Source organism: Bubalus kerabau, chromosome 6, assembly GCF_029407905.1.
Source record: "Bubalus kerabau isolate K-KA32 ecotype Philippines breed swamp buffalo chromosome 6, PCC_UOA_SB_1v2, whole genome shotgun sequence".
Taxonomy (NCBI): domain Eukaryota; kingdom Metazoa; phylum Chordata; class Mammalia; order Artiodactyla; family Bovidae; genus Bubalus; species Bubalus kerabau.
In genome coordinates this window covers 110,937,873-111,177,874 of record NC_073629.1, presented here as the reverse complement: position 1 = coordinate 111,177,874, position 240,002 = coordinate 110,937,873, and the positions used below count along the sequence as shown (strand labels likewise).

The following is a 240,002-nucleotide window of genomic DNA, read 5'->3' as shown; positions in this document are numbered from 1 at the left end:
TTTGACACTAGTGAAAGCCAGTTTGGGCACTGGCCCTCTTCTGCTGGTCACTGGAAATACAGCATGAGCAGCAAAAGAGCCTTTGTCTCATTTGCCTGCCCTCACACAGGCCCAGAATGTGGCCTTTGCTCTAGGTTAAGTCCCACTATTCAAGATTCTCATCTTCTCCCAGCAGCCTAGAGTTAGTCATGGGCGAGAGAGAGCAGGAGGTCGCTGCCTCCATTTCCCTTTGCCATTTTTCAAAGTTTAACTCAGGCTCAAGGCTATAAGGATTAAATGAGATAGATAATGCATATTTAGCACAATGCCCACTACAAAATTTTGGCTGTTATTCCTGTGCATCCCCGTGCTCCACGACCTGGAATGCAGCAGACATTGGTTGATTACAGGTCATCTTCCCTGGCCTTTCTCAGGCAGGGCCTGTGACTTCCTCCTTTTTTGTTCCTAAACACTCTGTTCTGGGTCTGTCATTGTCTTGATCACTCTGCATTGCATTTCTATGGTCTGCTGACTAGCAGATTTCCTCCACAAGGCTGTGAGTTCTTTGAAGTCTGAGACTACATCCTTTATCTGTGAATTCAGCCTGTGAAATCATATCTTAGATGAATTATGAATGTTTCATGACTGTTAAATAAAGCAAAGTACATTGAAAAAAAGTATGCATTGTGAAATTTTTATAGATCTGGATATGAATCCTAACCTTGGGAATAAAGCTGTGTGTCCCTAGTAAGTTACTTTGCTCAGTTTCCCTTTCCTCATCCCCAAAAGAAGGGTGACCTGTAACTCCCTCCTAACATTGTTGTGAGGATTAAATAGAATAATGTAAGAAAAAATATACCCCCCCTCCAAAATCTGGCCAATTTTAGGTGCTCAGTAACTGAGTTCCTACTGTAAACTGAATTTACACTAATACACTAAAGAAATGAAAATTCAAATCTGGACTCTTAAGTCTCCTTCATTTGTAAAATTCTCATGGAATAAGGAGATATGAGATAAATGTAAAGTAATGCGATGATGTCTCTGGCTGAACAATGGGTGTTTAGCTGAAGGAAGAGTCTAATGTGTTATTACTGAGCTTAATTAAGTCTTCTCCGCTATTCTACCATAATGGATGAAAATACATTCTCTTTGGGGTTAATTCAAGAACACTCCTCCCAGGGGGGAAAGCCTGGGCAGGAGTTTCACTCCCCGACTTGAGGCAGCAACATTTCTTCTTAGTCCTCTTCCCAGACACTAATAAACCCTGCTAAGTGCGTCCTCCTCCTCCCCTGGGGCTTCTCTCTGAATCACTCCAACCAGAACAAGGCTGGCAATATGACTCAAGATTCATCAGGCCTGGTGAATGGCTGCAACAAGGGCTGGGGACTCACGAAGAGGGCTGACTTTAAATAAACACGAATCCTATTGGACAGAGGATAAAAGATGAGAAGCGAGGTAAACCTCAGAGGCAAACGGAGAGATATTCCTTGGAATGCTCATGGAAGCCAGATCCCAGGGCTGCTCAGTAGCTCCTCCCCAAGTCTTGCATTACCCACCTGCCACCCCTCCCCCACTGCCTTTTCACGGCTGCTGAATTTAGACCCTGAACCACGTGCTGTGCCTGCTGCCTCTTGAGAACCCTCGCGGGAGTGAGAATCGGATGTTTCTGAAGCAGCCGGGGAATCCGCTGCACGAACAGCCTGCTGCTTCTGTTTTCTACCATCGGCTCCATTTATTTGGGGGGAAACGAAGCAGTCACGCACGAGATGTTGCTAGGAGGAAATGGGCTAAAATTCTGAACAGTTTATTCACAAAACTGGATTAGATCTGTCACCCTGCCCCAACCCCTGTGAGTTATCATTCTGGGACTCATCTGCCAGTGTCCACTCCCCCCTTTCCCTTTCCCATAGCCTTCCCACTGCCCTTCAGGGGAGAATGGCCTCTTCTACCTTGGCAGACTGGTGGTTAAGACGCCATGCTTCCAATGCAGGGGGCCTGAGTTCAATCCCTGGTCGGGAAACAAGATCCCACACACCCACAGCCTAAATAAATAAATAAAACTCAAAATTTTTTTTGTTTTTCAGAAAGTTACCTCAGTCTCACAAGTCTGAAACATGATTTTGAAAAAGTTCAGAACTCTTAGTTCTTATCTGAAATATTAGCATCTTTTCTTAGGAAGGTTTGTCCAACTCCATAAGAAAATTGCTCTATCCCTCGTTTCTCATTCTCTTAAAATTTGCAAGGAATTGTCTACCCTAGATGTCTTTTGTATATGTCTTTTAAAAGAAATCAGTTCCTTTTAATGAAAGAAAAACAACAACAAAACCAAAAATGTTTCAGGACAGACAAAACTCACTCCTGAGAGGTCAGCATAGCTTTTAAGCAGTACATAGAATTCTAGGACCAGACTGTGTGTTTGAATCCTTGGTCTGCTGCTAACTAGTTATATGCCTTTGTCAAGTCTCTTAACCTCTCTAGGCCTTGAGGGAGATTTCCTTATCTGTAATACAGAGATGATAATAATGGTATTGATACTTACTTTTAGAATAGGAGAATTAAGGGAGCATTTACAGCATATAGAACAGCACATGAGACCTGCTAGAAAAACATAGTCTATGATTTTACTAGAAGGTAGCTTTGAACTCCCGGAGAAGGCAATGGCACCCCACTCCAGTACTCTTGCCTGGAAAATCCCATGGACGGAGGAGCCTGGTGGGCTGCAGTCCACGGGGCCGCTAGAGTCAGACACGACTAAGCAACTTCACTTTCACTTTTCCCTTTCATGCATTGGAGGAGGAAATGGCAACCCACTCTAGTGTTCTTGCCTGGAGAATCCCAGGGACGGGGGAGCCTGGTGGGCTGCCGTCTATGGGGTCGCACAGAGTCAGACACGACTGAAGTGACTTAGCAGCAGCAGCAGCAGCAGCTTTGAACTCCATTATGTAGATGACAACTGGGACTTGTATCCTAGATCTTTAATTGCTCAGCCACTCTGATACTTTGTGACAAACCATCATTCCCAATTCGTACAAACCTTTTACCATTCTCCTACTAGGCCACCTGAATGCTTGTTCTTTCAAGAGTCAAGTACCTCCCTCCCTTGAAAGAAGAGACATTAACCCCTCTGGTCAGAACTTCTGTTTTAATGAAACTGAAGTGGCTCCATTTCTAGGCTTGAAGAGATTTCAATTTATGGAAATGAGATCGTTAGCAGAGTTGAATGAAGAACCCCTCTCAAAAGAACTGACCTGTGAATTAGAAGCATCCACAGAATCCATAATCATACAAACAGAAGATGAGTTTCAGTGCCTTGAAATTCAGCTTCTGGTACTTTGAAAAAGTCACTGATGTCCCTTTTGAGCCAGTCCCCACCTTTCTTTACTTCTTATCCTTCTTCAGTATTTGTAATTTCTTCTTGACTTTGCACCAAAGCCTTCAAGCTAGGGGACAGTGGCAAGGACACTGTTTAGAGGATACAAGGAAGGGGGAATTCCTTGGCAGTCCAGGGGTTAGGACTCAGCGCTTTCACTGCAGTGGCTAGCCTCGATGTGAGGTCAGAAAAAGAAAGAAAGGTTACAAGGTAAAAGTTCTCATCATAAGAAAAAAAATTCTAAGTGTGGTGATGGATGTTAACTAGACTTATTGTGGTGGCCATTTCACAATATATGTGTGTGTAAAGTCACTTCATTCATGTCCAACTCTTTGTGACCCCATGGACTGTAGCCTGCTAGGCTCCTCTGTCCATGAAATTCTCCAGGCAAGAATACTGGAGTGGGTTGCTATTTCCTTCTCCAAGGGCTCTTCCCAACTCAGGGATGAAACTCATGTCTCTGATGTCTCCTGTATTGGTAGGCAGGTTCTTTACCACTAGCACCACCTCACAATAGATACAAAAATCAAATTATTATGTGCACATGAAATTAATATACTGTTATATGTCAATTATATTTCAATGAAAAAAAATTTTAAGGTTACAAAGAAGCTTTACTACAACAAAAAACAATGGAGATAATATATAGGCCAGAAAAGACGAAGTAAAAGGGATGAAGTCTACCAAAAGCTGCTGGGCCAGACTTATTTTCTCCACCCCCCCTTTTGTTTTTCTATTTGCTTATTAAAAAAATTTTATTTTTATTTATTTGGCTGCTCTGGGCCTTTGTTGCAGCATGTGGGTTCTAGTTCCCCAACCAGGGATCGAACCCAGGCTCCCTGCATTGGGAGCGTGGAGTCTTAGCCACTGGACCGCCAGGGAAGTCCCTGCTTTTTTTGTTTGTTTGTTTGTCAATTGAAATATAGTTAACTTACAATGTTGTGTTAATTTCTGCTGTACAGCAATGTGACTCAATTATACCTATATATTTTTTCATATTCTTTTACCTTATGGTTTATCTCAAGGTATTGAATATAGTTTCCTGTGCTATAAAGTAGGTCTTTGTTGTTTATCTATTTGCTTTCTTAATGCTAAGTGTAAGCTACATTACAAGAGGAGAGACGTTTCTGGAGAGGAGGTAACAGATTTTAAAAATGCAGAAAAGTTAATAATGTTTTTGTTTCCTTCATGATGAATATCTAATTTATCTTTTTAGTAATTGATTTCTTGGTTTCTTCCATTACTCTCCTACAATATAAGCTCCAGGAGGGCAAGGAACAGGCTCTTCAGTCTTGGCTTATCCTTGTATCCATGGCAACCAACACAATGCCTGGCGTGTTGTTATAGATTTTAAACATAGAAAACACTCTTTAAAAATAATACAAGGAAATATTGGAAAACATTTATTTTTAAATTCTTGGGGGGGCATGAAACCTTTCTATAACAAAAAAGAAAATTAAGAAGCCAAGACTGACTAAACACACACACACACAATTTTCCACCTGAAAAATAATAATAACCACCACTTATATGTCACTTTATATGTTCCAGCTTCTGTTCTAAGCATTTTGTATATCTTAATTAATTTATGCATCCTAATAGTCTTCTGATGCAGGCACTATTATCATTTCCCTTTTACATATAATGAAACTGAGGCTCAACAAGATTAAATACTTTGCTCAAGATCAGCTACTAAATTATGGAGCCTCAGATTAGATCTCATGCAGCCTAGTTCCAGGGTCCATGTTCTCAACCACTGTATTGCAGTTACCCTAGAAAAATACTGTAAAAATTTTTTTTTAAATAACCAAAAGACTGGGAGAAAAATTTTGCAACATATATACCAGACAAAGCCTTAATATTTATAACAATTAGGAGTTTCTAGATGAAGGCTGGATTTAGAATGTTCAGATGTTCAAGATGGATTTAGAAAAGGCAGAGGAACCAGAGATCAAATTGCCAACATCTGCTGGAACATTGAAAAAGCAAGAGACTTTGAGAAAAATATCTACTTTTGCTTTATTGACCATGCCAAAGCCTTTGACTGTGTGGATCACAACAAACTGTGGAAAATTCTTCAAGAGATAGGAATACCAGACCACCTGATCTGTCTCCTGAGAAATCTGTATGCAGGTGAAGAAGCAGCAGTTAGAACTGGACATGGAACAACAGACTGATTCCAAATCGGGAAACAAGTACGTCAAGGCTGTGTATTGTCAAAATGTTTATTTAACTTATATGCAGAGTACATCATGTGAAATGCTGGGCTGGATGAAGCATAAGCTGGAGTCAAGATTGCCAGGAGAAATATCAATAACCTCAGATATGCAGATGACACCACCATTATGGCAGAAAGCGAAGAAGAACGAAAGAGCCTCTTGATGAAAGTGAAAGAGTAGAGTGAAAAAGTTGGTTTAAAACTCAACATTCAGAAAACTAAGATCGTGGCATCTGGTCCCATCACTTCATGGCAAATAGATGGAGAAACAGTGGAAACAGTGACAGATTTTTTGGGGGGTGCTCCAAAATCACTGCAGATGGTGATTGCAGCCATGAAATTAAAAGATGCTTGCTCTTGGAAGAAAAGCTATGACCAACCTAGACAGCATATTAAAAAGCAGAGACATTACTTTACCAACAAAGGTCTGTCAGTCAAAGGTATGGTTTTTCCAGTAGTTATGTATGACTGTGAGAGTTGGAATATAAAGGAAGCTGAGTGTTGAAGAATTGATGCTTTTGAACTGTGGTGTTGGAGAAGACTCTTGAGAGTCCCTTGGACTCCAAGGAGATCAAACCAGTCAATCTTAAAGGAGATCAGTCCTGAATATTCATTGGAAGGACTGATGCTGAAGCGGAAATTCCAATACTTTGGCCACCTGATGTGATGAACCAACTCATTGGATAAGACCCTGATGCTGGGAAAGATTGAAGGCGGGAAGAGAAGGGGACAACAAAGGGTGAGATGGTTGGATGGTATCACTGATGTGATGGATATGAGTCTCAGTTGGCTCCAGGAGTTGGTAATGGACAGGGAAGCCTGGCGTGCTGCAATCCATGGAGTCGCAAAGAGTAAGACACTGAACCGACTGAGATGAATGCTAAGAGCTGAAGAATTTATGCGTTCGAACTGTGGTGTGAGAGAAGAATCTTGAGGCTCCCTTGGACAGCAAGGAGATCAAACCAGTCCATTTTAAAGGAAATCAACCCTGAACATTCGTTGGAAGGACTGATCAGGTAGCATGAAGCTGAAGTTCCCATACTTTGGCCACCTGATGTGAAGAGCTGGCTCATTGGAAAAATCCCTGATGCTGGGAAAGATTGAGGGCAGGATGAGAAGGGGGTGACAGAGAATGAGATGACTAGATGGCATCACCAACTCAATGGACCTGAGTTTGAGCAAACTCCGGGAGACAGTGAAGGACAGGGAAACCTGGCGTGCTGCAGTCCATGGTATCACAAAGCCTCACACGTGACTTAGCAACTGAACAACAGCAAGAGTTTCTAAAATCAATAAGAAAAATACAGATAATCCAGTTGAAATATTGGCAAAGAAAATGAATCAAAAATTCCGTGAAGAAATAAACACATATGTTCAGTTAATATTCCTTACTGGTAAGTAGTGATTTCTATTTTTTTTTTAATTTTATTTTTTAACTTTACAATATTGTATTGGTTTTGCCATATATCAACATAGTAGTGATTTCTAAAACTATAATAATAGTGAGCTACTACTTTTTATCCTTTGGCAAAACAGAAAATAGTGCTACTATCAAGTACCGGCAAGGGTGTGGGGAAATAGAGAAAACTGTTAGAACTGCTTTCTCATTTTATTCCCTGAGTTATTTTTCATTGCTGTCACTAAAGAGGGACTCATCAATGAGTATTGATTTTCAAATTATTCTAGATTTGACCAGGGGACGCTCCTTCAAGCTGGCTCATGTGTACTTTTGAATATCGCATCATTCTTTGAGCGCTGCTTAGTTTCTGGCACAACAAAACATTTGCAGGCTCATTCTGTTGCAGCCCTGGAATCAGTCATTTCTCTGAGTTCCTGGTTCCAAGTATATTCAATGTTCTTGTCCTGTCATTGCTTCTGGTGCTCTTGAAGGGCTCGAAAATGAATATGCATAAAAATGCTTAATGATAAATGTTAAGTAAAATAATCAGGACAGAAAACTGTGCATACAGTATGGTAGTTTTCATTAAAAACACACACAAACACAGATACAGCAAAATTTGGGGGATTATTTTCTTGTTTAATTGAAAGATAGTTGATTTACAATTTTGCATTAATTTCTCCTGTACAGCAAAGTGATTCAGTGATACACATACACACATTCTTTTAAACATTCTTTTCCATTATGATTCATCCAAGGATACCCTATGCTCTACAGTAGGACCTTGTTGTTTGGGATTTTGGGTTTTTTTTGGCTGTGTTGCATGGCTGTGGGATTTTAGTTTCCCCAAAAGGGATTAAACCCAGGCCCTCCACAGTGAGAATGCAGCACGAACCCCCGGAAAGCCAGGGAATTTAGGATGATTTTAAAATTTAAAATTTCAATTTGTATTTCAAATTTTCTGAAATGTAGCATGTAATTTTTAAAAAACATTTTAAGGCATATTATCTTTTATTGCTTTTTCAGTAAACTTTATTTTAGAGTAGATTTAGATTACAGAAAAGTTGCTGACATTGACAAATTCTCTTAGGGCTTCCCTGATGATCTAGTGTTCTAGAATCCACCTGCCAATGCAAAGGACACGGGTTTGATCCTTGGTCCAGGAAGACCCCACATGTTGCTGAGCAGCTAAGCCCATGCTCCACAACTACTGAAGCCTGCGTGCTTAGTGCCTGTGCCCAGCAACAAGAGAAACCACCACAGTGAGAGGGCCGCACATCACAATGCAGAGTCGCCCCCACCATCTCTGCAACTAGAGATAGCCTGTGGACAACAGTGAAGACCTAGCACAGCCAGAAAAAAAAGCAGTTCTCTTATACTCGACATAGTTTCACCTATTATTAACATTATTTGTCACAACTAATTAGCCAATATTGACCATTATTATGAATTAAAGTTCATACTTTCTTTAAATGAAGTATTATTCATGCTTTAGTTATACTTTAACTCCATACTAAAAGGACATTAGTTTTTACCTTTTTCTGTTCTAGGATCCTATCCAGGATACTACACACTATAGTCCAGGACAGATACCAAAATCCAACGATGCTCAAGTCCCTTATATGAAATGGTGTAGTATTTGTGTATAACCTCCACATATCCTCCTATGTACTTTAAATCATTTCTAGATTACTCATAATACCTAATACAATGTATTAATAAATGTTATGTAATCAGTTGCCAGTGCACAGCAAATTCAAGTTTTGCTTTTTGGAAATTTCTCTAATTTTTAAAAAATATTTTTGATCTGCAGTTGGTTGACTCCATAAATATGGAACCCATGGATATGGAGGGCTGTCTACAGTTTTGGTCATTATGTCTCCTCAGGCTCCTTTCCTTGTTTTTGATGACCTTGATAGTATAGGGGATAGTCAGTTGTTTTATAAGATTTGTTTAATGTTTTTCTCCCAATTAAACTGAAGTTATAGGTTTTAGGAAAGACCAGAGAAATAGAGTACCATTCTTATCACCTCAAGAGTCAGTCAGTTCAGTCTCTCAGTCATGTCTGACTCTTTGCGACCCCATGAATTACAGCACGCCAGGCCTCTCTGTCCATCACCAACTCTCGGAGTTCACTCAAACTCACGTCCATCGAGTCAGTGATGCCATCCAGCCATCTCATCCTCTGTTGTCCCCTTCTCCTCCTGCCCCCAATCCCTCCCAGCATCAGGGTCTTTTCCAATGAGTCAACTCTTCACATGAGGTGGCTAAAGTACTGGAGTTTCAGCTTTAGCATCATTCCTTCCAAAGAACACCCAGGACTGATCTCCTTTAGAATGGACTGGTTGGATCTTCTTGCAGTCTGAGTACTTAATCACTTTTTGGTATGTTGTTCAGTAGCTAAGTTGTGTCTGATTCTTTGTAATGCCAGGGCTGCAGGACACCAGGCTTCCCTGTCTTTCACTATCTCTTGGAGTTTGGTATGTTATTTTTATAATAAAAAGTAATATGCTTTTTAAAATTCTAAGAACAAACAATGCATTTTTATATATTTGTTAAGGATGAAAGTTTGGCTGTTATAACAGAAATAAAAAATATTAAAGCATGATATAAATTAATTTCTTTCTCTCAAAAAGGTCTAGACAGAGCAGTCCAGAGCTGATGGGGCAGTTTGCTTTACAAGGTTGGCAAAAGACCCAGATTCCTTCTGTCTGATAGTTCTGTTTAACAAGTAGTCATCATGGCTACAATAGAAGTTTTGGTTGTTGTATGACTAAGATGGGTGCTCTAGAGGCTGCCACAGCATCCACATTCAGTAGAAAAAAGATAGTATACTCTTTTTTAAAGACATACTTGGAAGTTGCACAGTTCCTTCATTCTGCTCACATTCCATTGGCCAGAACCTAGTCACATGGCCATACCTAGCTGCAAGGGAGGCTGGGAAGTGTAGTCTCATAGCAGACAGCTCTGTGCTCAGCTAAAGTTTCTGTAAAGATTAAAGAAGAGGAGGCTGGATTTGGGGAAGACCATCAGCAGTCTCTGCCAAAGCTGGGGTGCAACCATCCTAAGAGTAGAAGATGGATCTGGGAAAATCCAACACTTTAGTGGCTATTCATCATCATCTTCATTACATTACCACCAAAAATTTCAGTGAGAACACCAGACATTCCTTTTCTAATGTTATTTGGTTACCCCACCACTAAGGAATTTATACCAGCCATTTTTACTCCACATACTCTCCAACCTCATAACATTTCCGCATTTCTCTGTCCCACCCCATTCTTCTTTCCTCTCCCTCTCAGGAGTGAAACCAAACTCCCCAGTTTGCTTGAAGTGGTTTATCCAACAACAGTCATCCCCTTAGGGGTTCACCTTCTTCTTTAAGAGGATTATCAAGATTTTTTTTCAAGGAAAAACTTTTGCTTAGAAAAGCTGTTAAAATTTTCGCATCTTTACACTAAGAACATCCTTTTCACCAACAGATGAGGTAAAATTCCTTTGTGTCTAGCACTCTTTGAACATTTCTTCACATGACAATCAGAAGTATTAGCTCAAAACGGTTGTTCTCAGTCAGCTTCCTGGCCCCATATAAACTGTAATATTGGAAAAATTTGTTTTCAGATACCTTCAATTTTTCTCTACACTCTTCCCCTCTCCTTCCTTTTCCTTCATGTCACCCCCAAGAGGTCCTCCTGCCTTTGCTTTCCCAAAACAATTCATGAAGCACTTTGACTATGTCATACTTAAGAGTAGGGTATCTAGTTACTAATGCCAGGGTTATTTTCATTTTAGTGTAGTAGTGTTAGTTGCTTGGTCATGTCCAACTCTTTGTGACCCCATGGACTGTAGCCTACCAGGCTCCTCTGTCCATGGAATTCTCCAGGCAAGAATAATGGAGTAGGTAGCATTCCCTTTTCCAGGGGTTCTTTCCAACCCTGATCAAACTCAGGTCTCCCACATTGCAGGCAGATTCTTTACTATCTGAGCCACCAAGGAAGCCCCAAGAAAACAAGGACTAAAGGCTGAAGCCTAAGAAAGTGAAAGTGAAGTCACTCAGTTGTGTCCAACTCTTTGTGAGCCCATGGACTGTAGCCTACCAGGCTCCTCTGTCCATGGAATTTTCCAGGTAAGAGTACTGAAGTGTGTTGCCATTTCCTTCTCCAGGGGATCTTCCCGATCCAGGGATCAAACCTGGGTCTTCCACATTGCAGGCAGACACTTTACCATCTGAGCCACCAGGCATCTGTAAATGGGAGAATTCCAAGTATCTCAGTTCTCAGGGGGAAACTCTAAATCCTTGACAGCAAAAAAATGAGACAAAAACTAACTTTTACTGAATAACTGGTCCATACTAGGCATTGTATACAACACTTTCACATAAATCGATATATTTAATCCCCATATTAATTATGAATAGCAATAGTATCCCTATTTTATGGATAAATCAGCCTCAGAGAGATGTCGCAATTGGAACCCAGATCTGTCCAAATTCCCAAATTTGCATTGTTTTCACTATAGTAGCTGTGAATATTTGCCTGAGGAATAGAAATTAAGGATTACCACAAATCCATGGGCCAAATCTTCTCAGAAAGTATCTCCAGACAGATCTTGGACCAGAATTAGCAATGTACGGAGTGGTTGTAGGAGATAATTAAATTCTATACCAGCCAGGCCCAGTCCCTTTTATGGCATTTCTCAAGAAGTAGGCTACATCAGAATCACCAGGGGGTCCTTAATCAAAATGTGCCCTCCTGAATCCCTTCCCAGACTACTGATTCCAACCCCCAGGGCCACAGTCCTGGAATCTGCATTTAAAATAAGACTGTAAAACACACTGAGTTTGCAAATCACTGGTTCAGTGAATAAACACTCCTCCTTCCTACACCTGCTCATATTTTTGTAATTTTATAGCTTGTTTGCACTCTTCTCAGAGACTGAGAGCCAGAAAGCCTAGGATTTGTTCTCTAAATTATTCATTTAGCACTTATTTATTGCATGCTTTCAAATGTGCCAGGCATAGGAAAGCCAACACATTGCTTCTGAAATGTATTAGAAAGGAAGGCAAACAACTGGGGGGAGAGAGATTTGAAAACAACAGTCAAAAGAAGAAATTGAGGAATTATTTGAATGATCAGTTACAGAGACGCTCAGGGTCTCCAGTGAGATAGCTGTAATAATCTGGGACTACACAGGAGTCACTGGTCACCCATGTGCTCTGTTTTATGGTAGTGGAGCATGCCTTCCTAGATATGCTGATCAAAGATAAGCAAGCAAGAGAGCTATTTCTCTTCTGCTTCCTGTGAAGAAGTCAGATCACTAGCTATTATCTAGCTTGGGAAGGATGGGTGTCTATATGCGCAATGGATCTAGGTTTTGTTAAGAGCTGAGTTTCTACAGGCCCAAAGACCCTCTCCAAGAAAAACAATACAAAATTGTGAGTATAATATTAAGTATGAAATTGAATGTTTGTTTAGAATGAGAAAAGAAGTCAAGACAAAGTATTGAAGACTCAGTTTCAGATCCCTCTTTTCTGAGATCTTTAGGCAATTTTTCAGAAATGCTTCTTGACTGCAAGCCGCTTCCTCTCCTCAACTTTCAGCCAACAAATTCCAGCAACTCCCACCTTTCATAGGGGCTCCTGCAAGTGAGGGACCCTGAAACTTAAACCTCATTGCTGCTGCTGCTGCTAAGTCGCTTCTGTTGTATCCAACTCTGTGTGACCCCACATATAGCAGCCCACCAGGTTCCTCTGTCCCTGGGATTCTCCAGGCAAGAATATTGGAGTGGGTTGCCATTTCCTTCTCCAATAAGTCTCATTAACTTCACAATAAATCTTATTTCCTTCCTTCTTTCCTTATAGGACAAAGTGCTAATCTTTGCTCCAGTGGTCTTTTCTTACAGGCTGGCTCCAGCAAATATGCAAAAGGCTCAGTCAGTTCAGTTCAGTCGCTCAGTCGTGTCCGACTCTTTGCGACCCCATGAATCACAGCACGCCAGGCCTCTCTGTCCATCACCAACTCCTGGAGTTCACCCAAACTCAAGTCCATCGAGTCAGTGATGCCATCCAGCCATCTCATCCTCTGTTGTCCCCTTCTTCTGCCCCCAATCCCTCCCAGCATCAGGGTCTTTTCCAATGAGTCAATTCTTCACACGAGGTGACCAAAGTATTGGAGTTTCAGCTTCAGCATCAGTCCTTCCAGTGAACACCCAGGACTGATCTCTTTTAGGATGGATGGGTTGGATCTCCTTGAAGTCCAAGGGACTCTCAAGAGTCTTCTCCAACACCACAGTTCAAAAGCATCAATTCTTCGGCACTCACCTTTCTTCACAGTCCAACTCTCACATCCATACATGACCACAGGAAAAACCATAGCCTTGATTAGATGGATCTTTGTTGGCAAAGTAATATCTCTGTTTTTCAATATACTATCTAGGTTGGTCATAACTTTCCTTCCAAGGAATAAGCGTCTTTTAATTTCATGGCTGCAATCACCATCTGCAGTGATTTTGGAGCCCAAAAAAATAAAGTCTGACACTGTTTCCACTGTTTCCCCATCTATTTCCCATGAAGTGATGGGACCAGATGCCAGGATCTTCATTTTCTAAATGTTGAGTTTTAAGTCAACTTTTTCACTCTCCTCTTTCACTTTCAAGAAGAGGCTTTTTAGTTCCTCTTCACTTTCTGCCACAAGGGTGGTGTCATCTGCATATCTGAGGTTATTGATATTTCTCCTGACAATCTTGATTTCAGCTTGTGCTTCTTCCAGCCCAGCATTTCTCATGATGTACTCTGCATAGAAGTTAAATAAGCAGGGTGACAATATACAGCCTTGACGTACTCCTTTCCCTATTTGGAACCAGTCTGTTGTTCCATGTCCAGTTCTAACCACTCATTCAGTTCTAGGTCCAGTTGCTTGCTGACATGCATACAGATTTCTCAAGAGGCAGGTCAGGTGGTCTGGTATTCCCACCTCTTGAAGAATTTTCCACAGTTTATTGTGATCCACACAGTCAAAGGCTTTGGCATAGTCAAAAAGCAGAAATAGATGTTTTTCTGGAACGCTCTTGCTTTTTCCATGATCCAGCAGATGTTGGCAATTTGACCTCTGGTTCCTCTGCCTTTTCTAAAACCAGCTTGAACATCTGAAAATTCACAGTTCACATATTGCTGAAGCCTGGCTTGGAGAATTTTAAGCATTACTTTACTAGTGTGTGAGATGAGTGCAATTGTGTGGTAGTTTGAGCATTCTTTGGCATTGCCTTTCTTTGGGATTGGAATGAAAACTGACCTTTTCCAGTTCTGTGGCCACTGCTGAGTTTTCCAGATTTGCTGGCATATTGAGTGCAGCACTTTCACAGCATCATCTTTCACGATTTGAAATAGCTCAACTGGAATGCCATCACCTCCACTAGCTTTGTTCGTAATGATGCTTTCGAAGGCCCACTTGACTTCACGTTCCAGGATGTCTGGCTCTAGGTGAGTGATCACACCATCGTGATTATCTTGGTCATGAAGATCTTTTTTGTACAGTTCTTCTGTGTATTCTTGCCACCTCTTCTTAATATCTTCTCCTTCTGTTAGGTCCATACCATTTCTGTCCTTTATCGAGCCCATCTTTGCATGAAATGTTCCCTTGGTATCTCTAGTTAAACTGATTTTACTGGGGGAGCAACCTTGAAAGAATAAAATCTGATGATGGTGGGGGTCTAGGCTGGGGAAAATGGTTTATTGGATCTCACTCCATTCACCCTGGGGAATCTGAAAACAGCAAAGATGGTCTGTGAGGATTTCGATATAGTTTATTTATTTGCTTCAGCTGGGCTGTGCAAGCTGGATAATAAAATTCTTTCAGCTTGAATTTGTTAATTAACTTAGCTTGCAAGAGGTATCTCTCCCCTGCTATTCAGAAATGCTTGCTGACTCTCACACCTTGTATGAGTAGTACACAAAGGAACATGAATAAATAATTTCTTAGTAAATGCAATTTGTTCAGTAGATAAAAACATGGTGTTCAAAGGAAGCACCTTAGTGGAAAAATTTTCAGGAGTACTGTTCTGGTCCAAGCACCTCATTTTACAGATACTAAAACAGATACTGAGGTCAGAGAAAGAAAGAAATATGTTCAAAACCATGTAGGCAGGCAGTAGCAGATCCAGAATAGAATTGCTGATTCAGGTTTCTCTTTGACCAAACAAACTTCCCAGTTCAAAATCTTGGTTTTTGGACTCCCCTGGTGGTCCAGTGCTTGGGACTCACACTTCCAATGCAGGGGGCACAGATTTCATCCCTGGTCGGGGGAACAAGAATACCATATGCTATGGAGTGTGGCCAAAAACAAAATCTTCATTTCTAATAGCAGGCACAGGAATGATCTGGGAGGCAAACAAGAATAATCTGTTAAATTGGGTTTGGAGCTGCTGACAACCTGTTGGAGAGGTGATGGGCTAGGCTAGCCCTCTTTGATGGGAATGCAAATCAGCCTAGCACTACCAAAGAGTTATTTGGCAACTAGTATCAAGAACCTTGAACATGTGCATTCCCCCCAACCCTGAAATTTTATCTTTTGGAACTGATTGCAAGGGCATAATCAGAAATGAGTATAAAGATATATATATTTGGGCTTCCCAGGTGATGCTAGTGGTAAAGAACCCACCTGCCAATGCAGGTAGATATAAGAGACATGTGTTCCTTCCCTGGGTCAGGAAGATCCTCTGGAGGAGGGCATGGCAACCCACTCTTGAGTACTCTTACCTGGAGAATCCCATGGACAGAGGAGTCTAGCAGGCTACTGTCTATAGGATCAGAAAGAGTCAGACATGCCTGAAGAGACTTAGCATGCACTCACGCCTGTGTATATGTATAGCAGCATCATTTATAATTTTAAAAATTTAATATTAAAGTTTTATATTATTTTATATATTATTATAATTAATTATTTTAATTATTATAATATAGTATAGTGTTATAATATAATAAAATAATATATGTTATATAATATAATTATGTTATATAATATATTATTATATTATATGAATTATATTAATATATTTTATATTATGTAATTAAAATATCAGTATGAGCTGGCTTATGTAACCTAGTCATCCTTTTCCTACCAGTCCCTGCCCACTAATTCGACTCTCTAGACCTGTAGATCATGTTATCTATATTTTTTCCTGATAACTATTTTCATGTTTTTTAATCATATGCTTCTGTCACTATTTGTTTCTTTTTTCTTTTTTGGCCATGCCATGTGGCTTGTGTGATCTTCCTCAACGCAGGTCATGACGTGGAAGCCCAGAATCCTAACTAGGCCTACTAGGCCACCATGGAACTCCCTCATACCATTATTTCTTGATTTTTCCTAATTTCAGACATTATTCATTGATTTTCACTATGTAAAGTGAGGATTTAGCTCCTTACATTTACCTCTCCTTCTTCCTCTCTTCATTTTCCCAGTATCACAATTGTTTGCTAAATTGGTAAGCAGTATTTTACATTATTATAATTTAATAAGCATTATTCACTTCTGTGCCATGTGGTACAGAGTGAATAATAAATGCTTGAAATTTAAATTTTTTCTTTTTTTTGGCCATGCTGTACCACTTGCAAGATCTTAATTCCCCAACCAAGGATTAAACCTAGGCCATGGCAGCAGAAGTGCTGAATCCTAACCACTGGAGGACTAGGGAATTCTCTTGTTCTTTTGCTGTTTCTTCCTGCAGTTATTGCTTCATTTTTATATTTGTTTAGTTTTCAATAATCATAAAATTAGCTTGCTTTGAGTGTTCCATGGAGTCTGCTATATGTCTATCAATATTATTTTTCAACTGGTCAAACATATCAGATATTCTATCAACTTCATTTTTTTCCCCCAGACACCTCATTACTAGAGCCTCATTTCGTTGCTCTGTTCTGGAGTAAGATCAAGATTTCTAGGGGCTTCCCTAGTAGCTCAGGGGTAAAGAGTCCACCTGCCAATGCAAGAGACACGGGTTCTATCCCTGGTCCAGGAAGATCCCACATGCTGTGGAGCAGCTAGCCCCTGCGGCACAACTATTGAGCCTGTGCTAACGCACAACTCCCGAAGGCCTGCGAGTCACAGAATCCATGCTCTGCAATGAGAGGAGACACCACAATGAGAAGCCCGTGTGCCACAACCAGGGAGTAGGCCCCACTCAACACAACTGGAGAAAAAATTTTGTGCAGCAATGAATACCCAGCACAGCCAAAAAATAAAGAGGAAGATTTCTAGATCTGACACAAACTATTTCCATAGCACTCTTTTTCACCATTTTGCTGTATTGCGTCTTCTGTTTCCTCCATCTTATTTCATTAGAAATAAAAGAAATTTATTTCATTAGATTTATTCCTTTGTTTTACAGGAACACACCCTCCAGTAGTTTCTCTATTAAGGGGGCATGTAAGGAAAATCTACTGAAAGCTTGTAAATGTCTTAATTTTACTGTTATATTTCACAGTATAGTAAGGTGAAGAAAACAAGGTTGATACTCCATTTTTTTCTCTCAGAATTTGGAAAGTCTTGCTCCATCATCTTCTAGCTTCCAGTGTTACATTATGATTTCAGAATGTCATCTGTTTTCCTCCTCCCTCTGGAAATTTTTAAGAATTCCTTTTTATAGCTTGTAATCTGAGTAGCTATGGTTTTTCCAGTAGTCATGTATGGATGTGAGAGTTGGACTGTAAAGAAAGCTGAGCACCAAAGAATGGATGCTTTTGAACTGTGGTGTTGGAGAAGACTCTTGAGAGTCCCTTGGACTGCAAGGAGAGCCAACCAGTCCATTCTAAAGGAGATCAGTCCTGGGTGTTCTTTGGAAGGAATGATGCTAAAGCTGGAACTCTAGTACTTTGGCCACCTCATGCGAAGAGTTAACTCATTGGAAAAGACTCTGATGCTGGGAGGGATTGGGGGCAGGAGGAGAAGGGGACAACAGAGAATGAGATGGCTGGATGGCATCACCGACTCAATGGACATTGGGTTTGAGTGAACTCCAGGAATTGGTGATGGACAGGGATGCCTGGCATGCTGCGATTCATGGGGTTGCAAAGAGTCAGACACGACTGAGCGACTGAACTGAACTGAACTGAATCTGAGTTCTTCTTTTTTTTTTTTTAGACCACGCCATGCAGCATTCAGGATCTTAGTTCCTCAACCAGGAATTGAACCCATGACCCCTGTATTGGGAGATTGGGATCTTAACCACTGGTCCACCACGGAAGTCCCTGTAACCTGATATTTTTAAGAATGTATGCTTTAAGGTGAGCCTCTTTTATTCATTTGTTAGGCTTTTTCAATCTAGAGATTATTTCTCTTAACATAAAAGTATATAAACTATCAATTGTGTATATATTCTTTCTTAACTCACAAATGATAATAACACAGTTTCAGTCTCTTACACGTTCCCATATTAAATTCTAAAACTTCCCAGACTTAGAAAATGCAGGGACTTTCTGGTGGTCCAGTGGTTAAGACTGCACTTCCACTGAAGGCGTGGCAGGTTTGATCCCTAGTCTGGGAAACAGGATCCTGCATGCTACTGGGACAAAGAAAAAAAAGAGAGAGAGAGAGAAGATGCAGACCGGAAAGGGAGACATTTACTGAAGTTGTGAATGACCACAGAAATACTGAACTCTCCTTAAAATTGTTAAATCAGTACTCATTAACTTCAAGTGGAGTGTGATAACAAGCCTATGTTAAATATGCACATTTCCTAATTTTTTCTTCTTCAATTAGTTGATTGAATTTTGCATTTCCAGGGCTTTTGAATATGTATATGTCATTTCTTCTTAATTATTAAAACCACTGGATTTGAGGGAACCCAAGGATATGTTTACTTCCACTTAAAAATTTAAGTTTTTAATACTTTGGGACTTGAAGGAATCTTGCATTCTCACATAACCCTAGAATGAGACAAGTATTACTTTTGAATATCTTAAATATCTCATTTAATTTTTAATACCTCATAGATTGTGTGAAACTTGCAGCCAACAGCCAAAAACATTATTCTACCAACTTTTGAGTGCCCAAGCTTCTCCAGGAAACCCTAAAAAGACTCACAAGACCAAATATGCATGAGGAAAGTCAGAGGACCATGGAGAGAAGACTAGATTTGCCTTGAAATAAAGAATCTGCTCCAGGTGTTCTAACAGCAACTGTTCGGTTCAGTTCAGTCGCTCAGTCACGTCCAACTCTTTGCGACCCCATGGACTGCAGCACGCCAGGCCTCCCTGTCCATCACCAACTCCTGGAGTTTACTCAAACTCATGTCCATTGAGTCGGTGATGCCATCCAACCATCTCATCCTCTGTCATCCCCTTCTCCTCCCACCTTCAATCTTTACCAGTATCAGGGTCTTTTCAAATGAGTCAGTTCTTCACATCAGGTGGCCAAAGTATTGGGGTTTCAGCTTCAGCATCAGTGCTTCCAATGAATATTCAAGACTGATTTCCTTTAGGATGGACTGGTTTGATCTCCTTGCAGTCCAAGGGACTCTCAAGAGTCTTCTCCAACACCACAGTTCTAAAGCATCAATTCTTCCATCGGTGCTCAGCTTTCTTTACAGTCCAACTCTCACATTCATACATGACTACTGGAAAAACCATAGCTTTGACTAGATGGACCTTTGTTGGCAAAGTAATGTCTCGGCTTTTTAATATGCTGTCTAGGTTGGTCATAACTTTTCTTCCAAGGAGCAAGCGTCTTTTGATTTCATGTAGTCACCATCTGCAGTGATTTTGGAGCTCCAGAAATAAAGTCTGTCACTGTTTCCACTGTTTCCCCATCTATTTCCCATGAAGTGATGGGACCAGATGCCATGATCTTAGTTTTCTGAATGCAACTGTTAGGGCTTAATAATCCTAGTATTATTTATTAATAACCAATGTCAAGATCACAGACATTTCTCTAAATCCCCTTGTGAACTTTACAATGCTTCCTATCAAATCTGTGGAGTCATCTGTTCATTCAACCTATACTGAGGGAAGCAAGGGTCTTCTCATTTATTGAAGGGCTACAGTGTGACTGGAACTAGGCTAGGCATCCATAGACATGACCTTACTGAATTTCCCAAGAATTTGCAAGATGGAAATTATTATCTCCTCCTTACGAATGAGGAAACTGAAGTTAAGATAGCAGCTAATTTGCCCAGGTTCTGCCAAGAAGGCACTTTGCTGATTATGCTGTGAGAGAAACAGGCTCACTCTGGAAGGTTTACAGTCTAATGGCAAGACAGACATACAAACGACTATAATATAAAACAAAAGAAATAAATGAGAAGATAAAGGTGCCAGCAAAATATCCAGAGAGCACACAGAAAGGGGAATTTTTGTCTGAGTTGGTGGGGACAGGTATGTTGGCTGGGCCCCAAAGGATGAGTAGGGTTTTAAATAAAATAAGAAGGTAGTCCCTAGAATATTGCTTGAGCACAGCCAGTGAAGTGTTTTGTGTTTGGGAGATAGCAACTGTCTGTGTGGTTGAAGCACAGAGAAGTAGAAGCAGAGAAGGGAAGTGAAGCCAGATCATGTATGGTCCTGAAGGCTATAACGTGGAGTGTGGACTTCATTTTGAAGGTAATTAGGAGCCAATAGATGATTTAGAGCAACAATTCTCAAGGTGTGGTCAATGGAAGTCCCTGAGACCTTTTCAGAGTGTCCGTGGGGTTAAAACTATTTTAATACTAATAAATATCTTGCCTTGGGACTTCCCTGGTGGTCCTGTGGCTAAGGCCCTGTGCTCCCCATGCAGGGGATCCAGGTTTGATCCCTCATCAGGGAACTAGATCCTAAATGCCACAATTAAAGAACTCACATGCCCGCAGTGAAGATTGAAGATCTTGTATGTTGCAACTAAGACACAGAATAACCAAATAAATAAATTTTTTTTTAATCAGTACACATTTCTGGAAGAAATATCAATAACCTCAGATATGCAGATGACACCACCCTTATGGCAGAAAGTGAAGAGGAACTAAAAAGCCTCTTGATGAAAGTGAACGAGGAGAGTGAAAAAGTTGGTGTAAAGCTCAACATTCAGAAAACTAAGATCATGGCATCTGGTCCCATCACTTCATGGGAAATAGATGGGGAAACAGTGTCAGACTTTATTTTTTTGGGCTCCAAAATCACTGCAGATGGTGATTGCAGCTATGAAATTAAAAGACGCTTGCTCCTTGGAAGGAAAGTTATGACCAACCTATCTAGGTTGGTCATATTCAAAAGCAGAGACATTACTTTGCCAACAAAGGTCTGTCTAGTCAAGGCTATGGTTTTCCTAGTGGCCATGTATGGATGTGAGACTTGGACTGTGAAGAAAGCTGAGTGCCAAAGAATTGATGCTTTTGAACTGTGGTGTTGGAGAAGACTCTTGAGAGTCCCTTGGACTGCCAGGAGAGCCAACCAGTCCATTCTAAAGGAGATCAGTCCTGGGTGTTCTTTGGAAGGAATGATGCTAAAGCTGAAACTCCAGTCCTTTGGCCACCTCATGCGAAGAGTTGACTCATTGGAAAAGACTCTGATGCTGGGAGGGATTGGGGGCAGGAGGAAAAGGGGACAACAGAGGATGAAATGACTGGATGGCATCACCGACTCGATGGACGTGAGTTTTAGTGAACTCCGGGAGTTGGTGATGGCCTGGCGTGCTGCGATTCATGGGGTCTCGAAGAGTCAACAGGACTGAGCGACTGAACTGAACTGAACAGTTTCTGTACACTAACAACTGATTATCTGAAAACTTATAAAAAGTAAATATTTTGCCTTTTTAAAATGGTGGCAAAGAGCACATGCCATAAAATCTACCATCTTAACCATTTTTAAGTGTATGGTTCAATACTACTACTACTAAGATGTTTGAGTCGTGTCCGACTCTGTGCAACCCCATAGATGGCAGCCCACCAGGCTCCCCCATCCCTGGGATTCTCCAGGCAAGAATACTTGAGTGGGTTGCCATTTCCATCTCCAGTGCATGGAAGTGAAAAGTGAAAGGAAGTCGCTCAGTCGTGTCTGACTCTTAGCGACCCCATGGACTGCAACCTACCAGGCTCCTCGGTCCATGGGATTTTCCAGGCAAGAGCACTGGAGTGGGGCCATTGCCTTCTCCGTACAGTTCAATAGTGCTAAGTATATTCATATTGTTGTGCCACCGTCACATCATCCACTTCCAAAACTTTTTTCAGAACTGAAACTTTACACCCATTAATAACTTCCTATTTCCCATTTCCACTAGCCCCTGCTAATCACCCTTTGACTTTCTGTTTCTGTGAATTGGACTCTATAGATACCTCATATAAGTGAAAGCTTATGGTATTTGTCTTTTGAAAGTGAAAGTGAAGTCGCTCAGTCGTGTCCAACTCTTTGCTATCCCATGGACTATAGTCTACCAGGCTTCTCTGTACACGGGATTTTCCAGGCAAGAGTACTGGAGTGGGTTGCCATTGCCTTCTCCAAGTACCCCTTTGAGATCCTACTTTCAATTCTTTTGGATATATATCCAGAAGTGAGGTTGATAGAGCATATGATAATTTGATTTTTAATTTTTTTGAGGAACCATCATAGTTTTCCATAGTTGTTGCACCATTTTACATTGTTATTTGCCTTTTTAGCTACGTTAACATTTTCACTGACATTGTAAATCAATGGTGGGTTAATGGTGGGTCAGCATAGCCCAGTGGCCCCAGATTGAATCTGTATTCTTTGCATATAATCACAGTAAAACAAGTATTCCTGATGAAGCAGTAAAAAAAAAAATTCTTAATTTTAATGTTATTAAATTTTGACTCTCGAGCACATATCTTTTTAATATCCTGTGTGGCAAAATGTGATGAAGACATAAAGCACTTTAGCTGTGTATCCAAGTATGAAGTTTATTTCAAGGAAAAGCTCTTGTGAGATTGTTTGAGCTGGGAGCAGATCTAGCAGCTTTTTCACATAACACCATCTTTACTTGAAAGAATGATTGATGAATGATGGCTATACAGACTTGTGTAATTGGCAGACAAGTTCCCAAAATAGACTGAAATGCAACTATTACCTCAAGGAAAACAACTGACAATATTTGTTGCCAATAATAAAATTCAAGTTTTCATGTAAAATTATAATTTTGGAAAACTTATATCTTCTATCATGACCTTGACAGGTTTGCAATACTTGAAGACTTTTATGATAAGGCTGATGGAGACATTAATGAATGAGATTTTTTATATTTTATAATGAAATGTGTCAGTGTTTGGAAGATTAGGGTAACGCAGTGAATCAATATTTTCCACATGACCAATGCCTGATGCTATAAAATTATTCATGGGTGGAGCATCTATTCAGGGTATAAGATAGATCGATGAATTTTAATGTAACAGAATACAGAATTCATTGATATGGCTTCAGATTCCACATTGAAAGTAGCCTTTCATAAATTACTCTGTGTATGTTGATTATTGATGTCATGCCAAAGAAGAATATCCACATCCCAAAAGGCTTTTAAAATACTTCTCCTTTTCCCAATAATACATCTATATCAGATTAGATTTTTTCATAGACTTCAACCAAAACAGCATATTGCAATAGAATGAATGCAGAAGATATGAGAATCCAGCTGTTTTCTATTGAGCCAGACACAAATGAGGTTTGCAAAAATGTAAAACACTTCATTTTGCTAATTTTTTTTATTTTGGAAAATATAGTTATTTTTCATAAGATATTAACACAATGGATTTAGTGCTATCATCTTAAGTAAATGAAAATATATTTTAATACATTCTAGTTCTAATTTCAAATATGGTAAATATACATAAACAAAAGCTCAATATTTATTTATTTTTGACTGTGCTGGGTCTTCATTGCTAGTTTGCAGCGAGTGGAAGCTATTGTCTAGTTGCAGTACGTGGGCTTCTCATTGCAGTGTGAGGACTTCTCATTGCGGTGGCTTCTCTTGCGGAGCACGGGCTCTCGGGCACGCAGGCTTCAGTAGCTGTGAAATGTGGGCTCAGTAGTTGTGGTTCCCCAGCTCTCGAGCACAGTCTCAGTAGTTGTGTCCCATGGACTTTGTTGCTTGGAGGCATGTGGGATCGTCCCAGACAGGGATCGAACCCATGTCTCCTGCATTGGCAGGTGGATTCTTTACCACAGAGCCACTAGGGAAGCCCCCGAAAGCTCAATAATTTTAAGAGTGTAAAGGGGTCCTGGTATAAAGAACTTCAGAACTCGTGATTTAGGGGTCAGGTGCAACAGGATTAGGACTTTTAGGACTTTTTTTTTGGCTATGCCAGTTCTTAGCTGTGGCGCATGGGGCCTAGTTCTCTGAACAGGGATCCAGCCTGGGCCCCCTGCACTGAGTGTGAAGTCTTAGCCCCCGGACCACCAGGGAAGTCCCTAGAACTGCTTTTAAGAATATAATTCTGAAGATGGTGTTTGCAAGGCCTGAAAAAGGTGAAAATTTAGAGATATTGAAGTCAGTAGGGAAACTATTAAAATAGTTGTGCTGAACATTCCACAATCTGAATGCAAAGTAAGAAAAGTACAGGAAAAGGTTGCAACCCAATAGAAACTTTAAGAACACTCAAAATTAAAAGAAAATGCCATTTTTAAAATCTAATTGATTGCTAACTGAATGCTCAAGAAGTCTGATGATAGATTAAGGTAGGTGAAGGTATAAAGATATAGTCACATTTATACACAGCTGGGGGATGAATTGGGCTTCACAAAATATTAATATCTATCAATATTTAAAGTATTTATGTATGTTGACCCAGACATTTATACTTTTAAGAATTTATACTACAAATATATGCACATTTGTTCAAAATTACACACACACACATATTTATATGCAATGGAAAGAGTTTAAACGTTTGTAGAGAATGGTTAAATATTTGAGTTAAGCTATCCATACAATGTGGAGAAGGGAATGGCAGCCCACTCTATTCTCCCCTGGGGAATCCCATGGATAGAGTAGCCTGGCAGCCTGCAGTCTAGTGGGTCACAAAAGAGTCAGACATGAATTAGTGACTACTAACACGCACAAACAAACCATACAATGACATAGTATGAAGTCACTGAAAAGAAGGAATCAGTTTTTATGGGTACAAATATAGAACTATCTCCAAAATATATTGTTAGTGAAAATAAAGATTGAGAAAAATGCACATAATGTGCTATCACGTGTGAAAAAAAGTGTGTGTGTGTGTGTATGGTAGATTTGTAACCTCTCAAAAGATATACAAGAAACTGTGATAGTAGCTGCCTCTGAAGTAGAGAATTAGATGGCTGAGAGACAATAGTAGAAGGGAGATTTACTCCTCCCTATATAACCTTTTATATCTTAAAAATTTCACGTCAGATATATGTATTATGAGTCCAAATTTCACTTAAATGATTAAGAACAAGAAGATAGTTTCAGTGACAGTAAGAGTCTTATTCTATGGTCGTGCATGAAATGGAGAGCGGGAGATAGCCCAGATGTTGTAAAAGTGGAATTGATTGGTTTTTAAATCTTTTTTTGGCTGTCTGGATCTCAGTTCTCTGACCAGGGATTGAACCCTTGTCCCTTGCTGTGGAATCGTGGAGTCTTAACCAAGCAAGTCCTAGAATTGATTAATTTTGATGACTGATTTCATTTTGAAGGTATGAGTGGTGCTGGGGCTAAAAAGAAAGATAACAAGGAATTAAAGATGATTTCATTCTCCAGACAGAACGATTGATGGCACCCATAACCGCTGTGTGTGCTCAGTTGTGTCCAAGTTTTTGTGGCCCCATGGACTGTAGCCCACTGGGCTCTTCTGTCCATGGAATTTTCCAGGCAAGAATACTGGAGTGGGCTGCCATTTCCTACTCCAAGGTCCATAACATTGAGAGAAACACAAAATAAGAAGCTAGTTTATGGGGGTGGTAGAGATGGGGTGAAAATTTATGAGTTTCAGGCCCAGATGCTCTAATCATTTATAAGAGGACACCTATAATTTACTAAATATATTTTTCACAAACATAGTCTCTTAAATTCAAACCAACAAACAAAATAAATATATAAGTTAGGAGTTACTATCCCTGCTTGATAGGAACAAAGTAGCCTCTACGATGTTAATAAACTTGCATAGGGCTGAACATCTATTAAGTGCGAGAGGTGGCTTTGAATTAAGTTGTTCTTGTTCTCCAAAAATGTTTTCCTCCCCATCTATCAGATGCCAGGTATTAAACTGGCAGAAGAGGCTAAAAGAACAGGTTGTGGACTTGAATAGACTTGGATTCAGATCCCAATTCTGCTAATTCCTACCTGTATGACCTTGAGCAAGTTACCTAAGCTTTCTAAACCTCACTTTCATCTTGATGTTGTTTGGTAGCTAAGTTGAGTCTGACTCTTAGTGACCCCATGGATTGCAGCATGCCAGGCTCCTCTGTCTTCCACTATCTCCTGAAGTTTGTTGAAATTCATGTCCATTTAGTCGGTGATGGTATCTAACCATCTCATCCTTTACCACCCCCTTGGAAAATACCCTGATGCTAGGAAATATAAAAGGCAAAGGAAGAAGGGGGCGGCAGTATCTAGAAATGAGATTTAAATTAGATGACATATCGAAAGGTTTTGGCAGACACACATGATGGCTTAATATATGGCAGATCAACTGTCATATCGATTAGATGTGGGACCTGTAATTACAGTAAATTGAGAGTAAGAATTTTACATCTGGAGTTAAGGGAGAAGTACAGATTTACCTCACATAATGATAACCAGTTTTTGCCATAATGGCTCGTGAAAAATTATTCGACTTTTCAGTCAATGACTCATTTTTCCCAATACTACAGTTTTTTCACTTAAAAATAGTAAAAGTATGCTCTATTTTTATTATGTAATATTTCAATCCTATGGTTTCCAGTAAAAATACACTCACCACTTTACTTGGCACAACAGATTTAGTCAGAGAATATCATATGAACAAATTTGTATTGGACTCTAGATTTACATGAGCACAAATGTTTTGTTTTGCATATATACACAAAGTGAGAAAAATGAAGCATCTTCTATGATCAGTTGATGAGTGCTTATGTCATTTCCATTTATCAAAGCACATTTGGAGTTAGCCTTTATTTTGCCCTAGAGATATTTTTCCTTGTTATAAACTTATTTTTAAGTGCAGTTCAAGGGCAAGAAAACCATGAGCTTCTAAAAGATTGAAAAATTGGTGCAAATGGCCAACAAAAGAATACACCTTCTAGAGAATAATTTCCCTGTATCAATCCTCCACCAACCACCTCTCACAAACAAATCTTCTCTTCTTTTTTTGATAAGTTTAAAAGATTGATTGAATTATATTTTATGTACAAAAGATATTAACCTTCAAGTAGCTGTTTATTTGAAGATTAACATATATATATTACATGGTATGGGCATTCCCTGTGGCTCAGATGGTAAAGAACCTGTCTGTAATGTGGGAGACCAGGTTCGATCCCTGGGTGGGGAAGATACCCTGGAGAAAGCAATGGCAACTTGCTCTAGTATTCTTGCCTGGAGAATTCCATGGACAGAGGAGCCTGGCAGGCTACAGTCCATGGGGTCACAGTATCAGACATGACCGAGCAAATAACACACACACAGTATACCTCAAATAATATTATATTATGCAATGGTATATATTGCATTATAATATCATTATGCAGTTATATATTGTATTATATGAAATGGTATATACATGTGATAGATATCATATAATATACCACATAATGGTATATATTTACAGATATATATTATATTACAGTGATGTACCATTATACATATACCATGGTATAACATAATTATGATACTTAAGTGAAAACAATTATATGTTATAAACCATGTTATAGCTATATATACCATCATGTAATGATATGTGTGCTCAGTTGCTTCAGTCACGTCTGATTCTTTGCATTCCCACAGACTAGCCTACTCCAGTACTCTTGCCTGGAAAACCCATGGACGGAGGAGGAGCCTGGTAGGTTGCAGTCCATGGGATAGCTAAGAGTCAGACACGACTGAGCGACTTCATTTTCACTTTTCACTTTCATGCATTGAAGAAGGAAATGGCAACCCACTCCAGTGTTCTTGCCTGGAGAATCGCAGGGATGGGGGAGCCTGGTGGGCTGCCGTCTATAGGGTCCCACAGAGTCGGACACGACTGAAGCAACTTAGCAGCAGCAGCCTACTAGGCTCCTCTGTCCATAGGATTCTCCAGGCAAGAATACTGGAGTGGATTGCCATGCCCTTCTACATGGGATCTTCCTGATCCAGGGATGGAACCTATGTCTCCTGCATTGCAGGCGGATTCTTTACTACTGAGCCGCTGGGGAAGCCCAAAATGGTATACATATCATATAATCTATTGTGTAATAGATTATATAACATAATATATATAATTTACATATGATGTGTTTGCTGTGCACCATTATTTATTATAATTAATATATTATCTACTATAATAGATTATAATATATACCATTATAGTACATAATATATAAACCTATTTTCACTTATATTTTGCTTAATAAATATATTTATTTGTTTATTTTTGCTTTAGTTGAGATAATTTAATATGCAGAGTTGGGACTCAGATCTTGAAGGAGGAGGCACAGCTGGCTGCTGATAGAACTTCAGGAGGGTGCAAAGAGGTACCATGGAGCTGGGACTCAGACCTCCAAAGAGGGATTGTGTGCTGCTGGGTCTAGGAATATGAAAAAAGCTGGAGGTTGGAACCAGTTGCTGTTGCCAGGGTGAAGTGATCATTGACAGGAACAGTAAAGGAGCCAGTCCTTTATTCTACCCCCAACACTGCAATCTCCCTCTACATCCTCTATTTCTTTATCTTTAAAAATTGTTTGCAAATCTTGGGTTCTAAGTTGGCTCCCAAAGTTTCCATCCCTTGGTATGCACATTTATAAAATCCCTACACTCAAGAATGTGTGGGATCTATAAATATGATGAGCTATAATGTGTGATTCTGCTCTGCTAAGTCACTTCAGTCGTGTCCGACTCTGTGTGACCCCATAGACGGCAGCCCAACAGGCTCCCCCGTCCCTGGGATTCTCCAGGCAAGAACACTGGAGTGGGTTGCCATTTCCTTCTTCAATGCATGAAAGGGAAAAGTGAAAGTGAAGTCGCTCAGTCGTATCCGACTCTCAGCAACCCCATGGACTGCAGCCCACCAGGCTCCTCCATCCATGGGATTCTCCAGGCAAGAGTACTGGAGTGGGGCACCATTGCCTTCTCTGATAATGTGTGATTAGGTTATCTTAAATAGCAAAAGTGAGGAGATATTTGAGATGTAATAAGGTTTCATGTATGGATGTGAGAGCTGGACTATAAGAAAAGCTGAGCACTGAAGAATTGATGCTTTTGAACTGTGGTGCTGAAGAAGACTCTTGACAGTCCTTTGGACTGCAAGGATATCCAACCAGTCCATCCTAAAGGAGATCAGTCCTGGGTGTTCACTGTAAGGACTAATGTTGAAGCTGAAACTCCAATACTTTGACCACCTGATGCAAAGAGCTGACTCATTTGAAAAGACACTGATGTTGGGAAAGATTGAAGGCAGGAGGAGAAGGGACGACAGAGGATGAGATGGTTAGATGGCATCACCGACTCAATGGACATGAGTTTGGGTAAACTCTGGGAGTTGGTGATGGACAGGGAGGCCTGGCGTGCTGCAGTCCATGGGGTCGCAAAGAGTCGGACAGGACTGAGCGACTGAACTGAAACTGAAAGTTTTCTAATCAGTTGACTTTAAGGTAATCAAAAGGGAGATTATCCTGGATGGGCTTGACCTAGTCAGCAGGGCTCTTTGAAAAGGGTTAGAGACAGAAAGATCTGAAGCACAACCGCCTTAAAGAAGCAAACTGCCCTGTTGTAGAGTGGTCTATATAGCAGGACATTATGACTGGCCGCTAAGAGTTAAGGGCCTCAGCCCAATGACTGGAAGAAGTTGCATCAGCCAACAACCAGCAAGTTTTGAAGAGGACCCTGAGCCTCAGATGAATCAAAGTCCTGGCTGACATCTTAATTTCAGCAGAGAAAGAACCGAGCAGAGGATCCAGCTAACCCATGTCCAGATTTCTGACCCATGTCTGTGCAAGCATGCTTAGTCACTTCAATCGTGTCCAACATGGTGCAACCTGCGACTATAGCCCCTCAGGCTCCTCTGTCCACGGGAATTCTCCAGGCAAGAATACTGGAGTGGGTTGCCATTCCCTCCTCCTAGGGATGTTCCTTTGGAGAAGGCAATGGCACCCCACTCCAGTACTGTTGCCTGGAGAATCCCATGGATGGAGGAGCCTGGTGGGCTGCAGTCCATGGGGTCGCTGAGAGTTGGACACGACTGAGCGACTTCACTTTCACTTTTCCCTTTCATGCATTGGAGAAGGAAATGGCAACCCACTCCAGTGTTCTTGCCTGGAGAATCCCGGGGACGGGGGAGCCTGATGGGCTGCCATCTCTGGGGTCTCACAGATTCAGACACGACTGAAGTGACTTAGCAGCAGCAGCAGCAGGGACGTTCCAGATCCAGAGATCAAACCTGCATCTCTTATGTTTCCTGCTTTGGTAGGTAGTTATTTTACAACTAGGGCCACGTGGAAAGTCTAAGACTGAGATAATGAATGTGTTGTTTTAATCCACTAAGTTTCTGATAATTTGTCATGCAGCAGTAGAATACTGGTATAGATGTGTATAAATGATTTATGGCCACAATAATTCTGTATAACAAACCATCCCCAAACTCAGAAGCTTAAAGGAACTACTATTTATTACTTCTCAGGTCACCCAGGCTGCTCTTTTGACCTGGGCTGGTTGAGGCTAATCTCAGTCGGACTTGTTCATGAATCTATAACACCTGTTGAATTGCCTGGAAGTTGGCTAGTCTAGAAAGACCTCAGGTGGGATGACCTGGCTTCTCTCCACATGGTCCTTCATTTTCCAGCAGGCTAGACTGTGTTTGTTCTCATGGTAATAGCAAGGTTAGAGAGAGGAATTAAAATTTACAAAAGCGAATTTCAAATTGTTTGCATCAAATTTGCTCAGTTCAGTCCAGTTCAGTCACTCAGTCATGTCCGACTCTTTGTGACCCCACGGACTGCAGCACACCAGGCTTCCCTGTCCATCACCGACTCCCAGAGTTTACTCAAACTCACACCCATTGAGTTGGTGATGCCATCCAACCATCTCATCCTTTTTTGTCCTCCTTCTCCTTCTGCCTTTAATCTTTCCCAGTATCAGGGTCTTTTCAAATGAGTCAGTTCTTCACATCAGGTGGCCAAAGTATTGGAGTTTCAGCTTCAGCATCAGTCCTTCCAATGAATACACAGGACTGATCTCCTTTAGAATGGACTGGTTTGATCTGCTTCCAGTCCAAGGGACTCTCAAGAGTCTTCTCCAACACCACAGCTCAAAAGCATCAATTCTTTGGTGTTCAGCTTTATTAATAGTCCAACTCTTGCATCCATACAGGACTACTTGGAAAAACCATCGCTTTGACTAGACGGACCTTTGTTGGCAAAGTAATGTCTCTGCTTTTTAATAAGCTGTCTCAGATCAGATCAGTCACTCAGTCGTGTCCGACTCTTTGCGACCCCATGAATCGAAGCACACCAGGTCTCCCTGTCCATCACCAACTCCCGGAGTTCACTGAGACTCACGTCCATCGAGTCAGTGATGCCATCCAGCCATCTCATCTTCTGTCGTCCCCTTCTCCTCCTGCCCCCAATCCCTCCCAGCAGCAGAGTCTTTTCCAATGAGTCAACTCTTCGAATGAGGTGGCCAAAGTACTGGAGTTTCAGCTTTAGCATCATTCCTTCCAAAGAAATCCCAGGGCTGATCTCCTTCATAATGGACTGGTTGGATCTCCTTGCAGTCCAAGGGACTCTCAAGAGTCTTCTCCAACACCACAGTTCAAAAGCATCAATTCTTCGGCGCTCAGCCTTCTTCACAGTCCAACTCTCACATCCATACATGACCACAGGAAAAACCATAACCTTGACTAGCCGGACCTTTGTTGGCAAAGTAATGTCTCTGCTTTTGAATATGCTATCTAGGTTGGTCATAACTTTCCTTCCAAGGATTAAGCATCTTTTAATTTCACGGCTGCAGTCACCATCTGTAGTGATTTTGGAGCCCAGAAAAATAAAATCTGACACTGTTTCCACTGTTTCCCCATCTATTTGCCATGAAGTGATGGGACTGGATGCCATGATCTTCGTTTTCTGAATGTTGAGCTTTAAGCCAACTTTTTCACTCTCCACCTTCACTTTCATCAAGAGGCTTTTGAGTTCCTCTTCACTTTCTGCCATAAGGATGGTGTCATCTGCATATCTGAGGTTATTGATATTTCTCCTGGCTATCTTGATTCCAGCTTGTGTTTCTTCCAGTCCAGCGTTTCTCATGATGTACCCTGCATATAAGTTAAATAAGCAGGGTGACAATATACAGCCTTGACGAACTCCTTTTCCTATTTGGAACCAGTCTGTTGGTCATAACTTTTCTTCCAAGGAGCAAGCGTCTTTTAATTTCATGGCTGCAGTCACCATCTGCTGTGATTTTGGAGCCCAAATAAATAAAGTCTGTCACTGTTTTCACTGTTTCCCCATCTATTTGCCATGATGTGATGGGACCAGATGCCATGATCTTAGTTTTCTAAATGTTGAGTTTTAAGCCAACTTTTTCACTTTCCTCTCTCACATTCATCAAGAGGCTCTTTAGTTCTTCTTCACTTTCTGCCATAAGGGTGGTGTCATCTGCATATCTGAGGTTATTAATATTTCTCCCAGCAATCTTGTGCTTCATCCGGTCCAGCATTTCTCATGATGTACCCTGCATATAAGTTAAATAAGCAAGGTGACAACACATAGCCTTGATGTACTTGTTTCCCAATTTGGAACCAGTCTGTTGTTCCATGTCCGGTTCTAAATGTTGCTTCTTAACCTGCACACAGATTTCTCAGGAGGCAGGTCAGGTTGTCTGGCATTCCCATCTCTTGAAGAATTTTCCACAGTTTGTTGTGATCCACACAGTCAAAGGCTTTGGCGTTGTCAATAAAGCAGTAGATGTTTTTCTGGAAGTCTCTTGCTTTTTTTTGATGATCCAACGGATGTTGGCAATTTGATCTCCTGGGCCTCTGCCTTTTCTAAATCCATCTTGAACATCTGGAAGTTCATGGTTCATGTACTGTTGAAGTCTGGCTTGGAGAATTTTGAGCATTACTTTACTGGCATGTGAGATGAGTGCAATTGTGCGGTAGTTAGAGCATTCTTTGGCATTGCCTTTCTTTGGGATTGGATGAAAACTGACTTTTTCCAGTCCTGTGGCCACTGCTGTGTTTTCCACATTTGCTGGCATATTGAGTGCAACACTTTCACAGCATCATCTTTTAGGATTTGAAGTAGTTCAACTGGAATTCATCCCATTAACTAAAGCAAGTTACGTGAGAAAAGAAATTAAAATGTAGCTATATAGAGTTGTGAAAAAATATTTATAGTAGTTTTAGCCATAAGAGCCAACAACAGGAAACAATCCAAATGTTCATCAATAAGAGGAAGAATAGACAAACTGTGGCATATTCAGAAAATGAAGTATTACTCAGCAATAAAAGAAGGAACAACTGATGCAAGTAGCAACACAGATGAAAATAAAAAGTATTATGTTGTGCCCAAGAGGTCAGACCTAAAAAAGTACATGTAAATTGATCCATTTATTTGAAGCTAGAGAACAGGTAAAGCTAACCTATGGTGATAGAAATCAGGATAATGGTTAAAGGATATGAAGGTTGAGTGGAAGGGGCATAAGGGCATTCTCTGGGTTCATAGAAATGGGCTTCATCTTGACTGGAGTGCTGGTTACAAGTATATGTTAATTTATCAGAATTCACTAAACTTGATATTTTATGCTTTTACTTGTATACATTTCACTGTTATCAAAATTTTACCTTTAACAAACTGATGTAGTAGTAAGAACATAAGCTTTGATGTTAAAAAGCCTTATATTTGGATACCATTTCCAATTCCTAGCTATGTAAAGTCACATAATCTTTTTAAAAATATTTATTCATTTATTTTATTTAAGACCTGCAGGAGGTCTTAATTTATATATGCTCTTACTTGTAGTGTGTGAGATCACCTGCTGCTGCTGCTGCTAAGTGGCTTCAGTTGTGTCTGACCCTCAGCAACCGGATGGACTGCAGCCTTCCAGGCTCCTCCGTCCATGGGATTTTCCAGGCAAGAGTGGGGTGCCATTGCCTTCTCTGGGATCTACCTAGATAGCATATTAAAAAGGAGACTTTGCCAACAACCTTTGTCTAGTCAAAGCTATGATTTTTTCAGCAGTCATGTATGGATATGAGAGTTGGACTATAAAGAAAGCTGAGCACTGAAGAATTGATACTTTTGAACTGTGGCGTTGGAGAAGACTCTTGAGAGTCCCTTGGACTGCAAGGAGATCATACCAGTCCATCCTAAAGGAAATCTGTCCTGAATATTCATTGGAAGGACTGATGGCTGAAACTGAAACTCCAATACTTTGGCTACCTGATGTGAAGAACTGACTCATTTGAAAAGATCCTGATGCTGGGAAAGATTAAAGATGGAAAGGAGAAGGTGACAACAGAAGATGAGATGGTTGGATTACATCAAAGACTCAATGGACATGAGTTTGAATAAACTCTGGTGATGGAGTTGGTGATGGACACGGAGGCCTGGCGTGGTGCAGTCTATGGGGTTGCAAAGAGTCGGACATGACTGAGCGACTGAACGGAACTGAGTTCCCTGACCAAGGATCGAACCCAGCCCCCACTGCATTGGGAACTTAGAGTCTTAGTCGCTGGATCACTAGGGAAGTCTCTAAAGTTAATTGATCTGGATAAGCTTTATTTGTTTATGTATAAAATAGGAAAGTTGTTCACAGTTTTTTTTTAAAATTGTGGTCAAGTGTATATAACATAAATTTACCATTTGTGTACAGTTCTGTAGCATTTACATTCATATCACTGTACAACCCTTACCATCATCCATCTTCAGAACTTTCTCATCTTCCCTAACTGAAACTTTGTATCTGTTAAACAATAAATCTCTATCGTCCTCTTCCAACCCCTGGCAATTACCTTTCTAATTTCTATGAATTGGGCTACTCTAGATACTTTATGTAAGTGGAATGGTACAAGATTTGTCCTTTTGTGATTGGCTTTTTTCACATAGCATAATTCTTCAAGGTTCATCTATGTACTGCATGTCAAAATTTCTATCCTTTTAAAGGTGGAGTAACATTCTGATATATGGATATACTACATTTTGTTTACACTTTCCTCTGTTGATAGACACTTGGATTGCTTCTGTCTTTTGGTTACAATGAATAATGCTGCTATGAATGTGGGTATATAAATACCTGTTCAAATCCCTTCTTTATTTCTTTGGAGTATATATCTAAGAGTAGATATGTTGCAATATATAATAATTCTATGTTTAATTTTTTGAGGTATTGTGATGCCCTTTTCCACAGTGATTGAACCATTTACATTTCTATCAGCAATGTACATGGGTTCCAGTTTGTTTGCAGTCTCATCAACAGTCATTATTTATTTATTTATTTATTTTTTTTAATAGCAATCATCCTAATGTGGGTGCAGTGGTATCTTATTGTGCTTTTGATTTGGATTTCCAATGACTAGTGATGTTGAGCACCTTTTCTTATGCTTATTGGCCATTTATATTTCTTCTTTGGAGAAATAAAATCCTGTACTAACTTTTTTTGGGGGCTGTGCCACATGACTTTCTGGGTTTCAGTTCCCTGACCAAGGATTGAACATGGGCCATGGCAATAACAGCCTGGAATGCTAACCACTAGGCCACCAGGGAGCTCCCTCCTTTACTAATTTTTTAAAATTATTTTATTTTTGTTGTTGTGTTGAACTCTAGGAGTTCTTTATATATTCTGGATATCAATCCCTTATCAGATACATTATTTGCAAATATTTTATCCTATGCTGTGGGTTGCCTTTTCATTCTGTTGACAATGTCCTTTGATGCATAAAAGCTTTGAATTTTGATGAAGTCTAACATCAAACAAAAGAAAAACATTTTTTTCTTTTCTTGCCTGTGTTTTTGGCGTCATGTCCAAACAGTGGTTGCCAAATCCAATATCATGAAGTTTTTCCCTTAGGTTCTCTTTTAAGAGTTTTATAGTTTTAGCTCTTATATGTAAGCCTTTGATCCATTTTGAGTTATTTTTTAATACAGTGTAAGGCAGGAGTCCAAACTTTCTTTCTCTTGAATGTGGATATTGAGTTTTCCCCTTACTATTTGTTGAAAAGACTATCCTTTTCCTGTTGAGTGTCCTTGCCCCTTATCTTGCTCCTTGCCTCTTATCTAAATTATTTCACCAGGAATTCCTTGGTGGTCCAGTGGTTAAGGATCTGTTTGACAATGCAGAGGACATGGGTTCGATCCCTGTTCTGGGAGGATTCCACATACCTCGGGATAACTAAGCCCGTGTGTCCCAACAAGAAAAATAACCGAAATGAGAAGCCTGTGCACCGCAATGAGAGAGTAGCTGCTGATGGCCACGACGAGAGAAAGCTGGCATGCAGTAACGAAGACCTAGTGTGGCCAAAAATTAACTAATTAATTGAAAAAAAATCATTTGACCATATAGAGAAGGGCTTTTTCTGAGCTTTCTGTTCTATGCCAATGATCTTTATGTCAGTATCATATTATTTTTTAATAAATTTTAAAATCAAGAACTATGAGTTCTTCAGCTTTGTTCTTCTCTCTTATGAATGTTTTGGCTATTCCAAGTCCCCTGAGATTTTATATCAATTTTAGAATGGGTTATTTTAGTTCTGCATAAAAGTTCATTAGAATTTTGACAGTAATTGCATTGAATCTGTAGATTTCTTTGGGTAGTGTGAAATTTTGACAATAATAAGTCTTCTAATCCATGACCATGACATGTGTTTAAATTTATCTATGTTTCTTTAATTTCTTTCAGGAATGTTTTATAGTTTTCATTGTATAAGTCTTTTAACACTGTGGTTAAACTAATTTCTAGATCAGTCAGTCAGTTCAGTCGCCCAGTCATGTCCAACTCTTTGCAACCCCATGAACTGCAGCACGCCAGGCTTCCCTGTCCATCACAAACTCCCAGAGCTTGTCCAAACTCATGTCCATTAAGTTGGTGATGCCACCCAACCACCTCATCCTCTGTCGTCCCCTTCTCTTCCTGCCTTCAGTCTTTCCCAGCATCAGGGTCTTTTTAAGTGAGTCACTTCTTCACATCAGGTGGCCAAAGTATTGGAGTTTCAGCTTTAGCATCAGTCCTTCCAATGAATATTCAGGACTGATTTCCTTTAGGATGGACTAGTTGAATCTCCCTGTAAGCCAAGGGACTCTCAAAGTTTTCTCCAACACAAGTTTTTTCTCTCTCAATTCTTTGGTGCTCAGCTTTCTTTATAGTCCAACTCTCACATCCATACATGACTACTGGAAAAACCATAGGTTTGACTAGACGGACCTTTGTTAGCAAAGTAATGTCTCTGCTTTTTAATATGCTGTCTAGGTTGGTCATAGCTTTTCTTCCAAGGAGCAAGTGTCTTTTAATTTCATGGATACAGTCACCATCTGCAGTGATTTTGAAGCCCAAAAAGATAAAGTCTGTCATTGTTTCCACTGTTTCCCCATCTAATTGCCATGAAGTGATGGGACCAGATGCCATGAACTTAGCTTTCTGAATGCTGAGGTTTAAGCCAACTTATTCACTCTCCTCTTTCACTTTCATCAAGAGGCTCTTTAGTTCTTCACTTTCTGCCATAAAGCTGGTGTCATCAGCGTATCTGAGATGATTGATAATTCTCCCAGCAGTCTTGATTCCAGCCTGTGCTTCATCCAGTCCAGCATTTCTAGATATTGCATTCTTTTTAATACTATTATAAATGGAATTGTTTTTGTAATTTTCTTTTCAAATTGTTCATTGTTAGTGTATAGAAATACAAATGATTTTGTGTAATTTTATATCCTGTTATAAAAATTTGCTAAATTCATTTAGTAATTCTGTATATCTGAAGTTACTGGTATTTCTTCCAGCAATCTTGATTCCAGCCTGGGCTTCATCCAGCCCAGCATTTCACATGACATACTCTGCACATAAGTTAAATAAGCAGGGTGACAATACACAGCCTTGACGTACTCCTTTCCCGATTTGGAACCAGTCCCTTGTTCCAAGTCCGGTTCTAACTGTTGCTTCCTGACCTGCATACAGATTTCTCAGGACGCAGGTCAGGTGGTCTGGTATTCACATCTCCTTAAGAAATTTCCACAGTTTGTTGTGATCCACGCAGTCAAAGGTTTTAGCGTAGTCAATGAAACAGAAGTAGATGTTTTTCTGGAATTCTCTTGCTTTTTCGATGATCCAACGGATATTGGCAATTTGATGTCTGGTTCCTCTGCCTTTTCAAACTCCAGCTTGAGCATCTGGAAGTTCTTGGTTCATGTACTGTTGAAGCCTAACTTGGAGAATTTTGAGCATTCCTTGCTAGTGTGTGAGATGAGTGCAATTGTGCGGTAGTTTGAGCGTTCTTTGACGTTGCCTTTCTTTGGGATTGGAATGAAAACTGACCTTTTCCAGTCCTGTGGCCACTGCTGAGTTTTCCAACATTGCTGGCATATTGAGGAAAAGCGGAGTGACTCCACAAGAGACTGAACCAGACTTGCCTGTGAGTGTCCAGGATTCTCCGATGGAGGCATGGGTTAACAGTGGCCTGCGATGGGATTAGGGTCACTGAATAAAACAGTCCTGCACCATGCTGGTGTAAGTCCATTTGATGGCGGTCACCAATAATGCCATTAGCCCTACAATAGTTTGACCTCAGGCCAATCTACAAGGAGGGAGCACAGCCCCACCCATCAACAGAAAATTACATTAAAGATTTACTGAGCATGGATCTCATTTCCACTGTATAATCATAAGGGATTTGATTTAGGTCATACCTGAATGGTCTAGTGGTTTTCCCTACTTTCTTCAATTTAAGTCTGAATTTGCAAGATGGTGTTCATGATCTGAGCCACAGTCAGCTCCTGGTCTTGTTTTTGCTGACTGCATACAGCTTCTCCATCTTTGGCTGCAAAGAATACAATCAATCTGATTTCGGTATTGACCATTTGGTGATGTCCATGTGTAGAATCATCTCTTGTGTTGTTGGAAGAGGGTGTTTGCTATGACCAGTGTGTTCTCTTGGCAAAATTCTATTAGCCTTTGCCCTGCTTCATTCTGTTCTCCAAGGCTAAATTTGCTTTTTACTCTAGGTATTTCTTGACTTCCTACTTTTGCATTCCAGTCCCCTATAATGAAAAGGATATTTTTGGGGGCGTGTTAGTTCTAGAAGGTATTGTAGGTCTTCATAGAACTGTTCAACCTCAGCTTCTTCAGGATTACTAGTCAGGGAATCAACTTGGATTACTGTGGTATTGAATGGTTTGCCTTGGAAACAGAGATCATTCTGTCGTTTTTGAGATTGCACCCAAGTACTGCATTTCAGATTCTTTTGTTGACCATGATGGCTACTCCATTTCTTCTAAGAGATTCTTGCACACAGTAGTAGATACAATGGTCATCTGAGTTAAATTCACCCATTCCGGTCCATTTTAGTTCACTGATTCCTAGAATGTCGATGTTCACTCTTGCCATCTCCTGTGTGACCACTACCAATTTGCCTTGATTCATGGACCTAACATTCCAGGTTCCTGTGCAATATTGCTCTTTACAGCATTGGACTTCTCTTCCATCACCAGTCACATCCACAACTGGGTGTTGTTTTTGCTTTGGTTCCATCTCTTCATTCTTTCTGGAGTTATTTCTCCTTGATCTCCAGTAGCATATTGGGCATCTACCGACCTGGGGAGTTCATCTTTCAGTGTCCTATCTTTTTGCCTTTTCATACTGCAGCTGCACCCTTACAATTATACAAAGGACGTGAGAAATAGATTCAGGGGATTAGGTCAGATAGACAGCGGGCCTGACTGCCTGAAGGACTATAGATGGAGGTTCATGAAATTGTACAAGAGGCAGGGATCAAGACCATCCCCAAGAAATGCAAAAAGGCAAAATGGTTGTCTGAGGAGGCCTTACAAATAGCTGTGAAAAGAAGAGAAGTGAAAGGCAAAGGAGTAAAGGAAAGATATACCCAATGCAGAGTTTCAAAGAATAGCAAGGAGAGATAAGAAATCCTTTCTCAGTGATCAATGCAAAGAAATAGAGGAACACAATAGGATGGGAAGGACTAGAGATCTCTTCAAGAAAATTAGAGATACCAAGGGAACATGTCATGCAAAGATGGGCACAATAAAGGACAGAAATGGTATGGACCTAAGAGAAGCAGAAGAGATTAAGAAGAGGTGGCAAGAATACACAGAAGAACTATACAAAAAAATATCTTCATGACCCAGATAACCAGGATGGCATGATTACTCACCTAGAACCGGGCATCCTGGAATGCAAAGTCAAGTGGGCCTTCGGAAGCATCACTATGAACAAAGCTAGTGGAGGTGATGGAATTCCATCTGAGCTATTTCAAATCCTAAAAGATGATGCTGTGAAAGTGCTGCACTCAAATGCCAGCAAATTCGGAAAACTCATCAGTGGCCACAGGACTGGAAAAGGTCAGTTTTCATTCCAATACCAAATAAAGGCAGTGCCAAAGAATGCTCAAACTACCACACAATTGCACTCATCTCACATGCTAGTAAGGTAATGCTCAAAATTCTCTAAGCCAGGCTTCAACAGTATGTGAACTCTGAACTTCCAAATGTTCAAGCTGGATTTAGAAAAGGCAGAGGAACCAGAGATCAAATTGCCAACATCCATTGGATCATCAAAAAAGCAAGAGAATTCCAGAAAAACATCTACTTCTGCTTTACTGACTATGTCAAACCTTTGACTGTGTCGATCACAACAAACTATGGAAAATTCTTCAAGAGATGGGAATGCCAGACAACCTGACCTGCCTCCTGAGAAATCTGTGTGCAGGTTAAGAAGCAACATTTAGAACCGGACATGGAACAACAGACTGGTTCCAAATCGGGAAACAAGTACATCAAGGCTATGTGTTGTCACCTTGCTTATTTAACTTATATGCAGGGTACATCATGAGAAATTCTGGACCGGATGAAGGACAAGCTGGAATTAAGTTGCTAGGAGAAATATCAATAACCTCAGGTATGCTGATGATACCACCTTTATGGCATAAAGTGAAGAACTAAAGAGCCTCTTGATGAAAGTGAAAGAGGAGAGTGAAAAAGTTGGCTTAAACCTCAGCATTCAGAAAGCTAAGATCATGGCATCCAGTCCCATCACTTCATGGCAAATAGATGGGGAAATTGTGAAAACAGTGTCAGACTTTATTTTGGGGGGCTCCAAAATCACAGCAGATGGTGACTACAGCCATGAAATTAAAAGACGCTTGCCCCTTGGAAGGAAAATTATGACCAACCTAGACAGCTTACTAAAAATCAGAGATATTACTTTGCCAACAAAGGTCCATCTAGTCAAAGCTATAGTTTTTCCAGTAGTCATGTATGGATGTGAGAGTTGGACTATAAAGAAAGCTGAGCACTGAAGAATTGATGCTTCTGAACTGTGGTGTTGGAGAAGACTCTCGAGAGTCCCTTGGACTGCAATGAGATCCAACTAGTCCATCCTAAAGAAAATCAGTCCTGAATATTCATTGAAAGGACTGATGCTGAAGCTGAAACTCCAATACCTGGCCACCTGATGCAAAGAACTGACTCATTTGAAAAGATCCTGATGCTGGGAAAGATTGAAGCCAGCAGGAGAAGGGGATGACAGAGGATGAGATGGTTGGATGGTATCACCAACTCAATGGACATGAGTCTGAGTAAACTCTGGGAGTTTGTGATGGACAGGGAAGCCTGGCATGCTGCAGTTCATGGGGTTGCAAATAGTTGGACATGACTGAGTGATTGAACTGAACCAAACTGATCACATGAACAAAAGCCTTGTTAATTCCATGAAACTAGGAGCCATCCCTTGTAGAGCCACTGAAGATGGTTGGGTCATGGTTGAGAGTTCTGACAAAATGTGGTCAACTGGAAAAGGGAATGGCAAAGCACTTCAGTATTCTTGCCTTGAGAGACTCATGAACAATATGAAAAGGCAAAAATATACAACACTTGAAGGTGAGCTCCCCAGATCAGTAGGTGTCCAAGATGCTACTTGAGAATAGTGGAGAAATGACTCCAGAAAGAATGAAGAGATGGGGCCAAAATGAAAACAATGCCCAATTGTGGATGTGACTGGCGATGGAAGTAACATCCGATGCTGTAAAAAACAATATTGCACAGGAACCTAGAATGTTATTTCCATGAATTAGGGTAAATGTGTAGTGGTCAAACAGGAGATGGCAAGAGTGAACATTGACATTTTAGGAATCAGTAAACTAAAATGGAACAAAATTGTCATATTTAATTCAGATGACCATTATAACTGCTACTGTGGGCAATAATCCCTTAGAAGAAATGGAGTAGCTATCATAGTCAACAAAAGAGTCTGAAATGCAGTGCTTGGGTGCAATCTCAAAAATGACAGAATGATCTCTTTTTGTTTCCAAGGCAAACCATTCAACACCACAGTAATCCAAGTCTACTCCCCAACCACTAATGCTAAAGAAGCTGAAGCTGAATGGTTCTATATGATTTACAAGACCTTCTATAAGTAACACTAAAAAATGATGTCCTTTTCATCATAGATGACTGGAATGCAAAAATAGGAAGTCAAGAGATACCTAGAGTAATAGGCAAGTTTGGCCTTGGAGTACAAAATGAAGCAGGGCAAAGGCTAACAGAGTTTTGCCAAGAGAACACACTGGTCATAGCAAACAACCTCTTCCAACAACATAAGAGAAGACTCTACACATGGACATCACCAAATGGTCAATACCGAAATCAGATTGATTATATTCTTTGCAGCCAAAGATGGAGAAGCTCTATGCTATGCTATGCTAAGTCACTTCAGTCGTGTCCGACTCTCTGTGACCCCATAGACGGTAGACTACCAGGCTCCCCCGTCCCTGGAATTCTCCATGCAAGAACACTGGAGTGGGTTGCCATTTCCTTCTCCAATGCATGAAAGTGAAAAGTGAAAGTGAAGTCGCTCAGTCGTGTCTGACTCTTAGCGACCCCATGGACTGCAGCCTACCAGGCTCCTCCATCCATGGGATTTTCCAGGTAAGAGTACTGGAGTGGGGTGCCATTGCCTTCTCCGGGAGAAGCTCTATACAGTAGCAAAAACAAAACTGGGAGTTGACTGTGTCTCAGGTGATCAACTCTTTATTCCCAAAATCAGAATTGAATTGAAGAAAGTATGGAATACCACTAGGCCATTCAGGTTGACCTAAATAAATCCCTTAGAATTATACAGTGTAAGTGACAAATGCACTGAAGGGATTTGATCTAATAGACAGAATACCTGAAGAACCATGGATAGAGGTTCGTGACATTGTACAGGTGGCAGTGATCAAGACCATTCAAGAAAAAGAAATGTAAAAAGACAAAATGGCTATCTGAGGAAGCCTTACAAATAGCTGTGAAAAGAAGAGAAGCAAAAGGCAAAGGAGAAACGGAAAGATATACCCATTTGAATGCAGAGTTCCAAGGAATAGCAAGGAGAGATAAGAAAGCCTTCCTCAGTTATCAGTGCAAAGAAATAGAGGAACACAATAGAATGAGAAGGACTAGAGATCTCTTCAAGAAAATTAGAGATACCAAGGGAACATTTCATGCAAACATGGGCTCAATAAAGGACAGAAATGGTATGGACCTATCAGAAGCAGAAGATATTAAGACGAGGTGGCAAGAATACACAGAAGAACTATACAAAAAAGATCTTCATGACCCAGGTAACCACAATGGTGTGATCACTCACCTAGAGCCAGGCATCCTGGTGTGTGAAGTCAAGTGGGCCTTAGGAAGCATCATTATGAACAAAGCTAGTAGAGGTGATGGAATTCTAGCTGAGCTATTTCAAATCCTAGAAGATGATGCTGTGAAAGTGCTGCACTCAATATGCCAGCAAATTTGGAAAACTCATCAGTGGCCACAGGACTGAAAAAGGTCAGTTTTCATTCCAATACCAAATAAAGGCAGTGCCAAAGAATGCTCAAGGTACGGCACAATTGCACTCATTTCACATGGTAGCAAAGTAATGCTCAAAATTTTCCAAGTGAGGCTTCAACAGTGTATGAACTGAGAACTTCCAAATGCTCAAGCTGCCTTTAGAAAAGGCGGAAGAACCAGAGATCAAATTACCAACATCTGCTGGATCATAGAAAAAGCAAGAGAATTCAGGAAAACATGTACTTCTGTTTCATTGATTATGCCAAAGCCTTTGACTGTGTGGATCATAACAAACTGTGGAAAATTCTTCAAGAGATGGGGCTACCAGACCGCTTTACCTGCCTCCTGAGAAACCTGTATGCAGGTCAAGGAACACCAGTTAGAACCAGACAAGGAAGAATGGACTGGTTCAAAATTGGCAAAGGAGTATGTCAAGGCTATCTATCATCACCCTGCTTATTTAACTTATATGCAGAGTACATCGTGTGAAATGATAGACTGGATGAAGCACAAGCTGGGATCAAGTTGCTAGGAGAAATATCAATAACCTCAGATATGCAGATGACACCACCCTTAGGGCAGAAAGCAAAGAGGAATTAAAGAGCCGATTCCTGAAGGTGAAAGAGGAGAGTCAAAAATGCTGGCTTAAAACTCAACATTCAAAAAACTAACATCGTGGCATCTCATCCCATCACTTCATGACATATAGATGCAGAAACAATGGAAATAGTGACAGACTATTTTCTTGGGCTCCAAAATCACTGTAGATGGTGACTGCAGCCATGAAATTAAAAGATGCTTCCTCCTGGGAAGAAAAGCTATGACAAATCTATACAGCATATTAAAAAGCAGTGATTTTATTTTGCAGATTAAGTTTCATATAGTCAAAGCTAAGTTTTTGTCAGTAGTTACATATGTATGTGAGATTAACCATAAAGAAGGTTAATTGTTGAAGAACTGATGCTTTCAAACTGCGGTGTTAGAGAAGAGTCTTGAGAATTCCTTGGACTGCAAGGACATCAAACCAGTCAATCCTAAAGGAAACCAGCCCTGAGTATTCATTCAAGGAATGATGCTGAAGCTGAAGCTTCAGTACTTTGGCCACCTGATTTGAAGAGCTGCATCATTAGGAAAGACCCTGATGCTAGGAAAGATTGAAGGCAGGAGAAGAAGGGGACAGAATAGGATGAAATGGTTGGATGGAGTCACCAAGTCAATGGACATGAGTTTGAGCAAGCTCTGGGAGATAGTGAAGGACAGGGAAGCCTGGAGGGCTGCAGTCCATTGGGTGGCAAAGACTCGGACAAGACTGAGAAGGAAGCAACCATTTTAGTTTTGGTCTCATATGCAGATATCCAAGATTAGAACAATTGAAACTGAAAAGGACAGACAATCAGCACTTAGGAGGAAATGAATGGTCTTTTCCCTGTGATTTCCTCTTTTGTCTCCTGGGAGCTGGAGCCTGCTGTGCCTTCAGGCTACTCCTGTTGTTCCTGTGCCGCTACAAAGGGAGTTACCTGTGCTGACTTGTCAGCTCTGTGCCTGTCTGTATTTTCAGTGTTCTTTTCCACCCAAAGTTTGCCTGAATGTCTTCTCTTATTGCTGTTCCTTATCCTTCACTTTACAATTAGGTGATATTTATTCAAAACTTTTGGAGACATTACAAATGGTGGGCTTTCTAGGTAATTTTTCTTAGTTCAGTTCAGTGGCTTATTTGTGTCCAACTCTTTACAACCCCATGAACAGCAGCATGCCAGACTTACCTGTCATCACCAACTCCCTGAGCTTACTCAAACTCACGCCCATCGAATTGGTGATGTCATCAAACCATCTCATCCTGTGTGGTCCCCTTCTCCTCCTGCCTTTGATCTTTCCCAGCATCAGGGTCTTTTTTCAATGAATCAGGTCTTTACATCAGGTAGCCAAAGTATTGGAGTTTCAGCTTCAGCACCAGTCCTTCCCATTTTTGTTAGCATATGTGGAAAGTTCAAAACTGTTTGACTTAATTGACAGCACTGAAATATTTGTAAATTTTATGGTGTGTCCATACAGGAGAATGTTATCCAGTTATATAAAGGAATGAAGTACTGATACATGTTACAGCATGGATGAACCGCAAAAATAGTATGCTAAATGAAAGAAACTGTTCACAAATGCCACATATTATATGATTCCATTCATATGAAATTTCCAGAATCTTGAACTCGGTAGAGACTGAAAGTAGGTTAGTAGTTGCTTATGGCCAGTTGGGTTGTGGGAGAGATTGGACAGTCATAGTGAAAGTGTATTTTGGAGGTGATGCAAATGTTCTAAAAGTGATGGTGATGTTGGTTGTACGTATCTGTGAATATAGTAAAAACTATTGAATTGTATCCCAGGTGGTGAAGTGGTAAAAAAAATCTACCTGCAAATGCAGGAGAGGCAAGAGACGCAGGTTCAATCCCTGGGTTGGGATGATCCCTGGAAGTAGGAAACGGCAACCAGCTCCAGTATTCTTACCGGGATCATCCGAAGGACAGAGGAGCCTGATGGGCTACAGTTGATGTGGTCGCAAAGAGTAGGATATGGCTGAGGACTGGGCACACACACACACTGAATTGTATACTTGAAGCAGGTAAATTATATGGTTTGTAAATTGTATCTAGTAAAGTTGTTTCAAAAAATTGAATTCCAAATATCCAAAAGAGTTGAAAGTAGGGTCTCGAAGAGATACATGTGCATCCATATGCATGGAGACATTATTCACAATAGTTGAAAAGTGAAAGCAATTCATGTGTGCATTAACAGATGAATGGATAAACAAGAGGGAGTATATACACACAATGCAATGTCATTCAGCCTCTAAAAAGGAAGGGAATTTTGACATATGCTATAATATGAATGAACCTCAAAGATTATGTTCATAGGACATATAAATTGGACAGAGAAAGATAAATACTTATGATTCTACCTATATGTGGTATCTAAAGTAGTCCAATTTATAGAAACAGAAAGTAGAATGGTGGTTGCCAGAGAAGGAGGAGATAGCTATTTTTTAAGGGGTAATAATAATAATTACTTATTTTTGTATTTACATAATTAACAATATTTTAAAAGTATATGATTATTCCTCCCCCATCTTCCCTCATCTGGTCCCAAATAGGTAACTACTATTCATTTCCTGTGTATCTTTCCAGATTTTAAACGCATATTTGAGCAAATACATGTTCTTTTCAGGGAGTGATTTTTAAATTTAACTCTTTGAAGCTTTCCTTTTGAAAAATAATTTCCATATTATTGAGAGCAATGTTGTTATTATTATCATTACTGTTGTAGTAGAAAATAAGAATATTTCATGATTATTCAGCTGGCCTATGACAATTATTGTGACTGGCCAAGCTCTGTCCTTTATCTTTTCTTCCTGCAATTTCAAAATATTTAACTTATCAGCATTAAGTATACTCATCTTTATCCTTATTAATCATGAATTTTACTCTCGTGCTAGGACCTGAAGAACAAGGCTTATAGAAGAAGCAGTACAATGATATTCGCCTTCTTTCACAGAAATAAACCAATAACTATGACAACTCTGCAGGGCTTCCCCAGTGGCTCAGCGGTAAAGCATCCTCCTGCAATGCAGGAGCCACAGATTCGGTCCCTGGGTTGGGAAGATCCCCTGGAGGAGAGCATGGCATCCCATTCCAGTATTTTTGCCTGCAGAATCCCATGGACAGAGGAACTTGGTGGGCTACAGTCCATAGGGTTGCAAAACAACTGAAGGGACTGGGCATGCACGCATGACAATGCTACAGAATGCATTTCCCAAGGATTAACTGTTGGATGGAGCACTGGTCTCTGAAGATGGCTTGGCCCCATGATGCATGATTTCTTCTTTTTCACCCACCTCATCATCCACTTCCTGGCCTTCACCTAATCTTTCCGCCTTGTCTCCAAAGTTTGTGTCATCTTGAAGGCAGAGGTCTTTCATACTGTGTTGTCCATATGATCTTTCCAATATATTTGGTGATGCTTTACTATTTGTAATATGCTTTAATGATTCCCATCTTTAAAAAGATCAACCCTCTTGACCCACAATTCTCCTTATAGTAGTATAGGGTTACTTGAAGGGACTTAGGTTCTCACAAGTCATGTCAGTCTCCATAGTTTGCATTTCATCTGTTTTTAGTTTCTTGAAGTATCAGTTTGGGTGGGGACAAAGTTAATGGGTTCAAGTTGAAACACACTTGCATTAACTGGAGTCTAAAAAGCTTCAGTACACTTCCTCTGTGCTCCCTACCATATCAGGCTCATTTCTCTTGTATCACCTGTTTTAATTGTTTAATTACATGTCCATATCAATTCTTATCTTATTTATCTTGGTATCCTTAATTTCTGACAGATGCTAGGCTTATAAATAAGTAAATTATGTTAAATCATCATGTAGTGGATATGAGGTTCTAGAGCTCAGAGTAAGGCCTGCACTGAAGATGTCAATAGAGGTAATGAGTTATGTGATGGATAAAATTTACCAGGGAAAGTTCCCATCTTCCAGGCCTGTAAAGCTTACACTGCTCCAGTCTCTGAGCCTCTCTCACATGCCTAGAGAATATTCATACCTTAGTGGGTCACTTTTTAGTAAAGGGAAATGGGGAAAATATCTTCACATGAGGACAATGTAATGAGCACTCATTGGGTGTTCAGTTCAGTTCAGTCGCTCAGTTGCGTCCAACTCTTTGGGACCCCATGAACCGCAGCATGCCAGGCCTCCCTGTCCATCACCAACTCCCGGAGTCTACCCAAACCCATGTCCATTGAGTTGGTGATGTCATCCAACCATCTCATCCTCTGTCGTCCCCTTCTCCTCCTGCCCTCAATCTTTCCCAGCATCGGGGTCTTTTCCAATGAGTCAGCTCTTCACATCAGGTGGCCAAAGTACTGGAGTTTCAGCTTCAACATCAGTCCTTCCAATGAACACCCAGGATTGATCTGCTTTAGGATAGACTGGATGGACACTCCCTGAAAAAACTGAATTGAAAATGTGGACATTCTGTTAATAAAAGGCACAGTAAACTTGTCATAAGGGATCCAAACAACTTCAAGTCAGTAACAACTTCTCTGCAATTTACTGCATGCTATTTTTTTGAAAAATGACAAACAAAATGTCCCTATTGCTTCAGTGTAGATCAAGATGTAAGTCAGGAAAGATTCAGCCCAACACCCCATACCGTCTGTTAGAAAGTTAAGATGCTTGACTTAATAACCCAGCCCCACTACAAAATCTTAGACTGTCTTCAAACCACCAAAGCAAGATTAAATTCTAATCTGAATAGTTTTTATGTGAATTATAGTCTCATATTCTAAATTTTTGAAAATTAATTCATGCAGAACATATGTATTAACTATCAGTTAAACTGAATATTCACCATTTCTCCTGTCATTTTTGGCAGATAGTTGCTAATTTTATTTGTATTTATGTGTTAAGTCCTCTGAACCACTCATCTCAGACACACAGGTCCTTGAAGCTGAAAAGCTTCCATGATCCTTCTTACTATTATTTTTTATTTTCTCACAAAGGAACAGAAACTTGTTTTATTATTTGCTTAACTTTAATTTTTTCTATTGTCCTCATTTCAGAATGAGAATCTTTAAATTGTTTTTTAATTTAATTAAAAAATAATATTTGAAGATCACTCTTTAGGACAAAATTTTCTGCACAAAGGCCTGGTACATGAAAAGGATATAAGCATTATTTTCTCCATATTAGGACAAGAAAAATAAGAGTTATCCTTTAACGAAAGAATCCATCTTCAGTTTTTTTGCAGCTAATTAAAAAGCTTTGGTTCAATAAAAAGCTGTGGACCAGATTTCTGGATCTTCATTACTCAAAGGGCAGTGTTAAATTGGAGGATCAATTCTTTTTTTCCATCCCTTCTCTCCATTCCCACTGACATAATGGCAAATAGTCAAAACAGTGAGATTAAATTGCTACATCTCAACAGCAGTCACGTAAATTTATAGAATCAAAAAAAATCTAGAAAGGGGGTAATTAGTAGAGCATTTAGCTTAGGGATGGCCTATGTAATGGGCAATGTAGCTCCTTCCACCCCTGTCTGATCTGTGGCAGACATCACTCATTAATTACTGAAACTAAATGTGTTTTCTAACATTCCAACAGATGTTTTCTGCATAACACCCCCAGTGGTCATTACCAGGTAATTGGTGCTACCAGTGAGACCCTACCTGAACTAATCACCTTACATTTGAACATTGAGGCCCACAAAGGTAAGGTAACTGACCCAAGGTCATTCAGTGACTGACATGTGTGCAAGTGTGCTCAGTCGCTCAGTCGTGTCCCACTCTGCGACCCCCTGGACTGTAGCCTGCCAGGCTCCTGCGTCCATGCGATTTCCCAGGCAAGAATACTGGAGTGGGTTGCCATTTCCTCCTCCAGGCTTCTTTTCCACCCAGAGTCTGAACCCATCTCTCCTGTGTCTCCTGCATTGCAGGTGGATTCTTTACCCACTGAGCCATCAGGGACACCAGTGGCTGACAGAGAATCCTTCTTTGTATAATGTAAAAATCTGTTCTCTATGAGCCTTGAATCAATTGAGTATGCTTCAGGTCCCAGCAATGGCAAATAAGAGTCTATATACGGTAGACCATTTCTATCTGGGAAGACAGGTTCCTATGACATTAAGAAACCCAAGGGAGAAGCCAGGGATAAACAATAGATTACTCTTCTTCCTCATATTCTGCTGAAAGCAGGTGATAGAAAGAGGGGAAATTCAGATCTTCTGCAAGTCTTCTAATTGTGGAATTCTTGAAACTGTCCTACCAGCAGGGAAGGAAGGAAGGTGTCCCTCTACAAGCAGCAGTCCACAAGAGGGGCACCTAATTCCCTTTCTAATTGTTCAGGTTCCCAAAACCAGGGTTTAGAAGTTCTTCAGAAACTAAATAACTGATCACTGACCTAGAAGTAGCCCTACTCCATTCACTTTTTATCCCAGCACCTGTTACTTTGTTTTAAACATTCTCAGAATTTATCTAATATACCCGAGTGTCCAATTTTGTTTAGGACATATTTGAATCTAAAGGATGGAATTCTTTTAGGTAATAACCTCTTTGGGGAAGAAACGCCAAGAACTTTCTACAGCTTCTCTCCACTTGTGCACTTGTCCCTAAGATAATGTTGTCGTGGTTGTGTAGGAAACATTATATTGCTGAGGAAGGACTTGGGACCCAAATGGACCTTGGGTTCATTTGATATCCTTGTACTGTTCTCTGACTTCTCTGGATGCCCAGCAACCTGTTCATCACAAGCAGTGTAACTTGTAGCTTGGCCTTACTAAGCTTGTTGGGAGCCTGGAAGCAAACCACAGTTCTTCCTAAGGTCTGGCTATTACTACTTTTTGTTCCCAGATCAAACTGTAGAGTTATCTCCTCCTACACTTGCCAGCCAGTTCTCTTGGCTACCTTCCCTATTCCTCTGCAGGGTGTGTGGGAACTTCTGGATACATTCCATATCACACTGGAGCTAAAGGGCCACTCACTTGCATAGCTCCTTCAAAAACACTGTATCTAATAATTGTGTATATGGAATTTTACACAAGTTGGGAAGATGTAGACATGTATCTCTCAATCATTCTCTCTCTTATCTTTCTCTTCCTTCTTCCGTCTACAGTTTGAGTTAGGCTTAATGTCTGAGTATGTCATGGCTTCCTGACTGAACTGTCCTCGCTGGAAGCAGTATCATTTCTGGAGTGTGGGAGAATATGAGATTCTTCAGTTCAGTTCAGTTCAGTTGCTCAGTCGTGTCCGACCCTTTGTGACCCCATGAATCGCAGCATGCCAGGCCTCCCTGTCCATCACCAACTCCCGGAGTTCACTAAAACTCACGTCCATCGACTCGGTGATGCCACCCAGCCATCTCATCCTCTGTCGTCCTCTTCTCCTCCTGCCCCCAATCCCTCCTAGTATCAGAGTCTTTTCCAATGAGTCAACTCTTCGCATGAGCTGGCCAAAGTACTGGAGTTTTAGCTTTAGCATCATTCCCTAAAAAGAACACCCAGGCAGGGCTGATCTCCTTTAGAATATACTGGTTGGCTCTCCTTGAAGTCCAAGGGACTCTCAAGAGTCTTCTCCAACACCACAGTTCAAAAGCATCAATTCTGTGGTGCTCAGCTTTCTTCACAGTCCAAGTTTCACATCCATACATGACCACTGGAAAAACCATAGCCTCGACTAAACGGACCTTTCTTGGCAAACAAATGTCTCTGCTTTGTAATATGCTATCTAGGTTGGTCATAATTTTCCTTCCAAGGAGTAAGTGTCTTTTAATTTCATGGCTGCAGTCACCATCTGCCGTGATTTTGGAGCCCCCCAAAATAAAGTCTGACACTATTTCCACTGTTTCCGCATCTATTTCCCATGAAGTGATGGGACCAGATGCCATGATCTTCGTTTTCTGAGTGTTGAGCTTTAAGCCAACTTTCTCACTCTCCTCGTTCACTTTCATCAAGAGGCTTTTTAGTTCCTCTTCACTTTCTGCCATAAGGGTGGTGTCATCTGCATTTCTGAGGTTATTGATATTTCTCCCAGCAATCTTGATTCCAGCTTGTGCTTCTTCCAGCCCAGTGTTTCTCATGATGTACTCTGCATATAAGTTAAATAAGCAGGGTGACAGTATACAGCCTTGATGAACTCCTTTTCCTATTTGGAACCAGTCTGTTGTTCCATGTCCACTTCTAACTGTTGCTTCGTGACCTGTATATAGGTTTCTCAAGAGGCAGCTCAGGTGGTCTGGGATTCCCATCTCTTTCAGAATTTTCCACAGTTTATTGTGATCCACACAGTCAAAGGTTTTGGCATAGTGAATAAAGCAGAAATAGATGCTTTTCTGGAACTCTCTTGCTTTTTCCATGATCCAGCGGATGTTGGCAATTTGATCTCTGGCTCCTCTGCCTTTTCTAAAACCAGCTTGAACATCTGGAATTTCACAGTTCACGTATTTCTGAAGCCTGGCTTGGAGAATCTTGAGCATTACTTTACTAGCATGTGAGATGAGTGCAATTGTGTGGTAGTTTGAGCATGAGATTCTTAGGAAGTACTAAATTTCACAGGTTAAATGGAATTAAGGAAATTTAGCAAATTCGTTTTCTCTCCACTAAGTCTGTTCTAGGAGAAAAGGAAAGATATAAGCATCTGAATGCCGAGTTCCAAAGAATAGCAAGAAGAGATAAGAGCCACCCTCAGAGATCAATGCAAAGAAATAGAGGAAAACAACAGAATGGGAAAGACTAAAGATCTCTTCAAGAAAATTGGAGATACCAAGGGAAAATTTCATGCAAAGATGGGCTCGATAAAGGACAGAAATGGTATGGACCTAACAGAAGCTATTAAGAAGAGATGGCAAGAATACACAGAAGAACTGTACAAAAAAAGTCTTCACAACCAAGAAAATCACGATGGTGTGATCACTGACCTAGAGCCAGACATCCTGGAATATGAAGTCAAGTGGGCCTTAGAAAGCATCACTATGAACAAAGATAGTGGAGGTGATGGAATTTCAGTTGAGCTATTTCAAATCCTGAAAGATGGTGCTGTGAAAGTGCTGCACTCAATATGCCAGAAAATGTGGAAAGCTCAGCAGTGGCCACAGGACTGGAAAAGGTCAGTTTTCATTCCAATCCCAAAGAAAGGCAATGCCAAAGAATGCTCGAACTACTGCACAATTGTACTCATCTTACACGCTAGTAAAGTAATGCTCAAAATTCTCCAGGCCAGTCTTCAGCAATATGTGAACCGTGAACTTCCAGATGTTCAAGCTGGATTTAGAAAAGGCAGAGGAACCAGAGATCAAATTGCCAACATCCGCTGGATCATGGAAAAAGCAAGAGAGTTCCAGAAAAACATCTACTTCTTTATTGACTATCAGTTCAGTTCAGCTCAGTTCATTTGCTCAGTTGTGTCCCACTCTTTGCGACCCCATGAATTGCAGCACGCCAGGCCTTCCCGATCATCACCAACTCCCGGAGTTCACCCAAACACTTGTGCATCGAGTCCGTGATGCCATCCAGGCATCTCATCCTCTGTCGTCCCCTTCTCCTCCTGCCTCCAATCCCTCCCAGCATCAGAGTCTTTTCCAATGAGTCAACTCTTCGTATGAGGTGGCCAAAGCCAAAGCCTTTGACTGTGTGGATCACAATAAACTGTGGAAAATTCTGAACAAGATGGGAATCCCAGACCACCTGAGCTGCCTCTTGAGAAACCTATATGCAGGTCACGAAGCAACAGTTAGAAGTGGACATGGAACAACAGACTGGTTCCAAATAGGAAAAGGAGTACGTCAAGGCTGTATACTGTCACCCTGCTTATTTAACTTATATGCAGAGTACATCATGAGAAACACTGGGCTGGAAGAAGCACAAGCTGGAATCAAGATTGCTGGGAGAAATATCAATAACCTCAGAAATGCAGATGACACCACCCTTATGGCAGAAAGTGAAGAGGAACTAAAAAGCCTCTTGATGAAAGTGAATGAGGAGAGTGAGAAAGTTGGCTTAAAGCTCAACACTCAGAAAACGAAGATCATGGCATCTGGTCCCATCACTTCATGGGAAATAGATGGGGAAACAGTGGAAATAGTGTCAGACTTTATTTTGGGGGGCTCCAAAATCACGGCAGATGGTGACTGCAGCCATGAAATTAAAAGACACTTACTCCTTGGAAGGAAAATTATGACCAACCTAGATAGCATACTACAAAGCAGAGACATTTGTTTGCCAAGCAAGGTCTGTTTAGTCAAGGCTATGGTTTTTCCAGTGGTCATGTATGGATGTGAAACTTGGACTGTGAAGAAAGCTGAGCACCGCAGAATTGATGCTTTTGAACTGTGGTGTTGGAGAAGACTCTTGAGAGTCTCTTGGACTGCAAGGAGATCCAACCAGTCCATTCTAAAGGAGATCAGCCCTGGGTGTTCTTTGGAAGGAATGATGCTAAAGCTGAAACTCTAGTACTTTGGCCAGCTCATGCGAAGAGTTGACTCATTGGAAAAGACTCTGATGCTGGGAGGGATTGGGGGCAGGAGGAGAAGGGGACGACAGAGGATGAGGTGGCTGGGTGGCATCACCGAGTGGATGGACGTGAGTTTTAGTGAACTCCGGGAGTTGGTGATGGACAGGGAGGCCTGGCGTGCTGCACTCATGGGGTCACAAAGAGTTGAACACAACTGAGTGACTGAACTAACTGAAGCCTGTTCTACTCACTCCTGAGTAGGGAAATAAGTCTCAGCGCTACACTTCAGACAATAGTCTATACTGAAACATAACAATGAAGAAAATAAAAATGATATTCACAAAATACTACACCATTATTTTCTACTTGCTCTTAGAGAAGTCAGAAAATTTTATGTGATATTTGCATGTGAATTAGCCCATTTTAAAGGTTGGCAGGCAATAAATATTTTAAGTTAAAAATTTTTTTAAAGTCTATAAAATGATATGCTCTTTTGGTGTTTGGAACCAAAAGTATCCTAAGAGATTTAGAGGTATTAACTAATTCTCCCAGCAACCTATTTTACAGATGAGGAAACTGAGGCAAAGAGCAGGTAACCTGACTAAAGTGTACATGGTGAAGCCAAATACGACTATGGGAAAGATGGTCTGAAGACTGCCAATTTGCAATCCCCAGGTTATGACATATTTGCATAAGCTAAAAGAAAAAGGCTTTTAATTCTGAGTTGGTTTCTCTGCTGAATGGCCTTGGACTGTCACTTAACCTCTAAAATTCCCTCTACAAAATTCAGATAATATGAGTAACCTTGCAGTGCCCACTAAGTGTTGGTTTTCTCTTTTCTCCTTCCCCCACATGGATGATTGCTCTGAAAATTGATGGTATGCTTGTATTATCATCTGGAATGTACAAATCCCACCTATTGTTCAGGACCCAACACATTCACAATACCTCTAGAAACAGTTGGAGGTAAGAAACAGCTTTAGGCTGTCTGTTCCAGTTCTAATGTTGTTTCTAATTCTTTTTGTGATCTCAAGCAAGTCAAATCTTATTTTTGGGCCTCAATGGCTCCATCTTTAAAAACGTGGAAGAAATAAATGGCTTTAAACTGTGTTCAGAGAAACACATTTCTCTAATAGTGGGAGGGGGCATGAAAGGAGAACACTGAGGGCAAGGGGGAAGCTGGGGAGCAGGCTTATAGGTTCCCCATTTCCTCTTCAAATTTAGCAACTCCAACTTCAAACTTAAGTCCCCAGATTTTATTAGAAGAAATGACTAGACCTTTCATGTACCCATATTCCCTGGAATTTTTTCTTGGCTGCTCTTTTTAATTCCTTCTTGTTCTTAACATGGAACTAAAGGATCTGACATCTCTTTTTCTTTCGGGCTGAAACATACTTTTTTTTGTCTTTTTCTCCTCTTTCTCATCCACAAGTGAAATTAAAGATGAACAAGAGTGAGCAAAGATCAGCATGGAAACCTAGCAATCTTACACATTCTTTTCAGTTAAGTGTGATGGATTAGAAAACTTCTTAGTTTAAAAACATCTATCAAGCAATATGCAAAAGTTAAAGTGACACACAACAATTACATCCCATTATCCTGTAATTTTTGGAGGTGCTCATTTGCATCTAAATGTCTCTTGTCACGAGGAAAGACTCTTCGGGAAGCAAATTCTTTGTATTTCTTTCTTATATGATTACCCCTAGCTACAACTCCATTAGGGCAATTTCTCCCCACCTGGGGATGGGACACTGGAATGGATCAAGTCCTCATTTTCTTCAGCAATCTTCAGCTTTGGTTTCAGGGCAAATTAGATCCAAATCTATTTCACAGTTTTCTGCTTAAAGATGCTCATTCTTTAAGTCATATTCTCAAAGCTCCTTCAGTGGAAGTGAATGAAGACACACAGTATTTGCAAACCGTCACACATCTTCAGAGGATAATTACAGTATTCTTGAAATATCATGAATTTTCACTTTTAATCTTCTAGATAAGAATGAATTATTTCTTGCTTCGAAAACAGCCTGGTGCTTTGAAAAGCCTGGAGGATTGTGACTCAAGTCTTGTTCTAATTACACACCAGCCTCTACATGCTTTGGGGCAAATGACTTTCCTTGTTTCGGCTGCAATTTTACCAATGGGAAAGAGTAGATGGTTCCTAAGATACTTTTCGATTTAGACAAGGACAAATTTGAGAAAATTGTCTCCAGTTGTTGCTTCAGTCTTCAAAATCACCAAAGGCTTTGGCTTTGAAGTTAGGCTGTCAGAGGTGGCCCTTAATCGTCTACGCCCTGTGCTTCTGATCAGGCTGTCTAAAGGCAAGAAAGGTGGATCTTCTTGAGATGACTGGCTTGTTCTCTTGTTGCTTGGGATTCTTCATATTCAGAGGTCCACTGTGAACTTCAGCTCACCATCATTTTCCCCTTACAATGGTATTACTGCAGTCAGGTCCAAGATGGTGATCTGGACCCCTCACTGACATTTCACCCAGTACTCCAGATAGCCCTTTCACTAATTTCTTGCATTCCTCCTTCATCACTGCGTCATGGCCCCTTTAAGGAAGCGGCCATAGTTGAGTAGTGGGACCAGCTGCTGGCAGCAAAGAGACTTGCAGGATTTGGCCTTCCCTGGGCTACTCAACGCGCACGCTCGGGACCGGGGGCTTGGTGGGAAAGGAAGGAGGGGCTTAGGGTGCGCCTGCGCATCAAGGGCGCGCGCAAGGGGCTGGTTTGGTGATCCCTTTAAGAAACCGCAGGCGGAGGAATTTCTCTGAGAGAAAATAATCCTACTCACGGGGCCCCTTGGAGGCCATTAACCCCCCGAGTCCCGGCCCCCCCCTTTCCCGGGCAGGCCCTACCGCCTAAGCTCGCACCCGTGGGATCTCAAGATCTCCGACCCGGCGCGCGGCATCCGCCCCCTCCCCACTCTAAGCGCCAGGCCCGGCCAGGTTTGGGGACGCTGCCGCGAGGCGGCTATTCCTGCAGTGTGGGCGGGGGCCGGGGGCCCGAGAGGTTCAGCCGCCACCGTGCTGGGAGCCGCAGCGGTTCCGAGCGGGGCCCAACATGGCGGAGAGAGAGGTGGAGTCCGGCCCCCGAAAGAGGGTAGGTGAGGTGAGGCAGAAGTCGGGCGGCGGGGGGCGGGGCGGGGGCCGCGTCCCGGGGCCCGGGAGGGGAATGGGCCAAGCGTAGGCTCGTGGAGGCGTCGCCGAGGCCCGGTTGGGGAAAGGTTCCGGGCAGGACTGAGGCAACCTTGAGTCTGGAGCGCGTTTAGAGTGGTCCTTCGGCAGGTGGGACAAAGATTTGCTGCTGGTTGGGAGGGGAGGGGGAGGGGCTGTTGTTTTTGTGTTTTTAATTTTTCCAGCCCTGTTGGTGGGTTATCTGGGCCGGGAGAGGAAAGGTGTCAGATACTTAAGTGCATCTTTAGTGAACCAGAGTCTGGAAGTTTTAACAGGAGAGAGGTCAGGTGGGGGTGGTGGTGGCGGGAATGAGTCGTGGAGGGGTCTTCTGAGGAATAACCAAGAGGGTGTTTCAGGAGTACCATTGCAAATTCATTTTCCTGCCTTCTTTCCCCTCCCCCCATAACCGTTATCAAGACCAAGGTGGAGGTGGTGCTCTTACCTAAGAAGAAATGGGTTTGTTGGCTTGTCCTGATTTAGGAGAAAGATGTTGGCAACTATAAATGTCATGTTCTAGTCTAGCCCCTTTAGCAACAATTAAGAATGTGGAAGAGTGTGACAAGTTTTATCATAACAAGGATGTATCCAACCAACCTGCAGAGGTGAAGCCAGTTCTACATAGGAGTTGCTGAGTGCTTTTTAAAGTTTGTCTTGAAACTTTTCTTATTTAATTCTGAGTGATTTTCTTTTTTTCAGATGGAGAACAATACTGTACTGTCAATTGAGCAGTATTTTTTAGATTTTTCTTTTATCACCCGTCCCCCCTCCCCCTCGCCTCCCTTCTCCCTTAGCCTGCGTGTTAAGCAGTATGTTTCCTACCAGGAATCTTCCTTTTTGTAAATGGTATCAAAATGATCAACTCAGTGTTAAGCCAACTGCCTAGAAAATTACTGCTTAAATCCTAATTTTTGGATTTATCATAAAATTAGCAATCTCAGTGATACTACAGCTAACATTTCGAGTGCTTACCATGTGCCTGGCACTGTGCTTTATAGGAAGAATTAAATCTCAACATTTACTATGGGCTTCCCTGGTGTCTCAGCTGGTAAAGAATCTGCCTGCAGTGCGGGAGAGCTGGGTTAGATCCCTGAGTTGGGAAGTTGGGAAGATTACCTGGAGAAGGGAAAGGCTTCCGACTCCAGTATTCTGGCCTGGAGAACTCTGTGGACGCTATAGTCCATGGGGTTGCAAAGAGTTGGACAGGACTGAGTGACTTTCAGGAGGAAACGTAGGCGTATAGGGGTTAAGTAACTAATATTAGAGAGCTAGTTAGGAGATTTAGCTGAGATTTGAATCCATGTTTGTCCCAACTACAGTGCCCACATAGGAGTTTTTAAAGTCTGTGTTTCTCTCCTTAAAAGCTTAAATGATAAATAACCAAAGAAGTGTCAAGTAGTGTTTTTTCCACAATTTATTAGGAAAATATTTGCAACTACTCAGCAAAACTGAAAAAAAAAAAAAATGCAGGATGTGTCCATAATGACCAACATTTTAGATTCTGTCATTGACATTTTACTATACTTGTGTTATCAAATATTTATCCACATCTATCACTTTATCAGTTCTTATTTGCATTTCACTGTAGTATACTGAGCAATCGAAGTTTATTGTTGATAGTCTTAGGTTTAGAAAACTTCAGATCTCGCATGCAATAGTTAGATCTTCCTCATAGGACAAATTAAATTGTATGATAGTATGCCCAAATAGTTCACTTAGGATTAATATTGGTTATGGAATGCATGCATTTTGAAAGTTTTAAATTGTTCTTCATACTTTGAGCCAGTTTTAAACTGGATCCTCATTATGCTTGAGTGAAGGCATATGGCATGTGGTCCACCTGTTAAAATATAAAGAATAAATTATCTTAGTTGAGAATTCAAGATCATCTCTGAACCCAGTTGCTGCTAATACTGTTGTTATTTTCACCATAGAAGATAGAATGTTCTAGAAAACATCTATGCACTTTGGTAACAAATTCAACTAGATTTTAAATACTACTTTCTCTTCTAATACACTTAAAAGGTGCTACACTGATATCAGTGTAAACAATATTATTTTTAACAGCATGTAACATACAGAGCACGTGTACAGGTTTTCCCTGTTGTTTTACCAGTTTCATTGTGGAAGAAGGTTACAGCCAGTCTCTTTTAGGCTCCATAATCTATTTTGGTTTTGATATTTGTTTAGAATGTTTAGTAGAGTTGTTTTAAATGGTGCACATGATGCACGTGCTTTTTTTTTTTTTTCCATATTTTTGTCTCCCTGCACTAAACTCTACATGGGTTCCATATGTACATTCTGAGCAGTTAGTGGGAAGTGTGTACAAAAGTATAGTATCTTTTTAAAGAAGCTGTGGTACATATATAAAATGGAATATTACTCAGTCATAAAAAGGAACACATTTGAAACAGTCCTAATGAAGGGGATGAATCTAGTGAGTCAGAAAGAGAAAAACAATTATTGTATACTAATGCATGTATATGGAATCTAGAAAGATGGTACTGATGAACCCGTTTGCAAGAGCAGCAGTGGAGACAATAGACATTGAGTACAGACTTATGGACATGACTGGGTAGGGGAGGAGGAGAGGTGGGGGGGTATGGCCAAAGTAACATGGAAACATATATTACCGTATTTAAAATAGATACCAAAGGGAGTTTGCTGTAGACTCAGGGAACTCAAACTGGGGCTGGATAACAACCTAGAGGGGTGGAATGGGGAAGGTGGTGGGAGAAATGTTCAAGCGGGAAGGGACATGGGTAAACCTATGGCTGATTCCTGTTGATGTTTGGTAGAAACAAATGTAATATTGTAAAGTAATTATCCTTTACTTAAAAATAAATTTTAAAAGTACGATATCTTTTAAAATAATCTGTTTGCCTTGAGGTAGTTTAAACTACATAGGCCTAGATAATAAATTTATTTAATCTGAAATTGCATTGATGTTGTTTTGGTGTTGTGTTTATGATACTTACTGCCTTTGACTTTTATAATCACAAGTCACAAAATTGTTGAGTACCTGTGCCTGTTGGTGAACTGTGTTTTAGGCATTGTGCTATGGTATATGGTATGTATGATCATTTAGAATTACATATTCTGACTTGTCTGCTAAATTGTGAACTCCATAAGGATAGGGCCATTATATTCTTTTTTGAACCTCTAATACATATGACCTCCATGTGATAGGGACTCAAAAATTGACTTTTGGTAGTTTACTTGTATTAGAGGCTCTATGGCTTGGGTACCAAGGTATCTGGTTTGTAGTTTTGTGACCTGTTAATCTTTCATATCACCCTTTATATTCCAAATTCTCCTCTGTGAATTTAGATTTAAGGATCTTGTGATTGTTTTGGATTACAGTTAGATGGGAGAGTGTGTTTTAAAACCATTGACTTAACAACCTTAAATTCTTTGTAGGTCTGGTCTGATGTCTTATTTTTATGTTTATGGGCACTTAGGACAATAGTAATACCTAAGGTAAGACTGATTTAATTGTATTCAGACTATATCTGAATGCCAGTCTCTCAATTTGTAAACATGGAGAAGCTGAATATGTGGGTGGGTGAGTACCACATCCATCTATCATCTCTGCTGTACAAAGAACCAAGTTCATATGAAGGCCACACAAACACTCACATACTCTTTAAAGTCAGGATATTTTTCAGACATTATTTATGAGTTTGTTTAAGATTATAAAATTTTTATTTTCTGAACTAAGCTTTAAAATTCATAAGGTAGGCTTATAAGTAGTGGGATTATTTTATGCATGGTTATTATAATAAACTCTTATGAAGCATGAGCTCTGACTAAATCTGGTGACCATATTTTTTTGTGAAATTCCTTTATCTTTTCAAAGGTTACATACAAAATTATAATAACTTTTGTAAATGTGTGTATTATCTGGTTTAGTAGATTGTATCCATTTTCATATTTAAACTTTTCTGTATATTTGAGATATATGTTTGGCATATGTTTAAAAGAAAGAGAAAGCATATGTATATAAGTATTATACTTCCATTTTTGTAAACACAAACTGATCTTTCTCTCCTTACATATGTGTCTATACTTGTATATGTATGAGCTTGGAGAAAGTTGTGGAGCACGAATGTCAGCTGTTACCATTATCTTCAGCAGGTGGGGATGAGAAAGGAAAAGGGAGACTAAGGGAAAATTTTGCAAAATGGAAAATTTCTTGGGGTATAAAATTAAAGTGAAAATGTAAACTATGTTCTCATTGTAAATATGTTAAAATTGAACATGCATGTAGACAAGGAATAGAAAGTAACATGAACAAATGAAAACATTGATTTTACTATGTGATGGGATTATGGAGAAGTTTTGTTTTGTATTTGTTATTTTAATATTTTATAATAAAAAAATTGCAAAAGGTTAATCCCTCTTAATTCCTTAATGAACTTTTTATCTTTGGTTTTTCCACTAAATGTGTTGCTTAAGAACATGGTGGTACATATCATTAAAAATATTTGCAGTTCACATGTGCATAGTGTAAGTTATCTGCTTACATATCTACTTCAAAATACTCCTTATACATTGAGTGTATAAAGAGCATTTTGAAGAGACCATTCTGATGATGACAGTGATCCTGAATTGTTTTCACAGTGCGCATCTTGTAACTAGCAGAGAATTCTACAAATAATGATAATATTTATAAACATTTACATGCCAGTCATTCTAAAGGTTTTATATGTAGTGTATTTTTAAATCCTCATTAATTCCATAAATAGTAGTCAGCTATTACTGTCCTGTTTTATATAAGAGGAAACTGCAGCACAGAGAGAGCTCAAGGTCATGATATATTAGGCTAAAGTAAGATCAAGTGCCACTTGAAAAATTGTACTGTTTGATAAATAGTATAGGTTAGAATTCATTATATTAACATACAGTAATTAATAAACATTGTGCTTAGTTGCTCATGTCTGACTCTTTGTGGTCCAGTGGATTGGAGCCCAGTAGGCTCCTCCATCCATGAAATTTTCCAGGCAAGAATACTGAAGTGAGTTGCCATTTCCTCCTTTGGGGAATCTTCCCGACTCAGGGACTGAACTCATGTCTCGTGCATCTCCTGCATTGGCAAGTGGAATCTTTACCACTGGTGCCACCTGGGAAGCCTTTAGTAAACATATACATTAGTTATTAATATATGTGATACAAGGTAATATGTGTACATAATAGTATTGGTTCAGAATTCATTGTCTGGAATTTTTGGTTTTTAAAATAATATTGTAGTTAAGACTGCACTTCTACTGCAGGGAGCGTGGGTTTGATCCCTGGTTGGGAAACTAAGATCCTGCATGCCCTGTGGCGTGGCAAACAAAACATTGAAATATATTTAAATCAAACTGATACAAATTATTTCTCAAGAAGCATCACATTAACTTTCTGCCTGTGAAATATATCTTGCGATAACCTTAAAACATATCTTTGCATCTCACAGGCTTGTTTTTAAGAAATACACACTAAATATTTTAAAGCTATGATTCACTTAAAAGATAAAGCTTATGCATCCTTTGAAAATGGAATGCTTTTATTATGTGATAAAATATAAATAGATAAATGTACAGTTGCAATTTCTCTGGATATTTAGAAAATATTTTTGAGTTCTGTGTTAGATCACTTTTTTTTTTAAGATCAACCACTTTTTAAAGAAGACTGACATTTCCTTTAAATATGCTGATTATTTTACTCTGAGTTAACCGTATTAAGTATTTTCGCATAAGAAAGAGAAAGGAATTTTAACATAGTATTAGGTTGTACCATACAGAATTGCTAATATTTGATCATTTTAACTACATAGATGCCTTTTCACATGGCTCAACTCAGTAGTAAGAGCATGGACTTTACAAAGTCAGGTTATGTACAACCTCTGGTATTTAGCAATAGTATTCCTATGCCCAGTTTTTTATGCTTAGGGAATACTAATAATATTTTAATTTCATTCATTCTGGTCTCACAGAAGCTTGAGCTAGCTGCCTTCCTGTCTTTGATGAAAGACAGTACATAAGCAAACCTTTTGTTGTCCAATATTTAGGCTACCCATTATTCCTTGAGGCCAAGGATCACATGTGTTCATTTTTCTTTTTATTTCCCAACATATCTTATAAATATATACAGTCACATATATACTACACATTCATAGGCAAGATTAAAAAACTTTACTATATTTCATAATTCTGTATCAATGCAGAATATAAAAAATATATTGGGGCAGTGAATCCCCATGTTCTTAATACCCAGCTTTGACAAGTAAACAATTATCAACATTTTGCCATTTTTTGTCTCATCTTATTTCTTTCTGCCTTCCTTCTCTCTCTCTTTTTTTTTTTTTTTTTTGATGCAATAACTTCAAAGAAATCTCAGGTATCACATCATTTAATCTATAAATACCTCCATATGCATTTCTAACAGGTAAACAACACAACCACAATGCTAAACAAAATTGATTTCCTTAATCCAGTTTAGATTTCTCTGATTATTAATAAGTGTCTTTTTACAATTGTTCTGTTTAAATTACTGTGCAAATGAGATTTACCTCATTTACTGTGCAAATGAGGCTTATATGTATCTTAAGTTTCTGTTAACTTTAACCATCCACCCTCCCACTTTTTCCCATGCTCTTTATTTGTTAAATACATTCCCTCTTTTGACCAGGAGAGTTTCCCACATTCTGGTTTTGGCTGATTGAATTCTCATGGTGTTTAACCTTTCATATTTCCCACAAAATAGATATAGAGCAGTTGTTCTCTATTTTGGCTGAAACATTAGGATTACTTGGAGAGCCCTTAAATATCTTGATTCTCAGATCAATTAAATCAATTCACAAGGTGGATTCTAGGCATCAGTATTTTTAAAGGCAATTTGATCTCTGGCTTCATTGCCTTTTCTAAATCCATCTCGGTTCGTATACAGCTGAAGTCTAGCTTAAAGTATTTTGAGCATAACTTTGCTACCTTGTGAAATGAGCACAATTGTATGGTAGTTTGAACATTCTTCGACATTGCCTTTCTTTGGGATTGGAATAAAAACTGACCTTTTCCAGACCTGTGGCCATTGCTGAGTTTGCCAGATTTGCTGACATACTGAGTGCAGTATTTTAACAGCATCATTTTTTAAGATTTGAAATAGCTCAGCTGGACGTCCATCACCTCCACTAGGTTTGTTTGTAGTAAAGATTCCTAAGCTCCCTCGACTTCATACTCCAGAATGTCTGGCTCTAGGTGAGTGACCACACCATCGTGGTTATCTGGGCCATTAGGAGCTTTTTTGTATAGTTCTTCTGTGTATTCTTGCCACCTCTTCTTAATCTCTTCTGCTTCTGTTAGGTTCATACCGCTTCTGTCCTTTATTGTGCCCATCTTTGCATGAAATGTTCGCTTGGTATCTCCAATTTTCTTGAAAAGATCTTTAGCCTTTTCCATTCTATAACTTTCCTCTATTTCTTTGCATTGTTCACTTATCTCTCCTTGCTATTCTCTGGGACTCTGCATTCAGTTGGGTTTATCTTTCCCTTTCTCCTTTGCCTTTCACTTCTCTTCTTTTCACAGCTATTTGTAAGGCCTCCTCAGACAACCATCTTGGCCTTGTTATTTTCTTTTTCTTGGGGATGGTTTTGATCACCACCCCCTGTACAATGTTATGAACCTCTGTCCATAGTTCTTCAGGCACTCTGTCTACCAGATCTAATTCCTTGAATATATTTGTCACTTCCACTGTATAATCATAAGGAATTTGGTTTTTCCCTGGGTAGCTCACATGGTAAAGGATCTGCTTGCAGTGCAGGATCTGGGTTTGATTCCTGGGTTGGGAAGATCCCCTGGAGGAGGAAATGGCAACCCACTCCAGTATTCTTGCCTGGAAAATCCCATGGACAGAGGAGCCTGATGGGCTACAGTCCATGGGGTCACGAAGAGTTAGACACTACTGAGCGACTAAACACTACCTGAATGGTCTAGTGGTTTTCCCTTCTTTCTTCAGTTTAAGCCTGAATTTTGCAAGAAGGAACCTGTGATCTGAGGTCAGCTCTAGATCTTATTTTTGCTGATTGTATAGAGCACTCCATCTTTGCTTGCAAAGAATATAATTAATCTGATTTTGATATTGACCATCTGTTAATGTCCATGTGTAGAGTCGTCTTTTGTCTTCTTGGAAGAGGGTGTTTGCTATGACTAGTGTGTTCTCTTGGCAAAACTCGGTTAGTCTTTGCCTTGTTTCATTTTGTACTCCAAGGCCAAACTTGCCTGTCACTCCAGGTATCTTTTGACTTTCTCCTTTTGCATTCCAGTCCCCTATGATGAAAAGAACATCTTTTTTTGATGTTCTAGAAGGTTTTGTAGATTTTTGTAGAACCTTTCAACCTCAGCTTCTTTGACATTAGTGATTGGAGCCTAGACTTGGATTACTGTGGTGTTGAATGGTTTGCCTTGGAAATGAACAGAGATCATTCTGTTGATTTTGAGATTGCATGCAAGTACTGCATTTTGGGCTCTCTTTTGACTGTGATGGCTACTCCATTTCTTCTAAGGGATTCTTGCCCACAGTAGTAGATATAATGGTCATCTGAATTAAATTCGCCTATTCTGGTCCAGTTTAGTTGACTGATTCCTAAAATGTTGGTGTTCCCTTTTGCCATCTCCTACTTGACCACGTTCAACTTACCTTGATTCATGGACCTTAAATTCCAGGTTCCTATGCTGTTTATTTAACTTATATGCAGAGTATATCATGAGAAACGCTGGACTGGAAGAAACACAAGCTGGAATCAAGATTGCTGGGAGAAATATCAATAACCTCAGATATGCAGATGACACCACCCTTATGGCAGAAAGTGAAGAGGAACTCAAAAGCCTCTTGATGAAAGTTAAAGTGGAGAGTGAAAAAGTTGGCTTAAAGCTCAACATTCAGAAAACGAAGATCATGGCATCCGGTCCCATCACTTCATGGGAAATAGATGGGGAAACAGTGGAAACAGTGTCAGACTTTATTTTTCTGGGCTCCAAAATCACTACAGATGGTGACTGCAGCCATGAAATTAAAAGACGCTTACTCCTTGCAAGGAAAGTTATGACCAACTTAGCATATTCAAAAGCAGAGACATTACTTTGCCAACAAAGATTCGTCTAGTCAAGGCTATGGTTTTTCCAGTGGTCATGTATGGATGTGAGAGTTGGACTGTGAAGAAGGCTGAGCACCGAAGAATTGATGCTTTTGAAGTGTGGTGTTGGAGAAGACTCTTGAGAGTCCCTTGGACTGCAAGGAGATCCAACCAGTCCATTCTGAAGGAGATCAGCCCTGGGATTTCTTTGGAAGGACTGATGCTAAAGCTGAAACTCCAGTTCTTTGGCCACCTCATGCGAAGAGTTGACTCACTGGAAAAGACTCTGATGCTGGGAGAGATTGGGGGCAGGAGGGGAAGGGGACGACAGAGGATGAGATGGCTGGATGGCATCACTGACTCGATGGACGTGTCTGAGTGGACTCCGGGAGTTGGTGATGGACAGGGAGGCCTGGCGTGCTTCGATTCGTGGGGTCGCAAAGAGTCGGACATGACTGAGCGACTGATCTGATCTTATCTGATGCAATATTTTATTCACAGCATTGGACTTTCACCACTTTCACAGGCACATCAACACCTGAGTGTTGTTTCCGCTTTGGCCCAACCTGGTTATCTTTTTGGAGCTTTTCTCTGCTCTTTCCTGGTAGCATTTTGGACACTTACCCTGGGGATTTATCTTCCAGTGTCATATCTTTTTGCCTTCTCATATTGTTCATGGGCTTTTCAAGGCATGAATACTGGAGTGGTTTGCCATTACCTTCTCCAGTGGACTATCTTTTGTTAGAACTCTCCACCATGATCCATCTGTCTTGAGTGACCCAAACCTGTGTCTCCTGCATTGCTAGCAGTTATTTTCTGAGTCACCAGGGAACCCCCTCAAATTCCACATTTTTAGATACTTATTGCAGCAGCATGCCTCTGTGTTCCAAAGGAACTTGGTGGCTTTAAACAACAGAAATTTATTTCTGCACAGTTCTGGAGGCTAGAAGTCCAAAATCGAGGTGTCAGCAGGGCCATGCCATGCCTGAAGACTCTAGGAAAGAATCCTTTGTCTCTTCTAACCTCTGGTGGCTCCACATGTTCTTTGGTTTTTGTGGCAGCATAATTCCAGTCTTTCCCTCCATCTTCACACAGCCTTCTCTTTCTGTTTGTTCTTTTCCGTCTAAGGATGATTGTCATTGGATTTAGGGCCCACCCTAAACGAAGGTGATTTCATTTCAAGATCTTTATATTAATTATATCTGCAAAGAAGTTTATTTCAAAAAGGTCACATTCTGAGATTCTGGGTACACAGTTCTTTTGGGGGCCACAGTTTAACCTACAGCAGGATCTTTTACTTCCTGAGTCCTTTTTAAAGATGATTATTTTATATTTAAACAATTACTTGAAAAATTTCTTATGTCTTCAGTTCAGTTCAGTCACTCAGTCGTGTCTGACTCTTTGCGACCCCATGGACTGCAGCATGCCAGGCTTCCCTGTCCATCACCAACTCCATGAACTTGCTCAAACTCATGTCCATTGAGTCAGTGATGCCATCCAGCCATCTTATGCTCTGTTGTTCCCTTTGCCTCCTGCCTTCGATCTTTCCCAGCATCAGGGTCTTTTCCAGTGAGTCAGTTCTTCACATCAGGTGGGTAAAAGGAGCTTCAGCATCATTCCTTCCAATGAATATTTAGGACTGATTTTCTTTAGGATTGACTGGTTTGATCTCCTTGCTGTCCAAGGGACTCTGAAGAGTCTTCTCCAACACCACAGTTCAAAAGCATCAATTCTTAGGTGCTCAGCTTTCTTTATGGTCCAACTCTCAAATCCATACATGACTACTGGAAAACCATTGCTTTGACTAAGGTTGGGACCTTTGTTGGCAAAGTAATGTCTCTGCTTTTTCATATGCTGTCTAGGTTTGTCATAGCTTTTCTTCCAAGGAGCAAACATCTTTAAATTTCATGGCTGTAGTCACCAACTGCAGTGATTTTGGAGCCCTCAAAAATAAAATCTCTCACTGTTTTCATTGTTTCTGCATCTATTTGCCATGAAGTGATCGGACTGGATGCCATGATCTTAGTTTTCTGAATGTTGAGTTTTAAGCCAACTTTTTCACTCTCCTCTTTCACTTTCATCAAGAGACTCCTCAGTTCCTCTTCGCTTTCTGCCATCTGCATATCTGAGGTTATTGATATTTCTCCTGGCAGTGTTGATTCCAGTTTGTGCTTCATCCATCTGGGCATTTCTCATGGTGTACTCTGCCTATAAGCTAAACAAGCAGGGTGACAGTTTCCCAGTTTGGAACCAGACTATTGTTCCATGTCTGGTTCTGTTGCTTCTTGAAATATATATAATGTCCAGTGTATGGTTTTAATCATTTAAAATGTATAAGTCCGTGGCATTTGATACATTAACAGTGTTGTGCAGCTGTTACCACTATTTCATCCCAAACAGAAACTCTGTATATTCATTAAGGTATAAGTCTCCATTGCCCTTTTCTCCAGCCTTTGGTGTGTTTGCTCCTTATTTTAGGTATTTCATATAAGTGAAATCTTAAGTATTTGACTTTTGGTGTCTGGCTTATTTCACATAGCATAATGTTGTAGGATATGTCAAAACTTCATTTTTTAAAATGGCTGAATAATAGTCCATTATATGTTTATAGCACATTTTGTTTTATCCGTTCCTCTGTTGATACTTTGGTTGTTTCTGCCTTTTGGCTGTTGAGAAAAATGCTGGTGTAAACGTTGCCATACAAGTATTTGAGTTCCTTCCTTCATTTTTTGGTTGGGTACTTAGACATGAATTTGCTGGGTCACATAGAAATTTTATGCCTGTCGTTTTGAGGAGTCACCAGACATTTCAACAGAGGCTGCACTGATTTCCATTCTCACTAGCAGTTCATGACTGTTCTGTTTTCTCTACATCCTCACCAATACTTGTTCTTTTCTTTTGGTAATAGCGGTCCTGGTGGGTGTGAAGTGTATCTCTTTGTGGTTTTTACCCCCAGTTTTATTGAGATCTAATTGACATACCAGATTGTAGAAGTTTAAGGTATACAGTATAAGGATTTGACTCACATACATCATGAAATGATTATCATAGTAAGTTTAGTGAACATCCATCATCTCATACAGACTTAGAAAAAAAGTTTTTTCTTGTAATGAGAATTCTTAGGGCTTATTAACAATTTCCATGTGTAATATACAGCAGTGTTAATTTTATTTATCATGTTGTATATTCATTGTGGTTTTGATGTTTTTTCCAAGTATAATTTACAGTATTCAGTTGTACAGTAGGGTGATTATACACACAAACATATATATATGTATACATTCTTTTTCATATTCTTTTCTAATACAGGTTATTACAAGATGTTGACTATAGTTCCCTGTGCCGTTCAGCAGGTACTTGTTGTTTATCCATTTTTATATACAGTACTGTGTATCTGTTAATCCCAGATTCCTAATTTATTCCTCATTGTTTGTGTGTTTGTTGTTGTTGTTGTTTTGGCTGCCCTGCATGGCTTGTGGGATTTTAGTTCCCCAGCCAGGGACTGGGATTGAACCTGGCCCTCAGCAGTGAAAGCATTGAGTGTTGAACACTGGACCCCTAGGGAAGTCCCTGTTTTGATTACTGTAGTTTGTAAGAAGTTTGAAATTGGAAGGTACAAGTCCTCCAGCTTTGCTTTTTTTTCTAGATTGTTTTGTCTTTACTTGGGGTTTTTTAAAATTCATAAGAAGTTTAGGATTTTTGTTGATTTCTGCAGTAAGTGCCATTGGAATTTTTATAGGTATTTGATTCAGTCTGTGAAACTCCTGAGTAGTATGTTTCATCCCAGCACTATTAAATGTTGTGAATCACTGAACATGGGATGTCTTCCAGTTTATTTAGGTCTTCTTTAATTTCTTTCAGCAATGTTTTATACACGTCCCTCAATGTGTAAGTTTTATACCTTCTTTGCTATAATATCAGTCAGAGTAATAGACCACACAGATAGAATGAAGGGAAAAAGCATGATAATCTTTGTTGATGTAGGGGGAAAAAAGCATTTGAAAAGATCCAACACCCTTTTATAAAAACACTCAAGAAACTAGGAATAGAAGGAAACTTTCTCAATATGATAAAGTCTATATATGAAAAATCATAGCTAACATCATTTTTGATGATGAAAGACTGAAAAAATTTCCCCTCAGAGTAGGAATAAGACAGCGATGCCCTTTTTGGGCATTTCTGTTCAATGTGGTATATGAAGTTTTAGCCAAAGCGTTTAGGCAAGAAAGAAATAAAAGATCCTAATTGAAAAGAAAGAAGTAAAACTATATTTACAGAGGATATGACCTTGTATGTAGAAGCCTGTAAAAATCCTCCTCCTCCCCAAAAATCAAGCCCTCTGAGAAATTAAAGTTCAGGATACAAAAAATAAATAACTTAGTTTTATTTCTATATACTGTCAATGAACAACCCCAAAAGGAAATTAAAAAAATGATTTCGTTTATATTATAATCAAAAAGAATAAAATACTTGTATTTATCCTTTTGACTAATTCCAGTAGTCCTCGAGTCTCCCCTTTTGGCCAAAAAGATGTTCCTAGGCTCATTGGCTCATCTTGTATATTACCACTTCAGACTTGGAATTAACTCCAAGTGGGAAATGGTAGTTTATAGACCATAGACTGAACTCAGGTAAGTCTTTTGACTTTGGAGTTTTTTTGAGATGGTATCAGCTGAATATTTCCCATTCACTCCTCAGTCACACCTATGCTTTTCCTTCTGTTTTACCACTTAAATTCTCTTTAAAATCACTGAAATGACCTAATAATCACCAAGTCTAATGGATGCTTTTTCAGAACTTGCCTTTTTTGATCATTGTTAAACATCTGACCCTATTACCCATTCTTTTCTTGAAACTTCTCCCTTAGGTATAAGATGGCATTCTCGTGGTTCTTCTCTTGAATTGATTCTTTTCAGTCATCTCTGACTCTTTTTTTGCTTGCCCAGTAGGTCTTGTTCCCCCAGCTGCATTTTTCTTGGGTAATTCCTTCTACAGTGATTTTAGCCATTACCCATTAAATACATTATGTGATTTCCTTCCTTTGTGTCTCTGTTGTCTCTAAAATTCAAAATCAGTGTTTCCAAATGTGAGCTTTGACTCACATTTTGATGTCTTGTGAGTATTGCTAACTCAGTATACCTAAAATGGAATTCTCTATATCCTTGACAGGTACTTAATCTTCCAAATAGTGCCCTATTCCTTCTGAACCTGTTTTTCTTCCTATATTATCACCCAACTTAGAGACTTCTGAGTCATCTTGCTTATTCCCTTTCCCTTATCAATCCAGTTTAAATTGGTAAATCTTGTTGAGATTATCTGAAATGATTTTTAAAACTTCAGTGCTACTGCCAACACCCTAGTTCTAGTACTTAAAATGCTTTGTCTTTTTGCTTTCTATGCCTTTACGATTCTTGTTTTCCCTTTCTGTAATCTACTGTTTGCTATTCCCCATTCATTTTATACACTGGAGACTGAAGTATCTTTAGAAATGAAAATCTGTTCATCTATAAGGTAACATGTTGACTCCCTCACTATTTAATTCCCTTAGATACTCTTTGAATTCTCTCCCTGTGGCAAGAGGCAGGTTGCTTCACAGCTCTTACTCTTATCCTGGAAATTTTCCTTTCCTTCATGGGAGAGTTTCTTTCTGGTTGTCTTTGCTGCTATTATGTTACCTTGGTGGGGGTTCTGCTTGGGCTCTGCAACCCAAATATGGAAACAAAATCTTAGCTTAATTCCACCCAATACAGCTGAGACCAGGCTGTGATTTTTTACACAGGACTATTAAAAAAGTTTGCTTTTAACTTTTAATAGAGAATGAGATGGCTGGATGGCATCACTGAGGCAATTAACATTTATTTGGGCTAACTTCGGGAGGTGGTGAAGGACAGGGAGGCCTGGTGTGCTGTAGGTCATGGGGTCTCACAGAGTTGGACACAACTGGGTGACTGAACAACAACAGTTAAAAGTTTAGCATAGTAGGAGGGAATTCGAAAACAAATATAGCTGGCTTTTACATAGGCTGATCTAGGAGAAATGGGCAACATTTACCTACTAAGCCTTCAGCTTATTGTCTAGTGAATAGAGGATGTCTTCTCTTTGCAACCTGGAAGCAGTTTGAGATCTGAGGGAAAGAACTTATTCCTCTCTCCTTTCTTCTGAGGATCTAGCATCCTGACCTGTAATTTCTTGTTTTTTGGCTGACTAACATTGGGACTGGTTCACTTCAGGAGATTCAGTCTCCTTTCTGCAGAGATGTAGTGTTATGTTAGTCTCTGACTACAATAGAGCAAACAGACCAACATTTGTGTAAGACAGATTGGCTTATTCAACATATATATAGGATGTGTCACACAGCCATGGAGTTTCAGAGTTGGACACGACTGAGCCACTGAACTGAACACATGGTTCTAGGTGCTGGAGAAACAGTAATGAACAAGAAAGACAAGGTTCATGCTGGTGGTGGGGGTGCAAGACAGAAAATAAGAAATAGATAAAATAGTTTCAGGTAGTGAAGAAAATAAGAGAGCATAAGATAATATGATAGTGAGTAATTGGGGTGGAAACAAACAAGATTAGATATTTCTCTGAGAAGCCAGCTTGTGGTTTTTAAATAAGATCTCTTAAAAAGGTTCCTTTAATTCCTGTGTATAGGGTGATCTTCAGGGAGCACAATGGGAAAGAGGATGAATTAGGAGGCTCTCGGTGTAATTTTTGTGTAAAGGTAACCATTGTTTGAGGAAGGTAGAGATGGTGAGAATTGGTTGTAATACATTTTGGAGATGGAGTCAGTACAACTTGTGGATTGATTGAATAAGGAAATAAGACTGCAGACCTCTGGGTTTTCACCTGGATGGGCTAGATATTTCATGGCACCATAAACTGAGATGGGAAAATGGAAAAGAATACACATAGTAATGAGGATAAGGGAAGTGAAATGAAGTGAAAGTTGCTCAGTTGTATGACTCTTTGCGACCCCATGGACTATATAGCCTGTCATGCTCCTCTGTCTGTGGAATTCTCCAGGCCAGAATACTGGAGTGGGTAGCCGTTTCCTTCTGCAGGGATCTTCCCAACCCAGGGATCGAACCCAGGTCTCCCACATTGCAGGTGGATTCTTTGCTGTCTGAACCAGCAGGGAAGCCCTGGAGGTTTTACCAAGATAGGAAGAAACTATTATTTCCTTACATTAGATTACTGGTCTAAATTGCTTGTGATTAGTATATAAGAGCTTCACTGTAAAGTATACATCAGAGTCTCAACTTTGGTATTGTTGAGGTTTTGAACCAGGTAATGTGTATGGGGTAGAGCGAGTTGCCCTGTGTATTTTGGATGTTTAGCAGTATACCTGCTCTTTACCAACTGCATGCCAGTAGCACTGACTCCCCATTGTGAGAACTGAAAATACCTCCAGGCGTGGCCAGGTGTCTCCTGAAGGGCATGATTGCCCCTCGTTGAGTACCACGGCTCTAGATATAGCCTAAAGACCTATCAAATGGTTCCAACTACTTCTCATTCCGTCCTCTTATATAAATTCTGTCAATACAGCTATGTTGATTGACATGCTACTTTTCTTGCTTTTGTGCCTTTTAAAAAAATTATGTTTTATTCAGCCATAATTGTTTCCTGATTTTTTAACCTAAATTTTTATCCTGAGCACTGCTTCTGTTATTAAAAACATGCTTGTAAACATAACTTTAATGGCTTTAAAATGATAATATTTTAAAGTTGTAATACTTTATAACTTTAAAATTTTTTAAATTGTAATAATCTGTGGTATAGATAGACGATAATGTGGGAATATCCTCCAATTCTTAGGTTGTTTAAAATCTTTTCCTGTTAAAAGTGAGGCTAAACTGGCTGGATGAAGCACAAGCTGGAATCAAGATTGCCGGGAGAAATATCAACAACCTCAGATATGCAGATGACACCACCCTCATGGCAGAAAGCAAAGAAGAACTAAAGAGCCTCTTGATGAAAGTACAAGAGGAGAGTGAAAAAGTTGGCTTAAAACTCAACATTCAGAAAACTAAGATCATGGCCTCTGGTCCCATCACTTCATGGCAAATAGATGGGGAAACAGTGGAAACAGTGAGAGACTACTTTTGGGGGTGCCAAAATCACTGCAGATAGTGACTGCAGCCATGAAATTAAAAGACGCTTGCTCCTTGGAAGAAAAGCTATGACCAACCTAGACAGCTTATTAAAAACCAGAGACATTACTTTGCTAGCAAAGGTCCCTCTAGTCAAGGCTATGGTTTTTCCAGTGGTCATGTATGGATGTGAGAGTTGGACTGTGAAGAAACCTGAGCGCTGAAGAATTGATGCTTTTGAACTGTGGTGTTGGGGAGGACTCTTGAGAGTCCCTTGGACTATGAGGAGATCCAACCAGTTCATCCTAAAGGCAATCAGTGCTGAATAATCATTAGAAGGAGTGATGCTCAAGCTGAAACTCCAATACGTTGGCCACCTGATGCAAAGAACTGACTCATTGGAAAAGACCCTGATGCTGAGAAAGATTGAATGCAGGTGGAGAAGGGGACAACAGAGGATGAGATGGTTGGATGGCATCACTGACGCAATGGACATGAGTTTGAGCAAGCTCCGGGAGTTGGTGATGGACTGGAAGGCCTGGCGTGCTGCAGCCCATGGTGTCACAAAGAGTCAGACAGGACTGAGCGACTGAACTGAAACTGGCTAAACTGGTTGGGGGATGTTGGGACCAGTGAGTGATAGCCAAGGGTTTGAGGTTTCCTTCTGAGATAAGAAAAATATTCTAAAATCGATTGTGGTCATGGTTATGTAACTCTGAGTATACTACACTCATTGGGTTGTGTACTTTAGATGTGTGATGTGAATTATATGGCATCTCATTGAAGTTGTTATAGAAAAATGTTTAAAGCAAACAGCCTTCTGTGTAACTTTTTACAAGTTTTTTTTTTAACTATTTTATTTTTGGTTGTGATGGGTCTTTGTTGGTCACAGGTTTTCTCTAGTTGCAGCAGGTGGGGTCTGCTCTTCATTGTGGTGCACCGCTTTCTCATTGAGGTGGCTTCTCTTTTTTCGGAGAACAGGCTCTCAGCACATGGGCTTCAGTAGTTGGGGCACAGAGGCTTAGTTGCTGTGTGGCATGTGGAATCTTTCTAGACCAGAGATAGAGCCTGTGTTCCCTGCATCGGCAGGCAGGCTCTTATCCACTGTACCACCAGGGAAGTCTGATTGTGTGTAACTTTTGTCTGTAACTCTAGAAGTGAAACTACTGATTCAAGGCATGTGAAAAATATATTTACGGTTTATTGAGGTATTCTATATGGAGTAACATTTATCCCTTTTACTGTACAGAACATTCTGTAACTTACTGAACTACCAACAGAGTCAAGATCCAGAACAGTTCCATCAACCCCCAAACCCTCATGTCCCTTACAGCCAGCCTTTCCCCTACCTCTGCCCTGATCCGTTTTCTCTTCCACAATTCTGCATTTTCAGAAAATCATATAAATAACATCATACAGTATGCAGCCTTATGAATTTTGTTTTTTTTTACTTAGCATAATGCATTTGAAATTTATCCATATTGTTGCATGTGTCAGCAGTTCCTTTTTATTGGTGACTAACATTCCTTTTTGTGGATGTACCAAAATCTATCAACTTGCCAGTTGAAAAACAATTGTATTGTTTCTAGTTTTTGGTGATTATGAGTAAAGTCATAATAAATATTTGCCTATAATATTTTTTATTATTTGGCTTTTTTATTTATTTATTTTTATTATTTGGCTTTTATTATTTTATTATTTGGCTTTTTAATTTATTTTTTATTATTTGGTTTTTTATTTGGCTGCCCTGGTCTTTGTTGTGGTGTGCTGACTTCTCTAGTCGTGCATGCAGGCTTCTCTTTGTGTAGTGTGGGCTTCTTGTGTTGTGGAGCTCAGGCTCTAGAGTGCGTGGAGTTAATTGCACCATGGCATGTGAGATCTTAGTTCTTCAACCATGTCCCCTGAATTGGAAGATGGATTCTTAACCACTGGACCACCAGGAAGGTCCCTGCCTATAGATTTTTTTCTTTTCCTAAGCACTATATTATTGCAGGGATATACTATAACACTTTGCTCTTTCAAAAAAAGTTTAAAGCAAAGTATCCAAATGGGGAAAAACCCTTCATTTTCAAGAAGGAATTAATGACGAAAAAGCTTATTACGTTGGGTGTAATTTCTTTATACTTGTTCATAATGAACAATGAATTTGAGGCAGTTTATGAAAAGATGTATGGGGAGAAAAGATTAAAAGAAATAAGAACCATAGTAGGAAAATTCTAATGTGATTGATGAGAGAATATGGTTAGGTATGTATGTGCCATTATTAACTGGAGCAAACATTACTGAATCTGCTAAAAAAAACCAGTATCTTCTAGCACTGATTCTAAAAGTAATTTCAGATGTGAATCTTCAGTAGGAGACACTGAGTTAAGGAACAATAACATCTCCTTTTCAACAGGAAACAACAGTCTGAACTTCTTGCTTATAGGTTTTTGTATACACATACATTTTCATTTCCTTTGGGTAAATAATTAGGTGTGGGATTGCTGGGTCATATATGTTTTCTTATGTTGCATTTTAAGAGTTATTTTTGTATTTTTGATATAAATCTTTTACTTGATATGTGTTTTGGAAATATTTTTTCCTAGTCTGTGGTTCAACTTCATATTCTTAAGTATTTTTCAAAGAGTAAAAATTGAGATTGAAGTGGGTGAATACACACACAGACACAAATTTAATTTTGTGGGAATAAGCACGTAGATCATGTCAAAGGACCCAATAGAAAACATCATGATGTATTTCTTTTTTTTTGTTTCAAAAAAAGCAACTTGTTATTGAATTATAGTTGATTTACAGTGGTATGTTAGTTTCAGGTGTATGGCAGATTGACTCAGTTATACATGTATTTATTTTTTTCATATTTCTTTTCCATTATAGTTAATTACAAGATACTGAACATAGTTTCATGTGTCATACAATAAGTCTTTGTTGTTTATTTAATATAGAGAAGTGTGTCTCTGTTAATCCTACATTGCTAATTTATCGTTCCTCCCTTTTCCTCTTTGGTAACCATAAACTTGTTTTCTATGTCTGTGAGTCTATTTCTGTTTTGTAAATAAGTTCATCTGTATCATTTTTTCAGATTCCACATGTAAGTTTGTAGATCATTCATATTGCTGTAAATGACATTATTTCATTCTGTTTTATGTCTGAGTAATATTCCTTTATATATTTTCATATACACACACACACACACACACACACAGGCGCGCGTGCACACATATCGCATCTGGTTTCTGCATTCATCTGTCAGTGGACATTTAGGTTAATTCCCTGTGTTTATGTCGAAGAGTGTTCAGCCTGTGTCTTCCTCTAGAAGTTTATAGTATCCCATCTTATATGTAGGTCTTGAATCCATTTTGAGTTTATTTTGTGTATAGTGTTAGGGAATGTTCTGATTTCACTCTTTTACATGTAGCTGTCCAGTTTTCCCAGCATTACTTGTTGAAGAGGCTGTCTTTTCTCCACAGTACATCCTTGCCTCCTCTGTCATAGATTTGTCGGACATAAGCGTATGAGTATATTTCTGGGCCTTCTGTCCTCTTCCATTGATCTAGTGTCTGGTTTGGTAATTTTAGTTTGATTACTGTAGCTTTGTAATATAGCCTGAAGTTAGGGAGTCTGATTCCTTCAGCTTTATTCTTCGTTCTCAAGATTGTTATGGCTATTCAGGATCTTTTGTGTTTCCATACAAAACTTAAAATGATTTGTTCTAGTTCTGTGAAAAATGCCATGGTAGTTTGATAGGGATTGCATTGAATCTGTAGATTGCCTTGGGTAGTATGGTTATTTTTAACTATTGATTTTTCCCATCCAAGAACACAGTATATCTTTCCATTTGTGTTGACTTCAATGTCTCTCATCAGTGTTTTACAGTTTTTGGAGTACAAGCTTTTTGCCTCCTGAGGTAGATTTATTCCTAGGTATTTTATTGTTTTTTATGCAGTGGTAAGCAGGATTGTTTCTTTAATTTCTGTTTTTGATAATTTGTTGTTAGTGTGTAGAAATGTAAAAGGCTTCTGTATGTTAATTTTGTATTTGGTAACTTTACCAAATTCACCGATGAGTTCTAGTAGTTTTCTGGTGGCATCTCTAGGATTTTCTGTCTATACTATTATGTTATCTGCAGACATTGACAGTTGTAGTTCTTCCTTCCCATTCGGATTCCTTTGTTTTTCTTTTCTGAGGCTGTGGCTAGGACTTTCCAAACTGTTGAATAACAGTGGTGAAAGTGTCCTTCCTTGTCTTGTTTCTGGTCTTGGAAGGAATGCTTTGAACTTTCCATCGTTGAGTGTGATGTTAGCCATGGGTTTGTCATATGTGACCTTTATTATGTTGAGATATGTTCCCTCTGTGCCTGCTTTCTAGAGAGTTATTTTCAATGGATATTGAGTTCTATCAGAAGCATTTTCTGCATCTATTGAGATGATTCTGTGGTTTTTATTCTTTAGTTTGTTAATATGATGTATCATATTGATCTTTGGATATTGAAAAATCCTTGCTTTCCTGGGATAAATCGCACTTTATTATGATGTATGATCCTTTTAATGTATTGTTGGGTTTGGATTGCTAGTATTTTGTTGAGGATTTTTGTATCTGTTGTTCATCAGTGATAAGTTCAGTTCAGTTGCTCAGTTCTCTCTGACTCTTTGCGACCCCATGGACTGAAGGATGCCAGGTTTCCCTGGCCATCACCAACTCCCAGAGCTTGCTCAAACTCATGTCCATTGAGTCGGTGATGCTATCCAACCATCTCATCTTCTGTTGTCCCCTTCTCCTGCCTTCAATCTTTCCCAGCATCAGGATGTTTTATAATGAGTCAGTTCTTTGCATCAGGTGGCCAAAGTATTGGAGTTTCAGTCAGCATCATTCCTTCCAATGAATATCAGGGCTGATTTTATTTTAGGATTGACTGGTTTGATCTCCTTGCAGTCCAAAGGACTCTGAGGAGTCTTCTCCAACACCATAGTTCAAAAGCATCAATTCTTTGGTGCTCAGCTTTCTTTAGAGTCCACTCTGACATCCATACATGACTATTGGAAAAAACATAACTTTGACCGTATGGACCTTTGTTGGCAAAGTAATGTCTCTGCTTTTTAATATGCTGTCTATGTTGGCCATAGCTTTTCCTCCAAGCAGCAAGTGCCTTTTAATTTCATGGCTGCGGTCACCATCTACAGTGATTCTGGAGCCCAAAGAAATAAAGTCTGTCACTGTTTCCATTGTTTCCCCGTCTGTTTGCCATGAAGTAATGGGACTGGATGCTGTGAACTTCGTTTTTTGAATATCGAGTTTTAAGCCAGCTTTTTCCCTCTCCTCTTTGACTTTCATCAGGAGGCCCTTTAGTTCTTCTTCGCTTTCTGCCATGAGGGTGGTGTCATCTGCATATCTGAGGTTATTGATATTTCTCCCAGCAATCTTGATTCGAGCTTGTGCTTCATCTAGCCTGGCATTTCTCATGATGTACTCTGTATATAATTTAAATAAGCAGGGTGACAGCATACAGCATTGACGTACTCCTTTCCCAATTTGCAACCAGTGTATTGTTCCATGTCTGGTTTTAACTGTTGCTTCTTGACCTGCATGCAGATTTCTCAGGAGGCAGGTAAGGTGGTTTGGTATTCCCATCTCTTGAAGAGCTTTCACAGTTTGTTGTGATCCACACAGTCAAAGGCTTTGGCATAGTCAATAAAGCAGAAGTAGATGTTTTTCTGGAATTCTCTTGCTTTTTCTGTGATCCAGTGGATGTTGGCAATTTGATCTATGGTTCCTTTGCCTTTTCTAACTCCAGCTTGAACATCTGGAAGTTCTCAGTTGAACCCTAGCTTGGAGATTATCATCAGTGATACTGCCTGCTGTTGGCAGAGGTGTTCCTTCCTCTGCAATAAAAAGCAGTAGAGAAGATAAATGAAATTAAAAGCTAGTTCTTCGAAAAGATAGACAAAATTGTTTAACGGTTACCCAGACTCATCAAGAAAAAATGGGAGAGAGCTCAAATCAGTAAAACCAGATGAAAAAGGTGAAGTTAGAACTGACTCCACAGAAATACAAAGGGTCGTAAGAGACTACTGTGAACAGCTGCTGCTGCTGCTAAGTCGCTTCAGTCGTGTCCAACTCTGCGACCCCATAGACAGCAGCCCACCAGGCTTTCCCATCCCTGGGATTCTCCAGGCAAGAACACCAGAGTGGGTTGCCATTTCCTTTTCCAATGCACAAAGTGAAAAGTGAAAGCGAAGTCGTGCCCGACTGTGAGCAACCCCATGGACTGCAGCCCATCAGGCTCCTCCGTCCATGGGATTTTCCAGGCAAGAGTACTGGAGTGGGTTGCCATTGCCTTCTCCAACTGTGAACAGCAGTATGCCAATAAAGTGGACAACCTAGAAAAAGTGGACAAATTGTTAGAAAGATACAATCTCCTAAGACTGAAACAGTAAGAAATAGAAAATATGAACAAACCAGTTATCAGTACTGAAACTGAATCAGTAATTTAAAACAAACAAGTCCAGGATCAGATGGCTTCACTGGTGAATTCTACTAAACATTTAGAGAAGAGTTAACATCTGTTCTTCTCAAAGTCTTTTAAAAAATTTCAGAGGAAGGAACATTTCTGAAGTCATTTTATGAGCCCACCATCACCCTTATACTCAAAGCAGACACATTTATCACAAAAAAACAAAATTCCAGACTAATATCACTGATGAGCATAGATGCAAAATAGTCTTCAACAAAATACTAGTAAACTGAATCCAACAATATATTTGAGAGATCATATACACTGATCAAGTGGGATTTATCTCATGGATATAAGTATTTTTCAATATCCAGAAATCAATCAATGTAATATACCACATTTACAAATTGAAGAATAAAAACCATGGTGTATTTTTCAGAATCCCCTGAAGGAATTCACCACCCCCCTCCCCCTTTACAATACACAAATACCCATCCAGTTTCTGTCTGTCCCAGACCTTTTGAAGTAGAATATGGGGGAGAAAGTGGAAGATTGCAGAATAGGAACCATTGGCAGTAGAATTTGGCCCTGGTCCTTAGCAGTAACAACAGTTTGTGTTTCCTTATGGATAAAATGGAAATAAAGACACTCTTAACTCTGTTAGTAGGTTTCAGTAGGTTAGTGCACATGGAATACATTAGTTGGTGATTTCTAAAAGCAAAGGGAAAGAGTAAGAGCCAAAGATCTTGTCATGGAAGGCTTTCAAATCATTGCCAGAAACTGGTAGTGAACATTACTCTTTTCTTCCTTTCCATTTCTGTGTGGTGCTTGAATTATTTAAGAAGCAAATGTTTGTTCAGTTTTTCTCTGGTTCAGTCCATTTATTCTCCTGAAATTGACTATGTTGTTTTCAGAAGTTCTTGAATTCTAATATAGCATAGTAAATTTTTTGCTTTTTTATATGCTTTTCATATGAAAAGTTGAAATGGTCCACTAAAGATAGTTTAAAAAAATATGCATGTTTACTGACCTTCAGTTATTCTTCATGCTTGATGTCTTAACATATGTATTGGAGAAGTAAATGCTTTTTTTACTGTAATTTTTATATATGAAAAATAATTTCACTTTAATTGAAAGAGTATTCAACCATGATAAAAAGGAAAAAAGGGTCCTCTGCCTGTTACCAAAAGAAGATGTGCTTTGTTTTGTTGCCATTTGTTGGATGAAAGGAGTAAAGAAAGGCCCCCAAATAGTTATTTTTCAGTTCAGTTAATTTCAGTCTCTCAGTCGTGTCCGACTCTTTGTGACACCATGGACTGCAGCACACCAGGCTTCGCTGTCCATCACCAACTCCTGGAGCTTATTCAAGATCATGTCCATCGAGTTGGTGATGCCCTCCAACCATCTCATCCTCTGTCGTCCCCTTTTCCTCCTGCCTTCAATCTTTCCCAGCATCAGGGTCTTTCCATTGAGTCAGTTCTTCGCATCAGGTGGCCAAAGTATTGGAGTTTCAGCTTCTGCATCAGCCCTTCCAATGAATATTCAGGACTGGTTTCCTTCATGATGAATGGTTGGCTCTCCTTGTAGAGAGTCAAGGGATTCTGAAGAATCTTCTCCAACACCACAGTTCAAAAACATCAATTCTTTGGTGCTCAGTTTTCTTTATAATCCAACTATCACATCTGTACATGACCACTGGAAAAACCATAGCTTTACCTAGGCAAACCTTTGTTGGCAAGTAATGTCTCTGCTTTTTAATATGCTGCTGAGGTTGTTCATAGCTTTTCTTCCAAGGAGCAAGCATCTTTTAATTTCATGGCTGCAGTCACCATCTTCAGTGATTTTGGAGCCCAAAAAGATAAAGTCTGACACTGTTTTCCACTGTTTCCCCATCTATTTCCCATGAAGTGATGGGACCGGATGCCATGATCTTCATTTTCTGAATGTTGAGCTTTAAGCCAACTTTATCACTCTTCTCTTTCACTTTCATCAAGAGGCTTTTTAGTTCTTATTCGCTTTGTGCCATAAGGGTGATGTCATCTACATATCTGAGGTTACTGATATTTCTCCCGCAGTCTTGATTCCAGCTTGGGCTTCTCCCAGCCCAGCGTTTCTCATGATGTACTCTGCATATAAGTTAAATAAGCAGGGTGACAGTATACAGCCTTGACGTACTCCTTTCCTGATCTGCAACCAGTCTGTTGTTCCATGTCGGGTTCTGACTATTGCTTCTTGACCTGCATACAGATTTCTCAGGAGGTAGTAAGGTGGTCAGTATTCCCATCTCTTTAAGAATTTTCCACAGATTGTTGTGACCCAAACAGTCAAAGGCTTTGGTGTAGTCAATGAAGTAGATGTTTTTCTGGAACTCTCTTGCTTTTTTGATGATCCAAAGGATGTTGGCAATTTGATCTCTGGTTCCTCTGCCTTTTCTAAATCCAGTTTGAGCATCTGGAAGTTCATAGTTCATGTACTGTTGAAGCCTGGCTTGGAGAATTTTGAGCATTACTTTGCTAGTGTGTGAAATGAGTGCAATTGTATGGTAGTTTGAGCATTCTTTGGCATTGCCTTTCTTTGGGATGGGAATGAAAAGAAACCTTTTCCAGTCCTGTGGCCACTGTTGAGTTTTCCAAATTTGCTGGCATATTGAGTGCAGCAGTTTGACAGTATCATCTTTTAGGATTTGAAATTGCTCAACTGGAATTCCTTCACCTCCGCTAGTTTTATTCGTAGTGATGTTTCCTAAGGCCCACTTGACTTCGCATTCCGGGATGCCTGGTTCTAGGTGAGTAATCACGCCATCCTGGTTATCTGGGTCATGAAAATATTTTTTTGTATAGTTCTGTGTATTCTTGCCACCTTGTCTTAATATCTTCTGCTTCTGTTAGGTCCATACCATTTCTGTCCTTTATTGTGCCCATCTTTGCATGAAATGTTCCCTTGGTATCTAATTTTCTTGAAGAGATCTCTAGTCTTTCCCATTTTATTGTTTTCCTCTATTTCTTTGCATTGATCACTGAGGAAGGGTTTCTTATCTCTCCTTGTTGTTGTTTGGAACTCTGCATTCAAATGCATAATATCTTTCCTTTTCTCCTTTGCCTTTTGTGTCTTGTCTTTTCTTAGCTATTTGTAAGGCCTCCTCAGACAACCATTTTGTCTTTTTGCATTCTTTTCTCTTGGGGATGTTCTTGATCACTGCCTCCTGTACAAATGGTTTGTTAAAAGAAAAAGTGGCTTGTTTAGTGTGAGGAATACAACTTTTAAGAGATTTCTACTTGATTACTACTTTGCTTAACCTTTGTTATGAAAATTTTCGAACATAAATGTGAGTAGATAAACTAATGCTCATGTATTCATCATTCATCTTTTTAAAGATTCATCAACTTTTTGCCTCATTTTTCATCTATTCTTCCCACATTTCTTTCCCTATAATAGACATGTGTGTGTATGTGTGTGTGTGTGTATATATAAAGTGTTTATTTGGCTACACCAGGTCTTAGTTGCAGCACACAGGATCTTTGATATTCATTGTGGGCATGTGGAATCTAATTACCCAACCAGGGATCAAACCTGGGCCTCCTGCATTCAGAGCGTGGAGTCTTAGCCATTGGACCACCAGGGAAGCCCCTCCCTGTCATATTTTAAAGCAAATCCTGGACATACGTCTTTTTACCTATTAATACATAAAATATGTATCTCTGAAAGATGAGTCTCTTTTTTACAAAAAGTAAGCCATAAATACCATTATCACACTTAACAAAATCATTAGTAATTTTTCAGTTTCACTTAATACCCTGTTCAACTGTTGAAACTGTTTCAGAAAGTTAGTAGCTAAAATAAGATTTGTGTGTTGCTAAAACAAAGTCTGTGGGTTGTTGTGTCTTTTCAGCCTCTTTTCATCAGTAAATCTTCCCTCATTAAAAAAAAAAGCCATTTATTTTTAGAAGATACTGTTTGATTTATTGTACAGCATTTCCTACATTCTGTGTTTTGCTGGTTATATCCTGGTGTCATTGAACACATTCCTCGATCCCTTGTGTTCCCTGTAAGCTGTTAGAAGTATGATTAGATTCACGCTTAATTTTTTTTTTTTTTTTTGCAAAGACTTCTTCATAGGTGGTCCTGTGTTCTTACTATGACACCAGCAACGGTAGCACATCACTATTCGTGATGTTCATCCTAGGTCAGGTGATATCAGCCTAATCCATATATTAAAAAGTTCTCCTTCAGTTTTGATCTAATGCTTTTATCATTCGTTGATTAGTTCTTGATTCACTATTTAATTCGTAGTTATAAAATGATAGTTTCCTGATTCTTTTATTTCTGCAGTATCTGTTAACTGTAATAGTTCCTTATCAGTTAACTCTCTTGTTTTCTTATTGCTTTGAAATATTGTCAATGCAGGAAAGACAAGATAAATGCTTAATTCTTTTTTTGTCATTTTAAAAAATAAGTTGATACCCTCACAGGCTGTACAGATGACAAGTAAAGGTTGTTTTTTGGGTGGGTGGGGGAATGAGGGAGCTATTCTGGTAAGTCATCAAAAATGGATTTATGTGTTGTTTATTGTACTGTATTATACTTCATGGTAAATAGATGGGGGAACAATGGAAACAGTGATGGACTTTATTTCTTTGGGCTCCAGAATCACTGAAGATGGTAACTGCAGCCATGAAATTAATAGATACCTGCTCCTTGAAAGAAAAACTATGACAAACCTAGACAGCATTATTAAAAAGCAGAGACATTACTTTGCCAACAAAGGTCCATATAGTTAAAGCTGTAAAGCTATGGTTTTTCCAGTATTCATGTATGGATGTGAGGGTTGGACCATAAAGAAGGCTGAGCTCCAAAGAATTGATGCTTTTGAACTGTGGTGTTGGAGAAGACTCTTGAGAGTCCCTTGGACAGGAAGGAGATCAAACTAGCCAATCCTGAAAGAAATTAGCCCTGAATATTCATTGGAAGGAATGATGCTGAAGCTGAAGCTCCAATACTTTGACCACCTGATGTGAAGAACTGACTCATTAGAAAAGACACTGATGCTGGGAAAGATTGAAGGCAGGAGGAGAAGGGGACGACAGAGGTTGAGATGGTTGGATGGCATCACTGACTTGACAGATGTGAGTTTGGGCAAGCTCTGGGAGTTGGTGATGGACAGGGAAGCCTGGCGTGCTGCAGTCCATGGGGTTGCAAAGAGTTGGACGTGATTGGGCGACTGAAATGAACTGACAACTGTTCGTCAGTTGTACCATCTCTGGTCAGTAAAATCCTCAGCCCTTGAGTCATTCTGTCATGACTTCAGTAGTCTTTGGTAATTTACTTGCTTTTTGATGCAAGATGAAGCACCTTGATGCTGGGAATAATTGAAGGCAAAAGGAGAGAACAGCAGAGAATGAAGAGGATGAGATGGTTAGATAGCATTACCAACTCAATGGACATGAACTTGAGCTAAGTCTGGGAGATGGTGAAGAACAGGGAAGCTTGGCATGCTACAGTCCATGGCAAGGAGTCAGACATGACTTTGTAGCTGAATGAGGAAGCAGCTTCATGTGTGTATTCCCTATTCTGGATCTGAAATCAACCATTTCTGCCAGGAGTCCTGATCCCTCTTAGTGGGAAATAGTATTTAGAGAACATAACACTTGATAATCTTTTGGTTGTTTTTTTTTTTGACTGTGCTTGCGAGATGTTAGTTCCCTGACCACAGGTTGAACCCATGCCCTTGGCAGTGAAAGTGTGGAGTCCTAACCACTGGGCTCCCAGGGAATTCCCAGGACTTTTTAAAGTTATATCATCTTAGTTTCTAGATTTAGGAAAGTTCTCTGGAGTTTCTACCGAGTGTGGGAATCTGTGTCCTAAGCATTTTGCACATTCATGGTTGGACTCCTTTGGAGCCCATTTAAAAAAGTTAGGTGATAAGATTCTTTTGTTCAATATGAGCTCTACTTTATGTTGCTCATAAGAAATCTAAAATGGGAGAAGGCAATGGCAACCCACTCCAGTGTTCTTGCCTGGAGAATCCCAGGGACGGGGGAGCCTTGGTGGGTTGCCGTCTACGGGGTCACACAGAGTCGGACACGACTGAAGTGACTTAGCAGCAGACCTCTTTGAAGCAGCAGCCTCTTCCTCCCAGAGATGCTCCTGAATCCACCCCTGAGTGGCCTTGCCACCAGGCGGTACACGTTCAGCTGGACCACATCCATGACCACAGGTGGGAAGGATGGGGAGCGTTTCTACTTCAAAAGGATGTGTAAAGCCAGGGGCTCAGTACCTGTGACTCGTGGAATTTGACTCAAAATTCTCAAATCGTTCCATTACCCCCCCAAATGGCAAGAACAATCTAGTGCAAGTGGTGGTAAAAGTTACAGAAGCGTTGTAGGTGAATCCACTTTGGAAAATGGCTCTTTGTGAAATGAATGCCCATAAAATGCTTGTTAAAGCTATAGATTCCCTCTCAGTGGTATCAATTCCATCCTCAAATGCTTGACCAGAAATGCTAGGGAGACCACTGGTGTAATGAAGAGCTCAGCATTTTTAGCTGGTTTGATGTCCAGCTTCACCAGAGGTTTTACCACCTTGGGCAGGGGAATCAGCTCTCTAAGCCAAAGCTGGCAGTTCTTTAGAATGTGAAATAAAAAGAGAATCTGTAAAAAAACAAAAAAACAAAAAAACAAAAAAAAAAACTAAAATGAAATGAAATTAAAAAAATTAAAAATAAAACAGTGTATATAAGGCATATGCAGCAAAATCAGAATTTTAATATTAAAAGAAAACTATGTAAGAAAATGATTATCTGCCACAGATTTCTGACTTTATTCATAACAGATACAATACACTTTGAGAATGTAATTGCCATGAATTTTTATGTATCAAAAAGCCTTGTAGTGAAGTATATAAAACAAAAATTTAAATGGTTTAGAGGTTTATAGTTTAATTGAACCTGGTACAGAATGGAGAGACATTGCCTTCTTTTTACATTCTTATGGAACGTTTACAGAAATTAATCATAATTTATACTTTGAAGATTGCAAATTTTAAAACCTTAAAATTTAGAGATTATATTCTTTGACCATAGTGCATTAAAACTGAGATGAGTAGAGTATCAATTAAAACAATCCAACCGTTTCGAAATTGTAAAACTTTTAAGCAACTCTTGGGTTAAATAAGTTATAACTAGCTTCAGTTGTTTATAGAGTATAATAATGGTGTTATATGTTAATTATACCTTAGTAACAAAAAGAATATAGCAATGAGAACATGCCATATCACAACTTGGGATATGAGCAGAGCTATACTGTAAAGAAAATATTTAAGGCAGTTCCTTGGCAGTCCAGTGGTTAGGAGTGTGTGCTCTCACTGCCAAGGGCCCACGTTCAGTCCCTGATTGGGGAACTAGGATCCAATAAGCCAGAAGATGGGGCAAAAAAAAAAAAATGGGAGTGGGCAGTCCTAACTACTGGACTGCCAGGGAAGTCCTTGTAACCACTGTGCTTTGATGACTCTTGGAAAAAATAGAGTAATATATCATGTTCCTGGATGGGAAAACTCAATGTTATTAAAATGGGACACAGTATGCTATAGTAGAAGGGGCATTGCAGTTTTAAACAGGGGCATTTAAGCAAATATCTGAAGGAAATGAGAAACCCATACAAATCTCTGAGAGGAAGAACATGATAGGAGAGGGCAAACAAACAAGGGCAGTAGCCCTGAGGCAGAAGAGTACTGCGCGTGTTTTGTGAGCATCGAACAGGCAGTTGGAGGTGAAAGAGCAAGGTGGTGAACAGTCAGAGAAGAGATCAGGGAGATAACTGTCTAGATCATGTAGGGTCTTTTAAGGCCAGGTATTTCTTTGTTATGGTGGCTGTTGTATACATTGTTGATGTTTTGCAGCATCCTTGACCTGTACCCACTAGATGTCAGTTGAACTCCCTAGTTGTGATAACCAAAAATGCCTCCAGACACTGCCAACTTTTCTAGATTTGGGAAGCGAAATTGCCCCTGATTGAAAACCACTTCTTTACTAAGTGGCTGTGGATCCGTCTTGGGGGAGGCTTGGAGGAAGATTTATGGTTGTGTTAGGGGCTTCCCAGGTGGCTCAGTGGTAAAGAATCCATCTGCCAAGCACGACACATGGATTTGATCCCTGGGTTGGGAAGATCCCGTGGAGAAGGAAATGGCAACCCACTCGAGTATTCTTGCCGGGGAAATCCCATGGACAGAGGAGCCTGCTGGGGCTTTAGTCAATGGGGTTGCAAAGAGTTGGGTATGACTTAGCCACTAAACCACCACCACCACCACTTGTGGTAATGGTGCAGAGTCCTTCCTCAAAAGAACCAAATCTCCCCACAATTAAGAGGCAATGGGGGACTTCCCTAGTGGTCCAGTGGTTAAGAATCTGTCTTGCAATGCAACGGATACCAGTTCAGCCCCTGGTCTGGGAAGATCCCAGCTGCGTTGGGGCAGTTAAGCCTGTGTGCCACAGCTACTGAGCTTGCGCTTGAGAGTCTGTGAGCCACAGCTTCTGAGCCCGTGTGCTGCAACTCCTGAAGCCCCATGCCCTAGAGCCTGTACTCCACAGGAGAGAGTGTGTGTTCACTTGTGTCCAACTCTTTGAGACCCTGTGGACTGTAGCCTGCCAGGCTCCTCTGTCCATGGAATTTTTCCGGGCAAGAATACTGGAGGGATTTGCCATTTCCTAATCCAGAGGATATTCCCAACCCAGGAATTGAACCTGCATCTCTTGTGTCTCTACATTGGCAGGCGGATTCTTTAGCACTGTGCCATCTGGGAAGCCACAATAAGAGAAGCTGCCACATTGAGAAGGCACAGTGAAGAGTAGCTCCCGCTCTTCACAACTAGAGAAAGCTTGCCTGCAGCAACAGAGCCCCCACTATAGCCGAAAATCAATCAATCAATCAATCAATCTTAATAAAAAAGAGCCAATGAGTCAGTTAATTAATGTGGTCTGGAAACTGGTCACATGTCCTTAACTTCCACTCTGATGCCTTAAGTGAGTTTCTGGCCACCAGATTTAGACATTTTTCTGGTAGATAGATTACGCTGCCCATGTATTTCATTGCTAGAATCATTGTGATCAGTTAGCCACTGCCAGACTCCTGCAGGCCAGGCACTCTGATTACTGGTACCTCTCTGCTGCCCTTATCTTGGGGTTGAGTGCTGCCCCTTGGCCTTTGCTGCCTGGGCCCCCATCTCAGGGGGCTGGCTTCCATATCTGACTTCCAAAAGAGAGCCGCCACACAGCTTCTCAGGGTGCTGTGCTTCTCTCACTAGTGTAGCGTCCTCTGGGCCTTCTCAGAGAATGTAGTTGGGTAATAGGTGTGTAGGTTGCAGAGGATAGATGACCGATGTTCCTGTCTCCCTGAGCCTTTGGATTTCCTCTCCTACATAATGCCAGTGGAACTTTGCTATCTCAGTCTCTTTAAACTTTATTACATCTTCATTGTTAGTGTAGTTTTGGTTTGCATTTCCCTAATGATTATCAGCTATTGTTGAGTGTAAGTTTCAACCAACAACTAAGCTGGTAGAGCCACCTCCAGCTGCACAGCTAGCACATTACATTCTGAATCTGTAGTTATCTCACTCATTTTAATGAATTATATAATCTCCTTGGTCTAATACCCTCAGCATCTATTTTCACACACAGTCCCAGGTTTTTGCCTTTATATGTTAGCAAAGTCTTGGCATTTTGGACGTGTAATTTCTTCCCTGTTGGATCATAGTGTGTATTTGTCTTACTGCAACCAATTCGTGGGTCTAGTGACAACAGGGTTGGTTGTGGTTGATCTTGAAGAGAATTAACATCTTCTCGCAAGTCATTTGTGTCACATAAGGATGTGACAGATATTCAAGAAAAGGAAGGCTGTTCTTACATACAGGATGGTAAGTTATTTCTACTGGAGGTTTGAAATTGTCTTTTTCATTCTGATTCAAACACATGTTCCGATTCCAGGTTTAAGGATCCATTCTTTTCCTAGTCATTGCCCTTACTTTCATATTAGAAATGGTTCAACTGTGAATTTTTCAAATGTGATAATTGTAGTTCAGCTGTTTGCACAGTTAGAGTTTGCATTTCATTTTTAGTAATACCAAGCTAGGAAAGTGAAAGTCACTCAGTTGTGTCTGACTCTTTGGGACCCCATGGACCATACAGTCCATGGAATTCTCCAGGCCAGAGTTCTGGGGTGGGTAGCCTTTCCCTTCTCCAGGGGATCTTCCGAACCCAGATATCAAACCCATGTCTCTCACATTGCAGGCGGATTCTTTACCAGCTGAGCCATCAGGGAAACCCTTCAACCTATAGAATTAGGACTTTTTTTTTTAACACCATCATGAAAGTGCTCTGTTTCTCAGACTGTGATTTGATTTGAGAGTTAATGGACCTGAACTTGTTATTCTGTAACTGCTGAAGAGCACTTGGAGAATCCATCTCATAAATCTGTTACATGAGATGGATATAACTCATCATTACTGCCTTAACAGTTAAGTGTAACAACTCTAATGGCACAGTGTGCCAGGGATTACTAGCCTCCTATTTCCTCTTTGAGCCCAATGCTTAAACCCAGAGACACAATCAAGCCAATCTCCAAATCTCATCCTTGTGGGTCTGTCTACTGTGAACACTGCCATTACCTACCCTGTATTAGTCAGAGATCAGAAACTGAAAAGTAAGTTGAATAAGAAAAGTTTAGTGTAAAGAATTATTAACCAGTAGCAGAGAATTACAGAGAAGGTGATGGCACCCCAACTCCAGTACTCTTGCCTGGAAAATCCCATGAATGGAGGAGCCTGGTGGGCTGCAGTCCATGGGGTCGCGAAGAGTCGGACACGACTGAGTGACTTCACTTTCACGCGTTGGAGAAAGAAATGGCAACTCACTCCAGTGTTCTTGCCTGGAGAGTCCCAGGGACGGGGGAGCCTGGTGGGCTGCTGTCTATGGGGTCGCCCAGAGTCAGACACGACTGAAGCGACTTAGCAGCAGCAGCAGCAGAGAATTAACTCTTAAGGGCAAAAGAGAATATTAAAGTTTACAGACTAGCAGGTAAAAGGAGTAGCCACTAGCTGTAGGACTGAGGCAAAGTAGCAGTGATGGAAAGATGTGAAGATGCCTGTCTCCCACTTTCAGGGCTGAGATTCAGATTTTGGAGAGGGTTGTGTGCCACTAGATGCTGAAGAAGTTTTAGGTGCTGCAGATTTTTGCTGGCAGGGAGGAAACCTTCCTCAGGTGCTGACAAAAGTCACTAGAAAACCCCTTGCTGAACCTGAGAAGAAGCCACCTAGAGTATTGGCATAATTCTCTGGGAAACTTGCTCATTGGAGTACTGCTGAAACTTGCTCGGTATGCTACCCTCTAGGGAGCTGACCAAATCTGATAGGAAACTACCTGCGGGTGTGTGTGTGTGTCTGAGTAGGAAACCACCAGTGGAGTTGTGTGTGTGTTGCTGAGACTGGTGGGGAGTTGGCATCTGGGGAGAGGGCCATCGACTGTCTCATAGACCACTGGCCTCCATTGGAGCAAGCAGATTAGAGCACAGTGCAATGAGAAGAGGACCCGTTCTTTCCAGAGTATACTTTTGGTGCAATCTGTTGTCAAAAGTTAACACTGCCAGATGACAAAGGAGAAGTGTTTATAGATGCCAAAAACAAGGCAGAGAAAATCAGATTTGAAGTTGAAAAACAGTAGGTATATAGACGGTAACTCAGATACTTTTATTTCTTGTGCTCTTCATTCCTTTGAAAGTGAAAGTGAAGTCGCTCAGTCGTGTCTGACTCTTTACAACCCCATGGGCTGTAGCCTGCCAGGCGCCTCCACCCATGGGATTTTCCAGGCAAGAATACTGGAGTGGGTTGCCATTTCCTTCTCCAGGGGATCTTCCCGACCCAGGGATTGAACCTGGGTCTCCCGCAATGCAGGTAGACTCTTTGACCATCTGAGCCACCAGGGAAGCCCTCATTCCTTTGGGTTTACCTTGATTTCCATGTGGTGTAATTTTTGTTCTTTCTGAAAAGTGAAAGTGAAAGCCACTCAGTCGTGTCCGACTCTTTGTGACCCCATGGACTGTAGCCTGCCAGGCCCTTCCATCCGTGGGATTTTCCAGGCAAGAATACTGGAGTGGTTTGCGATTTCCTTCCTAATGAGCTTGAGGTCATATCTCATTGTAGTTTTGATTTGCATTTTTCAAGTAATTAGGGGCATTGAGTATCTTTTCTCATGCTTATTGGCCATCTGTATATTTTCTTGGGAGAAATATCTGTTCAAGTCCTTTGCCCCTGTTTTTTTTTAATCAAATTTAATTTTTGGTGACACCACACAGCATGTGGGATCTTAGTTCCCCAACCAGGAATTGAACCCACACCCCTTGCAGTTGAAGCATGGAGTCTTAACCACTGGACTGCTAGGAAAGTCCCGCTTTTGAATTGGGGTGGTTTTCTTGTAGGTATTAGGAGTTTTCTATATATTCTCAGTATCCTTTATCAAAAAGGAGATTTGTAAATACAGTTGACCTTTGAACAGCAGGGGGGTTGGGGCACCAGCCCTCCATGCAGTGGAGCACCCACATGGAATTTATAGTTGGCCCTCTGTGTCTGTGATTTTTCCATATCTGTGTGGTACTGTAGTATGTACTGTTAAAAAAAAATGCAGACCAACCTAGATAGCATATTCAAAAGCAGAGACATTACTTTGCCAACAAAGGTTTGTCTAGTCAAGGCTGTGGTTTTTGCTGTGGTCGTGTATGGATGTGAGAGTTGGACTGTGAAGAAGGCTGAGCGCCGAAGAATTGATGCTTTTGAACTGTGGTGTTGGAGAAGACTCTTGAGAGTCCCTTGGACTGCAAGGAGATCCAACCAGTCCATTCTGAAGGAGATCAGCCCTGGGATTTCTTTGGAAGGAATGATGCTAAAGCTGAAACTCCAGTACTTTGGCCACCTCATGCGAAGAGTTGACTCATTGGAAAAGACTCTGATGCTGGGAGGGATTGGGGGCAGGAGGAGAAGGGGACGACAGAGGATGAGATGGCTGGATGGCATCACTGACTCAATGGACATGAGTCTGAGTGAACTCCAGGAGTTGGTGATGTACAGGAAGGCCTGGCGTGCTGCAATTCATGGGGTCGCAAAGAGTCGGACACAACTGAGCGACTGATCTGATCTGATCTGATAAGTGGACCCATACAGATCATATCTTTATACATCATGTGCCTAAAAACATAAAGTAAGAATTTTAAAAGTTTCATTAATGTCTTGAATTATGTAGAAAAATGACTTGAGTTATAAACCAAAATTACAGTAATTCTAAGTTTTTTAGTTGCCCATATATTTACCTTTATTAAGATCTTTATTTTTTCATATGGCTGTGAATTACTATATTATTTTATAAAATTATTTTTAAATTTTATTTATTTTTAATTGGAGGATAATTGCTTTACAATATTGTGTTGGTTTCTGCCATATATCAACATGAATCAGCCATAGGTTATGTATATCCCCTCCCTCTTGAACCTCCCTCCCACCCCATTCCCACCCCTCTAAGTTATCATACAAAGCATCAGATCTGAGCTCCCCGCTTCATACAGTAAATTTCTGCTATCTAGTTTTACATATGGTAATGTATATGTGTCCGTGCAACTCTCTTAATTTGTCCCACCTTCTCCTTTCCTGCTGTTTCCACAAGTCTGTTCTCTATGTCTTCATCTCCATTGCTGCCCTGCAGGTAGGTTCATCAGCACTATCTTTCTAGACTCCATGTGTTTTCATTAATATATAATATTTGTTTTCTCTTTCTGACTTAACTTCACTCTGTTTAGGTTCATTCATCTTGTTAGAACTGAGTCAAATGTGTTCCTTTTTATGGCTGAGTAATATTCCATTGTGTACATGTACCAGAACTTCTTTATCCATACATCTGATGATGGACATCTAGGTTGCTTCCATGTCCTAGGAATTGTAAATAATGCTGCAATGATCATTGAGGTGCATGAATTTTTTTCAGTTATGGTTTCCTCAAAGTATATGCCCAGTATGTGAATTACTTTCTATTGCCCTTTCATTTCATTGTCCTTCAGTAGTATGAACTTTCTCAGGCTTTATTTATTTGGTAATGTCTTAATTTCTCCTTGAAGGAGAGTTTTACCGAATAGAAGATTCTTGGTTATCTGCTTTTTCTTTTAACATTTTGAATATATCAGCCTGCTGGCATACAGTCTTTCTAATGAGTTCAGTTCAGTTCTTTCACTGAGTCGTGTCCCACTCTTTGTGCCCCTGTGGACTGCAGCACGCCAGGGCTCCCTGTCCATCACCAACTCCCGGAGTTTACTCAAACTCATGTCCATTGAGTCAGTGATGCCATCCAACCCCGCTTACATACTTACTGAGGACACCTTGTGTGTGATAAGCCAGTTGTGTCTTGCTGCTTTCAAGATTTTCTCTTTATCTTTGGCTGTTCAAAGTGTCTTTATGTGGATCTCTTTGAGTTTATCTTTACATGGTGTTTGTAGAGCTTCTTGGACATTTATGTTTGTGTTTTTCATCAAATTTGGGGAAGTTTTCAATTATTAATTTTTCAGATATTCTGTCTGCCCAATTTCGCTCTTTTGCTTCTGGGACTCCCACAATGCATATGTTGGTACACTGCTTTGTGTCCTATAGGTTCCTTACCGTGTTTATTTTTCTTCTATCAGTTTTCTTTCTTTTCCTCAGACTTGATAATTTCCATTGTTCTGTCTTCAAGCTTGATGATTCTTTCTTTTGTTTGCCTAAATCTGCCTTTGAATCCATTTAGTGAATTCCTTTTAGATATTGAACTTTTTGTCTCTAGAATTTCTTTTTTGGTTTCTTTATGTATTTTCTCTTTTATTGATATTTCTGTTTTGTCTACATAACATTTTATTGATTTTCTTCATATCTCATATCAGTTTTTCTTGCTAAGTGTTGACGACTCGTCATTCTGGTTTGTGAACCATTGACTCAGGTCATTTAAAAAATTCTGAAATCAGACAGTTGTTAGAAATGATAATCACAGTTAGTAACTATATGGAAAGGTTCTTCAAAAATGAAAATGAAAATAAATGAATGTAAATAAAACAGCAAAATACAAACTTAAATGAGATAACATCTTTTTCCTACCAAACGGAGGATGATGAATAAAACTTTATGCCAAGTAGTGGAAGAGTTCTATAATACTGTATTTGGAAAGAATATCTGATCACAGAACTCTTTTTTTCACTTAGGGCCTCTTGCAGGTTTTGTATAACAAATATTGAGAGATGCAGAGTTATGGTATTCAGTTAATAAAAAAGATACAGAATGGAGATACAATACAATATGCTAGGGCCTGTAGGTATCCCAAGATGAAAAAGATTTATCTAGAAAGTGATAATGACACATATATGTTAACTGTGCCACAAGTAACTGTAAGTGAAATATAAATGTAGTGCTACAGAGGAGTCAAGACTTCTAAATGGTTTATCAGAAAGTGCAAGTGAAGTCGCTCAGTCGTTTCCGACTCTTTGCGACCCCATGGACACGAGGCTCCTCCGTCCATGGGATTTTCTAGGCAAGAGTACTGGAGTGGGTTGCCTTTTCCTTCTCCAGGGAACTTCCCGGCCCAAGGATCGAACCCAGGTCTCCCGCATTGTAGACAGACGCTTTAGTGTCTGAGCCACCAGGAAAGTATCAAAGAGCTTTATTTTAAATAATTATTGGAGAGAATTCCCTGGCAGTCTAGTGGTTAGGACTCTGGGCTTCCACTACTGGTGACTTGGCTTCAGTCCCTGGTTGGGGAAGTAAGATCCTGAAAGCTGAGGAGCACCTCTTCCCCCGCCCCCCTCCACCCGCCAAGAAAAGTAAGCATTGGAATTTCATCAGGTAGAACTCATTCCCAGTTGGAAGACAATAGTATGGGAATGGTATGATGAGAACTTTAGTGAGGAATAATAATTAACCTTACTCCATAACCAGAGTAATTGTTTTCAGAACTTAGATCTCCTTTCTCCTATCTCCTTCAGTGTTTTTGCTTAGGATAAATATCAGTCAAGCGTCTAAACATGACTAATACTTAGGGTGACAAACTGAGACAGTTTTGAGAGTGAAAGGGAGCGTGTTAATGATTACATGGGGATAGTAGGCATAAGCTGAGATGCTTTGGGCTAACTGGAATATGTGGTCACCCTTTCCATAAAGAATGGCCATTGTTTGGCCCATGATTTGTCATCAGCTTTGTCTTACAGTGCTGACTTGCTTTAGTCCCAGAATTCTTACCCACCTAGCCTTTCTGTTGTTTGAATTTTCAGTTTTTCCTGCTAAGAACCTTTACATTTGCTGTTCTTTTCTTGAATCTTTTCTTCTATCTTTTCACTTAATTCTTAGTTATCCTTCAGAAATTAAATTATGGAACAGTTTCTGTTTCTTTCTTGACCTCCTCTATAGGTTAGCTAATCATGGAAAGTTAAGATTTATGTAAAACTGAAGATGTGTTAGAAATAGAAACGATAGTTTTTACGATCAGTTGAAGGGGGTGGTGGTTTTAGTAGGTAAGTCATGTCCAACTCAGGCGACCCCATGGACTGTGGCCCGCCAGGCTCCTCTGATCATGGAATTTCCCAGGCAAGAATACTGGAGTGGGTTACCATTTCCTTCTCCAGGTGATCTTCCTGTCTCAGGAATCAAACCTACATCTCCTGCATTGCAGGCAGATTCTTTATGAATGAGCCACCAAGGAAGCCCAATTGAATGGCAGAAAATATTTTGAGAGTTTTTTGAATTCTGGGGTGTTGGGGCTCCTACTGAAATGAAAAAAAGGAATCAGTGGTGAAAGAGTAAATTTTAGAGACAGTGAAAGACATTTGACAGTTTTCAGTCTCTACTTAATCATTGAAAAATCCAGGTTCAACTTTCTGAAAATAGAGCTTTTGGTTTAGTTTTCACTGAATAAGTTTATCATATAAACTCTTAAATTGTTGCAGATATTAAAACCAGTTTGAGAAAGGTGTTTATGGTATTAGGCATTTTAGCAGTTATGTCCAGAGAATTTGCAAAGTTGTATGGTGGATTTCCCTCATAGCCCATTTGGTAAAGAATCTGCATGCAGTGCAGGAGCCTGCCTGCAATTCAGGAGATCTGGGTTCAATCCCTGGGTTCAGAAGATACCCTGAAGAAGGCAGTGGCAACCCACTCCTATGGCATTCTTGCCTGGAGAATCCCATGGACAGAGGAGTCTGGTCGGCTACAGTCCATGGGGTTGCAAAGAGTAGGACATGACTGAGCAACTAACACACACATGGTGGATAAAAGAGAAAATTAACATTTTAAAATAAAAATTATTGGTCCAGGATTCAATAAATTTCTTTGGGTTTTTTTTGCCCACACCACACTGTGTGCAGATTTAGTTCCCCAACCAGGGATGGAATCTGGTTCCCTTGCAGTGGAAATGTAGTGTCCTAACCCTGGACTGCCAGGGAATTCCCTCTGTGATTTTTTTAAATGTTTTAATTTTTTCCCGCAGGTGGTCATGGGTGGTATTTATCAATTCACAGTATATTGGGATTTTTAGCTCCCTCTAGGGTTAGGGAACTTTAGTGTTCTATTTGGTAAGTAAAAATATACTTTATTCCCAGTGCTTAATTTTTGGAATAAAGAGGGATAAGTCATTTCCCCAGTGCTTTCCTTTAATTTTAAGCAGTGGATACATTTTTACAAACAAATGTTGTAGTGAATCCTAAATTTTAAGATAAGGGAGGATATCTTTTATTAATGTCATCTTATTGCTCCCTGGTGGCTCAGACAGTAGAGAATCTGCCTGTGATATAGGAGATGGGTTCAATCCCTGGGTCAGGATGATACCCTAGAGAAGGGAATGGCTACCCATTCCAGTATTCTTGCCGGTAGAATTCTATGGTCAGAGGAGCCTGGTGGGAGTTGGACACAATTCAGTGACTAACACTTTCACTGCATATTTATGATTTGCTAATCATATGCTAAATGCTTTTCATTTAATCATGCTAACAATTCTGGGAAGTGTAGGTATCACTATATCTTTATTTTATGGGTAAAGAAATTTGAAAGTAAAAATCCCTTAAAGTTGTAGCATTTATTTTATAAGTTTAAATATGCAACAGTTACATGTTTTGAAAGGGGTAGAACCCATAAGACTATTTTGGTAACTAAAAATGAACTGGTATTTTTTGTCTTGAGTTAATATCCATATTCATTTGTTTATTTTTTTTAATATTAGGTTTTGTGGTATTGAGAAAATCCTTGCCTATACAGAATAATTATTACAGATTCTTAAAATCAGCTTGGCTTTTAAGTCCAGTTAAATCTTTTATGAAACTTGAGGATTGAGTAATACATTATTCAAAGCTAAATTACAGTTTATATCTAATTCTTATTTGTAAATATACAGGTTAGAGAAGAAGCACCCAGACACATTTAGCAAAACCACCATATTATAGTCTTACTTGTACATTTGTTGTCACCCCAATGTTAGATTTTAGGCCAAGCAGGTGTTCTGCAGTTCTGATGTAGTCCATATTTGAGAGTAGTGTTAGTGTTAGTGTTAAGTGAGCAGTCACCAACAGATTTGAATTAAAAGATCAAAAAGGCAAACAACCCAATCAAAAAACGAGCAGAAGATCTAATTAGACATTTCTCCAAAGAATATATGCGGATAGGCAACAGACACATGAAAAGATGCTCAACATCACTATTATGGGTTTTTAAAAAATTTATTTAGTTTTATTTGGAGGATAATTGCTTTACAATGTTGTGTTGGTTTCTGCCATATATCAGCATGAGTCAGCCATAGGTATACGGACGTTCCTTCCCTTTTGAACCTCCCTCCTACTTCCCACCCCATCCTACCTGGCTAGGTTGTCACAGAGCACCAAGTTGAGCTCCCTGCATCATACAGATCTGTTTTACATATGATAATATATATGTTTCAATGCTGTTCTCTCAATTCATCCTGCCTTCTTCCCCTGCTGTGTCCACAAGTCTTTTCATTATGTCTGCTTCTCTATTATTGCCCTGCAGATAGGTTCCTTAGTACCTTTTTTCTGTTGTTGTTTAGTAGGTAAGTTTTGTCTGACTCTTCTGTGACCCCATGGACTAGCCCACCAAGCTCCTTTGTCCATTGGATTTTCTAGGCAAGAATACTAGAGTGGGTTGCCATTTTCTTCTCTAGGGGACCATTTTTGTATATTCCATATAATAAACGATACTTGTTTTTTCTCTTTTTGACTTAATTCACTCTGTATGACAAACTCTAAGTTCATCCACCTCACTAGAACTGACACAAATTTGTTCCTTTTTATGGCTGAGTAATATTCTATTGTATATAACATCACTGCATGTTAGAGAAATGTAAATCAAAATTATAGTGAAGTGACCTCACACCAGTCAGACCTCACACCAGTCAGAATGGCCTCATGAAAAAGTCTACAAACAATAAATGCCAGAGAGGGGATGGAGGAAAGTGAATCCTTCTACACTGTTGGTGGGAGTGTTCTCCATTTCACTATAGTAAATCAACTATACTCCAAGGTAAAATAAAATTCTGTAAATAAGAAAAACAAAAACAACAAAATCAAAGTGAGTCAAAAGTAGATTCTCCCTTAATTGAAGCTCTACCATAGTAAGAAGTTCAAATACACAGAGAGGCTAACATTAAAAGGAGATAACCACATAACACTGGAAATTGTACTTGAGGGGCTTCAATGTATTAAAAATATTATTTATTTAATGGATTTGAGTATATATTTTGAAAATTTCTGTTTAAAAAATACTGGCATATGCTGACATACCATTTCCCTAGTTACTCTTTTCATTTGTGCCTTTCAGTTTTTAATATGCAAGACTTCATGGAAATAGTTTTCTTAATGTGTTTTTAGAACAGCTTAATAGAGATGTAGTTCATATGCCATGCAATTCACCCATTTAAAGCATATAATTCAATAGTTGTATTTTCACAGTTGTGCAACCACATCAGTTTTAGATCATTTTCATCACCAGAAAAAGAAAAAGGCAGTGTTGTCCAAAAAATGCATTTTCTTCAGACACTCAAACCCCTTTCAGTGTAGCCCAGTGCTTTCATTCTTTGGCTTGCAGAGTCACGTCTCCCGTTTCCCTTTTATTCACATAGCTCATTGAGTGGAATGGTAGGTAAAGTGGCCTTTACTGTTTCTTTCCTTTTTCACTGTTTATATAGTGAAATGTGTTTATATGTGTTTATATGTTAAATGTGTTTAATGAATCATCTGCATGATAATTTTTAAATTTTCTTTTTGTTTTCTTTTTGAAACTTTGAAATTTCACCAGGATGTACCTTTCCGCCTTCCCGCCCCCCACTTTCTCTTTGGTATTTGGTATACCCATTCAATCTCAAATATCCATTTATTTAGTTCAGGGAAATTTTCTTCTATTATTTCACCTGTTTATTGTTCTCTTCCTTGGATTTGCCTTTGAGATTTCTTTTATACCTAATTGCTTAATCTTTCATGTTTTCATATAAAATATCTTTCAACTCTAACTTTTTATTTTTGTTTTTTGGACGTTTTTAGAACTCTTGTCAAAAGCTTGCCTAGCAAAATTTTTATTTTCTTGTCTGCTAATATTTTCAAATGTCTCCTTTTCATGGCCATCTGGGTTGTTTTTTGTATCTGTAGCCTCTCACATATCTCAGCACTTAAAAGTAGAAACTTCTTTTCTGCAAATTGTTTCCTTCTGGAGTGGTTATTCTTTAATTCTTCTTGAACCTTCTCTTTCACATAGTTAATTTCTTTCAGAAACCTAGGATCCTTGATTGTCTTTTTGTTCAATGAATCTTAGATATTATTGATTACTATAGCTAGCTTTTGTGTTTCATTTGTAGTTACGTAGGTAGCTAGGTAGTTCTTTTTCCCTGAAGTTTTCCCTTTGAATGGGGAGACTCACCTGTAGTTTAGTGGGCTTATCATGAAACAAAGTTGCTTCTCTTCTTGCCTCATGGATGGATAGTAGGTAGGGAGGCAGGAGGTTGGAATGCTCACACTTGCCAAAATGAGGAGGGCTTTAAAGACTAGAAGTGAAAAATGCTAGTTGTGTCTTTATCAGCTTCTGAGTGGAGTTCCCTGTGCTTTAGATTTCCCCTTCTCTGTGTCTGTTTTAAAGGTCTGAAATTACTTTATACTTGGCTCTGTTTCTGTATTGGGCCCTAACATACTCAAAAAGGAATCATTTCTGTAATTTGACTAACTTTGATTTAAAGAGCAGCAGATTTCTGGCTTTTTGATGCTATTGTTCTGTTCAGTTTTGATTAAAAGTTTAACATAGTTCTAATAATAAGTGTTGTAAGTTCTCAGTAAGTGTTGGCTGTGTTTTATTATTATTACAAATGTATATCATCTTTTGTGTTATGTGATAGAAAAGTGATTTGTAGCTTTTCCAAAGCACTTTGTTGTATACCTGAAACATTGTAGATCAACTATACTTCAGTTTTTAAAAAACCTTAAAAAATAGCTTTTTTAATAGGGAGAGTATGTATATATCTCTTAACTTTTGGTTTGGAAGTTTTGGCCTGAGAACCCTTTTATCCATACTAAATTTTTGTTTTACTCTATTTGGTAGTGTTTTTGTTTATATTGTTATGAATTTGCATACTTTGGGTGAAGAGTACAGCTCTTAAGGGAGGAAGAAGGGATACTAAAAAGTATGAATGAAGAATGATAATAATGTTACTTTTCTTTTTTTGCTTTTTCAGTTTGAGCAGAAAACTGGTGCAGTTTTTGATGAAATTGTAGAGAACTGTAAGTACCATTCTTAAAAAAAAGACCCCAAACAATGGTGTCTTAGATAATAAATACAAGTCTAGAGAAGGCATTTATCTATCGCAGTGATTAGTTAGGGCTAATTAATGTGATGGTCCAACTTGATTTGGTTTAGATCTTTCCACACCCTCTTAGTGTTTTAATAAAGTTAATCTGACTTGTAAGAATCTTACTCTTTTCTTTAAATATTCTTGTAGTTATTACTATTGAAATATAGCCATGGTTTGTGTATGTGTGTATGATATTGAACTTATCACTCAAACTTTGTTTACAGGGTCTCTTAATTCTCTCTTCATATTTTTTCCATTGTTACGTGATTTTCTTAAAAGAAACTTTGTTTCTTAGATTATAAAAGTAATACATTCAATTTTATAATACAAAAATGAATAAAGCAGAAAATAAAAACCTTTATCTTTACCATTCTCCAAAGATAATCTGGTTTGAAAGTGTAATATATATCTTTCCAGACTTTTTTCTATGAATGTAAATACATATCTTTATGTGATGGGCGGGAAGAGTGTACTGTTCTTGCACTTTTCATACAACTGCCTGGACATCTTCTGTTAGTGTTTATGGACCCATTTTATCCTTTTTAGTGTGTACTTAGTATTTTATTGTCTCACTGTACTGTAAGTTAACCAGATTCCTCTTTTACATGTGTGATATTATTTCCAACTTTTTACTGTTACAGTGTTAAGTATGCATTTCTGTACATGTTTTTGTCTACTTATTGAAGTGTTTGTGTAGAATAAATTCCAAGAATAGAATTTTTTCTTCCGGTTTTATTGAGATATAATTTGCATGTTTTGACTTATGTACATCATTAAATGATTACCATAGTAAGTTTAGTGAATCTAAGAATAAAATTGATGAATCATCAAAGGATGTTCATGCACTTGCTTATGATGGATAAATTTCATCATCTAAAATTCCTAAGGCAAGGGAAATGTGCTTTTCTTTTGTTTTGTTTTCTGTTTACCTTCACTAAAGGGATCTAGTAGTACCTTCCTTCTCTTTGGAATTAGTTTGTTAATATTTTTTGAGTGGTAACAGTTCTTTAGATTACATATTGAAAAGTAACTAGCGTTCCTGATCTTCAGTGGATTTAATTATTAAATGTCCTTTTTGTTGCATGCAAGTTTCAAAAATAGACTTTTGCTTGCTTGTCTCAAGAAAAAAGATTTAGAAGTATACTGGGGTATTTCACAGAAATCAGGGAGGAGATAAAGAACACATTTCCTCCAGGGAACTCAATGAAACGTGATCATGGGCCTGCTCTCTCTAGTACTGCCAAAAAGCAGTTATGCTCCAGTGACTTTTAGTCTTTTTGTTTATCCATTTTAGATTTTAAGTTCCTAGTAAAAAGATTATAATTGGTCCAGCTGGTTTATCTTTGCACCAGTTGTCTGTGGTCGGAGGAACAGGGTCAAAAAGTAAAACATGCTGTTAGAAGGTATTCCTCAGCCATTACTTCACTTTCAGCAAGTAATTTTTGATTTCCTGCTTCTGGATATGCCTTTGCTCAAGTCTGTATGCCAGAAATAGTTATTAATCAAATAGCTTTCTTATGGTGCTTTTGATTGGATACTTTTTTTGTGAAAGATGTTGCAGTACCAACAGTTTTAAAGCAGAAATCTTAAGGCAATAAAGTAATAAGCATGCTGCTCCATGTGGCTCTTGACACACAACGTTTGGAATTTGTGTTTCTCGTGCAGGTACTCTTTTTTGCTCCAGCCCTGCAAGCATTTTTACGCTAGGGGTTTGCAAGCAGGGGATTTTAAACCAAATGTTGAATGCAAATGGTGTGGCAAAGATTATCTCCCTCTTTCTGGTAGTTTATAATTAAGGGGCTGTTGAAGGCAGAGAAGTAACTAGCTTGAAAGAGGAGGCTGCTCTGCCTCCATAAGGGAGCTCAGGAACATAGACCTCTACATATAGAGAGAAGGACAGACTGCTATATAGATGGTATTCTGGAAGTTTCTGATTCCAAAGATGGTCATTTGAGGCCTACCATTTTGTCTTGATGTCCAGAAAAAAAGGAGATTCACTGTATCTCAGGCAGGTGCCTGAAAATGTCTTGTGTAATACCAGACCTAACTGTGTGTTCATTGCCCAAGACCACTAGGATGGGAACTTCAAATATTTGTTTTATAAATCAAGTTCAGCCCTTCTAGGGTGCAACCTTTCAGCAAACTACAGTGTCTGCTACTGTAACCCCATCAATGAGGACTTCGGGAAATTTGGTTTAAACATGAAAATAGTTAAATTGACGTTCCAAATATATAGTGTTTTCAATGAAAGAGATTTAAAAGAAAAAAAAAACTTCAATATTTTATGCAAATCAGAAGAGAAAGTAGAGTTGTCCACCTTCTAGTTTGTCATTTGTCTGGAGAATTGTACTGTCAATTTTTTAAGGTAACATGTTGATAGTGGAAATGACTGATGTATAACTCATGTTCCTTTAACCATTGCTTCACATTATTTATGTGCAGTTTGAAAGAAGTTCAAAAATAATTTTTATTGACATATAGTTTATTTACAGTGTCAATTTCTGCTATACAGCAAAGTGATTGTGTTATACATTTTTTTAATATTCATTTCCATTTATAAAATATTGAGTATAGTTCCCTGTGTTTATACAGTAGGACCTGGTTGTTGAGAGATTTTTTAAAAAATGCTTTTAGATAACTGCTTCTTTAAATCAAGGACTTCCATCGACTGAATGGCTCTAAGGTAACCACCAGGGAAGAATCCACCTGCCAGTGCAGTTTCAATCCCTGGATTGGGAGGATCTCCTGGAGAAGGAAGTGGCCACCCACTCTGATATTCTTGCCTAGGAAATCCTATGGACAAAGGAACCTGATGGGCTACAGTCCATGGGGTTGCAAAAGAGTCAGGCACGACTTGGCGAGTAAATGATAACAACAAAGATAACCACTTGGTCATTTACCAGTGGTTAATTTTCTTACTGATAGAAAAAGTTCATTGAATGTAACAAACTCGACACCTTCAAGGGAAAAATAAGAGCATTGTTGAATTTTCGTGTGCAGTCTTTGGATTAAAAAACTATTCTTATTGTTTTGGTCACTTGCAGTATACTAGTTTATTTGTGAAAAACTTTACATGTATTAACTTTTTTAAAATCTTGATCATTATATAACTGGTAGATTAGATTCAACTGTATGTTGATATAATAGAAACACAATAGAAAAACTTATTTTCTATGTGAAAAAATCCTAGATGAAAAAATGCTCAGGTTTTCAGGAATACAGGGTGTTCTGGTTTTCTTTATCACTTCCTTAGTGTATGGCTTCCATTCTCTGATGTTCTGAGATTCCTGCTGTGTCTTCAGCTTGTGATGGGTTAGGGGGGAAGGCAAAAAGGCATATTTCTCAATGGAATCAGCCTCTTAAAGAACTTTCCTAGAAACTCTACATATATACATTGGTTTCCATTTCATTAGCCATCCTGATTTTGAAGAAAACTAGGATTGTCCTTTAGCTGTGCCTGTTGGTCCAGCAGTAAAATTAAGGATTTCTTAATGAAGAGAAAGGAAATTGTTACCAGGTATGTAATCTCTGCCATAACAACCCTCTGGATGAAGATATTACAGCTGTTTCTGTGTTACTAAGGAGGAAACTAAGGCTTAGAGACATCATTTAAAGTGGTACAACCGGGATTTGAATGCAGGTTTATCTTAACTCCCAAAGCTCCTCTTAAATTTCTTGTTACCTATTTCTGAACTGCCCCCTGGTTCACTGGAATCACAGGTTTTGAATAGTAATTGTTATTTGGTAGAAATAAAATAATATTTTGTAAAGTAATTTAGAGATATTTTAAAGAGTGTTAACCATGACGGGTTTTTGGGGCCGTCTATCAGCAGTAAAGAATCCGCTTGCAATTCAGGAGACACAGGAGACGTGGGTTCAATCCCTGGGTTCAGAAGATTTCCCTGGAGGAGGGCGTGGTGACCCACTCCAGTGTTATTGCATGGAGAATTGCCATGAACAAAGGATCCTGACAGGCTGCAGTCCATAGAGTTGCAGAGAGTCAGGCACAGCTGAAGCACCTGAGCACACAGAGTGTCAACGTCAGTTTGTGTTTGAATTATAAAACATCTGTCTTATCAGTGCAGTTCAATTTTTTAAAAGAACTAATAAGTTGAGCAGTGTTGTTTGTTTTTTTTTAAACCTCAGAGCTACTTAAAAATTTCTGTTTATATGGCCTATTGCTGAGTATTGTTTTTGTCCTTCCAGCATTTGAAGGAATATCTTCTTTATGAAAATGTTGAAATCAAAACCTAGAGTTGTCTTTAAAGATAAAAACATGGGTATAAAACTGAGATGACTTTAACTTAAAACACCTCACCATTCTTAATAATTTTCTAGTTTATTAAATAAAAAGGTTTTTTTTAAATTAAGCATTGTATTAAGTTTTTAAACTAATTTTTTCTTTATTTCTATGTTGCTAAAAGGAATATGTATTTGAAAACAAGTTACACTTTTATTTCAAGATTGTTATCTTTAAAACTGAGTGGTGACAGGAAAACTTAGAGACTGAAAGGAAGACATGAGTTGCATATGAATTTTAGTTTATGTTGATAACTAGTATAAAAGATTGGTAGAGTTGGAAGTATAAGACAAATGTTCAAATATAAGCTGATTCAAATACAGGGTTCTCATCCATTTTCCAATGACAAGATCACAACACTTAAGTTTTTAATTTCTACAGTGCATGTTGTCTTAGACATATAGATGAAAATCAGGTGTCTGTTGATCATGTTAATTCAACTACTTGTTAATTTAAATATATACATCTTTAAACTTCATGTTGCTGCTGCTGCTGCTAAGTCACTTCAATCGTGTCCGACTCTGTGCGACCCCATAGATGGCAGCCCACCAGGCTCCTCCGTCCTTGGGATTTTCCAGGCAAGAGTACTGGAGTGGGGTGCCATTGCCTTCTCCAAAACTTCATGTTAAGTAATATTAATTTAGAAAATGCTCCTTTTCTCACAGTTATTTTGTGAAAGAATTTTAAGTACCTAACATGCATATTTTAGAAATTTGACTTCGTTATCACTAGTGTCATTTCTTAAATCAGTTAATAGTTTTCTAGAGCCTACTGTCTAAATTATTTAAGATAAAGCATAGTTTGAATTTGCATTCTTATTACTGATAATGTGCTGCTTAACAGATCACCATAGTGGTTTAAAACGACAATTTTATTATGCTTGTCGATCTGTGGCTCAGATATTCCGAAACGATACACGTGAGATGTCTTGTTTTTGTTCTGCAATATCTTGGTTCTTGGCTAGAAAGATTTGGAAACTCAGTAGGGAGAATCTGGAAGTGTGTTGTGTATCACATTATCCTTTCATCTGTTGATGGACATTTAATTTGCTTCTATGTCTTAGCTATTGTAAATAATGCTGCTATGAACATTGGTGTGCATGTATCTTTTCAATTTTGTTTCATCTTTCCTGGATATGTGTCCAGGAATGGAATTGCTGGATCATATAGTAACTTTTTAGTTTTTTAAGAAGACTTCAGATTGTTTTCTGTAGTGACTGTCTCAGTTTACATTCCCCCTAACAGTGTAGGAGGCTTCCTTTTCCTCTACACTCTCTCCAGCATTTATTATTTGTGAACTTGTTGATGATGGCCATTCTGACCAGTGTGAGGTCGTTGTAGTTTTGATTTGCATTTTTCTAGTAATTAGCTATGCAGAGCATCTTTTCATGTGCCTGTTGGCCATCTGTATGTCTTTAGAGAAATGTCTGTTTAGGTCTTATGCCCATTTTTTGGAGTGAATTTTTTTTTGATACTGAGTTGTATGATGTGTTTGCTTATTTTGGAAATTAAGCCTTTGCCAGTCACATTGTTAGCAAATATTTTCTTCCATTCTGTAGGTAGGTTGTCTTTTTTTTTTTTTTTTTAATGGTTTTCCTTTGCTGTGCAAAAGCTTTTAAAGTTTGGTTAGGTTCCATTTATTCTTGCTTTTACTTCTTTTACCTTGAGAGACTGATGTAAGACAATTTTATGTCTGAGAATGGTTTGCTTATGTTCTCCTCTAGGAATTTAAGGTTTCATGTGTTATCTTTAAGTTTTTAAGTCATTTTGCATTCATTTTGATGTCTGGTGTTAGGGAGTGGTCTAACTTCAGTGATTTATATGACACTGTCCAACTTGCCGAACACCACTTACTAGAAAGACTGTCTTTTCTCCATTGTATATTGCCTCCTTTGTTGAGGATTAATTGACTGTAGGAATGTGGGCGTATTTCTGGCCTCTCTATTTTGTTCTGTTGATCTATATATCTGTTTTTGTGCCAAAACCTTCATGTTTTAAGTCTGGGATGTTGTTCCTCTACCTTTGTTCTTCTTCCTCTGAACTGCTTTGGCAATTGTCGGTCTTTGTGATTCTGTGTAAATTTTAGGATCATTTTTTCTTTTAGGATCATTTGTGGAAAATGTCATGGATAATTTGATAGGGATTGCATTAAATCAGTAGATTGTGGTGTATAGTGTGGCCATTTTAGCAATATTAATTCTTCAAATCTGATATCAATATTTTATAGTTTTCAGCATATGTCATTTACCTGCTTGGTTAGGTTTATTCCCTTTTTTGTTGTTGTTTAAACAATTTTAAATGAGATGATTTTTAAACTTTCTGTTTGTGACTTCATTGTTAGTGTAAAGAAATGCAGCAGATTTCTATATATTGAACTGTGTCCTGTTATCTTGCTGAATTCATTTATTCTAATTGTTTTGTGTGGAGTCTTTAGGGTTTTTTGTATAGAATATTGTATCATCTACATACAGTGACAATTTTACTTCGTCCCTTCCAATTTGGATATGTCTTCTTGTTCTTGTCTTTGCTGTGGCTAAGATTTCCAGTACTGTGTTGAAGAGAAGTGATGAGGGTGGACATGCTTGTACTTTTGCAGAATTTAGCAGGAGGGCTTTTAGGCTTTCACTGTGGGGTGTTACATTGACTGTGGGTTTGTCATAAATAGCTTTTATTATGTTGAAATATGTTCCCTTTGTACTTGTTTTCGTGAGTTTTTAATGAATGGGTGTTGAATTTTATCATTTAGAGTTTCTGTTGCCTTATTGGTTTTCAGTTTGGACAATCTGTCCATTGATGTCAGTGGGGTTTTAAAATCTCCTACTGCTGTTATGTTCCCCTCAGTTTCTTTTTTATGTCTGTTAGTACACTATTTTATGTGTTTAGGTGCTCTGTATTAATGATCCTTTTGTTATTATATAGTGTCCTTCTTTGTCTGCCTTTACGATGTTTGTTTTAAAATCTTTTTTCTGAATGTTGCTATCACTTTCTTGTCATTTCCATTTCCATGAAATGTGTTTTCCATTCCCTCACTTTCAATCTGTTCATGTCTTTTGCCCTAAAGTGGGTCTCTTATAGGCAGTATGATTGTACATTCTTGTTATCCAATCAGCCATCATGTGTCTTTTGATTGCAGCTTTTACTCCATTGACATTTATAATTGTTATTGATAAATATGTATTTATTGCCATTTTTCTTTGCCTGTCTTTATAGTTTTTAACCACATTTTCATTATTGATCAGTATATTGCTTGGTTTTGCATATTTTGAATTTTGTATTATTTTTTAATCATTCTATATGTTACCACTTTGTTTTTTCATTATACTTGGTATTTATCTGTATTCATTGTTTAGCTCTCATTCATTCATCACTGATGTGTAATTCATTATTAACGCCCACCCTAATAATTTCTGTTTATTCCTTTTTAATTCTGGTAAAAAACACATAATGCAGAATTTACCATTTTAATCACTTTTAAGTGTACAGTTTCGTAATATTAAGTACATTCACATTTTTGTGCAACAAATCTCTGGAACTATTTTGTCTTGCAAAACTGAAATTTCTATACCCATTGAACAAAAATACTCTCCTGTCTTAAGGTTTATACGTGTTGTTGTAACATGTATTAGGGTTTTCTTCTTTTTTAAGAATGAGTAGTACTCTGTTGTATGGGTAATACCACATTTTGTTTATCTGTTTACCTATTGATGGGCATTTGGGTTGCTTCTGCCTCTTGGTCTATGTGAGTAATGCTGCAAATACCACCTTTTGATACGCTTGTTGGCCATTTGTGTTCTGGCAGAAGTGTGTTTTTCAAGTCCTATGACCATTTTTGATTTTTTATTCTTACTGTTAATTTATGAGTTCTTTATGTATTCTGGGTATTATTCCTTATCAGATGTATGATTTGCAAATACTTTATTCCATTCCATGTGATGCCCTTTTACTCTGTTGATAGTTTCTTTGGATGTGCAGAAGTTTTAAAAACTGTTTGTCCCATTTGTTTATTTTTGCTTTTGCTGCCTGTGCTTTTGGTGTCATATACAAAAATTTATTGCCTCTTCCAGTGTAATGAAAGTTTTTCCCTGTGTTTTCTTTTAGGAGTTTTATACTTTTAGGTCTTCTGTTTAAAATATATCACAATTTCAAAACCTACTTTACTGTTTATAGACTTCTTGATATTTCTAGTTTTTCCATTGCCAGTCTTTCCTCTATGAACATTCTTGTATGTCTTTTGATTCATATAATAAAGTATCATGTGTGGAATTCATTTAAAATCTATTATGGTGAGTCTCTGTCAAAAAACAAACTTAGAATCTTTTGGTTTAGGACAGGAATTGACTAACTGTTTCTCTAAAAGACCAGATAGTTAATATTTTAGATATTATGCCATCTCTGTTGCAGCATATTCAACTCCGTCTTTTCAGCATGAAAGCAACCATAGACAATACATGAAGAGATTAGTGTTTGTTTCCAGTGAAACTTTGTTGGCACTGAATTTTGAATTTAACATTATTTTCATGTGTCTTTTTTGTTTTTTAACTGTTTAAAAATGTGAAAATCATTCTTAGCTCATGGGTTATGTAGATAGGACACAGGTGGCTTTTGGATTTAGCATTCAGACATAATTTACATACCCCTGCTCTAGAGTGCATATGGAAGGTGATTGCTCAGGCATTGGATGTGTACATTCTCAACTTATCAGAACTGCAAAATTTACTGTTTTCATTTGTTTATATTTCTACCATTGTTCAGAGTTTTGGTCACTATGCATCTGGGCAACACTTATTACTAGACTTAAATATTTTGTAATTATAGTAGAAGGAAATGGCAGCCCACTCCAGTGTTCTTGCCTGGAGAATCCCAGGGATGGGGGAGCCTGGTGGGCTGCCGTCTATGGGGTCGCACAGAGTCGGACACGACTGAAGTGACTTAGCATAGCATAGCATAGCATAGCATAGTAGGTATAACATGGAATTCATTTTTTAAATATTTATATTTAACTGGTTAATAATTTAGTTGAATATTTTTTCATGTTTTTTGACTCTTTCTGGTTCCTCTACTGCAAAATCTGTTGCCCATTTGCTGTTGCATTGCTGACCTTTTCTTAACTGCATTGTAGGAGTTCTCTAAGTATCCTAAAGAAGAAACATGTCAGTTATAAATATTAAAAATAAATTTTCCTAACTCATGACTTGACCTAATAAGTCTTTGCATAAGCTGAAATTAATTTTAATATATTTGAATGATAATAAATAGAGTCTTTTATGATTTGATTTTTAAAAAATTTTATTTAGATAAACCTTTTCTAGGCTAACATCAGAAAGATATTTCATGTTGTTTCCTAAAATGTTCATTGGTTTTACCTTTAACACATAGCTCTTTGAATTCTTATAGAGTTAACTGTTTTAACTGTTTTATGGTTTGGGTTAGGGAATTAATTTATTTCTTGCCATAATACTAACAAATTATCTCATTACCAATCATCAAATACTGTTTTCTTCACACAGTTACTTGAAAAGCTATTCTGTAGTGTATACCTATGGGCTTTCCCCTACATTGTCCAGTGGAATTTTTGTTTATTTCTGTGCCATGTTCTTTTAATTAATTTAGCTTTGCAGTAAGTCTTGTTTGATAACCTGATAGTTCACATATCCTTGAAAATTTTTCTTCAGGAATGTCTCACCTATTCTTGTTACTGTTCATTTTAGAAATACTTTACCAAGTAGCTAACAAAACAAAATTGTAAGAGCAGAATTTTAATGGACTGTTTTTTGAGTCTGTCGATCAACAGATAATTGGCATGTTTATGATATTGACTGACTGTGAACTTTGTGTGTCTTTTTATTTATTTAATTCTTTATTGCCTTTCAATAAAATTTTATAATCTATAAAGATTATTTTGTAAGCTTTTTATTTTATATTTTAGCATTTAAATTTTAACTTAATTTGATATTTATTTTTGTATGCAGGATAAGATTGGGGTACAGTTTTTTCAGATGAGTAATTAATTGTGGTAACATATGTTAAATAACTTATCTTTTCATCTAAATAGTTGATATTCATCAGTGAACTCAATTGGCACTACTGAGATGTATTTAAGTCGTATATATGTGGGAATCTTTTTCTGAATTTCTTTTACATTCTGTTAACATTTACATAGTAATATTTATCATAAACATATATTTATTGCTATATTATCTTCACTGATTTCATTAATAGTATATATTATTATAAAAATATGTTAATACTGTATACTTTTTGGATTTGAGGTATTGGCTTTTCTCTGCTCTGTCAAGCCAGTGTCTTAGTTTTAATCTGTTACTTTAAAGCTTTTCTTTAGGCTCTTCACCCACTAAATTTTAATATGATTTATTGAATATCCAAAAATAGTCTTTTGGAATTCTGATTGAAAATATATACATTTATATGTTATTTTTTTGGAGAATCAGTGTTTTACTATATTTTTCTGTTCAGAAACAAACTAGATTTTAATACAGATTTTGATTTATGCCATTTACTTAATTTTTAGAGTTGCTTTCAAGTAACTGTATTGTGTTTTTCTTCTATCATTTGTTCTTAAATATCTTATTTTTGTTAAGTGTAATAGTTCTCATATTTTATCACTTAGGGATAATTATTGTTGGTTTCGGTCACATTTGCTAAGGCTTTATTACATTAAAAACTTCCCATTTTACAAGGAATGGCCGAAGAATATTTATATATTACTGAACTCAATTTGCTAATATTTCATTAAGGATTTTTTCTGACAGACTTTGTGTACAGCTAGAGTTATATCTTCATTACATGTTTTATAGAATTCATAGGAAAACCACCTTGACTTACAGATTTCTTGGTATGAGGTTTTTTGTTTTTGTTTTTAAAAGCATATATTTCCCATTTATTTTAAAATTTTGAACATAATTGTTTTCCAAAATATTTTTGATGTCAGTTGTAGAACTTCTCGCCATGAAACCTCAGTTCCTGACCCTGAAATGCTACTCTTTTCTGTGAGAATGAATGTGCCTCCAAGGGGTCCTGGCGCATCATGCACTTTTCACAAGGGTGTGCAAGAACTAATAAATCAGTCCTTATGAGATTGAATATGCATTTGGTATGCACTTTAATTTTCCTAGGTATATAGAATACTCTTTCAACTTTGTCCTTTAATACTAAAGGAAAGAAGAAAACCTATGCATGAGTACTAAAAAATCTGATCTCCAGAAATCAAAACAGTATCAAATAACAGTTGTCCTTCAGAACCAAATATGTGACTGTTAGCTAGTGATTTTTTTTTCTTTCTCATTCTTTCTTTTGAAAGTGAAAGTCACTCAGTTGTGTCTGACCTTTGCGACCTCATGGACTGTAGCCCAGCAGGCTCCCCTGTCCGTCGAATTTTCCAGGCAAGAATACTGGAGTGGGTTGCCATTTCCTACTCTGTGCTGTGAGGTTTTAAGTTATGAATTCAAAATTTTCAATAAATACAAGATTATTTATATGTTTACTCTTGTGTCAGGTTTGTTATGTTTTCAAGTAGTTTGTTCATTTCACTTAACTGGTCTTTTCGTTTTAGGTTATAATTATTTTAAAAGTGGGAAGGTGGGACTTCCCTGGCAGTCCAGTGATTAAAACTCTGCCTTTCAATGCAGGCAGTTCAGGTTCAATCGCTGCTCAGGGTGCTAGGATCCCACATGCCTAGGGGCCCAGAACCCAAAATATTAACCACGTAAAAAATATTGTATAACAAATTCAAAAAGACATAAAAAAGCTGGTTCCCATCAATAAACTCTTTCTAAAAAGTAAGGGAAAGGATGGATACTTCGCTGACAAAGGTCTGTCTAGTCAAAATCTATGGTTTTTCCAGTAGTCGTGTATGGATGTGAGAGTTGGACCATAAAGAAAGCTGAGTGCGAAGAATTGATACTTTTGAACTGTGGTGTTGGAAGAGATTGTTGAGAGTCCATTGGACTGCAAGGAAATCAAATCAGTCAGTCCTAAAGGAAATCTGTCCTAAATATTCATTGGAAGGACTGATGTAGAAGTTGAAGCTCCACTACTTTGGCCACCTGATGCGAAGAACTGACTGACTGAAAAAGACCCTGATACTGGGAAAGATTGAAGGCAGGAGGAGAAGGGGACAACAGAGGATGAGATGGTTGGATGGCATCCCCAACTCGAGTTTGAGCAGGCTCCTGGAGTTGGTGATGGACAGGGAAGCCTGGCATGCTGCACTCATGGGGTCGCAAAGAGTTGGACAGATTGAACAACTGAACTGAAGGATGGATAGTGGCAACTGTTTATGGTTTTAATTTACATTTCCCTGCTGACTAATGATTTCAAACATTATTTCAGTGTGTGTATTAGCCTTTTCTTAAAATGTTTCCTTAATAAAGTGTCCCAAGTCTTTGCCCATTTTTTGAATTGTTGGTTTGTCTTTTCTATTATATTATTATAAGGGTTTTTTACATATTCTGGATACAAATCTTTTGTTTTATACATGATTAGATAGAAATAGTTTCATTGAGTTAGACAAAGCTGTGGTCCGTGTGATTAGATTGACTAGTTTTCTGTGATTATGGTTTCAGTGTGTCTGCTCTCTGAGGTCCTCTTGCAACACCTACCGTCTTACTTGGGTTTCTTTTACCTTGGACGTGGGGTATCTCTTCACGGCTGCTCCAGCAAAGCGCAGCCGCTGCTCCTTACCTTGGATGAGGGGTATCTCCTCACTGCCACCCCTCCTGACCTTGAACGTGGAGTAGCTCCTCTAGGCCTTCCTGCACCCGTGCAGCCACCGCTCCTTGGACGTGCCCTGCCCTAACTAAGTCATGCCCTGTGGGGCCACCCAGTGGGCAGGTCATGGTGGAGAGGTCTGACAGAATGTGGTCCACTGGAAAAGGGAATGGCAAACCACTTCAGTATTCTTGCCTTGAGAACCCCATGAACAGTATGAAAAGGCAAAATGATAGGATACTGAAAGAGGAACTCCCCAGGTCGGTAGGGGCCCAATATGCTACTGGAGATCAGTGGAGAAATAACTCCAGAAAGAATGAAGGGATGGAGCCAAAGCAAAAACAATACCCAGTTGTGGATGTGACTGGTGATAGAAGCAAGGTCCGATGCTGTAAAGAGCAATATTGCATAGGAACCTGGAATGTTAGGTCCATGAATCAAGGCAAATTGGAAGTGGGCAAACAGGAGATGGCAGGAGTGAACGTTGACATTCTAGGAATCAGCCAACCAAAATGGACTGGAATGGGTGAATTTAACTCAGATGACCATTATATCTACTACTGTGGTCAGTAATCCCTTAGAAGAAATGGAGTAGCCATCATGGTCAACAAAAGAGTCCGAAATGCAGTACTTGGATGCAATCTCAAAAACAACAGAATGATGATCTCTGTTCGTTTCCAGGGCAAACCATTCAATATCATAGTAGTTCAAGTCTATGCCCCAACCAGTAACGCTGAAGAAGCTGAAGTTGAACGGTTCTATGAAGACCTACAAGACCTTTTAGAACTAACACCCAAAAAAGATGTCCTTTTCATTATAGGGGACTGGAATGCAAAACTAGGAAGTCAAGAAACACCTGGAGTAACAGGCAACTTTGGCCTTGGAGTACAGAATGAAGCAGGGCAAAGGCTAATAGAGTTTTGCCAAGAGAACGCACTGGTCACAGCAAACACCCTTTTCCAATAACACAAGAGAAGATTCTACACATGGACATCACCAGATGGTCAACACCGAAATCAGATTGATTATATTCTTTGTGGCCAAATATGGAGAAGCTCTATACAGTCAGCAAAAACAAGACCGGGAGCTGGCTGTGTCTCAGATCATGAACTCCTTATTGCCAAATTCAGACTTACATTGAGGAAAGTAGGGAAAACCACTAGACCATTCAGGTATGACCTAAATCAAATCCCTTATGATTATACAGTGGAAGTGAGAAATAGATTTAAGGGCCTAGATCTGATAGATAGAGCGCCTGATGAACTATGGACAGAGGTTCATGACATTGTATAGGAGACAAGGATCAAGATCATCCCCATGGTAAAGAAATGCAAAAAAGCAAAATGGCTGTCTGGGGAGGCCTTACAAATAGCTGTGAAAAGAAGAGAAGTGAAAAGCAAAGAAGAAAAGGAAAGATATAAGCATCTGAATGCAGAGTTCCGAAGAATAGCAAGAAGAGAAAAGAAAGCCTTCCTCAGGGATCAATGCAAAGAAATAGAGGAAAACAACAGAATGGGAAAGACTAGAGATCTCTTCAAGAAAATTAGAGATACTAAAGGAACATTTCATGCAAAGATGGGCTAGATAAAGGACAGAAATGGTATGGACCTAACAGAAGCAGAAAATATTAAGAAGAGGTGGCAAAAATGCACAGAAGAACTGTACAAAAAAGATCTTCATGACCCAGATAATCACGACGGTGTGATCACTCACCTAGAGCCAGATATCCTGGAATGTGAAGTCAAGTGGGCCTTAGAAAGCATCACTACGAACAAAGCTATTGGAGGTGATGGAATTCCAGTTGAGCTATTTCAAATCCTGAAAGATGATGCTGTGCAAGTGCTGCACTCAATATGCCAGCAAATGTGGAAAACTCAGCAGTGGCCACAGGACTGGAAAAGGACAGTTTTCATTCCAATCCCAAAGAAAGGCAATGCCAAAGAATGCTCAAACTATCACACAATTGCACTCATCTCACACGCTAGTAAAGTAATGCTCAAAATTCTCCAGGCCAGGCTTCAGCAATACGTGAACCGTGAACTTCCAGATGTTCAAGCTGGTTTTAGAAAAGGCAGAGGAACCAGAGGTCAAATTGCCAACATCTGCTGGATCATGGAAAAAGCAAGAGAGTTCCAGAAAAACATCTATTTCTGCTTTATTGACTATGCCCAAGCCTTTGACTGTGTGGATCACAATAAACTGTAGAAAATTCTGAAAGAGATGGCAATACCAGACCCCCTGACCTGCCTCTTGAGAAACATATATGCAGGTCAAGAAGCAACAGTTAGAACTGGACATGGAACAACAGACTGGTTCCAAATAGGAAAAGGAGTACGTCAAGGCTGTATATTGTCACCCTGCTTATTTAACTTCTATGCAGAGTACATCATGAGAAACGCTGGGCTGGAAGAAGCACAAGCTGGAATCAAGATTGCCGGGAGAAATATCAATAACCTCAGATATGCAGATGACACCACCCTTATGGCAGAAAGTAAAGAGGAACTCAAAAGCCTCTTGATGAAAGTGAAAGTGGAGAGTGCAAAAGTTGGCTTAAAGCTCAACATTCAGAAAATGAAGATCATGGCATCTGGTCCCACCACTTCATGGGAAATAGATGGGGAAACAGTGGAAACAGTGTCAGACTTTTTTGGGGGGGCTCCAAAATCACTGCAGATGGTGACTGCAGCCATGACATTAAAAGACGCTTACTCCTTGGAAGGAAAGTTATGACCAACCCAGATAGCATATTGAAAAGCAGAGACATTACTTTGCCAACAAAGGTCCGTCTAGTCAAGGCTATGATTTTTCCAGTGGTCATGTATGGATGTGAAACTTGGACTGTGAAGAAAGCTGAGTGCTGAAGAATTGATGCCGAAGAATTTTGAACTGTGGTGTTGGAGAAGACTCTTGAGAGTCCCTTGGAGTGCAAGGAGATCCAGCCAGTCCATTCTAAAGGAGATCAGCCCTGGATGTTCTTTGGAAGGAGTGATGCTAAAGCTGAAACTCCAGTACTTTGGCCACCTCATGCGAAGAGTTGACTCATTGGAAAAGACTGATGCTGGGAGGAATTGGGGGCAGGAGGAGAAGGGGACAACAGAGGATGAGGTGGCTGGATGGCATCACCGACTCGATGGACGTGAGTTTGAGTGAACTCTGGGAGATGGTAATGGACAAGGAGGCCTGGTGTGCTGTGATTCATGGGGTCACAAAGAGTCGGACACGACTGAGCGACTGAACTGAGATAGGAATACATGGGGATATATCTGTCTCCATCTATTCAGGTATTCTGTGGCTGATGTTTTCATTTTTTTGGTGTCTTTTGAAAAGCACAAGTTTTAATTTTGATTAAATTCCATGAAATTCCATTTTTTGTTGTTCAGTCACTCAATTGTGTTCGACTTTCTGACCCCATGGACTTCAGCTCGCCAGGCTTCTCTCTCCTTCACCATCTCCCGGAGCTTGCTCAAACTCATGTCCATCGAGTGGTGATACCATCCAGCCATCTTGCCCCCTGTAAGACCTTTCTCCTCCTGCCTTCAGTCTTTCCCAGCATCAGGGTCTTTTCCAATGAGTCTGCTCATTGCATAAGGTGGCTAAAGTATTGGAGCTTTAGCATCAGTCCTTTCAATGACCATTAAGGGTTGATTTCCTGTAGGATGGACTGGTTTGATCTCCTTGTTGTCTAAGGGGCTCTTTTCCAACATCACAGTTTGAAAAGTATCAATTCTTCAGCACTCAGCCTTCTGTATGGTCCAACTCATACATCCATACATGATTACTGGAAAAATTATAGCTTTGACTGTATGGACCTTTGTTGGCAAAGTAATGTCTCTGCTTTTTAATATGCTGTCTAGGTTGGTCATAGCTTTTCTTCCAAAGAACAAGTGGTTTTTCATTTCATGGCTGCAGTCACCATCTGCAGTGATTTTGGAGCCCAAGAAAATAATCTTTTTTCTGATTGATTTATTTTGATACTTTTTTGAAGATTAAATGTTCTGTATGTTTGGTTTTATTTTGGACTCATACTGTTCCAAGGATCTATATGTCGTTCCTTATGTCAGTACCACATTGTATTAATTACTTTCGTTTTATATTAGATCACATAGTCTAAGCCATTTTTTTCAAAAGTTGTTTTTCGTGTTCCAGATCTTTTGCATTTTCATGCAGTTTCTTAGAAACACCTTGTTATTTTTCTATAAAAAAGCTTCCTGGGATTTTGATTGGGATTCTCATCTATAGATGAGTTTGGGGAGAATTGACATCTAAAAGAGTTTTCCTGTTCATGAATGTTTTGTATCTTTTAAAAAATTTATTTAGATCATCTTTCCTTTTAGCAGGGTTTTGTAATTTTTAAGTATGAGTCTTATGTATATTTTGTTATCCCTGTACATTTAAAATTTCTTGTGCTATTGTAAATGAAATTTTAAAAATTATATTTGCTGATGTATAATTTACATATAAGATGTACTGTATCATGAAATCATTTTCAACTTTTTACTTCAAAATAATTAGACTTGTAAAACAAGTTAGTGTAAGCCATTCATCTCTTCTTAAAATTTGCTTTGTGTATTTAACTCCTTTGTATTTACACAGACATTTTAGAATCAACATGTAAAGGTATATAGATAAACCATTGGCTATTTGATTAGAGTTGCATTAAATTTGTGGATTAATTTGGAGGAGAATTGACATCTTAAATATATCCATGAGCATTGCATATTTCTGAGTTTATTTAGTTGTTCTTTAAATCTGTAAATAATTAAATTTCTAAATAACCTTTTATAGTTTTAGTCTATAGATTTTGCATATATTTAAGAAATTAGCATTCCTGTTTTTCTTTTGGTCTTTTAAATATTTTGCCTCAGTTTTGTGTGTATTTGGATAAATGAAAGGACAGTTTTCCCCCATACTAGCCAATTTTTCTCTTCCAAGTCAGTTAATAACAGTCCATTCTTTCCTTACTAATTTGAAATTTAATATTCCTATTTTTTATTCTATTATAATGATTAAAAATTTTTTTTTTTATTTTCCAGTTGATCTTTATTACCTTTGTAGATGCCTTTTCTCGGGTTGAGGACCTTCTCTTCTCTGTATTTGCAATAAGATATTTTTCATGAATGACTATTTTGTCAAATGGTTTCTTTTCATATGCTGAAATGATCATGTGTTTTTCTTTATTGTGTTAATGTGGTGAATTGATTTTTGAATCTTAAACCCACCTTGCATTTGTGATAGACATCGTACTTTGTCATGATCTATTCTTTGTTTTATATCTTTTAAAATCCAATTTGCTAATATTTTAAGTATTCTGATTTTTTAGCACCTATATTTATGAAGGATATTGGTATGTAGTTTTTTTTTTTTTGGTCACATCTTTCTCTGGCTTTGGTTCCAGGATGATAATGGCCTCAATATTAGTTAGAAAGTGTTCCTTTCTCTTAAATTTGCTGAACAAATCCATGTAAGGTGGGTATTACTTCTTCCTTAAGTATTTAATTTACTAGTGATGTCATCTAGTCTTGATGTTGTTCATATTTTCTATTTCTTCTGTGTAATTTACACCTTTCAAGGCATTTTCTCATAAGTCAGCACAGTCTGGTAGAACTTTCTCTGACTATTGAAAAATCTATGTTGTACTACACCATTAAAGTATAGTAGCAATTGTCTGTGGCAGTAGAGTACTTGAAATGTGATTAAGTGCAGAATTGAAGTTCTAATTTTATTTAAGCATGTAGCTGGTGACTTACTGTACTGAATATTATAGATCTTAAGTTGTTAATTCATTTCCATAGAATTATTAATAATTTTTAAATGATTGTCATATACTGTGAATAATAGTTTTAGTTTATGTTCATAGTTTAAAAATTTTTTTCTACGTAGTTGCTTATAGGGAATTCCCTGGTGGTCCAATGGTTATTAGGACTCTGAGCTTCCACTACAGGGAACCTGGATTTGATCCCTGCTTGGGGAGCTAATGTCCTGCAAGCTGTGTACTGTGGTAAAAAACACAGACACACACACAATTGGGAGATATACGGTTGTTTTTAATATTAGCTTATTTTTACTCTAATGAAACCTTTATTGCTGTCTCTTTTACTCCTGAGGATTGGTAATTTGTGTCTTTTCTTTCTATCCTTTCCTCCTCTGTGTATTTTTTATTAAAATATTTTAAGTGTAAAAATACACATAAATTAAAATTTACCATTTTTATCATTTTTAAATGTTCAGTTCAGTAGTGTTCATTACATTTAGATTGCTGTGCAGCCAATCTATTAACTTTTCATCTTGCAAGACTGAAAGTCTGTGTCTATTACACTCCTATGTATCCTTTCAGCGGTGTCCTCTACCTCTTTACTGTCTGTCTCTATGAATTTTACTCTTCTGGGTACCTCATAGAAGTGGAATTATACAGTATTTGTCTTTATGGGACTGGTTTATTTCATTTAAAATGATGTCCTCAAGGTTCATCTGTGTTGAAGCAGATGTCAGAATTTCCTTCCTTTTTTAAGACTGAGTAATATTCCACCATGGGCTTCCCTGGTGGCTCAGCTGTAAAGAATCTCCTGCCAACGCAAGAGACATGATTTTGACCCTTGGGCTCCAAAGATCCCCTGGAGAAGGAAGTGGCAACCCACTCTGGTATTCTTGACTGGCAAATTCCATGAACAGAGGAGCCTGGCGGGCTACAGTACATGGTGTTGCAGAAGAGTCAGACAGAACTTAGAGACTGAAAGCAACAACAGTGACAGTATTTCATCATATGGATATACCACATTTTATCAGTTCAGTCAGCAGTGGACAGATACTTGAATTACTTCCATCTTTAAGCCATTGTAAATAATGCTGACTTCCCTGGTGGCTCAGACAGTAAAGCATCTGTCTACAATGTGGGAGACCTGGGTTCAATCCCTGGGTCAGGAAGTTCCCTGGAGAAGGAAATGGCACCCACTCCAGTACTCTTGCCTAGAAAATCCCATGGATGGAGGAGCCTAGTGTCCATGGGGTCGCAAAGAGTCGGACACGACTGAGCGACTTCATTTTCACTTTGTTTCTTTCTTAAGCCATTGTGAATAATGCTGCAGTGAACATGGTGGACAGATATAAATATCTCTTACAGACCATGCTTTTTATTCTTTTGAGATCATGTGGTAATTCCATTTTCAACTCTTGAGAAACTGCCGTACTGTTTTATATAGCAGCTGTACCACTTTGCATTCACACCAACAATGTGCAAGGGTTCCAGTTTCTCCACATCTTCACCTGTGTGGTTATTTTTGCTTTTTTGATAGTAGTTAGCCTACTGAATGTGAGTTGATACCTGATTTCAGTTTTGATTTACGTTTCCCAAATACTTAGTGATGTTGAACATCTTTTTCATTATTTGTTTGCTTTTATTATTTCTCTCTGTTTATGGTTAGTTTGTCTGGAAGCTTATCATTTTTGTTCTTTTTGAAGATCTTGCTTTTGGTTTTTCTTTACTGTTTATTGTCTGTTATATAGATTTTTTCTTTTTAGCTTCATTACTTCTTCTGTTGAATTGGCCAAATGTTCATTTGCTTTTAAGTAAAATTAAAAGACATTAATATTTTCACTTTTACCAAGAACTTTATTGAACAGTGTATTCACTAACCAAATAAACTTTTTGGCCAACCAAATGAACTTTTTGGCAAGTCCAATCAATACTTGTGCTTAATTTGATTTTTTTTCTTGCTTATAAAGGTGGAAGTTTAAGTCATAGGTTTTAGATGTATAAATCCGTAAGTTCCCCCTCTAAGGACTTCTTCTGTTGCCCTTCTCAAGTTTTGTTGTGTGTTCATGAACTTTATTAAGTTCATGTGCATGCATGCATGTTAAGTCGCTTCAGTCGTTTCTGACTCTTTGGGACCCTATGGACTGTACCCACCCTGGCTCCTCTGTCCATTGGCATTCTCCAGGCAAGAATACTGGCATGGGTTGCCATGCCCTTCTCCAGGAGATCTTCCATACCCAGGGATCGAATCCGTGTCGCTTGTATCTCCTGCACTGGCAGGTGGGTTCTTTACCACTGGGTTCTTGCCCACCTGGGGAGCCCCTACTCAGTTTATAATATTTTCTAATTTTCCTTGTGATTTCTTTTTTGACCAGTCACTTTTTTAAAAAGAAGTTTTTATTTCTAAATATTTGGGGTTTTTCCACATGTGCGTTTGTTACTGAGTGCATTTTGGTCAAAGTAAATATTCTGTATGAGTTCCATTCTTTGATAATTCTTCCATACAATATTTCCATCACTTATCATGTGATCTATATTGGTGATTGTCCCATGTATATTGGAAAAGAGTATGTGTTTGCCATTTATGGTTTAACATTTTATAAATGTCAGGTTCAGTTGGTTGACAGCGTCTTTTTGGGTCTTTTATATTTTTGTTGATTTCCTGCTATTCAATTAATGGCAGAGAAGTGTTAAAACTATTCAGATAGTACAATAAAGTTATCTATTTTTCCCCTTAAATTTTATTTATTTATTTATTTTATTTGGCTACCTGGGATCTTCTTTGCTGCACTATGGCATGGGGGATCTTTAGTTACTTCATGAAAAATATAGTTCTCTGACCAGAGATCGAACCTGGGCCCCCTGCATTTGAGAGCAGGGAGTCTTAACTACTAGATCACCAGTGAAGTCCCTGTTTTTGCTTTTAATTCTGTTTGTTTCCAGTATTCCTTGTCTAGGTCTAGGTTTCCATCTGGTGTCTTTTTTTAGGAAGAACTTTCTTTAACATTTCTTGTCATATAAGTCTGCTGATAACACATTCTTTCATATATAACAGTAATAATATAGTTTTTATTTCCATCTCCTCCTGTTTACTATTTTCATCTGTAGAGTCTAATGTACAGTTAACTCATTCAGTTAAATTTTCATTTCAGATACATTTTTCAGTTTTAGAAGTTTTTTTAAAAAAATACAGTTTCTACTTTTATTCTCATTAAGATCATGCTTTGCATTAAATCTTTCTACTTTTTTTAAAAATAACTTTTGAAGTATTTTCTGCTAATCTAATCCCATCATTTATATTCTTTCTGGCCCCATTTCTGTTGGCTGAATTTTCTTCTGGTTATGACTCTCATGTCTTTTTCAAATGTGTTACAGTTTTTGATTGGATGTGATATATTGTTAATGTTATATTAAATGTTAGATTATATTTTATATTTCATATTATATTTCCTTTAAGGAGCATTGAGTTTTATTCTGACATGCAGTTTGCTTTGATTCAGCTTGATTGTTTTTTTGTTTTTGTTTTTTTTGAGATTTGCTTTTAAAGCTTGTTAGGACAGCTCTAGGGTTGGCTTTTGTAGCTCACTCGATAAAGAATCTGCCTGCAGTGCAGGAGACCTGGGTTCGATCCCTGGGTTGGCAAGATCCCCTGGAGAAGGAAATGGCAACCCACTCCAGTATCCTTGCCTGGGAACTCTCATGGACAGAGGAGCCTGGTGGGCTGCAGTCCATGGGGTCGCAAAGAGTCAGGCACGACTGAGCGACTAACACTAACCCCAGTCCTACTTTTAACGTGTGACTTTTTGAGGTCTCCATTGATTTTCTTAGTTGTTTGATAAGGTTTCTTTGTTTTTTTTAAAGATAGGCTTTAATTTTTAGAGCATATTTTTAGGTTCACAGCAAAATTGCGCAGAATGTACAGAGTTCTCATATGTTGCATTCTCTCACAGAACCGTAACCTTCCCCACCTTCTCATGTGTAGCTTACTGTTCAGCCAAAGAATTTCTAGGGCTCTTTCAGTGTATATTTGTCTTGTCTTTTTGGTGGCGTGTCCTTCAAATACCATCTGCTTCAGTTTTCTCAGTCTCTTGTCTCCCCAGTGTACTGAGCCTGGCATGCTCTGCTTGAGTTTTCCCTCTGTATACTGGACCCTGCTAAATGTCCCCAGGCAGAAGGTGGAGGCTACTCACCTCAGTAGTTTATTTTGTTGGAGATCACAGTCTTGTGTTTATTGTTGTCCATACTTTGGGTATATTTGTTTTACATATTTCGTCAAGTTTTTTATTCACAGCAAAAGGGTTATTTTGGTACCAGAACTTGCCTAGAGATGCAAGTAGTTTTATGATAGTATATTATACCTAGTGCCTAATTTGCAGTTGCTTTGTTCTGAATCATTTTGGCTGTAACTCAAGAGATAGTTCTGTAGATAATTGCCCTGAGGGCTTCTCTAAGCCTATTTAGTGCCGTATGTTTTCCTAGCATGATGCAAATTATACTGTGTGAACTACACTCAGCAATATTCCTATAGATAGGGGTCAGGAAACCTTTTTCATAAAGGGCTGAATGGGAAACATTTAAGCTCTGTAGGATGTAGTAAAAAATAGGGTCTCCCATGTATTCTTCTCTTCCTCCTCTTCCCTCCCCTCTACTTCTTTCTTTTACTGTCTCAAAAATGTAACTATTCCTGGCTCAGGGGCCATCCTTTGATCAAGAGTTTACCAGCTCCTACTGTAGATAAAGTTGTTCAAGTGGGATTTTTTCTTTCTCTGTTTAAATCTCTGTTGACATTGTTGCAGGTAATATGAGATAGTAGAATTGATGTTTCTGAGTTTAATGAGTTCAAGAGAGTAACAGCATGAAATGGTTGTAAGTTTACTAATGCCTTTGAAGACAGAAAAATGAGAGTTACTCTAGTTCTACGGCTTTAAAGCTCTTAAAAATGGCTATTTTACTATTGCATTTTTTCCCAGTTAAATAGGATGGGATAAAAAGTAAGGTTCAGGACTGGAACAGATCCTTGTTTATCTGTGCAGAAAAGGATATCAGCTAAATTTGGTGTGGCAAGAAGGGAGAGAAGATGAAAATTAAAACATTATATTTTATATATAACAACGGTATCACAAATTTAGAATTAGAAGGAATAACAGGGAAGTTGTAGAACTGTAGATTGGGACACAGTTGGAACTGGCTCCTCATACCTCTGTAGAATTGTGCTTCTGCAGCTATTAGTATGAATTATTTTTGCTTTTATTGTTTTGTTAAAATTTCATTGTTTTCTCCTTATAGAAGTAATATACTCTCTGAAATGTTATAAAAATATATAAATATTTTACTCGATTAAAATGTATGATATTCTGTTGTAGTGATATGCTTCAGTTTTAACAGACCCTGGACAGTTTTTAAGTACATGCTGAATATATCTATTTATAGACATCTCTAATCTTCTTGATCATTGCTTTCAGAGCACTGTAAATATCAATAACCATTCAAAAAAGTAGTCTGTTGTATTTGCTTTAGTTGTTCTCACAGAAAAGAACAAGTAGTTATTTGTTTTATAATGTGTGTTAAATCTTTTTTTAGCTCTAAAAATAGTATACATCTGGACTATTGAAATTGACAACATCTAACCAATTTCTGTCAGAGGTGTTAGACGTGTTCACATTTGTCAGTCACCTTTTAGCAAGTTATAAAGTCAAATTGTTCTGGATATTCCCGTTTTTCCCCACTGTGGGAACAAATAAAAGCAAAATTTAGTGAAAACTTCTGTGAATCTCACTTAGGAGTCTCATCTCTCTTCATTGAATGTATAGAATCATCAATGGCATTCTTTAATAATTCCACAGTAACAATACATATTTAAATGAAAACAAGAAAGGAGAGCAGTAATCTCGAGTCATGACTCCCTGAGAAAACTAATTCATTTTCATTAGTACTTAACATGGATTATTTTTGAACTATCATAAATAGTTCATAAATGGTTCATCTCTTGTATGGTGGTAGATCATTCAGTGGTTCATCTTTGTTGGTTTAACATTCAGAGGGATGGTTGACCATTTAGGGTTTTGTGAAAGAAATTCAACCATCTGATAACAGATTGGACTTGATGAAGATTGCTTTCAGCCTCTGGGTATAGTGTTTTATTTTCTGATGTTAATTATGCCTGGTTCATAAAAACTAGAGCCTATTACCTCAAATGTGGTAGGGTATTAGCATCACCTAGAGCTGTGTTAGAAATCAGATTTTGACTGCCACCCTTGACTTGCTGAGTCAGAATCTTGAGAAATTAATTTAGGAATCCGTTTCCAAGCTCACCAAGAGAGTCTGATATCCAGTAACTGTTGAGAAGCATTGCTTCAGTTCAGTTCAGTTCAGTCGCTCAGTCGTGTCCGACTCTTTGCAACCCCATGAATCGCAGCACGCCAGGCCTCCCTGTCCATCACCAACTCCCGGAGTTCACCCAAACACATGTGCATCGAGTCGGTGATGCCATCCAGCCATCTCATCCTCTGTCGTCCCCTTCTCCTCCTGCCCCCAATCCCTCCCAGCATCAGGGTCTTTCCAGTGAGTCAACTCTTCGCATGAGCTGGCCAAAGTACTGGAGTTTCAGCCTCAGCATCAGTCCCTCCAGTGAACACCCACGACTAGTCTCTTTTAGGATGGACTGGTTGGATCTCCTTGCAGTCCAAGGGACTCGCAAGAGTCTTCTCCAACACCACAATTCAAAAGCATCAATTCTTCGGCGCTCAGCTTTCTTCAGAGTCCAAATCTCACATCCATACATGACCACTGGAAAAACCATACCTTGACTAGACGGACCTTTGTTGGCAAAGTAATGTCTCTGCTTTTCAATATGCTCTCTAGGTTGGTCATAACTTTTCTTCCAAGGAGTAAGTGTCTTTTAATTTCATGGCTGCAGTCACCATCTGCAGTGATTTTGGAGCCCCAAAAAATAAAGTCTGACACTGTTTCCACTGTTTCCCCATCTATTTCCCATGAAGCGATGGGACCAGATGCCATGATCTTCGTTTTCTGAATGTTGAGCTTTAAGCCAACTTTCTCACTCTCCTCATTCACTTTCATCAAGAGGCTTTTTAGTTCCTCTTTCTGCCATAAGGGTGGTGTCATCTGCATATCTGAGGTTATTGATATTTCTCCCGGCAATCTTGATTCCAGCTTGTGCTTCTTTCAGCCCAGCGCTTCTCTTGATGTACTCCACATTTAAGTTAAATAAGGAGGGTGACAATATACAGCCTTGATGTACTCCTTTTCCTATTTGGAACCAGTCTGTTGTTCCATGTCCAGTTCTAACTGTTGCTTTACAAATTTTTCAAGAGGCAGGTCAGGTGGTCTGGTATTGCCATCTCTTTCAGAATTTTCTACAGTTTATTGTGATCCACACAGTCAAAGACTTTGGCATAGTCAATAAAGCAGAAATAGATGTTTTTCTGGAACTCTCTTGCCTTTTCGATGATCCAGAGGATGTTGGCAATTTGATCTCTGGTTCCTCTGCCTTTTCTAAAACCAGCTTGAACATCAGGAAGTTCACGGTTCACATATTGCTGGAGCCTGGCTTGGAGAATTTTGAGCATTACTTTAGTAGCATGTGAGATGAGTGCAATTGTGCAGTGGTTTGAGCTTTCTTTGGGATTGGAATGAAAACTGACCTTTTCCAGTCCTGTGGCCACTGCTGAGTTTTCCACATTTGCTGGCATATTGAGTGCAACACTTTCACAGCATCATCTTTCAGGATTTGAAATAGCTCAACTGGAATTCCATCATCTCCACTAGTTTTGTTCGTAGTGATGCTTTCTAAGGCCCACTTGACTTCACATTCCATGATATCTGGCTTTAGGTGAGTGATCACACCATCCTGATTATCTGGGCCGTGAAGATCTTCTTTGTACAGTTCTTATGTGTATTCCTGCCACCTCTTCTTAATATCTTCTGCTTCTGTTAGGTCCATACCATTTCTGTCTTTTATCGAGCCCGTCTTTGCATGAAATGTTCCCTTGGTATCTCTAATTTTCTTGAAGGGATCTCTCATCTTTCCCATTTCTGTTGTTTTCCTCTATTTCCTTGCATTGATCGCTGAGGAAGACTTTCTTATCTCTCCTTGGTGTTACTTGGAACTCTGCATTCAAACGCTTATATCTTTCCTTTTCTCCTTTGCTTTTCGCTTTTCTTCTTCTCACAGCTATTTGTAAGGTCTCCTAAGACAGCCATTTTGCTTTTTTGCATTTCTTTTCCATGGGGATGGTCTTGATCCCCGTCTCCTGTACAATGTCACGAACGTCCATCCCTGTTGCTGGGAGGGATTGGGGGCAGGAGGAGAAGGGGACCACAGAGGATGACATGTCCATCACTGACTCGATGGACATGTTTTTGAGTAAACTCCGGGAGTGGTGATGGACAGGGAGGCCTGGCGTGCTGCAATTCATAGGGTCGCAAAGAGTCAGACACGACTGAGCGACTGAACTGAACTGATTTTGAGTCTGAACTATGTTTTCTGTTGTAGTCTATTTAAAAAAAAATTACATCCTTGACTCATTAATGAATTGACACTTTCAGTTTGAAAGAAGAATGGTTTGTTGTATTCCAATTATTGTTTATTTCCATGAAAAGTTTTCTGTTGGTTATTGGCCTATTAATAACCAATATGCTTTTTCACCTTAGGATGATAAGCTGAGATTACAATCTTTTTGTTACTGTAAGTGTGCCAAATTCTGGGAGATGGTAGGGACAGGGAGGCCTGGTGTGCTGTAGTCCATGGGATCACAGAGAGTTAGACACAACTTAGCTACTGAACAGCAGTAAATGTGCCCCAATGAGAATGAGGGCCTGTCGTTAAGAGAGGAAGCTAAAATGACTGTTGAAGAGCATCTAGTAGTTTCAGAAGAATGCAACTTGATTTAGCTTTTGATGAATTGCGTGCTTACAAGAATCAGAATTTCCTAAATTTGTTTATTCTAGTGGTACTTTTTATTGTAATTAATTTTAGTTGTACCATTTTTGACAATAATGAAATTTCCTCTGAAAAGTAAAATTGTTTCTGTGAATAATTTTAATGCTTTAGGAAGACTTAACTCGGTCGAGTCAGTAAAAACTTGGAGGTGCCTTTATTTTCTCACTCCATTCTAAAGAAACCAAAGTTGCGATCTGGAAGGTTATATTAGGGCTGTAATTTGTTCAAGGAAGAACTCAAATTAGCAAACCCATTTCCAAAGTCTTACTGATCATCAGTGATAGGTCAATGTGCTTTTTTTACACATACCAAGTAAAAATAAATGTTTAAAGCATGTATGTTTCATTTTTAATTCCTGACCTAATTGGACTTTTAACTGGTAAACTATATTGCTGATCTTATAGTTTAAAGGGGCTTTTGTTACTTTGTTGTTGTTGTTCATTTGGTGAGTCATGTCCAGCTCTTTGGAACCCATCGACTGCGGCATGCCAGGCTTCCCTGTCCTTCACTATCTCCTGGAGTTTGCTCATTGAGTTGGTGATGCCATCCAGTCATCTCTTCTGTCATCCCCTTCTCCTCCTGTGCCTAATCCTTCTCAGCATCAGTGTCTTTTCCAATGAGTTGGCTCTTCACGTCAGTTGGCCACAGTATTGGAGCTTTAGCATCAGTCCTTCCAGTGAATATTCAGGATTGACTTCCTTTAGGATTGACTGGTTTGATCTCCTTGCCGTCCAAGGACTCTCAAGAGGCTTCTCCAGCACTGCAATTTGAATGCATCAGTTCTTCAGTGCTGAGCCTTCTTTATGATTCAACTCTCATATCTGTTTATGACTACTGGAAAAACTATAACTTTGACTATATGGACTGTTGTTGGCAAAGTGATGTCTCTGCTTTTTAATATGCTATCTAGGTTTGTCATAGCTTTACTTGCAAGGAGCAGGCGTCTTTTAATTTTGTGGCTGCAGTCACCATCTACAGTGATTTCGGAGCCCAAGAAAATAAAGTCTGTTGCTGCTTCCACGTTTTCCCCATCTATTTGCCATGAAGTGATGGGACTGGATGCCATAATTTTAGTTTTTTGTATGTTGAATTTTAAGCCAGCTTTTTCACTCTCCTCTTTCATCCTCATCAAGAGGCTCTTTAGTTCCTCTTCACTTTCTGCTATTAGAGTGGTATCGTCTGCATATATGAGGTGGTTGATATTTCTCCTGCCGTCTTGATTCCAGTTTGGGCTTCATCCAGCCCTACATTTTGCATGATATACTCTGCGTATAAGTTAAATAAGCTGGGTGACAATATACAGCCTAGACGTACTCCTTTCCCAATTTTGAACCTGTCTGTTGTTCCATGTCCAGTTCTAACTGTTGCTTATTGACCTGTATACAAGTTTTGCAGGAGGCAGGCAAGGTGGTCTGGTATGTCCATCTCTTAAGAATTTTTCACAGTTTGTTCTGATTCACACAGTCAAAGGCTTTAGCATAGTCAATGAAGCAGATGTTTTTTTTGAAATTCCCTTTTTTTATGATCAAACGGATGTTGACAGTGATCTCTGATTCCTCTGCATTTTCTCAATCCAGCTTATACATTTGGAAGTTCTCAGTTCATGTACTTTTGAAGCCTAGCTTGAAGAATTTTGAGCATTATCTTGCTAGCATGTGAAATGAACGCAATTGTACACTAGATTGAACATTCTTTGGCATTGCCTTTCTTTGGAATTGGGATGAAAAGAAACCTTTTCCGGTCCTGTGGCCACAGCTGTTTTCCAACTTTGCTGGCATATTGAGTACAGCACTTTCACAGCATCATCTTCTAGGCTTTGAAATAGCTCAACTGGATTTCTATCAGCTACACTAGCTTTGTTCGTAGTGATGCTTCCTAAGGCCCAGTTGACTTCACATTCCAGGATGTCTGGCTGTAGGTGAGTGACTACACCATTGTGGTTATCCAGGTTATTAAAACTTTGTTTGTTTAGTTCTTCTGTGTATTCTTGCCACCTCTTCTTTTTTCTTAAGTTATTGAATTTATTTATTTTTAGTTGAAGGATAATTGCTCTACAATATTGTGTTGGTTTCTGCCAGACATCAACATGATTCAGCCATAGGTTTACCTATGTACCCTTCCTCTTGAAACTCCCTCCTCAGCCCACCCATCTAGGTTGTTTCAATGCCCTGGTTTGAAGTCATATAGCAAATTCCCATTGGCTATCTGTTTTACATATGGTAATGTATATGTTATATGTTTCCATGTTACTCCCTCCATCCATCCCGCCCTCTCTTTCTCCCCCTCCCCCTGTGTCCATGAGTCTGTTCTCTATGTCTGTGTCTCCACTGCTACCCTTCAGATAGGTTCATCAGGACCGTCTTTCTAGATTCCATATGTATGCATTAATACACAATATTTGATTTTGTCTTTCTGACTGACTGCTCTTTGTTTAATAGGCTCTAGGTTCATCCACCTCATTAGAACTGACTCAGATGCATTTCTTTTTATGTTGCCACCTCTTGTTAATCTCTTCTGCTTCTCTTAGGTCCTTGCTGTTTCTGTGCCCACTTGGAGATGCTTTTGTCACCACCTCCTGTACAGTGTTTCAGACCTTCGTCCGTAGTTCTTCAGGCATTCTGTCTACCAGATCCAATCCCTTGAATCTGTTCGTCTCGTCTACTGTATAATCATAAGATTGTATTTTATTGAAAACAAAAATAAATCATCTTCTAGAACTATTTCAGTGGCAAAGCAAAATGCTAATTTAAAAGTTTAAAAGGAACCAAGATTACCTTGCTTTTATGCTTGCTGTTGTTTATTTTTGCATTCTTTGGAGTTTGTGTTTTTTCTTTTGATTCTTTGTTTCTTTATTAAGAGAGAAAAACAGTGTCAGAATTATTAGAGAACCATAACTTCTAAGGTTGAAATTACAATTGACATTATTTTATTTCTGAAAGTTATCGTTTACTGAAATAAAAATATATAAAATTAATTTATAATATATATATTATTGGAAATAATATATTGGAAATGAGTAATAGCCCTTTCATAATGTTCATTTATGTAGGTTCCTTTAATGGGTTCTTTAGTTGGTGGTTGTACTTTAAAGTAAAATGATTCTTGGGTATAGTATACAAATACCAATATGCCACTAAATCAAAAGCAAAAAGGAGGACAAGGCATAAAAGTTCATTTGACCTCATGAAATTTAATTTCATATTCAAACACACATAATTGTACTTAAGTGCTTTAAATAACTTTCTTTCTTCTTTCTGAAAATCTTAACAGCCTACCTGCATTTAACCAGTATGCTCATTTTATTTTTTCACAAAGGAAATTTATGTACTGATCGCATCCCTGTTGCACAGATTTTCCCTCTTAATAGTTTTTCCCTTTATTGAAAAAATATTTGTTTATTTGGCTGCACCGGGTCTTCCCAGGTGGCGCTAGTGGTAAAGAACTTGCATGCCAGTGCAGGAGTTGTAAGAAACGTGAGTTTGATCCCTGGGTTGGGAAGATCCCCTGGAGGAGGGCGTGGCAACCCACTCCAGTAGTCATGCCTGGAGAATCCGTGGGTAGAGGAGCCTGGTGGCCTATAGCCCATAGGGTTGCAAAGAGTTGGACACGACTGAAGTGACTTAGCATGCACGGGTCTTAGTTGCCGCTCTCAGGATCTTCAGTCTTTGTTGCATCACACAGGCTCTTTAGTTGCAGCATGTGGGGATCTAGTTCCCTGATCAGGATCTAACCCAGGCCTCCTGCATTGAGAGCACAGAGTCTTAGCCACTGGACCACCAGAGAGTTCTCCTCCCTCTTTTTTTTTTTTTTTTAAATAAATTTTTCTTATTGGAGTACAGTTGTTTTACAGTGTTAACTTCTGTTATACAGCGGAGTGAGTCAGTTATATATATACAAATAGCCACTCTCTTTTAGATTTGGTTCCCATTGTTATTCCCTCTTTATTGAATCATTCCTAGGAGTATGCTATAAGCTGTGATAATCTTCATCTTAAAAAACAAAACTCCCCCCTCCAGAAGACTACCCAAAACAACGAAAACAAAACAAAAATACAGAGTCAAAAGAACTTTTCAGTCTAGATTTTACTCCAGTTTCTGCTCATTTTCTTTAATTTAGAGCAAAACTCCTCTGTAGAGTTGTTTGTACTTAAAGTTCTCTCCTCTGAGTCTCTTTATGGGATCACCCCATTGCAGCTCTTGTGTATCCATTTTCCACTGATAAAGCTCCTGTCAAGTAAGAAGTTTGTTTCAACTTTGCCAATATTAGTAATCAGTCATCAGCTTTCATTTTTCTGTGTTAGCTCAGCAGCATTCATTAAGGTTGGCCACTTCTTTCTAATTGAAATATTTTCTTCACTTTGCTTCTATAATAACACCTCCCTAATTTTCCTCCTACCTCATTGGTTGTTCCATTTTAGTCTCTTTCCCTGATTCCTTCCTTTCTACCAGATTTCTAAAAGTTGAATGAAGTATCTCAGGACTCTCAGCTCTCTTCCATCAGTAGTAAGTTCAATCACTAGGTTATCTTAACTAGTCTCATGAACTTTAAGTACCATCATTTCATCTATGACTCCCAAATTTATATATCATTTTTTGACAAGAGTTTCTTCTTTACCTCGTTAATATGTCCAGTTGCCTTCTTGATATCTCCGTTTGCAAGTTTCGTAAGGTTCTCAAAATTAACAGGTCCAAACCAAACTATTCATGCTGCCCCTCTCAGTCTGTTCCTCCCTTAGTGTTTACGTCTCAAGACATGGCACCCTTTTCTGCTATTTTTGATTCCTTTCATATACAGCTTCTCATATACCAGGAAATGCCTCTACTTTCAAATTATATCCAAATCTGAGTACTGTTGCTCACATCCACCATTCTATCCTGGTCTGAGCCACCAGTTTTTCCTTGGATTACTGCAGTAGCCTCCTACATGATATCCTTGCTTCCCTTCTTCACTCCCTGTAACATTTAACAGCTTTAAAGTAGTCCTGCTACTTTACATTCTGTTCCTTGTAAAACATAAATCATATTATTTCCTCTTTGGGATCTTTTTTGTATGGTTTGGAAATTCCTAATATATCTGTCCTCCTGCATTTTCTCTTTTATCATTTTTAAGAACTCTTCCTTACACTTATTCGTTTCCAGCCATATACCATTTTTTCCCTTCAAACATACCAGTCCAGTTCAGTGTCTAAAAATTAGGTAGGACTCTTTTGTGGGAAATTTGCTTTCAAGTGTTTCATTATCCACTTGTATCCCCAAATACAATTTAGTGTTGCATTTTTTCTGTGGATGTAGGCTCTGAGAAACAGAACCTATTTCTTTTATTTGGGCCACAAGGATGAGTACAATTCTGTTCTGTTTAATTATGTATACTAATATAACTAACATAATTTAATCTCATGTACTTTTATTCAGCCTGTAGATTTATTGTGTGATAACTATCAAAATTGCAATTCAAATTAGATAACTTAATAGCAGTTGCCACCTCTGAAAATCTTGAGTGCATTCTCAAAATGAGAATAAATTTTGTTTTTTCAGTAGATAATAGATGTGCTTCAAAACTCAAGATACAAAAGGATATGTTTTTAAAGTTAGTGTTTCTGTTTCATAGCCACCTGATTCTGGTGTCACAGAAAATCAGTGGAAGGTATATTTAACATATACACAAACATACACAGAAATTATAAAACATATAGCAGTGATAGCCTAATATATATATGTATATTCTTTCTCAGTTTAGGTATTTTTACTAATTGACTCTGAGAACTCTTATAAAGCTGCCTCATTCTTTTTACCAATTATATAATATTCTGTTATAGGTATGTACTATAGTTAATTGAGCCTCATTGTTGAACAGATAGACTGTTTCCAGTCTTTGCTGTTTATTCATGTTCTTTTACATGGATCTTTTGAGAAATGTCTATAGGATAAATTCTTAGAATTGAATTACTGGATCAAAGGTATGTGTAAAGTCTTATAACTATTGCCTGGTTGCCCTTTTTTTTTTTTTTTTTTTTAAATGATTGTGCCATCTTATCCAGTGTTCTTGCCTGGAGAATCCCAGGGACAGGGGAGCCTGGTGGGCTGCCATCTATGGGGTCGCACAGAGTCAGACACAACTGAAGTGACTTAGCATAGCATAGCATAGCATACTTTGCCTAATAGGGATTATAGTAGGGATTCCCTACTACAGGGATTGGCAATTGGCAAACTTTTTTTTCTCTTAAGGGCCACATAGTAAATATTTTAGGCCTTACAGCTCACATATAGTCTATGCCACACTCTTCTTTGTGTATTTTTTGGCCTCGGGCCATAGTTTGGCAGCTTTGGCCAATAGCATAGCTGCCAGGCTGTTATCAAAACCTTAACTGCATTATTAATTTGCATTTCGTTTATGAGCAAAGTTCAACCTTAGTGTTTCCTTTCTTGTGAAATGTTCATTTAGATCCTTTGCTTTTATAAATGTATTTGGTTTTGGTATCTTTAGTGAACTAAGAGTCTAATCTTTATCCATTAGGGAAAGGATCTGTTGTGAGGTAAAGTGCAGTAAAATGTTTTTGACAGCTTTGTCTTTGATCTTGTGGTTTGCCTTATGTTTCCTTCTCATTAGGAATTTTTTATAGTCACATTTGGTCTTTTATTCTTTTATTCAGTCAGTCTTTTATTCTAGGTTTTTTGTCATTCTTAGAAAGGCTTTTCCCTAAAAATAATTCTTCCTTTTTTTTTTTATATTAGTGTTTTATTTTTTTATGTCTAAAAGTTAAATACATCTGGACATCATTTTGGTGTGAGTTAGAGATCCAGTTCTTTTCAGGTGGTTCCCCTTTCCTCCTAATATCATATCCTGAATTTAAACATAAAGATTTTGGAAGTCTCTTGGCAATATTACATTTTAGTTGGTTTCTTGTATACTGTAGTACTTAGATTAAAAGGTTGATCACAGGAATGCATATTCTTTCATTCATTAAACAGTTACTGAGCATATACCATGTGGTCAGGCAGTAACAGATAAATTTCTGTAGAGAAGGCTCTAACCTTGACCTTTGGTTGCCTTATGATCTGGTAAATTTATCTCACTGTGTGTGTGTTTTAACACCCTGCTTCTTTATATTTTCTCCCTATTCTTCTGTTACTAGGAAAATTTTCAAATAAAACAGTCTGAAGAATAAAAATAGTATAGTGAATATCTGTGCTTTTGTATATACTTTCTCTTCCCTCCATGCTTTTCTCTGTGTGTTATACTATGTGAAAGTAAGTTGTGGAAATTCATATGATTTCACCATCTTTATTTAAAATTAATTAGTTATGTGAAAATGGTGACTTTCTAATTTTATTATTTTCTCTGTTTCTCTAGTTCTCTGAAGAGAGGGAATCATAGCTATCTTTTCCATCATCATATCCCTAGAACCTAGCAGAGTAGTTACCATGAAGCGATTTCCTAATAAATAGGTGCTGAATGAATGAATGAATACTTTTAGGCCAAGGGATATTTTTGAAGGATTTCAAGTGAAGGTATAATGTGGAATGGTTAATGGTTTCAAAAGATAGTTCTGATATCTTTATTAAGGGGGCAACTTGAAGAAAGCTTTCATTTGGACCCTATATTAGTTAGGACTTGATTAGAAGTATTCCAACTCAAATCAGTTTGAACAAAAAGAGAAATTTATCCTGGATCATGGAACTCAGGGAATGATTTGAAGATCCAGCCACATGAAATAAAAGCAAAGCTGTTGGTGCCACTAATATTTTTAGTTTTTGCTTCACTCTGTGTTTTCACCAGTTCTAGTTTGTTTGCTCATGGACCAATTAAATGTGGTTTGAGGGCAGGATTTGTAAGAATGTGGTTGCCTGCTAGATATCCAGTGGATTGAGTTAGTGCACTGTCAGTAGGAAGAGATGTGAAGTGTTGGAATGCTACCAAAGAAGGAGATGGATTTGAAAGAGATATTAATACAGTTAACAGAATTTGGCCAAGAGAAAGGAGAATTGGAGTGAGTCTTTTTTTTTTAATCTTGATCAGTCTGCTGATTTGGTAATTCTATTAATTAAGTGACAGAAATAAAGTACAAGAACGTATTCTTGGGATGGGAACATGATGAATTTGATTTTAGAGGTGTTAAGTTGAAGGTTCTTAGGGGTCCTATAGAAACTAGTTGAATATAGACATCTGAAGTTTGGAGGAAAGTTCTAAGCTAAAACATTTGGGAAGTCATCAGCAAAAGTCAAGGCTATGATGGTGAATAAAATGGTCTGAGTATATAAAATGAGATGATAATTGGAATATTGAACACATAAAATAGGAAGACAAGAATGGAATAAATTAATAGAATAGTAAGTGAAGTGAGTGAAGTTGCTCAGTCGTGTCCAACTCTTTGCGACCCCATGGACTGTAGCCTACCAGGCTCCTCTGTCCTGGGATTTTCCAGGCAATAGTACTGGAGTGGATTGCCATTTCCTTCTCCATAGAATAGTAAGGAAAATAGGAAATAGTGTATGTCAAAGAAACCAAAGTATTTTATCTTGGAGGGATATGGCACATAAAGATTAAAAAAATAATTGAATTTGGCCATGAGGAAATCATTGATGATCTTAATGAGAGAGGTTCCAGTGTGAAATTGGGAACCAGACTGCAATAAGTTCAAAGGATTAATGACTGGGAAATGAAGTAGAAACAAACCAATGTAAACTTTTCCCCTAGAAGTTTGTGAAAGAAAGGTGAATTAGGGCAGGAAAAAGAAATACAGGACTGAGTTTTCTTGTTTGTTTTATTTTGGAATAGGAGAGACTTGAGCATGTAGTTCAAACAGTAAACAGTTTTTAATATTTATTCTGGCCTGGATAAATTTTATTTTTATGTTTTAATATTTACCACTGTAAACAGTAACTGCTGTATTTATTAAGGGTTAGTGTAGGGAAGTTAGGACTCTGAGGTCAGAGAACTGGGTTCTAATCTCAGCTCCCCAGAATAGTCTCCATGATAACTGTAATTATCACTTTCATATTCCCTTCTGTGTGTCAGTCTCTATGTTAGTAGGCCCTTTATACATACTATCATTAAGCCTCACCACAAATTAATCTGCAAGGTGAGTATTACACTGTTTTATAGCTAAGGAAGCCTTAGAGTTTCTTCTCAGGATCACATAGATTTTCAGTAATTATGCTATGATTCCAACACACATGTCTCATTCTGAAGTTGGTACTCTTTCTTTCTATATTGCATTGACTTTCTTCTGAACTTAAAATAGTTTCTCAAGTTTTATGTCCCTGTTTCCTTATCTGTCAGATAGCGCTATCTGTCACACCTATTGAATATTGCAGTATTATTATCTATATTTTGTTTGAAAAGAAAAAAATATATAATTTGTTAAATGCCAGACAGACCTTATAAATATGGTCATCTTTAGCACTATCATTTGTCTAAACAGTATTTTACTTTTTAAGGTGGTGGTATCATGGATACAGAAATGTCTGAAGATATAGACCACAACTTAACTCCTACCCTTGACAGCATGTCTTATGGAATGCCGAATCAAACAGGATCTGAAAATTCATTGCTGGATGAAGATGATTATTTTTTGAACTCTGGGGATCTTGCAGGAATTCCAGTCGTTGGTAGTGACAATGAGGATGAACAGGATTTTAGTTCAAAGGACAATCTTGTTTCTTCAATTCATACTGATGATAGCTTGGAAGTAGAGAGAAGAGTCACACAGCATGAATCAGACAATGAAAATGAAATACAGATTCAAAATAAATTAAAAAAAGACTTTCCTAAACAATTTGATCAGGTTTCTGTCTTTAAATCAATACGGAAAGATTTTAGTCTAGTAAGAGAAAACAGCAAAGAGACATTTTCTGGAAAGGAGAAAAATAGAGACCTAACTTATCATGAACGTGAAAAACGGTTGGATAAACCCCATAAAGAGTTGGATTCAAGGTTGAAAAGCAGTTTTTTTGATAAAGCAGGTAATAATTGTTGGAATAGAGCCATAAAACACAATAAATAACAATATACTGATAATAATACAGCTTTTATTACTTCTGATACTAAGCAAAGTGTGAACAGTTCAATTCATTGTAAGCTTGTCATTTTTCTTTTATCCTTGTTCTTTGCAGAGTGACTGAATTTCTCCCAGTAACTATTGGTAATGGTATAAATGGTTGAAAAATAGCTCTAAACCTCATTTCTCCCTCCCCTGGTTGCAATATTTTGATGAGAAGGCAAGATACTCGAATCACCTGTTCATTTTCTTTGGTTGAACATTGGAACCTGAAGTTGGATTTAACTTCTTTGTGCTGTAAGCACTAATTCAAACTGCTGTCCCACCAATTAGTCCAATTTAGGGAGGGTTTACCTTTTTGATATCATTTCTATTTTATGTTTTAAAAGTTTCTTGAGACTCCTCTTGAGCCTCTTTGCCCAGCATACCCTATACTTTAGCTTCAGTTCCATTCTTGAATATACATTTTCTTATTTCTATGCCTTTCTTTTCTCTTGCTGTTCCATTTGCCTGCATGTCATTTTCTCTCTAGTATATGTGCCTGTAAAAGTGCTGCTTATCTGACAATACCTAACTCATAAACCTCTTCTACCCTGTGGTCATCCCTAACCTCTCTGCATCAAGAATGTTTGTTTCCTCATCTATATTTCCATAGCGTTTTGTTTATGCCTCATTTATTTATAGTAATTATCACACAGTATCATAGCTGTTTGTTTTGCCTTTACTTGTTAGTGTGAGAGTTTATTGAGGGCCGGACTGTATCTTACTCATTTTTGTGTTCTTGGGGCCTAACCTGGTGTAGTGAAAATAGTAAAATTTCAATAAATATTCAATAGGTGTGAAAGAAAGTAAGGTTGAATATTCTAGTCCTTGTATTACTATTTCTTCTGACAGTGCTAGGAAAACTGTGATAGAACAAATCAGTATCATTATAAAGAACAATTAGTTTAAGTATCCATTATGTACAAGGGTATACTGTATTTTTCAGTATATATTATTTAATGTATTTTCAGTATGCCTAGAAGGGATAAATTACATGGGTACTTATCTTCAGGGAACATAATATCTAATAGCAGAAGGGACAAGTCAAGTAGTTGAAGTGTTAATGACCAGTGGAATAGCATAAAATTTAATTTATAATTGAAGACACTGGTAGAAGAGTTTTTAATAAAGCAGTACAATAGTATTTCTTTGACATAAGTGAAACTGTGTTTTAGGTATTCTTAGAAGAGAAATGATTTTTAACTTAGTGGACAAGGGAAGGTTTTCTTAGAGGAGAGGTGATTTTTGAACTGAGCTGAATCTGGAAGACTGTGTAAAGATTAGGATAGTGGGGACTTGGAATGATATAAGCAGAGATGGGGAAGTACAAACTTAAGTAATTTTTAGAACATAGTGAATAAAGTAACCACTTTATTTAGGTTTGAGCAAGGAAATAGCTAAAAGTTAGGTGGGGCCAGATTGTTTATTTTGAGTGAAACTACCTGTGGGTATTTTTTGGTACCCTTTTCACTCTAAGGAGCATCTTTGTTGGAAAGAGAGGTGATTATCAAGTAATAGCTTTTTAGGTCACTCTTTGTAAGCTTTGTTATTCATATACATATGTTTGTTTTGTTTTGTTTTTTTCTTTCAATAGCTAATCAAGTTGAAGAAACATTACATACCCATTTACCACAAACCCCAGAAACAAACTTTAGGGTAAGTTTTCAGTGTGTATGTAGATTGCTGTAACTGTGGCAAGTGTCAAAGTTTTCTTTATGTGATTTTCTAAACTGTAACTATATGTATTAGGTAGAGCACTGGTTTTTTTAAATTTCCTTTATTATTTGGATAAGGACATCTTTGGAGATGTGCTAAGAAGTCTTTGGTCTTAGATTCTTTATTTGTGTTTGATATTTGGACATATATCACATTTACTTGTAAGCATAGGGACTCTAATGAACATCCATAGAGTTCTTCATTTCCAGTGAGCTTTTCTTTGGGTGTTAAACCTGAAGAGGAATAATTTAAAAATCTGAATATTTATTAATCCTTTATATTGTGTTTTAGGATTCCAGCTATCCATTTGCCAATAAAGAATCCATTGGTTCGGAACTGGGAAATTCCTTTGCATCAAATATTAGAATTAAAGAAGAACCTTTGGATGATGAGTATGACAAAGCAATGGCACCACAGCAGGGGCTGCTAGACAGAATTAAAGATGAACCTGACAATGCTCAAGTAAACATTTCACCTTTTTTCCCCTTCTTTTTTGTTCCACACATGCATTATTCACTCAAGAAAGGAAGTTCTTGATAAAGAAGTGTTTTGTGGATGGGGTGAGAGGAGACTCTTAATGAAGATTGAGGAAATTGAATTATCTTAAGAATAATACTAAGGAATCAACCAGAGTTACAGGAAACTTTTTCCAAGTAGTAATTAAGGCTTCTAATTCACTTTGTTCCTTAATAACGTTGTTCTGTGATTTTTAACAATTTTAGTGAAGGATTAGGGAAAGTGAGTCTTCAAGGATTTGAGATTTATAATAGCAGACATGGCTGAAGTTTATGGAGGTTTATGAGTTTATGGTGTGATTGTTTATATAAGGTAGTAATAAGCCTTTTACAGTTACTGCTAATGAAGTATGTAAAGATTTAAGTGTTTTTCAGGAAGGATTAATGGACAGGTTATCTTTGGAAGAGTTAATTGATTGAGGAACCAGTTCTTTAGATCAGTGGGTTGAAGATAAAGGAGGCTTTGATGGGTGGTACAGGATTCCAGTTTTGAGGTGAGTGAGTAAAAAGGGTAGGGATAGAGCTCTGTTATTTCAAGGTTGTTCTAGAGATGAAAGTTGGAGAGATCCTGTAACTGTGAATCCTGAAGTCAGTGAAGTTATCCATGCAGTTAATGACATAGCAGTGGTTGGAACAGAATAAAGATGGTATAATCATTTAAGAATGTAGAAAAGGACCAAGGGATGAATATGCAATAGCAGCAATTATTTGAGAGTGTTCTGTATTTTATACAGAGATGGTATGAGTGCAGAAGCTGAGAAGTAAAGATAGCATGAATTAGCTATTTTTTTGAAATGACATTTAATCTGGAGAAAGCTTACCTTTTCCTGTCTTTCTTTTATATTAGGGTGGTTGAGAATGTGAGACTGTGTGGAAGAGATTTTTTTCACTCAGATGTCTCTAAGCAGGGTTTCTCAGCACTCTTGACAGTTTGACCCAGATAGGTCTTTGTAGTGAGGGGCAATACATCCTAGGCATTATAGGATATTTCGTAGCATCCTTGACCTCTACCTACTAGTTGCCAGTAGCACCATGTCCTCAGACATTGCCAAATGTCCCCTGGGGGACAAAATCCTCTGGTATTGAGAACCACTGTTTTAGAGTAGGAAAAGGCAAGAGATATAAGTGATTTATGTGAGTCAGACTGATGCCTCAATTAAACAGGAATTCCATGGTGCCCAGTGGAAGGTAGCTGTATAGGGTAGTGATGATAAAGCTGTAGAGTTGGATGAGTATGAGTGTGATAGCTACAAAGAAGGTGGTAGAAGTTAGATTGAAAGAATGGTAATAAAAGCAGGCAAAATAGAGATATCTGAATTAGAGATAAAGAAATGTCTTGACACCTAGGGGAGATCCATATGGCAGTGTATATTTCAGAAGACTACAGTTACGTCTGTACAGAGCAGATCTCCATCCTTTACGTGCCCCAATCTGGACATGAGAAATCCATAAGGAATCGCAGTGCTGTCAGGGTACCAAAGACATCAGTTTCTCCCTGTACATGACCCAGTGACAATCCTTGAGATGAAAGACAGGTATAAGAAAGACTACATACATTAGGGGAAGGGGGCATCAGGAAGGGTTATTTGTATTACTGTTTTGAAAACAATCAGATATTCCAGTGACTGGAGAACAGCAATAGGATGGAACTGTCAGGACCCAGAAATACCTACATTTTTATCAACTATTCAAAGTGTAATAATGTGTTGTAAAATACCAAATGGGAGGTTTCGTCATGATTTTGGGGAAGAACTTCCGTAAGAGCTCACCACTTGATTGACTGGACTCGAGAACCAAGCAGGAATGTAAGTCCAAGGCATAAGGTCTAGAAGCATTCTTTATGCTGACCCCAAAATAAGGAAGTTCCAACGCGTGAGTGGGTAAAGCTAGGTTTTCTCTGAGAAGTCCTCTCTGTTTTCATCTACACCAATCCTGTGGGATCAGACCTTCATCATTCTTCTAGAAATTCCTCAGGGGATCTCATGTTAAACTATGGATACCAGATTCTTTATTTCCCTTTCCCTTCCTTACCCTTCTCTCCCTTTCTTTCCTACTTCCTCTCCCCACTCCTGTTTCCTCTCCCCTTCTCTTGCTTCCTTCTTCATTGTTCTGTCGTTTTAGGTATTTCTCCTCAGTGATCATTGGAAATCTATTCATTTTTCAGTACTACCTAATGCTTTATCACTCTTCATTTCCAAAAATAGGTTGGAAGGAGGAGTTCCAGTGAATTATTCTGAAACAGTACTATTAACCTAATGCTCATAAAATACTGATAGATTTAACAGCTGTGGTCAGTCTTTACTTTTGACCATCAGTTACTTGTAATAACTTTTCTCTTGACTTACTAAGATCATAGCTTTAGCTTCTGGCACCTTGTAAAAACCTCCCTTGGCTTTTCTCTTTGCTTAACTTGTAGCTTTGTTTCAACTTGCTTCCTTATTCTCCACTTTACACAATTGATTTTGGTCTTAGTTTTTTTACTTTCCCATATAACTCACTAAGATATGGAAATATGTTTATATATGTTTATCCACTTCTTCCCAATTGCTCTTGATTATTCTTCAGTTACAATTTTCTGGGTTTGCCAGTCATCGTACTCCTTCCTCTGTTACTGGCATGGCATCATTTGTCCTCCTGGTTACATTTCTTCATTCAAATCCTATTGCATGTTACTATATTGTCTATATAATATTTACAGTTACAGACACTTTTATATGTACTACATTGTTTCATCCTCCAGAATAAAAAGGCCAGAGTAGATGATATTAAGTCCATTTATGGATAAGAGAACTGAGGTTTGTAGAGGTTAATAAGTTATTCAAGGCCATATGGCCAGGAAGGAGCCAATCAGGGGCCTTCATCAAGGCCTTATTATTAGTCTACCAAACTTTGTTCTGTAAATAAAAGTTGTTTCTCATTTTTTCTTTTCCCCTTTTCTGTAGATTCTAAAAACTGGGAATTCAGTAAATATTACTTTTAAATAATGATTTTTTTTTTCTTTTTGCTCATAATAAAAGGAGAGCTAATCTATAATCTCATTGAAATAAATGGATTAGAATGGGAAAGCAAATCAGTTAATTGTGACAATAGTGAGTCATATAGTTGTGGAAAGTAGGATCCAGTAATTAAATGTTGGAGCTTGTTTTTTAGCTATGTCAAGTTAACTTGGTTATAGAATCTGGGTTTTTCATTTCTGAAACACTGTCTTGTAATACTGATATATACTTTATGGTGAACAAAGGGAAAGTAAAGATACTGGTAAAGGATTTTTTTGGTTTTGACATCTGTTTTTCTGCTTCTGAGAGCTTTTGGGTCACAAGATTTTCACTTCTCAAGTTATTAGTCATTGATTTTTTATTAAATATTTGTGAAATTAGTCATTGTTGGGAGGATGCTAACATAAACATGATTCTGCCTTGAAAGCATTGTGGGGTATACAAGCAGAGTACTTAAGATATATATGTATTTTACTATGTTACATAAGTAATACGTACTTGAGGCTTAAGGAATGTAGCAGAAGTTTTAAATAACTGTCATAGACTGAGAAAGAGAGCTGATTGGAGACCATTAAAGTATACCCATGAATATTAATTTTTTTTTTTTTTTGGAATTTTCTCAGATTAGAAAAGATTTTTACTTGTAATATGCCTTAATATACTATATAATGTAGGAATGTTAGAATGAGTCAGTATTAGAAAATCTCTTAATGTATAACTTCATCAACATGTCAAATAAGACTAGATAGATAGATAGATGCCAAAAAAAATTTCAATGTAATTCACTATGCATTTCTTACAATAGATACTCTCTTGATCAGGTAAGGAAATACCTACTTCTGATCAATAACAGTCATTGAATTTAAAAGTAAAATGATGGAAACCTTCTGTTAATAATTACTAAATGAACACATATTACAGATGTCAGTATTATTATTTAACTCTTGTTGGATTTTCGACCCAACACATGTGAAAGAAATTAGAAGAAATAATGGAAAAGGGGACACAAAATTATCATCATTTGCTGGTAAGGATCTTTATTAGAAAGTTAATAGAATTCATGAAAGTTTAGTTGAGTGGCTAGTTGAATTTTAGTTATGTAAAACAGAGCAGTATTTCTATAAATCAGTTTCCCACCTAGATAATACAGTGAAAAGATACACTATTTCCTACAGCAAAGCAACTAAAAAGTGCTGTATCATATAAAACAACTTGAATGAATGGATAGACTTTCTTTAAAAAAGTAAGATATTAGTTATTCCTAAAGTAAAATATAGTTCTGATACAATTCTGATGAAATATCAATGGTTTCTTATGTTTTGAAGAAGAATAAATAGGCATGCACACACACATTATATGTATATTCTAGTAATTAGAGATATGGCAAACTATTAAATGATTAAGCATCTCACAGTTATTTTCATTAGGATAGTGTGAAATCGTAAGAGTAGTAGCCTGATAATGATGCAGAATAGATTGCCACAAAAGAGGTATTTTTAGAGGAATTTGATATATTAATTGTGAGTGAAAGGAAATCACCAGCTATTCAGAGAAAGAGAAAGAAAAATGCTCATTATATATCAAAATAAATAAATACTGGATGGATTAAAATAGGAGTTGGCAAATTATCTTACCAGCAGCAGGCTAAATCCCGCCTGTCCTCTTTGTTTCTGTTTTGTTTTTGTTTTTCTGTATACTATTCTTGTAAATAAAGTTTTATTGGTTATTGCCACAGTCGTTCATTTATATATTATCTATGGGTGCTTTTGGTCTACCAGGGCAGAGTTGAGTAGTTGTGATAGCATGGCTTGAAAAGTCAGAAATACTTCGTATCTGGCCTTTTGCAGATAAAGTGTGCTGACCTCTGAATTAAAGGACTCTATAAACAGTGAGAGCATTTTCTTAGCATTTTATCATGGAAGTAGAACTTTGTAAGAAATAGAAGTGAAGTGAAGTCGCTCAGTGGTGTCCGACTCTTTGCGACCCCATGGACTGTAGCCTACCGGGCTCCTTCGTCCATGGGATTTTCCAGGCAAGAATAGTGGAGTGGGTTGCCATTTCCTTCTCCAGGGGAACTTCCTGACCCAGGGATCGAACCCAGGTCTCCCGCACTGTAGGCAGACAAAGCCTACAATGTGTCTGAGCCACAAGGGAAGCCCTTTGTAAGAAATAGAAGGAATCGCTAAAGCTAAAACCATTGATTTTTTGGCATAAACATGGGAACTTCAGTATGTAAAATTTTAACTGAAAGAACTTATTGAGGAAATATTGATAACATGCTATAGGAGGTTAATATTATTACCTTATAGTGCTTTTTTGTAAATGGATATTGAAAAAATTGGAAATTATAGCAAGAGTGGGAAAAGACTAAGTGGCTTTTTTCACAAATTGCTAGAATAAATGTAGTTAAATTTTTTAAAAGCAATCTGTCATTGTGCACCAAGAACCTTTACTATATACTTATCTACCTAGCAATTCCGCTTTTAAGGTTCTTTCCTTAGGCGATAATCCTAAATATGAATGTATGAGCATTCACAAAGATGTACATCATGGCATTAATGATTAAAGCAAATATGTGGAAACAAATGGACCAGCACTGGGTTGTGGTTTTGTAATTTCAGTGCCATACAGGGCTATCATCAAATTGGAGACTAAGGCCAAGGGAAGAATTAGTAATGGTATCCTGTCTTTACGTATTTAAAGTTTTGAAATTTTATCATGGGGTTTTGCATTAAAAAAAAATATGACTGAGAATTGGTGCCTTAATTTATACCTGAGGCAAGGGCTTCACCTCAGCCCAGTCTCATCCTTATGTAATCTGTTATGTCTATTAAATAATATATTTCAGTATTTCTTGAGTTTGAGTAATGTACAGACACCTGTTGCCACAAAAAAAGGGAGTATGTTGGAGTTGCCTGAGAATTCCAAGAATATGACATCTTTTGGGGTTTTGCAAGTTTCAGTGTGGTAAACAATGAGTTAAAAAATAAAAAGTTAAATCTATTACTTAGAGGTTTCACAATGCAATAATATAATTGTAAAAGCTAACAACAGTATTATAAACTTGTAGTATAACTCAGTTATATGTGATTATTCATGACTGAAAGTAAGCTTAATTCAATAAAAAATTACTCAAAAACTCAATTTTTTTTTAGAATTTTCATACTGCTTAGAGTACCTTTATATAGATCTCATGGATTCTTGGAATCCTCCTTTAGAAACACTGATACTTAGCCACTAGAAGTTATTTTGGAGTAAAGTGTGATAATATGCAAATATTCAGTTGATTCAAGTGACCAAAAAAATCACTTTATAAAAATGATATATTCAATATAACTACAGCTGTGTTAAGAAACACATATCGGAAGGGAAAAGACTGGAAAGAAATATACCAAAAGAATAACAGTGGTTGGTTGTTTGGGGGTAATGGAAATACTGTAAGAATTTTTTTCTGATTCTCTTTGTCTAAATTTTGTATAGTAAGTGTGTATTACTTTTATAAATATAAATACTTAAAATACTGTAGTAAATTAAGAATTAAACAATAGCTTGTGAATATCTAGTAGTGCTGTAGGCTAATTAGATAGCTCCTTTGATTTTTTACCTCTTAAACTCTCAGCATGTATCAACCTGTTATACCCTCATTGTAATTATAGTTTGCTTGCTATTATTTCTTACTAATGTAGTAAACATTTTCCACCCCTGTATAGACTTAGTAAAATAAAATGTCTTGAATATTTCAATTTCTTTAGACACATTGTATTCATTTTTTATTTACATATTTATTTTTCTTTTTTAAAAGGAGTATAGTCATGGCCAACAGCAAAAAACTCAAGAGGGGGAACTGAAAATTAGCGCTGTGTTTTCAGTCAGTGGCAGTCCTCTTGGTAAGAAAGAACTGAGTGAATGAATCATGTTTGTTTATTCTGACCAGTGTGAGTGAGAGGAAGTACCTACTTATATTAGTAAACTACGCAGTTCTCTCTGCCTATTTAGAATGGCTTTAATTGTGCTTTGCATAATTAGTGTTGGATTTCAAAACTAGTTCTAGAAGAGAAAGAAAGGATGCCTACTTAAAATTCATGGTAAAAAGTAAAACTTTTTTTCAATTTTTTTTTAAAGCTCCACAGTTGACTACTGGCTTTCAGCCTTCACTGGCGTCATCTGGCATGAATAAAATGCTTCCTTCAGTTCCAGCCACAGCTGTTCGAGTTTCCTGTTCTGGTTGTAAAAAAATCCTCCAGAAGGGGCAAACTGCTTATCAGAGGAAAGGGTCTACGCAGCTGTTCTGCTCTACATTGTGCCTCACTGGATATACAGTTCCACCTGCCCGCCCACCGCCTCCTCCCACTAAGAAAACTTGCTCAAGTTGCTCAAAGTATAGCAGAATTCTAAATTATCTTCTGTTTCCTTTCTTTCAAGATGCTTTGTTCTTATTTGTGCATTGTTTAATTTCTACCTTTCTGTGTTTTTTGAGAAATATCACACATTGTTTACTACAAACTTGTTGCTGCTGCTTTCAGTCTTTTAGGATGAGAGGTGCTCAGCTTTCTTTTAACTTTAATTAATGTGCATTTTATATAATAAGAGATACTTTTGAAACATATTTTAGTATCCCTGTTAGTTGAGATGCTTTATGAAACAAAAACTGCATAACTTAGAGTAATATGTGACTGAAGTATTTTATAACTGTAGGCAGTAGACACTTTTCCAACAAATATTTAATGCTTGTGTGTATTTGTTGTTTACATAGTTGGAATTCATTTAATACTTTTCATATTAACTTTAATTAGATTCCAGTATATTTATTTTTACCTTCTCAGTATTTCTGAAGTATCTCAGAGGTTATATTTCAGTGTTTAACAACAAAAAATTATGACCTTAGGATCATTTGAGGAATATGAACTAATTTTGCAGGGTGGTCATTAGACACTGTTTAAATAAGTCAGAAAAAGATGAGTAATGCTTTTGTTCTGAAACAATTTGGCTTCTGTTATTAAGCTACTCAAACTATGATTTATTTATATCAATACTTAGATCAATACAAGGATGTTGCCCTTTTCTGACTAGAAAGGGAAAAAGATGCTCCCTCTTCTAGTTCAATTGGAAAAGGCATATAGAAAGAAACTTCTAAAAGAAATTTGAGTATGGTTAGGTGTTCCAGAAGTTATATTTGCATTCCTTTATGTTTCAAGTTAAATTTAGTCAAAGTAGACTTTATTTATATTGTTTGAATTATGAAATATGCTTTAAAAAATGATTACGTACAGACCACATATCTAATTACTGTATTTCAGTAAATTTATCATCTTTCTAAGGCTAATCGACCTGAGAATTAGACTTTTTATAAGGCTTTTTTTCAGTTTCCTATTTTGCCATGAAATAATTTCATGTAATAACTTCCTCTTATGTTTCTTTATTTAATTCTTGAGCAATCAGCACTTTCTAAAATTTCAGTGATTTCTCCTTTCATAATAATAGTCATAGATATTTATTGCAATGATTTATCAGTGAATTTCAAAATGACCATAGGAAATTCATAGAAGTTTAAAATGTGTGCCCTCTTTTTGTGTTTTTTAATTCTTATTCATACATGTTGCTCTTCTCATCTAAATTCACTGTATCTCTTTGACCTCTGGTATTGACTTCCCATTATCTGGAGATGGTTATTTTTACCTGCATGTCATTCCTTAGTTTTGATCTTATGTAGTTTAATTATTTTTAAGATTACGTTTTCTTCTTTTGTAATGTCTGGTCTTACCCATAAATTTCAACCTGTCATTCTTTGACTTTAAACTGTTCTACCTCTTCCTTCACTTACTCTGTTACCTTTTGTTAAATCCTTTGCTCTTTTCTTTGCCCCTTTCTGGTCTTTTTTCAGGTACTCCTTGCCTGCTTATCACCTCGGTTTTTCTTTTTCATTTTCTGTCTTCATTTCCCCCTTTCTCTTATTACAGAGTACCTTTTTCACTCGTTTCTCAATCCTCAACCGTTTTTATTAGTTTTGTTTTCCTTTGTATTCTGTTTCATTTCATTTTCTGAACTACTCTTTCATCTCCATTTCATCACTTTTCCTTTCTCTTTTTTTTCTCTCTTGTTTACACAGTCATTACAACAGTGTGAAATAGTCTGGTTTTTCTGATTATAAAATTATTGATATGAATTGTGCCTTAAATATAAGGAAATTAGAGTCAAAGAAGTTAAATGATTTATTCAGTGTCACATTTTAACAGCTTGTTTTGGCACATTCATTTTCCCCCCTTATAGTCCATTTAGCCAAATAGGTTTAATTTGTAATTCAGTCCCTATAAGAAGGATTTTTACTTTAATTTGAATAGGTGGAGATAGAAAATTTCCTTTCTGATAAGCTTACTGCTATTTTTATGTTGTTGTTCAGTCGCTGAGTCATGTCCGACTCTGCGACCTCATAAACTGCAACCTGCCAGGCTTCCCTGTCCTTCACTATCTCCCAGAGTTTGCTCAGATTCGTGTCCGTTGAGTTGAAGATGCTGTCTAACCATTTCATTTTCTGCTGCCCACTTCTCCTTTTGCCTTCAGTCTTTCCCAGCATCAGGGTCTTTTCCAGTGAGTCAGCACTTCGCATTAGGTAGCCAAATCCCATGGATGGAGGAGCCTGGTAGGCTGCAGTCCATGGGGCTGCTAAGAGTTGGACATGACTGAGCAACTTCACTTTCCACTTTCATGCGTTGGAGAAGGAAATGGCAACCCACTCCAGTGTTCTTGCCTGGAGAATCCCAGGGACGGGGGAGCATGGTGGGCTGCCGTCTCTGGGGTTGCACAGAGTCAGACACGACTAAAGTGACTTAGCAGCAGCAGATCGGTAGAAATAATAGCAGCAGCACTTAGGTTGAAAGAAGCTACATCACTGTTTGGAGTAACAGTTTTATTTTTTAGTCTTTTATTAACCAGATCTCTTAGCATCTTGAATTTAACCTAAAGTCTGAATATATTTTGGCTAATCATTTAATCTTTAGATTTCATTAGTAATAAGGATGTAACAGTTTGTTTTAAAAAACTCAATTTCACATCCTACACTTTCTGATTTTTTTGACATTTACTTCGTGTTTTAAGTATATAGAGAAACAAACATTACTAGAGTAAGTTGAGATTTTAATCCAAAAAATAGGCAGATATGAAAAACATTTTTCACATTCTCCCACATATCCTGTCTTCATTTTTGCCTCTGTCTTTGCTTTTGTTATCAAATCCAGCATTTAAAAGAGATAATTTGGATAAGGATACTTGTGTTAATTAATACCCATAGATCAGTTTTCTAGATATAATGGCACTCAGAGAAGTAACTGTTTCAGGATTGTCTGTACCATTTCTGAATTTTTGCTATCTGAAATGATGTTGCTTATTCTCATTCTGACACAAGATGTAATCTGTAACAATAAAATGTAATGCAGCTGGATGTTAAACATACTAAGAGCTGGGAGAAGTAGCTGCTTTTATGCTTCTATTACCTCGATCCGTGCTGTTCCCCAACTCTTATCTCCTTAGCTTTCTAGAAAACACCTATTTAAGGTTCAGATAAAATATCATAATTTTCATGTCACATCTTGTCTAATATTTCAGTAGTACATTTTATGTATATAAATATATTTGTCAAAATTATTATACTATTTTAAGAATACTTGTTACAGTGTTTAATATATCGTTTATGTGCTTGTCTCAGTATACAAGCTCCTGGAGTGCTTGTACCATTACTTCGCCTAGGATTGGGCTAGTCCCTGACTCAATATAACTGCTCATTAAATACCCTTATAAATGAAATATAATAAATTAAAACCTAATTAAAAATAGCTATAAAAGGTGAGAAAATGCAGATAATAGAGCAGTGTTAAGCTCCTGAGTATTGAAGATGCAGTGTGGTGTTACGAATTCCAGTGTTGTGATGAATCCCACTGTGTGTACTGTTTTCCTTTATTGAAGCAGGGGTATTTGTAATCTTTTCTAAAAAATACTATATTAGTGTAATCTGTTGAAAATGTAAGAATGAATATAACAGTTTATTTATTATTATGTGAGTGTATACTCATGGGACAGAGACATTGTTTAAAAAATTACTGGTTTTTAAAATGGTTTGCACTTAAACTATCTCATAAACGTCTATGCAAAAAGACTGATCTGGGAGTGGGATAAAGGGTGGAAAGGTAGGGAGTCTTAATTATCATAGTTTTAATCTTCATTGTCTTTTACTAATGCTTACAGATTGAATCACTTAGATATGAAAATGTTCAATATAATCTTGATAGAATATGCACTTGTGTAGTTTTAAATGTATTCTTACTTTTAAAAGATAGTGACTTCAAATTTTTCAAATGCAATGTTATTTGAAGAGTATTTTGAACATACAAGAGACCTGAATCAAGAAAATGAGAATCTCCTATGATTCTTCCTCCTAGAGATAGTAAATGATAAGTATTTATCTTAAAACATAGTATACTGATCCTCACAACAGTTCTATGAACTAAGCTATGTATTCGTTTCATTTTATACAACAGAGCTTGAGGATCAAAGAGATTTATCAGTTTATTCAAGAAAACCCAGGTTTCAGGTTTAAATTTCCGTGCCCTTCCCCTACACTTTTAATTGCCCTTGTTTCATTTGATATTTCTAGTTGACAAAAAGGAAAAAAATGAATTATGTTGTGGCTTATTTTATCTTTGTTGTCATTTTTAGAGACATTTTAAATCCAAAGGATGTGATCAGTGCCCAGTTTGAAAATACCACCACTAGTAAAGATTTTTGTAGTCAGTCGTGTTTGTCAACGTATGAACTGAAAAGAAAACCTGTTGTTACCATAAATACAAATAGCATTTCAACTAAATGCAGCATGTGTCAGAAGAATGCTGTTGTAAGTTATCTTTTTTACTGTACTGGGGGAAAGAGTCTGGTATTTGTGCTTCAACGACAGCTTTTGATGATCTTTGCTTGTTGTTTCAAAGTTGTTACTTTATAATTTCTAGATTCGACATGAAGTTAATTACCAGAATGTGGTACATAAACTTTGCAGTGATGCCTGCTTCTCTAAATTCCGCTCTGCTAACAACCTCACCATGAACTGTTGTGAGAACTGTGGGGGCTACTGCTACAGCGGCTCTGGACAGTGCCACGTGCTCCAGATAGAGGGCCAGTCCAAGAAGTTCTGCAGCGCAGCGTGCGTCACAGCGTATAAGCAGGTACGCGACCGGGCTTCAGAAGGCTCTGTTGTGGTAGACATTATTTATGAAAATGTCACAGAAATATTATTAAGTTCTTATTAGTAGCTTAATTAATATTTTTGCATCTAAATAGTATTTGTGAAATGCTTGTTTGTTAAACACTCTTGTTACAGAGCTTTATAAGTACTAGTTGTACCCCAGTGTCCATGGGGGATTGCTTCCAGGAACCCTGAGGAAACCAGAAGCAGAATGCCTGCTGCTGCTGCTGCTGCTAAGTCGCTTCAGTCGTGTCCGACTCTGTGTGACCCCATAGACGGCAGCCCAACAGGCTCCCCCGTCCCTGGGATTCTCCAGGCAAGAACACTGGAGTGGGTTGCCGTTTCCTTCTCCAGTGCATGAAAGTGAAAAGTGAAAGTGAAGTCGCTCAGTCGTGTCCGACTCTTAGCGGCCCCATGGACTGCAGCCCACCAGTTATATATAGTCTACATACATTCTCCTGCATACTTTAAATCATCTCCAGATTATTTATAATATCTAATACATTGTAAATGCCATGTAAATAGTTGCTGGCATGCAGCAAATTCTTTTGCTTTTTGAAACTTTCTGAAATTTTTTTCATTAAATGTTTTTGAACAGAAAATGCAGACAAGCACAAAGAAGAAAATATAATGCATCTCCCAGAAATCCCCAGTCTCATCATTGTGGTTTATGCATTCTAATCTTTGCATCTGCTAATCCCAAACTCCCAATCCATCCCTCTCCCGCCCTCCTCCTGCTTTGGCAAGCATCAATTTATTTTCTATGTCCCTCCCTCATTCTGTTTCTGTTTCATAGATAGGTTCATTTGTATCCGATTTTAAATTCCACATATAAATGATATCATATGGTATTTGTCTTTTTCTTTCTGGCTTACTTCACCTAGTATGATAATCTCTAGTTGCATCCATGTTGCTACAAATGGCATTATTTTGTTCTGTTTTATGGCTGAGTAGTACTCCATTGTGCACATGCACCACGTCGTCTTTATCCTTCACCTCTCAGCGGACATGTAGGTTGTTTCCATGTCTTGACTATTGTGAATAGTGCTGCTGTGAACAGTAGGGATGCATGTATCTTTTTGAATTATAATTTTGTTTGGATGTATGGACAGGGGTGGGATTGTTGTATCATATGGTAATTCTGTTTCTACTTTTCTGAGGAACCTCCGTACAGTTTTCCACAGTGCTGCACCAATTTATAGTCCCACCAGCTGTGTGGAAATGTTCCCTTTTTTTTTACACCCTCACCAGCATTTGTTATTTATAGACTTTTTAATGATGGCAGTTCTGACAGGTGTGAAGTATAGTTTTGATTTGTATTCCTCTGATAATTAGCAGTGTTGGCAGTTTTATTTATACTGTTTATATTTTGTTGATAGGTTTTGATTTAAAATTCCACTTTAAAATTGATAAGAAAGATAGTAAGAAGTTTTTACATTTTCAGTTTTATAATACTTTCCTGTTTCACTGCATCTACTGATCATTCTTTTTCATAGAATAGTAAATTTTTATATAGTTTATGAAAACTGGTGAATTTAATAATGTTGATTGAGAAATTTCTTTTAAATTGTTCTTAAAACTTTGCAATGATCTTGAAATTTTAAACATCCTAGTGTTTCCATTTATTTCTTGGTAATGTGCAAGCGTGTTTAAAGGACTTAGTTCCTATTTAATCCTTCCTTAGAAACACTTTGTTTTTGTTCTCACATGGGAAAAAATCCAGCATCTTCATTTGCTTTATCTTTGTCCAAAAGACTGTTTTCCTGATACTGTATCAAGTTCTGAAAGTTACTTCTATTCAGTCTACTGGAAGATGGTAGTATGGTCCACCAGAGGAGAAATACTTTGAAATGCCTTAAGTTTAAGTTTATTACTTTTAATTTAGCTAATATCTATTAAACTTTTCACTTATTAGTGTGTACTTTAGAGAAAGGATGTGGATTTAGAAGTAAATGGATTTTGATTTGATTTCCAGACTTTCTATTCATATAGAATTTTATATTGGGGAAAGCAGTTAAACTCCCTGACTGCATTTTCTTTTCTGTAAATGAATGTGTACTACCAATGTCATTGGGATGTTTCTAGGATTCTGTAAAGTAAGAATGAGAAAGCACCTAGTGTACAGCCTGAAATGCAGAAGATGGTCATTTCTGCTACTTTTCTTTTCTCCTATATAATTGTTAAATTTATTTAACAAGCATTAGATGTGGTTCCTGTTTTGAGGTGCTATATGTTCCTTGGGGAGATACACATATAACTGTGTAGAGATGCTATGTAAGTATTAAGGGATTCAGAAGGGCACCGCAGAAGCAAGGTCAGTTCTGCTTGGTAGTTTCAGAGATAACTCTTGACCTAATTCTTACAAATGAAGTTTGTATTTGTAGCCCTGATGGAGGAAGAAAGGAGAAATGGGGTTGGAGATGCTGAAGACATTCCAGAATGCAAGAATGTGCTCACTTGAACATGTATTTATTTTAATAGCAAGTCTTACATAGGAATCTTGAAATCTTTTAATTGGTGCTAGATATACTGTATAAGTTATCCTGAATGTATGACATGTTAATAGTATTTAGCATTATTTACTACTGATTCACAGAGTGGGAACTTAAGATAACAGATTCTTTCATTGTCTATATTGGACACTTGGGATATCCAAAGTTTCTTCTCACTTTATTGCTTAGAGTGTGCTTTGCTGTTGTTATCATTATTAATTTATTTTTTGGCTGTGCCATGTAGCATGTGGGATCTTAGTTCCCTGACCAGGGATCAAACCCATGGCCCCTGCAGTGGAAGTGTGGAGTCTTAACCATTGAACTGACAGGGAAATTCCCTGTGCTTTGTTATTGTTAGAGGTAGTATATTTGAAAATGAATTTTTCTGGTAAGTTTATTGATTTCCTTGGATTCACATTTCATTGCTATATGCAGCACCTTTTGTGGGGAAGTTCTTCCAGTGTTTTGAAGAGAGCAAGAGCATGAATTCTGTGTTGTGTAATTTTTAAAATAGTGGGGGGATTTGTTTGGTTGGAGTTTTGTATGGTATATTCTTATAGCTAATTTACTTTATACATAATACTGAATAGTTTGTACTTAAACCCTTACGCTTATCTTGAAGTGAAAGAAAGTGTTAGTCACTCAGTGTGTCTGACTCTTTGTGACCCCACGGACCTGTAACCCACCAGGCTCCTCTGTCCATGGGATTCTCCTGGCAAGGATACTGGAGTGGGTTGCCATTTCCTTCTCCCAGGGATCTCCCCAACTCAGGAATCAAACCCAGGTCTCCCACATTCCAGGCAGATTCTTTACAATCTGAGAGGGAAGTCTAAAATAATGTTTTTAAAACTGTAGTTGCAGAGAATTAATAGATCCCAAAATTAGTTGCTAAAGAGCATTGTTTTTTAATGAAGATGAGTAGAAAGGAAAAATACCAAGCTTATCACGATATATATTATTTTATGAAACTTTCCAGTTTTATGTACATGCTTATTTAATACACAACCACAAAACATCAGAAATGTGTGTTACTGAGTCATTTTCTAAAATTTATTTCTTACTGAGGATTGTAATCATAAAAGTTTGGAAGCCACTAATTTAAAATATTTCAACAGTGTTAAGTATGAACATTTCAAAGAATTATGCTTTCACTTGTAATTTGGTAAAAATGAATGTTATTTTATTCTCTTAATAGAAATCAGCCAAAATTACACCGTGTGCGCTTTGCAAATCATTGAGATCCTCAGCAGAAATGATTGAAAATACCAATAGCTTGGGAAAGACAGAGCTTTTCTGTTCTGTTAATTGCTTATCTGCTTACAGAGTTAAAATGGTTACTTCTGCAGGTAATATTGGTTTCATAAACTTTATAAATATAATATTTGAAAAAATTATGATTATTGCTTTGTTTTTGTAGTACAGATTTTTGTCCATATTTAATTGATTTTAATGCAAATTAAAATAGATCAGTGTTGTAAAATATCACCTATTATATTGATTGCATGTTTTATGTTTATTTACTTGCTTGCCTATTTTGTACATCTTCCTTACCAAAAGAATTTAGGGCTTTTTAAATGTACTTTATTCACACCTGATTTATTTCAAGATTTGTTATTTTTTAGTTTTAGGGTGTAGACCGTGACAACTTTAAATTATCCGAAATATTTTTAACATTGTTAGTTTTTGTCTACATGTGAGGTAACTAAGTTTAATTTTAGTTCCTGCAACATGACTTGGCCCTTGAATTTTCATGTATTGTACTTTCTCATACATTTGTATGTATTACTCATTAGCTTTTATTTTGATTTGCTAAGGTGTACAAGTTCAGTGTAACAGTTGTAAAACCTCAGCAATCCCTCAGTATCACCTAGCCATGTCAGATGGAAGTATACGCAACTTCTGCAGCTACAGTTGTGTGGTAGCTTTCCAGGTATGGCTTCAGGACTCTTCCTTTTCTCCAGCCAGTTAGTAGCCTACAGTAGGGAAGTAAACTTATTAGGTGTTTGCTAACTGCCTGGATTGCCTACATTTCTGTCTCAGTTTTAGTAAATAAACTAGGGTTCTTTGGTCCATCCTCTATTTGGATGCATGTTATTTAATTGCTTCCTGTGAAATTAAATGATACTATTATTACCTAGATTATCTATTGGGAGGATATTATCTTTAAAGATTATCATTAGTTAAATTATTTTATTTTTTGGATGTAAATAACACTCTCCCCATTCAATTATAAGCTACCAAAAGGCAGGGATTTTTGCCTGTTCACAAATGTATGTTAAGTGCCTAGAACCATGCTTGATATAGGTAGGTACTCAGTGCCCTCTTATTTGAAAAAGTGAGTAGATTGATCTTTTTATTTGTTTCTTCTTTCAGAATTTGTTCAACAAACCAGCAGGAATGAATTCTTCAGTAGTGCCCTTGTCTCAGGGCCAAGTAATTGTAAGCATCCCTACAGGTTCAACAGTGTCAGCAGGAGGGGGTAACACCTCTGCTGTTTCTCCCACTTCCATCAGCAGCTCTGCTGCAGCTGGCCTCCAGCGTCTTGCTGCCCAATCCCAGCATGTGGGGTTTGCACGAAGTGTTGTAAAACTCAAGTGTCAGCACTGTAACCGTCTTTTTGCCACAAAACCAGAACTTCTCGACTATAAGGTAAAGTATAGGAGTGTGATAGAGAGTTTGGGTACAAAATGATCAATTTGTAAACTTACTTCTGGCTTTTCACCTTTCAAAATTACACTATTTCTTTGAAAGAGAGATAAAGATTTCCCCAAGATAAAAGCCAAATGTTTAATTAGTACTTAATCTTATTTCTTTGCAGGGTAAAATGTTTCAGTTCTGTGGCAAAAATTGTTCTGATGAATATAAGAAAATAAATAATGTAATGGCAATGTGTGAATATTGTAAAATTGAGAAAATTATAAAGGAGACTGTACGATTCTCAGGTGCTGACAAGTCATTCTGTAGTGAAGGTAAAGATAGAAGATTATCTTCCCTACTGAGCATGTTGGTTGTTTCAAAAGTAGTTGATAATTTAAGCTGTCACTGTGTAAGTTTTATCTGTTTCATCCTTTGTATATAACACCAAAACCTTTTGTTTTGTTTATACTTGTTCACTCTTTTCTGGTATAATCCTTCATATTATAAAGATGTTAAAATGAAGGAAAAGATCCTCACAGTGTATAGCAAAAGATCATGGTGATGGGAAAAATGTTTAATGTTATTAGATTGATGAGTATCTTTTAGTTCTTATATTTATTTCTAAAAGGAACTGCTTAAATTTTCGTAGCATCCTAAGATTATACTTTTTTTTTTTTAAACATCCATTATATTTCTGAATATGCAAATCAGCATGTCTTCCTTATTTAGATGACTGTAAGTTTAGAATGTTTTGTTTTACTCTAAAACCATGCAGAATTAACCTCCTAGTCTAGTGGCTTTCAAACCTCTTGACCACATGCAGAAAACATACATTTTACATTGTGACCCAGTGTATGATCACATACCCAAAGAAAACAAGTTTTATGAAACAAAACTGACTTTTATTATATATGATGGACTGTAATATTTGCTCTGCTGTCTTATTTTGTTTAAAAAAAGAAAATGGTAGTATCAATCCTCTAAATTGATTTCTTGATCTACTAATTGGTGAGAACCCAACTGTGCAAACTTTATCATAGGGCATTTAAATTAAAGATGTAAATACTTACTATTCTCTCTAATGTTAATTTTACCTTCTCTGATTTTTTTAGGTTGCAAATTGCTTTATAAACATGACTTGGCAAAACGCTGGGGAAATCACTGTAAAATGTGCAGTTATTGTTTACAGACATCTCCCAAATTGGTACAGAATAATTTAGGGGGGAAAGTAGAAGAGTTTTGTTGTGAAGAATGCATGTCCAAATATACAGTTTTGCTCTGTCAGGTAAATATGATTCACATTCCTGGGTTTTTCAAGTTAGGGCACATTTTTCCCTTCTTTTTTTCTTTCAAATAGTACAAAGGGCAACTAATGATTTTCAGTGTTAAGTATTAATGTAGGATTTAAAAAGACTTTAATGTTACTGAAGTTACATTGCTTTTGTTTTTTAATTTCCTTGTAGAAGACATATGTCTTAAAACATTAAAATATTTAAAATTATAATTATTCACTTATTCTTTAAAATAGTCTTCTGACATGTTTAAGGAAGATCAGTCTATTTCCATTTCACTTTTTAAAAATTGCTATTTTTGGCATCTCTATAATGTGACTTTTTTTAATATTGTATAAGATTGTTGACATAATTTCCAATTTCAGAATCATTAACCTTCATTTTTTCTTAAAAAAAGCCGAATTACAGTATTATAGTATGGTCAAGTATTAGGTGTGCAGTATAGTGATTAACAATTTGGAAAGGTTATACTTCACTTATAATTATAAAATATTGACTATATTCCCTGTGGTGTACAGTATCTTTATAGCTTATTTTCTGCATAGTAGTTTGTACCTCTTAGTCCCCTACTGTATATTGCCCCTCCCTCTAGGATAGTTAACCTTCCTTTTAGTGATCTAAATTCTAAGCAGATTTCCTCACTCATTACCTGGGACCTTTTATTTCATCAGTCCATAGATAATTTATTTCTTACTTCTTTACTGTCTTCTGTTTCTTTTTTCAGATGGCAAAATGTGATGGTTGTAAGCGACAGGGTAAGCTCAGTGAGTCCTTGAAATGGCGGGGAGAAGTGAAACATTTCTGTAACCTGCTTTGTATTTTGATGTTCTGTAATCAGCAAAGTATGTGTGACCCACCTTCACAAAACAATGCAGGTAAAATTAAACTTTAGTCTTAGGTCAGTGCCAGGGACTAACTACTGTTCCACAGATTGAGAACTTTAAACAGTTGTAAATAATTTCATAAATTGTAGATTTCATTCTGTTCAAATCACATTAACATGTAGATCCCTTTTGTTTAACACCTTAGGTTAATGCCCCAAATTCTTTCAGTTTTCTCTGAGTATATTTAGTCAAATAAACTCTGTAAGAACTTTATGGCAAAGAATGGCAGTTAACGTTTTATAGTTGAAGATACACATCTTGACTTCTTTAGAAAAGCACTTAAGATTATAACAAAGAACATAGAATCTAAACCACATAGCCTTTTTTATATACCACATGCATAGTTATGCAAGCGAAAGTACATGGAATACTTTTAAGGTTCAGTAATTTAAAAATAGAAAAAAATACAGTTAATCTTGAAGTGACTCTTAAATCTATTTTACTGTAACATAAAAGCATTGTTTAACCATCTTAAGATGTTGGTTTCTATGTATGTTCATATAAATTACATGAGGTTTTCTTATTTTTGTTTATTTTAATCAGCAAGTATTTCCATGGTGCCAGCTGCTTCAGCAGGGCCGCCATCTCTAAGAAAAGATTCAACTCCAGTTATAGCTAATGTGGTATCATTAGCAAGTGCTCCTGCTGCTCAGCCCACAGTGAATTCTAACAGTGTCTTACAAGGTATGGCTTGATTTGACAGCAGTTATTTAGCCTTTTTGAGGTTGACGACAGTGGTCCTCTACCTTTTTTCTGTCTGTAATCATTTTCATGTGTTTGTCACATTCATATTAGGAACGGTGGTTCCTTATGTGCTGCTTTGGCATTAAACAGTGTTTTTGTAGTTTCCAAATCTTTTTTTCTTGTATAATACTTTAGATGCTACTCTTCCCCTGAATAAAATAAAAGATAATACATATTTTTATTATAAAACTTTGTGTTTATTTTCTGAAAATCAGCTATTAATGCTAGTGTTTAAATAATAAGATCCTAAATTTTATATTTTTATTTATATCAGGTGCAGTTCCAACAGTAACAGCAAAAATCATTGGGGATGTAAGTTTTATTATTTTTATTGTTATTGCTACTGTCTTTTCCATCTTATGCAGAATGAATATGTCTAAGCTGATTTGCCCTTATTTATTTTTTATTTATTATATAAAATAAATTTCATGAGTTCATTTAATCTTGTTCAGGAACAGGATTTCCTGGTTATTTAACTAGGTCTTTTATGTACTTCAGTTTTTTTGAATGCTTTATATAGTTACTGAAAATTTTTGTTTTAATTGTATAGAATTAAATCTTATAGCATTCAGGCATACAAGGATTTGGAGCATTTTGTAATGTAGTCAGATTGTAGATGAAGTATTTGTAGAAAGTAGTTTGTTTCCCATTCAGTGAAGATTATGCTATAAATAAGCATTCTTTTTTTTTTTTTTTTTTTTTTTAAGCTGAATATTTTTGTCTCTTAAGGACAAAATCAATAATGAGAAAAACTTAGGACTAGAACAGTGGCATTTCTAAAGTCTTTGCTAGTCTCTGGGACAATTATCATATCATCTTTTCTCAAGTTACTTACAGGATCATGAGTGATATTATTATTTCTAGTTATCTTGAAACTGGTTCTTCTAAGATTTAACTCAGTCAAGAAAAAACAGTTCTTATTTTAAGCTCAACCATCATTGTTACTGACCAACAATATTTCATAAATACAAATGTTATTTTTCTTGGTTAATAGAACTGGTAATTAGATACATTCAGAGTCAATATGTAGTTATCAAGGTATTCCTTTATTGCTGTTGATATTTCAGGAATTTTGTATTTCTTACATATTTAATTGAATATTTATATTCTTTGTCTTCCATGTGATTCCAGTATAGCATTTCTTGTGAAATTACAGTACTTTGAAATGTAACATTATGTAGTGAAGTGTTAGTCGCTCAGTCGTGTCTGACTCTGTGTGACCCTGTGGGCTGGGGCTCACCAGGCTCTTCTGTCCATAGGATTCTCCAGGCAAGAATACTGGAGTGGGTGGCCATTTCCTTCTCCAGTGCTTTATACAATATTTCCCATAATTAGTAAGCTTTTCGTTTCTGATGTATTTTTTTACTAGGCAAGTACACAAACAGATGTCCTGAAACTGCCACCTTCCCAGCCTCCAAGACTTCTGAAGAATAAAGCTTTATTGTGCAAACCCATCACACAGACCAAGGCCACCTCTTGCAAACCACATACACAAAACAAAGAATGCCAGACAGGTATGTTCCTTGTGTTTTCTTGGTTTAATTTTTCCTAAAGGAAAGGAATGTGGTTTGTGCTTACATTAATTGTCTTTTATTTCATAGGTGATGTATTTCATTGCTTATATACATTGCACAATTGAGTCCTTACAGTATCCCTGTGGGTTAGGTGTTTTCATTACCTTAGTTATGGCAGAGGAAAGGTAGTTGATAATACCATACCATGAATGCTTCATTTGATTTCCTTATTCATGACAGTTATTTATTATGGGAAATATATCCAAATTCCATAGCTTTTGGAATTATATATACAGGGTCTTAGTTAAGAGGAACTATTATTTTCCAGAGCACCCTTCATTTCAGTTCAGTTCAGTAGCTCAGTCGTGTCTGACCCTTTGCGACCGCATGAATCGCAGCACGCCAGGCCTCCCTGTCCATCACCAACTCCTGGAGTTCACTCAGACTCACACGTCCTCGAGTCAGTGATGCCATCCATCCATCTCATCCTCTCTCATCCCCTTCTCCTCCTGCCCCCAAATCCCTCCCAGCATCAGAGTCTTTTCCAATGAGTCAACTCTTTGCATGAGGTGGCCAAAGTACTGGAATTTCAGCTTTAGCATCATTCCTTCCAAAGAAATCCCAGGGCTGATCTCCTTTAGGATGGACTGGTTGGATCTCCTTGCAGTCCAAGGGACGCTCAAGAGTCTTCTCCAACACCACAGTTCAAAAGCATCAATTCTTCGGTGCTCAGCTTTCTTCACAGTCCAACTCTCACATCCATACATGACCACTGGAAAAACCATAGCCTTTGACTAGACGGACCTTTGTTGGCAAAGTAATGTCTCTGCTTTTGAATATGCTATCTAGGTTGGTCATAACTTTTCCAAGGAGTAAGCGTCTTTTAATTTTATGGCTGCAGTCACCATCTGCAGTGATTTTGGAGCCCAAAAAGATAAAGTCTGACACTGTTTCCACTGTTTCCCCATCTATTTCCCATGAAGTGATGGGACCAGATGCCATGATCTTTGTTTTCTGAATGTTGAGCTTGAAGCCAACTTTTTCACTCTCCACTTTCACTTTCATCAAGAGGCTTTTTAGTTCCTCTTCACTTTCTGCCATAAGGGTGGTATCATTTGCATATCTGAGGTTATTGATATTTCTCCCAGCAATCTTGATTCCAGCTTGTGCTTCTTCCAGCCCAGCGTTTCTCATGATGTACTCCACATATAAGTTAAATAAGGAGGGTGACAGTATACAGCCTTGATGTACTCCTTTTCCTACTTGGAACCAGTCTGTTGTTCCACGTCCAGATCTAACTGTTGCTTCCTGACCTACATATAGGTTTCTCAAGAGGCAGGTCAGGTGGTCTGGTATTCCCATCTCTTTCAGAATTTTCCACAGTTTATTGTGATCCACACAGTCAAAGGTTTTGGCATAGTCAATAAAGCAGAAATAGATGTTTTTCTGGAACTCTCTTGCCTTTTCGACGATCTAGAGGATGTTGGCAATTTGATCTCTGGTTCCTCTGCCTTTTCTAAAACCAGCTTGAACATTTGGAAGTTCATGATTTGCATATAGCCGAAGCGTGGCTTGGAGAATTTTGAGCATTACTTTACTAGCGTGTGAGATGAGTGCAATTGTGCGGTAGTTTGAGCGTTCTTTGGCATTGCCTTTCTTAGGGATTGGAATGAAAACTGACCTTTTCCAGTCCTGTGGCCACTGCTGAGTTTTCCACATTTGCTGGCAAATTGAGTGCAGCACTTGCACAGCATCATCTTTCAGGATTTGAAATAGCTCAACTGGAATTCCATCACCTCCACTAGCTTTGTTCGTAGTGATGCTTTCTAAGGCCACTTGACTTCACATTCCAGGATGTCTGGCTCTAGGTGAGTGATCACACCATCGTGATTATCTGGGTCGTGAAGGTCTTTTTTATACAGTTCTTCTGTGTATTCTTGCCACCTCTTCTTAATATCTTCTGCTTCTGTTAGGTCCATACCATTTCTGTCCTTTATCAAGCCCATCTTTGCATGAAATGTTCCCTTGGTATCTCTAATTTTCATGAAGAGATCTCTAGTCTTCCCCATTCTGTTGTTTTCCTCTATTTCTTTGTATTGATCCCTGTTGTTATCTCTTCTTGCTATTCTTTGGAACTCTACATTCAAATGCTTATACCTTTCCTTTTCTTCTTTGCTTTCCGCTTCTCTTCTTTTCACAGCTATTTGTAAGGCCTCCGCAGACAGCCATTTTGCTTTTTTGCATTTCTTTTCCATGGGGATGATGTTGATCCCTGTCTCCTGTACAATGTCACGAACCTCTGTCCATAGTTCATCAGGCACTCGATCAGATCTAGTCCCTTAAATCTATTTCTCACTTCCACTGTATAATCATAAGGGATTTGATTTAGGTCATACCTGAATGGTCTAGTGGTTTTCCCTACTTTTTCAGTTTAAGTCTGAATTTGGCAATAAGGAGTTCATGATCTGAGCCACAGTCAGCTCCTGGTCTTGTTTTTGCTGACTGTATAGAGCTTCTCCATCTTTGGCTGCAAAGAATATAATCAATCTGATTTCGGTGTTGACCATCTAGTGATGTCCATGTGTAGAGTCTTCTCTTGTGTTGTTGGAAAAGGGTGTTTACTATGACCAGTGCATTTTCTTGGCAAAACTCTATTAGTCTTTGCTCTGCTTCATTCCGTATTCCAAGGCCAAATTTGCCTGTTATTCCAGGTATTTCTTGACTTCCTACTTTTGCATTCCAGTCCCCTATAATGAAAAGGACATCTTTTTTTCATCTTGATGAAAAAGAGCACCCTTAGGTTTGGACTTTTCCACACTCTGTTTCAAATAAAGTCAGTTCTTTTGGATAGAGCTTTAGGGCTTTCTTTTCTTATAAACTGCCTCTTCCTTCTTTGACCTACTGCTTTTCTGGATTGTGGGCACAGTGTGAGCTTCTGACCTTCTTAGCTTGCCTCTGCTAGCATGGAATCTCTGCCCTACAAGTGAACTGGGATGAAGGTTGTTCAGACCCTGGCTTTGATAGCCTTGCTGTTCCTGTAGTTGTTGATGTTCAGTCATGTCTGACCCTTTGCAGCCCCGTGGACTGCAGCACACCAGGCTTCCCTGTCCTTCACCATCTCTGGAGTTTGCTCAAACTCATGTCCATTGAGTCAGTGATGATATCCAACCATCTTGCCCTGGGTTGTCCCCTTCTCCTCCTGCCTTCAATCTTTCCCAGCATCAGGGTCTTTTCCAATGAGTCAGTTCTTCACATCAGGTGGCCAAAGTATTGGAGCTTCAGCATCAGTCCTTCCAGTGAATATTCAGGATTGATTTCCTTTAGGATTGACTGGGTGGATCTCCTTGCAATCTGAGGGACTCAAGAGTTTTCTCCAACACCACAGTTCAAAAGCATCAATTCTTCAGCACTAAGCCTTCTTTTTGGTCCACCTCTCACATCCGTACGTGACTACTGGAAAAACCATAGCTTTGACTCTATGGACCGTTGTTGGCAAAGTAATGTCTCTGCATTTGAATATGCTGTCTAGGTTTGTCATAGCTTTTCTCCTAAGGAGCAGGCATCTTTTAATTTTATGGCTGCAGTCATCGTCCATAGTGATTGTGGAGCACAAGAAAATAAAATCCGTCACTGTTTGCATTGTTTCTGCATCTGTTTGCCATGAAGTGATGGGACCGGATGCCAGGATCTTAGTTTTTTGAATGTTGAGTTTTAATTCCTGTAGTAGGTTTTCTCTTAATGAGTAGTAGTGATACTCACTAGGAAATTAACCTTTCTGTCCTGGAGTTTGAGGGAATAAGAGATAATGGTGGCCTGCCCCTCCTGGTGAGATACAGTAACCTTGAATTGGGAGCTGAAGGAAGAGGAGCCCATTCTTGTTGGTGACATCCATTCCAGAGTACAGTTTCTGTCATATTGAGCTGGGTGAGGCAGGGATGTGGAGCAGGTGGTAGATCACATGTCATAGACTCCTACTGTTCTTACTGTATTTAGTAGATTTTCTTAAACATTTCTCCATTTGATGTGTACCCTTTGGACAACTTCAAACGAATTTAAATGGTTATTTTTTAGATTTTCACCAGCTTTGCTTGTTTCCCTAAGGAATGGATCTCTGGAGCTCCTCATGCTGCCATCTGAAAATCCCAGAATTTTTACAATAGGAAGGAATCTTAGATTCTGAGACCTGGAAGGTTATCCTCTAGGCAGTACTTCTCAAACATGAACATGCATATGAATTACTTGGGAATGTTGCTATGTAGATTATGATTTAGTGGAGCTGAGGTTCTGCATCTTTTAAGTTCCTGAGTAATATCAGTGCTGCTGGTTCATGAACCATGTTGTATAGCAAGGCTATAGATAAGATAGTCCTGTATTTTTATTGTGTCAATAGTGGCTTTTTAAAAAATTATTTTTAATATTTTTTTGCAGTAGGTCCTTGTTGGATATTTATTTTAAATATAGCAGTTTGTACATGTCAGTCCCAAAATAGTGACCTAGTTTACCATCATGTAGCTTGGTTACTGCATGATAAATAGAAGGGGAAAAGATGGAAGTAGTGACAGATCTTCCTTTTTTGGGGCTCCAAAATCACTGCGTATGGTGACTGCAGCCATGAAATCAGAAGATGATTGCTTCTTGGCAGGAAAGAGATGACAAACCTAGACAGCGTGGTGAAAAGCAGAGACATTACTTTGCCAACAAAGGTCCGTATAATCAAGGCTCTGGTCTTCCCCGTGGTCACGTATGGTTGTGAGAGCTGGACCATAAAGAAGGCAAAACACCAAAGAGTTGTTGCCTTCGAACTGTGGTGCAGGAGAAGACTCCTGAAAGTCCCTTGGAGGGCAAGGAGATCAAACCAGTCGATCTTAAGGGAGATCAACCCTGAATATTCACTGGAAGGAATGATGCTAAAGCTGAAGCTTCAGTATTTTGGTCATCTGACGCGAACAGACGACTCATTGGAAAAGTCCCCAGTGCTGGGATAGATTGAGGGCAGAAGGAGAAGAGGGCATCAAAGGATGAGATGGAAGGAGAGGAGGGCGTCAGAGGATGAGTTGGCTGGACAGCATCCCTGATGCAGTTGGCATGAACTTGGGCAAACTCCAGGAGATGGTGAGGGACAAGGAGGCTTGGTGTGCTACAGTCCATGGGGTTTCAAAGAGTCGGATGCAACTAGGTGACTGAAAAACAACCGCGTGGTTATCAGACGTCTCTAATCATAACTTTTTTTTTATGTCCACTGTACCATGGTAAAATTGATCCCATATTATTCCCCACTTCTGACCCTAGACAAATTGTCGACTTTTCAGTTCTCCTTACTAGAAACACCTTTCTCTTACATTAATGATTTTACAGTTATCCAGCATATGTTTCTGGCCTACAGAAAAGACTTTAGATGGTTGTTAAATAATTGAATGACTCCTACCTCCATCCTTCCCATTTTTTCCTTACTCATGTATAAGTTAGTGTCCAAGTTCTATTTAATTTTTTAATATCTTAGACCTTCTGCTGTGAATACTTACTCTTTTTCTACAGCTATCATAACCACCCTAGTTCAGGCCCTCATTGTCTTAGCTCTATATATTGTAGTTGCTTTGTATACTTTCTATTCTGTCCAATATTGTAGTTGCTTTGTATACTTTCTATTCTGTCCAATATTGTAGTTGCTTTGTATACTTTCTATTCCATCCAAAGATGGCAGCAAAATTAATCTTTTAAAATGCAATTTTTATACGATTACTTTGTGCTAAACAATTTGTAGTACTTCCTACTGTTTACTAGAAATGATTTTAAATGTGTATTATAGCCTTATAAAAAGAGCCCTTTTATATATTCAGTCTCCTGTTTAACATACACTACTATTCATGTTAAGTTTTCTATATCTTCCTTCTAAGATCACTGTTCATTTATTCATCAAGATTATAGCCACCATTCATCTTATTCTTGTGTCATTGATAATTATTGTTTTGCCCACTTTTTGTTAGTGCTTTATACTCAAGCCTTTCTTCACAATTTCTCCTTTCTATGAACTCCTAGTATCATGGGTCTGTGGGTACATGCTCAGTCACTTCAGTCATGTCTGACTCTTTGCACCCTATGCACTGTAGCCCACCAGGCTCCTCTATCCATGGGATTCTCCGGGCAAGAATACTGGAGTGGGTTGCCATGCCCTCCTCCTGGGGATCTTCCCTACCCAGAGATCAAACCTGTGTCTCCTGCATTGCAGGCAGATTCTTTACCCACTAAGTCACCTGGGAAGCACCCTAGTATCATAGATATTTCTTTTGAAGTACAAAAAGAATTTTTTTATTAAAATGTTGTTTCTAACCCTCTTTGTTTTTGTGTGGGTTTTTGCTTTTATTTTTGTTTTTATTAGAAGACACTCCAGCTCAGCCCCAAATTATTGTGGTGCCAGTTCCAGTACCAGTGTTTGTACCTGTACCTCTTCATCTTTATACTCAGTATGCACCAGTCCCATTTGGAATTCCAGTTCCAGTGAGTAATCATTGAGAGGTTAAGGCTAATCTAGTGCATGTTTTTCTCAATTAAGATTTGGCAGCTCCATAAAAACTTTTCACTTGTTGATAAAATATACCTGACTCATGTTGGATATCATCATATTACTTTAATTACTTGAACATGGAATATATAAAGGACAGCTCCTGATTGTATCCTGCCTTCTCAGAAAAGATTATGATGTAGTTTTTTAAAATATTTTAAACACAATAAGGCCACTAACATAGAAAAAGATTGGAAATGGTGTGTGTTAGAATCTTATATTCTAGCATGGCTGAAAAGAGGAGTACTGTGATTTCCAGGATTCTGACTTTTTATGAAAGAAAAATGTATTCATTTTTTATCAGAAAATACATATTTTCTTGGTACTGAATTCTTACGAGAAACACTTGTATGAAAATATTAAACAAGAAATATAATCAAAAATAAAAATGAATTGCTTAATTATTCTTTTAAAGGATTCAGAGATACTTTTTTTGAGTGTCTGAAAAGCACTTACTGAATTTTTATTTAAGAGACTGTAGTCTTATAAAAACAAACTAGCAAGGCTGTTTTAATTGTTGGCCATAGAATATCTTGGATTTGTTTATTATTTTTGTATTTAAATGATCTCACAAGTAATAGTTTTGATGATAGACTTATTTCCCGAGAAACTCTTCAGTCTGTCCTTGGTCTTTCAGATGCCTGTCCCTTTGCTTATTCCATCCTCAATGGGTAACGAAGATAAAGTCACCGAGAGTATTGAGGACATTAAGGAAAAGCTTCCCTCACATCCTTTTGAAGCAGATCTCCTTGAAATGGCAGAAATGATTGCAGAAGATGAGGAGAAGGAGAAGACTCTATCTCAGGGAGGTTGGTATAATTTTAAAGGAAATAAAAAAGAAAAGCACATCTGCAGATTTTCAGGTCAATGAAAGTGAAAGAGTAATTTTAAGTATTAGCCAGTCAGGAAGTCTCTAAAAGCTTTTGCTGTTGTTCAGCCACTAAGTCTAAAAGCTTTACTTGTGTTTAAATACCAAGTCTGTGGGCTTGTTAAGCTTGTTAACTCGGAAACTCTATGCAGTTTAGGAAAAAAACTAAGTTTTGATATAATTTCTGGTTCTTAATGTTTTCAGAAAAATAACATACAAATCCCTGTTTCATGATCATATTCTGGTTTTATACGTGTTGTCAAAGCCTGTGTGCTCAGTTGTTCAGTTGTGTCTGACTCTTTGCAACCCCATGGACTATAGCCCACCAGGCTCCTCTGTCCATGGGATTTCCCAGGAAAGAATACTAGAGTGGGTTGCCATTTCCATTTACTTCTCCATTTATTTGTATTTTGTTTATTATTTTTGTATTTAAATGATCTCACAAGTAGTAGTTTTGATGATAGACTTATTTCCCGAGAAATTGAACCCGGGTCTCTTGCATTGAAGGCAGTCTCCTGCATTGCAGGCAGATTCTTTAGTGACTGAGCCACTGGGGAAGCCCCTGGTCCCCAAATAAAAATTCCTGTTGTATAATAATCAGCTTGTTGGTAGAAGTTCAATAAAATTTTAGGATGGAAAAACATTTAGTTCAAAATAGCCTATAGATAAATCCCATTTTATGAGTGTATAATAATGATAATAACAGTAGTTAAGATTTATGTCCTTGCTGTATGCTAGGCATTGTCCTAAATGCACTTGTATACGTCACCTCATTTAATCTTTACAACTACTCCATGAGGGAAGTATTGTTTACTTTAGATTCTTCTTTTGGAAAATAGGCTAGCCATGGTTATACAATCAGGACATAATGAAACCAGAAGTTGAATCCAGGTCCGTCTCACTTCAAAGAAAAGATTTTGACTAGAACTCAGTAGTATGTATTCCAGAATGGTTTCCAGCCTTAATTACCACCTTCTTGATTTATGGATGAAAGAAGAGATATAATCATAAGAAAAGATAGAGGAAACAGTGTTTAAGGTAGTTGAAATGTACAGGTGAATTTTTTTAAAAGCAAAAAAAGCAGAGACATTACTTTGCCAACAAAGGTCCATCTAGTTAAGTCTATGGTTTTTCCAGTAGTCATGCAGGGATGTGAGAGTTGGACTGTAAAGAAAGCTGAGTGCCGAAGAATTGATGCTTTTGAACTGTGGTGTTGGAGAAGACTCTTGAGAGTCCCTTGGACTGCAAGGAGATCCAGCCAGTCCATCCTAAAGGAGATCAGTCCTGAGTATTCATTGGAAAGACTGATGTTGGAGGCTGAAACTCCAATACTTTGGCCAGCTGACTCATTTGAAAAGACCCTGATGCTGGGAAAGATTGAAGATGGGAGAAGAGAACAGAGGATGAGATGGTTGCATGGCATCACTGACTCAATGGAAATGAGTTTGAGTAAACCCTGGGAGTTGGTGATGGACAGGGAGGCCTGGCGTGCGCTGGTCCACGGAGTCATGAAGAGTCAGACATGACTGAGCGAATGAACTGAACTTTCACATATCATTGATGACCCAACAAATTACTCTTTTCTGACAACTTTTTTCCCGTGATGGCTTTTAGAAAGCTAGCCACTGGGTTCTGATTTTGTATAATACGTTCTAGAGATTTTCTGAACAGTTTAGCATTTGAAAAAGCTACTGTCAACTTTCCAGTTGTGTTGCCACTGTAGTTTTAAATCATATATGCTTTGAGAGATGGATAAAAAGCTTTTTGTCATTATCCCAAAGTTTCTGGTCTCATTTTGCTCTTTGGTGTATAATCTGATAGTTGTGACCCATTTATATATGGATGTTAATGTCTTAGAATATTGCTCTTGTACTTGGTCTTCTAATATCTGATACTTATTTTGGAAGTTCAGGCCATTTCTAATGATAAACCTCATTTTAACTTGGCTTCTCTATTCACATTAATAGTCAGCATTTATCAAATATTTTCTCTGTACAAATATTGTGAGTTTGCCTTAACTTGCAATGGAGTCAAACAGAAAAACTTTAAGCTTCAAGCCAGTTTTAATCATCATAGTGTAAGTAAAATCAAATGGTCTAGAAATATAACAGTGGGAAAAATTAATTCCAGCTGAAAGGATCTGGCTCATTTATCTTTGATTTCAGGGAAGAGAGACAGTTTTCCTTGGTTTTTAAAACTGATTTTTTAATACTCTGAATCTTTAAACTTTTTAAATTTATTTTTTAATATATGTATTTTATTGACATTTAGTTGACTTACAGTGTTTCAGGTAGATAGCAAGGTGATTCAGTTATACATATACAGATATAATATTTTTGAAATTATTATCCATTATAGATTATTACAAGATGTTGATTATAGTTTCTTGTGTATAGTTTGCTGTTCTATACAGTAAAACTTTTCTTGTTGGATATGTTTTTTTAGTTAGAAATCTAGCATTCTATTCATTCTAAGTCAAACAAGTGGAATTAAAATGTCATAAATTTTTTAGTTAGGCGAAAATTCCTAAGTTTTCTGAAATATATATATTGTACATATTATTTATATATTTATATTTATTTATTTATATATATTTATATATTTATGGACTGAGGTTCGTGACATTGTACAGGAGACAGGGATCAAGACCATCCCCGTGGAAAAGAAATGCAAAAAAGCAAAATGGCTGTCTGGGGAGGCCTTACAAATAGCTGTGAAAAGAAGAGAAGCGAAAAGGAAAGATATAAGCATCTGAATGCAGAGTTCCAAAGAAAAGCAAGAAGAGATAAGAAAGCCTTCCCTCAGCCATCAATGCAAAGAAATAGAGGAAAACAACAGAATGGGAAAGACTAGAGATCTCTTCAAGAAAATTAGAGAGACCACGGGAACATTTCATGAAAAGATGGGCTTGATAAAGGACAGAAATGGTATGGACCTAACAGAAGCAGAAGACATTAAGAAGAGGTGGCAAGAAGATACAGAAGAACTGTACAAAAAAGATCTTCACGACCCAGATAATCACGATGGTGTGATCACTGACGTAGAGCCAGACATCCTGGAACGTGAAGTCAAGTGGGCCTTAGAAAGCATCACTACGAACAAAGCTAGTGGAGGTGATGGAATTCCAGTTGAGCTATTTCAAATCCTGAAAGATGATGCTGTGCAAGTGCTGCACTCAATTTGCCAGCAAATGTGGAAAACTCAGCAGTGGCCACAGGACTGGAAAAGGTCAGTTTTCATTCCAATGCCAAAGAATGCCCAAACTACCGCACAATTCCACTCATCTCACATGCTAGTAAAGTAATGCTCAAAATTCTCCAAGCCAGGCTTCAGCAGTATGTGAACCGTGAACTTCCAAATGTTCAAGCTGGTTTTAGAAAAGGCAGAGGAACCAGAGATAAAATTGCCAACATCCTCTAGATTGTCGAAAAGGCAAGAGAGTTCCAGAAAAACATCTATTTCTGCTTTATTGACTATGCCAAAGCCTTTGACTCTGTGGATCACGATAAACTGTGGAAAATTCTGAAAGAGATGGGAATACCAGACCACCTGACCTGCCTCTTGAAAAATTTGTATGCAGGTCAGGAAGCAACAGTTAGAACTGGACATGGAACAACAGACTGGTTCCAAATAGGAAAAGGAGTACATCAAGGCTGTATATTGTCACCCTGCTTATTTAACTTATATGTGGAGTACATCATGAGAAGCGCTGGGCTGGAAGAAGCACAAGCTGGAATCAAGATCGCCGGGAGAAATATCAATAACCTCAGATATGCAGATGACACCACCCTTATGGCAGAAAGTGAAGAGGAACTCAAAAGCCTCTTGATGAAAGTGAAAGTGGAGAGTGAAAAAGTTGGCTTAAAGCTCAACATTCAGAAAACGAAGATCATGGCATCTGGTCCCATCACTTCATGGGAAATAGATGGGGAAACAGTGAAAACAGTGTCAGACTTTACTTTTTGGGGCTCCAAAATCACTGCAGATGGTGACTGCAGCCATGAAATTAAAAGACGCTTACTCCTTGGAAGGAAAGTTATGACCAACCTAGATAGCATATTCAAAAGCAGAGACATTACTTTGCCAACAAAGGTCCGGCTAGTCAAGGCTATGGTTTTTTCAGTGGTCATGTATGGATGTGAGAGTTGGACTGTGAAGAAAGCTGAGTGCCGAAGAATTGATGCTCTTGAACTGTGGTGTTGGAGAAGACTCTTGAGAGTCCCTTGGACTGCAAGGAGATCCAACCAATGCATTCTGAAGGAGATCAGCCTTGGGATTTCTTTGGAAGGAATGATGTTAAAGCTGATACTCCAGTACTTTGGCCACCTCATGCAAAGAGTTGACTCATTGGAAAAGACTCTGATGCTGGGAGGGATTGGGGGCAGGAGGAGAAGGGGATGATAGAGGATGAGATGCCTGGATGGCATCACTGACTCGATGGACATGAGTCTGAGTGAACTCCAGGAGTTGGTGATGGACAGGGAGGCCTGGCGTGCTGCGATTCATGGGGTCGCAAAGAGTCGGACACGACTGAGCAATTGAACTGAACTGAACTGATACAAAAGCTTTTCTACTACACTTGATAAAGACTTGAGAAAGAACACCCCCCCACCAAAAAAAAAAAAACCAGAAGAGGTGGAGAAATTGGAAAACATAAACTAAATGAAATGGGAGCACTGAATATGAAATAGAAAAAGTGAAACAAACTAGATAAAAGTTAAAGAGACATCGCTGTGCCAACAAAGGTCCATATAGAGCTATGGTTTTTCCATTAGCCATGTATAGATGTGAGAACTGGACAATAAAAAAGGTTTTTCCAGTAGTCATGTATAGATGTAAGAACTGGACAATAAAAAAGGCTGAGCACTGAAGAATTGAATTTGTACTGTGGTCCTGGTGAAGACTCTTGAGAGTCCATTGGACTGCATGCAGATCAAACCAATCAATCCTAAAATAAATCAACCCTGAATATTCATTGGAAGGACTTGATGCTGAAGTGCCAGTGCTATGGCCACCTGATGTGAAGAGCGGACTCATTGGAAAAGACCGTGATGCTGGGAAAGATTGAAGGCAGGGGAAGGGGGCCACAGAGGATGAGATGGTTGGATGGCATCACTGACTCAATGGACATGAGTTTGATCAAGCGCCAGGAGATGGTGAAGGACAGGGAAGCCTGGCGTGCTGTGGTTCATGGGGTCACAAAGAGTTGGGACACGACTGAGGAACTGAACATTAACAACAAAAGTTACAGTCCAGTTGTTTTTAAACATGGCTGCTCATTAGAAATATATCTGTAGCTCTGAAGGGGAAAAAAGCAATACCTGTAATTTGTATTTTTCAAAAAATTCCAAGATAGTGGACTTCCTTGGTGGTCCAGTGCCCAAGACTCTGCTTCCGATGCAGAGGGCCTGGGTTCAATCCCTGGTCAGGGAATTAGACCCCACATGCCACAACTCAGAGTTCTCATGCCATAACTAAAGATCTTCCTTTGCTGCAAGAGAAGATTGAAGATCTACATGCTGCAATTAAAACCTGGTGCAGCCAAATAAATAAATATTTTAAAAATCCAAGATAATTCTGATAAGCATCTGGATTTTCAAAAGTGTTTACAGGTTTTTGTATTAAATGGTAGTTTTGGTGATACAGAGTTCTATCATTTTTCTGTTGACCAATCATGATACAATGGTATTAAGTGAGTAATAGTTACATAATCACAATAGTGAAAGATGTTTATCAGTTTTCACAATCAATATCCAGACAAGAAAATAAAACATAATTACAATTGCAAACCATAATGGGAACATGATTAACCTAACAGTATGAAATAATTACATAACAGTTTGGGGCGTCAAGCAGAGTGATGTAGTAAGTGGAAATGCAAACACGCACATATTGTCATCCATCCAGCCAGTCTGTTTTTTGGTTGGTGCATTTGATCCTGTTACCATTCTCTTAATTATTTGGGGTTTATTTTCTGTAGATCTTTGCCTTCTCTTGTGTTTCCTGTCTGGAGAAGTTCCTTTAGCATTTGTTGTAAAGCTGGTTTGATGGTGCTGAATTCTCTTTAACTTTTGCTTGTCTGGAAAGCTTTTGATTTCTCCATCAAATCTGAAAGGAAAGTCTTGCTGGATAGAGTTTCCTTGCTTATAGGTTCTTCCCTTTTATCGCTTTAGATATACCATGCCATTTCCTTCTGGCTTGTAGAGTTTTTGTTGAGAAATCAGCTGATAGCCTGATGGGAGTTCCCTTGTATGTTATTTGTTGTTTTTCCCTTGTTGTTTTTAATGTTTATCTTTGTCTTTAATTTTTGTCAGTTTTGAGTATTGTGTGTCTCTGTGTATTCCTCCTTGGGTTTATCCTGTCTGGAACTCTCTGTGCTTCTTGAATTTCTTTTCCCTATTAAGGAAGTTTTCATCTATTATTTCTTAATATTTTCTCAGATCCTGTCTCTGTCTCTTCTCCTTCTGATACCCCTCTAATGCAGATGTTGGTGTTTAGTGTTGTCACAGAGATCTCCTTGGCTGTCCTCATTTCTTTTCATTCTTTTTTCTATATTCTCTTCTACAGCAGTGATTTCCACCATTCTGTCCTCTAGGTCATTATCTGTTCTCTGCCTCAGTTATTCTGCTATTGATTCCTTCTAGTGTATTATTCATCTCTGTTTGTTCTTTAGTTCTTCTAGGTCTTTGGTAAACATTTCTTGCATCTTCTCCATTGTTTTCCAGATATCCTGGATTATCTTCACTGTCATTCTGAATTCTTTTTCTGGAAGGTTGCCTAGCTCAATTTCACTTAGTTGTTTTTCTCAGGTTTTATCTTGTCCCTTTATCTGGGACATAGATTTCTGCTTTTTCATCTTGTTTAACTTTCTATAATGTGGTTTTTGTTTTAGCTGCTGTAGGACTGTAGTTCTTGCTTCTTTTGTCTGCCCTCTGATGGAGGAGGCTAAGAGGCTTGTGTAAACTTCCTGATGTAAGGGATTGGTGGTGGGAAAAACCGGGTTTTGCTCTGGTGGGCAAGGCCTTGGTCAGTAAAGCTTTAATCAGATTATCTGCTGATGGGTGGGGTTGTGCTTCCTCTTTGGTAGTTGTTTGGCCAGAGGTGACCCAACCCTGGGGTCCACAGGCTCTATGGTAAGGTTAATGGTGACCTCTAAAGGGGCTTATGCCAAAGGGGACCTTCCTGGACTGCTGCAGCCAGTGCCCCTGTACCTTTGGTGAGGCCCTGCTGACCCATCCCTCCATAGGAGACCCTCCAACACTAGCAGGTAGTTTTTGGTTCAGTCTCCTGTGAGATCACTGCTCCTTCCCTCTAGGTCTTGGTATGTGCAAGACTTTGCTTGTGCCCTCCAAGACTGGAGGACTATTTCCCCCAGTCTTTCCCCCAGTGAAAGTCCTTTCATCAGATCTTGCTGGCCTTCAAGGCCAGATTCCCTTGGAGATTCCCAGACCCTTTGTCAGAGCTCCAGGCTGGAAAGCCTGATGTGGGGTTCAACACCTTCACAGCAGTGGGAGGTTCAGCAGTGGGTACTTCACAGCAGTACTTCTTTTGGTACTACTATTCTGCAGTTTGTGGGTCATCCACCTGACAGGTATGGGATTTGATTTTATTGTGATTGCGCCACTCCTTCTCACTGCAGCTTCTTTGTCTTTGGATGTGGCTTATCTTGTTATGGTGCGTCCCTGTGTCCTGTCGATTACTCAGCAGGTAGGTGCAATTTTGTTGCTGTCATAGGAGGAGATGAGCATGCTTCCTTCACCATCTTGAACCGAAAGCCCTAAACTCTTTACTTTTAAAGTACTTCTACAGGGACTTCCCTGGTGGTCCAGTGGTTAAGACTGTTTCCACTGAAGAGAACACAGGTTTGATTCTTGGTTAGGGAACTGAGATCCTGTATGCTGTGTGGTGCAACCAAAAGAAAAAAAAAAAAAGTAGTAATAATAAGGTAGTTTATAATTGATAGAACTTCTGTTCAGTTTCATGTGCTGATTGCTAATGTATTTATATTCTAAGTCTGTTCTCCATTTCATGGTACATCTTTTTTTTCAGGGGGGAAGCAATGTAGAACAGATTTTTCAACCTATGAGTAAATAAACATTGTATGTGTTTGTTATTAAAAAAAGAAATTTCATAGTCAGAACACTCGATGACATAAAGCAAGATCCTCTGTGACCCACCTCCTAGAGTAACAGAAATAAAAACAAAAGTAAACAAGTGGGACCTGATTAAACTTAAAAGCTTTTGCACAGCAAAGGAAACTATAAGTAAGGTGAAAAGACAACCCTCATAATGGGAGAAAATAATAGCAAGTGAAACAACTGACAAAGGATTAATTTCCAAAATATACAAGCAGCTCATACAGAAAAAACAACCTAATCAAAAAGTGGGAAAAAGACTTAAAAAGACATTTCTCCAGAGAAGACATACAGATGGCTAACAAACACGTGAAAAGATGCTCAACATCGCTTGTTATTGGAGAAATGCAAATCAGAACTACAATGAGATATCATCTCACACTAGTCACAATGGCCATCATCAAAAAGTCTACAAACAATAAATGCTGGAGAGGGTGTGGAGAAGAGGGAAGACTCTTGCACTGTTGGTGGGAATGTAAATTGATACAGCCACTATGGAAGACCGTATGGAGATTCCTTAAAAAACTAGGAATAAAACCACCATATGACCGAGCAATCCCACTCCTAGGCATAGACCCTGAGGAAACCAGAATTGAAAAAGACAAATGTGTCCCATTGTTCATTGCAGCACTGTTTACAATAGCTAGAACATGGAAGCAACATAGATGTCCATCGACAGATGACTGGATAAAGAAGTTGAGGTACATATACACAGTGGAATATTACTCAGCCATAAAAAGGAATGCATTTGAGTCAGTTCTGATGAGGTGGATGAACCTAGAACCTATTACACAGAGTGAAATGAGTCAGAATGAAAAGGATAAATATTGTATACTAACGCATTTATATGGAATCTGAAAGAATGGTACTGAAGAATTTAATTTACAGGGCTGCAATGGATAAACAGACATAGAAAATAGACTTATGGACATGGGGAGAGGGGAGGAGAGGGTGAGATGTATGGAAAGAGTAACATGGAAACTTACATTGCCATATGTAAAATAGAGAGCCAATGGGAATTTGCTCTGTGGCTCAGGAAACTCAAACAGGGGTTTTGTATCAACCTAGAGGGGTGGGATGGGGCAGGAGATGGGAGGGAGGTTTGAAAAGGAGGGGAAATATGTTTATCTATGCCTGATTCATGTTGAGGTTTGACAGAAAACAAAAAAATTCTGTAAAGCAATTATCCTTCAATAAAAATTTTTTAAAAATATATTTTAAAAAGTAAAAGCAAAAAAAAAAAAAAGAAAGAAAGAAAGAAATTTCAGATAGCACAGAATCCAAAATAGACATCTCTTGCCTTGACTTTTTTAATACTGCTATTTGGAAATATAACCACTGTTACCCAGTTGTAATTTATTTATCGCTAATGCTTAATTTTTATTAATGAATTATTCTGTATATGCAGGGTATTTTGCAGTCATTTCATTTGAGATGCAGTTTGTTCACATGTACATATAAATTGACATTATGTGCTTTTCTTTTTCTTTAGAATCCCAAACTTCTGAACAGGAACTCTTTTTAGACACCAAGATATTTGAAAAAGGTTTGTAATTGTAAATACATTATGAAACTTAGAAATATTGTATCTGTTAGTGATACAAACCCATAAAGTATTAGCAACCTTGGATTTAATATTAATAATTTAAGCCGTTTGTAGGGGGCATCAGAGAACTGTGAATTTGTGGTAATTTATAAAGAGACTGATAAAAGCTACCTCAAATATTGGTTTTAGAGATTAATTGAACTTATGTACTAAAGTGTATACCAAGAATATAAATCCATTTCTGTGATCCTGGTGAACAAGTTGCTTCATTCTTGAGAGTAACTACAGAATTGTCCAGCAACGATACCTAACTTTCTGTTATTTAGGATTTCAGGGAGATGTATGAGCATGTCAGGAGTCTTATTTCATTTTGAGGGCTTGTTTGTTTTTTATTATTTCAGACCAAGGAAGTACTTACAGTGGTGATCTTGAATCAGAGGCGGTATCTACTCCACATAGCTGGGAGGAAGAATTAAATCATTATGCCTTAAAGTCAAATACTGTGCAAGAGGCTGATTTAGAAGTGAAGCAGTTCTCAAAAGGGGAAACTGAACAGGATCTGGAAGCAGATTTCCCCTCAGGTTTGTTCAGTGTAACCTGACTGCTGAAAGTCCTTTTTTAGAAGATAGGTACAACTCTGAATCGACATTTTGAAGCAGTTATGATGCATGATTACTATCTAAAGGCACAGATGGTCCCTGACTTCAAAGGTATTGATTCATACCATCTTCTTCTTTACAAAAGTTTAGTTTGTTTTTGTTGTTATTTTTAACTTTCCCACAGTAATCATATAGGGGATTTTCTTGATTGTTAATAAAGTTTTTATTCATGCTATATCTCCTCTGTTTCCTCAAGTATATAAGTAAAATCTGTATTTTATCAAAACAATATAGTGATGATTACCTGATATTTCCTCCTCCAGTCTGAGACTTTATTTAACTGTGAGTTATTTATCTCACATTATGCTTTCTCCTGGTTATCACAGAATCCTTTGACCCATTGAACAAAGGACAGGGAATCCAGGTACGTTCCCGAACAAGAAGACGACACAGAGATGGCTTCCCCCAGCCCAGACGAAGAGTAAGCAGTAGCTTGATTTTTCTAACATTTTGTTTTATTTATTATTTCCCAATCTTGAATTTTCATGTTTTTGCTTTTTGAAGTAAAAAACCATATCTTTTATTTTACATTTCTTTTAAAAGGGACTTTTTCCACAATTGAAGGATTTTTCTCTTTTGTTTTTTATAATCCTTGTTATAGACTTTCCTCTTTTTTTAAAGTCTTTAAATTTAGCTTTTAAATACAATAATGAGGTTTGCTGTTTTATTTAGTACAGTTATAATAGTGAGGTACACAAAGACTTCTTCATGGTGACTGGGGTTTCTCATACTAAAATTTAAACAATAATAGCCTTTTAAAAAAAATCTCCATTGAGTTGTAATTACGTTTAAAAATTCATAAATTTTAAGTGTACAGTTTGATGAGCTTTGATAAATGTATGCAGTACGTAACTACCTCTACAATCACAGTACTTCCCTTGTGAAAAAATTTGCCTTGTTACCATTTCCAGTCAGTCTTCATCTCCAGCTCCTGACAGCCACTGACTGACCTGCTTTGTGGACGGGTGTAAAATGGTACTGCTTTACCTTTTCTAAAATTCATACAAATGCAATCATATAATTTGTACTCTTCTGTATCTGGGTTCTTTCAGTTAGCATAATGTTTTTGAGAGTTATCCATATTGTTTCATGTATCACTAGTTCATTCCTTTTTATTTCTGAGTATTTCATTTTATGGATAAACTACTGTTTATATAATTGTTTAATAGCTACTGGAAATTTGGGTTATTTCCGGTTTGGGTGTTTTTAAATAAAGCTGCTGTGAACATTCTAATATAAACATCTTTGTGAAGAATATATGTTTTTCATTTGGGGGAAAATATCCAGGGATGGAATTGTGGGGTCTGTTGTGTATTTTTAACTTTGTAAGAAAGCTGACAAAGTGTGTTCCAAAGTACATGTACCATCTTGAATTCCTACCAGCAGTCTGGGAATTCTGTCTGCTCCATGACATTACTAACAATTATCAATTGTTATTGATAATAACAGTTATTATCAGTTGTTATCAGTTATTATCAATTGTTATGAATTATAATCAATTATTATCACCTGGTATTATCAATTTTTAATTTTAGTTATTCTAGTAAATGTGTAGTGATATTAATTTATAGCTTTAATTTGTATTTTCCTCATGACTAATGTGTGGGCATCTTTTCAAATGTATATTGCTGTTGGTATATCTTTGATAAAGTGTGTGTTCAAAACTATTGAGCATTTGGTGGGGGTTAGGTGTCTTATGGCGGAGAAGGCAATGGCACCCCACTCCAGTACTCTTGCCTGGAAAATCCCACGGACAGAGGAGCCTGGTAGGCTGCAGTCCATGGGGTCGCTAGGAGATGGACACGACTGAGTGACTTCACTTTCACTTTTCACTTTCATGCGTTGGAGAAGGAAATGGCAACCCACTCCAGTGTTCTTGCCAGGAGTATCCCAGGGACAGGGAAGCCTGGTGGACTGCTGTCTGTGGGGTCGCACAGAGTTGGACACGACTGAAGTGACTTAGCAGCAGCAGCAGCAGGTGTCTTATGGAGTTGTGTGTTTTTTTTAATGGATATAATTCTTGTATCAAATATGACTTGTTCCTATTCTGTGACTTTTTCATTTAACAGTGAAAAACAACTTTTTCCCCCATTTCCATGATTCATTTTATTTATTTTCTTCCAGTTTTACTAAAACATATTCGACATCCAGCACTGTATAAGTTTAAGGTATATAGCATAATGATTTGACTGACTTACATTTCATGAAATGAATACAACAATAAGATGGTAAACACACATCATCTCATATAGATAAAGAATTAAAGACTTTTTTTTAAAAAGTTTTTTTCCTTATTATGAGAATTCTTAAGGTTTACTCCTAACAACTTTCATATGTAATATAGAGAAGTATTCATTATATGTATCATGATGCACATTATATCCCTAGTACTTCCTTACCTAAAACTGGAAATTTGTGCCTTTTGACTGCCTTCATCCAATTCCTCCTGCCTCTCCCTTGTGCCTCTGGTAACCACAAATCTGATCTCTTTTTCTAAGAATTTGTTTGGTTTTGAAATATAATAGACCCATAACATTATGTTCTTGGAGTACAGCGTAGTGATTGGACATTTCTACATATTTCAAAATGCTCACTAGGGTAAGTCTGGTTACAGTATGTCAGCATACAAAGATATTACATAATTATTGTGTGACTGTATTCCCCACGCTGTACATTTCATGACATGACCATGACTCATTTGCTTTGTGACTGAAGTTTGTACTTCTTAATCTCCCTCACCTGTGTCTCTCATCTCTCCATCACCCTCCCCTCTGATAACCAATGTTTATTCTCTGTATGTTTGATTCTGTTTCTGTTTTATTGTATTTGTTCATTTGTCCTATTTTTTAGATTGCAGATATAAGTGAAATAATATAGTATTAACATTCTATCCAATTTTTTTCTCTTACCTTAATATTCTGTAGGTCCATTTGTGCTGTCACAAATGGCAAGATTTCATTCTTTTTTTGTAGTTGATTAATAATTACATTGCATGTAACTGTGTGTGTGTGTGTGTGTGTGTGTGTGTGTGTACACACCACATCTTCTTTATCTATTCATGTAGGACACTTGGCTATTTCCATATTTTGGCTGTTGTTGGTAATGTTGCAGTGGACATAAGGGTGCATATATATCTTTTTGAACTTGTGTTTTTGTTTTCTTTGGGTAGAAAATACTGAGAAGTGGAATTTTTGGATCATATGATAGTCCTATTAATATTTTTAAGTTTAGAGAAAGCTCCATGCTACTTTCCCCAATGGTGGTACCAATTTACATTCCCATCAAGAGTGCACAAGGGTTCCTCTTTTTACACATCTTCAACACTTGTTCTTTATTGTCCCTTTCATGATAGTCATTCTGAAAGGTGTGAAGTTATATCTCGCATTGGTTTTGACTTGTATTTTCCTGATAATTAGTGATGTGGAGGATCTTTCCAAATGTCTGTTGGCAGTCTGTTTGGAAAAGAGTCTGTTCAGCTCCCCTGTCCATTTTTTAATTGCATTTTTTTTTCTTTTTATGAGTTCTCTAAATTCTTTTTATATTTTATATTTTAACTCCTTTCCAGATAGGTACTTGGCAAGTATCCTCTCCTGTTCAGTAGGGTGCCTTTTCATTTTGTTGAGTTTCCTTTGATATGCAAAATCTTTTTATTTGATGAGGCCCCACTTGTTTATTTTTGTTTTGTTTTACTTTGCTTTTGCTTATTTTGTCTGTACCTGAGGAGACAGATCTAGAAAAATATTACTAAAACCAATCCTAGAATTTCCTGCCTGTGATTTCTTCTAGGAGTTTCATGGTTTCAGGTCTTACAGCTTTAATCCATTTTGAGTTTAATTTTGTATATGGTGTGAGAAAGTAGTTCAGTTTCATTTTTTTCCATGCAGCTCTCCAGTTTTCCTAATACCTTTTATTGAAGAATCAGTCTTTTCTCCATTATATATTCTTGCCTCTTTTGTCATAGATTAATTGACCATTTGTTTTAGTTCTGTGGAACATGCCATTGGTATTTGGAATTGTTTGCATTGAATCTGTCATTTGCTGTCGGTAGTATCATTATTTTTACAATATTCTAATTCATGAGGATGATATATTTTTCCATTTATTTGTTTAATCTTCAGTTTCCTTCATCATCTTACAGTTTTCTGAGTCAGGTCTTTTGCCTTCTTTATTAGATTTATTCCTAGGTATTTTATGCTTTTTGATGCAGTTGTCAGTGGGATTGTTTTTAAAATTTCCCTGACAGTTTGTTGTTAGTGTATAGAAATGCAGTAGATTTTATATCAGGCAACCTTACTGAGTTCATTGGTGATCTCATAGCTTTTTGGTGGTGTGTTTAGGATTTTCTATGTACAGTGTTGTGTTATCTGTAGGCACTGACAGTTTTTCTTCTTCCTTTCCAATTGGGATTATTCTGTTTAGATTATCTTAATTTCTCCCAACAGTATTTTGTATGTTTCGTTGTACAAGTCTTACACTTTGTTAAATTATATCTAGTAAATATTTTAATATATTTTTGATCATGTTGTGGGTAACATTGTTTTTAAATTTCCTTGTCTAGTGTTCTTCACTGACATGTAGAAATAGAGATGGTTTTGTATATTGACTTTATATGTGGCAATTTTGCTCAACTAAAATCTGTGGGATTTTCTACCTACACAGTTGTATTATCTGTGAAGTAAGAAAGTTTAAAATTTTTTCCTTTACAATCTCAGGGTATTTTCCTCTTTTTTTTAAAAAAAATTCTCCCAAATCTTCCCACGCTCTCCCTCTCCCACGGAGTCCATAAGACTGTTCTGTACATCAGTGTCTCTTTTGCTGTCTCGTACACAGGGTTGTTGTCACCATCTTTCTAAATTCCATATATATACGTTAATATACTGTATTGATATTTCTCCCCACAAGCTTGATTGTAGCTTGCGCTTCATCCAGACCAGCATTCTGCATATAAGTTGAATAAGCAGGGTGACAGTATACAGCTTTGACATGCTCCTTTCCCAGTTTGGAACCAGTCCATTGTTCTATGTCTGGTTCACTGTTGCTTCTTGACCTCCATACAGGTTTCTTGTAGATGACAGTCTTTCTCATAGATGACCTCTATCAAGCTCAAGAAGTTCTCTTCTGATTTACTCAGCTTTTGTGATTGTGTTTTGAACTTTGTCAGGTGATCTCTTGAGATGATCATCTGATTTTTCTTTTGTAAGTCTTTTTAAATGGTGAAATACATTGATTTTTTTCAGTGATAAACTTAACTCTGCATTTATGGGATGAACACTACTCTCTTCTGATGTTTTTATATTTATATATATTGCTGAATTGAGTTTGCTGGTATAAGTTTTTAAGTATGTCAGTTTAAAAGATCAATTGATGTGTCAGTCAGTCAGTTCAGTCGCTCAGTCGTGTCCAACTCTTTGCGACCCTGTGAATCGTAGCACACCAGGCCTCCCTGTCCAGCACCAACTTCCAGAGTTCACCCAAACTCATGTTCATTGAGTCAGTGATGCCATCCAGCCATCTCATCCTCTGTCATCCCCTTCTCCTCCTGCCCCCAATCCCTCCCACCATCAGGGTCTTTTCCAATGAGTCAACTCTTTGCATGAGGTGGCCAAAATATTGGAGTTTCAGCCTCAGCACAGTCCTTCCAGTGAACACCCAGGACTGATCTCCTTTAGAATGGACTGGTTGGATCTCCTTGCAGTCCAAGGGACTCTCAAGAGTCTTCCCCAACACCACAGTTCAAAAGCATCAATTCTTCGGCGCTCAGCTTTCTTCGCAGTCCAACTCTCACATCCATACATGACCACTGGAAAAACCATACCTTGACTAGACGGACCTTTGTTGGCAGAGTAGTGTCTCTGCTTTTGAATATGCTATCTAGGTTGGTCATAACTTTCCTTCCAAGGAGTAAGCGTCTTTTAATTTCATGGCTGCAGTCACCATCTGCAGTGATTTGGGAGCCCAGAAAAATAAAGTCTGACACTGTTTTCACTGTTTCCCCATCTATTTCCCATGAAGTGATGGGACCAGATGCCATGATCTTTGTTTTCTGAATGTTGAGCTTTAAGCCAACTTTTTCACTGTCCTCTTGCATTTTCATCAAGAGGCTTTTTAGTTCCTCTTCACTTTCTGCCATAAGGGTGGTGTCATCTGCATATCTGAGGTTATTGATATTTCTCCCGGAAATCTTGGTTCCAGCTTGTGCTTCTTCCAGCCCAGCATTTCTCATGATGTACTCTGCATAGAAGTTAAATAAGCAGGGTGACAATATACAGCCTTGACGTGCTCCTTTTCCTATTTGGAACCAGTCTGTTGTTCCATGTCCAGTTCTAACTGTTGCTTCCTGACCCGCACATAGGTTTCTCAAGAGGCAGGTCAGGTGGTCTGGTTTTGATGTGTAGTTTTCTTGTAATGACTTTATCTGCCGTTGCTGGCAGGATAATAGTGATGTAAAGTGAGTTACTGTTCCTCCTCTGTTTTCTGAAATAAAATTTATATAGTTACTTTTATTCTTGGGTAGACTTCAGCAGTGAAGTCATCTGGGTCTGGAATTTTTTTGTGGGAAGGTTTTAAAATATAATTTGAATTCCTCTGGCTGTTTACATTATCTATGTCTTCAACAGCAAGCTTTGTTAGTTTGTATCTTTCAAGAAATTTATTCAGTTTAGCTGTCTAGTTTATTGTCATAATGATGTTCACAGTTTTCCCTTGTTACCCTTTATTTTGTCTGTGGAATCGGGTGTTGATCATTTGTATCTTCTGTCTTATCTCTATAATCATTCTGGCTAGAGATTTATCAATTTGTTTAACCTTTTAAAATTACCAGCTTTTTTGTCTTACTAATCTTTTCCTCTATTTTTTAATTGATTTTTGCTCTTATTTTTATTACTAATTTGAGTTTTAATGTAGTCTTTATTCTAGTTTCTTAACATAGGAGCTAGCTTATTGATTTCAGACTTTCTTACTTCTCATATAAGCATTTTAATAAATATAAATATCCTTATAAGCACTGCTTAGCATTATTACATAAATTTTGATATGTTTTGTTTTCATTTTTACTTAAATTCAAAATATTCTCTAATTGCATTTTTGATTTCTTAACGTGTATTGGTTAATTCTAACTTTTATGGATTTTTCTAATGTTATTCTGTCATTGTTTTATAGCTGAATTCCAGTGTAGTTAGGGAGTTGATTGAGGGTTGTTTTATAGCCATCTGTTCATCTATTCCATTAAATAGACCTGAATGTAATAACTGTTACTCATACCTCATACCTCATTTTGTAATTCTAGTATCTGGAAAATAGTAAATAAATACTCAAATATTATTGATTATTACAGTATTATTTTCTACACTTCAGTTTTCTCTTTTTTTTCTCCTGTGGATAGGATTAGGTAACTTCTAAAACTCTCTAGCTATAAGAACTCTGAATCTCAGGGATGTAATACTGAGTTCCATTTTCTGTAAATTTATGCCCATTCTGTCTTTACGAACCATGATTCTTAAAGATCCAAAACTAAATTTATATTCTGTAAATTTTTGGAAATTCTTACAGGGACGGAAGAAGTCTATAGTATCTGTGGAGCCCAGGAGTCTTATTCAAGGAGCCTTTCAAGGGTGCTCAGTGTCTGGGATGACACTGAAATACATGTATGGGGTAAACGCCTGGAGGAACTGGGTTCAGTGGAAAAATGCCAAGGAAGAGCAAGGGGACCTGAAGTGTGGCGGTAAATACGTGGCGTGAATTTGTGTCTTGATTTAGGGGTGGGAGGAATACAGATTAATAAATCCATAAACCTACTCAAAGGGGATGAATGCTAGGTCAGAAATCCCATAAAACTTTGATTTTGATTTGCTTAATTTATTTTGGATCTTTATTTAAACTTCCCACTCACTCTTCTTTTCATGTCAGGAGTTGAACATGCCTCATCTAGCCCGTGTTCTGACCCGTTAGGAAGTACTCAAGAGCACGCACTCTCTCAAGAGTCTTCAGAGCCAGGCTGTAAAGGTAAAATACTTCTCTCCTTATGATCTGAATTGCCTGTAATATCATCGTTGATTTTAAATTTATAAATGGAAATTTAAAATTCTTTAAAATTTGAAGTTTATGTTTAAAAAGTGAAATTAATCTCCACTCTCAGTTTTAAAGAACTTGTTATTCAGGGAAGGTTATTATCTTCAGATCATGAGTTTCTTATACAAATATAAGAAATTTTGTGACTTTTTCTAACACTGTGCAAGTGACTCAAATCTCTCTTTTTTGAGTCCTGTATCTGTAGAATAACCCATGTGGAACCCAGTGTAACACTTCATTATTGTTGTTGTTAAGAAAAGTACCTGGGAAAGCCTTGCTGTTTCTGTAGTTTCTCTTATCAAGGAGCTGTATATGATTGACCATGTTTGCAGGTTTCACATCTGGTGCCAAGAAATTTGGAACCCAATCAGCAGTTCAAATAGAGCAACACTGTTATTTTAGAACCCTAATCATTAGATTTCTTCTTTCCAGGATTTTATGTTCTAAATTTTGTTTTCAGTTTGTGTTCTGCTTTTTAATTTCGTTTATATATCATTTGTATATTATTTTATGAAGTCTTTGTGGAATGAGATAGGGCAGAATGCATGAGTATGTAACTAAACTTTTCACCCCTTTCCAACTGTACCTTCTCTCTGATACCTGAGTGATTGCATGTATTCTTGGCTTCACCTCAGTTTACCCTCATTGGAGCAGTTAGTTGCTGCTGTGGTCTGTGACTGACTTACTGAGTTCCCACAGATCAAGTGTAATCTCTCTGCTTCAGAGTGATGTAAAAATGCTCATGTCATGGGGGTTTACTAGGCCTTTCACTTTGCACTTTGAGCCACAACATTTTTGAGAAAGAAGGAGGGGTAGTGAGAATGGAGAAGTATTATTGTATTAGACTGCCAGGCCTAAATGTATAGCCACACAGGATGCCTACTCATTTCTACTACTCATTCCTCCAGATAAATACTTACTGTATTTATCTGTCATGTATCAGGCATGGTGGTACGTATTCAGGTAAAAAGGTCAAACATGGTCCTTGCCCTCATGAATGACCTGTTTAAATTTGCAAAGCCAACTCAGGGAAGCTCGAGTGTGCCATTGGAAATGTGTAGTCTATTCTACATGCAGAAAAGCAGGGAACTGGAAAGGGTGTTTTAACTCATCCCACAGTGTGGACCAGTCTGTTACCGTAAGATCTCTAAAAATCAAATTAGATAATGCTCCTGCCTAAAACTAATACAGGTCATATGTGCGTGTGCTCATTTGCTCTATGTCCAACTCTTTGTAACACTGTGGACTGTAGGCCACCAGTCTCCTATGTCCGTGGAATTTTCCTGGCAAGAATACTGGAGTGAGTTGCCATTTCCTCCTCCAGAGATCTTCCTGACCCAGGGAATAAACCCACGTCTCCTGTGTCTGTTGCTTTGGCGGGAGGATCCTTTACCCCTGAGACACCTGGGAAGCAATTCAATTCTTAGTTGTCTTCAAAATCTTAATATATATATATATATATATATATATATATATGAGGCTTACCATGATCTGCCCTCTTTACTTTTCTCCTATATTCCTAAGTCCCCAAACCCTTTCACTTTTGTGGCTGAGCACACACTGTATTTTCCAGCATTTTCAAAAGCATGAAGTTGTTAATATGTAATCTGAAATATACTTTATTCAAATAAATACGACTTAAAGTTAAATAGCATTCCTTTTACAGATATCTTCCGAGCCTTTAATATATTAAAACATACTGTGAATTCTTCACAGGCAGATATAATATACTGCTGTTTTCCAAATGTATCAGATCTTGAAAACCCAGTTTTATTGAGCTTTCACAGGGTTAGTATTTTGTGGAATATACTTTGGGAAATCTTTTTATATCCTCAAGTTGAAATTCTTAATCTACGTGTTTAATTCTTCTCCACCTTTCACATCCTCTGGAATCTAACATGACTCTTCACTATTAGATGGCCTTTATTTGTTTTCATAGAATTTTACAAATAAGACATTTTATTTAAATGTTACATCAAATGTGCTGAATTATCTTTATTTCTTTAAAAAAGCCTTGAGATGAGTATCTGTCTTTAATCCACGTATTCACTAGTGTATATACCACAGTACCTGGGGCAGTGTAGTCAGTGTTTATTTAGTGAATTGAGTAATGTTACTATTTTTCTTATAAGTTAGTATTTCAGATGTTTTCTACCTTTCCACAGTCCGCTCTATCAAGCTGAAGGAAGATATTCTGTCCTGCACTTTTGCTGAGTTGAGTTTAGGCTTATGCCAGTTTATTCAAGAAGTGCGGAGACCAAATGGTGAAAAATACGATCCAGACAGTATCTTATACTTGTGCCTTGGAATTCAGCAGGTATGAAATCAGTTGTTATGTAAACTATTGTGTTTTTAATAATTCTGGTAGAACTTGTATATTAAGCTGAGAAAGTATTGTATGCATTGTCTGTTTGGTGTTGCTCCTATACTCTCTTCTTAATGAACCACTGACCCTGACTTAAAAGTCTTAGTCACGTAAAGCTTTTATAAGTTTAATTGAGACTGTTAGAGTAATAGAAATTGAAGTTGGTTCATTTTATTGCTAAATGGACAAAAAAGGCCTAATAGCAATTCACAAAAGAAGTGAGATAGGTGACTCTGTGTATATATGTATGAATTTACATGAATTTCATAGTCTCATTTAAACTTTAAATTCACATTAGAATAGATATGTCAGTATTTATCTATCACATTAGCAAAAATCAAAAAATTATAATACTCATTGTTGATATGAGTTCTGTGAGATGGAGGTTCACCTTCATGCTGCTGCTGCTGCTAAGTCGCTTCAGTCGTGTCCGACTCTGTGCGACCCCATAGACGGCAGCTCACCAGGCTCCCCGGTCCCTGGGATTCTCCAGGCAAGAACACGGAGTGGGTTGCCATTTCCTTCTCCAATGCATGAAAGTGAAAAGAGAAAGTGAAGTCGCTTAGTTGTGTCCGACTCTTTGCGACCCCATAAACTGCAGCCTACCAGGCTCCTCTGTCCATGGGATTTTCCAGGCAAGAGTACTGGAGTGGGGTGCCATTGCCTTCTCCAAAGTACATTATTAATTTATCTTGAAAGTGAAAGTGAAGTCGCTCAGTCGTGTCCGACTCTTAGCGACCCCGTGGACTGCAGCCCACCAGGCTCCTCCATCCATGGGATTTTCCAGGCAAGAGTGCTGGAGTGGGGTGCCATTGCCTCTTCCTCACCTTCATAGTTGATGATAATTAGTACATAGTTTGTAAAAAGCAGTTTTGAGCGTATGTTTCAGGAATACTTTTGAATGGTCATATTATTTCACCAATGATTCATTTTTTGGGAATCTCTCAAAAGTCTGAAGTTCAGACATCATTGCCCAGAACTGGAGATCACCTCAGTGTCCACCAAAGTAAAGTATAGTATATTTATAAAGTTACATATTATGCCCCCAATAAAAATGGTTTACAAAGTGACTTCTGCTGCTGCTGCTGCTAAGTCGCTTCAGTTGTGTCTGACTCTGTGCGACCCCATAGACGGCAGCCCACCAGGCTCCCCCGTGCCTGGGATTCTCCAGGCAAGAACACTGGAGTGGGTTGCCATTTCCTTCTCCAGTGCATGAAAGTGAAAAGTGAAAGTGAAGTCGCTCAGTCTTGTCCGACCCTCAGCGACCCCATGGACTGCAGCCCACTAGGCTCCTCCGTCCACGGGATTTTCCAGGCAAGAGTACTGGAGTGGGGTGCCATTGCCTTCTCCAAAAGTGACTTCTAGTAACATAAAAATCTTAATACTAAAGCATTAATGAGCAAAGTAAGAGTGTATGTGTATCACTATATTTTAACATAGTGGTTTATAAGGCATTCACATAAATAATATAGTAAAATGAAATATATGAAAAGTATTTATAGTGGTTATTATCTTGGAGTGATGGAACTCTGAATGTAATTGATTATTTTTTCTCTATTTGCCAAATTTTATTCCCTTTGTATTTCAGGGGGTATTATTTAGTCATTTATTTGTTGTTAAAGTTTCATTTTTTAATTATAAAAGTAGTATGGGCTCAGTTAACTGTTAAAACAGTAAGCGAAGGCATAATAAGAAAAATTAATCTGTCCATTCCCACTCCCTGAGGTAATCAGTGTTTGCAGTATGATATGTGACCTATATCTTCTTTTTTTGTAATTTTTATTGTAGTGTTGTTGACTTATCTCATTATCTTCTATGCAATATATGTTTATACATGTGTGTAGATGTTTAATAGTTTTTGTTTTGCTTAGTTTTTTCAGAATGGGGCCTATACTATACCCACTTTTTGTAGCTTACTATTCTCAATCTGTGTATCCCTTGAGATGAATATAAATCAAATTCCTTGCTTTAAAAAAGAAAGTCACATAATATTGCAGAATATGAACATAACATTTATTCAGCCTTTCCTCTTATATATTCAGGAGTTTCTCGCTCCTCTTCTCTTACTCTTGCAAACCGTGCTTCAGTAAATATTTTGTTTGCATACCTAATGAACTGGTGCTTTTATTTCTAGGTTAAAGCATATATTTTTCTAATTATAAGATATTTTCAGATTACTTTCCAGGATAATTATGGTAGCTTATGGTTTTACCAGCAGTGTGATGCCTGTTTCTTGAATCCTCTTTACCAGTCCTCTTTCTAATGTTTATTATTCTGATGGAATTTTTTAAAATGTTAACTTGTGGATCCAATATGTGTTTTTCCAATTTTGTGAAGTAAAATGTCTTTATGTTGGTCATTTGGATTTTTCCTCCCGATCTGTAGGGTCTCTTTTATATTAGGGATATTGATTCTAATATGAGATTAAATTTTTCTAGTGTATTTTTGTCTTTTGGTTTTTAGGTATGTTTTACTATTCAAAAAGTTTTCATTTTTATATAGTCCAGTATGGATATATTTCCCTTTGTAGTTCCTATATTTTCCATGTTGCTTAGAATGGTCTTTGTACTTAAATATTTAAATTCTCATCAATTTCTAAAATATTTGGAGTTTTTTAGATCGACATTGTTAATATATCTGAAATTCATTTTTATGCATGAAATAAGTATGTTGCTGATGAATAACATATCTGAAGTGTAGCTGGTTATGCAAGCAGCTACATGGAATCAAAATGGCACCTGTTACTTAATAAGTTTCCCTTATATTTTGATCCAGTTTCTAGGTGGTAAAATATATTTTTAAAAGTCACATATAAGAGGACTTCTATGGATTCTTTCAGCAAAATTGGAGAACCTTCTGTGTGTGTCAACATGCATTTTGCTTAGGTAAAAATCGCAAAGATTCTGGACACACTTCCTTTCTTTGGAGTTTATAATATGAAGAATCTAAAGAACATTTCTTAATTTTATTAATACATATGTCAGGAAATAAGATGTTTTTGGTATTTATTAATAATCTAATGATATGAATATAATCAAAACATACGTGCTCATTGCTAGGAATTTCAATAAAAAACATTTGAGTACTTTACATGTAGACACTCTGCTATATATATTCTATTTGTGAGTTGAATCATAAACCTGTTAAAAGTTTTTTCCTAGTATATTTCTCTTGTTTTTTGTTTATATTAATAAATGACTTTCTGTAACAATTCTATAGGTTAACAAATTCTCAGATGACTTATAGAAAGTAAATAATTACAAACTTGTTAGCAATTTTGGCAAGAAATAAACTTTCATTAACCTATAACTTATTCCTTATAGGGAATTTTAAAAGTTTACTTATGTTTACATCTCAAATTTGTTTCCTTTTTTATTTTTTCCTCATTATAAACATATGGTTATGCTATAAAAGTTGGCATTATAAACATACAGTTATGCTTAAAAGTTGGCTTAAAACTCAACATTCAGAAGACTTAGATCATGGCATCCGGTCCCATCACTTCATGGAAGATAGACGGGGAAACAATGAGAATGAGTGATAGACTTTGGAGCACTGCAGATGGTGCCTGCCACCATGAATTTAAAAGACACTTGCTCCATGGAAGAAAAGCTGTGACTAGCCTGGACAGCATTAAAAAGCATCATATTACTTTGCCAACAAAGGTCCGTCTAGTCAAAGCTATGATTTTTCCTGTAGTCATGTATGGAGGTGAGAGTTGGACTATAAAGAAAGCTGAGCTCCGAAGAATTGATGCTTTTGAACTGTGGTTTTGGAGAAGACTCTTGAGAGTCCCTTGGACTGCAAGGAGATCCAACCAGTCCACCCTAAAGGAAATCAGTCCTGAATATTCATTGGAAGGACTGCTGCTGAAGCTGAAACTCCAGTACTTTGGCTACCTGATGCAAAGTACTGACTTATTGGAAAAGACCCTGTTGCTGGAGGAGAAGGAGACAACAGAGGATGAGATGGTTGGATGGCATCACCAATTCGATGGACATGAGTTTGAGTAAGCTCCGGGAGTTGGTAATAGACAGGGAAGCCTGGCGTGCTGCAGTCCATGGGGTCACAAAGAGTCAGACATGACTGAGCAACTGAACTGAACTGAACTGATGCTAATTGTAAAGAGTTTTGAAAATACATAAACATGTAAAATTAAACAACAGCTTTAATATCAATGCCTTGACCACCACTGTTAACGTTCTCTAGGAGGGGTAATTGGCAAAAGAAACAGTCAAGTAACAGAAGAAAATCAAAAGATTGCTAATAGATAAAATGTATCAGGAATATTTAACAGTCATTTACTTTGTATGCCATATTTTAATATAAGCCCATTTCATATGTTAACTTACATAATTGTTAGTGTACACTTAATGATGTATAAGAACTAATATCATTTTCTGCTGAAGAATCTGAGGCACTGTGAGTTAAATAACTTGCCTAAGGTCTTAAAGGTAGTAAGAGGCAGGGCCAAGGTGTGAAGTGAACACAGGTAGCTCAGCTTTAGGGTCCGTGTTATGATTACTGTGTTGGGCTGCCTCTCTAATATAAAATAGTGATCAGCTGTAATCAGCGAAATTTTTCACCTATCAGATGGATTAAAAAACTTCAAAGATGGAGAAGTTTGATAATACTATGTATTAGTGAAGACACATGTGCACTGTTGAAGGCCTTTTGGCCTTTTCAGAGGGCAGGTTGACAGTGACTGTTAAAACTTGAAGTGCATATAGATTGTTCAGTCTAGCAAATCTATTGATCAGTATCTTTCCCACAAAGAAATTACTACAGTTACCTAGGAAAACACATAATAGTGTTTTCATTGTAATGTTTTTAACAGCAAAAAACTAGAAACCACCTTAGTGTTCATGAAATGATTCAATCAAATATAGTATATCCATACTATTAAATATCAAACAGTAGTTTTAAAGGAATGAATTGGTTCTATAACTTCTATATGTTTTGACATGGAAAACTCTTGGAGACATACATTTTGAAAAGTAACTTGCAAAATTGTATGTGTAGTATTTATAGTATGGTAAAATACATATAAAATTTACCATTTTAAAGTATATAATTCATTACATTCATGATGTTGTGCAACCGTCATCACTATCTTGTTCTAAAATTTTATTTCTCTAAAGGGAAACCTCTTCCCCATTATGCTTTCACTTCTTACCTCCTCCATCTAGTCCTTGGCAACCATAAATCTGCTTTCTGTCTCTATGGGTTTGCCTATTCTAGATGTTTCATGTAAGTGGAAAGTTACAGTTTGTGGACTTTGATGCCTTGCTTCTTTCACTTAACACGATGTTTTCAAAGATCATCCATTTTGTAATATGAATCAGTACTTTGTTCCCGTTTATGGTTGAATTATTCTGTTGTTGGAAAAGTGTTGATAGACATTTGAGTGCTGTCCATCTTTTGGCTGCTCTGAATAGTGAGTGCTGCTATGAGCATTCATATATAAGTTTTTGTTTGAACACCCATTTTAATGTCTTTTGGGTACTGTATGCCTAGGAGTGAAATTCTAGAGTCAAATGGTAACTCTTTAGCTTGTTGAGGAACCACCAAACCATTTTCCAAGATGACTGCACCATTTTACATCCCCAGCAGCAACTTCTGAGTATTACATTATCTCCATATACTTGTCAACCCTTGTTAATATCCTTAAGAAAAAATAGGCATCTGATGGGTATGAGGTGGTATCCTATTGTGATTTTGATTTGCTTTTCCCTAATGACTAATGACACTGAGCATTTTTTCATGTACGAGGCCATTTGTATAGTCTCTTCAAGGAAAATGTCCAAATCTTTTGCCTGTTTTAAAACTGAGTGGTTTGCTTGTTATTGAGTTGTAGAATCTCTTTTTGTAGTCTGGATAGTAAACTTCTATTAGATTTGTGATTCAAATATTTTTTTTCCAGTTCTCTGGGTTTTCTTTTCAGTTTCATATACTTTCTTGTACTTTCATTTTTAATTTTGATGAAGTTCAGTTTATTTTTTCTGTTGTGGCTAGTTCTTTTGGTGATATATCTAAAGAAACCATTGGGAAGTTCAAGTTCATTAAGATTCGCTTGTGTTTTCGTCTAAAAGTTTTATGGTCTTAGCTCTTAAGTTTAAGTCCGTGGACCGGTGTTTAGATCCTCTATCTATTTTGAATGATTATTCTATCAGGTGAGCCACCAGGACTTCCCTGGTGGCTCAGATGGTAAAGAATCTGCCTGCAGTGCAGGAGACCTGGGTTCAATCCCTGAGTCAGGAAGATACCCTGGAGAAGAAAATGGCAATCCATTCCAGTATTCTTACCTGGGAAATTCCATGACAGAGGAGCCTGGCAGGCTACAGTCCATGGGGTCACAAAGAGTCAGACACAACTAAGTGACTAACACAGGGATATATTGAATTAGGGATAACTGGATATGTGGCTATCCAGTTCTCCTGGCATCATTTGTTGAAGAGTCTGCTCTTCATTCATTGATCTTGACATCCTTGCCAAAAATCATTTGACTAAATGTGTATGTGTTTATTTTGCACTCTCAGTTTTTAATACTTTTTGGTCATATGAGTATTCTTGTGGCAATACACACTGTTTTGATTACTGTAGCTTTGTAGCAAATTTTGAAATTGGGAAGTGTAATTCCTCAAGATTCTTTTGACTGTATTCCTTACAATTTCATAATAGTTTTAGGATTGACTTTTCCATTTCTTCAAAAGAGAAAATCTGAACCTTTGGGATTTTGATAGGATTGCATTGAATCTGTAGTTTACTTTGGGGAGTATTGGTGGTGTGATAATACTGTCTCTAGTGTAATAATGTGTGTGTCTAGATCCATAAATAAAAGATGTTTTTCTTAGGTCTTCTTTAATTTCAGAAGTTCTATATAGTTTTAAGTGTGTAAATGTGTATCTCCTTGGTTAAATTTATTCTTCACAATTATTTTATTTCTGATACTGTTGTAAATGGAATTTTCTTAATATTCTCTTTGGATTGTTGATTGCAACTGATTTTATGTTGCTTGTATTCTGCAGCTTTATTGAGTTCATTTATTAGCTCTAATTATTTTTTTGTGGACTCTAGAATTTTCTATATATAGGTTCATGTCACTGCAAATAGAGATAGTTTTACTTCTTCCTCTTCTATTTCAATGCTTTTTATTTCTTTTTCTTGTCTCGTTACTCTGGCTAGGATTTCCTATCCAGTGTTGAATAGAAGTGGCATTTTTATCTTGTTCCTGATCTAAGGGAGAAGTGATTTTTTTTAATATTTCTTTTTATTTTATTGATATATTTATTTGGCTGCTCTGAGTCTTATTTGAGGCATGGGAACTCTTAGTTGCAGCATGTAGGATCTAAATAATTCCCTGACCAGAGATTGAACCCAGGCCCCACGCATTGGGACCATGGAATCTTAGCCACTGGACCACGAGCGAAGTCCAGTGATTTTTTTTTTTTTAACCCATGTATTTTATATGTACTTATATTTGAGTTACTGTATAAAAACTCAACTCTATATATTCATAAAGGAAAATTTTTTAAAGATTGATAGTTGATTGTTGATAGTAGTTGCTTTTGAATAATGAGTCTGAACGTACTTTTCTTCCACCTTTTCTATATTTTAAACTTTTTTCATAATGAGGATATAATATTTTTAAGTTGTAAAAATAACTTTATTAAAATAAAAAGGAAATGAATACTTTTCAACAACAAAACTGTAATCTGGCAATATGATCATAAATTGCCTTTAAAGAGACCTGTAAAAGTGTACATTGAAATGGTATATAATCTTTATTAGCCAGAATAAACTTAAGTGGAAATAAAAATTTACAGCAAGTCATACATAGATCAAGAAAGCAGGAAACCAACATAGCCATAGATAAATGTTTAAAATACTAGATGTTTAAGACACCAAGATTTTTAGCTTATAAGTATGCTACTTTGTGTTCTTCTCATATTCTACTGATTTTATTTCTCTGAGTGATTTCATCTGACCTCACCTGCACCCTCAAAATAGTTAATAGTAATTTACTCAAGCTATTGCTTGTTTCCTCTCTAAAATGATTCTTGATGGTTATAATTAGCATACTTTTATGTCCTATAATTAGACTTGAACTTTGTGAAGGCTGGCTTGTGGGGCAGAGAGTTGAGAGCTGTGGTTAGAAGCCTCCAAATAAATAGTTTTACAATTTCAGTACCCTCGGGTCACCTGACACTAGCCAACTGTATTATTTTCAGGAAATGATCTTATAACTAGATTCAAAAGCAAACAGACTTCTAAGAGTACATCTCAGATGCTGAGAATTAAAAAATGATTTGAGAAATATGAATTAAGACCAGTGTTTAGTATATCAGTTTTATTAAGTGACTGAAAGGTACTGATTTATTATTATTTTAAATAATTGTTTTTAAAAGGAAATACAAAACTTTACCTTACAAGCTCAGTGGTCAAGATAATGTTAATTCATGTGCGAAGGATCTTTAGCTTGAATTCTGCTGTTTTGACTGTATCCTTAAAATATTTCTCAGTATTGTAAGGACAGAAACTAAGGGTAAACTATATTCCTAAACATATATTTTTTACATTTTATGTTTTCTTTGTATCAACATATATGTTTCCATTTTTTCTCTTGTAGTACCTGTTTGAAAATGGTAGAATAGATAACATTTTTACTGAGCCCTATTCCAGATTTATGATTGAACTTACCAAACTCTTGAAAATATGGGAACCTACAATACTTCCTAATGGTAGGATGATTATATTTTGATTCTTTTCATGATATGCCTTCTTAAATTGCTTAATTTTTATGATTATCTTTTGTAAATTGTTCATTTTATATTTGTCTTGACTTATATTTGGACTTTTGAGGAGAAAATCTTTGGTTTATTATCAGTTACTTAATAAAACTATATCTTGCATATAGTACATGAAGAGATAATGACTACTTGATATAAAAAATAACTAAAGGTTACATTTACTTTTTAGAAACCATTTTTGATATGGTAGTATTGGTAAAGTTGTACACTATACCAGTAGCTGCCACATATGCTACTTTTAGACTCTGTTAGCAGTGGATCTTTTTCAGTATTTTGAAAAAAGTACCCTGAACTTGTTGTTAAGAGAGTTAAGTCTTCATCCTTGAATTGTCTATGACCATATGTCTTTGGACAAGCCCCTAATTCACTCCTGCTCTCATGCTCCTTGCCTGTGAATGGAGAGGTTGAATGTAATACCCAGAAATGTGGTCCCCTTCTTTTGGGCTACAGAGAACCTATGAAGCATTAAAAGGAATGCAGTGGCATGATGCATTTAGCTTTCAAAGGAGGAGCTAAGAACCTGTATTTGGAAGTAACAAATAATGTATTCGTGGGCAGTCTCCCAAGAATAGAATGAGAGGTGGTAACAAAGAGGATTGGGGAGAGAACATTAGGAAAGACCTGAGGTTAACGGATATCATGAGGAAGCTGTGTTTAAAAGTATACTAATTTTAATTTTTCTGACCTCTGCTTTTCAGGAAAAATACAGATAAACTATCGTGAAGTAATTTCCCTTAATATAAATGTTTTAAATAGGAGCTGCCTTCTAATACTGTTAGCCAAATAAAACTGAAGCAGTTAACAGTAAGCATAATGATCTCAAACAAGAGTCTGCTAACTGCACCTCATGGTTGGATCTGGCCTCTTGCCTGTTTCTATATAGTTTATGAGCTAAAAATATTTTTTTACATTTCTAAATAGTTGGGGGAAATTAAGTTATATTTTGTGACATGGGAAAATTGCATGAGATTCAAATTTTTTTCTATAAATAAAATTTATAAATAGCCATACCTATTTGTTTCTGTATTGTCTACACTTCTTTATCTTTCACAACAACAAAGTTGTTCAGAGCCCTTATGGCCCACAATGCTTAATATACTTATCATCTGGCTCTTCACAGGAAAAATTTACCATGCCCTGGTCTAAAATAACAATAGATTAAAACTGTTTTAGGGGAGTGCTCACTATGTCTGTTTCACTGGAATCATCTGCCCTTTTCTTTGCAGTGCTTTTTCTATTTTTATGTATGAGGAAGAGGGACACAGAGGGGAGCAATCAGTGTTCTCCTTAGTATCCTCCTGTCTGAGAATTAAATTACGTAGTCCCTTTTAGCAGGAGCTTAGTGCTGTTTCTTTTCCCCTGTTCTGTTCAGGTTACATGTTCTCTCGCATTGAAGAAGAGCATTTGTGGGAGTGCAAACAGCTGGGTGCTTACTCACCAATCGTCCTTTTGAACACCCTCCTTTTCTTCAATACCAAATACTTTCAACTAAAGAATGTTACTGAGCACTTGCAGCTTTCTTTTGCCCATGTGATGAGACGGACGAGGACTCTGAAGTACAGTACCAAGATGACCTATCTGAGGTTCTTCCCACCTTCACAAAAACAAGAGTCAGAACCAGGTGTGGTGGAGTTTTTAAGATTTCTTTCTTTTTTAATTGAAATATAGTTGATGTACAATATTATGTTCGTTTCAGGTGTGTAACATAATGACTTGACATTTAAATACATTATGAAATGATCACCACTATAAGTCTAGTAACCATCTGTCACCATACAAAGTTACTACAGTAGTACTGGCTATGTTCTGTGTGCTGCATATTACCTCCTCATGACTGATTTATTTTATAACTGGAATCTCATACCTCTTAATCCCCTTCACCTAATTACCCCCACCCCTCTTGGCTTTGGCATCCACCAGTTTATTCTCTGTAGCTGTGAGTCTATTTCTGTTTTGTCTGTTAGTTTATTTTTTTAGATTATACATACAGATAAAATCATATGGTATTTGTCTTTTTCTCACTTTTTTCACTTAGCGTAGCACACTCTGTGTTTTCACAAATGGCAAGATTATATTCTTTTTTATAGCTGAATGGATTAATCCTTCTATTGATGGACACTTCCATATTTTGGCTATTGTCAGTAATGCTGTATTGGACATAGGGGTGCATTTATATCTTTTTGAATTAGTGTTTTTGTTTCCTTTGGGTAAAAAATACCCAGAAGCAGAATTGCTGGACCATATGGTAGTTCTGTTTTCGGTTTTTGAGGACACTGTGTGCTGTTTTCCACAGGGGCTGCGCCAGTGCACACTCAAATCACAGTGCGCAGGGTTCCCTTGTCCCTTTCATGACAGTCGTTCTGATAGATATGAGATGCTATCTTGTTGTGGGTTTTGACTTGCATTTTCCTGATGACTAGTGATGTGGAGCATCTTTGCATTTGTCTGTTGGCAGCTTGTATGTCCCTTTTGGAAAAATGTCTATTTAGATCCTCTGCCCATTTTTTAATTGCATTTTTTATATTGAGTTTTCTGAGTTCTTTGTATGATTTGTGTGTTAACCCCTTTCCAGATGTATACTTTGCAAATATCCTTACCCATTCAGTAAGCTGCCTTTTCATTTTGTGGCATTTCCTTTGCTATGCAAAATCTTTTAAGTTTGATTTGGCCCCAGTTGTTTATTTTTGCTTTGTTGTCTTCACCTGATGAGACAGAGCCAAAAAAATATTATTAACACCAATGGCAGAGTTCCCTGCCTGTGTTTTCCTCTAGGAGTCTTATGGTTTCAGGTCTTACATGTAAGTCTTTAATCCATTTTGAGTTTAATTTTGTACATGGTGTGAAAAAGTGGTTCACTTCCATTCTTTTCCATGTAGCTGTCTAGTTTTCCCAATCCATTTGTTTTAGAGTCTGTCTTTGCCCATTGTGTGTTCTTGCTTTCTTTGTCATACATTGATTGTAAAAGGATTGGTTTATGTCTGGTCTATCTGTTCTGTCCCACTGATTTGTGTCTCTGTCCTCACACCACTACCATACTGTTATGATCACTGTGGCTTTGGGTATACAGTTGAACCTTAAGCCAGCCAGTTGAAAATCTGCATATAACTTTACAGTCAGCCCTCCTCATTTACCATTTCATGTCTGCAGATTCAAAAGCCATGTATTGTGTGTATTTATTGAAAAAAATCCATGTATGAGTAGATCCACGTAGTTCAAACTTGTGTTTTTAAGAAACAACAGTAGTTTGAAGTCAGGAAGTGTGAACCTCCAGCTTTGTACTTTACTCAAGATACCTTTGGCCATTTATGGTATTTTGTGAGTTCATGTAAATTTTAGAATTAGTTGCTCTATCTTTGTGAAAAATGCAAATGGTATTTTGTTCAGTTCAGTTCAGTTCAGTCACTCAGTTGTGTCTGACTCTTTGCGACCCCATGAATGGCAACACGCCAGGCCTCCCTGTCCATCACCAACTCCTGGGGTTCACTCAAACTCATGTCCATCGAGTCGGTGATGCCATTCAGCCATCTCATCCTCTGTTGTCCCCTTCTCCTCCTGCCCCCAATCCCTCCCAGCATCAGAGTCTTTTCCAGTGAGTCAACTCTGCGCATGAGGTGGCCAAAGTATTTGAGTTTCAGCTTTAGCATCAGTCCTTCCAATGAACACCCAGGACTGATCTCCTTTAGAATGGACTGGTTGGATCTCCATGCAGTCCAAGGGACTCTCAAGAGTCTTCCCCAACACCACAGTTCAAAAGCATCAATTCTACGGCGCTCAGCTTTCTTCACAGTCCAACTCTCACATCCATACATGACCACTGGAAAAACCATACCTTGACTAGACGGACCTTTGTTGGCAAAGTAATGTCTCTGCTTTTCAATATGCTATCTAGGTTGGTCATAACTTTCCTTCCAAGGAGTAAGTTTCTTTTAATTTCATGGGTGCAGTCACCATCTGCAGTGATTTTGGAGCCCAAGAAAAAGTCTGATACTGTTTTCACTGTTCCCCATCTATTTCCCATGAAGTGATGGGACCAGATGCCATGATCTTCGTTTTCTGAATGTTGAGCTTTAAGCCAACTTTTGCACTCTCCTCTTTCACTTTCATCAAGAGGCTTTTGAGTTCCTCTTCACTTTCTGCCATAAGGGTGGTGTCATCTGCATATCTGAGGTTGTTGATATTTCTCCTGGCAATCTTGATTCCAGCTTGTGTTTCTTCCAGCCCAGCATTTCTCATGATGTACTCTGCATATAAGTTAAATAAGCAGGGTGACAATATACAGCCTTGACGTACTCCTTTTCCTATTTGGAACCAGTCTGTTCCATGTCCAGTTCTAACTGTTGCTTCCTGACCTGCATACAAGTTTCTCAAGAGGCAGGTCAGGTGGTCTGGTATTCCCATCTCATTCAGAATTTTCCACAGTTTATTGTGATCCACACAGTCAAAGGCTTTGGCATATTCAGTAAAGCAGAAATAGATGTTTTTCTGGAACTGTCTTCCTTTTTTGATGATTGAGCAGATGTTGGCAATTTGATCTCTGGTTCCTCTGCCTTTTGAAAAACCAGTATTTTGTTAGGGATTGCATTGAATCTGTCAGTTTTTTTGGAATAGGCATTTTAACACTGTTCTTTCAGTCTATGAGCATCTTAGACTGATCTTCCAATTTCTTTGTATCTTTTTATAGTTCTTAGAGTACAGGTCTTTCACCTCTTTGGTTAAATTTCTTCCTAGGTATTTTATTATTTTCGATGCAGTTGTAAATGGGTTTCTTTTCTTAATTTCTGTTTCTGATAGATTGTTATGAGTGTATAGAAATCTGAAATATTTCTGCATGTTTTGTATCCTGTAAAATGTATTTACTAGAATTGATTTATTCTTACAATTTTTTGGTAGTGTCTTTAGAATTTTCTCTATATAGTATATCTGCAGGTAGTGATGGTTTTACTTCTTCTTTTTCCAGTTTGAATATTTAAAAATATTTTCTTGTAACCTGTGATGTGTCTTTTAGTATTATTTTAAAATATTTATTTATTTTATTTATTTGGCTCCTCCAGGTCTTTGATCTTCGTTGTGGCATACAGAATCTTTAATTGTTGCAAATGTGGCATCTAATTCCCTGGCAAAAGATTGAACCTGGGTCCCCTGCATTGGGAGCATGGAATCTTAGCCACTGGACCGCCAGCAAAGTTCTTGATTTTTAAAAATTTCCTTTTCTTGTTTGATTGCTTAGGACTTTGTAAATTGCCTCGGTCTTTGTAGGATTTCCATGGCTAGGATTTCATCCAATACTATGTTGAATAAAACGGTCAGGAGTGACCATCTTGTCTTATTCTCCAACTTAGAGAAAATTTATTCAGCTTTTCACCATTGGGTATAATGTTAGTTGTGAGTTTATCATATATCACATTTATTATGTGGGTATCTTCCGTCTGTAGCTGCTTTGTTGAGTTTTTATCAGAAATGGATGTTGAATTTTTTTTAAAAGCTTTTTCTGCATCTACTGAGATTACCTTATGCTTTTTATCCTTCATTTTCTTAATGTGGTGTATTATGTTGATTTGTGAATATTGAATCATTCTTGTATCCCTGGGATAAATCCCATTTGTTCATGGCATATGATCCTTTGAATGTATGGTTGAATTCAGTTTGCTGATATCTTGTTGAGGATCAGTGATATTGGCATGTCATTTTATTTTTCTGGTGTCTTTGTCTGGTTTTGGTATCAGGGTTCTGCTGGCCATGTAGAATGAGTTTGCAAGAGTTCCTTCCTCTCCTGTTTTGGAATAGTTTGAGAGGGATAGGTATTAACTCTTACCTAAATGTTTGGTAAACTCATCTCTGAAGCCATCTGGCTCCAGGTTTTGTTTTTTGAGAGTTTTATGATTATTGATCCAGTTTTATTATTGGTGATTGGTCTGTTCATGTTTTCTATTTCTTGCCTGATTTAGTCAGATAGTATGTTTCTAAGAATTTATCCATTTTTTTCCCCTAGGTTGTCTAATTTGTTGGCATAGAACTGTTCACGGTAATCTCTTGTGATCCATTGTATTTCTGTGGTGTCAGTTGTAACATCTGTTTGAATTTTCATTTTATTTATTTGAGCCCTCTCTTTTTGTTTTTGATGAATCTGGTTAGTTTTGTTCATCTTTTCAAAGAACAGGTTCTCTTCTATTTTTTTGTTTCTATTTTATGTATTTTCACTTTTGATCTTTATTATTACTTCCTTTACCAACCGGTTTTCGGCTGTTCTTTTTCTAGTTCCTTTAGGTATAAAGTTAGATTATTTGAGTTTTTTGTTTCCTAAGGTAGACCTATATCACTATAAACGTCCCTCTTAGAACTGTTTTTGCTGCAGCTGATAGATTTTTGTCTCAAAGTACGTGTTTTTTTTTAAATTTCCTCGTTGATTTCTTCAGTGATCCATTGATTGTTCAGTAGCATGTTGTTTGGACTCCACATATTTGTTTTTTCCAGTGTTTTCCTTTTAGTTGATGTCTAGTGTGATAGCATTATGGTTGGGAAAGATGCTTAGTATGATTTCAACTTTGGGGTGACAGAGGATGAGATGGTTGGATGGCATCACTGACTCAGAGGACATGAGTTTGAGCAAACTCCAGGAGACAGTGAAGGACAGGGAAGCCTGGTTTGCTGCAGTCCATAAGGTCATAGACTCAGACATGACTTGGCAACTGAATACAACAAACTTATTGAGATTTGTTCTGTGGTCTGATGTGATGTATCTGGAGAATGTTCCATGTGTACTTGAATATTACTTTGTTTGGGGATGGAACATACTGTTTATTAAGTTCGTCTGGTCAAATGTGTCCTTTAAGGCCAGTGTTTCCTTATTGATGTGTCCATTGATATAAATAGGATGTTAGAGTCCCCCTGCTGTTGTGGTATTATTGTCACTACCTCCTTTTGTGTCTGTTAATATTTGCTTATTATTGTATTTAGGTACTCCTGTGTAGGATGCATACATACATACAAGTGTTTTGTATTATTGTTGGAACATTCCCTTTATCGTTATGCAGTGTCCTTCTTCCATCTTTGTTTTAAAGTCTTTTTAGTCTGATATAAGTACTGCTACCCCAGCTTTCTGTTTCTGTTTCTGTGGAATATCTTTTTCTTTTCCCTTGCTTTCAGTCTGTGTGTCTTCAGGTCTGAAGTGAGTCTTTGATATGCAGCATATATATGGATCTTATTTTGGTATCCATTCAGGCACCCTTTGTCTTTAGATTGCAGCATTTAGTTGATTTACATGTAAAGTAGTGATTGCTATGTACAGGACAGGGAAGCCTGGCATGCTGCAGTCCACGGGGGTCACAAAGAGTCCAACACAGCTTAATGACTGAACAACAAAAACGTATTTATTACCATTTAAAAAATTTTTATGATTGTTTGTATTGTTCATGTCTGTTTCTTTTCTTCTTGCTCTCTTCCCTTGCAGTTTGATTACTTTTTAGTTTTGTTTGTATTCTTTTTTCTTTTTCATGTGTGTATCTGTTATTCGGTTTTGGTTAGTGGTTATCATGAGGCTCTTATATAACAACTTATGTATATAGCAGTCTATTTTCAGTTGATGGTTGCATAAGTTTGTGTGTGTTCTAAAAGCACTACATTTTTACTCTCACCACCCCACCCCATCTTTTATGTTTTGACAAATTTTATTTATTTAATGTTGTATTTTCTTTAATCATTATAGATTATTTGATCTTACTACTTTTGTAATCTTCATACTAGCTGCATAGATGGTTGAGTCACTACCTTTAGTATGTGCTTGCCTTTACATTGAGTTTTTTTCTTCCATAATTTTCATATTTCAAGTAATGGCCTTCTTTTTATGTTCAAAGAAGTCCCTTGAACATTTGTTGTAGGGTCAGTTTTGTAATGATAAACTCCTTTAACTTCTGCTTGTTTGGGAAACTTTATTTCACCTTTAGTTCTGAATGATAATCTTGACAGTATTCTTGGTTGTAAATTTTTTCCTTTAACCATTTTGAATATCTCATGCCACTGCCTTCTGGCTTTAAAGTTTCTGCTGAAAAGTCAGCTGATGGTCTTGTGGGGGCTCCTCTGTATGTAACTAGTTATTTCTCTCTTTTGCTCAGTCATGTCTGACTCTTTGCAACCCCGTGGACAGCAGCACACCAGGCTTCCCTGTCCTTCACCATCTCCCAGAGCTTGCTCGAACTCACGTCCATTGAGTCGGTGATGCCATCCAGCCATCTCGTGCTCTGTCACCCCTTTCTTCTCCTTGCTGCTTTAAATATTCTCTATCTTTAACTTTTGACACTTTAGTTATAATGTGCCTCAGTGTAGGTTTCTTTGCGTTCATCTTGTTTGGGACTCTCCATTTCCTGGAATTGGATGACTTGATACTTTTTCAAGTTAGTGACGTTTTCAGCCAGTTTTTTCTTCAAATAGATTTTCTGTTTCTTTCCTGCCTTCTTTGGGAATCCTTATAATGCATATGTTAGTATGCTTGATGTTGTCCCCAGAAGTCTTTCAAACTGGTTTTTTTTTAAGTTTTTGCCTATTTTATTTGGAACAATTCCTTTGTCTTTTCAATTTTCCTAGCTCTCTGCGTTTGTTTCTATGTACTAGATAGATGAGCCACATCTGCCAGCCTTTAAAGGGTGACTTTATGTAAAAGGGCTGCATGCACCCTTCTCTGTGGTTAGGCCATGATGGCTGTAGGTTTACTGGTGTGCAGGACTGGACCCTGACAAAGCTGGCTCTAATGGTGAGTTGTGACCGTTGAAGGCAGTATGGTTTGCAGGGCCATCTCCTAGGGTAGAGCTGCTTTGGAGGGGCTCTAGTGCTGGCCAGAGCCATTTGCTAGGTGTAGTAGTGTAGTTTTGGAGGAGCGCCAGCTTGGATGGATCTACAGGTGAGCCTGGGATGAGATGGGGAGAGTCAAACTGGCGCCCACCAGCCCTGGACCAAGTAGGCGTAGGTGAGCAAAGATCCTGGTGTTCCTCAGTGGCTACAGAACCAGAGAAAATTATAAAAGTCCCTGGCTCTGCTGCACACACCCTAAAATCAGTCAGTGACTCTCCTTCACATATGACCCAGGTCCTCTTCAAACTGCTGTCTCTGGGACTTGGGGCAAGAGAGTTTTTGCATGTGCCTTTTAAGTTTTAGTTTCCTACAGACCTCTGGATGTAAGTCCCACTGGTTTTCAAATCCAGGTGTTATGGGGGTTTGTTGGCTTATCTCTCTGGTGCTGGTTCCCCCTAGGCTGAGGAGCTCGATGCAGAGTTTGGACACTTTGCTCCTTAGGAGGACCTCTGCAGCTGTGATGTCCTCTCTGCCTGTGGGTCCTGGCCAGATACCATTTCTGCCTCTCTTACTCATCTTAATGGTGATTTTCTTTTTATCTTTAGTTGAGGAAAATCTTTTGTGCTGGTCTTCAGGTCTTTCTCAAGGATAGTTGCTCTGTGTATAGTTGTAGTTTTGGTGTGTTCATGGAAAGAGGAGCCCAGGATCTTCCTACTCTTGCATCTTGTCCCCTCCTTGTAAGATTTCTATTTGAAATCTTATTAGTATTCAGATAGACACTTATTAGAGAAGAGTAATTGCAAATTCTAGACATGGAAGAGTATAGCTTTAGTTTAACATATAAATGCTTTACTCTATTGTATATTAAAGGCTTGACTTAAAATTAGAAGAATCAGTTGCTTCAGTATGCTTTTATTGGTGGGCTATTTTGGTGGAGGGGGAGTGGTTGCCATGCTGCATGGCTTGTGGGATCTTAGTTCCCTGACCAGGATTCAAACTCATGCCCGCTTCAGTGCAGAGTATTAATCACTTAAAAGTCCTCTTTTATTGTCATTTAAATTAGACATTCTAATTTAATTCGTTAGGGATGTAACCCAGATAATCTTCAGTTTAAAACTTTGCAAGAAATTGAAATATACAGCCAAGATTGGGGATCATTGATTTAGAGGCAACAGATGGGTCAATTACTAGTTAAAAGGAACTTGCATAACTTTTAAATCTAGTGTTTCTAAAAGTTTCGGGGTTTTTGACCAGAGTACTCTGTTTTTGTTAACTCATTATTGACCACAGGATTTTTGTAGAAACTAACACCTTTGGCTGGTGGTTTTTATTTTGACCAGCCAGGTATTAATTCTGTTATTTCACTAACGCTTTGTGGGTTCTTGCATTCAGTAGTTACACTTGACACACCTGTGAAGTCTTCTAATTTTCTTGAAATGTTGTCTTTAGTCCTCTCTTCTGTAGAAGCAGAGGTACATTGTCCAGCACCATGAATTTCCCTGTATGTATCAGAATCAATGACTACGGCCTTTTGTCTTATTTTTGTCCTAATATTTGCATTGTTTGAATCAGAACTATATTTTGAAAAACTATCATCTTCCAAGACACTAGTATATATGTCACTTGGAAAATCAGAGAAAGTACCTGTATAAATTTCACCAAAAAATTCTTCTTTACTCAAAAATTTTCAATGTGTCAGTTTTGAAAATTTTATGTTAATATATACAAGGCTGGTACAAAAACCTAATGGAGCAAAACGTGAATGATAACAATCCTAAGTTACATAATGAATCCTTGGTCAGTTTTAAACTCTTAACAACTTCACCTGGTGATGTTAATTGTATCACTCTCTAAAAATGTGTTGATATGTCTCTAGTCAATAATATGTTAACGCTGTAAAATTCTGAGGGAACTTAAACCTGTCCTAGAGTATACTGCCGTCATACACAGTAGAAAAATACCAGCAGTGACTGTTTTATTAGAAGGTTTATGATCTTGCATTCTAAAAAATCTGTTAATAATTTGTTTTTAATATTTAAAAATTAATGTTATTATGGAACTAGAAATTATATTTATTTTGAACAGAATTGCAAGTTCTGAAATTCCCAAAACCAAGCTGTTATTTCCTTGAGATAAGAGTGAAGTATATATATTTTGAATGTAAGAATTTTAAATTACTGAAACTAGAATCTGTAAAGAATAATTGTGATGTTCATCTTGTATTTACTTTTTTCTCAGTTGCTCGTTTACTTTAGAAAATACTAAGATTATCTTGCTTTTTCCACCATGCATTCATACCCTCTTATATTTTGTTTATATATAGCCCACTTTATGCTCTTAATTGATATTAATTCAGCAACTTCCCCTGTGGTCCAGTACCTAAGAATCCACGCTCCCAATACAGGGGTTGCAGGTGTGATCCCTGGTTGGGGAACTAGATCTCACATGCCATGACTAAAGAGTTCACATGCCACAGCTAAAGATTCCACATGTCGCAACTAAGACCTGGTTCTGCCAAATAAATAAAAATAGGTAACTTTAAAAATTTATATTAATTCAAGGAGGTAGAGACAATGGGACAACATTTCCCTGTTTTCTGATTAGGTGCTTGACCAGATTGGTAGTAAATTTAGCTTCTTTTATGAATGAGCAGCTAGCACATTTTCTATTTAGATAGTCTCTAAGTGGAAAACTGGATGACATGCCTAATTCAGAACTAATACGGGAAGCTGGGGAAATTTTTGGATCAGTTGTTAAAAGCAGATATGAGAAAAGAAGAAGAAAACTTTTTTTCCTTCAGGTTTCCAGATCCACCTAATGTTCTCTTGTAGTTTGAATGGAGAAAGTGGGAAGGAAACAGCCTGCTTTCCATGTCTTTACCCTGGCTTCTTTCTGATAACCCTTGGCCTCTGCACAACTCTGTTGGTGAAAAAGGGATTGCTCTTTCCTTATCAAATGGTCAGCTTTACTGAGAATTCTTTTTCTGACAAAAGATTTCATTTCTCATAATACTATAACAAATGAAAGAGACTTAAACAAATGCCCAGTGGACACTGGTGTCCTACAGGAGAACTATTTTCAGAGAAAGAGGTGCCAGCTTCTGTTTTGATCTCTACTACAGGAGAACATGCAGAACCCTTTTTTCTCTTTATTTTGCTATGGATTAAGAACCCTATGCCTAATAAAATCGCCTAACAAAGTCAGGCTCAGAATTGAGACGTACTCTCAGGCATCATGCTTTTTGTCATGCTGCCCCAACTTGGGTAAGGATAGAAACATAAATTCTACAGGACAGGGACTTTGTTTGATTAACCCAGCACTAGTCTAGTGCTTCCATAGATCCTCAATAAATACTTGTTGAACATGTGAGTAAGTGAAAGGAAGGGAAAGGGAACCATATAAGTGGGTGTCTTAAGACATGAAGAAAGACTTTTCTGATTCTTTGATTATAATTTTCTGTCTCAAGATAAACTAACCATTGGCAAGAGGAAACGAAATGAAGATGATGATGTTCCGGTGGGTGTGGAGATGGCAGAGAATACTGATAACCCCCTCAGATGCCCAGTCCGACTTTATGAGTTTTACCTGTCCAAATGGTAAGTGATTTTCCTCTGAACTTGATACAGCACACTTCAAAAAGTAATTATTATACTTTAGATTTCAGATGCTCAAATCCCAGAAATGTAGCTGGTCTGTGACTTTAAACAAAGATTTACTTACAGTTTCATTTTTTTCCCCACTTTCATATCTGCCTGGATTTTGAACCAAGAAACAAATTGCTTTATCTTGAGCATTTTTCCCCAAAAATCTCTTAAAAAGCAAGAATCACTGTCATTGTTTGGTCTGCTATGAATTTGTTATTTACATAGAAAAACAGGGGAAAGACTGTACTGCTAAGTCTATAAATGAGAAAACAGTTTTTAAAGAATTGACATTTTTTGAGTGGTCTTTTTCTTACAGAAACTTTATGATTTTAAAAAGTTGCAAGATCCACACTAAAGCCATTTTTTTTTTCCGAAGAAACACAATGACTAGGTTTGCTCTTCAGCAGAGCTGTGTGGAGTATTTTGGGGACTCATTGCAGGGTATTGGGTACTGAGGATGAGTCTCAGCCATAGTGTCACTTGTGAGTTGAATTTTTTTTTTGCTCCTGGTAAGTTTTAAGTACTAATACTTGTGAAGGATTTGCATTTTGTCATCTATTAACATTATATTTACTTCGAATCCAGTGTGATTCCTGAGTGTGGGGGAAAAAATATGCAGTTACAGGTTGCTCCTGGAGCATAAATGTCTATAAACTTGTTTATCTCTGTGGGTACATTGTTTACGATGTTAGTCATAGTACGAAAGATAGAGAGCCATTATACGTAAAGAGTAATTACATGTGTGCTGTACTCTCTGATCCCAGTTTTTTCTCTCTCTTTTCTTTCCTGTGATAGCTCTGAAAGTGTGAAGCAGAGGAATGATGTGTTTTACCTTCAGCCTGAGCGCTCCTGTGTTCCAAATAGCCCCATGTGGTACTCCACATTTCCCATAGACCCTGGGACCCTGGACACCATGTTAACACGTATTCTCATGGTGAGGGAGGTACACGAAGAACTTGCCAAAGCCAAATCAGAAGACTCTGATGTTGAATTATCAGATTAAAGTGGAAGTGGGGTTCCTATTTTCATACATGTTGGTATGCACCAAACTGTGAATGCATCCAGCTTTGGAAAACAATAAGTCCCAAGTCCTCTTGACTTGATTATGAGGTAATGGAAAACAGACAGCTCGTGAACCACAGTGTGGATGTACAAATGGAAACTGAAGGAAAGGATGTGAGCTGAGAAACCTTGTTCTCCGGCAGTGATATCACTCTTAGACATCTTCAGAATGACTAACCAATTTCTCTGAGTGGTGCATAATCTTATTTTGTTTGGGAATAACAAATTGTGGAATATTTTTAAGGAAAACTGTTGTATAAAATTCTACCATAGTAACCTTAGACCTTAGAGAGGTAGCTTTGGAGTGAAGCCTTGGCTGCAGCAGGCTACTTGGGCAAGCCCTCTGTAAAAGTCAGGGCAGAAATCAGTACAGAGCCAAGAGTGGCATCAGACGAAGACTGTGGGGCCCAGACTTGAAGACCCAATAAAAATACTCAGCCTTTTTTTTTTTTTTTTAAAGGTAGAGAGTGATGTGGTCTTGATTTTGATTTTCACTGCCAAGCCAATTCTGTGAAGGATAGACGCCTCTGGTACTTTTGCCATAGGGTCCCTCACATCAGGGGAAAAGGCCTTCACTGCTGTTCATACAGTAATGTGTCCCCTTCACTTTCTGGGTCTAGCCTTCTCAGCTGTGGGTCTGGATGTGGGTAAATTAAGTTAAAGGGGCTGAAACTTGCAAAATAATTATGCACACAGAAAATCTGTGGCACTTGTTAGACCCCAAGTGTCTTGAAATGTTTGTAGAAAACCCACTAAAATGCCCACTTCTCTGGGTGTCAGCCTTTATTGCTGCTGTCTCACAGCATGAGCTGTGGGACACAGAAGTGGGGGTTCTTTTGTTTTTATTTTATCCCCAAATGGCAGCTTTCCTCCCGTTGTTTATCTTCCCGTTTCCCAAATAATTTCTGTTATTTTGTCTTTTGCACCAGTTTCTGGAGGCCCTTGTCATTTCAAAAAGAAGAGTCTCTCCTTTCTCTGGCAAACCTGTGGGTGATTCCACAGAGACACAGTGTTACTTAGCTATCAGAATTATGGTAGAAGAAGAACTAGTATTTTCCTATATAAAGCATTGGAAGATGACCTTGTTACCCTAAGACACTTAAATAAATAAATAGGATTCTGGGGTTAGTATACAAAGACACTGACAGTCTTGCATATATCTACAAGGTCCTCTTATAGCATTATTCCAAACTAGCTGTTTTAGTAGTTTGATGAGGATCAAGTCATAGGAGTGTTTGGCAAATGGATCCATTTCCTTCTTCTCCATTCTGTTTCTTCCCCACAAAATTTTGAATCAAAGCTTCTATAATATTGGCCAATCACAGAATTTCTTTAGCTGAGGTTAATTTGATCCTTTAATAGAAATGAGAGAAGTCTAAAAAGCCTCTTAGAAATTTTAACCTTGAAAGACTTGACCATATGTCCCATTTTTTAGATGGGAGTGGCAGGTGGTTTTTTTGTTTTTTAATAAATAAATTTAAATACAATAAAAATTTTAAAGTAGGCCTTTTGACATTGTGTACTTATGGTTCTGTCCCTCTGCCTGTAACAAATCTTGTTTTTGTTACCAAGAACTATGTGAAAGAAGTAAATCTGCCCTAGTTCTGTATGATTAATTCCATCTGTGTTTGTCATTTCTGACTGGAAAACTTACTTCCAGACCTTGTTTGATATGGAGGAAAAACAATTGGATTGTCTGATAAGTCTGCCAATAAACTATCCAGAAACATCAGGTGTAATAGTCCCCACTAAGAAATTTTATGGTTTATATAGACACTAATGTTTCCCGTTCTGTAGAAATGCAAATTTATGGCATAGTAGATAAACTATTATAAAACACTAGAGAGAGAGGAAAAAATTCTGTATCTTTTAATTGAAAACAGCCAATATCCAGGTAAACAACTGTATCAAGATGTCAGTTGCATGTTAGTCCACAGAGTTGTCCAGATCCTGGAATAATTTGTAAAAGAAAATATTGATTCATTATTGGTCATTCCTCATAAGCATAGCTGTTGATGTGTGTGTCCAGTTATTTGCTTTTTTAAATTTTATTAAAATAATGTAAAATTGGTTCTTTTTCCCCCAGGGGAGGAAAAAAATATCAAACAAGAGAAACATTAAATTATCTGTTGTTCTTTGTTTTTTAAACACTTTCGGGTTTTCACCTTGCAGAAACCACAGAAATATTCCCTTAGAATAAAATAGTATATTTGTATTTGATGGGTGAATTATTCATTTTCTTTATGTCTTGAAAGAATTTTAAATATTTTTTTCTGTTTGACCCTATTGGTATGATCCAACAGATGGTATATTACAAAGAAAGAGATCAGTTTTCAGAAAATAAATTATTTGGTTTTTACTCAGTCCAGAAAACATTGTTTCATTGCAAAATCTTTTCAATTGTTTTTTTCCCCCATCAAAGACTTGTTCTGGTTTTTAATTTATTACTGTTTTCAAAGCCCTGAAAGCTAGAAGCATCAAGTATTAGGTTGGTGCAAAAGTAACTGCGGTTTTGCATTGTTGAACTTTGCTGTTTGATATTAATGAGCACATTCTTAAATGTGGTTATATTATACATTATTTTAATGCACATTTCTTTTGCTAATGACTTATTACTTGCTGTTTATTTTATATTTATTTTAGATTTAGGGAAATGATATTAGACAAAAAGCAAGTTCTAGTAATTTTCTTATTCGAGTTCAAAATGGGTCATAAAACAGTAGAGACAACTCACAACATCAACAATGCACTTGGCCCAGGAACTGGTGATTCAAGAAGTTTTGCAAAGGAAACAAGACCCTTGACAATGAGGAGTGCAGTGTTTGGCTGTGGGAAGTTCACAACAGCAAATTGAGAGGATGATCGAAGCTGATCCTCTTACAACTACGCAAGAAGTTGCCGAAGAACTCAGCGTGGACCACTCTATGGTCATTTGGCATTTGAAGCAAATTGGAAAAGTGAAAAAGCTTGGTAAGTGGGTACCTCACTTATCTTGTGGCTGACTGCAAATCAAAAAATCATCATTTTGAAGTGTCATCTTAATTCTACACAGCTACAACAAACCATTTCTTGATCAGATTATGACATGTGACAAAAAGTGGATTTATACAAGGCAACAACCAGCTCAGTGGTTGGATCGAGAAGGAGCCACAAAGCACTTCCCAAAGCTAAACTTGAACCAAAAAGCAGTCATGGTCAGTGGCGGTCTGCTGCCCATCTGATTCACTGTAGCTTTCTGAATCCCATCAAAACCATTACATCTGAGACATATGCTCAACAATTAGATGAGATGCACCAAAAACTGCAATGCCTGTGGCCAGCACTGGTCAACAGAAAGGACCCAGTTCTGCATGACAACACCTGACTGCACATCGCACAACCAGCACTTCAAACGTTGAATGAATTGGGCTATGAAGTGTTGCCTCATCTGTCACATTCACCTGACCTCTCACCAACCACCCATCACTTCTTCACGCATCTCAACAACTTTTTACAGAGAAAAGGACTCCACAACCAGCAGGAGGCAGAAAATACTTTCCAAGAGCTCTCCGAATCCCGAAGCACGGATTCTTAGGCGATGGGAATAAAGCTGGTTTCTCATTGGCAAAAATGTGTTGATTGCAGTAATTCCTATTTTGATTATTAAAGATGTACTTGATCCTACTCACAGTGATTTACAATTCATAGTCCAAAACCGCAGTTAACGTTTGCATCAACCTGATCTGTGTTTCATTTTAGGCAGACTTTTTTTTAGATTTACGCAGCTTACCTAGTTCAACTTGAATCATTTTGAAATCATGAGATTAGAATAAAGAATATATTCTTAAGTATGAATACATAGTTAATTTGGGAATGTGAGACTAAGTGGCATTTTCCTTAGACTTTCTAGTTATCTTGGTATTGTGCAAATATACCTTCAGATTCCACATAGATTGTTTTTACCTACCTGCCTTGTGGCATTCCTATTTTTTTAACAAAGTTTCCTGAAAAGTTTTAAGTTAAAATGAAATTATGTAAATGAGTCCCAGTTTTTCTATTAAATTCAAATTTTAATTTTCTATGCAAATAGAAAAAGTCCTTGTGATTCTGAGTTGAAATAAGCAACAGTACCCCCAATTCCTCCTGTCATCATCATACCTTATTTCATCATCGAAAAATAATCGTGAGCCTTCGTTACAGAGTGGGAAGATCGGAAGCTCTGGAGCCTGGTCTTTACTGTTTGTATAGCCTTAAGTTAGCTACCTAGCCTCTCTGTGCCTCAGTTTTCTCTTAAACTGGGAATAATACCAACTTCTGTAAGTTGTGCTTGGAACATGCTAGGTTTTCAATGTCAACGCTTTTTTACTATAACACCTGCAAATTCTAGGCATATAGTAAGACTTTAAATAAATGCTAATTCCCCCACTATAGCCTGAATTTTCACTAAATTCAGTGCTTCAGACTCTGTAAAACATAATACCCAGCATCATCAATTCAATATATTGGAATGAACTATTTAGAATACCTAAATATATACACTAGTGTATACACTGTATACACTAAATCATACATTCTTCACTCATGTGCTTGCTTACATGCATATAAATTGTAATCGACATTACAGAAATGCTTTGATACACTTCGCTACATTGAAAAAGGTAAATAATACATGGTACGTCAATGGATACAAGAAGAGCCTGTGACAGTTTACCCTTTTTTTAACTGAAATTCTGAATCTGTGAGATTTCATCATTTGACAGTAGCTCTGCAGCGTCACAGAGGAAGAGGCTGCTGTACAGCGGGCGCGTCACACTCCCCATTAGGAACCTGCGTCCCCTACCTTTTGGGTAGGCAGCAGCTTCCTGGTACGTGACTGTCTTCCACCCTATCTTGCAACTGGATGTAAACAAGTGACTAGGTTTTGACAAATGGGATGGAAACAGAAGTACATAACAACCAGGCCGCATCCTTAAAACGGAAGAGTTTGCCCTCCTTTCTAATTTACCTCTCCCCATGCACCAGGATGTGAATGTAGGCAGTCAGTGGTTCTGGCAAACCAGTTTTTCCTACCTGGGAACGGGCGATACAGCCAAAGTATGGTAACCATATGGGGCAGCCACTTAGCCCTCAGCTGCCTACTAGCTCAGACCTTCACATAAAAAAAGAAACCTTCCATCTTACTGAAGCCATCATTATTTGGTTTCTGCCAAAGTAGCCAAACCAGTATCCTAACAGATCTACTGTGCCCAATATCATGCTAGTGCTTAATACAGAACTCGAAGTTCTGATCCAGAGTACAAACAGCTTTTCAATATGAAAACCCATTATATTTAAGTCATTATTTTCAGGTGTAGAAACATTTGCAAAAAGCTAAAAGAGGGAATTCTCTGGCAGTCCAGTGGTTAGGACTGCTTGCTTTCACTGCTGTGGGCCTGGGTTCAATTCCTGGTCAGGAAACTAAGATTGCAAAAGCCATGCCATGAAGCCAAAAAAAAAAAAAAAGAGAGAAAAAACATACCATTAAAAATAAGGCTGCTGCTGCTGCTGTGCTCAGTCATATCCAACTCTGCACCATGGACTGCAGCCTACCAGGCTCCTCTGACCATGGAACTTTCCAAAGAAGAATACTGGAGCAGGTTGCCATTTCCTACACCAGGGGATCTTCAACCCAGGGATCAAACCCAGATCTTGTGTGTCTCCTGCATTGGATTCTTTACCACTGTACCACTTTTAAAGCCCTAAGTTTAAGGTTGCTAACAATAAGTTTATAAAAAAGCATTTTTCCACAAGAGCAGTACCCAATTAGATAATGTAATTAAAAGGAAAAGATACTAATTTTTAAAAAACAAAACTTCACAGTAGCAATGCAAACTGTACAGTATTTAGTTACTAATCATATCTGTAAAGGATGGTAAACATGACAGGCTAAGAGAAGATACTTGTGTAAGACCACCAAAGGATTCATTCCTACAATATAGAAAAACTGCTAAATTGTAAAGAAAGTTAAACAAAGATATTTCATAGATCAGTCGCTCAGTCGTGTCCAACTCTGCGGCCCCCATGGACTGCAGCACGCCAGGCTTGCCTGCCCATTACCAACTTCCGGAGCTTACTCAAACTCATGTCTGTTGAGTTGGTGATGCCGTCCAACCATCTCATCCTCTGTCATCCCCTTCTCTTCCCGCCTTCAATCTTTTCCAGCATCAGGGACTTTTCAAATGAGTCAGTTCTTTGCATCAGGTGGACAAAGTATTGGAGTTTCAGCTTCAGCATCAGTCTTTCCAATGAATACTCAGGACTGATTATCTTGAGGATGGACTGGTTGGATCTCGTTGCAGTCCAAAGGACCCTCAAGAGTCTTCTCCAACAGAACAGTTAAAAGCCTCAATTCTTCGGTGCTCAGCTTTCTTTATAGTCCAGCTCTCACATCCATACATGACTAAATCATAGATTTGACTAAATGGACCTTTGTCAGCAAAGTAATGTCTCTGCTTTTTAATATGCTGTCTAGGTTGGTCATAACTTTCCTTCCAAGGAGTAAGTGTCTTTTAATTTTATGGTGGCAGTCACCATCTGCAATGATTTTGGAGCCCCCCAGAATAAAGTCTCTCACTGTTTCCATTGTTTCCCTGTCTATTTACCATGAAGTAATGGGACCGGATGCCTCAATCTTCGTTTTCTGAATGTTGAGTTTTAAGCCAACTTTTTCACTCTCCTCTTGTACTTTCATCAAGAGGCTCTTTAGTTCTTCTTTGCTTTCTGCCATAAGGGTGGTGTCATCTGCATATCTGAGGTTATTGATATTTCTCCCAGCAATCTTGATTCCAGCTTGGGCTACATCCAGCCCAGCATTTCTCATTATGTACACTGCATATAAGTTAAATAAGCAGGGTGACAATATACAGCCTTGATGTACTCCTTTCAGTTGTTCCATGTCCAGTTCTAACTGTGGCTTCTTGACCTGCATACAGATTTCCCAGGAGGCAGATCAGGTGGTCTGGTATTCCCATCTCTTGAAGAATTTTCCACAGTTTGTTGTGATCCACACAGTCAAAGGCTTTGGCATAGTCAATAAAGCAGAAGTAGATGTTTTTCTGGAACTCTCTTGGTTTTTTGATGATCCCACAGATTTTGGCAATTTGATCTCTGGTTCCTCTGCCTTTTCTAAATCCAGCTTGAACATCTGGAAGTTCACAGTTCACATACTGTTGAAGCCTGGCTTGGAAACTTTTAAGCATTACTTTACTAGCGTGTGAGATGAGTGCAACTGTCTGGTAGTTTGGGCATTCTTTGGCATTGCCTTTCTTTGGGATTGCGTAGGCCGCAGGCGTCCTTCCGTTCTCCCGAAGGAGAGGAGACACTGAGGCCTCCCCGGTCGGATCTTAGAAGCCCAGGCATAATTAGTAAGCATGGTGGGTTCCGCGCTCCAGATGGAGACTCAACCAGAGTGAGAGAGAGAGAGACATGGGGAGACCAGTCTTTCGAGGAACTGATCCCAATTCTTTATTTTCCATGGTCTACTTTTATACACTGAGATGTTATGCAAAAGTCACGTGGCGTCAGCAGTCCTGACTTTTATCAAAGTCAGGTGCTTCATACAAATGTATACAGAGGTCTTAGGGGTGTTACATCATCTTCTGGCCGGGGGGCCTGCTGACAATTTACGACCCTCTCCTTGTGACAGCGGTCAGTCAACCAGGACACTTATTTCTCCAGGGGTGATTATTCTTAAAACAGACGCCACCCAAATAAAGTTACATTCCTATAGGGTGAGGGTGTAGTGGGTTTTAGTTAAGGAAAGAATTTACTTAGCCTAAGGTCTAACGTGATTTATATCAAAGGTTAATACTTATTTCTTTTATATATTCATTAATGTGTGTAAGGGCAGGGGATATGGAGACTTAGCAACAAACATTGGCCCAACAAATGAAAAACCCTTCACCAATACAATTTCTAATCAGCCCATTACACTTATACTAATAATTTTCTAACTTTTCTAAGGAACCTGTTTTTAGAAGGTTTAAAGCATCTCGTGCCTCTCACAGTTGGGAGGCTGTGAGCAATCACATGTGGCCGGACAAGCCTGTCAGGCAGGCTAGAGAACCTTCAGAGGAGTTTGTAGGTTAAAACACTCTTGTCACGCCCAGGGGTTTTTATCAACTGGAGCTCTAGGTTAACTCCTTCTCCGAAAGAGGTGGTGGGGGACAGCCCCCCGTAAAGCCAGAGGTGTAGGTGAGAGCACAAAGTAGTAAAGTAGGCAGGCTCTGGTTATGGGGGTAGATGCTCGAGGATTTCCAGGGGGACTCCTGAGGCTCGATCCCGCCTTTGCGTATGTCAAGCCTCCTTCCTCATGACCTTTGCCATGGGCGGAGTGCCTCACGCTGGCCCCCAACAGGATTGGAATGAAAACTGACCTTTTCCAGTCCTGTGGCCACTGCTGAGTTTTCCAAATTTGCTGGCAAATTGAGTGCAGCACTTTCACAGCATCATCTTTTAGGAAATAGCTCAACTGGAATTCCATCACCTCCACTAGCTTTGTAGTGATGCTTCCTAAGGCCCACTTGACTTCGCATTCCAGGATATGTGGTTCTAGGTGAGGGAGCGCACCATCGTGGTGTGATCTGGGTCATGTTATCATGGGTCATGTTATCTGGGTCTGGTTATCTGGGTCATGAAGCTCTTTTTTGTACAGTTCTGTGTATTCTTGCCCCTACTTAGTATCTTCTGCTTCTGTTAGGTCCCTACCATTTCTGTCCTTTATTGAGCCTATCTTTGTATAAATGTTCCCTTAGTATCTCTAATTTTCTTGAAGAGATCTCTAGTCTTTCCCATTCTATTGTTTTCCTCTATTTCTTTGCATTGATCACCGATGAAGGCTTTCTTATCTCACCTTGCTATTCTTTGGAACTCTGTATTCAAATGGGTATATCTTTACTTTTCTCCTTTGCCTTTTGCTTCTCTTCTTTTCACAGCTATTTGTAAGGCCTCCTCAGACAACCATTTTGCCTTTTTGCATTTATTTTCCTTGGGGATGGTCTTGATCCTTGCCTCCTGTAGAGTGTCACGAACCTCTGTCCATAGTTCTTCAGGCACTCTGTCAATCAGATCTAATCCCTTGAACCTATTTGTCACTTTCATTGTATAATCATAAGGGATTTCATTTAGGTTATACATGAATGGTCTGGTGGTTTCCCCTACTTTCTTCAATTTAAGTCTGAATTTGGCAAGAAGGAGTTCATGATCTGAGCCACAGTCAGCTCCTGGTCTTGTCTTTGCTGACTGTATAGAGCTTCTCCATCTTTGGCTGCAAAGAATATAATCAATCTGACTTCGGTATTGACCATCTGGTGATGTCCATGTGTCGAGTCTTCTTTTGTGTTGTTGCAAGAGGGTGTTTGCTATGACCAGTGCGTTCTCTTGGCCCTGCTTCATTCTGTACTCCAAGGCCAAATTTGCCTGTTACTCCAGGTATTTCTTGACTTCTACTTTTGCATTCTAGTCCCCTATAATGAAAAGGACATCTTTTTTGGGTGATAGCTCTAGAAGGTCTTGTAGGTCTTCATGGAACCATTCAAGTTCAGTTTCTTCAGCATTACTGGTCGGGGCATAGACTTGGATTACTGTGATACTGAATGGTTTGCCTTGGAAACAAACAGAGCATTATGGTGTGTTTGAGATTGCATCCAAGTACTGTAGTTTGGACTTTTCTGTTGACTGGGATGGCTAATCCATTTCTTCTAAGGGATTCTTGCCCACATCTCATAGATGAGGAGCCCCAAAGGGTAAGCAAATACATGAAGAGGTGTTCAAACTCATCAGTAATCAACGGATTTTTTTGTTTAAAGGACTATCACTTTACATCTTTAAGACTTGCCAAAATTTAGAAGGAAAAAAAAGGATAATGTCAACTGGTGCTGGTGATATAGGGATATTAAAACCCTTATATATTGCAAGAATAATTGTAGAACTGTATACCCATTCTGGAGTCAATCTTGGACATTAAGTTAAAGAGGTTTGGTAGATTTTACAAAGAAGTTTATCCTTTCCTCCTGTTAAATAAATGATTATTATTAAATGTGTTTGTTTTTCTTTTTTTGTTTGTTTTGTTTTTGTGTTTGTTTTTCATTATATATGTCCATGCAATTTTTATCTTTATTCATTTGCCAAAATACCTTAATGGATTTTTCTAATGTTGAACCATCATCCCTGCACTCCTTGGTGAAATCCTAATGTGATTTATATGCAGGATTAGCAAAGTAAAGATAATACCTTCCATTCGTAGTTTGCCCTGAATTTTGCTTTAAATTTTAAATGTGTTGAGCTTACCAAAGGCCTTTTTTTTTTCTTTTTGCATTTAAAAAATAATACTCATCTTACTTTTCTGTCTTCATTAATGTTGTGAAGCACACTGAATGCTTCTTAAATTCCTTGGATAAACTCTTGTTATGTTTACATATTTTGGCTAACTAATATCTTATTCAGTCCTGTTTTTACATCAATAGTCACAAGTGACTATATTTTTTCTCTTTGAATTATTTTTGACTACGTTTGTCTTTGATTTCTCATCTGATTTTGCAATCACTGTTAGAAAAAGAAATAAGCAAGTTTTATTTTTGCAGTGTGTGGAACAACTTATATAGAACTTATATTCTTGAGAGTATAGTCAAACCATAAAAATTTTTTCTGCTTTTTGGCCATGCCATGTGATATGTGGGATTTTAGTTCCTCAACCACAGGTGGAAACTGCACGCTCAGCAGTGGAGGTGCAATGTATTAACCACTGGACCACCAGGGACGTCCATGTAACATTTTAATTGTTTTTTTTAATTCCTCTAAAGGGATTTTGATTTAATGCCATTTTGGTTTATTTAATGCTTATTCATCTACTCAAGTTTTTATGTCTTATCAATTTGGATTTTTTGGTAATTTTTCTCAGTTTGATCTATATGTTCAGGTTTATTAGCATATGTTTCATAATTCCTTCTTCCATTCTATATTTCTTGTTGTTTTGTTTGCATTTTCTCTTTTTCCTGATCTGCCTTCTTTTTAAAAATTTTTATTGGAGCTGATTTACAATATTGTTTTAGTTCCTGCTGTACAGTGAGGTGAATCATATAGAGCTACTTTTTTTTAGATTCTTTTCCCATGTATACTCCCATGTACAGAGTATTAAGTAGAATTTCCTGTACTATACCCTAGGTCCTTATTAGTTTTCTATTTTATATAGTATGTGTATGTCAATCCCAATCTCCCAATTTATCCTTTCCCCCCTTGTAACCATAAGATTGTTCTATACATCAGTGCCTCTGTTTCTGTTTTGTAAATAAGTTCATTTGTACCATTTTTAAAGATTCCATGTATAAGTGATATATTTGTCCTTGTCTGACTTACATCACTCAGTATAACAATCTCTAGATCTGTTCACGTAATAGTGATGTTGAGCATCTTATGCTTTTTAAACATCTGTATATCTGCTTTGAAGCAGCGTGTATTTAGATTTTCCACCCATTTTTTGACTGGGTTTTTGTTTTTTGTTACTGAGCCACATGAGCTGTTTGTATACTTTGGAGGTTGATCCCTTGTTGGAGAAAATGCAAGCATTTTCTCCCATTCTGTGGGCTATTTTTTGGTTTTATGTATGATTTCCTTTGCTGTGCAAAGCTTTTAAGTTTAATTATGTCCCATTTGTTTTAGTTTTTATTTTCATTAATGACATGAATAAAAAAAATCTTGTTTCAGTTTATGCCAGTGTTCTGCCTATGCTCCTCTAAGAGGTTTATAGTATTCAGCCTTGCACTTAGTCTTTAATCCATTTTGAGTTTGTTTTTGTCTACAGTGTTAGGGAGTGTTCTAATTTCATTCTTTTACATGTGGCTGTCCAGTTTCCCCAGCGCCATTTATTGAAGACTGTCTTTTCTCCGTTGTATATTCTTGCTTCCTTTGTCATAGATTAGACCATAGTGTGGGGGTTTACCTCTGGCCTTTCTACCCTGTTCCATTGATCTGTATTTGTCTTATGTCAGTACCATGCTGTCTGACTACTGTACCTTTGTAGTGTAGTCTGAAGTCAGGGAGCCCGATTCCTCCAGGCCCACTTTTCTTTCTCAAGATGGCTTTGGCTATTTCAGGTCTTTTGTGTTTCTGTACAAATTGTAAAATTGTCTGTTCTAATTCTGTGGAAAATGTCAATTTGACATTGAATCTGTAGATTGCTTTGGTAGTACAGTCGTTTTGATGATACTGGTTCTTCCAATCTAAGAACATGGGATATCTCTCCAACCGTTTGTATCATCTTTGATTTCTTTCATCAGTATCATAGTTTTTTGAATACATGTCGTTTCCCTCCTCAGGAGGGTTTATTCCTAGGTATTTATTCTTTTCGATGCAGTGGTAAATGAGATTGTTTCATTAATTTCTTTCTCATTTTTTATTGTTAGTGTGTAGTAATGTAAGAGATTTCTGTGCATTAATTTTATTTGTGTACTAATATGTTGTAAAGTTTGCAACTTTACCAAAATCAGTAATGAGCTCTAGCAGCTTTCTGATAGTATGTTTAGGATTTTCTATGTATAGTCTCATGTCATCTGCAAATAGTGAAAGTTTTTACTTTTCACTTTGGATTCCTTTTATTTCTGTTTCCGTTGCCTTGCTAGAACTTGCAAAACTATGTTGGATAAAAGTGGTGAGAGGAGACATCTTTGTCTTGTTCCTGACCTTAGAGGAAATGCTTTCAGTTTTTCACTGTTGAAAAACTGGGTTTGACAAACTACATGTGCTCTGGGTTTGTCATATGTGACCTTAATTATGTTGTTATGTTCTCTTTATGCCTTATTTCTGGAGGGTTTTTATCATAAATCAATATTGACTTTTATCAGAAACCTTTTCTGCAACTCTCAAGATGATCATATGGTTTTTATTCTTCAGTTTGTTACTGTGGTGTATCACATTATTTGTGGATACTGAAACACCTTTGCATCTTTGGGATAAATCCCACTTGGTCATGGTATATAATCCTTTTAATGTATTGTTGGATTTGGTTTGCTAGTATTTTGTTGAAGATTTTTGTATCTGTGCTCATCAGTGATAATGGCCTGTAATTTTCTTATTTTGTGCTATCTTTGTCTGGTTTTGCTACCAGGGTGATGGTGGCCTCACAGAATGAATTTGGGAGTGTTCCTTCCTCTGCAGTTTTTTGGAAGCGTTTCAGAAGGACAGGTGTTAACTCTTCTGTAAATGATAGAGGGACTTCCTGGTGGTCCAGTGGCTAAGACTCCATTAACTCCCGATGCGGGACCCAGGTTAGATCCCTGGTCTGAGAACTAGACCCCACATGCCACAACTAAATGTTTTATAGAATTTGCCCGTGAAGCCATCTGGTCCTGAATTTTTGTTTGTTGGAAGCTATTTTAATCAGTTTAGATTTCAGTACTTATTGGTCTGTTTATATATTTTATTTCTTGTTTAGTCTTGGAAGATAGTACCTTTCTATCAATTTGTCCCCCTAGAAGAAATGGACAGATTCATAGGCATATAGTTGCTTGTAGTAGCTCTTATGATCCTTTATACTTATGTGGTGTCAGTTGTAACTTCTTTTTCATTTCTAATTTTATTGACTTTGAACCCTCTCCCTTTTTTTCTTGATGAGTCTGGCTAAAAGTTTATATCAATTTTGTTTACCTTTTTTAAAGAACCAACTTTTCACTGATCTTGTCTGTTGCTTTCTTCATCTCTTATTTTATTTCTGCTCTGATCTTTATGATTTCTTTCCTTCTACTAATTTGGGTTCGTTTGTTCTACTCTTTCCAGTTGCTTTAGGTGTAAGGTTATGTTCTTTGAGATTTTTCTTGTATCCTGAAGTAAGATTGTATTGCTATAAACTTCTCTCTTACAACTGCTTTTGCTGTGTCCCATGGGTTTCCGAACATCATGTTTTTGTTGTCACTTTGTCTCCATGTATTTTTTAAAATTTCTTTGGTGACACATTAGTTTCTTAATAACATATTGTTTTCTCTATGTATTTGTTACAGGTTTCTTCCCAGTAATTTATTTGTAATCTTTTAGCATTGTGGTTGGAAAAGATGCTTGATATGACTTCAGTTTTCTTAGATTTACCAAGGTTTAATTTGTGGCTAATATGTGGTATATCCTAGAGAATGTTCCAACATGCCCTTGAGAATAAAGTATATTCTGCTGCCTTCAGATGGGGTGTTCTAAAAATATCAATTAAGTTCATCTGGTCTAATGTGTCATTTTAGGCCTGTTGTTTCCTTATTTTCTATCTGGATGATCTGTCCATTGGTATAAGTGGGGTGTTAAAGTCGCTGTTGATTTTAATCTGTTTTGTCTCATAATGAGTATTGCTTACTCCAGTTTTGTTTTGGTTTCTATTTTCATGGAATACCTTTTTCTATCCCCTCACTTTCAGTCTGTATGTGTCCCTAGCTCTGAAGTGGGTCTCTTGTAGACAGCATATATATGGGTCTTATTTTTGTATATATTCAGCCAGTCTGTATATTTTGGTTGGAACATTTAATCCATTTACATTTAAGGTCATTATTGATATGCATGTTCCTATTGACATTTTCTTGTTTGGGATTTGTTTTTGTAGGTCTTTTTTCTTCCTGTCTTCTTTTCTTGTGATTTGAACGACTGACTACCTTTGGCACTGTGTGTGTGTATGGTAGTTTTTTGGTCTGCCATTCCCATGAGGTTTTGATATAGCAGTCTGTATATATACAAAGTTGTTTTAAGTTGATGGTCTCTTTGTTGCCTAGAGAAGTTCCTTCAGTGTTTGTTGTAAAGTGGGTTTGCTGGTGCTGGATTCTCTTAGCTTTTGCTGTTCTTAAAGCTTTTGACTTCTCCATCGAATCTGAATGAGAGCCCTGCTGGGTAGAGTATTCTTGGTTGTAGGTTTTTCCCTTCATCACTTTAAATATATCATGCCATTCTCTCTTGGCCTGTAGAGTTTCTGCTGAAAAATCAGCTGATAACCTTATGGAGACTCCCTTGTACGTTATTTGTTGGTTTTGATCAGACTTATCTTAAAAATCTTTCCAAAAACCATCACATGGTTTTGTCAGTCTTCTCTTTTCCATCTCTGATTTTATAACTATTTTTCCTCTCCCGTTTTTTCCCTTGCTGTTTTTTCTTTTTTCTGTTGCTTTAGTCCTAAATTTTGGGGTTTTAAAAAGACTTCATATTGAGTCCTTCATATTTTTTACTCATTTATGTGTATCAGTATAGTCTCATATATTCCTATTTTATTAAGTTATAATTTGATACTCAAATTTCCCTAGGTTTAATAAGTAGAAACAATACACGCTTATATAGCCATATATAACAATTTATCATCTTTCTCTCTCTCTTAACTTGTGAGTTCATATCAATTCTTCCAATTTGAGGTCAATACCTCGGGGTTCTTTCTAGCCGCCTCCTTTTTCACACTCATAAACCTTTTAAGAGTTACTCAATACTAAAACATGCTTGTTTTCTCCTTAGTTTCTTTAACTGTCATCTAAATCTTCTAAATTGTCAAGGCTGTATATTGTCACCCTGTTTATTTAACTTATATGCAGAGTACATCATGAGAAACGCTGGACTGGAAGAAACACAAGCTGGAATCAAGATTGCCGGGAGAAATATCAATAACCTCAGGTATGCAGATGACACCACCCTTATGGCAGAAAGTGAAGAGGAACTAAAAAGCCTCTTGATGAAAGTGAAAGTGGAGAGTGAAAAAGTTGGCTTAAAGCTCAACATTCATAAAACTAAGATCATGGCATCCGGTCCCATCACTTCATGGCAAATAGATGGGGAAACAGTGTCAGACTTTATTTTTCTGGGCTCCAAAATCACTACAGATGGTGACTGCAGCCATGAAATTAAAAGACGCTTACTCCTTGGAAGGAAAGTTATGACCAACCTAGATAGCATATTCAAAAGCAGAGACATTACTTTGCCAACAAAGGTCCATCTAGTCAAGGTTATGGTTTTTCCTGTGGTCATGTATGGATGTGAGAGTTGGACTGTGAAGAAGGCTGAGCACTGAAGAATTGATGCTTTTGAACTGTGGTGTTGGAGAAGACTCTTGAGAGTCCCTTGGACTGCAAGGAGAGCCAACCAGTCCATTCTGAAGGAGATCAGCCCTGGGATTTCTTTGGAAGGAATGATGCTAAAGCTGAAACTCCAGTACTTTGGCCACCTCATGCGAAGAGTTGACTCATTGGAAAAGACTCTGATGCTGGGAGGGATTGGGGGCAAGAGGAGAACGGGACAACAGAGGATGAGGTGGCTGGATGGCATCACTGACTCGATGGACGTGAGTCTGAGTGAACTCCGGGAGCTGGTGATGGACAGGGTGGCCTGGCGTGCTGCGATTCATGGGGTCACAAAGAGTTGGACACGACTGAGCGATTGATCTGATCTGAAATCTTCTAATGAGATTTAGTCTTTGCAACTCTACCATGTTGATATTTTTTAGAATTTTGGCTCTGGATTGTTAATATACTTCATTGTTTTCTTTTCCTTCTCCTTACTCTCTTTTCCCATCATCTCGATCTTCTTCAACTTGTGTTATGTCCCAATAAACCCAGTAAGTTGAAAATATTTTAAGTCAAGAAAGCATTTATCACGCCTAACCTCAACATCATAGCTTAGCGATTCTACCTTAAAGGTGCCCAGAACACTTAAATTAGCCTGCATTAACTGGGCAATACCACTTTCTTTTGTTTAGTTGCTAAGTCATGTCTGACTCTTTGCTACCCGATGGACGGTAGCCTGCCAGGCTCCTCTGTCCATGGGATTTCCCAGACAAGAATATTGGAGTGAGTTGCCATTTCCTTCCCCAGGGAATCTTTCTGATCCAGGGGTTGAACTCTTTTCTCCTGCATTGCAGGCAGATTCTTTACTGCTTTGCCATTGGGGGTTGTACACAAAGCCTATTCTATAATAAAGTGCTGACTATCTCATTTAATTTATTGACTATTGTACTGAAAGTGAGAAACAGATGGGTTGTATAGTTATAATGTATTGGTTGTTTACCCTTCTGATGTGGCAACTGGGAGCTGGGGCTGCTGCCACTGCCCAGCATCACAAGCAGGTGTCCTGCATACTGCTAGCCCAGGAAAGATTAAAATTCAAATTCGAGTGACTTCCTTGGTGGTCCAGTGGCTAGGATTTCACCTTCCAAAGTAGAGGGTACAGGATCAATCCCTGGTCAGGGAGGTAAGATCCCACATACTTTGTGGCCAAAAAACCAAAACATAAAACAATATGATAACAGAGTCTAAAGACTTTAAAAACTGTCCACATTTTAAAAAAATCTTCAAAATAACTTTTAAAAAAAAATACAAAATTTGATAGTTTCTACTGAATCTGTATCATTTTTACATCATCATAAAGTTGAAAAATCTCAAACCATTTTAAGTTGGAAACCATCTGTACAAACTGTGCCAAATAATTTATTTGCTCACTCTTACTTCCTGTATCTTTCCATGTCTAAATTTACTTTTCCTATTTTATAGAATTTTTTCAATTGTTTACTTTTGGGTCTTTGCTGTGCAAGGGCTTTCTCTAGTCGTGGCGAGTGGCGGCTCCTCTTCATTGCAGTGTGCGGCTTCGCATTGCAGACCGTGGGCTCTGGGCGCACGGGCTTCTGTGGCTACGGCGCACAGGCTTAGTTGCTCTGTGCCATGTGGGCTCTTCCAGGCAGATTCCTGACCACTGGGCCACCAGGGAAGTCTTTTTCATATTTAACCACTTCTAAGTACATTTTAAGTGGCCACCTCATGCAAAGAGTTGACTCATTGGAAAAAGACTCTGATGCTGGGAGGGATTGGGGGCAGGAGGAGAAGGGGATGACAGAGGATGAGATGACTGGATGGCATCACCGACTCGATGGACGTGAGTCTGTGTGAACTCCGGGAGTTGGTGATGGACAGGGAGGCCTGGCGTGCTGTGATTCATGGGGTCGCAAAGAGTCAGACACGACTAAGCGACTGAACTGAACTGAACTGATTGGAAAAAAAATTTGAAGCCTTGTATCCCTGAGAATATTTTTTATTCTACTTTCATGTTTAAGTTTGTCTTGCTATAAATTCTGAGTTCAACTACATTCTTTTCCTTCAGCATTTTGGAAACATGATTTGTCTTTTTTTCACCTGAGGATACTGGTAAGAAACCTGATGTCAATCTGTTTCTTGTTCTTTTGTCACTGATCTGCTATTTCTCTCTGGGAGCTTTCAGAATTTTTCATTTTCCTAGATGCTCTTAATTCTCTTACTACAGTGTTTATGGTATGTTTTTCTTAATCATCCGTTAAGTTCCTTTAATTCTCATCTATCTATTATTATTTCTTCAAATATTTCCTTGTCTTCTCGGACTCCCGTTTACTCGATGTCAGCACTTCTCCTCTGCCGCTGTACTGCTGTGTGTCCATCTGCTCTAACCCTCCCTGCTTCCTTTTGGTAGAGGCCTTGCGATGACACTCCAGCTAACGGGTCTTGACCTCTATGTGTCTATCACAGTCATTATATTTTAGTATTTCCACTTGGTTCTTGTTCCTGCTTCCTATTGCTAGTATTTCCCTGTATATTTATTTATTTTCAATTCTTGGTTAGGCAGTATATGAAGTTTGCTGTCTGTGGGGGCCAGGGTTTGGTTATTTTTGGCCCGTGAGCTCACGTCCCTTCAGAGCACTAGCTCTTCTGCCTGGGAGTATTTCTGGGGGAAAGGGCAAGGCCAATTCTGTCCCTTCCAATTTCGAAGGGAAGGTAATGGCCTCTGGGTACCTCACAGTCACTGTCAACCCCTCCACCAGCAACTGTTCTAAGATTCCTTTCGGAGCCTTGGGAAGAAGCAGCAATTCCTAATTGTCATTTCCCAATGCTGGGGCTTTGGAGGGAAAGAAGTTTTAATCCCAAGAGCAGCTGCCTAGCCCACTCTACCCCGGCAGAGCTTTTGTGCTGACTCAAGTGCGCCTCTTACACCAGTGACTTGGCCGCGTCTCGGGTTCACCAAGAGTAGACATCTCACTCATGTCCCACATCCTTTTACAGTTTCTGATGACCTTCGGTGTCCTAGCGGTTCTTACAGGATTTGGGGAGATTTCTTGGTTTGGTTTTTGGTGGTGATTGGTTTGATTTATGCTCCTTTCTAATGTGTACGGTTTTTACCTCATTGTCTTCATACAAATCAAAGCCCCCAGTATTATTTTTGCTGACTTTTATTTTCAATCTTTGTGTGAATCCACCTGCAATGTGGGAGACCTGGGTTTCATGCCTGGGTTGGGAAGATCCCCTAGAGAAGAGAAAGGCTACCCACTCCAGTCTTCTGGCCTGGAGAACTCCATGGACTGTATAGTCATGGGGTTGCAAAGAGCTGGACACGACCTGAGCGACTTTCACGCTGTATTTTAGGAGTCTTTTGTGAATATAGTTTTACAGTTATATCCAATCTGTTAACTTTTGTTTGGAGGTGGTAGTGGTGGTTCCTTTAACATCCAATCTGACTTCTGCGTATTAAATGATCAGATCTTTAATGCTACGGTCTTGCCTCTATTCTTGCTTTCTGCTTGGTTGACTGAAGTGTGGCTTTTTTTTCTTTCCTCTTGTTTGTTGCTAAGTCGCTTCAGTCGTGTCCGACTCTGTGCAACCCCACAGATGGCAGCCCACCAGGCTCCGCCGTCCCTGGGATTCTCCAGGCAAGAACACTGGAGTGGGGTGCCATTGCCTTCTCCATTCCTCTTGCTTAGATGTTACATATTCTAGTTCTGAATTCTTAGTGGCTTTCTCAGTATTTTTAACATGAACAGCTGACTTAAACTCTAAAGTTAATTGGCATTTTTACTGTCCTTCTATGAAAGGACCTTAGATTACTTTCAATTACCACCCTACCCCTATCTTAAATGTCATTCACTGTTCAGTATTTTAATTCCATATTTTTATTTTCCCCCCAAGTAACACTACCTGAGCGCTTACTAGGCCAGATTCCCTTGGAGTGTCAGCTCACCTCAGCAGTGACCAAATCCTCCTCCCCTCTTCAGCTGGCATTTTCTTTGAGAAGCCACCCCTTCCACATCCCTGGCTCAGTCAGCCTGTGCTAATTTCTGTGCTCATCACAGGTACACTTTCAAGGGCATACCAGCCACTGTGCCAGGAACTAGAGGTATGGTGCGTAAGATGACACAGGCGCTTCTGGAGTACTAAAGTGGACACTGCCTTTGCAAATAAGAATACGGTATTTAATAGTTCCAAAGAGAACCATGTTTAAAAGTGATTCCTGCTTTTGATAGAGATAGCCTGGGGTTTTGGAGCTGCGGTAGGGATAGAGTGGTGTGTGATTTCTCCATGGCTGCCCGTCATTGGCGTTAGTCACTGATGAGCACGTGCAGATCATGGGACGCTCTGCCTGAGGCACAGGTGATGGAGACTTGTGTTCTGTCTCCGTGTAACAGAATCAGCACGAGAAGAGTGTTATAAGACATAAGATGGCCCCACAGCCTCGTGAACTTCTAAGCGAGAAGGAATGCTGTGCAGTGTAAGAGGTACGTGGGTCCCTATAGGCCCAGATGTAACCCCAGGTTTTAGAGGGAGAGAGATGCTAGGCTGCTTGGACCTACTTGAAGGTTGGAGGGCCGTGCCTGGGGAAAAGCTTAAACTGCTCTAAAGGGATGGCACTTTAATCTGCTTTCATGCTTTAATTTCTGTAGCCAACGAATAAATGCCAAGAAAATCATGTGACTCAAGGTATTCCCATGATTTGATTCCCCATTTTGGGCCCTACAGTTCAAACTGGGAGCCCAGGTCTGATTCCAAGTATATGTTGACATTGTTTTTCTTACAGGTATTGGACTCCTTCAGAGATTGAGGGTGTGAGTGGTTACCTGCAGATTACAAAGATAACAACTTTCCTCCATGTGGCCATATTTCCAGTTGAATAGTAAAATGCTGTAGTCATTTCCAGCACAAAGTCTGAATTAAATACTTTTTGCACTGGATTTATCCTGGCTTTTAAGTTTTTTTGATCACAGAAATAAGTGTTTGAGAATCTCTTCCATTTTCTGGTCTACAAGATATGGTAACAACTGAAATACCTCTTGTCAACAGTCAGGTTGGAAGTTCCCCCACATAAAGATCCGGAAGTTTAGGTTTCAGACTGCTACTGATTATTCCTCTCCATGCCCCCCAATTCCCAGACTACACACTATAGGAAATCATACCTCTGACTCTGGATTCCGAAGCACGTTGCCATAGCCTAAGGGAGGACCTGAAGTATTAGCGTCTGCTCTTCAGAAAACAAGCTAACAAAACCCAGAGCATGTGACCTGGAACTGTACGGCCAAGGCCGCGGTGGGCCTTAGCTCTCTCCAGCTGCCCCTCCTGCAGCCCACACGGCTGCCACGGAGCCCCGGGCTGAGGCACCTTTGTCAACCCTGGTGGCTTACTCAAGCCCAGGGAGGCCTGTCACAGAGGAGAGCCCAGGCCCACAATCTTAACACCAGCCATCACTTAAAAAAAAAAAATGCTTTGGCTAGCACAATACAGTTCATTTCTCTCAACACTACCCAATGTCCACTCTGGTAGAGCAGCTATCTGCTAGACAATGGTTCAGGAACCAGCTGCCTACACCTTGGATGTCTCTACATGGCTGCAGAGTCCCCCGAGGGCTCCTGCGTCCGGCCGGCAGGAGGAAGGGAATGAGGGTCACAAAGAAGTTTCTAACGGGTCAGGGTGGAAGACGGAACCTCTCTTCTGCCCATGTTGTGCAGAAGGCTGGAGCCATAGTGAGCTATGCGCCACAGAAACAGACTCTGGTTTGGCAAACTGCTGACCTCTGCCACACGCCACTGCAAGGGCTTCTCCCTGAGGTGATGAAGAGGAACTGGGTGTCTGGGTATTTTCCTTGTCACCAAATCCAACTGGTTTGCAAAGCTTTTAGAGCTGCGCTGCTAAGGGCTGTTTGCCCCCTTGTCAAGGGTATGGTATGGATGCACAAATTATGTGAGGAATTAATAAAAGACCAATTAAATCACAGAAGCTTGTGAGGTGTGGGTTCTAGGCATCGGTGTGTTTGAGAAGTTGCCCAGGTTATTCTAATGTGCAGAGCCAGTGAGAACCACTCGTGTCGATACACAGGAACGTGACTGTTAGATGTGTGGGGTGAGGGGGACCTAGAGTGTAGCTTGGAAGGTTAGACTAGGGCACAGCCGTAACTTGCCAGCCAGAGTTTCGTATCTGTGCTGACAATTGGATAGAAGGCTGGCCTCCCCAGAAAAGGTAACTTTACTTTTCTTCCTTGTGACCCAAAAGGCCTGATCAATTAACCTCCAGTGTCAAACCTGACAACTCAGAGAGCTCCCCAGGATGGGGGGGTGGGGGCTTTTCCTGTTTGGCAGCAGTTGGACACAGGCTCACACCCCATCTGGGCCTCTGCGGGGGCCTGAGCGTGGACAGCCCCAGCTCTGGTGCTGGAGATACTGGGTATTAAGTAGCCACCATCAGCACCGACCACAGACTGGGGGGTGGCGCAGGTGAAAGCAGTTACAGCGGCGGCATGGGTTTGACCAGAGGCTAAACAGGGACCCTTGAACCGCAACACAAATTCCACCGAGGAGTCACGGGCCTGAGCCAGGCTCCCCGCAGCCTCCTACCCGCGGACTCATGGCTCTTGACGGCATACAACTTCTTTCCAGACCTATCTGTCTTCAGAGAGCAACTCTCGGTGTGTGTGACCACCTGTTCTGGCTCCTTTCACTGAGCAGATGGGCTGAAGGGAAGCTGGAAGAACCAGAGTCTCCCCACTTCCCTCCCTCAGAAGGCGGGCCAGCGCCACAGCCTTCCAGCCTGGCGGGCTTTTCTTGAGGGTCGCTTCCTAGTGACAGGATTCTCTCCACACACAGCACCTGCAGGCTTTGAGAAATGCGAGGATGCCCTCTACTGGCCCCCCTTCTGGCCATTCCAAATAGAAAATGTAAGATGAAGGTCTTTGAGGGTGGAGGAGTATTTAGTTTGGTCAAGGCAGGGGCTACCCGGCTCCTGAAATTCAGTTATTTCAGAAGGGTTTCTTTGGGGTGACAGGTTATGTGGAAGTAGCCTCGCTCTCCCTAAGCCAGCCCGAGGATTTCTGCCTCTTTCTTGAGTCAGGCAAGAACAGGGGCATGGCAATCTTCTCAATGCAAGACCCCAAGCCAGGGAAGCAGCACTGGTTTCTGAGTTTTGGTCCCTTTTTTGGTGGGAGTAGGGAATGATAAATTGTTATATTCATCTCTGAAAGAGAGATAAAAATATATCCTTCAATGAGCCATGGGTGAAATAAATAAGATGTAGCAAGGAGGCCCAAAGAAAATCAGAAAAAGCCAGTAAGTTTTCAAGTCCTGTAGCTCTTTTGTGAATCCCTCAAAGCTCTTCTAATACAACATCCTCAGCAAGTCCTGACCGCCTGCCCACCAGTGGCTCCTGTAGTCGGCTCTGCACATCCCAGCCCCAGCACCCCCCGCAGATTCAAGCACCCACTCCTCCGGGCTTCCTTCACCCTGGCTCAAGACGGGTCAGCTGCCGCCCCTCTTCCCGCCAGAGTGTGAGATTCTAGACCAGTGGTTCTCAAAGTGTGGTCCCCAGACGAGCAGTGGAGCACTCTGGGATCGCATTAGAAAGGCAGATTCTCGTTTCCCCTCAATCCCACTCAGTCAGAAATGCGGTGGTGGGGCCCAGCCGCCCGTGTTTTAAGGGTGATTCTGCTCTAGACCAAGCACAGCCTCCGCTGGACTTCAGCTCCAATTCATTCACGGACAGTGTGTGGGCTGAGTTACTTCTCAGATGCCTCGTTTCTGCTTATGTAGAAACAGAACCAGTACCCTCAGCTGGGGTCACCAATACCCTCCCTGTGCACAGGGCCTTGGGGAGATAAAGAGTTCCCTGGTCCTTCTCTCCCCTCCCTCTCCTGGAGTCCGAGACT

At 38.2% G+C, this 240,002-nt stretch overlaps 1 protein-coding gene across 9 annotated transcripts; it reads left to right on the top strand.

Moving 5' to 3' along the window:
* The first annotated feature begins 57,786 nt into the window (after window positions 1–57,786).
* On the top strand, window positions 57,787–218,193 carry ZMYM4 (zinc finger MYM-type containing 4). Of its 9 annotated transcripts, XM_055586433.1 has the most exons (31): window positions 57,789–58,185; window positions 70,678–70,721; window positions 103,667–103,712; window positions 140,958–141,482; window positions 143,154–143,215; window positions 143,567–143,737; window positions 150,589–150,673; window positions 150,909–151,164; window positions 155,493–155,667; window positions 155,780–155,992; window positions 159,700–159,850; window positions 160,319–160,434; window positions 160,878–161,153; window positions 161,323–161,473; window positions 162,254–162,426; window positions 163,158–163,308; window positions 163,861–164,001; window positions 164,336–164,373; window positions 165,431–165,575; window positions 171,952–172,070; window positions 172,772–172,943; window positions 182,630–182,683; window positions 183,085–183,264; window positions 183,669–183,763; window positions 190,891–191,062; window positions 191,248–191,343; window positions 193,575–193,726; window positions 202,404–202,515; window positions 203,957–204,205; window positions 214,832–214,961; window positions 215,805–218,193. In XM_055586433.1, the coding sequence occupies exons 2-31, from the start codon at window positions 70,689–70,691 to the stop codon at window positions 216,010–216,012; spliced, it is 4,647 nt and encodes a 1,548-aa protein (XP_055442408.1). In that variant the 5' UTR covers window positions 57,789–58,185; window positions 70,678–70,688; the 3' UTR covers window positions 216,013–218,193. The 9 variants fall into 9 exon arrangements, 8 of the variants coding, with proteins under 8 accessions (XP_055442414.1, XP_055442411.1, XP_055442412.1 ...); XM_055586431.1 differs by lacking the exon at window positions 70,678–70,721; XM_055586434.1 differs by lacking the exons at window positions 57,789–58,185; window positions 70,678–70,721 and adding an exon at window positions 58,277–58,370.
* Window positions 218,194–240,002: the final 21,809 nt, after the last annotated feature.

Excerpts from the sequence above, each read along its gene's own strand:
- ZMYM4 (XM_055586431.1), top strand. The coding sequence starts at position 58,147 with ATGGCGGAGAGAGAGGTGGAGTCCGGCCCCCGAAAGAGG. Across the intron at positions 155,668-155,779 it reads TGTGTCAGAAGAATGCTGTT|ATTCGACATGAAGTTAATTA; the intron begins GTAAGTTATCTT and ends TATAATTTCTAG. Across the intron at positions 183,764-190,890 it reads TCCCCCAGCCCAGACGAAGA|GGACGGAAGAAGTCTATAGT; the intron begins GTAAGCAGTAGC and ends AAATTCTTACAG.